The sequence below is a fragment of the Hemicordylus capensis genome, chromosome 1 (assembly GCF_027244095.1).
Source record: "Hemicordylus capensis ecotype Gifberg chromosome 1, rHemCap1.1.pri, whole genome shotgun sequence".
NCBI classification, from domain to species: domain Eukaryota; kingdom Metazoa; phylum Chordata; class Lepidosauria; order Squamata; family Cordylidae; genus Hemicordylus; species Hemicordylus capensis.
This window is the reverse complement of record NC_069657.1, coordinates 294,598,561-294,835,766: the sequence shown is the minus strand read 5'-3', so window position 1 is coordinate 294,835,766 and position 237,206 is coordinate 294,598,561. Positions and strand designations below refer to the sequence as shown.

Genomic DNA, 237,206 nt, shown 5'->3' with positions numbered 1-237,206 from the left:
CCTCATGATAATGACAGATGTACTTGACAATTGTCTAAGGTTGTGGTAAAGTCATATGCTGTGGAAATGGAGGTTAAATTGAGAGAGGAACTGAACACATTTCTCAGCATCTGGTCAGATGGACACTGAACACATTTCTAAAAATAATACAGTAATCCTCCAAGAAAATGAAGAGGTCTACATGATACAAACTTAGAGGACAACTCTCTGCCTTGATTCTGTCTTTTGAATCTGAAACTACAACAGAGGACAACAGAGTCAAGCCAGAGAGTTGTCCTCTAAGTTTGTATCATGTAGACCTCTTCATTTTCTTGGAGGATTACTGTATTATTTTTAGAAATGTGTTCAGTTCCTCTCTCAGTTTAACCTCCATTTCCACAGCATATGACTTTACCACACTCTTAGACAATGGGGCCTTCTCACGATCAGCAAAAATCGGGCTAGCAGAGGCTAGCCCGATTTTTGGTGACCGTAAGAACCACCGGGCTCACAGCCGAGCCCGGTGGTTCTTGAGCAGCAAACCCGCTCGAGAACCCCTGGTAAAAAGCAGGTTTGCAGAGCGAGCGCTCCAGCAAACCTACTTTTTACCATCGTGAGTAGCCCCCCGGCCAGGAGGCGAAAAGCTGCCTCCTGGCTCGGGAATCTTCCCAGTATGTCCTGTGTGCTTGTGCAGGGCATACTGGGGCTTGTGGGGGCTGCGCGGCCCCTGCTCCCCCCACCCCCCACCAGCTCCATCTCGGAGCCGGCCATCATATGGATGGCCGATCTGGCCGCCCAGGGCTCCCTGCCTGCTCGTGAGTGGGGAGAGCGGGCTTAGCCCACTCTTCCCGCTCACAGGTTAAAACCAGGTTTCACTGATCGTGAGACCCGGTCCAGCGAGGCTATGACTGGCACAGACCCCCTGCGTCCCAGCCCGACCCCCCCGCATCCCCCCCCGCCCCCCGCTGTGCCCCTGCCCCACCCACCACGCCCCCGCCCCACCCCTGCCGCACCCACCCCACCACGCTCCCAAACCCCCTCCGCGCCCTGCCTGTCCCCCGCCGCACCCCTGCCCACCCCCCACCACGCCCCCGCCCGCCCCCCTGCGCCCCCACCCGCCCCTTCTTCAGTTGTATTTATCCTCCGAAACTGATGTGAGTGTTAAGACCTGGAAATACCAGAACAGCATGTCTTATAAAATCATGTCTCTGGGCCCACTACAACCTTGTTATGCCCCTGAGGGGCAGTCCAGGTGCCCAATTTGCCTGGGTGTGACACTGCACCCACCTGGAAATACCAGAACAGCATGTCTTTCTCTAGTACCATTAAATGACTTGCATCGTCCACAGTTTACAAAACCTTTTAAAAAAGTATTTAGGATGATAGTCTATGAACTTAGCTTCAGTGGAGGGGGGGCATTTTTAAATCATGTCTCTGGGCCCACTACAACCTTGCTATGCCCCTGAGGGGCAGTCCAGGTGCCCAATTTGCCTGGGTGTGACACTGCACCCACCTGCCCATCCTCTGTACCATCATCAAGAGGCAGAGGGTAGCAGTGCCAATGAGGGTGGGCAGGTGTGGGTGACACTTTGCCACTCACTCTCCCACCATGCTGGCACTGCAAGAGTGGCAAGTGGCAGCATCAGGGCAGGTGAGTGATGGAGACACTCTCCCCCACATGCCCACCCTCGTACACCCAGAGAGGCTAGCAAGGGGTGGCAGTGGCGGATTGATGGGGAGGCAGGGTCACCACTTGGCTACAGCGGCAGTGGGGGGTTCTCCCTTTTACCTTCTACACACACTATACAGTGGGGGGTGCCACAGAGGCCACAGCCACAGCTGCGGGGAGGGTGAGCGGGCAAGGGGAAGGTTCCCCCTTCTGCCTTCCCAAACCATGCTGCTATATGGTGTACGGAGTGTGTCTTGTGCCTGGGCTACTTATGGGGGCATCTGGCAATTGCTCTCATCGGCATCTGGTAATTGCTCCAGGGGGCATCTGCTGTGTTCCTCCTGGATCTGGGGAGTGCATGGGGGGGGGGGGATGAGACTTCCTTTGGGGCTGGTTGGCAGCTGCAGCTGCTCTCTTTTCTCTCTTTTTGGGCATCAGGATGGAGTTCAGTTCCTTTGACAGTGCTGCAATTGCCAGGAAAGGGTTAACTGAGGCTACCAATCAGAGAGCTACAAAACAGGACTGCAGCTTGGAGCCCTCTGAGTGGTCTCCTTGGGTCATGTGATCCCCTTAGCCACTCAGGGGGCTGGAGGACCAACATTGCAAGCTGTGGCTGACTGCATGAAGATAACCCTGTGAAAGTTGATCGTCAGTATCTCATATTCACTGCCGAGGCTTCACCAAATGCACATGTGTTTGCTGTGAGGCTTGAAATAGGGTTAAGGTTGTATGCATGGGGTCACCCTGTTTTCTGCTCGTGTGAATAGCTTCTATCTGAAACTCTTGGGCCTAACTGGAGGGATGCACAAGGCCCTTAGATACACACGTGGACAAATGTGTTGGTACTCCTGCACGAAAAAAGAAGAACCCACAATTGTCTCTGAAATTATTATTATTAAGCATATTTTTATACCACCCAAAACACAACTTGAAACTGACTAAAGTAACTGGCATCCCTCATTGTTTATTCCGCATTTAACAAAAATCAGACTTTGCTTTAGTGTTTTGATGCAACATAATATTTCAAATAATAATACAAATGAAAATGGCATGGACAAAAATGATGGGACCCTTAACCTAATATTTTGTTGCACAACCTTTAGATGCAATCACTGCAAACATGCAATTCCTGTAGCTCTCAATGAGACTTCTGCACCTGTCAACAGGTAGTTTGGCCCACTCTCCCTGAGCAAACTGCTCCAGCTGTGTCAGATTTGAAGGGTGCCTTCTCCAAACTGAATGTTTCAGTTCCATAGATGTTCAATAGGATTCAAATCAGGGCTCATAGAAGTCCACTTGAGAATAGTGCAATGTTTTGTTCTTAGCCATTCTTGGGTGTTTTTAGCTGTGTGTTTTAGGTCATTATCCTGTTGGAAGATCCATGACCTGTGACTGAGACAGAGCTTTCTGACACTGGGCAGTACATTTCGCTCCAGAATGTCTTGATAGTCTTGAGATTTCATTGTTCCCTGCACAGACTCAAGGCACCCTGTGCAAACCAGCCCCAAAACATAACTGAGCCTCCTCCATGTTTCACAGTAGGTATGATGTTCTTTTCTTTGAGAGCTTCATTTTTTCATCTGTGGACATAGCTGATATGACTTGCCAAAAAGCTCTAGTTTTGTCTCATCTGTCCAAAGGACGTTCTCAAAGCATTGTGGCTTGTCAATATGCATTTTAGCAAATTCCAGTCTGGCATTTTTATGTTTTTCTTTCAACAGTGGAGTCCTCCTGGGTCTTCTTCCATTGAGCCCACTGTCACTCAAAAAGCGACGGATGGTGCGATCAAACACTGATGGACCTTGACCTTGGAGTTCAGCTTCTATCTCTTTGGAAGTTGTCCTTGGCTTTTTGTCTACCATTCTCACTATCCTTCTGGGATCCCATTCTGGGGTCAATTTTCCTCTTGCGGCTGCGTCCAGGGAAGTTGGCTACAGTCCCATGGACCTTGAACTTAATATTTGCAACTGTTGTCACAGGAACATTAAACTGTTTGAAGATGGTCTTATAGCCTTTGCAGTTAACATGCTTGTCTATACTTTTCTTTCTGATCTCTTCAGACAACTCTCTCCTTTGCTTTCTCTAGTCCATGTTCATTGTGGGACATACAATGATACCAAACAGCAGAGTGACTATTTTTCTCCATTTCAATAGGCTGAATGACTGATTGCAGGATTGGAGACATGTGTGATACTCATTAAAGAAAAGAGCTAATTTGAAAAATCACTCTAATCTAATTATTTATGATCTTTTCTAGGGGTACCAACAAATGTGTCCAGGCCACTTTAGAATATCTCTGTAGAATAAGCAATACTTTATCTCTTTTCACACTTGCTTTGCTTTACTCGATGACATATCAAAGGCATGCAGGTATACATGGGACAATTGCTTTTCATTTAATCGCTTTTCAGGAGGCATAAAACACTTTTTCAATGATCTGTAAGGGTACCAAGAAATTTGTCCATGTATATATAAGGATAATGTTCCTGCGTTTACTATAAACATAATTATGTAATGTATAGTATGTTGAAGTTGCTACAAGAATTTCCCTTTGACATTATTGCGTTCAGAACCTATGGAAAAGTACTGCAATACTACTTTATTACTGGAAGATGCTCTTTGCCACAGCCTAAGGGGAAAAAACTAAAAATAGTGTATAGGATAATAGAGGTGAAGTTAGTTGCAATTACGCAAGGTTTGAAGAAAGAAAAGAGTGAGTAATGGGGGGGGGGAGAGTGTGCCATTCTGTTCTGCCCCCTGAATAAAGTCAATCTGAGGAATTTATTTGATCCCTGAGACATTTACAATGAGCTGGAATTCCTAAGGCATATGGGCACTGTGCATTCCATAACTGCATCCCACAAGTGTAAAAGCTGGCATTGAGTGTTAAATTCAACAGATTAAGAATTTAAGTTTCTAGCCCTTAAGGCTACAAAAGATCACTTGGAAATGTATGTGTAATATCTGATGAAATCACCCTGAGTGGGAGCCAACCAAGACTGGGTGATGCATTGCTGCCCTGCGGAATTTTCCTCATCTTAAACCTAGCACTACTCAATAAATTTATTTTAGGCACAATGAAGGGCTAGTGTATTTGGCTTTTAACAAAAGGCACTATGTCCCATTACAAATTGCTGTCTGACAGGATGTGCAAGCTGGCTCAGTCTGAATCATTGTTCAAATTGAGCCGGCCTGGTTCAGCCAGTCTGAGTTCAAACCAAACCAGACCCAGTTCAGGGGATGGCAGTGGAGACTCCTCTAAGCCCCTGCTGGTCTCCTGAAAGACAGCCCAGGCTAGCTGTGGCCTGGCTGGAGACTCCACACATGCTCAGAAGCCCAATTTCATGACCTCTGCACATGTGCAGAGGCCATTTGCATCACCATGCAAATCATGTGGTGACACAAATGAAAATGGCTGCTGTGCGTGTGCGCAGGCCCAAACTGGGCCACAGCTGGCCTGGGCTGTCATTCAGGAGGCCAGAGTGGGGCTTGGAGGAGCCCCCGTCCCACCCATCCCTGCTAATGTCTCCTCCACCTCTGCTGCCAGCCCTGGCCTCCACTGAGATATGGAGGAGACCCTTCTCTCACCTCACCAACATTTAGGCTAGGGAATGCCCCTCACTGGATTTCCCTTTACAAGTATGCTCCCGAACCAGCCCGTGAACCAGTTCAGCCCAGTTCGATGGCCAAACCAGTCTGGACCCAGTTCGACCAAACCCGGAGGTAGACTGGGCCTGGTTGGTTCAGTTCGAATCCAATCTGGATTTGAACCAAACCAGCCAAACCAGAGACTTACACGTGACTACTGTATGAACATATGAAACTCCCTTATATTGTCTCAGACTATTGGCCTAGCTAGCTCAGTCTACACTGTCTACACTGATTGGCAAAACTGCTCTAGGGTTTCTGAAAGGAATCTCTTACCTGGAGATGCCAGGGATTGAACCTGGGAATTTCAAACTCTCCTGTTTCAAAAGCAGTTTGTCATGTGACATGGAGTAATCAAAGTCTTGGTTAGTAACAAAGTCCTAGTTACTCTGTTGTTTGGATCCTGGCCATAGATTTGTTCAGTTTTGCATGGTTTATCCAGGTTACAGTGTTCAGGTTCCCTTGGAGCTTTTCTTTTGTTTTCCTTTGTAGAGTTTAATCAGTAAAAAAGCATTATGAAATTGAAATTATCAAACGACACCAACGTCATTTGGGCAGTCCTTGGAGTTCTCCATGCAAGGCAAATACACAGATGTGTGGAGAAAGGAATCTAGTTTGGAACCCTCCCCCCCCCCCCAAATGGAATGTCACTGGTGGAAGCAAGATTTAAAGCCCCTTTAAATGCCACAGTTTAATCTGGATTGGGCCTCCCCACAGCTGCTATTTAGCAAGCAAGCAAATAAATAAATAAATCCAAAGCCCCAAGCATGTAATAGCTGATTGCATGCTTAAAGTAACATCTAAATCCTGTTCAGGCACCAGGGGATGCTATATCCATGGGGGCAAACTCCACCCCCTTGTACCACATTCCTCTCTGCATACATACAGCACTTGGTTAGCTGTACTCCTCCCTGTGATTAAGAGTGCTGGGCACTCAGCCATTCTAAGTGGTCTTAAAGAAACCTGTTTGGCCCGAAAAGACTCCAAAAGGTTGGTGAGGCAGGGCTTGTCTTTTCAGAAGCCAAGCTGATTCTTCTTCCGTTGTATTTGATGTTTAGCTTTAATAATGCTTTCCACCAATTTACAGGGAACACACCTGCAATTTCCTGGGTCTCCACCTCCTGCCTTTAGCTATTTCCAAATCCTCTAGTAAAAGGACACATTTTAGTACTAAACTGGCATTGTTGTTAGATTGGCCATCTTGAAGTTCTTGAGGAATTCTTGCTTGAGGAGGAGAGCTGGTTTTACAGCAGCAAGCATGAATTGTCCACTTTTGCTACACAGGGTCCACCCTGGTTTGCACTTTGCATGGGAGTACTCTCTGCTGTAAGATGTGCCCCTTCAGCAGTGGAGCCAGAGCTCAGTGGTAGGGCATCTGCTTTGCATGCAGGAAGTCCCCAGGTCACTTCCTGACATCTCCAGGTAGAGCTGGGAGAGACCCAGGGGCGTAGCTAGGAGAGAGGGGGCCCGTGTTCATCCCTCTCTGTGGCAGCTCCCCAGAGTGAGGGAGATAATGAAAAAAATAGGGAGGGGTAGAGCTGGAGGGCCCTCAGGAGCTGGGGGCCCGTGTTCTTTGAACCCTTTCGCTCAATTATAGCTACGCCCCTGGAGAGACCCCTGCCTGAAACCTTGGCTGCTGCCAGTTAGTGGAGACAATACTGAGCTAGAGGGACAATGGTCGGACTTGGCGTAAGGCAGCCTCCTATGTTCCTATGGACCAATCATTTGTTAATTTTTAATTTATCACTTAGTCCTGTAATGTCAGCCCTTTTGATGTGTAGTGGCAGCCCAGTTCTATGCATGTTTTCTTGGAAGCTAATTCCATTGTATTTAGTGGACTTTAACCAAGTAAGTACACAACCTTAGTTCTTCAGGTACCATCTCCAATTGGGGGTAGGGTGGGTGGGGTTCAGGCATACTTTTCCAACATTGTCCATAATGAAGACCAATGTAAAGGCTGTATCTATTTTTTCTGCACTCTCTGTATCCTCTTTCAGCAATTCTTTCACCCCTTTATCATCTAACAGTTTTATCACCACCCTGACTGGTTTCCTGCTTCTCGTTCGTTTAAGAAATCTTTATTCTTTGAAGCGTTTCACAATATGATCAGTTTCTGGGTTGTGGTTTTTCAAAAGAAGTATTGCCCTTTTCTTTTGCAAGAGTTTATGCTTCTTTTAGTTATTTGGGCACAACTTAAATGTTTTAAGTGAAACTTTTTAATTTTTATTTTTTGCATTTTATAGCTTCCTTAAATCTGCGCTGTAGGCTCCCAGTAAATTCCTATGCTGCATGTTAAAGGTAAAGTGTGCTGTCGAGTCGGTGTCGACTCCTGGTGCCCACAGAGCCCTGTGGTTGTCTTTGGCAGAATACAGGAGGGGTTTACCATTGCCTCCTCCTGTGCAGTATGAGATGATGCCTTTCAACATCTTTCTATATCACTGCTGCCTGGTATAGAGGTGTTTCCCATAGTATGGGAAACATACCAGTGGGGATTTGAACTAGCAACCTCTGGCTTGCTATTCAACTCATTTCTCCACTGCAGTTGCAATCCACATGTGTAAAGGGCAGTACAGCACTTTCTTGTGAATAATAGTCACTTCCACCTGTCACATTTGGTAACTTCTTGACATGGCAGGCTGGGACACTTACAGATGAGTAGATTTGCTCACAAGTATGCTCCCCAGACTGCCACTTGGAATAGCAAGCAGGCCCTGCCCATTAGTGGATTCACTCTCAAGTGGACCTGCCAGTTGGTCAAAAACCTTTCAGCAGACAGTGTCTCTCTCCAGAGACCATGGAAAATATTAAAGATCCTAACTCCCTTTCAGTGCTGTCTTCAGAGTTACTACTGATAATTAGGGAGTGCAGAGTTGTTCCTCGGGCATGTCTGTGAAAAAGCAACAGATGCAGTTTCTTGTACAGTTTTTTTTCCTTGGGCTTTTTGCTCACTCTGACTGGGTTTCCCCCTCCTCCTTGAAACTGAGAGTATTAGGGGCCACCCAGGAGCTCTGCACAGAGGCGATAACATAGCTGTGCCTGTTACCTTTGCCCTTGGCACTGATGCAATCAAGGGAATCTGGGCTGCTGAAGGGCATAGTGTTATTCCTTCCAGCGTTCTGTGGAGCAGAGTCTGTCCAGCCTGATGATTTTTTCCTGCTTTTACTCTACCAGAATGGCCAAGATGGAAAGAAGCAAGGAAGGATAGCCATGCATGGGTGGAGGCCCCTATGGTGCTTCAGTAGCACTCCGCAGGAATGCATGAAGTCACTTGCTTCAGGTTTCATAGTGCCTACGGTGGAAGCTTTGATTGCATAACCCTAGAGCCTCTTTGAAGTCCCTGTGGCTGTTGTACATAATTGCGTATTACAGCATCATCAGACATTCTAGGTTCCAAAAATCTAGGATGACTTTTAAATGGCCCAGCCATGTGAGCATGGGTTGATCATACGGGTCCTCCTGACCATGTTTTGGCACTCCACCAGGTGGGTAGCATTTAAAGGGTTATCTTTGCATGATGTGCAGTGAAGTCCTAACCATGTTTACTCAAAAGTAAGACCCACTGGATACAAAGGTGTGTGTGTGTGTGTGTGTGTGTGTGTGTGTGTGTGTGTGTAAAGAATTTGAGGGATTTGGGAGTGGAATGCTAATGGCCTTGCCTTCAGTGAAACGGGATAACACTGAAGAGAAGCCCTTTTGTTTTCACACATGCAGTGGCATCTTAATGTCTCAGAGTGAATAAATTCCTCTTAAAATGTCAGCTTTCCTAGGTAAAAAATGGCCAACTCAAACCAAGAAATGATTGCAGCCAGGTGTGGACCCACCATGCATGGGTTCCGCCCCCCCCCGCCAAGAACCTGGGCCACTGTGCTCAGGGGCCACACTTGACATCCCAGCCACATGCCCTGTGTCAGAGCACCTCTCCCTACTTGCAAAAAGGAACAGCATGGCTCTGTTTTTGAAAGGCTTCAGCCCGTGCTCCTGGCTGCATTGCAAATGTGGCACTGGCTGAAATTTTCTTGCAACCTTGCATCTGACTTCAGACACAGGGGGTGTGACTAAGGTGGAAGGGGCAGCCACCTGCGAGCTGGACAGAGACCACTGGCATCCTTGCTTTGCTGTGATTGCAGCTGCTTATCTTTCTACAGCACCACCACACTTGCTGCATGTGGTATGGACACCTAATAATGGAGGTGCTGGGGGTGGTGTTAAGAGGTCTGCATGGATGTGTGTCAGCTACCACACTCTGCACCTATGCTTTGTTCAAAATGGGGGAAAATTAGCATCAAATGGGTACAGACCAATCAACATCAATAAAATAACTAAAGTCCTGTGGGAAAGTGGGTGTGGCATGGACGCCCTGGAGGGAATGAAGGAGAGTAGACACGTGTTCCTGAAAACAAAGAGTTGCTTTATTGAGGGGTAATGGGGTACAGAAAGTGAAAAAAGAGTGATGCAGGAAAAGTGGTTATGAGAGGTTTTTTTATACAACAAAATGCATACCTTAAAAAACAAAGGGGACTGAAAAAAGAGGGATTATTGATGGAGATTTCTAAAAAAGAAAGAGAACTTCTATGGGCTAAGGACAAGAAGAAGACTATTCAAGTCATTAAAGTGCTTCAGCAGCAGCTCTCTATGTTATTATTAAATGAAGTTGAACGGAACCTAAAATATGCGAAGCAAAAGTCATTTGAATTTGCAAACAAACCAGGCAAGTTGTTGGCTTGGAAAATTAGAAGTGAGAAAAAGAATAAGTATATATCCAAGATATTAACAAAAAATGGGCTTTCCTATGACGAAAAGGAAATAAATAGGGAATTTTTTAGATACTATTCTGAATTATATAAAGGAAACAAAGCAGAAGATATAAAAATCAACAAATTTCTCAAGACACAAAATATTCCAAAACTTTCTAAGGATCATATAGAAATTATGAATGCACCTATATCAATAATGGAAATAACAGAAGTAATAAATCAAAACAAAGCTAATAAGGCGCCAGGTAGGGATGGGCCCGGACTGGTCCGGAGGCCATTGTAAAGGCCTCCGGATCATCCAGACCGGTCCGGACCTGGGCGGTTCGGTTCGGGTGGAGGGGGTAGCTTTAAGAGCGGCAGGAGGGTTTACTTGCCCCTCCTGCCGCTTTCCCGCTCTGTGGCCGTAATCTTCAGTGTAATTGGGGCAGCAGGATACCTCCCTGCCACCCCTTCCCTGCTGTTACTGTAAAAAAACTCCCAGTAGTCCTTTGCGCACGCGCACATCACAGAGACATGAAGTGCGCGCAAAGGACTACTGGGAGTTTTTTACAGTAACAGCGGGAAAGGGGCGGCAGGGAGGCATCCTGCCGCCCCAATTACTCTTGCAATTACAGCACCAGAGTGAGAAAGCGGCGGGAGGGGTAAGTAAACCCTCCCGCCACTATTAAAGCTAACCCCCACCCCAGTGCCGGACCGCAGTTGGCGGTTCCGTGCACACCCCTAGCGCCAGGGCCCGATGGGTTACCAGCTTCGTACTACAAATCTTTTAAAGATCAAATATTACAGCCTTTACAATGGACGATGAATGATATTTTGCAAAGAGGAATTATGCCGGAGTCTTGGAAGTATGCCAATATTGCAGTAATTCCAAAACCGGATCAAGATTTAACACAAGTCAAGAACTACAGGCCAATCTTACTCTTAAATAATGATTATAAACTTTTTGCTGCCATTTTGGCAAGGAGAATGAAGGTTGTATTAAGACTTTTTATTCATGAAGATCAAGCAGGCTTTTTGCCAAAACAGCAATTAAGAGATAATGTGAGAACAGTCTTGAATGTATTGGAGTATTACGAAAAACATAATGATAAACAGATAGCTATGATCTTTCTGGATGCAGAGAAAGCATTTGATAATGTCTCCTGGCAGTTTATGTCGAGGCTACTGGATGTAATGGGAGTTGGAAATAATTTTATTAGGGCTATTAAGACAATATATCGGAGCAATATGCTAAAATTATTATAAATGGGGAACTATTAGATAATTGTAAAATACAAAAAGGAACTAGACAAGGCTGTCCACTTTCCCCATTACTTTTTATATTAGTACTGGAAGTGCTTTGTAGAAATATTAGAGAAGATGGTCAAATACAAGGCCCGAAAGTTGGGAAACAGGAGTATAAACTTAGAGCCTTTGCGGATGATGTAGTGTTCTTTCTAGAAAATCCATTAGAGAAGATCGGAAGACTCTTGGAAAAAATACAACAATTTGGCCAACTGGCCGGGTTTTATATAAATAATATCAAAATGAAGGTGTTGACAAAAAGTATGGACCAGAAATCTAATGATAGATTTTTTGAAATAAGTGAACTGAAAGTGGAGAAGAAAATTAAATACTTGGGCGTCTGGTTGACAAACAAAAACTCTTTGTTGTTTTCAAATAATTATATCAAAATATGGAATACAGTAAAAACTGACTTGCAAAGATGAACTAGAATGAACTTATCTTTAATGGGAAAAATTTCACTTGTGAAGATGAATGATTTACCTAAAATGCTCTTTCTTTTTCAGACTGTTCCTATAATTAACACCTTAACTTGTTTCAAGCAATGGCAAAAGGACATAACCAAATTTGTTTGGCAAGGGGAAAGACCAAGAATTAAATTTAAGAATTTAACAGATGCTAAAGAAAGAGGTGGTCTTACCCCACCAGATTTAAGGTTGTATTTTGATGCTGTTTGTTTGATGTGGTTAAAAGAATGGATAACATTAAGAAATCCCAGAATACTTGATCTGGAAGGATTTGATAGAAGGTTTGGATGGCATTCATATCTGTGGTATGATAAAAGTAAAGTGCATAAAGATTTTCTTAATCACTATGTAAGAAGGAGTCTAATGAGAGTGTGGGTAAAATATAAAAAATGGATGGAATTTAAAACTCCATTATGGCTATCCCCGATTGAAGCTTTAGCACGTAAAGAGATAAATATGCAACCTGAATGGGGTACCTATAGGGGTTTGTTATGTTCCCAAGAAAAGGGCTGTAAGTTAAAAAACCTAATTGAAGTACAAAATTTGGTTAGTAATTGGTTTCAGTACCATCAGTTAAATGAAATCTATAAGAAGGATCTTAAAGTTGGATTTGAGGATCAAATGTTGAAATTTGAGAAGGAGCTGTGTGAAAATGATGAGAAATTAGTTTCTAAGATGTATAAGCTGCTGCTTCTGGAGGAGACAAGAGATGAAGTGGTTAAAACAACTATGATAAAATGGGCTCAATATGTGGGTCATAATATAGATATCGCAGCTTGGGAAAAATTATGGAAAATGGATTTAAAGTTTACTGCATGTTATACTTTAAAAGAAAATTATTATAAGATGATGTACAGGTGGTATTTGACACCCAAAAAATTAGCATTAATGTATAAAAATGTTCCAAACAAATGTTGGAAATGTGGACACTGTGAAGGAACTTTTTTTCATATGTGGTGGTCTTGTGGGAAGGCAAAGGCCTTTTGGGATATGATATATACCCAGAATATATAGTACCCAGAATATATAGTAGAATATATAGATATGATATATACCCAGAATATAGTACCAAGAATGTTGGGGGCAATATGCTAAATCATTGTAAACCGCTTAGAGAGCTCCGGCTATAGAGCGGTATATAAATGTAAGTGCTATTGCTAAGTGTAAGTGCTACTATAATGAGTTGAAGAACATTTTTTAAATGACATTTCCTAAGAAACCAGAATCCTTCCTGCTGGGAATAACGCAAGGAGAGTTTTCCAGAAGAAATTTAACATTTTTTATGTATGCAACCACAACGGCCAGAATAGTATATGCGCAGAAATGGAAGGACAATGAAATGCCCTCAAAACAAGATTGGCTGATAAAAATTTTGGAATGTGCTGAGATGGCAAAACTTACAGTACTGATAAGGGATGAAAACTTGGAATGTTTTAAAGAAGATTGGAAACCATTCTTACTATACTTAAAGAACTACTTTTCTAATATCGATTTTTCAGCAGGTTTTGAAATTTAGTAATAATAGCAGGTCGGGTAGAGTAAAATCAAGTTTGTAATGTGTAGGATATATGCTTTGAATTATTATAGCAATGGTTGATTTGTATAGTTAATGAATCGCACAGACTGGTGAGCGGGAAGTCAATATTTACTTAATTAGATGTAATCGGATTGTTAAGATATTGTAAAAACCAATAAAATTTTAAAAAGCAAAGAAAGTGAAAAAAGAGTTGTTAATCTTGAAGCACATTTCCAGGTTAGAGTACTGGGAAGAGGGATAGGGGCTTGAGGGTGAAAGAAAGAGAAAGAGGAAAGCTGTTTGTCATATCTACCTGCTTCTAGCTAGGGATCCATCTCTCCAGTGGCTCAAGCATGAGGCGAACAATAAAGTTGGCCACAACATCTGGTGGCAAAAGGGAGCACGATGCCATTTTCAAGGGAGTTCTTATAAACAAAAACATACCCTGAGGCATGACTGAAGAATTTCAATGGAGGAGACTGATAAAGGGCCTCCATTAGGAATTTCTAGTGACTTTAGATTCTTTGCTCCCCAATAAGGCTTGAATATTGGGTATTGATTAGGTTATGTCTGGGGTAGCTCCCCTGTATGTTCCTTAAACAAACAGAGTTTCATGAAAGAGATCACTGAGCAATCACTTGAGTAGAGAGGAGAGGGGGCACAATTGTGCATTCTGGCATGCTGATAACTGCTGGGAGGAAACAAGGTGAGAAGTTTTGTTTAGCTTTGAAACTTCTTGTCATCTTACATGGAAAAGAAAGCTTGCATTCATTTCCCCTTTGTTTCTTTTTACTTTAATTTGGGCCTGCCCTGCATCTCTCTCTCTCTCTCTCTCTCTCTCTGGTCAGATGGATTCAGAGAGGGGTATTTTCTTTAGTCTACTCCAGTTGTTTGCAAATGACCTGAAAGGCACCTCAGGGAAATGCCATGTCAGAATGACCTCTTGCCTGGAATGCAGCCAGCATTTCTCTTCCAACCAAGCTAAAGAAAGAGAATGACTAAATGACTGATTTTGAGAGGTACACTAAAGCACCCCAGAATGGCATAGCAAGCATGGATAATAATGGGGAGGAGCAGTCACAGAATGTGACTAGATCCTGAACTGGAGTAGGTCATGGTTTTAATCATCTGTAATAAATATGGGGATAATAATCCTTATATACTTTAAAGAACTGTCTTAAAAATTACTGACACTGTCCGTGAAACATAGTGGCCACCTTCAGACATAATGTGGAACCACAGTTCCAGCGGACCCATGGTTCCTCCCTCTGCTTTCCTATTCACATTAGTGTGTTCAGGAGAGGTGCCTCTCTGCAGTCAGCAAGACTGTAGAGAGGTGGGGGAGCTGGCCGTGTGAGCTTCCTTCTTGACAGCCAGTTGGGTCAGAGTGAGGGAGGAGGTTCCTTCCTCAACTCCAGTTCCATGGGGCTGAAACCTCGGTGCCAGCATTCAGATGCAATGCTGATGCCACAGAACTGGAGTTAAGGGCGGAGTAACTCCATCCTGACTGAAGGTTCAGAGTGGAGTTTGGCAGGGAAATTATGGGTCCCTTTCCCCCCTCCATTCCTGTTTCCTCAATTTGGCCATGCAGCTTGGGAAACCTCCAGTTTCGTTTTACATGCAAATTCAGCCACTGAACACTTGTAATAGGTATTAAATGCTATGTGGTCTTATTAGTTGTGATCTTAGTCACCACATTTTCCCTTTGATTCAGATAGTGGCTGAGCAGTGACTTACCATTGGCATTCTGACTTGAAAGTAAGACAATACACACAGTGGAATGTGTTGTTGAATAGTGAGAAGGATGTGCATGCGCTTATGTTTGAATATAATTCAACTGAAACCTGCTCCAGTCACAGAACACATTCTGAATATTTGCTTCTGTAGAAAGTTCCTATGCCACCTAGTGATGACAAAGTAAGTTAGCAGAACCTTTGAAGAAAAAGGATGCCTTTGATGCCATCTACTGTGCCATAAATGTATTTCACACAAAGCACAGTTGAAACCATCGAAAGTATATTTCCACATATCATGGCTGTATTGGTATAACTTACTGCCATGGGAAGTTGGATCTGTGCAATTTACTGCTGTGAAATGGCTAATAGCATAATAGAGAACTGAATTATATATACATAGGTTAATTTTTTTAAAAAAAATCTGGATCATGTAGAAAGTTGAAGTGAAGAATAATCAAGGCAGACATGCTTACAGGAAAGGCACTGGAATTAAAGCTGTTGTGTTCCAGGTAATACTGCAGTAGGATTGAAAAATGAGGCAGAGTGCTTGATTTGGCTATAGAGGAAACAGATTAAATTCTGCCCCACCCCAAACTTTACAGTGAAGCTCACTTGTGCAAATTACTGAGCAATCTCACATTTGGGTTGTGAGAAGCCTTATCATGGATTTTGTATGCTGAAAAAAATTGAAAGAGAGATTATTGATAATGAAACGTCAGATTCTGGGCTAATTAACTGTGTGACTGAAGCATCATAGGGACCACAATAGTAGAATGTGGGAACATATAAATATGACCAATTTGTACAACAAACACACATGGTTTTGGGTTGGTTTTTTTAAGCTGCTTCCGAACTGCTTGTGTTTGGGGGGCAGGGAGGAAATGTAAGCCTCAAGCACAAACTCTTTTGTGCACCAAAGGAAACTACTGGAATTGCCGTAGCTAATTGCAAGTAAAATATAGTCACTTTATCTTTCCTGTTCATATTGCTAAAAATGCTACCCACTCTTGACTGATACATCTTCAGATGAACTGAAATTTGCTGTCAGAAGATGGACTGGAATGACACCTTCTGAGCTAGTCCTAAGTGTGCTAGAAGATCTGCATCCGTTTCTCTCAACCAACTTGTTCAGTGAGACTTTCCTTACCTGTTTCTGACAGTGCATTGCTGGTTTGTTATTGGGTGGCAGGCTGAGCTTATTAGCAAAAGGAATCTTGCTGTAGCATAGAGTATCACTGTGACAATGGAAAATTGAGGAAGTCTGAACTCAACCGAGTTCTCATTTCAGATATACCTACTTCATTTGCACCAACCCAAGATATCACAGAGCATCACAAATACAAAATATGTCATACTGTATTGAACTTCCAGTAACGGACAACACAATGTAAATAAGTAATGCTTAACATCTTTCAGAAAGGTTAGAACGAATGCCACCAATAATTATGCACTGTGACTCTCTCCTGCGTGTTGTGTTATCCAGTCCTCCTTACTTAATTGCAGGAGTATGCTTTTCTCTCTGGAATACCTGGGACCCAGAGCAATAATCTGTTCTAAATTAAGAGCAAGGCCCTGCCATGAAGCAGAGTGAAGTGGGCTGCCTGAGGCAGCAGATGTGGAGACATTACTGGGACCTGTTTCCTTACTCACTTGTAAGTGAACGGTGTGTGTGTGTGTGTGTGTGTGTGTGTGTGTGTGTGTGTGTGTGAGAGAGAGAGAGAGAGAGAGAAAGAGAGAGAGAGAGAGAGAATGGAAATTCTTAATTTAATATTTGCTCACTATAACATACATGTCAGCTTAAATGGTACAGCGGGGAAATGCTTGACTAACAAGCAGGAGGAGGACTAATAGAAAAGGAAGGAAAGAGAAGAGATTTGAAAGTGGCAGGGGTGTGTGTGATGGAAAGAAATCCTGTCAAGATAGGAGAAGGAAGGAAGGAGGTTCTATTTGGTGCTTGTACCAGGCAGCAAAATATCTTGACTAGCACTGGTGGGAGTGGGGGGTGGGGAGAGTTTTAATGCAAGAGAAAAATTAAGAATCAATTGTAAAATCGTATAATTACAGAAATAAATTTTAAAGCCAACAGAGTTATATATCCCTGTATATATAACACACCATCAAATATTCCAGGACAGTATTTATTTTATTTTTATGTTAACACCTCCCCAAACTTTCATCTCCGAGCAGTTTACAGTCTGCATTTTCACATAGTTTGAGGCAGCATCCAGACTAGCTAGCACTACTGAAAGAAATGAGACAAGTTATTAATGCATAACTGAATTTTAATGAGAGCTAGTCATGATCAGCTTAGTGCAGATGCTGCCCCATGTAACTATTGCTCCTAAAAGTGAAAGGATACTTATTCACGGTATAAGACCCCAACTCGGACCTTAAGATCTTCTTTGGAGGCCCTGCTCCAAGTGCCCCGCCAAATGAGGTGAGGTGCGTGGCTACTAAGGAAAGGGCCTTTTCAGTGGTTGCACCCCACTGTCCTGGAGAAAACAGCCTCTCCACTGAGGTTCACCTGGCATCATTACTTTGTTCTTTTAGATACCAGGTAAAAATCTTTCTGTTCACTCAGGCCTTTTAAATTTTATTTTATTTTAAAAACTGCTGTTATGTTTTTTGTATTTTGTATATTTGGGGGGGAGATAGTGCATGCCTGCTCAACTTAGGCCTCCCAGCTGTTTTTGGACTACAACTCCCATAATTCCCAGCCACAGTGGCCAATAGCCAGGGACTATGGGAGTTGTAGGCTAACATCTGCAGGAGGGCGGAAGTTTAGCAGGCCTGATGTAGTGATTTCATGGTTTATATGTTTTTACTTAATTTTTTAATCCTGTGTTGTGAGCTGCCCAGAGAATAATTTATGGGGCAGCTAACAAATAAAATATTTATTTATTTCATCAACAACAACAACAACAACAACAATTATTATTATTATTATTATTATTATTATTATTATTATTATTATTATTATTATTTCTTGTTTACACAGTCAGACAGGTGTTATTGGGACTGGTTTGTTTTATCCAGACATCCAGGACTGGTTTGTTTTATCCAGACATCGAGTCCTTCCCAAGGACCTGGGATGCCAGAATTTTATTGTCAATGGTTATAGATATTGTTACAGAATATAGGCTGTTCCCAGTAAAGCAGCTTTTTGTAATTGGCTTATGGTGATTTCTGTGGCCCCTATGGTGTTGAGGTGCTCTTCAAGGTCTTTTGGAACTGCACCCAGGGCGCCAATTACCACTGGGATTATTTGGGTCTTCTTCTGCCACAGCCTTTCAATTTCAATTTGTGGATCTTTGTATTTGGTGATTTTTTCTATTTCTTTTTCTTCTATTCTGCTATCCCCTGGTATTGCTATGTCGATTATTTTCACTTGTTTTTCTTTCTTCTCGACTACAGTTATATCTGGTGTATTGTGTGGCAGATGTTTGTCTGTTTGTAGTCGGAAGTCCCATAATATTTTTACATCTTCATTTTCTACCACTTTTTCAATTTGATGGTCCCACCAATTTTTGGCTACAGGTAGCTTGTATTTTTTGCAGATGTTCCAGTGTATCATCCCTGCTACCTTGTCATGCCTTTGTTTGTAGTCAGTCTGTGCGATCTTTTTACAACAGCTGATTAGGTGGTCCACAGTTTCATCTGCTTCTTTACAAAGGCGGCACTTGCTGTTTGTTGTTGACTTTTCTACTTTTGCTCTTATTGCATTTGTTCTTAGTGCCTGTTCTTGCGCAGCCAGTATTGAACCCTCTGTTTCTTTCTTCAAGTTGCCATTCTTAAGCCATTGCCAGGTCTTGGTGATGTCTGATTTTCCACATATTGTGCAAATATTGACCATGCAGTGGCTTCTTTTTCCATTTTTCTTCTCGGTTCTTGACTTGTTCTTTCTTGTAGGCCTGCTTTGTTTCATTGGTGTTGAATAGTTTCGCGTTCTTGACCATTTGAAGTGCATCTTCTTCACTGTCCCTTATATATTATTCAAGGCCTCTTTTCTCCTCCTCTAGTGCTTGATGGACTTGCAGCATTCCTCTTCCACCTGAGCTGCGAGGGAGGTAGAGCCTATCTACATCACTGCGGGGGTGCAGAACATGATTGATGGTCATTATTTTCCTGGTCTTACGATCCAGTGTCTCTAGCTCAGCCTGGGTCCAGTCTATTATTCCTGCAGTGTATCTGATAAGAGGTATAGCCCAGGTGTTTATGGCTTGTATGCTGTTCCCGCCATTGAGTTTGGACTTGAGGATTTTTTGAACTCTCCTGATGTATTCACTTCCAATTTTTCTTTTAACTTCAGTGTGTGCGATGTTATCAGCCTGGAGAATGCCCAAGTATTTGTAAGGTTCTTTCTCTTCCAGGTTCTTGATCTTGCTTCCATTGGGCAGTTCTATTCCTTCTGTTTTTCTTATTTTCCCTCTGTTCATTATTAATACAGCACACTTGTCTAGTCCAAACTCCATTGCTATATCGCTACTGAATATATGGACAGTGCTTAGCAGTGATTCGATTTCCGACTGGGACTTTCCATACAACTTCAGATCGTCCATGTACAGCAGATGGTTGATTTGACTTGGTGTTTTAGATGTTTGGTATCCAAGGCTTGTTTTGTTTAGTATTTGTGAAAGTGGGGTCATGGCGATTACGAACAACAGAGGCGATAGTGAGTCCCCGTGGAAAATGCCTCTTCTAATGCTAACCTGTCCAAGTGTCTCGCCATTGATTGTTAACTGTGTACTACACATGCTCATTGCTTTTTTAAATAAATATCTGAATGTTTTTGCTGACACCAGTTGTTTCTAAACATTTTAGTATCATCATCATCATGATGTTTATTTACGGTCATAGACCAAAATTTACATACATAATAATACACATAATATAGTAGTAATATATACATAATATAATCAGGAACATGGACTCATCCTAATCAGCAGTTTCCGGTTTGGATAATCTGGTTTACCATCTGTTGTCTAGCCTTCTTAGACATTTTAGTATCCATGTGTGAGGCAATGAATTGAAGGCTTTCTTGTAGTCAATCCATGCAACACTTAGATTGGTTTTTCTTCTCTTTCAATTTTCTAAAATCATTTTGTCAATCAGCAACTGGTCTTTTGTGCCTCTGGTGTTCGGGCAATTTCCTTTCTGTTCAACTGGAAGCTGTTTGTTAGTTAATAAGTGTTGCATCACTTCTTCTGCTATTATTCCAGTTAATAATTTGAACATGGTTGGCAGGCAGGTGATCGGTCTATAATTACTTGGAACTGCACCTTTTGCTGGGTCTTTCATGATGAGATGAGATGAGTTTTCCCAGTTGTTAGCCATTGTTCAATATCAGCTCCTTGCAAAATGTGATTGAACTGTTTTGATAGTTGTTTATGAAGGCTTGTTAGGTGTTTAAGCCAAAAGCCATGCAGTTCATCGTCGCCTGGTGCAGTCCAATTTTTAATTTTTTTTGAGTCCTTTTTAGGGTGAGTCCTTTTTAGCTTACATGCATTTTATCTATTCTGTTTGTGTTTTATATCGTGTTTTAAAATTTTGTATTTTTAGATTCCCTCCCCCTCAGTCTTAATGCTACATCAATTTTAATCTCCGTAATACTGCAACACTTTCTTTATATTGCATTTACTGTATAATATTACTGTTTTACAACTTGTGCTGGTCAACGACCGTAATAAAGATTATTATTATTAATTTTCTTTGCTCTTTCACTTATTAATTCTGGTGTTATTATTAGATCTTGCATTTGTTGGTTACATTTTTGACCTCTTTCATCCAGCCTGCTTTTTTATTATAATCTATTGGATTGTCCCATAATTTCCGCCAGAATTGCACTGTTTCTTCTTTATTTGGTGTTCTACGTTTCTCCTTCTATGCTTTGGTAGAAACATCTCTGATTCGACTGGAATTGGAGATTCTGCCTGTGTTGTGTAATTCTGGCTTCATACCTGCTAATCTTCTTTGACACTGCTGTTATTTGCTGCTTTATTATTTCCAGGACTTCTCTAATTTTCCTTGAATCTAGGTGGTATTTTTGGATCAGATACAGTTTGGTGTTTTCATTCTTCAGCTTCTTGTCTTTCATATCTTTCAATTTACTAGCATCTGATCTAAGCCTGGAGATTTTATTTTCTAATCTAATCTACCATTTAGGTGATGTACTGCTTTCTTTTTTTTACAGGTCCACTGATCTTATATCCGAGCTCTTGTGTTGTTATTGTTGCTGCACTGTACATTAGTTGGTTTGTTTCTTGCAAATTCTTGGTTGTTATTTCTGCAAGTGCAGCATTGACATCTTTTAATGCCTGAGCAAGTTGTTTTTTGGCAACTGTTTTTAGAGCTGGAAGTCGAACCCTGGTGGTTGTTTGGTTCATGTACTCAGTTATTTTTTGCTTTAGTTCTTGTTGCTTTTCTTTTAAACGGCATTCGGGTTTTTGAGGTGAAGGCAAAGGGGAGGTTGCCTGGTTTTGATTTTGAAACAGTTCAGCAACAGTGGCTGAATTATTTCCTTGTTGGCATTTTTTGTATATTTTTTTCGGTTAAGCGATGTTTCTTCCAGTAACTTTGCTGTCTCCAGCCCTGGTTGCTCAACTGAAGATCCTGAGTCCTGTTGCCCACTTGCCACCAGATGACCAGGGACTATAGCATCTGGCGTGGTCCTTGTTGACCCTGGTGACGACCGATCCGGTATAGATTTATTAAAGTAACGTCTCACCATATTGTTGATGGGAGAGGCACTCTTTGTCTGGCTCCTCTGGTGAGACCTGTCCAGTATGGTTGGACCTCTGGCATAGCTCTCACCTTCATCAGAGCACACAAGCCCCACAACCACGCCAAGGTAGTGCCTCACTGGGGGTATTATTATTATTATTATTATTATTATTATTATTATTCAGGCTCTGTACAATACAGGCCATGTGCAGAGGACATATCTGTTTGTTTTTGTCAAACAGGCAATTCATTTTGCCTTAAAGCAGGCATGTTACCATCAGAGCGGGTAAGGTGCCGTCTCGTCCATCCACCCTAACCCATTTTTAGAGAGTCAAAATCCTTACTGGATTCCCCTTAACAAGCAGGGCAATCGAGCCGGTCAAACCAGGATGAACTGGTCCGATCCAAACCAGGCCTGGTTCAGTTCTAAGTCAGACAAGCCCCCTCCTTTTTAGGGGCCGGTCCAGTTTGAGCTTGAACTGGTCAAACTAGGTTGCTATGAATTGAACCAAGTTTGTTTTGAACCAGTTCTGCACACCCCTACTTTAGCTCACTACTGAAATGAGAGTCAGGGTCAGCCATGAGGATGCACTTTCACTGGGGACATTAAGCAAAGATGTCTGTTAGCACCTTTTTATTCAACTTCTATATAAATAATATTGTTACCGAACTAACCGGCCCAAAGTTTTTTCCACCAACAGTGGGCAGTCAAAAGCTGGTTTTGCTGGTGTATACTGATGACATTGTCTTGTTATTCCTAGCCAAGATTGGCTTGAAGATAATGGCTGCATGCATACGTAATGGGAAACTGATGGTGAAGGAGCCTGAGGTTGAGTTTCTTGTACATCCGAATTCACGAATCCCCGGGCCCATCAGAAAAGTAGCCTGAGGTTTCCCTTCCCAAATTCCAATTTGAATCCTCGGTTTGTATTGATTTTCACTGCTTGTACCCGAGGCTTGCAGTTGCCAGTGTTTCATGTGAATGTTAAACTGCAGATTGTGTTTGCTGTAACCGGAGTTGAGGGAGGAAGCTCCTCCCTCTCTCCAGCTGTGTTTGGCTATTGGGGCTGTCCTTCCTGCCAGTTCGCCCTCCTCTCTGCAGTCTCCCTGACTGCAGTTTGGTTCCTGGCTGTTTCATCTGAACGCGGACAGGTAAGCATGTTGGGAGTGGGGGTAAAATTGTGGGTCCATTGGACGCTTGGTTCTGCGTTACATGCAAATGGACCCATTATTAAATAGGCTTGATGGACTGTGTCAAAAGAAACTTAAGTCAATTAATCCAAAATTAAGGTAATGGTATTCAGTAAACATCCAGTCAGGTGCAACTGGAATTTGGGAAGCCACAAGATAGCTCAAGTTCACTCTTTTAAATATCTGTGGATATAGTAAATAAGATGGGCATATATAAATTACAGCTGCAGAATATTAAATTAACAGTATTAAAGACCACAAGAGCCACCACCCTGACGTTTTATTACTCAAAAGGAGGCAGTTTAGTGATTCCAGCTTCAAAAGTATTCATTAGGAAAACCATCACTCAAATCCAATACGGCATAGAAATCTGGGGGCAAAGGCAAAGTGTTCTGCAAGAGCTGGAGGTTTGCCATAATAAATTCTTGTGGAGCATTTGGTCTGTACCTCTGGGACCCTGGCTCCCACCCTCAGACTAGACTGGTCCCAAAAGTCAACTCTTATTTATGACAAAAGATGTATGGACATGTCAGAGCTATGCCTCCTTAAGCTTTGTCTCTGTGAGCAAAGGAAATACAATGGTCATGGAAAATCATTGCTTGACTTTGCTACATTCCAAAGGATTGCTATTTGACTTCTTTAACATATCTTGATATAAAAGGAAGCTAAGGAACTGGTTTAATAATTGGACAGCAGTCATGATTTGGAAAGTATTAAGCACACAAAAATTTTCCACTGGTACAGTTTGTTTCATGCTAATATCTGTTTCAGGCTAATATCTGTTTAGGTATAGTTTGTTTAAACTCAGTATCTCCAAGGACCCACTTTTGTCCTATTATAAATTGCTTTAACTGAACTTTTATTCCAAATTATACCTACTGACTTCTTAGATGAAAAATTAAGGTAGATATTTATAAAAATTATAATCGTATCTCTGGTACCTGGGAAGTTGAAGATGTTGAATATTACCTGTTGTTTTGCCCTCTTTACCAAAATCAAATGAAATATTTTTAGGCCAAATTTTACTATCAGTTCAGGACAAAAATGCTAAGGAAAAATCTGGTTAGTTGTTTGGTTGGTTGATGGTTCACTGTGACCCTTATATTACGTATCAGATTGCTTTGTTTGCAAAGGCTGTAAAATCTATCCATGCTATTATTTTGGAGAATAATGCTATAAACTGTAAGAGAGACTTGTTAGACTTAAATCCCCACCACCTTTGTATAAGTATTTCGTAAAGGCTTTTAGTCCTACACAATAACACTTTGATTGATTATAGTCCGGTTAGAGTGGGAAAACTCAGAGATAAAAGGTTAAGCCTTCTCCCTCTCAGCATCACTGCCCTGATTCAATTCAGTAGCACCCCCACCCTCAACAGACACACACCCCTCTCCATGGCTGCTTTTAACTAAAAACATAAATATCGGGAGATCCATCATGGAACTCTTATACAGTTTGTGTTGTCTTTTTTTAGCCTTAAGATAGACATAGCTAGCTTGTATGAACTGAACGCAGTCACGATTATCTTTTTAGCTGCATTGGGGCCAATATAAAACATTCCATGTGAAGGCACCCCAAAACAGGGACTAAATATCACTTATCTCGGTTGTTTTTAACTCTTACAGCACATTTCTAACAGAACTCTATTAATATTAATTTGCTCTTTATTACAATGTTGGTGCTGAACTAGTATAAAACAGGATGTGCATTGGTTACTTAAATGCCAGACTAAGGAAAATAACTTTATATTCAGAACCTTGAGTTTTGAGAAGGCAACACTTGTCTCGAAGCTATGCTTTCCATTACCTTGGCTGCTTGCAAAACTTTTAATGGAACGGGTTTTTCTAGCAAAAGAACACTGATTTTTATCTTTAATGAGCAGCTCATCATTTAGCTTCAGGAAACAGCTTCCTGGTTGCAAACGGCTTGTGAGCACTGGCTAAGAGACAACTTTGAAAGCTGGCCATAGAGACTGTTCTTGCTAAGTCCAGGTAAAGGATTCTGAAATAATGTTAAGAGTTGCAGAGGATGCTAGAATGGAACAGGAAGACTTGGTTTCTCCAAATGGAGAAATGACCAGTTGGGATATTAATGACATCAAGCTGCCCAAGGTATGTATATTGATTCCAAATATTATTTAGAAATTGCATCTATTATTTAGAAATTGCATCTATCTTTTAAAAGCATCCTTATTTTGTCCTTTCCCTCTCCATTTATTTATTGGTTTGTTTATAGAACACCATCAGTGTATATAGTACTTTATAGAGTCATGTAAGCCAAAGTAGACAAACTTCATAGGAACTATCACATTCTCACCATCTTTACTTAGAACATCAACATAATATCAAATGCAAACTTGCCATTGAAAACTGTTGAATTCTAGTAGAAGCTTTGCTGGGGTGTGAACTGTTTTTGTAGAGTGTTCATACCACAGAATCATTTTACAGAATGAGGTTCAAAAACTAGATAAGATGCTACCCTAATATGATTTCATTTGGTCCGAATGGCCTTGGTAGCTGATACACTCATTCAAGCAAAGGCTGGTCTATAAATTCATGTCATCTTATCCTCTTTGAGGTTCCACAAAGAATTTCTCCTGTGTGAGCTCCATTGAAATGAACAGGAGTTGTGTAAGACCATGCTATTGTCCTGTTTTTTTTTATAATGTTAATAACTATTCCATTAGGTCTTTGAGCACTAATTTAAAAATGTGATAACTGCTATTATGTTGCTAAATGGAAGCTAGGAAACTAAACATTAGGACCACTTACAATGAAGTTGGAACAAGTATTCTGAAGATAGAAAAGATTACAGTGCAAAGATGCCATGAGGGCCTGTGCACTTGGCTCTTGGGACGTGCACTTTGCAGAAGTTTGGATATGATCTAGCCCAAGTTAAGTGCTTTTAAATAATCTCTTTGCAGTGACTTAAGAGAATATAACTTAGGCTCAATCATGCCTTCTGTTTCTATTTCTGTGCTGATTCTATCTCTACAGCTAGATTTTGTTTATATTACCTTTGGAGCGGAAGTAATTATTATTTTCTCTAAAGACATCTTGTGATTTCTGTAAATATATATATATATATATATATATATATATATATATATATATATACACACACACACACACACACACACACACACACACACACTTAGGGTAGATCATGATTTGATGAACAATGTATATCTTTGATGTATATAAAATGACATACAGTCACTCTCCTTGGATTGTGGTCAATGTAAAAAAAAAAAAGTCCTTATTTGAGCTAAAGTATCAATTTGTCCTTGGGAGACATTTCTGATTATGTAGACTTGCACAAATCCTCTAGCCAGTGGCTCACCAGAAGTGCAAAAATGCACAACCAAGTAACACGTGCTGTTGTGATATTGGTATCTGTCTGGGTCATCTTATGCCACAGTCTTCTGACAGAAGGGATACAACTTGTACTGCAACCCTTGCTTTTGTTAGATAGCTTCAGTGACAAGACTGCAGAGTAATAAAATCACATAAAACACAATAAAATCATAAATCAAGAAAGCAAACATGAAAGTCAAAAACACTGAAACAGCAAATATGTAATGGTGTGCATGTAACAACATTTGTATTGTATTTTCTTTCTTCTTTTTACCTTTTTTGTCTGTTATGATTTATTAATGTGTTATGATTGTATGTTTTAATCCTCTGTTGTGAGCCACTCAGAGAACAATTTGTTCTGAGGTGGCCAACAAATAAAGTTTATTCTTATTATTAATAAAGCATGCTGGAATGCTTAAGCAACTTTAAAAAAAAGTCTTCACCTGTTCACTGAAAAAACATCAATGTTGGCACCAGGTGAGCTTTTTGGCATTCCATAACTGTGGTGTCATGATGGAAAAGTCACCACCCACCTAACTTTAGATGGGGACCTAGAGGCAGGCCTCAGATGAAGAACAAAGAGTTGAAGCAGCCTTTTATTATCTGTCCCATACTTTCTGAAGGTATATACTGTGCATGATTTTAGGAAATTTACCATGAAATATACAAGAAATCAGCTGGTTTAATATTTGTTAGGGATGAGGACAAAAGGTAAAGGGTTCATGCAATAATTTTTAAAAACAATAATACCAAAGAGAAACAAAATAGGAGGTGGCTTACCCACTTTTGTTCCATGCCTGTACAGGCATATTTTGTTATTCATGGGGGTGTCATTCCTTGTCTACAACCGCAAATAATAAAACTGCAAATAATAAGTCATTGTGCCTTTGGGAATTGTGGGTTAGGTTGCTGGAGGGTCTAAAATCGAGGATAAAATGGCCCCAAAACATTGAAAAGGGTGGAATAAAGTGCCCTAGCATGCTCTGCAGGCCTTCAGCTATCCAGCAATGCCCCTCCCCCATTTTTCCCAGAAAGAAAAATTCTTCCATTTTTCCCATGATTTTTGTGTAAGGGGGAGGCTTTTAAAAACCTGTTCCTGATGGTTGGAAGACAAACTAATTCCATGAATGGAAGAAGTTTCTAGAATTCAGTCCTGTATGTTTCTGAATGGCAGTGGGGTATAGTTGATTACAAGTTGCTTACTAAAGGAATTCCAGCTCAAATCCTTTTTTCCTGCACACATGCACACGCACACCCACAAAGTACTAGCTGTGTATTGTTCTCTTCACATAGTGCAAGATATCCACTCTGCACTGGCAGACTTGATCTATTGTCTTTGAAATTTAGGAGAGAGGTGTTTTCTTGGTTTAAACTATAAAATTCTTTGAGTTCCTAACAGGACGTGAAACAAACAGATTGGTTTCAGGAATGGCCAGATTCCTACGTAAAATACATCTATAGTGCTGATGATAAAAATGCTCAGAGGCACCTGAGTAGCTGGGCAATGAGGAATACCAACAATCACAACTCGCGCATCTTGAAGAAGTCCTGCCTTGGAGTGGTGGTCTGCAGCAATGATTGTTCATCCCTTGATGGGAGGAAGATGTATCTGAGACCAGCCATATGCGATAAAGCCAGGCAAAAACAGCAAAGTAAGTATGGCTCTATGAAAGCAGCCACATTGCTTACCTTGGGCCTCTTGCAAATAACTGTGGCCTTACCTTTGATATTGGGCTTCCATAGAAATTAGGCCTGGAAAGTATTTACAAGGTATTTATTTATTTAGTTATTTATTTATTAAATTTGTATACTGCCCTTCATTAAAACAATCCCAAGGCAGTTCACACAAATATTAAAACAAGACTATAAAAATTACACAATTAAAATATTAAGCTAAAATATATAATCTAATCCTTCCTATGGCCACTATGAGGAAGGTGCGCGGAACCACGGTGGGGTGCTTCAAAGGTGGCGGGTGTCTCCCTTTAAGAGCAGGTAAGGGTGTACTTACCCCGCCCACCACTTTCCCCCCACCGGTGTCAGGTTTTTTTTAGCAGCCCATCGGGGTGGCAGCGTACCTCCCTGCCGCCCCATTGCCCTCCTCTTCCAGATATGACTGGAAGTTGCTGACGCGCCTGCACATGCGACATACGCACACCCGTGCCAGTACACACAGGTGCGTCAGCAACTTCCGGTCATATCCAGAAGAGGAGGGCAACGGGGCAGCAGGGAGGTACGCTGCTGCCCTGATGGGCTGTTAAAAAACCCGATGCCGGGGAGGGAAAAGCAGCAGGAGGGGTAAGTGCACCCTCCCCCTGCTCTTAAAGGGAGACCCCCACCGCCTTCGAACCAGCAGAACTGCCGGTTCTTCGAACTGGTTCGGAGGCGCATAAAGGAAGCCCATAAAGGGCTTCTGAACTGGTTCCATGCACATCCCTAGCCACTATATATTTGTTCCTTATTCCTTTCCCGCTCAGTTAGTCTGAGGCTAGAGCCACAAACCTCTCATTGATCATGCAGTTTGGGTCTGTGCATGCTTACTCAGAAGTAAGGCTCATTGAGTTCAGTGGAGTTCATGCCAAAGCAAGTGAGCATAACCTTACAACCTAATTTTAGGCATCCTTATCTAGAAATAAACTCCACCTAATTCAGTGAAACCACCTTAAGTGGCACAGCAGGGAAAACTTGACTGACAAGCAGAAGGTTGCCAGTTCGAATCCCTACTGATTTGTTTCCCAGACTAAGGAAAACACCTATATGGGGCAGCAGTGATATAGGAAGATGCTGAAAGGCATCATCTCATACTGCGTGGGAGGAGGCAATGGTAAACCCCTCCTGTATTCTACCCAAAGAAAACCACAGGGCTTTGTGGGCACCAGGAATCGATATCGACTTGATGGCACACTTTACCTTTACCTAATTCTATGAAATATACTTTCAGCTACAGTAAGTGGACATATAATATAGCCTTCCAATCCAGTCCTAAGTATCCTAACTTGGAAATAAATTCCACCAAAATCAATAGGATTTATTCCCAATTAAGCATACCAGTACCAGCCCTAACAGATAATCCTCAACTTATTTACGGAAGCGGCACCTTTTAAAGTAGTGACTTTCTTATGTTTAGCAGGACAAGAGCAACTGTCTCTATCCAGTCCCAGTATAGATCAAATCAAATCACTTTATTGCAGTCAGTGACCAGCTTGATACAGAATATTTAAAACAAGAGTATGTTACATGAGCTAATACACAGAAGATAAAGCTACTAAAATTATTGAAATCTTGCCCATTGTAATTATTTATCAGGAGTGTCTATAACTAATCACTTTCATGACTTATATGCAGCACCACAGAACTAAGGGATTTTATAAATGACTCCTGTATATTAATGACAGTAACCAAGAAACATAGAATTCACCTGAGTGCTCTGGAAATTTGTGTAATAACGGGAGTAGCAATTCACTTCATAAGTCATGGTAAAAGGAGCAATATAATAATACCTGGTTTCAGCAACTCCTGCATTGCAAGGACACTTGCGATCACTACAGGGGATTTTACCCAACCTGCCTTCCAGAACTACTGACGGCAAAGCATCAGATCTCTCCAATGAAAAGGCTTTTCTGTGAGCCAGGGTTGAAAGAGATGAGAGGTACTCTGCTGGCCTGGCTCTTCCTCCAGTTGATGAAACGATTGGACACTACAACTAAATCATTTTGGAAGTCCATAGCAACCAGACACTGTTTCATTATTGCCTTTGCTTGCTCAAATTCATTGTTGATCAAAAGGGCTGGTGCAAGACCATGAGTGAGTCTTTGTGTGAATTTGTGTAAACTGCCTAGAGCTTTTGGAGTCAGGCAGGATATATAAAATGAATGAATGAGAGCTAAGTTGCTTGGGTAATGCTTGCTTCCAGCCAGAGCTTAACTCAGCATTCAGTGTTAAAGCTGCTAATCCTAAAGGGAGGGATTTTTCGTTTAAGCCAGTAATTACAGATGGAAATCCACATCCTAGTTTCAGTTTTGCACAACCCCACCTCCAGTTGGAGTACATGTCATTTGAACGACTTCCAAGGAGCTGAAATAGCATATGGTCCGAGTTGTGCACCATATAGTAATTGTGACACTATCTTGCACTTGAAAAGTTTCAAGGCTGCTGGAATATACTGCCCTCAATTGGATCTAGTTTTAGGGGCCATTGTCACAATTGTCCTGGGCAGGCAGGGAGGATGCAAAGGAAAGGCTGCTTTCCACTTACCTTCCCCCACAGATGACCAGGCAGGTCAGTTTGGGCTTGCCTCCTGTGCACCCACATGGATAGCCCTGTTCCATACAGCTCCATGAAGCATGGAGCAAGGCAGAGGGATCAGGGGCTGGAACTTCTTGTTCCAACCTCAAGACATCCTTCAATAAAACATGCAGCACATGCGTTGCATTGCAGATTCCCCCCTCAGATGGGTGATCTACATGCCCATCTCTGTGATTCCTTGGGCTGCACGCTCAAGGGATTCACATGATTCCCGATAGCTGGGTTAAGGGTGCAAGAGCACCTTAACCTTGGCTAAAAGCTGGGTTTATTAACGGGGTTAGGCAGGAGGGGAGTAGAGGGATCTGTAAGGTTCTTGCCACTTTTCATGACCAGCCTAAGCCTGCCTGAGCTGCCCCAAGCAGGGTTAGGCTGGTTGTGAGAAAAGCCTCTCTGATTAGTTTTTATTTGGTTTAAATGCTTTTTAAAATGTTGTTGTTGTTGTTAATGTAAACTGCCCTGAGCCACTTTAGGAAGAGTGATATATAAATTAATTAATTAAATCTAAAAAACTTCAGGATAGCTGCCATGCTCCTTTGGGCAGTTTGATCAGATGTTCCTTTTGATCCCTCCTTTTGCCAAAAGCATGAAGCACCACACCTAGATACTTAAAACTGTTAACTTGCTCAATCTCATGTCCATTTATACACCAGTTATAAATCTTGGGTTTTGTTTTTGAGGTTTTGTTTTGCAAATACTAACTCTTTAGTTTTATGATAATTAATCTGCAAACTTTCCTCACTTCAGTAACCAACAAGCATCTGTAAAGGTCTTCTAAGACCTATTGGATTCTGAGCCATATTGGCTGCATCATCCACAAGTGACACATGTTTATGAGATAACAAAGTTGTGCCATCAAGTCGGTGTCGACTCCTGGCAACCACAGAGTCACGTGGTTTTCTTTGGTAGAATACAGGAGGAATGAGATGATGCCTTTCAGCATCTTCCTGTATTGCTGCTGCCTGATATAGGTATTTCCCATAGTCTGGGAAACATCCCAGTGGGGATTTGAACCAGCAACCTCTTGCTCCCTAGGCAAGTTACTTCCCTGCTGCGCCATTAGGTGGCTATGAGATAACTTAGATGGATGTAAATCTAAATTATCCAGCCAATTCACTAGTGAGTTAATATTAAAGTTAAATAAGAGTGGAGCCAAAATGCATCTCTGCTTAATGCCTCTTTCTGTTGGCTGTCTCTCAAGCCTGAAATATGTCCTTGGGGTTACATCTAACCTGTAGTCATGTACCCTCGAAAAACCTATGTATAAGGCATAGCAAGCATCTGTCAATCGAGGATGCAATTAGTTTCTTCCATAGCCTACTGGTGGCGGCGGCGGTGATATTATTATTATTCATTTTTTGTTAGCCACCCCATAACAAATTTTTCTCTGGGTGACTCACAACAGAGGATTAAAACATACGATAAAAACACATAAAGTATTAAATCATAATAGACAAAAAAGGTAAAAAGAAAATACAAAATACAATACAAAGCAGCTTAAAAACTCATTTTAAAAACAGTTAAAAATCAGAACAAATCTGAAAAACTGAATATAAAAGGCCTGCGTGAACAAAAAGGGCTTTACCTGGCATCTAAAAGAACAAAATGATGAAGCCTGGAGAACCTCACTGGGGAGGCTATTCCATAAACTGGGTGCAACCACCGAAAAGGCCCTCTCCCTGGTAGTCACCCGCCTCAACTCATTTGGCAGGGGTACTCCGAGGAGGGCCTCTGAAGAAGATCTTAAAGTACGGGTAGGGACATATGAAGCAAGGCACTCTCTCAGGTAATCCGGTCCCAAGTCATTTAGGACTTTAAAGGTTAAAAGTAGCACTTTGAATTGGGCCCGGAAACGGACTGGAAGCCAGTGCAGCTGATGAAGCACTGGCATAATATGATCAAAATGTCCAGTCCCAGTTAATAATCTTGCAGCCCTATTTTGTACCAACTACAGTTTCCGGACCATTTTCAAAAGCAGCCCCACGTACAACGCATTGCAGTAATCTAAGCGAGAAGTTACCAGAGCATGAGTAACTGTGGCCAAGCTATCTCTGTCCAGGTAAGATCACTGTTGGAGTATCAGCTGAAGCTGATAAAAGGTGCTCTGAGCCTCAGAGGCCCCTTGAGCCTCTAGTGACAGTGCTGGATCAATGAGCATCCCCAGTCGGTGAACCTGGGTCTACTCTATCTAGAACAGGCTGAAAATAATTCACCCAGGCAGAGTAACCACCAACCAACAGTACTTCAGTCTTGTCTGCACTGAGTCTACACTTATTCACCCTCATCCAGTCCATTACTGCATCCAACCACCGATTCAGGACAGTTGCTGCTTCACCTGTGTCTAATGAAAAAGAGAGATACAACTGAGTGTCATCTGCATATTGATGACACCTCAAGCCAAATCTCCTAATGACCTCTCCCAGCGGCTTCATGTAGATGTTAAAACAGCATAGGTGAAAGAATGGAAACTTGAGGAACCCCATAGCATAACTACCAAGGGGTTGAGCAGTAGTCTCCCAGCACCAGCTTTTGGGAATGGGCCTCAAGGTAGGAGTGGAACAACCTCCAAGCATGCGTCCCACACCCAACTCAGCCAACTTATCCAAAAGGATACCATGGTCAATGGTATTGAAAGCTGCAGAGAGATCCAAGAGAATTAACAGGGTTGCACTCCCCCTGTCTCTCTCTCTATATAGGTCATCCCTCAGGACAACCAAAGCAGTTTCTCTTCCAAAGCTGGGCATGAAGCCTGTTTGAAATGGATCTAGATAGTCTCTTCAGTTATAATTCAAAATATTCTCTTCAGTTATAATTAATGCATTGGTGAATATTCTTTTCCAAGTCCAGTTGAAGCAGCCCTGCAAAAGCAGCCCTACTTTTCTCTGTTTTTGTATATTTAATGCACTTAAATATTTTTTTAAAAACTGCGGTATTTAATGCACTTAAAATTGACCTCAGCCCCTACACACCAAGTCATAGTTGGTTCCGGCCCACCAGGGCATTTGAGTTGTGCACCCCTGTTCTAGCCAATCTAGTAGTTTTCCATAAAGCTGCCTGGCATACAGTTTGCTTATCACACTTAGTAAGCTGATTGGTTGATAATGAATGGGATCAACCTATTTTCCTTTTTTGAGTATAGGTATTATTATGACGAGGCCCCAATCTTTTGGGATACACGCCATATTATCAATGTATGTGAAGAGTGAGGCTAGAATTGGGATCCACCAATCTCAGTTCATGTTAATCATTTCTAGAAGAATAAAATCACAACCTGGGGCCTGGCCCGCTTTGAGCTGATCTATTAAACTGATTATGGTGTAGTGGTTAGAGTGCTGGACTAGGACCGGGGAGACTCGAGTTCCAATCCCCATTCAGCCATGAGACTTGCTGGGTGACTCTGGGCCAGTCATTTCTCTCTCAGCCTAACCTACTTCACAGGGTTGTTGTGAGGAGAAACTTAAGTATGTAGTACACCGCTCTGGGCTCCTTGGAAGAAGAGCGGGATATAAAATGTGTATGTGTATATATGTATATATATGTGTGTGTATATATATGTGTGTGTGTGTATGTATGTGTGTGTGTGTATATATATATATATATATATATATATATATCAGTGTCTGATGCCGCTGGCCATTTTGGCAAATGCTCAGGCATTACTTCAAAATAGGTTGAAGGCGTAAAGACGTTCTTGTGAGGCGTAAAGACGCTGAAAGTGGGCCTCCCTCTTTTCAAACGGTATATGGCATTCAGGTCTAGATATAGTAGGGTCTATGTATGTCTCCTGCTATCATGTGCCAGAAGAACATTGGGTTTTTGGACTTGGTAGATAGAATCAATGAGTGCCATTTCTCTTTTAACATTTCCCTCTTTTTGGACTTGAGTAGAGACTTATATTGTTTTTTCTTAGTCACTAAATAACTCAAGGTGACAAGTATGGGATCCAATTTATACACCTTATAATGATTAGTGAGATCTTTCTTGGCTTCAATACAGTCACTGAAACATAATTTCAGTTTCAGTAAGTCTGCATATAATATAGCCTTCCAATCGAATCCTAAGCATCCTAGCTTGGAAGTAAGTCCCACCAAAATCAATAGGATTTATTCCGAATTAAGGATACCAGTACCAACCCTGCCAACTAATCTTCAACGTATTTACCAAGGGGGCACCTTTTTAAGTAGTGACTCTCTTACATTTAGCAGGACAAGAGCAACTGTCTCTATCCAGTCCCAGCACAGAGGATTGTTGCTGGAGTTTACCTTGTGTTTCTTTTTAGAATGTGAACTCTTTTGGGAAGGGAAACGATTTGTTTTTCTATACAAATTGCTTTGTCTATTTTTGTTGTTGTTGAGAAGCAGTATATAAATATTATTATTAATAATAGTAATTATTATTAAAGTCCTTTGGAATTGAATGGGACATGCTTCCAAATAAAGATCTAAGTATCTTTATTTGGAAGCATGTCTGCCTTAAACCCATTCAGGTTGCATTTGGGTCTGTGCATCAACTTGCAGGAAACTTCTGTTGAAATCAATGAAACCTCAATACTTAACCTTAGTCACAATTAAGTCTTGTTCTGTTGCTCCAATGGGCACAACTCAAATTACAAGGGACACTCAGTACTATATAATTTTTCCTACATATAGTTTCTTTTCAACTATGTACAGCCATAGAGTGAAAAAACAATGAAAACTTTTTTGTCTCCAGGAGTTTTTCGGCGAAGAATTCCCCTCAGGAGAAAATATATGAGTGCTCTGTTCTGCTGGATTGTGCCCTCTGGGTGCAGTATTGGTGTGTCGGTCCCACTGAAGTCTGCTTAAATCCGTATATTTCTGTTTAAAATGAGTTACACACTGGGCTCTTGGAAATTGGCAAATACTGTGTATCTTGCTTAAGATGTTCATTTTTGTGAAAAACTGATAGCTTTATTAAGTGCTTTAAAACAGAGGCCAAGACTCAAGTAATAGCACAAGACAACAAAAGGAAATGGAGGGATTGGCACACCATCTGCTTCTTGCTAACAGCTGTGCTGTGTGTATGTTGTGGGGGGCAGAGTTGGGAGCATCACGTGGAGCATAGACACTTTCTGAGGAGGCTACTTTACAGGCAGGACCCATTCAGTGTGTATACACCAATGATCACGACAACCATCAAGTATTGTAGTAGTAATACCACCCACAGAAAAGTGAGGCAAAACTCGGAGTCTTGAACTTATACCTTAATTAAAATAAGCTATCAAACAAAAATACTCAAAGAAAGCGCCTATAAAAAGAGATTATATTAGCCTTTAGGAACTGAGGCCTGATTGTTAGGAGGATTTAAAAGTTAAATATATTAAAAATTTGGGATTGCTATTTGCCTCGTGATATTCAAATGCTCAGAAAATTAACCTTTCATGGCAACATGAACAATATTTTGTTTCTCTTGTTTAGCAAGGGTGGGGAATAACTACCAAACAGAATGTTGCACCAGTTTCTAAACTTGCATTGGAATTGCAGCAAACACACACCCCAGGTTATAATTTGAACTCTGGCTTCCTCGTAAATTCTGCCAGGTTCTAAAACTCTAATGAACAGCTTACATCATTAGAACCAATAAAACAGAATTTAAGCCGGGGCTCACAATACCCCCGTGGGCCCAAACCAGCCATGACTTGCTGTGCAAAGTCCAAGGTCATTTGTCAATGCATTCATTATTACATTAAAATTAATTATTTAAAATATTAATGAAAGTGAGGTGACAGAGCATTGGAGTTGTGGGGGAAAGGCCAGAGGAAAGACAGATGGTGTCAGTAGGGTCAGCCCCAGGGTTTGGGGACATTTGGTCCTAAGTGGTCAACTGCACTGAGCCACTGTTGCTTGTCAGCAGGACAATCCCAAGAGCTTTTCATGACTCCTGAGGTTACTGCAGGGCTCCTGGGGGCCAGAAAAAATGTTGTTGTGGGCCTTATTTTATTTTATTTTATTTATGCATCATATTTATATACACCTGAAATATGTATCTATAAGCAGTGTACACAGGGGCGTATCTAGGGTGGGTCAGGCAGGGCACGTGCCCTGGGCACCACTTGAAGGGGGGCGCCATTCTTAAAAATAAAAATTAAAATTAAAAATGGCTACTGAAAAGAAAATGGCCACCATGCATGCTCAAATGGCCTCTGTGAGGCCCTAGGCCAGGCCAGGCCTTGCAGAGGCCATTTGAGCATGCATGGTGGCCATTTTGTTTTCAGTGGCCATTTTAAAAAAAGTTATTTTGAAAAACGGCCACCGCACATACTCAAATGGTCCCTGAGAGGCCCTAGAGGCCAGCAAGGGGAGGGGGAACAGTTGCAGACCCCCTACACATGGCCTTTAGGAAGCCCCCCTGAAGGGGCTGCAGGTAATTTTTTTAAAATATAATATGTCCAAGTACACCTCCACATAGTATTGGGGTATTTCATGAGCCCTAGCACACTGAAGTTTGTAGTTTTCCAGCATTTTTTTGGTCTGGCTATATCCACTGCTAAATAGTTTTTGAAGTATTAAAAGATAAATGAGCTTGGCTTGTATTTTTCAGCTGATATTATGGTAAAGCTGTCTGAAAGATGGGAGTCAGATGTTTAGTCAGGGGGCACAATTTCAGTGCTTGCCCTAGGTGCTATTTTCTCTAGATACGCCTCTGGGTGTACATAATACAAAATAGTATATAAAAACAAAATAAAAAAAACAATTGAAACACTTGCACAGAAGAGTGTATTTCCACAGCCCTGCAGCAGCCACAGAGAAGGCTCAGTCTGGAGTTGCCACCACATGAGCCGGTGGCAACCCTAACCGGATCTGGCCTCCCCAGATGATCATAAAAGGCAGCAGGGTTCATGATAAAAAAGGCACTCTCTTAAGTACCCTGGACCCAAGCCGTTGAGGGTCTTATAGGTAATAACCAGCACTTTGTATTTCGCTCAGAAACATATTGGCAGGTAGTGCAGTTCTTTCAAAACCAGTGTTATGTGGTCGCTTCATGTTGTCCCAGAGACCAACCTTGCTGCCACATTCTGTACCAGTTGTAGTTTCTGGACTATGTACAAAGGCAGCCCACGTGGAGTGTATTACAGTAGTCAAACTTTGAGGTTTATGTTGTGCAGGCCTGGTTTAAGATTTACATCAACAGAGATGTACCGTGTGTGTGTGTGGGGGGGGTGTCCTTAAGTAAAAGGATTAATTAAAAGTAAATTAATTTCCAAAATGTAGATTTATTTCATGAAACTGCAGGGGCAGGGGGAGAAATGTGTGAAACAGCACTGCAGCTTTCTAAATGGAAGCTTTTCCAAAGATATTTCATTTACTTGAAAAAATGCTAAAGTCAATTGTACCCACAGGTTGCTGGGATTATGCACTTGGTCATCTTAAGACTACAGAACCAAGTGACTGTACATGCGTGTATATTTTACCTCTGGATAGATATAAATATCAGCGCACGTAAGCTATTATTGTAAGCACATTTAGCAGAGCCGGCCCTTTCATGAGCCAGTCACTTCAGGCTGCAGATTACTGGGTTGCCATCAGGGCAGCAATGTGCCCTCCCCCATCACCATGTCTTTGGGGTATTTAAGAGAACGCTTTCTTCATTATGAACCCTGTTGCCTGTTAAGAACTTCAGGGGCGGGTGCCACTGGCTCATCTGGTGACGCCTCAAAGGCGAGCTTTTGCTGTAGTTGCCCAGAGTTGTGGAACACACTTCCTGATGAGATTAGAGCTGCTCCATCCCTGTTGGCTTTTAGGAAACAACTAAAGATTCATCTCTTCAGCCAAGCGTTTTAGCTATCTGTTAGTGCATGGGAGATGGCAATGGGAAACCCCTCCTGTATTCTACCAAAGACAACCACAGGGCTCTGTGGTCGCCAGGAGTCAACACCGACTCGACGGCACACTTTTTACCTTTACTTTTTATGGTCAGCTATTTTAATTTGAACTTTTTATATATTTAAATTGTTAAAATTCTTTGTTTTTATTGCTTGAAACTGCCTAGAGCATTTTCTGGTTTCCTAGAGCACTGTCAGGCAGTGGGCGATATACAACATGAAAATACATAAATCACACTCTTGCAAACTTTGCAAGGAGCACTTCTCCTCACACTCTTTGCAAAGCTTTCAAGAAGCACAAGGAGAGAAGAGGAAAGCAGCCTTCCCTCTTCCCTGCCCTCCATGCACAGTCCAAGCTTGCAAGGGCTGGTTTTTGTACCAGGGCCAGCATTTTGCACCTCACCTCAGGCACCACTATTTCTTGGGCCAACCCTGGCAAAGTAGAGAGTAAACGGCTGTGCAATTAAATTTCAAGTAAAAGTGTTTAAGATTCAGATTTTTTGTATCAATATATCTCCACCACAAACAGAAACTGGTACTCCTAGCCAAGCTTGAGGGATGGGGTTGTGTGTTCTTTACATTCTGCCTGTAGTGCATTCTACTTCCTATGGACAGTTATTTACCTTGGTCTAATACCTGGTCCTGAGCACAGTACTTGAAAGCAAGTCCCACTGATTTCCATAGTATTTATGTCCTTGCATTGACGGATCTAAAGACCATCCATACCTCTTGGAACATGTCTCTAGTCCCTCTTGCACAACTGCATTCCTGCAAAGCTGTCCCTGAAGGTTGGCTGTCGATGGCATCCCACAAGTATGAGGGGCTGCAGGCAGACATGAAAATCTGGAAAACCCTGTGCATCCTTAGAAACGATCTAGGGGCACAAATAAGGCTCTCAGGATCCAAATGATGCTTTTAGGATCTTTGTGCCAGTGTTTCATTGAAATCAGTGGGACTTACTTCCAGGTAAATGTAGTTAGGGACAGGATGGGGAAATGATGACCATTTGCCATGGATATCAAAGTCACATTCTTCTTATATATCTACACTTTATGCCTGCCAAAATGAGTTTGCACTAAATCAGCTCTGATATAAAAAGTTTTACTGTATCCTATGCAATTACATCTAGCAAGATATGAAGACCATGAGGATTAATCTTAAAATGGTATTCTCTTGAGAGGAAACATTTAACGGTACACTTATTATAGGGAAATCCTGTCCTAACTGCAATGGGTCTTTGAAGCTTATTCCCTGTCGAGGCCATGGCGGATACCCTGTAACCAACTTCTGGAGACATGAAGGGCCATTCATATTTTTTCAGGTTAGTAAAAACAAAAAAACCTATTTGAACTATTCAAGGCAAGTCTGTTGTCATAGTTCTGGTGACGGCACAGAATGTCAGCTACATTTAAAATACTTGCTTTAATATTTTGTAAACTGTGTTTGTAATTTATAATCAAAGCGGAATAGAAATATATCACCTATTCTGAGTGCATCCCTTCCAGTGACTGCTGCAGGTTTCTTCCTTATGGGTATTTTGGGGGGGCCGGCGGGGAAGTCTTCCTTTTGTTTTTCTTTTTAGATTGTGAGTCCCTTTGGACCAGGTATCCTTCTATTTATTTATTTTGCTATATAAACTGCCTTCACAATTTCTTTTTGTTGGAAAACAGTATATAAATATTTCTATCCATTATTTTGGATTGTACATCCTGTTAGGATTGTATAATGAGTATTAATTGTTTTATGTTTCTTTTTCTTGATTATTTGTTTTCAAAGTCAAAGGGGGCTCATGATCACCCAAGGCCAGAAACAAAATCAGAAGCGGAAGCAAGAAGATCGATACAAAAAGCACATACAGCTGTTCCACCCACTTCTCCGAGACTTAAACGGAGCAGAGAAACTGAGGTAACATTCATGTTATTAACTAGCAAAATACCCGTTTTGCGGGTGGAGCATGTGTGAAGGGAGAGTAGGTAAATTGCAAAAGCCCGTGGAGAGCACAACGTGTCCAAAATATCATCTCCATCAGTGGGAACAAGGCAGGTTTTGTTCTTCCTGTGGTTCCTCCCAATTGCCCCAAAGCATGAATAGCAGCCATTCATTTATACAAAAGAAAGTAACTCAAAAATATTATTGGGTGGGGCACAGTGGTCCCTCTACTTTTTTTCATCTCTGTGCGGAATGAGTTTCGTTCTGGGCGGTAGTATCAAAGCAGTGTGTGTGAACATGCATTCAGAATGGGGTCTCGGTGGGATCTAAAATGAACTGAGCAGACATACAAAAGCTTGTGAGCGCGCACACACCTTAGAGCTAACACTGGGGCTAAACTTGCTCCCTGCCTCTGGTGTCCCAGGGGCATGATGTTGGATGCTGGCTGTGGTGTTTTTGGTTAATCCATTCCTTGATCTAGGCTAGCTTTTGAATGGGGCTTCAGTTACTTGTATTCCTGCCCTGGAGTAGAGGCAGGGCTAACAAACAGCCAGCAGCAAGAGCACGGAAAAGCAGTTTGCCCTTACCTCTCTGTACATGATATCTGTTTCATGAAACTACTAATATCCCTGATTCCACTCAACTGCCTAGTCCTTGCATATCACAACTCTTTCCCTTGGATTCTACACTGGCTTTTATATATCCAGAATTTACTGGCTTATGTGATTTCATGGTAATTTCACTTCTTTTTCCCCCTTAAACAAAGGCACGTAGTGTAAGAACTGTGGGCCATATCTAGCTCACCAAGGGCTTCCCCCTAGCCTAAGCAGTCCCATGCTGCCCCTGTGTTGCAACTGGGCTGGTCCACCTGGAGGAAAAGGAAGGAAAAGCTTTTGTATGGCAAACAACCTTGCATTGAAAGCAGTATACAGCCTGCAGGTATCACATTGCCTATCTCTGCTTGAGTGGATTTACCCAAAGTCCAGGATCAGCCTTAAGGGTGGGTGAGGCAGGATGCTTACCAGGGCACTTTCCAGATTAGACCCTGCAACGGGGTCACGTCGTATCGCGGACGTGTTCTCCCACACTTCCTGTGTTGTGACACCGCAGTCCCTACGCAGACGGAAAGGTGCCATTCACATTTCCAATGCCTTGTTTCAAATTTAATCGCTGTGATATAGAGCTAGGATGTCGTATATCCGGCGTAAAGAAGTTGCTATTTTGGGGGGTTGTTAGTTGCTGCAAGACTGCTCCCCCTGCTGTTTACGTTTCGAATGTGACTTGCCTGAATTGAGGCATTCTGCTGCTGTTGAGCAGCTAGCCTGGAAAGCGCCCTGAAGGGGGTGTCAAGCTTAGCTTGCACAAGCGACATGGCACAGAAAGCACTGTCCTTGCTCTGTTGATCCTAGGATCAGCCCTGCTTGGTTTCCATGGGACATAAGTGCAATCAAGATTCTCTAGTCAGAGACCAAGAATCATTCTAACTGATCTCAGATGAGAAGTAACCTCTCAAAAAGAAGAAAACACCCCAACATTGGGAAAGGGACTCCTTGAATATAGTTTGACCTAAAAATAGAACCAGCTATAATTAGATGGTTTTTCAACATTGCCCTTGGGCACTTTACTCTTGCACTGAGAAAGGGATGGGCTCTGCAGAATGTGCCACAAGCAGAACGTCTTCACAAGGAAAGTCCCCAAGTATGAGAAGGGCATTTTCTTGCGAAGTGCACAAAGGAAAATGGGCAGAGAGAAAAAGATAATTAGCAATACTTAGAAGTCTCTTAACACTAACATTATGAAGTGTTTTGTGGGGGATTAGCCCTCATACAATTACAATCCAGTAACTGTAGTAATTCAAAGCAAATGGATTGCAGCATGTTCAAGAACAATGTTTAGCAAATAATTTGTGTGATGTTGTTTCATTACATGTAGTGCTGGCCAAGGAACAGGCAGACCTGGGTTCAAATCCCTACTCAGCCATGAAACTCACTGGATGATCCTGTCCTCTCTCAAATTAATATTATTTATAGTTTTTATCCCACCTTTTCTCCAAGGAGCTGAGGGTGGCAACAATGTTGTGAGGTAAAATGGGCATATAGATAATGACCAACCCAAGGTCGCCCCAAAACGTCATGGCTGAGGGGATCTGAACCTGGGTCTCCTTAGTCCTAGCCAGACACTTGCCACTATGCTACACTGGCTCTTATCTAGCCTAACCTACCTCACACTTGTTGTGGGGGGAGCTATGCCCTGAGCTCATTGGAGGAAGGGCAGAATTTTAAAAAGTGGTGGTGGTAAATGTAGCCATGTCAAAAGAGCCAGTGGATGTAGTAGATAGGGCAACTTGAACTGGGTTCCTTTGAAAGCCTTGAACTGGGTTTAAATTCTGACCCGGTCGTTAAGCTCGCCCGTTGATCTTGGGCCAGTCACAACTACTCTGTCTTCAAAGGCGTGTAAAAAGGAGGAGTGATTCCATATGTACCTGTTAGGGACCTGATTAATCTCCTCATGTGGCACCCCAGTTGCACAACCTTCTAACAGACCAAAGAACACCGAAAAGGGGTATGTAGTGGGTAGGGTTATTCCATAATAAAGCTGGCAACAGCCTCTACTGCCACCATCCCAAATGAGGTAATGGCTCCTAATATTGCCCTCAGCTGCTTAAGGAAGTCTGTGATAATTCTGTCATAGATGGGTAAAATTAGGGATGACCAAGGACTGGGAAGATGTTTCGGGAATCAGGGAAGCTCATGAACAAAGAATCTACAAAGGAGGCTGAAGAAAAGGTGCAGAGCAGCCAAGGAACTAAGGAAGAAGAATTTGAGGAAGAAGTTGATGTAACGTGAGCGTGAAGAAAAGCAGTAGAAGAGACAGGGAACTGAGGCAAGGAGGGTCTAATTGTCGATCAGATAGGGTGCTCTGAAGAAATGTGACCATGCCCAGCAGGGAAATGACTTGACTACAAGCCAGAGGTTGCCGGTTCAAATCCCCATTGGTATATTTCCCAGACTATGGGAAACACCTATATCAGGCAGCAGCGATATAGGAAGATGCTGAAAGGCATCATCTCATACTGCATGGGAAGAGGCAATGGTAAACCCCTCCTGTGCTCTGCCGAAGACAACCACAGGGCTCTGTGCTTGCCAGGAGTTGACACTGACTCAACAGCACACTTTACCTTTACTCAGGGCCAGACTGGGGGCACTGAGAGGGTGGTGGAATGTATGTGGGGAGGGCACTGGGTTTTGAGCAGAATGAGTACTTAAGGGTGGAAGTATTCACTGCTGCCAAGTGTGGTGGGTCACAGGGGCGCCCCGTGGATGGGGTGCACTGGGAATATGCCCTGTTGCCTGTGGGCCAGTCTGAGCCTGCCTTTACTTTAAAATGAGGAGGAGCTGCATACTTTGGGGAAAGAAAATGAGAATACTGCAGAATATGGTAAAGAGTCAGGGGTAGTTAAAAGAAGTCCTGAAGGTTCCTGAAAAGCAGAAACCTGAGGAAAAACTGAGGTGGTGGAATCAAAGCAAAGATAGGACTGGAGCAAAACTACACATAGGTCCCAGAGACAGGAGGAGCTGTGCATTATTAGCAGGAAAAGAGATCCTCAAGGGGACAAGGTTGCTAAGTCTACAACCAATTGGGACTTTACTATTTCTTCAGTTCTGTGACCCGACAATCTTAAGGGGACAGAAAGAGCCAAGAAGCAAGGGAAGAGGCAGGATAAATTTCACATACAATATTGATTTGGACTAAATAGCCTAACTATCTCTAGGCCTCTAGTTCAATAGTATCATTCTAGAAAGTAAGAGGGTGGAGTTTAGCTGTATAATATAATAATTCATGCTTCTTTTTTAAGTCCCTAACAGCTGAGATGCAAAGCCAGGACACATTACCATTAATTGTTTCCAAACAGGAAGACTTCATGTCACACAACAGCTTCAGTGGACCATTCAGAGACAAAATCCCGCAAGAGCTGGTGCTAAGTAATTGTATGTCACTTGCCAAAGGCTACAGTTTTGGGAAATCATCTTATCTAATACAGCAGACTCAGGACATGGATGGCAACAGATACATGGGCAAGTACAAACAGATTGGAAGCAGGGGGGACTCTGACAGCAGAGACCCAGTGGAAGCGCTGTCCCTTGCATATTCCGAATACCAAGAGCAGCAAACCTGGAATAAGAGCATGGACCTAGGAAGAAATCCACTGGTCGACAAATATTGCAATGACTCTGCTACGTTCCTTGCAGGTCTGCACTGCGAAACACTTGCTTCCATACATGCTGCTGTTGACGTCGACATCCAACATGCTCCTCATCATATTCCACCTACAGTAAAGGTTGGCTACCCCTCCTTAAAGTCTAATGTAGGCATGCTAGGAGAAGAGCTGTGTGAAGGAAAAGCTCTCCTGAGTTATAACAGCCATGTTCCTTCCTCCTTTCGTCAGCTCCCTCCTGAAGATCCCTCCCTCATGGCAGACTCTGCTCATCACTATTACCAGAATTCCTTGCCTATGAAAGGCAATGAATGGCACACTGAAGATGAAAGGAAATACCTGAACTTGGATCACTGCAACAATGAGATGTTTTTTAACCCTTTACGATGACACCCTTTTGATTATCCCCCGCTCTGTACTTCCCAGCAGCAGCAAGGCAGATTCTCTGTTGTTTTGCACTTTGCATATTTGGCATTCAGTGGCAGGTGTCAATCGTGTTGCTGATGTTATCCTACTATATGCCCACTTTGCACTCAAGTTACACAACAATACTCAGGTACATTCATGTTCATATACTCACGGTGCAGGACAGGGCCTTGCAGTTGCCGATGATCCCATCCATCAGCCCTATCCACTGCACAGTTGAAAATGAGAGTGTGCACATCCCACTTACCCACCCCAATGCACCATTCTTCTGTGCATACTTACACATGGGGTGGAATGTCCAAATTACTCCACAGATGCTAGCTGGTCTAGCTAGAGAGTATGACATTCCTATTTTATGTATTCCAACCTCAGAGGCATTACTAGAGAAAATAGCGCCTAGGGCAAGCACTGAAATTGTGCCCCTGTCCAGACAGGAATGATGGGACTTGTAGTCAACAATATCTGGAAATCCTTGTTAAAAGGAAAACTGTACCATCTAGACATGGTTGTTGATCAAAACCTGAAAACATGAGCCATCTCTGTAAAAGACTTAGAACAACAGTCAGGAGTTATGCGAGGATTCCAAGTGTCATTTTCTCTGTCTCATCTCATTCTTTTTTTAAAAAAAACATGACTTTGTCCTAGAGGATCACCTGCCCAAATAGCCACTAGCAAAATAGGGGAAGAAGAAGGTGGTGGTGGTGGTGGGGTCTATAAACCAGTGAATGATTCCTGCCACCCTTTGTCTTATGATGACTGTTGGCTCATGACGGGGTATATGTGCATTCACCACACCAGTGCTTACTTTGACACAAAGAGGGAAGAGGATACATTAGTTTCCCACACTAGACAGAGGCATTTGCAACAGGAGCAGACAGCCAAGTTCTGCCAGGGCCAAAACCAGCCCCTGCCAGACTAAGAAATCATTGTAATTTGCCCCTTCCTGTCACAAGCAGTGTGCTGTTCTTTTATTATTGACTCTAACTCTCAAATATCCCAGTCATGGATGGAAAATTCAGGGTCAATTTACAAGAGACGCATTTTCTACATGGAAGTTTCTTCTGTGCAGGTGTTGTGCAGAAACCCATGTGTAGTGACCGCCAGGGGCATAGCAAGGTTGGAATGGGCCAAGATGAGATTTTAAAATGGGCCCTCAGCCCCTCAAAGTCCAGTGCCTCCACACATCCCAGGCCCCCAAGGATTTAAGTCTGATATCTCAAAATAAGTATGCTGCCTGGAAATACATTTCACTGAATACACACACATGCACACTTCACCGTATATAGTGATATACATTGAGTACTATATTTTTGTGCTACTTTTAATGCCTAGAACAGTGTTTCTCAACCGCCGGTCCGCGGACCGCTGCCGGTCCGCGGAGGGTTGAGTGCCGGTCCGCGACCCAGCTGCTAGGAAGGCAGGGCTCTGAAGAGTAGGCGGCGGCAGCAATTGGAGCCGAACCGTTTCCATTTGTTTTTCTCTCCCCGGTATAAGCTTGGCCAATAGGGGTGGAGCAGGGGCGGGGCTTGTGCCGAGGCGGGAAGATGGCCTGTGAGTGCAGGAATCGGGGCAGGCTTGTGCCGAGGCTGAAACCCACCCTTCCTGCCTGCTGGCGTCTCCCGCGGCAGACTTCAGCTTGGAAGCACCTCGGGCACTAGGAGCTCCAGCAGCAGCAAGGAAGCCCGCAGGAGGCGGCGGTGGCGGCGAGCAAGAGGCGGCTGCTGCTGCTGCCGCCTCAAAGCCCAGCCAGCCCGAGAGCAGGACGCTGCGCCTCCCGCGCAAGACGCCGCAAACCGCAAGCTCTGGCCCCACAGCGAGCGAGAGCCAGCGCCCACAAGAGGAGCGGCAGGACGCGGCGGCGGCAGTAGCTCCAGGGTCGGAGAGCCGCTTTGGGTAAGTAGCACAGCAGAAGCAGCAGCTCGGGGGTGACGGAATTTGTATCGGGGGCGGGGGGCATCATTATCGGGCTGCAGGCGCCCCCCTCCCTCCCTCCCTCCCTCCCTCCCACGCGCCTCCCTCGCAAGTGTGGTTTGCCCAAGAATCTAAAATTTTCCAAGTTTGCCCAAGAATCTAAAGATTCTAAATGGCAGTTTGATTCAGCTCCAGTATTGATTTCTACAGAGGATGTTGCTCCGCAAATATGACACGTGTTCCTGCGGCAGTAAAATTATTTCTGGCAAAACCCCGCTCTCGACTCCTCTACAGAGCACAACTTTGTTTGTATAGCAACTCCCTGCACTAGAGGCATGGTGCAAACATTTATGAGAAACATTTTTCAAGTTCCTCAATGCATATCCAATGTAGTTCCCCATGTAGAAGCAGCCAACCCTGAGGTTGAATCCAGGATATGGTTGAATGTCTTTGATTAAGCCTAAAGTTTAGGCCCTAAAAAACTATCATCCTACTGGTCTGGCTCCCCTGATATTGGCAGACAATACTCTCTTCTGAAAAGAGCAGTTCACCAGAAATTAAATTTATATGGCTTCAGCCCGGAACCTTTATTAAGAATGGGATATGCTCGAGCTAAAGCAGCTCTTAAACAGCACATTTTTTATATGGACACACAAATAAAAAAATCTTTGATCCCCAAGAGTGTTTTCCTTGGAATCCAATAATTTAATCTTAATCCTGCTAGATACTACTATCTCAAATCACAATTTTCAAATATCGCAGGATGTTTAACATTTATTGTTTAACAAATTTTATTTTATGATATTATTTTAATTACAATGTTAGATGTTATATCTGTTAGATATTTAAAATAAAATTAAACTTGAAACCCCTTTACTAACTGCTGGTCCGGGAAACTGCACACAAAGAATGTAGCGGTCCTTGACACTCTGCACAAATGATTTAGCGGTCCTTGAGTCCAAAAAGGTTGAGAAACACTGGCCTAGAACACACTAGCAACGCTAATTATTAAAATGGCCCCCTCGCTGCAGATTAGCAAAGGAGACTTTCAACCATGCAGGTGAACCTATGTTTGTTTTCTCAGAATTCTGAACAAATTCAGTCAAGTTTGATTCCAGGAGGTTTTTCACACGAGGCTTTTAAAGCCCTTTAAGACACATCTCCTCTGGAATGGAGGTGCTGCATTCACATGTTGGCCAGATTTACCCTGAAGTCCCTGCAAGTTATTGGAAAGCAGTTCACATACAAGAAAAATAAAATAAAATAAAAGCACAAGACATGCTTCACAGTTCTCACTCAGACCTTCTGGGTTGCAAAACAACTTGAACATAAGCGCATTTATAAATGAACTAGTATTTTTAAGCCCGTTTCAATAACGGGCTCTAGTGGGGGGGGGTGCTGCTCTCAGCCTCACCTTGGGCTGCCAGCGGGCCCAGTCCCCCGGACTTGGGGTGGTTTTGTTTCGGCATGGGGGTGGTGGGTTCTATTTAGGGCGGGGGGGCTTTACCTACCCCTCCCGCGCTTAAAGCCCCCTGCAGCTGCCGCCCCCTTAAGTCTCGGGCCGGACTGACCGGGCGCTCTACAAACAGGTGGGCAGCGCGGCAGCAGGATGTACTGCCACCCGCCCCCTTCCCTGCCGTGTCTCTGCTCTGCAAAAGTGTTTTGGAAGGAAGCCTTCTGCGCGCGCACGCGCAGAAGGCTTCCTTCCAAAACGCTTTTGCAGAGCAGAGACATGGCAGGGAAGGGGGCGGGCGTACATCCCGCTGCTGTGCCGCCCGCCCGTTTGTAGAGCGCCCGGTCGGTCCGGGGCGCTGGATCAGGCCCCCCCTTCTTCCTCCTCTCGGCCGCCAGCCAGGGGCCATTTTTCTCGGCGGCCACCGCCAGCAGGGCCATTTTTCTCGGCGGCCACCACCACCGCCAGTGGGGCCAGTTTTCTCGGCGGCCGCCACCACCGCCAGCAAGGCCAGTCTTCTCGGCGGCCGCCACTGCCGTGAGCGGGACCAGGCTTCTCCGGCAGCAGGGCCAGTCCTTCCTGCCACCGCCGCCTTTCCCTGCTTAGAGCCAACATGGCCGCCCGTCTCTGGGCGGCCATATCTTTTTGGCCCGATCTGGGCATGCGCTCCGCTCCGCGCATGCCCAGAATGGGCCAAAAAGACACGGGCAGCACGGCCGCACGCCGAAGACTTTTATGGTATAGGATGTTTATAAATGAATGGATGGATGGATAAATAAATAAATATTTGTTCCAGAAGTTTTTGTAATTTTCTGACATGAAACAAGCCACTTATAGGCCTTAGATAGTTTTTGTTTTTAAAGCCAGCACATTTTTCAGTCTGTTCTAAATTAAATATTCAGAGACTTCTCAGTCTCACCCCACCACCCATATCAAAGCCCTATGGCAAGCAGATCCCTATATACGGGGGTAACCACAAAAAGGAATTCACAGCCTACCTGCAAAAGCTGTGCTGGATGGTCTGGTCTGCTGCAGGGAGCTCTGCCAGCCTCCTCCTTCCTGCCTTGCTTGGGGCCTACTTGAGTTCAGGCTTCAGGGAGGCCTACTCAGAGGAGGCCTCTCTGGAAGCCCCGCCCACCTGCCGATCAGCTGAGAGGCGGGGAGAGAAGAGCTCTGCAGTTTGCAGGCTGCTCCAATCCTAGGCCTCTTTGCCGATCCTAGGCCGGAGCTGGAGGCAAGTGGCTGAGGGGCCCTGGGGCTGGGCAGGTGGGCAGTGGGGTGGGGGTGGCAGCAACTGGCGTGGTGCCCCCACCTCAGTGGCACCTAGGGCACGTGCCTGCCCGCCTGCCCCCCGTTCCGCCTATGCCCAACCCCACTCCGAGTCTTATGGTTTGCTCCCCTTCAATGTATGGGATGAGCTACTGAAAATCACAGACTGTAATTAATAAGCAGAAGTTTTAAAAGTAATATAGTTATACTGTCTTGGGTGGTGATCTTAAGAATGCATACATCACAATGCATTTTGTTGAGACTGGTGGTCTTGCTTTCCAAGAATTTTCCAAGAATGTACTTGGAAATGACAAGACAACCCATATCACTATATTAGCCTATAAATACACTTTTTAAGGAGGTAATATAACTTTTTGAAATAGAAATCTATTTTTATCAGCAGCAATGTTTCCTTCTCTCATCAGGAGCTGTTTTTCCTTTTATGCAAGCTGAACAATTCCTTCACCCACTGCATGACTGTAATCCACATTCCATTTAAACTGACTTATTTGTAGTTCAGTTGGAATCTTCAAATTTTCTTCAAGGATACAGTATCTGCAGATAGTGCACTTGAGATACGTCTCATAGAATTTAACAGAATACAGTGGCAGTGGCTTCAGACAATTCTCCCACAGTGAGAATGGGGCCCCGTTATCAACCCCAGAGTACAATAATTCTTGCATGATGAAAAAAATTATGTCCTGTTCTGATCCTGAATCAAATAAGAGCTTTGGACCCAGACACTGCTGAGATTTTGGCAATGTTGTTTCCAACTCACATACATGGAATCTGAAGTTATCCAGGCCGCCCACATTTCCTAACCAAATTATCTCCAAATAAACTGAGGTGTGTGAGTGCTGTAAAATTAAATTTTATTTATGAGTCTGGGATGAGAGTGTGTCAAGCTGAGTAGTAGTAAAATACTTTATAGCACCTCACAGTGTGCTATTATTTAGCTTCTGTCAATTGGGCTCAGTCAAATATAAATTGTGTTTTGTTTGCTTGTCTTCACTTAAGAACCCCTTTGCCTCTCCTTTAAAGTACTTTGCTAGTGTGAAAACAGTGCTGTCAGCAAGAAGAGTGGCACTTAGTGACACTGACAGGAACCAAATAGTCAGATTTATGAGATGTTTCAAAATGTATATTGCAATTTGAGAAATGTATGAGTTTTTATAACTATACAGGCGTTCCTTGGTGTGATAGTTGTCTCTCTAGCTGCAGGCTAAATGAGAAAGATGTGGTTCGTATACAAATCAGATAACTTCACATGTTGCAAATTGTATGTTTTGTGAAACTCATAACTATGATTCCTCAATACACAGATACAGAGCTGTGTAAGGCTGGATTTTTTTTTTAAAGCAATAAAGGGCAATGAAGTCCTCTGCTCCCTGTAATAAACAAACTCCTCAAGATGGAATATTTCAAGGATATTTGTCTTATAATCTAGTTTGTCCATTTTGCATTTCTTAACTTGACCTTTTTACCCAAGACGACTGTTGGAGATGGAATATTGAGCAACAAGGAGCACCAGTCTTATCAAATACTTGCAAATCCTGCTGGCATTGTGGAAGCATCGATACATTACACCTGTTAGTGAAAGTCCCTGCTCCACAAGCCCAGCAATTGTTTAACTATGAAGGGGAACTCCATCCCATTTCTACTGCATATGGCTTCACACATACAGTATTCAGGCCTGCTTACGCTCTTGGCTGCCACTACAAATCCCATCTTTTCCCCATTCCAAGATAATTCAAATCTGTGGAGAAATGGAATTCCCACACCCACTCAACCTTCAATTCCATGTGTTCAGAATAGAGCAAGCCAAGCCACACCTTCAATTCCATGTGTGGCTTGGCTTGCTCTATTCTAAGTGCCAGTTTCTCTTTTGAGATAAATACCATGACCAGTGCTTTCATCAAATCTGTGCCACAATTAAGCATTACAGTTTGTGTAAAATATCTTGACCAGTTAGTGGCCCATATTTCAACTGACATGTTATGCACACAAATGTTGAGTGCAGGTCATCCACTACAGCAGGCCTGTTCAACTTAGCTCCCCCAGCTGTTTTTGAACTACAGCTCCCATAATCCCCAGGCAGAGTATCAAATAGCCAGGGATTTGTAAGTGGGATGTGCACACTCTCATTTGCAGGAGGGCCGAAGTTGAGCCCCGCTGCACTACAGCAACCTAGGCTGTTTCAGTACTGAAACCAGATTGAAAAGGATCCAAATAAATAACCAGTCTCCTCCAGGAATCCCTGGATTTGGTTTGCCACCACAAGCTTGACCACCTTGTTCAAAAAAAGAGTGATTGGAGACTGGCTGGTAATTATCCTATACAGTGGTATTTAGGGAGGGCTTCCTTAACAGGGTTGGACAGCTGCCAGTTTAAGGCAGGATGGCACCACACCCTTTGCCAGTGAGGTGCTAACTTCTCTCTCCATTCACTTGGCCAGTCCTCCCCTGGCAGCTTTTATTAGCCAAGAAGGGCAAGGGTCAAGTATGCAGGTAGACAAATTTAACAATCCAAGGATCCTGTCCATGTCCTCAGATTGAATAGGTGAAAAGAATCCATAAGGCTAGGAGAAGCGGATGCCAATGGCACTTCATTCCTTACTGCTAAAGTAGAATCCAAGTCATGCTGAATACAAATGATTTTATCTGAGAAATGCTTAGCAAACTGGTCACAGCAAGTTACAGATGGATCTTCCACTTGATTTTATGGTCCAAGATGTAATAGACCATGAACTACTTGAAATAATTCCACTGGATGGTTTTCTGCAGACAAACAACAGTTTTCTTCACTGCTATCATTGCCACAGAGTAGGCCCGATGCTGGGCTTTCATCTGCATTTAGTCAGATTCAGTCCGAGTTTTTCTCCAACATTGCTCCAGTTATCTCACCTGCCATTTCATTGCCTGTAGCTTCAAGGTAAAGCAGGGAGCCAATAGCTCTGCAGCAGGGGAGAGAATGCTCAGGAGCTATTGCATCAATAACCCATTGTATATTTCCCCATTCCAGAAGTCAACCAGGGCCTCAGTAGACCCACCAACCATACTGGTAGGAAAAATCTCCCAGAGGTGTCAGGAATCCATCAGGATCCATCAGCCTTTTAGGGCAGACCTTCCTAATAGGTCCCTCACCTTTGCAGAGGTCAGGAGCCCTGGTGAGTCTAAATCCTACTAGATACTGATCTGTCCATGACAATAAAGTAATACCAATCCCCTCCACAACCAGATCACCATCCCAACACCCAACAGTGAAGACCAGGTGCAGAGCATGTCCCCCCCACATAAATGGGTGCTGATATCACCTGAGACAGACCCATAGTTGTCATGATGGCCATGAATTCCTGGGCCAATCCAGAGGCAGGTGCTATTGCCAGGTTTGCTCGGAAGTGTGGTAGTAACCACCCTTCATGGCTATACTTTGCTCCAAGTGGGGAAAATTGGCTCTAATTGGCACAAACTGGCATACAGCTATGTTGTAACTTACCAGGTACCAGGAAAGTTGATCACAGTATGAATACACTGGAACTTTGATTGATTGATTGATTGATTGATTAAGTGCCATCAAGTTGGTGTCAATTCTTAGCGACCACATAGATAGATTCCCTCCAGGATGATCTGTCTTCAACTTGGCCTTTAAGGTCTCGCAGTGGTACATTCATTGCTGTTGGATATCCTCTTCTTCTCCACCTTGCTGCTGGTCATCCTCTTCTTCTCTTTCCTTCAACTTTCCCCAGCACTATGGACTTCTCAAGGGAGCTGGGTCTTCGCATAATGTGTCCGAAGTATGATAGTTGGAGCCTGGTCATTTGTGCCTCGAGGGAACATTCTGGATTGATTTGTTCTACGATTCACTGGAACTTAGAATAGGCCAAAGCAAACAAACACAGTCACATGGCGTGGAAACAAAGAGCTGCTTTATTGAGGGCTATAAAGGGGTACAGAATCAGAAAAAGGATGATGAAGTAACGATTAGTGCCAGCGGGTAGCTGACTATGGTCTTCCTATAAGAGGGTTTGCAGACTCTCTGGAAATGGCTTAGCTTGCCCCAATACACATTTACCATGTCATAGCACTAAAGGTGAGGGGATAGAGATTTGGGTAAGAGTTCAAGGAAAGAAATAGAGCAAGGATGTGTGCATAGCTACCTGTCTTCTGGTCTGATCCTTCTCTCTGTTTGTGTGGGCGTGCATTAGCAAGGTAAATCAAGAGTGCAAGAGAGCAAGACCTTCATGAGTAAGGATCTTATAGTACAAAACATAGCCTGAAGGCATGATTTGATAGACTTGACTGTTGTAATTCTGGATCAGTCATACATCCTGTGAGCTATGGCTCAGATGTCCTTCAACAAAGGAGTTTCTCAACAGGTGTTTTAGTACAAGTAGTAGGCTGAAAGAAAGGTGGGAGGAAGGGGCACATCTATCTCCAGCATGACTCACTAAAAACTACTGACAAGGGATGAGAACATTGTCTTGTCAGCAGAGGTTGTAAAGGGGGAAGGAAGCTTGCATTCCAACATCCTTTGTCTCATTTTGTGCACTTTTAGACTGGTCTGCTCAGACCTTCTGCATGTGCCTAGATGCAATCAAAGTGGCATCCCCCAGTCCCACTACAACCTCACTAATGATCTGAGGGCACCTGGAAATGCCTAATCACAACAACTTGTAATCTCAGGAATGCAGCAAGCTAAGACTTCACTTCCATGTGGGCTAAAATGACCCTGCTTCTAGGGTGGCAGTGCAGTGAGATGCACAAACATGGTAGGAGAAGAGACTTACAACAGATTATTGCAACTACACAAACACACCATCCTTGCACCTAGGGCTTCTGGAGAATCCCAAAACCTACTACTATGAATATTTGTATACCAAAGCTGGGAGACTACAGTGCCACTTTGCTTCACCCAGCCAGGTCTCAGTAATACATGCTAGATTGGCCTGCGCTTCAGAATAGTTGGATATTTGTTGTTAACCAATCCAGCATCCAACAGCAGCACCTTCAAGCTACTGGGACTACCAGTATGGTATCCAAGGCCCATACAGAGGGATCACCTTAAGGTGGAGAACCTTCTGTCCTCTGTAATGTCTTGCCCAGGTTCCACCGCCATATCTCCTGCTGCCCGTGACCATAACAATTGTGGTCCCAGCAACATACCCATCCCCTCTCCCAAGGCACACAACAGCTCACCTCCCTCCTGCCCTCCCCCAAAACTAACAGTCAACAAGCAGCAATAGTTAATAAGACTGCAATTTATAAGAGCAAAAAGTGTACCACAGAACATTCAAGGAGTAAAACCACAAAACATCCTAATTAAAGACTCCCAGGGCTTACGACAACAGACAGTGACTTCTGGGCTCAACCGTCAATACTCTGTTATTGCAGCTGAGCTGAGGCAGTCCCAAGTATACCAAACCCTTACACCCATACACACCCTCAGACTATCCACTGACCTCTCACAGACATTTGCCAGACCAAGAAAGAAGGGGCACCCTTGCCAGTTGCCACCAGGACCGGTCAATGTGAATAACCCCAACCTGGGGAAATGGCCTCTACAAGGCCAGAGGAGATAATTTTCACAGGTGGGGCTTCTCCTAGGGAATGCTATGGCTCCTGCTGCTGCTGCTGCTGTTCAGCTTCTTAAATTATCCTCCAACTTTTCTTGTAATCGCCAGTGTATTCACACAGCTTCATCCCTCTTAGGAAAGCAAGCTTCATATCCTGCTGCTGTTACTCTACTGGAGATATAACTCTGATAGAGATGTGTCAAGATGATATGGCTTTTCTTTAATCTCTCAGGAAAATCTCTCAACATCCCGTGAATTGATGTCAAAACCTTCTTGAGCCCTCACCTGCAAGCCTCAAGCTAAGAGTCAAAGGCCAAGAGCCCTTCGGCTCAACGTTTTCAGGTGAGCCTCCAGCTAACTATACCTAGAAGAGTGGGGCAAGAATAAGCACCATTAATCACAGCAACTTGTCCCAGGTACTGCTTCTCTCTCCTCCCTCCCTCCCTCCCCACTAGTTCCTCCTTCCTTCCCTCCCTTCCAGCACCTTCAGGAGAGCCCCCAGCTAAATATAACTGGAAGAACAGGGCAAGAGCAAGTTATGATACCCCCACTGAGCCCATCATTCCCAAGCATGTTGATAGACATAATTTCAGTCTCTGCCATGACTCAGAACAGCTTGTGAGCATAGAAGCCCTGGTATCCACATAGAGCTTCCCTACCCACAAGGGATTCTCTGTCAAAGACCATAACAAAGGTAGCAAGTTGTCACAATGGGACAGATGAATCTTTAAACAATTAGACAAATTAACCTATTTTATAGCAAAAGGACCACCCTCCTATCAAAAATGGAATCCCTAACTTAATTCACTTAGCAAGAAGTAATACATTGAAATTAGCTGCCCTACAATGAGGTGAACATAAATTTTAAAAAGATTTATTTTTATAGACAACAATTGTGGGTGAGTCACCTTAGGAAATACGAACACAATGAATATTTATATTTGCTTTTCAACCAAAGTTACCAAATCAGTTTATATAGATATGAATGAATAAATAAATAAATAAAATGGCTTCCTGTCCCCGAAGGGCTCACAATATAAAAAGAAATTCAACATTGGAATGGAGAGCCAGCATGGTGCAGTGGTTAGAGTGCCGGACTAGGACCAGGGAGACCCGAGTTCAAATCTCCATTCAGCCATAAAACTAGCTGGGTGATTCTGGGCCAGTCACTTCTCTCTCAGCCTAACCTACTTCACAGGGTTGTTGTGAAAGAGAAACTCAAGAAACTCAAGGAGCTCTGGGCTCCTTGGAGGAAGAGCGGGATATAAATGTAATAATAATAATAATAATCCCCCAGTGAGGCACTACCTTGACGTGGTTGTGGGGCTTGTGTGCTCTGAGGAAGGTGAGAGCTATGCCAGAGGTCCAACCATACTGGACAGGTCTCACCAGAGGAGCCAGACAAAGAGTGCCTCTCCCATCAACAATATGGTGAGACGTTACTTTAATAAATCTATACCGGATTGGTCGTCACCCGGGTCAACAAGGACCGCGCCAGGTGCTATAGTCCCTGGACATCTGGTGGCAAGTGGGCTACAGGATTCAGGATCTTCAGCTGAGCAACCAGGGCTGGAGATAGCAAAGCTACTGGAAGAAACGTCGCTTAACCGGAAAAAAAATACAAAGAATGCCAACAAGGAAATAATGATCTGCTATTACAAGTCTAGTCCAACTAGAAGAGGTTATTTAAAAAGAATGTACCAAATTTGGAAAGAGAAGCATCCAGACACAGAAATAACAGAACAAAGGCTAGCAGACCAGAGAAGATTCATAATAAGAAATAAAGTATTCACAGGAGTTGAGCTGGAAGAACTGCAAAGAGCAACACAGGCTCAAGATATGGAAGAAGAATTACCACGAACTGAAGCAGTTGCTCAGGCGCAGATGGAGGAGGTGTTGGAAATCGAGGATGCCACTGTTGCTGAACTGTTTCAAAATCAAAACCAGGCAACCTCCCCTTTGCCTTCACCTCAAAAACCCAAATGCCGTTTAACAGAAAAGCAACAAGAACTAAAGCAAAAAATAACTGAGCACATGAACCAAACAACCACCAGGGTTCGGCTTCCCGCTCTAAAAACAGTTGCCAAAAAACAACTTGCTCAGGCATTAAAAGATGTCAATGCTGCACTTGCAGAAATAACAACCAAGAATTTGCAAGAAACAAACCAACTAATGTACAGTGCAGCAACAATAACAACACAAGAGCTCGGATATAAGATCAGTGGACCTGTAAAAAAAGAAAGCAGTACATCACCTAAATGGTAGATTAGATTAGAAAATAAAATCTCCAGGCTTAGATCAGATGCTAGTAAATTGAAAGATATGAAAGACAAGAATCTGAAGAATGAAAACACCAAACTGTATCTGATCCAAAAATACCACCTAGATTCAAGGAAAATTAGAGAAGTCCTGGAAATAATAAAGCAGCAAATAACAGCAGTGTCAAAGAAGATTAGCAGATAGGAAGCCAGAATTACACAACACAGGCAGAATCTCCAATTCCAGTCGAATCAGAGATGTTTCTACCAAAGCATAGAAGTTGAAACTGCAAGAAACGTAGAAACACCAAATAAAGAAGAAACAGTGCAATTCTGGCGGAAATTATGGGACAATCCAATAGATTATAATAAAAAAGCAGGCTGGATGAAGGAGGTCAAAAAATGTAACCAACAAATGCAAGATCTAATAATAACACCAGAATTAATAAGTGAAAGAGCAAAGAAAATTAAAAATTGGACTGCGCCAGGCGACGATGAACTGCATGGCTTCTGGCTTAAACACCTAACAAGCCTTCATAAACAACTATCAAAACAGTTCAATCACATTATGAAAGGCGGTGATATTGAACAATGGCTAACAACTGGGAAAACTCATCTCATTATGAAAGACCCAGCAAAAGGTGCAGTTCCAAGTAATTATAGACCGATAACCTGCCTGCCAACCATGTTCAAATTATTAACTGGAATAATAGCAGATGAAGTGATGCAACACTTATTAACTAACAAACAGCTTCCAGTTGAACAGAAAGGAAATTGCCCGAACACCAGAGGCACAAAAGACCAGCTGCTGATTGACAAAATGATTTTAGAAAACTGCAAGAGAAGAAAAACAAATCTAAGTGTTGCATGGATTGACTACAAGAAAGCCTTCGTTTCATTGCCTCACACATGGATACTAAAATGTTTAGAAACAACTGGTGTCAGCAAAAACATTCAGATATTTATTAAAAAAAGCAATGAGCATGTGGAGTACACAGTTAACAATCAGTGACGAGGCACTTGTACAGGTTAGCATTAGAAGAGGCATTTTCCAAGGGGACTCACTATCCCCTCTATTGTTTGTAATTGCCATGACCCCACTTTCACAAATACTAAACAAAACAAGCCTCGGATACCAAACATCTAAAACATCAAGTCAAATCAACCATCTGCTGTACATGTATGATCTGAAGTTGTATGGAAAGTCCCAGTCAGAAATCGAATCACTGCTAAGCACTGTCCATATATTCAGTAGCGATATAGCAATGAAGTTTGGACTAGACAAGTGTGCTGCATTAATAATGAACAGAGGGAAAATAAGAAAAACAGAAGGAATAGAACTGCCCAATGGAAGCAAGATCAAGAACCTGGAAGAGAAAGAACCTTACAAATACTTGGGCATTCTCCAGGCTGATAACATTGCACACACTGAAGTGAAAAGAAAAATTGGAAGTGAATACATCAGGAGAGTCAGAAAAATCCTCAAGTCCAAACTCAATGGCGGGAACAGCATACAAGCCATAAACACCTGGGCTATACCTGTTATTAGATACACTGCAGGAATAATAGACTGGACCCAGGCAGAGCTAGAGATGCTAGATTGTAAGACCAGGAAAATCATGACCATCAATCATGCTCTGCACCCCCACAGTGATATAGATAGGCTATACCTCCCTCGCAGCTCAGGTGGAAGAGGAATGCTGCAAGTCCATCAAACAGTAGAGGAGGAGGAAAGAGGCCTTGAAGAATATATAAGGGACAGTGAAGAAGATGCACTTCAAATGGTCAAGAACGCGAAACTATTCAACACCAACGAAACAAAACAGGCCTACAAGAAAGAACAAGTCAAGAACCGAGCAGAAAAATTGAGAAATAAGCCCCTGCATGGTCAATATTTACACAATATAAGTGGAAAATCAGACATCACCAAGACCTGGCAATGGCTTAAGAATGGCAACTTGAAGAAAGAAACAGAGGGTTTAATACTGGCTGCACAAGAACAGGCACTAAGAACAAATGCAATAAGAGCAAAAGTAGAAAAATCCACAACAAACAGCAAGAGCCACCTTTGTAAAGAAGCAGATGAAACAGTGGACCACCTGATCAGCTGTTGTAAGAAGATCGCACAGACTGACTACAAACAAAGGCAGTGCAAGGTAGCAGGGATGATACACTAGAACATCTGCAAAAAATACAAGCTACCTATAGCCAAAAATTGGTTGGACCATCAAATTGAAAAAGTTGAAGAAAATGAAGATGTAAAAATATTATGGGACTTCCGACTACAAACAGACAAACATCTGCCACACAATACACCAGATATCACTGTAGTTGAGAAGAAAGAAAAACAAGTCAAAATAATCGACATAGCAATACCAGGGGATAGCAGAATAGAAGAAAAAGAAATAGAAAAAATCACAAAATACAAAGATCTACAAATTGAAATTGAAAAGCTGTGGCAGAAGAAGACCAAAATAATCCCAGTGGTAATTGGCTCCCTGGGTGCAGTTCCAAAAGACCTTGAAGAGCACCTCAACACCATAGGGGCCACAGAAATCACCATCAGCCAATTACAAAAAGCAGCTTTACTGGGAACAGCCTATATTCTGCGACGATATCTATAACCATTGACAATAAAATTCTGGCATCCCAGGTCCTTGGGAAGGACTCGATGTCTGGATAAAACAAACCAGTCAATAACACCTGTCTGAGTGTGTAAACAAGAAATAATAATAATAATAATAATAATAATAATAATAATAATAATAATAATAATAATAATGGTGATGATGCTGTGCTGGGGATGGATAGGGCCAGTTGCTCTCCCCCTGCTAAATAAAGAGAATCAACACTTTTAAAAGGTGCCTCTTTGCTCTGTTAGGATGGGACAGAGAAAGGAGAAGGGAGGAGGTTCCCCTTACCAGTCATGTGGCTGGGATCAAATTAGTAAAATATAGGCATTTCAACAAATATTGACTAAGCTGGCCAGGGTGTACTGTATTTTTCTGAGAATGTCCAACTGCTGAAAGTTGGAAAATACTGACAGGAAACTGAGCGAAAGAGATAAGCATTAAGTTAATGAATAATACAACAAAGTAGGTCAAACAAGGTTATTTCCCTGCCAATTTCCCAGGTTCATCATACAAGCTACCCCAGAGAGTAGAGACCAGAGTGATCAGATGTAATAGAAGCAGGGTCCCTCCCTGTTAAAAAATAAAAAAAGACAGGTACAGATTGTCAGGTGATAAGTGCTACAGGGACAAGAAAAGTTACACCTGTTTACATTTGTGCGCTCCTACAGACCTATGAGGTCACAGGAGCCTTGCCCTATATTGTGTCAGGTCATCTTCAAGGAGAGCAAAGGGAGGAATCGGCAGGCTAGCTTCACCATGAAGCAGGGTGAAGTGGGCCACTTCAAGCACTCACCCTGGGGCAGTTCCCAGGTCATCAGGGCAGGCACCAGCACCCCATGGATGGTACATAAGAACAAAAGGAGAACCTTGCTGGACCAGGCCCAAGATGTATCTAGTCTAGCATCATGTTTCTCACAGTGTCCCATCGGATGCTGCTGGGATTGGGAGGCCCAAAACCTGAAGGCATGCCCCTTCTCCTGCTACTGCTCCTCTGCAACTGGTATTTAGAGGCATCCTGCCTCTAAACATGGAGGTAGCCTATAGCCATCAAGGCTAGTAGCCATTAATAGACTTGCCCTAAGCCCCACTTCTTATTATTATTTATTATTTTACACAGTCAGACAGGTGTTATTGACTGGTTTGTTTTATCCAGACATAGAGTCCTTCCCAAGGATCTGGGATGCCAGAATTTTAGTGTCAATGTTGTTGCTGTTGTTATAGATATCATCGCAGAATATAGGCTGTTCCCAGTAAAGCCACAGCCTTTTTCTGCCACAGCCTTTCAATTTCAATTTGTAGATCTTTGTATTTGGTGATTTTCTCTATTTCTTTTTCTTCTATTCTGCTATCCCCTGGTATTGCTATGTCGATTATTTTGACTTGTTTTTCTTTCTTCTCGACCATAGTTATATCGGGTGTATTGTGTGGCAGATGTTTGTCTGTTTGTAGTCGGAAGTCCCATAATATTTTTACATCTTCATTTTCTGCCACTTTTTCAATTTTATGGTCCCACCAATTTTTGGCTACAGGTAGCTTGTATTTTTTGCAGATTTTCCAGTGTATCATCCCTGCTACTTTGTCATGCCTTTGTTTGTAGTCAGTCTGTGTGATCTTTTTACAACAGCTGATTAGGTGGTCCACGGTTTCATCTGCTTCTTTACAAAGGCGGCACTTGCTGTTTGTGGTTGATTTTTCAGCTTTTGCTCTTATTGCATTTGTTGTTGTTGTTGTTGTTGTTAATTCAATTTCTATACCACCCTTCCGAAAATGGCTCAGGGCGGTTTACACAGAGAAATAATATATAAATAAGATGGATCCCTGTCTCCAAAGGGCTCACAATCTACAAAGAAACATAAGATAGACACCAGCAACAGTCACTGGAGGTACTGTGCTGGGGTGGATAGGGCCAGTTACTCTACCCCTGCTAAATAAAGAGAATCACCACTTTTAAAAAAGGTGCCTCTTTGCCAAGTTAGCTGATGGCCATCACCATATCTTGTGGCAGATAATTCCATAGATTAATTATGTGCTGTATGAAAGAGGACTTCCTTTTGTCGGTTGTAAATTTCCTAGCAGTTTCATGGGATGACCTCTGGTTCTGGTGCTGTGAGAGAGGGAGAAATTTTTTTCTCTTTCCTCTCTTTCCATACCATGCATGATTTTATAAACCTCTATTGTATCTCTCCTTGGATGCCTTTATTCTAAATTAAAAATCCTCAAATGTTTAATTTTCTAAATTAAAAGCTTTATCTTATAAAAAAGGTGCACTAGTCCCCCCTGATCCCCAAAGCGCTCTGTAGAAGCACAAACATGTCCCTGCCTTAAGGAACATGCTTGCGTTTCTACAGTGCACTTAGGGAGCGTGGAAGAGCACCCTGCGATATCAATGTTCTAGCGCACTGGCACAATTGTGCTCATAATTCAAAATGCAACAGAGCATGTGCAGGCTCTCACTGTGCCCCTGCAGCTCTTGAAGCATGGACACTTCAATAGTCAAGATGTCAGCCGATATTGCCAAATATTAACAAAATTCTTATACACAGGTAGAAAATTTCACACACGCAAATAATAAATTTGGCCAAATATCACCATGACATGTTGTGTTCTAATGATCCATAAACAAAATCCATTTTCTAACAAATTGGTATCCTCATTCTCTTTTGCATGACTATCATGGCAATTCAATTCATAACACCACATCCCTATATCAGCCAAATAACAGGGGTATACAAGAAGACTTCCAGGCACAGACAATACAAAACCTAACCACAGTTAATGAACAATATATCAATTGTGGATAATCAGTCATAACTGCTGCCAGTGGCCAGTTTATCTGCTACGGACAAGTAGTAGAATACCTGGCACCCAATTTACTCTTCTCAATGTGGCTGACATACTTTAAGCTCCCCTTTATGAGTTAATCTCACACTTCAGGATGATGGGAAAACATTAAAGACTTTTAAACACAAGACTTTCCCCAACTCCTTCGTAAAAGTACGTTTTCCAGATACTTAGTGGCTCACATGACGCACAGTGTTATGGCTCCATAAAGCAGCACCCTGGGTAGCTGAAGACGTGGGACAAGGGCGTAGCAAGACCCCTGGCGGCCAGGGGACAAATTTCGGGCAGGGGGTCCTCATTGCGCACACAAAGCGTTTGCGTGCTCCAGCACCCTAAGCCATGCCTTCTGCATCTGATGTCAGACACAAGGGGGTGGGGCAACCAACATCTCCCCGCCACTGCTCTTACCTCCTTAGATGCCGCTGCTGCCACACTGCCACTGCCCCTGCCCCATCGCCGCTTCTCATCTTGGCCTCCGGCATGTGACATCATGGGTATGCGACGTCCATAGTCAAACTGCGCAGGTGCGCAGGCTGGCTGGAAGAGGCCCGCCAGCCACAGCACCCGCAGCCACAGGGGGTGGCCTGCCCTGCTCAGTTCACTCCCCACCTCCTGGAGACCAACCAAGATAAGATATAGTGGCAGTGGGCCTGTGATGGGGGGGCACAGGCAGCCTGCTTGGGGGCCCCTTGGGGTTAGGAACCCTAACCCTTTGGGCCAAGGGACATTTCCCCCCCTCCCCACGTCCATGACTTGGGATGCAGCCCTGATGCTGCTAAGACTGGGTGGTTGTGCAAGCAGCACTTCCACAGCTCTCCCCATTCATGAAAATGGGGGGAACTGTGGAAGCACACATTATTTAATAATAATAATAATAATAATAATAATAATAATAATAATAATAAATTAATAATTCAATTTCTATACCGCCCTTCCAAAAATGGCTCAGGGCGGTTTACAAAGAGAAATAACAAACAAATAAAATGGAAAGGGATCTCCATGACCTGATAGTCACTTTGCGGATAAAGTCGTTCGCATCCGTGCTGACTTGGACTCCAGAGTTTTGGCAGTTCCGGCAGACGTGCCTCTGGTACCGTCTGGTCCTATTGTATTGGATTCTTTTCAGTTGGTACAGCCTGAGGATGTGGACAAGATCCTGGGCAGTATGTGGGCGACATTGTGTGCTCTTGACCCTTGTCCTTCATGGCTAATAAAAGCTGCCAGGGAGGGGGCAGGTAGATGGTTGGAGATGATTATCAATGCCTCATTAAGGGAGGGCAAGATGCCATCGTGCCTCAAGGAGGTGATGGTGAGACCATTATTTAAAAAGCCCTCCCTTGATTCCTCCAACCTGAACAACTATAGACCGGTCTCTAACCTGCCCTTTTGGGGCAAGGTGATAGAGCATGTGGTGGCGTCCCAGCTACAGAGGGTCTTGGATGATACGGATTATCTGGACCCTTTTCAATCTGGCTTCGGCCCCGGATATGGGTCTGAGACTGCCTTGGTCGCTCTAGTGGATGACCTATGCCGGGAACTGGACAGGGAGATGTCAGTATCTGGCAGGGAAGTTCACAGTATCAAACGGAGGTGCAGAAACAGGATACGGCTCGGACACAGTTCTTCGTTATCGGGCTTGGCTGCAAGCTGTCGACACGAAAGTTGACAAACGTTGCTTTCCAGCAGTGAATAGAAAGCTGGTGACGTAATTTATAGTACAAGCTGAGAGCTCCCAGCTGGCAGGAATTCAAGGCTTATCAGCCCTCTGCAAGAGGCGTTTACTCCTCCTGATAGTTTCAAGCTAAGTTCTGTGCCTTGTAATCCGCCTCTGTTGTGGAGTCAGTGGAGGTTGCTTGCATAGCTCCTCTTCTGATTGTTCCGTCACAGTTTCTGCTGTCTCAGGTTGTTGTGCCTGCTCTAAATCATCTGCCTCAGCCATTTCTTGGAAACTGACAGCTGGGCTCTGCCCCTCAGACACCCTGGCATCATCCCGGGCTCTGCCCCTCAGACACCCCGGCTGGAAAGTTGACAGCTTCCCCTTCCTCCTCGCTGTCTGAGATCTAGGGCATGACAGGGGAGTGTGTCCCTGTTGGTTCTGCTGGACCTCTCGGCGGCATTCGATACCATTAACCATGGTATCCTTCTGGGCCACCTCTCGAGTATGGGAATCGGAGGTACTGCGTTGCAGTGGTTCCGGTCCTTTCTTGGAAGGAGGGTCCAGAAGGTCGTGCTGGGGGACTACTGCTCGGCTCCGTTGCCATAAGCCTGTGGGGTTCCGCAGGGTTCGGTCTTGTCCCCCATGCTGTTTAACATCTACATGAGAGGTCATCCGAGGACTTGGACTGAGTTGTCAGCAATATGCGGATGACACTCAGCTCTATCTCTCCTTGTCACCTGATCCTAGGGAGGTGATGGATGTCCTGAATCGGGGGCTGGAGGCCGTGATGGTTTGGATGTGGGCTAATAAACTGAAATTAAATCCAGACAAGACGGAGGTAAAGTTGGTCAGTAGAAGAGCCAATCGGGATGAGGAGATTTTACTGGTTCTGGATGGGGTTGCAGTCCCCTTGAAGGAGCAAGTAAGCAGCTTGGGGGTATTACTGGACCCAGCTCTGCTTTTGGAAGCTCAGGTGGAGGCGGTGGCCAGGGGTACCTTTGCACGGCTTCAGCTAGTGCGCCAGCTGCGTCCCTTTCTCGAGAAGGCAGATCTGGCCACAGTTACCTATGCCTTAGTCACATCAAGGCTGGATTACTGTAACACTCTCTACATGGGGCTGCCCTTGAAGAACATCCGGAAACTGCAGCTAGTGCAAAATGCGGCAGCTAGGGTTTTATCCGGAGCTGCCCGCTGGGAGCACATCACACCCATTTTGAAAGAGCTGTACTGGCTACCAGTTTGTTTCCGGGTCCAATTCAAGGTGCTGGTTTTGACCTTTAAAGCCCTTAACGGTTTGGGCCCGGGATACCTGAGGGACCGCCTGCTTCCAAGGGTTGCTGCCCGCTTGACAAGGTCATCTGAGGGGGCTCTGCTCCGGGTGCCAACAATGAATGAGGCTTGGTTGTCATGCATGTGGGACAGGGCCTTCTCTGTTGCTGCCACCAGACTCTGGAATGCTCTCCCAGTGGCTATTCGCTCCCTGGTCTCCATCACAGCTTTTAGAAAAAGTGTAAAATCTTGGCTTTTCCCAGGCATTTATTTGAGTCTCTGCTGCTGCTCTTTATAGTTTTTATTGCTTTTATTTTAAATTTTTTAATCAGATTTGTTTAATATTTTTCCCCACTTAATATTTTAATTGTGTCTTTTTTTACCATCTTGTGTTAAAAATTTTTGCTGTAAACCGCCTTGGGATTGCTTTAATGAAAGGTGATATATAAAGTTAACAATAAATATAAATTTAAAAAATAAATAAAATAAATAGTGAAGATAGGAGGAAGGAAGCATTGGCCATGAGGCAGCCAAATGTAAATATTTTAAGTCAAATTTATTTCACAGGGGAGCTAAGCACATGCTCAACACTCTCCTGTATAAATCACTGGAACCTAAACGTGCATCACTTGGGTTTGATAATGCCATTTCTTAATGTGAAATAAGTTTAAAAGCTAGTTTCTCAAAATTTAGAGATCCTATCTGATTACTATAAGCAATCTGCCCTCAGGAAGTAATCTTACACTCCAAAAACATGGTAATGATATACATTTACATTTACTATCCAGGATATAATCTTACACTCATAAAAGGCCTTTTAATTAGAGCCCCTTCAAAACAAACAAGAAAGAGCCAGAATGAGGTCATCCCTGTTTTGTCACATACCCAGACAAACATTCAGCTCTTGTCTTCATATTTTCTTTGGTTTTTCAGGTTCGACTAGATTATTTCAAAAAATTTTAGGCAGCCAGCCTAGGTGGAAGTGGAAAGTAGTTTAAGTTAATGTAATGCAAAAAAGAAAGAAAGAAAAAATGCCTAACCAACTCTTTGTGGTAGCTTCCATTCAAACTAGCTAACTATTTATTCAGTCGAAATAAATAAACAAACAAACTTGACAAATATAAAATAACAATAAGCACCTAATTTTCATTACCACTATTGGCCAGTTTTGGTAATGCTACACTGGATAGAGTTAACTTAACTTCCACCTTTCACATTCTCCAAACCTCTGCCTGCTTAGGGCCAAAGCGGACATTACACAGGAGACCCATGAACAATCTCCTGATTTTCATGAAAGGAAAAGCAGCCTTAGGGGCTGCAATCAGAAATGGAGTAACAGCAGAGGCAGGAAAGGCTGTTATAACACTATTCCAGCCATTTTGCTCAAAATTCTCCCAGTTGCTTTTCCACTTACAGGAAAAACATGGACAAGTTCTCCAGGAAAAAAGGGACAAGTATTTTCCCTAAGGGGAAAATAGCTGCCTAGGGAGAGTCCAGTAGCATCCAGTGATGCAACAGCAGAGCGAGGGTGTTGTGGGGGCATCTGACTGAAGGCCCCCATGAAACTGGTGCTGGAGCAGATCCCACCAATTAATTCAAGTTTGGATGTAATTGCAAATTATGGTTTGTCTGACCCAATAAGTACTTAATAAACTTTGAACACAGGAGGAGAGGCAACCACAAGTCTTGTTCCCAAATCTCCAAACAATAGTATGGAGAATAGGAAATGTCATACACAAATCTACCTATTGTTTGGAATGTTCTTCATCTGTTTCATTGTTCCTAAAAGAGATGGAGGGATCTGGGATAAATAGTAGTTTTGGGGAAGCAGATTCAAATTTGGGAGATGATGCAAAGGTCCCCCCCCCGCCCCGCTTTCCTTCTGTATCAAGACACTGATCCGGCTTGTCCTCTCAAGCTGCTTTTACTGTTTGAGAGGGGGCGGGGGAATGTTAGATTAAATTAGGGAGCCCTGAACATTATGTCTAGTTTGCTCCTGGGATCTTCAGCAGCTCTCAAAAAATGCAACGGCATATTGCATGCAAGTGGTTCCATAAGTAAGACGAATGCTGAGTTGTGGAGGAATTTCTTCTCCAGTAAAAGTCCAGATCGCTAACCTTAGATCGCTAAGTCCAGATCGCTAACCCCTTAATATCTTAATTCCAGTTCCATAATTTGAATTGTTAGGCTGGTTGTTAGGCTGGTGGTCTAGCCACCCCTTCATAGGAGACAGAGATTTTGTTCTTTATCTACCTGCCAATCTCCATTCTCTTTGGATAGAATGCCACCACCATCACCCTCATTTACTGAGTCTACGGATCACAGGGCAGGCTATTTAATATTTTCTTAGCTGACAGATGAGTGCTTGGAGGGCTGCCTTCTTAGAACTTCTCAGATTTCCCCATTCCTACATCCAGAAAAGCATTTCTGTACTAACAGTTCTCTAACTTGTTGGATGTTTTGAGAGGACGTGGGGTTTTTTCCTCCTCAGGAAAATATTTGCACATATTGGCCTTGTTAGGAAGCCCTTCCTCTGGATAGAAGTGATCAACATGCATCCTACATTCTGCCATCTCTGAGGGAGTGATTTCCTAAACGTTCAGGCTGTCATCTTGTTCCTCAAGAAAAATGGAAATTTGTAGGTAAGTAAAGAGAAAAATATCTGTATTTCATTCATTTGTTTAAAGATGATTTTAATAATCTTGTGGATGTTCAAAATCCACAGCAGAATGTCATAGAGAAATGAACAGAAAAAGTGAAATGGATGGAAAACTTTCAGCCAGGTAGAAAACAGGCTTGCCTACTATATAATCATATTTTGTGCCAGAAATTGACAAAAAGTGACTGAAGGAAATGGCTAATCAGTGAGGACAAGCACAGACCCCTTCATCTCGCAAAAAGTATTTGTGCACAAAGTATAGAGTTTATTTTGATATCCATCCACTAAAAAGCTTATACTGTGCAATATTATACTAGAAATATCTGCCCTTGTTGAATGCAGTGCAATATGAGCCATATACAGAGGCGTAACTATAGGGGGGCAGGGGGGGCACGTGCCCCGGGCGCCATCTTTTCTGGTCACGTGGGGGGCGCCGCCATGACAATTTTTTTTTAATTTTTTGTTAATACAAATGTTTCCTGCTCAGTGCAGCAGCGCTGCAGCAGTCAAGGGAGCGCGTCGGCACCCCCTCCCCCACGAGCGGTCCCTTCCGCGCCGCCCACGCCCCCCCCATTGCTTTGCTGGGGCCTGGCGGCCAGTCAGTGGCCTGGCTTTGTGGCAGCGGCAGCAGGCGTTTGTGAGGAAAAACCAAAGTATAATGTAGTATGTTGGGGGGGCGCAGGGGGCGCCATTTCAGTGCTTGCCCCGGGCGCCGTTTTCCCTAGTTACGCCTCTGGCCATATAAACACGTTTTGCTGTGTAACTTATATCATTCAGTGTTCCATTACTTCCTATTGTACTTACACCATTTCAGACAGCTGCTGATTACATCAAGTTCACTGCAACAAACTCATCATATCGCAGAAAACCGTACCACACCGTGGCAAATGCCACTCTGATTGCTGAAACATTAACCCCCATTATATAAGTTTGTCAGCTCTCCAATCATATTAAAAACAAATTGCATCTTGTGGATTCTGAGCTTTTTAAGGCCAGCAGTTCTTATATTTTTAATTCATGAAAGCAATTCATCAGCACAATTTCCATTTGCGAACATCTGCACTACTTCATTATGTCATAGATCATTAAAAAAAGTTGAAGTGTCTGGAAAGTTTAATCCGCAGCATGTGGTGTAACTCTGCTATACCATACTGTTAAATATTCTGAATATTGTATAAGCTCACCAAAAAAAAAAAAAAACCCAGAAAATTGCTTTGCTTGGTGCAAAGTATGGCTGCTTTAAGGTGTGTGTACATACCATTCATTGGTAATATGTACTGCACCACATCCTGTGTGTCCTGTTGGGGGTGGGGCTGCAGCTCAGAGTTGAGCTTCGAAATGCTTTGCATGCAGAATATCACTGGTTCAGTTCCTCCTGCTGTCTCCACATAGGGCCTGGTAAATACCTCTGTCCAAAAACCTGGAGAACTGCTGCCGTCAGTGTAGACAATACTGAACTGATGGACCTTGGCAGAAAGCAGCTTCCTATCTTGTTCTGGTTTGGGCTTTATTTTCACATTTTGTTTCCATGAAAAGCATAATACTTGTTCTGTGATGTGCCTTAACTGTGTCTTCCTCTTGTGATGCAACTTGTATTCTGGTATACATGGTATAGCCTCTAGTTTTCTTTTCTTTTCTTTGACAGGCAAGACTTAGGTGTTACAATGCTTCCAGCTGGTCCCACCTGTCTTACTTCATCTTTGTCTTTCTATTTCCTCCTTCACCTTAATACAATCAATCAATCAATCAATCAATCTTTATTATGGTCACAGACCAGCATAAAGTTTAAGGGTGATTACAAGTTAAGAGTGAGAGCAGATAAAAGTGATTACATATGAAATGGTACATATTAATACTAAAAGGGCTAAAAATACTAAAAATAGTAAAACAGAATCACACCTGAGAAATAGTAAAAGTCATAAAAAGGCATAAAAGGCATAGGGGGGGCATACAGTTGTAATAAGGTTAAAAGGCATAAGAAAACAGAAATATATAAAATAATAAAACTAGAAAACAGCCAGATTAAGAGTTATGAGGCACAGTAAAAAGGAAGGCACGTGAGCAATTGCAGGGCCTGCCCAGCGTTGCCGGGAGTCAAATTAAGGTTGATAGGACTCACTGCTCGTCATCCACTGATGAATGCTGATCGCAGCAACACAGTACCTGTCGATGCTATATGGGATGGCAGGCTTAGAGTCAGAGAGTAGCAAGAAGCTGTAGAATTGGCTCGGACGACCTGGATACTTGCTTAGCAGTGGAAGGATGAGAGAGGAATGTACGTCTCTACAGAATGAGCAGTATAGGAGAACATGCGCAGTAGTTTCAATCTGCTGTAAGCCACAGGGGCATAGTTGCTCTGCAAATGGGGTCCTTCTATAACAGCCTTCTAGCACTGCTGAAGGGAAGCCATGACAGTGAGCCAAAGTGAATGCCCTTCTGTGCTTTGGAACCTCCAGTTGGGTGAGGTATGCTGCTGGAGAAGCAAAATATCTACGTCCATCACTTATATGAAATTTTGGAACTCTGCTGGGATCAGTTTGGCACTCGATGTCTATAATGCACTGCTTAATGGTTGGTTTTGCCTGATCGTAGCCCATGTTGAGCAAGGTCGAGGGGGAAAGGCCCAGAGTAGCTATTTTTTTCTCAATTGTCTGAATCCAACTAGATTGGTTAGAGGGGCAAGATCAATTGGACAAAAGGATAGTCTGAGTCAATATCAGAGAATGGCCACCCACACCCTAGCCTCCAACTCCAAGCCTGTCTCCAGGTGCAGAGTGGCATTGGAGACACATCTCAGTACTTGGAGCGCTGCCCTCAGGAATTTAGATTAACAAGTTCGAGAGTCACAATGTTGGGGAAAGGGCCCAACTGAGCACGATAGAGGAGCTGATTGCCTTGGCTGTGAACAGTTCAAGAGCCGCAGGTACGTAATGGCCTCCTCTTGTCAGGAGGAATTTGAGAATGGCAGAGGAACTTCTCTGGGCATTTAGAGCCATGTGTTCTCCATGAGCTTTCCTAGAGCCACCAAAATGAAAAACTACTTGCAAGTATTTAAAGTCTTCAACTTGCTCAATCTTATGTCCCTCAATCCACCAAGAGTGGGTCTTTGGCCTCCTGGCAAAGGCCATAATTTTAGTTTTGTGAAAGTTGATTTCCAGGCAGTCCTTTCTGCAGTGCAATGTCAGGGCCCTCGGTGCACTTCTAAGGCCAATGGGAGTCCTTGAGAGGATGGCTGCATCATCCGCATATGATGGCAATGTGTCTCCCCACAGAGGGTGGGTCGCTGAGCTGACCCACCATAGAGTTGATGTAGAAGTTGAAGAGGACTGGGGCCCAAATGCATCCTTGTTTGATGCCCTTCTGAGTTGGAACAGCTCTTGTGAGGTAGCCTTGGGGGCTACATCTCACCTTGAGTGATGTGTCTACATGCAGGGTGCGAAGAAGGTATAACAGGCTCCGGTCAATGGAGGAGGTTTCCAACTTCTCCCATAATTTGACATGTGAGATGGAGTCGATGCTACCTTGAGATCGATAAAGGCGGCATAAAGAGAGGTCACCCTGCAGGAAGAGTATTTCCCAATAAGATGCTGTAGAACCAGGCACTGATTGATAGTGGAGCGCCCTTCCCTGAAACCCGCTTGGTCCTCAGCAAGAAGATTTTCCTGTTCCATCCAATCCCTAAGTTTCTCATATAGGTGTCTCACATAAAGTTTGCTGGTGGTATTGAGCAAACGGGTGGGTCTGTAATTGGCAGGGTCATCCTTCTTGCCCTTTTTAAATATAGGGACAATGATTGCTGCCCCCCCAGTCCATGGGAATTTGGTCATTCGCGTTGTCTCTAGTGGCTTTTAAAAAGTGTCTGAAGACTCATCTTTTTACCCAGGCTTTTTAAGTAACTTTTAAAATTTTAGATTGTCTATTGATTTGTTTTAAACTGCATTTAGCATTTAATTGATTTTAATGTTTTGTTTAGGGTTTTTTTGTGAACCGCCCTGAGACCGTTTAGGTTCCTTGGAACCTAACAATATTTTATCGTATACAAATACGATAAAATAAAATAAAATAAATAAATAGAAACACAAATAGATAGATAGATAGATAGATAGATAGATAGATAGATAGATAAATGTGATGAGCGATGCCAGGATAGGGGCCCACCAGTTAACAGCCTCTGGTGGAATAAGGTCCTCACCTGGAGCCTTCCCCGGTCTTAATTGGGCGACTAGACTGTGGATCTCTGATGTTGACACTGGAGCCCATGTCACCTTAATACATTTCCCCCACTTTTTCACTGTGCTGAAACTTGTTTTGCCTTTAGATTCTCCACCTCCACTCCATAATCGAAGTAAATCTGTCACACAAATGTAAAAAAGAAAGAAGGAAAAGAATTCAACCTTTAGCTTCAATGCTCTATATTCCACCTTTGAAGTTTTCCCATTTGCTCTCTGTCCAGATGCGGAAATGAGTACACAGGATCACCCAGATATAATACAACTGTTGGATATGAGTAGGGGAGAGAGAGGAAATATCCAGCATTTCCTTCAGAGCATGCATATGAGGCACCTCTTTCCAAGGAACCTAGGAATTGTAGCTCTGGGGCGGACTGGGGATCTCGAATAAATTTTCAGCAAAAACTCCCAGAATTCATTGGGGAAGCCATGACAGAGAACTGGTATAAACCCAGTATATCTGTAATTTAGATAACCCAAAGAATCGATTTCAAAGAAAATGGTCATGATCAGACTGAAGAGTACTAATATAAAATCCAAGATTTTAAGAAGTAGGCACAATTCTTCAATGATGCATGCATCAAACCATTTGGTTTGTTGAGAAAGAGAGAAAGAGAAAGAGGCATAATTGTATCTATGAATGGATAGCATGTCCTTAATGGTTCACTGTAATTATACATGTTCCACTGCGATTTTTGTCCTGTAGTCCTTATTCACTTTTCTTGATGCAAATAAGGTTTGTGGTTTACTTGCTTCATGGTAATAATTTGTGTAGAAACACCAAAAGAATCAGATATGATCACTACATATCAATAGGATTATCCAGAGAAATTGTTGTAAAAATAAAATCAGGGCCAATGAGTATATTGCTAGCATCAACACAGTTGCACCCAGGACAACTTCTAAGGTTCCTGATACTGGATAATAGGATCAGGAACATTAGAAGGCAATTCTTTTGAAACATAAAACAATGTAGATTAAAAGCTGAAAAGAATAGGACTGTATATTTCTTTTCAGAATGAATGGAAAGGGACACAAATTGACTCCATTTGTATCCTTTTTCAGTCCTGAAACAAATGCCCCACAAAACAAATGGTACAAATGGCAACCAATGTGGGTTTGGGGTTTTTTTTACCATGTTTTTTACACATATTCCCTGATGCAGTGTTTTTCATGGCAGTGTGGGTTAAAACATTGCTGCGAGAAGGCAGCTAAACAATACTGCTGCTTCCCAGAGCAACTAGTTACAAGAAAGAATCACGCTTTATTGTTTAAAACAACTAAGAACAGAAATGGCAACAGAAACCCACAAAGAAATGGGAAAACATGAATGAATAAAAATGGAAACAAAGTAAAATGAAAACAAACATGAAAATAAAATGGAAACCATTTTAATTTTCACATCCCTGAAGTGAGGTAACTGGCAAACAAGGCATCAGGTTTAGCAATATTCAGACATTCTATTCAACAGACATGAAGTCTGTATACAGAATATGCTTATACAGATCTATATGTTCAGTCATTCACACATTACATTTAATACACATGCATAGAACACTTCCTATCTGTATCCTGCATTTGTGGTGGCCTGTTCCCAGGTTCACTTAAAATGAACATTTATGTAGTCATTCACACACAAACATGTACATGTGTACAGACATCTGTATACACGTACAGCATAATGTCTGAATAGGGCTTCTATATGATGCTCATTGTATGCTATCATCAATTGACCTTTTGCCCTTTGTGATTAGTTTGCACCCACACCTGTTGCACAGCTTGACATCTCACGCTCAAGGCCTTGGAACAATTAATTGGTGGGCCTGGGTTGGAAAGAGCTGTTGCACCATCTTTTTCTGGAAGGGTTTGCATCTTACCAGCAAAACTCAGGAGAATTTGCTAAATTTCTCTGCTGAGGAAAATAACACCTTCAACGCCTGCCTTATGAACCAGCTGTTAAAGAGAGCAGTTCCACCAGAAGAAAAAGGGGGCCACCCTAGGTTTATTGGCCTGGAAGGGGTTTTTTTAGGCTTTGCTTTTCACAACAGAGTGCTGGACATTGGCCTAAAAAACCTTGAGTCTGTTTTAGTTGGAAAAAGTAACCTGTTTCCTGATGAGTTTAAAGAAGCCAATACCACTATAGATTACTCAGAATCTGCCTAAGCAGGATCTTAGCAATAGCATGAAAGTTTTCTGCAGAAGGTGTAAGTGGACACTATCAAAGGAAGGGGCTCTGTATTTCTTTTCAAAACATTTCATGATTGTGTATACTTCTATAAGGCTGAGTGATTAAAGACTTTTTCATAGTGCTTGATATTCTAACGAAGACCAGGACAGTACCAGACTAAAGTCTTTAGACTAACTTCTAAAGTTAGTCTAACACACTGGTTCTACTGTGTGTGAAGAATTTCAACTACCTCCCCTTCCCCCAGAAACCCTCTGTGTCACTCAAAAATATGTCCCTGAAGGCTGCAGGATGACCTTTAGGGACTTATTTTTGAGTGGCACAAGGCACTTCCTGGGGAAGAGACAGTTGTTGGAACTTGCCCCCACAGGGAATTTAATAATGAATTAAATTTTCCAGAAGCACCAATGCTTCTTCGGTGGCACTGGTGCTTTGTTAGTCAGGTTGCCAGCCAGTGTCACCGGCAGCTATAGTATTCTGTTATGAACATTTCATTCAGTGTGGCCAGAGTATCAAAATGGAATGTAAAATTTCTCATCACCACAGGGATAGATTCTACAGCTCATCACTCCCCACATCTTTGTCCAAAGTACTAAGTAATAATTTGAAATAGGGATCTGTGTTTATTAATTATCATTATTATTATTATTACATTTATATCCCGCTCTTCCTCCAAAGAGCCCAGAGCGGTGTACTACATACTTGAGTTTCTCTTTCACAACAACCCTGTGAAGTAGGTTAGGCTGAGAGAGAAGTGACTGGCCCAGAGTCACCCAGCTAGTTTTATGGCTGAATAGGGATTTGAACTCGGGTCTCCCTGGTCCTAGTCCAGCACTCTAACCACTACACCACGCTGGCTCTATCCTGGTTTATCCATAGTTATCTACGCTGGTTTATCCATAGTATTCACACAGTACTCTTTTGTCAAGTGGTTCACTTACCCAACATCTTTCAGGTGTGTGTGTGTGTATAATTTTCTTTCATCATTGTTATGGAATTTTGCATGGAAGGAAATAGTCTTTCCATCCTGGGTTTTATCCTCCAGCCCTGGCTTTTCCTTCCACAAGGAAAGAATAAAGGTAGGCTTTGGTTTGTTTCTGTACCTAGGACAGAGGCCCACAACACACAATGCTCTTGTGTGGCAATTTAATTAATGTGTGGTAAATTAATTTAATTAATTTATTACCATAAATTAGTGGTAATTCCCAATATATGTATAGTTAATTGACTTTGAATTTGACCTGTTTAAAGATGTTATAAGATTAATATAATAAATCTTCATCCACTCAAGTAACTGAAAACCTCAAAAAACATAAAATATCCTGACAAAAGAGCAGAATCTAACAGATTATCCAAGAATAATTTCAGGACTCTATTGTGTCTCCATGTCCAAAAAGGTACCCCCATTGTGTTGTGTTGAGCCTCCAACCAAAGTAACAGGCCTGTCTTTAAAACATTTTTGCTCTAATGATTTACTCGCATTGCTCTCTTATTAACACTTTAAATTCAATAGTATCATTATTTAAAAAATGTAGACATAAGAATGCTTTTGCTGTTGATTATCTGTTGAACAAAATATCAAAAGTATAGAGTGCCCTCTATTGGCAAGTAACCAATATTTTAATTTGCATCTCACTGTAAAAATAGACTTTACCACTAGCATGGAAAGTGACTTCGGTGAAGTCTAGTTTAGAACTGTTGCAAAGTTCCCTCACATCCCTTTGTTCCTTAACTGCCCAGAAACCAGTTTGTTATGGGGCAGCCATATGTTTGTTGTAGTAGTAGTAAATTTATTATTATACCACCTAGAGAAGCACATATCAGTTGGTATAAAATATGATAAATATATAAATTTATTATTTTATTTAGTCAAACATTCATTCCTCAGTGTTTCTGTTGTATAAAGTACCAAAACTACATGCTAGTATTGCACACTACTATTATACTTTTAAATGTTTGAGACCTCTAATACATTAAGGTATGCCTGCTCCCAAGTGAGTCTACCCAGGAATAAAGATAATCAGGGCAGACTCTGCTCCATGTACTAATGCCAGCTGAGATTTGATTGTCCAGCATATGGGACAGGGCCTTCTCAATGGCTGCTCTCAGGCTTTAGAATTCTCTCACCCGGGAGGTCCATGCTGCCCCATCTCCCCTGACTTGCAAGCAGGTATTAACAATAGCCCGATCCAGACATTATGTTGTAGGAGTGTACAGACATCATACTCTCATACACTTTGTGTGGACAACTGTACCGAAGTTTGTTTTCAGGCCCTTAAAATGAATGGTATGGATAGGAAGTGGACTTTTGTACCTGCGTTCAGCATAACATGTGAATGACTGTACCTGTGTACACTGTACACTCATTGTACAAGTGTTCAACATAACGTGTGAATGGGCCTAAGGTTATATCCTGAGCAGATGTAACGCAAAACTCAAACAATTTCCCCCAATCCCTCCTCCTCCTTGCTTCTTCTCAAAGTCAGGTTGAAGGACCCTCAGTAATGGCATGGGATGCAATGTAGGTGGCTGCAGAGGGAGAGATGATTCCCTGGAAATCAGGTAGCAGCACCCCCTAGAGGCACAGGGAATTTCTATTGCTTATAATGTCTATCTTCACTGATTGTGTCTGAGGTCTCATATTAAGTCTAAACTTTTTCTAACTTTTAAGTATCTTATTTTATCTAACTTTTCATTCTTAGTATTTTTCTTATGATTCTCTCACTTTATTAATCAAGTGCTTCTTTCTAAATTTCTATTACTGGCTTCTTATTTGTGTATTTTCTTTCTTGTGGCTTCATATGTATAGAACTTCCTTTAGATCATCAAGCCTCTTCTTTAAGACATTTACTATTTTACTTCTCTTTTCTCAAGTATTTATTTTGATTTTCTTGATTATTTTCCTTATTATAAGATAATCTCTATAAGGCTGCTTCATTAGTCAGGATGCCAAACTATCTTTAAGTCTACCATTTTGAGGCAAAGTGTTGGAGTGTGTGATTGCAACTCAGCTCCAGGCAGTTCTCAATTAAACTGATTACTTGGATCCCTCCCAATCTACTTTGCATTCTGGTTTTGAAAGAGAAACCACTTTGGTCTTTCTAGTGGATGACCTTCTCCAGGAATCAGATGTGAGGGATAGGTGGGGAGTAGAACTCCCCAACAACTTTTGATACCATCGATGGTGTCCTTTTGGGAAGACTCTAGGGGGTTGGGACTGGGTAGGGGGCACCATTCTGTGATGGCTCTGGTTCTACCTGGAAAGCAAATCCAGATACTGCAAAGTTGCATACTGTCCCCCATACTATTCAACATCTACATGAAGCTACATAATCCAAGAATAGGGACTGCTGTGTCAACAATATGTAAGACACACATTGCTACCTGGCATTTAAAACATCTGATGATAGGGGGGTGGTTGATGTACTGAACTAGTGACTGAACAATGTGCCTGTCTGCAGAAGGGTGATATAGACTGCCAGGACTGTATTTTACCAACTTTTGCTGGTACACCAGTAGGGGAGTGTCTGGAGAAAATTGATCTGACCACGGTTACCCATGTATCGGATACATCCTGTTTGGAATACTGTAGTATACTTTAGGAATGCCTGTCTCTGAAGACGATGTGGATGCTTCCACAGTGCAGTGTGGATGCTTCTAGTGTGGATGCTTCCACTGGATTCCACTGGATGCTTCCAGTGTGGATGCTTCCAGTGCAGTGTGGATGCTTCCACAGTGCCGAAAGACACTACCAGAATCCTTGAGGGTGGCACAGTGATATACTCTACCAGCTGCATTAACTACTGCACTTCTCAAGTGCCATCAAGTCGGTGTCAACTCTTAGCAACTACATATTCTCTCCAGAATGATCTGTCTTCAACATGGCCTTCAAGGTTTTGCTGTGGTGCATTTGTTGCTGTTGTAATCAAGTCCATCCACCTTGCTGCTGGTCATCCTCTTCTTCTCTTTCCTTCAACTTTCCCCAGCATTATGGATTTCTCAAGAGAGATGGATTTTCGCATGTGTCCAAAATATAATGGTTTGAGCCTGGTCATTTGTGCCTCAAGTGAAAATTCTGGATTGATTTGTTCTATGATCCATTTGTTCTTTTTTGCACTTCTAAGCCCAGTTAACTTGGTTTTAACCTTTACAGCTTTCTACTGCCTGTGACAAGGATATCTTAAGAACCACTTGCAACATATGAACCTAGCCAGCCATCGAGATAAGCCTCACAGGCCCTTCTCTTTGCCCCAGGAAAGGGCCTGGTTTTCTTATTATGGTGCCACGCCCTCCTCAGAGGTCTGCAAGCAATCCTCCATGTTTTTAAATTTTTGCTAAGCCCTGTCTTGCTATTGATTGTGGGGAAGAAAACTATTTCTTCATATATTTTTAATTGTTTTTGTTGTTTAAAGGGATGATGTTTATTACTGCTCTTTGTTGGCTTTTGTTTGTCATTTGTATTTTAAATTGTAACTTCTTTTTTGTAAGCTGCTCTGAAAAGCTTGAAGGAGAGAGGGAGAGCCCCGCCTTGAACGATCTGTATTTGCTTAGTATATTTCACTAGCAAATGAGAGAGACAAAAGGCAGCAAAGCCATACCACTAGGTTCAGTGGTATGGGGATCCTGTATTTGAAGTATTAATCTGCAACATTTCTAGCCCTTGACTGCTTCCAGTGAAGATAAAGAGACAAGCTCCACAGAGTTTACAAGCCTGGCCATTGATGTCATGCTTTTCGAGGGCTCGGAAGGAGCACACACACCTCTCACTTCCATCAGTGGTTTCCCAAGCAGTACAGGAGCCACTGTTTTTTACTTCCCATTTGTGCTGGCTGCGTACAAGATTCAAACTAAATGATGCTGACATAAGACCACTGGTGTGGCAGGACCACAGGATACTGAACGCATGTGGAAAATGTATTTCATTTCCCTAAGTGTGAGGTTGCATTGACAAAACATCTGCATTCTGTAATGAACACTTGTGTACTTCACCATGGCATGGCATAAATTAAAGCAATGAAGCTTACAAAAAGCAACATCACAAGTATTGGAAACAAAGCTGCTGGCTGATAGTATACTACAGTATCTATATATTTAAATTATCCTGGGTGCACCCAGCTGATTGGCTGGGTGGCGGAGGCACCTTATAGGCTGAGGCACACCCAGGAGGATTGGTCGGCGGTGGGCCCAACCACAGAAGCGAGGCGGTGGCAGCACTCGGCCCAGCAGCCTGGGTCTGCCACAGGCTGGCCGGAGACGGGGGCAGAGGGGGGGGTGGGGGAGAGCTAACCGCCGGCCCCAAAGAGTGCACAGATGCTCTGTGCAGGGTCAGCTAGTACTATCAAATACACAAAGCTGCTGGCTGATAGTATGAGGGAATTACTCCCACTGAAATTAAGGAGAAATTAAGTAATGCCTAACATCCTTTTAATTTCAATAGGACTACTTTGAGTATGTTCATGTCAGCCACTGGTTTGTTTCCACATTGTCAAGACAAGAGCAAAACATGGAAGATATAGGTATTGCTTGTTGTGAAACAACAAATTGAAGACCTATGCGGACAATGGCAATTTTTCAATTTGAGCAAACATTTCTGTCTGCCTGGTTTGAATGTGGTGAATGAGTTATATGAGTTGGCCCCAAGAAGTCTTCCTTGAACAGAGAGATTACTGTTGCATCCACAGTATGAGCTGTGTGGAATTGCTCAGAGTTCATCACAGGTGTACCAGCCATCTATTTGCAGTCATATAATTAATTCTCACAACTCAATTGAGTTCAGAATAGTGCTAGAATTTGGGTACAGGCACCATCTGGTGTCATAAATACAAACATACACAAAAAGAGACCTGGGTTCAAATGTCCTCTGAACAATTAAGACACTGAATGGCACTGGACAAGACACTCTCTCAACTTGGCCTGCTTCCCACAGTGGGGTGACCACACGTGATAACACTGAGCTTTTTGGAAGAAGCATATGCAAATCAATAAATAATAAAATGCAGCATTTTTAAAGGTTGAACGCATTGTAAAGGAAGAAAAAACTATTACACAACTTGGCAGAAGAAAAACATTTATAAATTGTAGCTTTATGATAAGCATCATACAGCACTTGCATCCAACTCCCAAAGTACATACGCAGGAGAAGCAGCATACAGTACCTGAACATCTGTAGGAGTCCCAGAAAGCAAAAAAATAAAATAAAATTTAGTGTGACAAAACACTCAAAGGTTTGCAATATTTTGAACAGTTAGGTGAAGAGTTAATCAACAAAAGACTAACATACTTGATACAGCCCTATTCTTATTTGCATAACAGAATTCAAACAATGCACATTCAAGTTCAGCACTCTATAGTGTTGCAGCATGACATCTTCATTGTGACACTGTCCCAAGAGAGCAATGCTCCAGAAGTCCTTTCCTGAATCAAGAAAAGAGAAAGGCAACCACTTCCCCGATGTGGTTGGCCAGCTCTTGGTACTCTCATCTTCCATCTCTTGCAATATGAAAACCACTGGTTTGATAAGTGTGACTGTACAAAATAAGATAATTCCAAGACAGATGGTAGCATTTTCAGCTGAATGTCCAACTTTACTTGCCCTTGCTTAATTTGCATAAGGCTGCAGTTTACACTGAAGTCAACATTACTTCTTGAAAGGCAACCCAAAAACATGTATTTAAAAGTAAACATTTATTTTATGTTCCTGTAGGCCACGCACAGATGCAGGACAAATTCTTCACATTTTGAACCTTCCCCCAAAGCACGCACGCCATATTTTATGTACAGCAGTAGGTTTATAACGCTTCCTGAACTTAAGGTGCATAGGCAGATGAAGCTTTATGATGGAGAGAGAGAACAGCTTATAAATCTGCTCATAAAATGACATGGTAAAAATTGTTTTTATGTTATGCCATTTTATGTTATCAAAGTATTTTCACAACATAAACAAGTTTAATGTGTAAACTTGACTTCAGACCAATAAAATAACCCTGCCACCCTAAATCAAAAGTATTTCCAGTATATTTTCTTCCCTCAATTTTAAAATAAAATTCAAATATATACACATGTATAACTTAAGTGTTGTTTGCTGTAATTTCTTCATGCAGGAGTAAGAGAAGAGATACAAGCTTCTTAGAGAGGCCTTTCTGAAAATGCAGTAAAGCTCTTCACTCGTGCAAAGAACAAAGGGGTGTACATCTTGTCAATGTCAAAAGAAGAGACTGCTGTCTCACCAGTAGACCTACAAAAAAAATTACAGATGTGTTAGATTTGTCCAATATTTGCCTGAATGCAGAGGATTTAACTAAATGGTGTTTAGATATCTTCTCTTCATAATATATGGGCTTATGATCTAAGAATAACTATGTCTTATAGACAGGAATTTGTGTATGCTGCAATTCTGCAGGAAAAGTGTAAAAATATGGTTTTGACTATAGAATTCAGCCTCCTGAAAAATCTCAGATGTTTTGAAAAACAAGTATCAATATAAATGAGAAAATATTCTAGGGAAAGTGTGGATCAATACCTGGTGAACACGTTCTATGCTCTGCCCTCCCTATGATATTAAAAAGCAGAATTGTGCAAGATACAAAACACTGCAGAACTATGCACTGTAAGATAAATCATGCTAATCTGCTTAACTAGCACAATATAAAAGTTCAGATTTTAGTTTTTGTTGTCACAGGATTTGGAATAGCTGACCCAGAATTTTCTTTCTTTTTCTTTAAGTGTAGTTTTAAGGTAAAGGTCTGTGCCATCGAGTGGGTGTTGACTCCTGGTGACCACAGAGCCCTGTGGTTGTCTTTGGTAGAATACAGATGGGGTTTACCATTGCCATCTCCCACGCAGTATGAGATGATGCCTTTCAGCATCATCTTCCTTTATCGCTGCTGCCCGATATAGGTGTTTCCCATAGTCTGAGAGTAGTTTTACAGGGCCCTAAAAAGCACAAACATTTGCAACTCAATTTATCTATGGCATCCAGTTTTTGTTTGTCCCTGCCAGGAGGGGGTGGAGTCAGCTAGGGATGTGAGAGGCCCCACATTCCTTTGAGCCACACACATCCTGTGTCTCAGTTTGAAGCCTACTCTGGGAAGAGCAGAAGCAGCTTCAGGAGGTGAGCAAGCTTTTCTAAACAGAACAACATCTAGCCTTTCCCCCCTTCAAACTAACTAACAGGAGGAGGGGAGATTTTGAGGAGCTGGTTTCTCTTTAATAGATAAGTCCTAGTCTCTGTGGGTATTATTTGCCAGGGCTAGCAAACTCCTGTGGCATCCAGTTTTTGTTTGTCCCTGCCTGGAGGGGGTGGAGTCAGCTAGGGCTGTGGGAGGCCCCACATTCCTTTGACCCACATCCTTTGTCTCAGTTTGAAGCCTAATCTCTACATAACAGGTGAAGGCCCAAGAGCATAGCCAACAGAGCACAGACAACAGGGATAGCAAACAGGGCATTGGAGTTTTGCGCGAGAGCCTGGAACAAGTCCCTGTGATCACAAGCAGCCCAGTGGAGAAGATAAGGTAAGTACAAATCCCTTCCTCATATAAGTACTGATCCCTCCCTCATATTCCTGAGAAAGGCTGTTTGGACAGTTAAACAGCTGACCAATACAGCTGAGATCTATCCTTCTAATAAACTATCTCTAAATACTCTAAACAGTCAACAAAACCAGTTCTGAAGATAGAAAGTCAGCAGAGGAGGGGGCACTTCCCAGTGAATTTGCACAGAGTGTCACATGTATGACTATTTGCTCCATGGGCAGAAGTCAAGGGTATGTGCTTGGTGCAAGGAACTCCTGGCTCTCAGGGAACAAGTTCATTCCCTCGAGATCAAGGTGGTGGATCTGGAGAAGCTCAGAGAGACAGAGAGGCATGCGGATGAGACCTTCAGGGATGTGGAAGAGGCATCCCACTCCAGGACTGATAGCTCCTCAGCTGTCAAGAATGACGGTCTTGGGAAAGGAGGACATGGGTCTGAGGGAAATGCTTCTTTGGAAGTGACACCTTCCTTGGAAGATCAGCCCATATCCTCTCATACAGGGGATACTCCTCCAGGGGGTGGGGGCCTCCTGTAATGGGCAATTCAATCATTAGATGTATGGAGAGATGGGTTTGTGACCCGCGTGTTGACCGCACGGTGACTTGCCTGCCTGGTGCAAAGGTTGCAGACATCATGCAGTATCTAGATAGACTGTTAGGCAGCGCTGGGGAAGAGACAGCTGTTGTGTTGCACGTCAGCACCAACAATGTGGGGAAATGTAGTCCGGAGGTTCTGAAAGCCAAATTTAGGCTGATAGGTAGCTTATTGGTCCAGAAATGCTACCTATTCCACGTGCGGGTACAGTGAGACAGGCAGAGCTAAGGGGTTTCAATGCATGGATGAGGTGTTGGTGCCAGAAGGAGGGGTTTAGATTGGTTAGGTATTGGGATACATTTTGGGGCAAGCAAAGCCTGTACAAAAAGGATGGGCTGCACTTGAACCAAGATGGAACCAGACTGCTGGCGCTTAAAATCAAAAAGGTTGCAGAGAAGCTTTTAAAATTACGCCTGGGGAATAGCCGACAGGAGCCGGGCAGTATCCAGTTCAGCAAATGCCATCCTGTAAGGTGTGAGGGTGTAAAAGATTCAGATAAAACAGAAGGGGACAGAGCAGAACCTCATAAAGAGCAGGCAGAAGGCTGTGCCAGCTGGTCAAAGAGTCAAAAGAAAGATAACATACACCAGGTAAGAGATTCAGCATATAGGTGCTTATATGCCAATTCCAGAAGCCTCCAAGCCAAGATGGGTGAGCAGGAATGCTTGGTTGCTAACACAAAAATAGATATAGTGGGCATAACAGAAACATGGTGGAACAGTGAGAACCAGTGGGACACTGTTATCCCTGGATATAAACTCTATAAAAAGAACGAGAGGCTCCTTAGAGGTGGAGTAGCACCGTATGTTAAAGAAGGGATAGAAGTTATCCCTTCTATCCCCAGGTATAACCAAATAAGTTATCCCTGGATATAAACTCTTTAGAAAGGACAGGGAGGGGCGCCTTGGAGGTGGAGTAGCACTGTATGTTAAAGAAGGGATAGAATCTAACAAGCTAGAAAACCTAGGAGGACCAGAGTCCTCCACAGAAACCCTGAGGGTGACAATACAAGGCCTGAAAGGAAATGTGCTACTGGGGAAGTGCTATCACCCTCCAGATGAAAATGCTGACAATGACTGGGAGTTGCAGGAGCAAATCAGGGAGGCATCAAGGAGAGGCAAGGCTGTAATAATGGGTGACTTCAATTACCCACACAGACTGTGTAAATTCAGTCAGGTAATGACAAAGGGGTCAAATTTCTAGATACACTGAATGACTGTGCCCTAGAACAGTTGGTCTTGGAACCAACCAGAGAGTAGGCAATGTTGGACTTAATCCTGAGTGGCACCCAGGACCTGGTGCATGATGTCAGTGTCATCGACCCTTTAGGGAACAGTGGCCATAGTGCAATCAAATTCACCATACATGTGGGGAGAGAATCACCAAGGAAGTCTAACACAGACACTCTGAATTTCAGAAGAGGAAACTTCTCTAAAATGAGGAGTATGGTGAAAGGAAAGCTGAAAGGGAAAATCAGGAGAGTCACTTTGCTCCAGAGTGCATGGAATTTACTCAAAACCACAATCCTAAAAGCCCAGTTAGATTGTATACCCAAAAGGAGGAAAGGTACCACTAAGTCCAGGAGGATGCCAGCATGGCTAACAGGTAACGTCAAGGAAGCCATAAAAGGGAGGAAGAATTCCTTCCGAAATTGGAAGACCTGTACAAATGAAGAGAACAGAAAGGAACACAAACTCTGGCAAAAGGAATGCAAGATGACAATAAGGGAGGCAAAAAGAGAGTTTGAGGAACATTTAGCTAAAAGCATCAAAGGGAATAACAAAAATTTCTTGAAATACATCAGATGCAGGAAACCTGCGAGGGAGGCGGTTGGACCGTTAGACAATGTGGGAGTGAAAAGGATTTTAAGGAGGATATGGAGGTTGCAGAGAAGCTAAATGAGTTCTTTGCATCCGTCTTTATGGCAGAGGATACCGAGCATATACCTGTTCCTGAACGAGGCTTTTCGGGGATGGAAGCTAAAGAACTGAGTGAGATAGAAGTAACAAGAGATGATGTTCTAAACTGTCTGAGAAAACTGAAAACTAGCAAATCGCCACGGCCGGATGGCATCCATCCAAGAATCCTCAAAGAACTCAAATGTGAAATTGCCGACCTCCTTGCTAAAATCTATAACTTATCCCTGCAATCAGGCTCTGTACCAGAGGATTAAAAAGTAGCCGAAGTAATAGGGATGTGCACGAACTGGTTCGGAGGCCATGTTGGAGGCCTCTGAACTGGTTTGGAAACAGACCGGTCCGGCGGTCCAGCACTGAGGAGGGATCTACCTTTAAGGGCGGGCGGGGTAGAACTTCCCCCTCCCGCCGCCTTCACCCTCCGGCGATGTGTCTTAAATTGAAGTTTTCGGGGTGGCAGGGTTCCTCCCGGCCCCCCCTGTCCCCATCATTGCCCGGAAGAAGGAGTAAGACGATCACGCATGCTTGTGGCGCGCCGCGAGCATGCGTGATAGTCTTACTCCTTCTTCCGGGCAACGATGGGGGCAGGGAGGAACCCTGCCACCCCGAAAACTTCAATTTAAGACACAGCGCCGGAGGGGGAAGAGCGGCAGGAGGGGTAAGTTCTACCCCCCCCGCCCTTAAATGTAGACCCCCCCTCAGTGCCGGACCGCGCCGCATGGTTCCGTGCACATCTCTACGAAGTAACACCGATTTTCTAAAAGGGATCCAGGGGCAATCCGGGAAATTACAGGCTGGTTAGCTTAACGTCTGTTCCAGGCAAATTGATGGAAAGCATTCTCAAGGATACAATTATAAAGCACACAGAACAGGCCCTGCTGGGAGAGAACCAGTATGACTCCTGCAAAGGTAAATCTTGCCTCACAAACCATTTGGAGTTCTTTGAGAGTGTCAACAAGTGTGTGGATCAAGGCAACCCAGTTGACATAATATACCTGGACTTCCAAAAAGCTTTAAACAAAGTTCCTCATCAAAGGCTTCTGAGGAAACTTAGCAATCATGGGATAAGGGGACAAGTACATGTGTGGATTGCTAACTGGTTGAAAGACAGGAAATAGAGGGTAGGTATAAATGGAGAGTTTTCACAATGGAGGGAAGTAAGAAGTGGCGTCCCCCAGGGATCTGTTCTGGGACCAGTGCTTTTAAATTTATTCATAAATGATCTAGAAGTAGGGGTAAGCAGCGAGGTGGCCCAATTTGCAGATGATACCAAACTCTTTCAGGTAGTGAGCTCCAAAATGGATTGTGAGAAGCTCCAAAAGGATCTCTCCATATTGGGCAAGTGGGCGACAAAGTGGCAAATGCGCTTCAATGTTGGCAAATGTAAAATGATGCACAATGGGATGAAAAATCCCAACTTCAAGTATACACTGATGGGATCTGAGTTGTCGGTGACTGACCAAGAGAGAGATCTTGGGGTCATGATGCACAGTTCATTGAAAGTGTTGACTCAGTGCGCGGCAGCAGTGAAAAGGCCAATTCCATGCTAGGGATCATTAGGAAGGGGATTGAAAATAAAACGGTTAATATTATAATGCCCTTATACAAAACTATGGTGCAGCCACACCTGGAGTACTGCGTACAATTCTGGTCACATCTAAAAAAGGACAGTGTAGAACTGGAAAAGGTGCAGAAGAGGGCAATGAAGATGATCAGGGGCCTAGAGCACCTTTCTTATGAAGCAAGGCTACAACACCTGGGGCTATTTAGCTTAGAAAAAAAGATGACTGCAGGGAGACATGATAGAGATCTATAAAATCATGCATGGTGTGGAGAATGTAAATAGAGAGAAATTCTTCTCCCCTTCACATAACACTATAACCAGGGATCATCCCATGAAACTGATTGCCAGGAAATTTAGGACCATCGAACGGAGGTACTTTTTCACACAATGCATCATCAACTTGTGGAATTCTCTGCCACAAGATGTGGTGACAGCCAACAACCTGGATGGTTTTAAGAGGGGTTTGGATAACTTCATGGAGGAGAGGTCTATCAATGGCTACTAGTCAGAGGGCTATAGGCCACCTCTAGCCTCAAAGGCAGGATGCCTCTGAGTACCAGTTGCAGGGGAGTAACAGCAGGAGAGAGGGCATGCCCTCAACTCCTGCCTGTAGGCTTCCAGTGGCATCTGGTGGGCCACTGTGTGAAACAGGATGCTGGACTAGATAGGCCTTGGGCCTAATCCAGCAGGGCTGTTCTTATGAGGCGGCAAAGGTTGCTAGCAAGTCCAGAATCTAAAGTTGGCACTCTCAACTCCAATCTTAGCATATTTTAACTCTAACTCTAACATATTCCAATTCTAGCCGTATCACAATTCATCAGTTCTATAGATGCGTCTATTTGGTCCTTTAGTATTGTAATAGCATCTTATACTTTTGTTATCTTCAAGGTACAGTCTAGAATTCAGAGTTAAAATAAAATCATTTCCTAGCTGGCAGGGACTGTGCAAGTATCTATATGCTTTCACATACTTTATTTTGTTTTTCTTTGGGGGGGGGGCAAAGTTGTTGCTCCAAATTTTAAGGAAGAAATTTGTGGAGAGTATGAGTCAGCAAATAATGTAGACAAGGAGAACTACAGTGATTATGTGACAGCAGATCCCTTACCCCTTGAATACACATCTCAAAAAAAGCATGTCACAGAAGTACAAAATATTCAGAAAAGTTCAAATGAAATTGCTCCTATCACTCAAACCAGCCTCTCCCCTACTATGGTTCACTTCCAATTCTAAGGGTAGTTCAGAGTGACAAGCATGTTGGGTCACCTAAAGCAGTTCGTGGGCTCTGAAGTACCACTGAGGTCAATAATCACATTTTCAAAACAGGTCTGGGCTTCCTATTTATCCCAACTGAATACTAGATCCAAACCGCCCAGAGATTTTTATATGGATTGGTATAAAAATGCACTAAATTAAATAAAACAAACAAATAAACTTACTTGTAAGTAATGTGACAAGAGTGATGAATCCAAACAAGTTTGTTGAACCTCTGACGGCCACTGGAACACAACTGTAGCCCTACATGAAAGCTGTGATCAGTTTCTTGTACAGGGACACGACAGAAATATCTGTACTTGTGGTAGTCAATTGGTTTCTACATAACAAACAGAAACAGGATAGAGCTGTCAAGAAGCAGCAGTAGCAAAAATTGGCAAGTCTGTAAACCAGGATTAGCATGAAAAATGAAGAATACTGCCTGTATATTTGTGTGTGTGTCAAATTCTATAGGTTTTAAACCAGCCACAATACGAGGGTCAAATCTGAGACACTGTAAAAAATTTAAAGCTTTTACCCCATGCAACAGTCCTGACAAAAAATGCTGATCCCCACAAGTTGCTATTTGCCATTGGCAGATTGTTTTGGGGGGACAATTTTCACTGTGATCACAGAGCAGAGGGAAAGGGTGAAAACCTTCCACTCCCACCACCACCACACACAAATATTTATACAAAGAGTGTATAAATATTTATACAAAAGAGTATTTATATTTATACAAATATTTATACATAGAGTGAAGTACAAATTACACCTTTAATGTAACATGTAGTCACATTAAGAAATTATGTTAAAGAAAGAGCCACACAAAACATTCATAGTTTTCTTGCTGTATTAATCAGTGATTCGAGAGTTTCCTTTCATATGTACCTCTTCCTTCTTCTTTGTCATTACAGCAAATACTTTGGTTTGATTGTCCATATCCTGGGAAAGGCGATAATGGCCAAGCAGGATTGCATCAGTTCTAAATTTTAGAAGGAAGAGACTGAGTTAAAATATACTTCTCCAGAGCTGAGAGAGTATGAAATACAATATATTGTTTTCCTTTCATTAACATCTTATGGCTGCAACTTTCAGTCACATTGAGTAATTTGTATTTTAGTTTATCCCTGGACACTGTGAATACTGATTGTACAATATTTCTCAGTTAATACCATGTAATTCAAAAACTTGACCACCTTTTAATTAGGACTGTTTGGTACCAATCTCTTCAGGACATGAAGAATGACATCACAAAAATGTATATATTTCACATACCTTGTATTTTTAGTTCGTAAACGAGGAACTATTGTTTGAGGTTCTTCCGGAGTTGTTAGCATCATCACTTGGCCATCTGGGAAGAATCTCAGATACCTTTACAATTTAAAAAATGCTAACTTAAGAAGAGGAAAAAAAATTTTTTTTATGGAATTGCTCACAGAACGATGCAAAAACCCTCAACTAACAAAAACAATGCTGGTGTTGTTGCGCAAGAGCAATTATGCTAATATGCAATTATACTTGCACAGCATTACAGCCATTATTTGCAATGGCCATCGCATCATACCAGCACATCATACAAGGCACCTTTTAAAAGTGGTACTTCTCCTTACTTAGCAGGGGGAAAACAACTGGCACTATCCATCCCCAGCACAGCTAGGGATGTACATGAACCTGTTTGGCGTTCTATTCCTAGAACATATGTGAGTAGGCCACTTCTGGTATTACTCTGACTGGGGCGGCAAGAGCCACCCAGTGCCAGCAACGCCGGAGGGGAAGCGTGGCTGGGGAGGTAAGAACCCCCCCTACCCCCCCGGGTGTGCACACCCAGTTCCATGCACACCTCCACTAGCTGTTGCTGGTGTAAATCTTATGCTTATGTTTAAAATTGTGAGTCCTTTGTTGTCAGGGATCCATTTTATTTATTTATTTTTCTGTAAATTTCTTTGGGACTTTTATTGAAAAGCAGTATATAAATATTGATCAGCACCATCACAATTTTGTGCATTAGTGCAAGAGAGCTCTTGTGCAACAGCACCAGTGTTGTTTTAGATGCCTCCAGAAGTATGGGTGGTGCAAAACTGCCTGCAGTATACTGAGTGGCATGTTGGTTATCAAACATAATTGTTACAGCTTTCAAGTTGTAATTGTTACAGCTTTCAAGTTGTAACAATTTGAAAACATAAGCATGTGTCTCTCTGTCTATCAGTCCTGCAAGTATTCCAGTAATGCAAGTGGAATGCAAGTAATGCAAGCAGTAATATATGAGCATGAAGAACTGGAGAGTCGGTCTGTGATCCAAAAGGGAGTTTACCTCAAACTTCAAATTACATATTCTGAAGCTCTGTATGTCTGTAGTTTGAGAATCACGGAGGCTTTTTTATTCACAGTGTAAGATATCAAGTCCAAATTATTTCTAGCAAGTCTCTAATCCTGAAGCAATTACATATATGCAGATAATGTATACTTAGTCATGCTGTTTGCCACACTTGAGATCATATGGGAACTGCACTTGGAAAGCAGGGAGGCATAATTAATTTACTTATTTTGCAATGGTTGTACCTGTAATATTCCACTTGGTGCCATGCCCTATAGAAGCCATCAAGAGACTGTTCCCCTTGACGTATGTATGTTGTCTTACTGATATACACACCTATAAAGTATGAAATGAAAAAGTATATGTAAACATCCATAAATGTATGAACTATGAACCTTTGAATTCTCAGAATATCTTGTGAGGATTTTTTTTAAAAGTTCAGTTATATAAATTCATCTAAAAAAATAATCTAATACAGAGATCATACAACTCTTCCCTATACAATTAATTCATCTGTTACAGTCTTATCCATTTTACAGGAAGTCAACTGACTGGTGAGGCCACCTAATTAACATTTTTTTGCAAACGAGGCAATAGTAATTAATTCTTAATTGATTTTTTGACTATTTTAAAAATAATTGACTATTTTCACACATAGTCCTCACCCATGGCAGGAGCCCGCATCTGCCTAGAGCCCACAGGTCCATGACTTCCCTGTTATCAGTCAATGAGCCCACACCCAGTTGCTCCCTCTCACATTCCTCTGCTAATAGTGATTGTGAACTGCTAGTGATTCCTCTGCTAGTGGTTGTGAACACTTGCTGCTTGCTGAGAAGAAAACTGGTTAGAGGGCTGCTTCTTCCTTTGGAGGGAAGAAGGGCAAAAGAGCATTTCAGCTGCCTCCTCACGGCTGTTTGCTGTCCTCCTGGCTGTGTGATCCACGGATCCTCTAAAAATTCTTGAGTTTTCTCCCAGAGAAAGGTGCTTGACAGTCAGAACCAGTCTCTGTGAATGTTTTGCTAGAAAGCCCACACCTCTTTAAGTTCATGCACCCCACTCTTCCATTTGTTAAAAAGTGCATAACCCTCAGGTTCTTCATGAGAAATTACAGTATATTCTAAAATGACTTATTTCTAATCAAGATGGGTAGTATTTTCTTATTAGAAGTGACCTATCACAGCTAAAGTAACCCAAAACCATCCCCTTGGGAGGCTATGACCTTCATCTGAGACAAGGGACTATAAACATTTAGGCCATGGGTTTGGTTTTTGGAATGTTTCCCTCTTTGGCTATAGTGCCCCCCACCACGCCTTCTTTTTTTCATTGGGTCCCCTGTTTTGGGTTCTACTGTTTATTGCTGAGACTGATTTGCAGATTGCCTGGAGTGATAAGGTATCTACTGAAGTCTTTTAATATGTTTAGATTTGTTTAAAGGCTCAGTTCCTCTAATCTATTTCTAATATAGCTCAAATAAAATGTTAACTTGATTTCTGGCGTGTGCCCTTCATTTTCTGGGCAGTGGGCAAGCAGCTGGTCAGAACCCAGTAACTGCATACTGGGCTATTGGGAAATATTAGTAATCAATAATTCTAACAGAAAAGTTTGTTTGTAAGTCAGCTGTTTATAACTTGGAACGCATACGGTTTCCTAGAGTGAAGACTTGTCTGTATGTGTGCGTTGGTGTTTATAAGTTTGGGACTCCCTTAATATAATATGTTATGGGGCTCTGTAAGTACAGGTATTTGTAACTCGGGGAGTGCCTGTAATGAAGCTGTAGTTATTCAATGGTAGTAGAGAAAAATGTCAGAGACAATCTCAAGAACAAAAACATTTCAGTGTCTGAGTTTCACTGTTGTCATTGAGCACTCTAGGCATATTAATGATCAAAACACTCCTCATATATTGCTACGTTCCTGATACATTGGGATCAATTATCATAGTACAGAGACATTTAAAATTGGATGGGGGGGGGGAAGTATTGTGAATATCTCTTTAGCAAAGTCCTGCTTTTTCCTTTTTTTTGGATAACTAAAACATTTTTGTTTTAACATCCCTTATTCTTACCATCAAATCGAACTCTGGGCCTTTCCAAAAACATTTCCCTCCATGAGGTATAAGGAACCACTTTGTTGCAGGTCCTGCCCCAAACCTTCAAGCAGGCCTGACGCCAGATTTCAGGATCCCTGGTAAAAGAATAGTGCAGACCTCAACTTGAGAATCAAGATACTCAGGAGTACTGAGAGAATTATGAAGATCATACTGGAGTGTGGACAGAAGATATTCATGATTGGCATATTTATGTTGTACTTTGAATTCATTAAAAAGTTGTATTTTCTCCCCTGTAACAAAACTGTCGTTGCAGTCTATGCTTCACTGGATATGACACAGGCACAAATTTTGCAACTACCCTTCCAAACGCTGAAAACAGCACCTGTGTCACACTTACAAGTTTTATTATTAGTGTCGGTCAGAATAAAGTCTGATAAAATGGTATTCAGAAAATAATACTTTCCCTCTCTCAGTCTTTGAGACTCAGTCAAGTCTACCAAATTAGGTGTCAGAGAGGACTATGCAGGTAGGAGTGCTATCCTCATGTAAAGAAAATATCTGCAAGTGAAACAACAAACAAAAATACTACACCAGGGAGAAAGGTCCTAGTCCAGATGATTCCCTCATGTCCTAGTTTTCAAAGTGTGTCTGTTGGTTTTACCTAGCAGAGCATTAAAAAACATGAACTACATCTGCAGCCTAAATGGGAACAGTCCATTCTATCATTTCAGGATTCTAGCACTCATTCACACCTAATTCTGCTGTACACGCTTACTCAGAAGGAAATCCTTCTGTGTTTGATAAGGCTTACTCCTGGGGAAGTATGCATAAGATTTAAGCCTTAGAATCGCAGATCACCCAGCCCTATCCAGTGTGACAAGGCCAGGCCATGTATGGAAAGATAACTTCCATAGGCCCTGTACTTTTAAAGCTATTTAATAAGACCACCATATACATAACAACAGGCTACATTCTGCGCAGTCTTTTGTAGTGGCAAGGGACATGCCGAGAGCTGCACAACTTCAAAGGCAGTCCTGACAGTGTAGTGATGAACCTTGTCACTACACTGTCTGGGCTTCCTTTGAAGTTGTGCAGCAGCCTACAAAAAACTGCACAGAATATAGCCCAACAGTTCTTGCATGATAGAGTTTCATTTGTACCTGGCGCAAATGTAAAAACCTCTGCAGACCAAGGATAACTGTTCTAACGACCGCAGGTCTAAATCACTGGAAACCACCCATCGAAAAATATACATCAACAGCTCCATAGGCAACACTATGGGGGGAAAAAGTAGTAGATTTTAATTAGCTCTCCTATCAGCCTATTTTATAAGGCTGTTTCCAAAATAAATTTGTTGACATTTGCCTAAAAATCATTCAACCTATTGATTCAGAGATGTACTTTATTTTAATAAACAAACTTTATTATACTTTAGCTCTTGAATTTTAACTCTTGTAAGTCTTCTTTAGATATGCTAAGCACTGTGTGTGGGTTCCAAACAGCTATTCCTTCATAGACCGTTGTATCTCTTGTACACCAAAAACATAATTATAGTTCTGCACATAAACAGAATGTTTACATGCGGCATACAGCTCTGATCTACCTACTGCAACAATGGATGTCAGCATCCAGATAGTTAACTATCTTCCACAGATTATTATTGCTACACATGCTACCACCAGCATGGAAGGGAAAAGAACGAGTAATTATCAAGAATGAAATTAAGCAACAGCCACTCTTTTAAAAAGTCTATATTCTAAGACCAGAGAAAGAAGTAGATGGCAGTATAAGTTCTTACAGCCCCTACAGATAATCAGCAGATCATGGCCCTTACAAACACCTTACAAACATTTGTTAAGCTCAAGAACCCTATTAAATTAAATTAAAACCATTTAAAAGTGGATTAAAAAACAACAATTAATTCCCTATGCACCCTTATATAGAGAGCTGCCTTGACCACTTCTATTTTGGAGGTGCCATACAAGTTCTTTAATAAATAAATATTTGCTGCATTGTCTATGCTAATTTATGTATCACCTGGAAATTATTATGTAAAGCTTGCAGCATATTCAAATGACAAAGGAACTGTAATTTTTACAGCCATGATTCAAAGAGCTCTTTCAAGCATGCTCAAGGATATGCAAATGCCCAGTAAGAATTGTATATTATTCTTATCTGAACAGCATACTTTCATGCCATGTCACAAACTGCTTTGAAATGCTGAATTTCAAAATGGCAGTCATGCAGTTTGATACTGTTCAGGAAAAAAAAAAATCATCAAAAGCCAAGGAGGGCGGGAGTGGGACACAGCTGTCTAGAAATTCTTCAAAATGGTTAACTCTTCCTTTTATTTAATAAAGAACACTTTCTGTTTTGCATTCTCACCTGTCTCATCATTCAGCCCCATGAACCTTGATCTAGAATATTAGCATTCTTATCTCACCTAGAAAGCCCTATTAAGGAACCTCCCCTGCCTTTTGTTTTGACCTCTGAGACTGCCCTCAGAACCCTGAGTTCTATGGCCTCAGTTCTGCTGAAAGCAGGCTGCTGGCACACATGTTGCCTCAGTTCTCTCAGAGCTCTCTCTGGATAAGTGTCCTGTCACTGCATGCCAACTCACCTTGAAGAGGGTTTGGCGGCACAAACATATGCCCCGCAAAAATCATGGAATTCGCTGTGTTCCAGATCCTTTTGGAACCCCTTGAACTAAATGCTAGCTAGGCATCTAAGAACACATCTCCAGCTAGATTACCATGGTTTATAACCAATCCACTTTTCCTCCAAGGTTTTCATCCCACTCCAGTGGAATAGGGAAAGCATAAACAACTCTTCCTGCCAGCCCCCAACTTGTCTCCCTCTTCTCTTTCAGTTTGCAACTAATAGAGTTTAGCTTTCTCCCCCCTTCTCTCCTCATCTCCTCCTAAATAACCTTCACTCATACTCTCTTTACCTGCTCTTTTAAGTTGTTCTGACAGCCAATATTCACAGCCTAATTATGGTGTTGCTTTTTCTTCTAATAAAACCCTCTTTCTTTGGAAAGCAGCTTCTGACCCGATTTACCTTTCAATGTACTTCATCGTGTCTCTTCATTATCTAGTACCCTATTTGAATTTGCATATGTTTGTTGACTTCCGCTACATACATGTTTAAAAAATAGTTTGTCAAGAGGTATATTGAGAAATGGTGATTAATTTCCTTAAAAATCAGGTTTCAAGATAAAAGGGCTTTTAGTCCAAATGGCGGAGGCCATTTGTGTGCAGGTGCTGCACAGGGGCAGCTGGGGGAGAGCATCGCCAGCACGTGCTGATAGCTGGGGGGAGCGCCACGAATACAGCAATGGCAGTGAGCAGAAGAGGAGCAGGGATGGACCTGCTCTCCAATGTGTCAAAGGAGCTGTGGAAACTCTCAGTTTTAATGATTTGGATGCTAAATTGCATTTCAAGCACATCCCTAGTCCAAAAAACTGTGATCATCTCAAAGGGCCCAGTAAGATTCTTAAGCTACAAGCCTCAGCGTCTGAATGGCAAACTTTCGGAAACTGCTTATTAACATGTAAAAAGCAAATTGTTATGGAATGGAAGGGTGAAATGTCTGTTTAAAGAAAAAAGCCAGAAACATGCAAACCCTTGAGCATTCTCTAAAAGAGTTCCCTAGACCATAGTCGAGTTCTTACTAAACTGGTAAGCTTGTGACTGGGCTGAACCATCTTAATTGTAGGTGGAGGTAAACATAACTGGATACTCCTCCATTAAAACAAAAAAACTCCACATAACAGCCAAGCATGTCAGAAGGAAGGATTCTAGTATAGCCCTCTCCTTAACAGTCAATTTTCTATGTGTAGGGACTTTGTTTTGTAGAGAAGAGGAATCCATCCCATGAACCCTCATCTGTAGTATAAAGAGGTACAGTCCTAACAGAGTCTTAACACTTAAATGAGAAGTCACAGTCTCAAAGTGTGTTATATACCACACAATATTTTAATATGAGAAATTCCTTCACCTGAGATATGAGTCTGGTTCATGTCAAGCTCAGGCTGACACAGTTTGACAGATGATTCCTGAAGAGTAAATTGCTGCTGAAAGTAGGACAGAAGGTCAGCCATCTTGCTATCATCCTCATTATCTTCAATGCTAGAGAGAGAAAATATAGTTTGAGATTGAAACAGCACAAAACAATAGATAATAAACTTGTATTAAGAAGATGGGAAAAGGTCCTTAAGTAAAGTCAGCAATCTGTCTATATAATTCTCTAAGGCATATTCATGGCTAATCCCGTGCGTGGCAGTTCTCGTGAGAGTTCGCGAGCAGAAGCACTGTGGTGACTGGGCAGAGGAGATTCCAAATGCAGATAGGGGGGAGGAGCCTGTGAGAGCAAAAGCACCATGGTGATTGGGCAGTGGGGATTCCATATGCAGATAGGGAGGAGGAGCCTGTGGCACCATGGTGATTGGGCAGTGGGGATTCCAAATGCAAATAGGGAGGAGGAGCCTGTGATGGTTAAAGTCAGTTGGAATGCAACTGTTACTGGTCAGAAGATGTTCTTGATTGCAGAGAAATTCAGACACACACACACACAAAGGATAGTCAGCAGGGGTCTGCAAAGAGAGTGGTTGTAAGGGACGAAAGAGCCCCTTCAGGAGAAGGCCATTGTGTGAATTAGATGAGGAAACAAGATGAACAAGATCTGTTAACTCAGGAAGAGAGAGAGAAAGAAAGAAGAAGGGAGGAGGAAGAAAGAGTGGGTGGGGGAAGAGTGGGCGGGGGAAGAGTGGGCGGGGGAAGAGTGGGCGGGGGAAGAGTGGGCAGGGAGAAGGGAGCAGAAGAGAGAAAGAAGGACAGGCATACCTTTGATGTGTTCATAACATGAGATAACCGAGAGGAGAAGAGTCCAACAAAAAACACCAAAACAGCTCTGATGATGATACCCTATATGCACGCCATTATTGTTGCTCACCTAACCTGAAAGTAGATGTACAACCTCTCACATGCCACTCAAAGGACAAGAAGCCAAACTATGCAGGAATCTGCTTGGCCCAAATGGCTAACAGACTTAACCTCTACAGCCTAAATGGCTCCCTTGAAAATGACTATTCTGCCAAATTTACCTTCTGGGCAAGGGCCAAAATGAGTGCCATCAGTTATGTAATTGTCTCTGGAAACCTGCTCCAATTTGCAGACCGCTTTGAGCTCATCCCCCCATTTGACAATGACCACCTCCCAGTCTCCCTATGCCTACAACCTTGTTCAGCAGCCTCACACTGAGGCTTTATACCAACCACAAATTCTACCAGCAGGAAGAGCCTGTCACATAAAATGGTGCCCCCATTTATGGACAAAGCTATAACAGAACAACTCACTTCTGAACACTTCCAATGCATCCGCAGCTCCCTGCTCTCAGCAGAAACCTCCAACTCAATCCTAGAAAGCTACAACAACCTAGTGCAGGTATTACAAAAGAACCTAACCCGTGAAAACACTCCTTGCTAGAGTTGTAAAAGAATGTTCTCCTGCATTATTTTGTATAGGAGAGAATATTTCAGAGAATTATTCTACCTATTCAATTAAATATATCAGAGAATACTCTTCTACAAGTCTGTTCCTCACCTCAAACAGTACCTGCACCCACTCCAAATCATGGTTTGATTCTGAATCTGTTGAAGCAAAAAGAAAGAAAGAAAGAAAGAAAGAAAGAAAGAAAGAAAGAAAGAAAGAAAGAAAGAAAGAAAGAAAGAAAGAAAGAAAGAAAGCTCATTGCCAACTACGACGCTAACAAAGCGCAGGACCAATGTCTGAGCAGGACCTCCTTAAGCACAAGAGGCAATATAAACAACTTCTTAAACATAAGAAATGAGACACCATGAAAAACACCTGGTCATGGTTTGTCCAGGTCAGAACCAATGACTCAGCTCTATTCTCAACCCTAACTGAGCAGTACCCCTGCTAACTAAGCAGACACACTTTGAAATGGTGATTCTCTTATATTTAGCAATAGGAGAGTAACTGGTCCTATCCAACACCAGCACAGTATCCCTCCAGTGGCTGTTGCTGGTATCTACTTTATGTTTCTTTTTAGATTGTGAGCCCTTTGGAGACAAGGGACCATCTTATTTATGTATTATTTATTTTTCTATGTAAACCGCTTTGAGAACTTTGGTTGAAGAATGGTATATAAATATTTGTTGTTGTCGTATTCTGGCGCATCACCGCTGATCATCTTAGCAACGGCCTGACACATCTGGACAGCTGCATCCCACCAGAGGTCAGGGAAAGACACTTTAGCAAACTAAACAGATGAAATAGGAGACCATGGATGCCCTTGGCTCATTTATTTATTTTATTTATTTGTTTATCACATTATTATACCGCCCAAACTTTAGTCTCTGGGTGGTTAAATAATACTATGACATAGAGGACCTGCATTCCTGGCCACCAATGACACCTGCCAAGGTCAAGGATATGATCTCTCAACTATGACCTGGGAAGGCTCCTAGTGATGTTCTAATCTTCTCCAATAAAAAATAACTCAGCATGGTAGGCTCTTATTCTGGCCTTGCCGTTTACATTTATTTATAAGTATGGTCACATCCCTAGGGACTGGGGGCTAGCAATTATTGTTCCCATTTTCAAAAAAGGTAGGAAGGATGACCCAGCAAAGTATAGACCCAGCAGCCTGCTCAGCACAATCAGCAAGCTCTAAGCCAGATATCTGTATTGTAAACTAGGAGACTGGCTGGAACAAGGAAACCTTCTAGAGAGACGCAGGCGGGATTCAGGGATGGACAATCCACCCAATACACTAGCATCTAACTGGGAAATACTCCACCCACAATACTCCACCTAGTCTCTCTGTATGCTGCCTTCATAGACCTCAAGTCTGCATTTGATTCCGTCTCACAAGCCAAATTGTGGGGAAAACTGGCCATAGTCAATTTCTGGCTAAGACTATCCTTCTTCCCAATGGATCTAGCCCCCTTAATGATGGGAGGATAGACACCGAATCACCCAAAAGTGAACCCTATTGGCAAAACTAACATCACTGGGCTCTTCACCCCGCTTTCATAACCCACTTTTCTTGGGTTATGAGCAGGCCAGGACACTTCTTAAACAGCACATAATGGAAGCAGAGTGCCAAACTGACCTAGGTAATGCTCCAAACCTCCCTATCAGTGAAAGTCTAAGGCAGCGTGCAAAATTCACTGGGATCCAACCACCAGCAAAAATTAATTAGGCCCAACTTAGTTCATACCTGCACTGCCACCTCTCCTACCCAGTTATACAATCTTCATTTTCTTATATTTTAATCAAATGTTAATTCTAATCTTAACTTTTTAATAGCTTCTCATAGATTCTAGTTTTATGTTCATCTTTCTTAACTACTTAGCCTTTGTGCATTTATATATTTCATATTACTCCATAGATCTTAGTTTAACAATAAAATTTTAGCTTTAACTTTACAGTTACTGTCTCCACAGCATAGACTGTTTTTAATGCTACTGTTACGTTTTCTCTTATGCTGGTCAAAGAACGAAATAAATATACTGATTGACCTTTGTTTGTTTACAAGCGGTTATTTTGACAAAGCAGAATATAGAGGGTATGAGTAGGCTCACAGAGAGAGCTGGTTAGTGATTGAGATAGCTGGAAAAAGTGCTGAAGAAATAAGTTGTAGAAGATAGATAGCCCAGAGAGGAGAGCAGAAAGCTGATCAGTAGGAAGGTTGGCTCTGTTCCAAATACCTTCAAAAGAGCTGAACATCTGACCAGAGTACCTTGCTTAAAGAGCTCTGTCCTGTACTTTCAAGAAGCCTAGTAGCTGGCTAACAATAATCCTTGTCTCCATGAAGCTCAGTAGTTAACTGGCCAGCTGTGGAGTGCTGGACCAAACTGATGTATTCAAGCTTGAGGTGGAGTAAAGACTCAGGACATTTGGGCAGCTGCAGTAGAACTCTTGTGGTCTGACATTCTGAAGCTGCCTGTTTCAACTACCATCAGAGGCCAGTGAAAGAAAACAAGTCCCTCTTATTTTAAAGCTTGTGTCACCGAAGTACCTCAGTGAGTGTTATGGGGAATCTGGACCAGGGTTTGGGTAAGGATTAGGACTAAACCAGTCTAATTAGATAAATTCTTCAGTTCCTTAAGCCTACTTATCTATTTACCTATTCATTTTAAACAAAATCTTGAGTCACCCAGCTTGACTACATTGGCTTAACTACATTTTTAATTATTCCATTAACAAAGTATCAAATTCTGAATAGCACTATGCCTATTGCAAATGACCACCTATTACAAGGGAGGAGGAAACTCTTCAAAATGACTAGTTATCTGAGGGATACTCAGAGACTGTAGGGTGTCCCACTAGGTATTGGTAGGATGAGCCTTCATAGAGCAAAATGAGACATTTCCTAGAAGGTAATTCTTAGGATTAGTCACTTAGGCTGAAATCCTGTACACATCTAGGAATAAGCCTCATAAAGCTTAGGGTTCTTTTTTCTGAGTAGACAAGCATAGGATTAGACTATATAAAATGGTGTTACTTGCATGTGAGACTATGAAGCTAAGAACAAAATCTGTACTCGTACACAATATGACTGACCAATATTTTACTGATAAAATATTTTTAAATGTGTAGAATCAAGATTAAGGATGACATTACATGCAAATATATATAATGCTGCAACAGCCCTTTGTAAACAGGAAAAAAAAAACTGACAGAAAGGCAAACTAGATGAGAAAACCAGCAGAGTAAGGGAAGATTTAATTTTGTTAGCAGCCATACAATGGAACTCACCCCCTTACTCACTCAAGCTGCTAACATGACCTGGCACAATTTGCTTAACTTCTGGCCAAGGTTTACACTGCAGCAGTTTCTACGGGTGGGGTGGGGTGGGATGACTCCCTATGTACATAGAAGTATATACACTTGTGACTTAGAAGAATTTTAAAAACAAACATCAAAATGGTTCTGTGAGCCCTGGAACCCATAGAACATTGCTCTTGAACTAGTGTGCTAATTGCTTTGTGTTTTTTAAAAGGCAAGTTGTCTGCTAAAACCCCTAACATTATAATAAGCAGTCAAGTGGGTAGAGAGGTTAAACAATTTCTGCCCTTGTGCTATACCTCAATGTTTAAAATGGAAGGAAAGAAAAAAGGACACGTTCCCACCCTTCCTCTCCATAAACCTATACGGTAATACAACACTCAGGTTCAGGATAGTAGCTTGACCTCTTAGTGCTATGCAGCATAATAGGCGAGGGTTGAACAGAAAAGAAATCATGGTTCATTTATTATTATTTATTAAATCTATATACCACCTGATTCCAAGGCTCTAGGCAGTTCACAACAATAAATACATTAAAAACAAAACAAACTGTTAAAACAACAATGATTTAAAACAATTTAAAACATTCAAAGATTACTAAAAGCCAGGCTCTAAAACAATGCATCTTAAGGGTTCTTTTAAAGGCTGATAAAGATGTTAAACTACAAATGTTTATAGGGAGTAGGGATGTGCATGAACTGGTTAGGAGCCCCTTTTATGGGCCTCCAAACCAGTTCGAACCCTTGTCGGCTCAAAGGAGGGGGGGTGGCTTTAAGGGTGGGGTGCATGCACCGCCCCACACATTTCCCCCGCTTGCACGCAAGTCCTTAAGAGCCCATTGGGACAGGAGCGTACCTCCCTGCTACCCCATGCCACCGTTTACCGACTGTAGCTGGTGCATGCGAGCTACGCACACAGTCACACTTCCTACTTCTGGCTACATCCGGTAAACAGTGGCACGGAGCGGCAGGGAGGTACACTGCCACCCCGATGGGTTCTTAAGGACTCACGCACCAGCTGAAGAAATGTGGCGTGGGGGTAAAGCCACCTCCCACCAGTTCCATGCACATCCCTAATAGGGAACGCATTCCACAACCCAGGAGCAACTTCAGAGAAGTCGCCGCTAGGGGTGTGCACAGAACCCACTGGCCATGTTCAGTCTGGCAACCCCTTGAACCCCCCACCACCCATTCGGGCAAGGGTCCCCCCCCCAAATTTTGTTTCCCAACAACAAAAAATAATCACTATTTGCACACCCACTAGTCGCCACCAGATGAACTGGCAGCATCCAGGGATGTACCTCTCTTGATGACCTTAGTGTGTAGTGTAGATCATGCAGAAGGTGGTGCTCTCCCAAGTAACCCAGTCCTAAGCCATTTAGGGCTTTAAAGATAATTACCAGCACTTTTGCCCAGAAACCTATTGGCAATCAATGCAATTGTTTCAAGACAGGCATAATATGGTCTCTCCAAGAAATCCCGGAGACCAGTCTAGCTGCCGCATTTTGGACCAACTGAAGTTTCTGAACTACATACAAAGGCAGCCTCACATAGAACGCATTGCAATAGTCAAGCACAGAGGTTGACCCCTTTCCCCTCTCCTGCAAGGTCTGAACAAGACTCATGTTCTAGGTTGGCTGGAATACTAAACCGGGACACTCCTCTTAAGGCCTGGCACACACTGCAACATTTTGTTACAGATCTCTCTTGCAGTAATTATTTGAACTTGTGGACACTGTATATCATGTGGCTTTTAACCCCATTTAGAACAGTACCTATACTCATTTTATTAGTTATTTTTATTTCTATACCTACTCACAAACTGTGATACAAAGAAAGCTAATAATCTACAACTTCTTTACAAAACTGGGCTCTGATCGTGAGGCTTGCACCAATTTAATTTACTGAAGACTGGAAAAACTAAATGAAAGAAGATAGTCTTTAATTAATTAATTAGAATTTATATACCACCTGACTCCAAAAGTTCTAGGTGGTTCACAAGAAAAACAAAATAAAACAAACTGTTAAAAACAGCAATTTAAAAACCATAAAACATTTAAACTTTGAAATCCGGAATCTTAAATAATGACAATCTAAAAGAAAAAAATTGAGAGTGACTATGACTGCTGCACATGTTTAGAAAACACATGTTTGGGAGGTTAACAGCAAGACTGCGTAAAAGTTTACTCAGAAGTCAGAGTTCAATGGTGCTTGGAGATTGGGATTCTCAAGGAATCCCAATCCTATGCATGTTTACTTATAAATCCCACTTTGTTCAATCAAGCTTGCTCCCAAGTAAATGTGAGTAAGATTTTAGGACTTCTGGGTAACAATGCATATGATATTTATTTCAGTACATGATCTATACTATAGCACTCATTTGCACTCAGCTTGAGTTTAATTAGTGTCACCTTTGGATTTGAATAACTGTTGATAACCCTTTCTGTTAGTTTAAAGGTATACAAAAAGCATGGCAAGGTGAAGGGTCAAAGTGACACATGGCTTTGTCCAAAACCATACAGTAGTAGAAGTTAGCTTTGCTGAAATAAACAGTACCTACTTGCAGTATCTGGGCACAGGCTTCCCAGCCATGCAGGATGATTTTATGTTTGCTCAGAAATAAATCCTACTGAGTTCAATGAGACTTACTCACTAGTAACAAACTGGTTTTATGTAGTTAGGTAAACTTCAGTATATTGAGTTCACTGGACTTAGGAATGTATAATTATATAGGAGTGTGTTTTAAGTATGGTAGGATTGCAGCCATTTCCACTTCAGCATCTTAGATCTCAAAATAACAAACATACTATACTTACTAGCTCTTTCCAATAGTGTCGTTATCTGGAGATCGGGTGTAGGTGATCTTAAACTCAATATCTGGGACCAGTTGCATGGCCAGACGGTAGAACTTAATAGCTAAAAACAAAGGTAATGTCTACTTAAATTGGGAATATTAAAATTACTGAAAGCTATCAAAACTGATTTTACAATTAACATATTTTCAAAGATCTTAAAACAATTCTGATTATCTTATGCAGTTGTGGCACTATGCCAAAAAGCAACTCATTCAAAACATGTACTTCAAAGAAGTGGGAAAGTATATCACCTTTACTAAAATTTAACCATACTAAAGGTCAGTTTTAATCATAAAGATTTAATTATTTCTATAGTTTTTATTGGCAAAAATAAAAACCTTGGGGAGTTGATTAGTGCATTGTTCATTTCCATAAAATAAATGCACTAATTCAAGTTAATGATTTCAAACGATCATAGAGGAAGCAGTTAAGGATGTGCACAAATCAAGGTGTGACACCTAACTGGTGGGTTAGGCACCAAACCAGTATGGACAAAGTCTGAACCAGTTTGGTGCTGTGGGGAGGGAAATGGCGAGTGGGAGCTTTAAGAAAGGAGAGCAGGTCCTTACCTCCTCTCTGTCACCGGGATATGTGCCACCCCAGCAGGAAGCTGCATGGAACAGGAGAGCTCAGGTAAGGATCTGCTCTTTTCTTTCTCAAATTTCCTGCTCACCTCCCTCCCTGCAGCACTGAACCAGTTTGGACCTCTGTTCAAAGGTCCAGTTTGGAGGTCCAGTTTGGACCTCGGTTCCTTAGAAGCAGTTGTGGTATGTGTGTGTTTGAAAACATCTAATGAACAGTCTATTTGCTTCAACAGCAGTTACACTTCCTAAAGGAAGTCAAAGGTTTTCAGACTTTATGACAGGGACCCCTTAAGTCAATAAATACTGTCCAAGCACCCACAAAAGCAGTTATGATGAACCAAAGATTACCCTTGCTTCCTATTCTTATTCTCAGATGGAGAAGGGGAAATATTATGGACTGTAAATCACTCAACAGCATTGTAAGGTCACTTTGAAGACAAGAAAAGGACCCCATCATTAATTAAAAAGGAAAAGACATAGCCCATTGCCTTCCACTGGTTATTAATAGGTAGGCTGATCTCTCTTTTCTGGTCCAGTGAAGATATGGAAACCCTGCACCTTCTCAGGGAAGCGCAGCTCACATTTCATTAGTGCATCACTGTTTATTCAGCTATCAGCTTCATCGGTAATCAATGGAAGGGATTCAAGAATGATGCAACTAGTCCTTCAGGTCCAATAGGTGTTTGGGCTTGTATGTCTTGAACACTGCACCAGAAAGGCAAATACTGTAGCTTTTGAAAGTAAACAGGAGCTCAAAAGCAGTGAGATGTGGAATAGTCTACAGTTTATAGTGAAAACTTTGTTTAAAAAATGTCATTGGTAAAACTTAGGCAAATTAGTGAAATGTGTAATGATGTGGGCAAAAAAGTTGGCCTTTCCATTTTACACACTACTGGTGTGTAACACAGCTGTTAAAACAACTTCATAAAAGCATGAGTACCATATGAGAATGGTGTAAAAATGCAATTCTCTTAACATTCTGCAGATGTTCACTGATAAAAAAGACTGAATACCATCAAGAGAACTAAATACATTCTTTTTGTAGAAAGTTCTTTGTGTTAATAACCTTCCATTCTTGAGAAGTTGATTCTCTTGCAGTTCAACCCTAAAAGTTTATTCAGAGATACTACTGCATTCAGTGGGGTAGCAAATATAATTATTTTCTGACAACCATGACATGTTTAACACCGCCCCCTCCCCGCCCAGAACTGTCAGGAAACTGAACCAATCAAGGTACCTAGCAAGCTGAAATAAAGTCAAAATAAAAGTGACCGTGATAACTGGATTCATTTGACTTCTTAACTCAGTGGGAGCCCTGACAAAAGTAAGGACTAGAATTTTTCACTCAATCCTGGAACAGTAGAAATGTGTGTAGGAAAAAAAAACGATTGTCTAAATATTTTGTGAAGATTAGGTAATTTGGTATCAGAACGATGTGATGAAGTAATCTCCCAAGAGAGGAAATGATTTATTAGTCACTTAAATTATTGTCTTTCATGATGAGGCTTATTTTTCCCTTTATTAAAGTATGAAACTTCCCTTGTAACCTGTTGAAATCCCGAAAGCCCTGGATACAAGCTGGCAACTAATATTTCTACTATTCTCAAAGCAGCAACTGCAACCTGCCGACTGGATTTCAGCTATTCACACTGTGAGACTAACAGGAAGGTATACTAAATGTTCAGTGACACTTAAGGAAGACCCAGAGCACAAGTACTCTTGTTCTCACATATTAGCTTGCTATGTTAAAATACATCGCTTTTAAAAAGGCACATGCAGCGAATTACTTAATTATTCTATTATTTCACCAGAACTTGTTTACTGCACCACTGTGGCATGGTGATGGACTATGACCAGGATGGACTTAGTTCAATTCTCACTCAGCCATGAAGCTTTTTGGGTGACCTGGGCCAGACACCAGCTCCCAGCCTAACCTACCTCCAAAATTGTTATGAGGATTAAAGGGAGAAAGAGACATATGAGTACCCTAAGCTCCTTTGAGGACTGGCAGAGTACAAATGTAGGGTGGCATCCAGACTTTCAGTACCGCAGTGAACCCCTGAGAATTCCTTCTGTGAGCAGGAGGGATGCACTTAGACAAGGGCTCTTACATGACTCCTTTCCACAAGTGGAAGGAGTTTCTATCAATGGCATGCCAATTGCTGAAGGTCTGGATAATAAATAAAAAAAGAACTTGGTAAGTATGGTTAAGATTGCAGTCTTAGAAGTTCTTCTCATGATCAGTGAGAAGAGCTTTGGGGCGAACTGCGGGGAAGGAGGGTTAACTTTCCCTTCCCCACAGACGATCCTCCATTGGTCTCTGGGCAGGCGGATCACACACCCAGACGAGCAGCGGCTTCCCTGCAGAGCTCCCATGCCTTGCTCGGGAGCTCTGGGGGTCAGACGCAGGGAAGTGCTGCCATGTGGTGCCCCACCCCTGGAGCCCCAATAATGCATTGCACAAATGTGCGGTGCATTACTAGGAGCCCCTCCCCACCACAAGTGTGCCAGTCTTGACTGCAAGCAGCCGCAGCAGACACATGATCACAGCCAAAAACCCAGGTTAAGCAGTGGGCTACTTAAGATGGCTTGCTGCTGCGGCTCCTGGTAGTTCGCATGCACAGCGAAAACCAGGCTGAGATTCTCTAGCCCAGTTTTTGCTGCTTGTGAGAATAACTTCTTAGAATGGTGGTTCCACTGACTTCTTTCCATGTTGTTCTTATTGAATTATTTAATGTCTTAAGATCTCTCTCTGCTAATCAAATAGCATTTATAGGATGCCATTTTTAAAATCTAGTTGCTCAAGTAAATACCATAAAATTATTAAATTTTATGTCTTTATTAGAGGATGGTGGTGGCAGTGAATTTGAACTCTCCCAAATCAACTACCTTAAATCCCTTCCAAATCTGGTCTTTATCATTCCCTAGAAACCTAGAGAGCCCTAAAAACTTACTTGTTTGGCCTGACTTTCCAAGTTTTTAAATTGTTTTTAAGTATTTTGAGTTTAAATGGTTCTGAATTGTTTTAAAATTGTTCTTATATTGTTTTAAGCAGTGTGTTTTAAATGGTGTTATTTGTTATGCACCACCCAGAGCTTTTGGATGGGGCGGTCTACAAATGTAATAAATAAATAATTGTCTGGTCAATGACCAAAATAAAGATTCCATTCCAATCAATCAATAAATAAATAATTTCCACAGCTCAGGCCCAATTCAGAAGGAGCTTGATGTCATTACTACTTTTGCTCACTTTCCAAAACTTACAGGGGGGAAGAAGGAGAAAGGGAGATCTAGCAGGTTTTAAGGGTGGATGTTCCTCCAGTGCCACAGGAATGCATAAATGCAGTTCACAGTACTGCCTGCTAGATCTCTGGAAATTTAATTTTCCATACTTCCAGATAATGGAGAACTGTTCAAGCCTCTGCCAGAGCAGGCGTCCCTGCTCCAGGTTCCTAGACAGAGAAGGTTTAGAGGAAGGATGGACTTAGACATCCATCATTCCCACTGACATCATTAGGAACATGATGGAGCCAACTTTAAAACAAGTCAGTTTGTACTCAGTTTAGATGAAGCTCAAATTAGCCTGTTTATAATGAACTAACCTTGTCCACTTATCACTTCTAAAGCCAACTGGCATGCTATAGCCCTCACATGGAAACTTTTAAAGATGGTAGCACTCTATATAGAGGCTATAAATATACAAGAGACCCTCCTCATATAATCCTGTCTGCACAAAATGGCTCATAATAAGGAACGTGGAGGCCTTAATGCAAAGATTGGTACTCTGCAATATATACAGTCTACTAGTACACCTTGGTAGTACACTACTAGTGTACTAGTACACCTTGTCCACTAGTACACCTTGGTACACTCTGTTGGTAATCACCAACAGAGGCTCCATTATTCCAGGAAATAAGAAAATAGGAAAATGCACTTTTCTATTCTATTGCAGATTGCTGCAATACCAAGTTATTAACACACAAGAATTTTGGGAAGTTTTTTTTTTATTTACAGAAAAGTAGTACTACAGAACTAACAAGCTTTAAGTGGACTAACCCACCAGCCAGGAATACAGAAATGAAAGCAGATGAGGTTCCAAGATCTTTTGAGGCAAGCATAGAATAGTCATCCTCATATTGATCTGGCATATTAAATTGCACTAAATACAATTTTAGTATTTAGGTTCAAATTGTTAGATTCCCTTTTAAAGATGTTGAATGCAGCTACAATTTTGTTGGGCTAGAAAAATGACATATCAGTACAGCAATTTGAATGTAACTTTATGTCTCAAAGCAAGACAAAACATCATCATGGGACACTGATAAAGAGTAATATTTAGTAAATAAATGTTAGCAGCATTATAATTCACTTAAGTATTAAACTGGATACTCAAGTGTGATGTTTACTGAAGCAGTTCACTTCAACCTCTGCTAACTTGGCAAGGAGGCACCTTTTAACGTGGTGATTCTCTTTATTTAGCAGGGGGAGAGTAACTGGCCCTATCCACACCCAGCACAGTACCTCCAGTGACTGTTGCTGGTGTCTATCTTTTATTTCTTTTTAGATTGTGAGCCCTTTGGGGACAGGGAACTATCTTATTTATTTATTATTTCTCTGTGTAAACAGCCCTGAGCCAATTTTGGAAGGGTGGCATAGGAATGAATGAATGAATGAATCAATCAATCAATCAATCAATCAAATAAATAGCACATGCTAAAGAAGCAAAAGTAGAATTTCAACGTTTATTTTATTTTAAATGGATTGAGTTTCTTGATTACCACTAAGTCTGGAATAGGTGCAAGCCTTGCTGATTGGCAAAATGTTTGTTTCATACAGAAGGCTCAGGAAAAGATAGGCACAAAGGCCTAACAACAAATTTCAAAAGGACAGGTAGCCCACCATCCTATTCTAGATGAAAAATTAGAAAATCTTATCAGATTTCTCACAATAACCTACTGCACAACATTGAGATTGGTCCTTGAATTATAAGGCTCGTACACATCTACTGGATGCTATACTACAGAAGTGAAGAGGAGGAACGTTTGGAGAAGTCATATTAAAACCAAGTTAGACTTCTCTCTGAGTCTTTCCTTAGGTACATAACAAATATCTGAAGCATAGCATTCACCTTTCATAAATAGCACCTCACCTTTCATAAATATCCCACTTGTACAACTTTAAGTTCATTATTTTCAGCTTGTATGAATACCACTGGACAGCTGTTTTAAGGCATAATCAGCAAGTGCTAATTTTCTTCCTGAAATTGTAGGATTTTCTTGCTGGGTATATCTTGATATAGTGTTACCAAAATATCTTCCTAAAAGCACTCAGAAATAGACAAAAGTTGTGCATAGAACATGTATTTAAATTGACAACTGCCTAGTCATACTTTCTGAACTGTGAAACCATTTTTTAAAGGACAGTCTATAGGGACAGTCTATAGTGCTGATAACTCTCAAGTCAGAAGGGTTTTCAGCTTAGTTAGTGGCTCTTCCAATATGATGTAGTCTGTTGAGAATAAGCTCCAGAGCAGTAATATTAAGTTGTGCCAACTAGATATCAAATAAGACATAAAAGGGTACGTTTGCATGGGAGAGAGACTGCTTAATTATGACAGCAAACAACTTTACCAGTGGCAACAAAACTTATCTGACACTGACAGATGCTGACTTTCTAAATATAATCAAAGGCTTCCGTACTTCATGTTGCCACATAATGCATGTCAGCCCTCCATAACTAAGTATTTCTTTAGTTTGGAATCTTTTCCAGGTAAAGCAACTCCTCTTTACTCTTTGTCAGGAGCTTCTCACCGCTGCACACTGATGTAGTCCAAGTACATGGTGGTAATCAATCATCTGAAGTTCCATATACCAAAACTTTGAAGGTGGCAATGTGTTTCATCATTCCTTCTTACAGTACTTTCATATGCAAAATGTGTTATAATGAGTTTATTAATCCTCACAACAACCCTGTGAGGTAGGTTAATCTAAGAGAACTATGTTCCCAAAACCACCTAATTAGATTCATGGCTGAGCACAACTATGAACATGGTTTGCCCACTCAAAACCAATACTCTAGCTAGGAATGTGCATGGTCCGGAGCAGTCCGGACCGGCACCGAAGCGGGGTCTTCCTTTAAGGGCAGGGAGGGCTTACTTACCCTTCCTGCCGCTTTGCCCCCTCCAGCGCCCGTATTTTACTGAGTAATTGGGGCGCTTGAAACCAGCCACCCCGCCGCGAGTGGATTAGGGGCCAAAACTACTGCCGCTGCCGCCCGCCCGAGTCCTCACCAGATGTTGTTCAAAAAGAGAGAGGAGCTCGCAAACAGAGCTCCTCTCTCTGCAAAGTCTCGGCCCCAAATGGGGCCTTGGGCGCGCCGCAAAGGACGCCTGGGAGTTCCGCCGGAGGACTGGTCTACCCGCTGGCAGGGGACAAGGCCGGGTAGACCGGGCCTCCGGCGATCGGAGGCCCGGTCTACCCGGCCTCATCCTGGCGGGTAGACCGGGCCTCCGGCGGAACTCCCAGGGGTCCTTTGCGGCGCGCCCAAGGCCCCAGTTGGGGCCGAGACTTTGCAGAGAGAGGAGCTCTGTTCGCGAGCTCCTCTCTTTTTTTGAACAACATCTGGTGAGGACTTGGGAGGGTGGCTGGGAGGGAGGGCGGGCAGCGGCGGCAGTAGTTTTGGCCCCTAATCCGCTTGCGGGGGGGGGGCTGGTTTCCAGCACCCCAATTACTCAGTAAAATACGGGCACTGGAGGGGGCAAAGCGGCGGGAGGGGTAAGTAAGCCCTCCCCGCCCTTAACGGAAGACCCTCACCCGGACCCAGACCGGCCAGGTCCGAACCGGTCTGGACAGTTCGGAGGCCTTTACAATGGCCTCCGGACCGGTTCGGACACACCCCTAACTCTAGCCATGACACCACAGAGGCCATTAGTCACCTGAATCATAACTAATGGTCTTCGACTCTTTGCAACAGGGTTACTCACAGCTGGGGAGAACAAGGTTACCTACCTCTCAACCATGTTCACAGTTTTCTTATTATTAGCATTTACCATTTAGTTTTAGTTTCACCAAAGCAACCAATGACTTCAGTTCATAAGCAATAGCTACAGTCTGAAAACTTACTGTATAGAATTAAAATGCAAATGCTAGATTACCTTCATAAAGAGCCCCATTTTGTTCTTGTTCCACTGCCTTCAGGAACAGTTCTCTTGCCTGCACAAAAATTAGTCAACTGTTTAAGAGTCCCCTCACAAACAAGTAAAATAAGTTAAATTATGAAGTATAGCAAAACTGTAAGTATTATTGGCATAAAAGTACAGATTTAATTCCTGCCATTCCCCATTTCCTCAAATGCAAGTTCTTCATTTGCCTTAACAGCAAACTGACTGAAGAGAATCATTCTTAAGTATTTTTATTTTATTTATTTATTTATTTGATACTTTCTATACCGCCCAAAACGCAAGTTCTCTGGGCAGTTTAGTATTAAACTTACTAGTTATTTCCTTCTACTGTACTAAGAATTCTACCCTTCTGTTCAAGTTAGCTATACGACTAGGACTCTTGTCATTTTTAGTTTAGAATAGTAAGATCAGATACCAATACTTCTTTCCCAAACATGTCTGTCCCCTTTACTTCAGTGAACTTAGATCCAAACAAGTGTTTTAATTCAGTCTAACATTTTCCAAATATCCGAACATTAAGAGATAGCTCGAATATATTTTGTTAATTCAAGAGACAAAAATGGAGTGAAGAGGTAATAGAAGCTGGCACAGGGATAAGGATAGAAGCAGAACAAACAGCCCGTGCCTTTTTGCATGCTTAGCCTACGAAGACAGCATTCCATTTAGATCACTGAAGAGCAATGTTACAGTTTAAGAAGATCAAGTTCTTTACCTTTTCCTCTTTTGCTAGTTCCAGCTTTCCTTTGGTATCTACAGCCTTTACTGAAGGCCCTCTTGCCGACGCTCTGTAGGATCGAGTTTCCAAACCAGAAGAGCTCACCCCTGGGGTAAGTTCAAACATCCACTGTGCTCTGAACATCTGGAGTTCTGCCTAGAAATCCAGAACCTAAGTCCAATATTTGAGCAGACATGTCTACACACAAGAGATTGAAGTGATGTGCACGTCACAAGAGACAAGTATGTAAAAATTCCTTCTGGGTTACATGAAGCAAATGGTTCCAGAAATATTATTCTTGAGTTACTTATCCCAGGATTTAATTATCCCAACAGCAGTTGACATGTAACTGCTGAATTTTTGTGCGTTCTTAACTATTATTTTTTGTGCGTTCTTACAAGCATGTGGGAAATTACCATGTTAACAATAACACGGACCTTCCAAGGCCAAACTTGCAAGTTTGGAAACAAATAAGATCTTGCACTTCTTGGCAATCCCAATGCAACTGAAACAGCACAAGAATTAACTTGACATATTAATAAGTTAGTTCCAACAATGTATTATCTTCCATATGAAAGAGTCAATGTAGTCAAGCCATTGTAAGATGCTGAATGTAATTTCAAGGCAAAACTATAAAGTCAGACACCTAGGGACTTCAACTATTTCTCAAGCACTTCTTCTAGAAAAATACTGGTGTTTTTGTTTTGTTTTTTTTAAAATCTATTAGGGGAATTGGGCTAGCTGGCACTTTGCAAATAGTACTTTAACCTAGTGAATGTAGTTTTGTAGGGACATCTGGCATTTCTTAAGTAATTGCTGCCTTGCTAAATTGCATGAAATCCATTGCAAGAAAACTGGACTTGTTAGAACAGGCTTCAAATCTCACATTTGTGACAGATGCCACATTAAGATGCTAAGATGGCTCAGTTCATTCAAAGGGTTAATACTCTAAAGAAATAGGAAATATCGACCTAAAAGATTGCTATAGCCCATTCTTTAAAGAATGATGAATGTAAACAATATAGGGCAATATTTTAAAGATCTAAATTAGAAAGAAACAAAGGAGTTATTTTAATGAATTAAAAATGGTAGTCTCCTTCAATCAGCCTTAACAGTGACAGATACCAAGTCAACTAAGAAAGCTCCTAAAGCTCTTACACTGCAAAGTAAAAAATGCCATTAATGAAAGCTTTGTTTAGGCTAATCTGGAAGATAAAGACTGCATTTTCAAGCACAAGAATGTGTTCTCTTTACAACTGGAAGAATGTGATCTCACATTCATTTTGCAGGAATGAAATGTGCTCTCTTAGATTCAGTGAAATACTTTCTTCCTCCTGATAAAAGTATCTACTCTACTGCTCCATTAAATCTGCAAAAATCCCTATGAACAGCTATGTTTATGAAAAAATATTTCAACAAAAATCCCCAACTAAGTTCCAAGAGGGAAGTGAGACATGTTATCAAACAGTTTAACTATTCAAAGCCCTACATTGGCTTCAAAGTTTTAATTGGGATAGGTGTACTGACACTAGAAGGAAGCGATAGCCCAAATAGCAAAAACTGCACTGGTGACTTCATGTCCCCAAATAGAAGAACAGACATACCTGAAGATTTGCTTCACCAGGCCTTTCATTGTCATCTGGTCTTACCATTTCAGAACGACAATCTTCTTCACCTTCTGCCTGATAGGGAATAAGTCATTTAAATTAATAGATATACAGATGCATAACTATCCGAAAATCATACAGAAAATCTAGCAAACAATCTTAGTCTTAGTGCACAGCAATCAATACTGGAAGTTTGAGGGCTTTTTCATACATTGTTTTTTCTGCATTACCTCAGTTCAAGAAAATGTACACATACCAACATTTATAGTAGTAGTATGTCTATACTCCCTGCTGAAAACACACCACTCAGGCAACCTATGTCAGTGTGAAGAAAATGTGATAGATTAAGCACCCTTTATTTGATCATACTTGCTGGCTGACTACTGAAAGATAACTAGATTTATCATCACTGTCTCATTTTTTAAAGCGACAGCTGTTCACATATTTCAGTGAGAAATGTTTAACACTTTAAAAAGTGTTAAACAGCAAAGAAGAGAAACTTGTTATTCTAATATGAAAATGCGTTTGCAGATTGCCATACACCCAAAGATGTGTAAAAAAATTATTCGATAAGCTAAGCTCTCTTTTGGAAGCAATACCTTGCTATCATCTACCATCTGAATACATAGGTGCATGTATTCATAGATGCATGTATTCTATACAAGATCTTTTTCTGGGTACATTTTCTGGGTACTTTTCTGGGTGCAGCTATGCCTACCTGCCCACTAAGATATTTTCTGGGTACACCCACCTTTACAGCTAAGTGGGCCTTTTGAGCTGTGGCACCCCACATGCACAATACCCTCCCCAAACAGGTTTGCCTGGCAATTTAGCAAATATCTTTTTATTTTCCCAAGCCTTTTAGATCCTTCTTGAGATGGACAATAATCAGATATTCAAACTGCTGGATGTACACATAAAAATAAACTGTGTTATAGATTTTAATTTCTGCGAATATCTAAGACGTGGTATAAAATTTAATTTGGGACCAGAGCACCAGCCCAGAGGTGCATGTCAGATGACATTTTATCCTGCATAGGTAGTGGGGTTACGTGAGAACCTAATACAACCTTTTCTTGGTGACAGATGTATGAAAACTTTGATACCAACTCAGTTTACTAGCTAAATCCAAATTCAAGCATATGGTATGAAACAGTAAGCAAAACACATGGGATTGTATCCCAAATTGATTTTCGAAGAATAAAAGGCATTTCCATTTGTGCAAAAGGGAAGGGGCAGTTTTCAACCCCCATGCCCGCTGCATATCCCCCAATCCTCAAGAACAGATTTTCAAGGCACTGCAAGGACCAGCAAACTCTACCCCCACACTCCACATGAAAAGAAATGCCTTCCATATAACTTAGGATACAACCTGTGTTATATATTTGTAACAGTATGTAAATTATACAGAACAGAAATCTAGACCAAAGAAAATTTGTCAGGGAGGGGGCAGGGGAAGGGTCAAACATACATGTCTTCTGTGAAGAACCTTATAACCCCAAATCCAGTGAAAGTGGCTGACTCTTTTATGGAGAGATAAGATACAACTATCTTCATTTAACTCCCCACCTTCATCCTGTTTTATTGTCATACTCTGGCCCATCCCATGACTTAATTCCATAGCAAAATCCATAAGGAAAATAAAAACAAACTCGCCAGATACTTGCCACAGACTAAGAATTGCCTCCAGGTGACCAGGCAGGAAACTTTTATAAATGGCAAATTGAGCTTCCTCCCACTCTTTTCTTCATCTTTTTAAAAGTCAGCTATTTTGTCACAAATGACTAACAAGTTGTGTGCAGAGAGGGGGACCAATAATTTATGTTGGCTAGTAAACCACCATTGACTTAATCTGCAAGATGCACTGTTGCACCAGAGTCCTCAGAGTCCCCACAAGGTGGAATAGGGAAGGAGAAAATGAATTTACATTGTAATTTTCTATAAACATTAATCTGCTAAATCTGTCATATTTTTGAAACCAGGTAAAAAGCTTGTTGTATTATCCCAGGCCTTTCAATGAAATAGTGTTATTTGTTGCCTTAATTCTTAAATTTTTCATCTAATACTAATTGCTTTAAGCTAAATTCTACTTTCAGGTTATTGGGCATTAACTGAGATAACTAAGTTGTTTAGGAAGTTCTTATGAAGGCAGACTATCTAAACACACAGTACTGAGCAGTAGGAAAGGTGATAAAATAAGGGGAAGTGCTCAGAAGGATCTGTTTTTACGGATTTGTTTTCTTATGATTTAGTTCCTTTTATTTGGAAAGTATTCCAAAAACTTTTTTTTTTTAAGAAGGAGCGCCACTCGAGTCTCCAACCCCAGGTGTGCTTCGTTTTAAGAGATGAAGAGTGTACCCATTTCTACTGCGATACCCCATGCCCTCCTCAGACACTCACCTAGTAAAATGTACCACGCGTAAACGGTCTGAAAACTGTTTTAAGTTACTAAAGAACTTCGCAGGTTTCTTTTGTGGGAGATTATTATTTTTTACAATCTGTTTACTTCTGCTGGTTCTTCCCCACAACCCCACCTCGTGCGTGCGCTGTATTGTAATTTGGTTTCCTTCTCTATTTCGTGTATTTTTGCAACCGTGACCTTCAGTTCGATGCACGGGGGTGGGGCTGGGTGCGAGGGAGGAAATTTTCGAGTCGCGCACGGTTCTGCCGCCCGCCCCTTTGTGGATGCCCCGCCCCCCGCCCCGCCGGGGGTGGGGGAGCAGCCTTTCACCGCGACGCGCGGACAACATTCGCGCGCGAGTGAAACCCCACCCCCAGTCACGCGATAACCCTCCCCCGCCCCTCACCATGCTGAGGCCAAGGCTGTTGCCAGCCAGGCCGTTGGTCCAACTGTCGTTTTCGTCAAGCGGTGGCGCTGTTGCTGTTTCGGGCGAGGGCGGGCCTCCTCTGCTGGTTCACGCCTTCCACTCCCTGCTGGCGAACGACGACCGTGGGTCGTCTGTATTTCTTATTTCCCTCCCCCTCTCGAGTGGTAGCAAGCAGGAAGCGAATTTAGCAGAGTTCTCGGTCAGAGAAGCGAACCACGCAGCGGGAGTCACTGCGAGCGCGGCGTACGGCAGCCATCTTCTCCAACAGCGAAAGGGAGAGCACCAGCGCGCGAGCGACTGCAACCAGCTGAACTGGGGAGCGGAGCAGACGAGCCACGGTGCTAGACGGGCCTCTGCGCACGCGCGAAAAATCAAACCGGAAGGAAGCGCGCCTTGCCTCCTCGTTCCAACTACTTAGGACGAAAAACCAAGAGACAGAAATAACCTGAGTGACCGATCTCATCGTTTCGAGAGGGAAATTGCGGGTGTACAGCTATTTATTTTGACCGCCTCTGACTCGCGTTTCATCTTTTGGTTAATCTGCATGGAACATACACATTACTGACACCATTAATATGTAGTACTGTATAAACAAACACATTTCTTCAGTGCCTAATTTCTACAGTGAGTGGTATCATGGCTCATGCATGCCTGAAACCTGGCAGCTTTCTTCTCGAATCCCAATATGCTGGCTACAGTTCTTCAGTGGGAAGGGAAAGACACTTGACGTTTAGTCTGAATCGCTTTTCCGTTGTTATTACCTTCATATATGTTTTAAATTAAGCCCTGTCATTGAAAACAAGCTCAGAGGCTGAGCCCCAGTAAAACTTAGCTCAGATTAAGGCTGCTTGTGTCGAATTCTCCAGAGAAGACAAAAATGATATTTGTCTGTATTTCAGGCCTTCCATCCTAAGCAAACACCAGATGGGGGAGCTGATGAGATGCTTTCACCAGGGAAAGCTCCTGGTTGTCCCTGCTAAGTGGCTGTATATTCCTTTTGTGTGTGTGCGTGTTTTTCTCTTGTGCGGGGAAAGTTGCTTCCTGACCATCTGAGAATGAGGATTCTGTCACAGCTCTGGCTTTCTTCTGATGGAAGAATCTACAGCGTCTAGTAGGAGGGTTTGTAGAAACTACACTGCAATTAGTTTCTGGTGCAATCTCCCCCCGCCCCCCACCCCTTTTACAGGAACCTTCGTTTCCTCAGTTGCAGGACTTGCATTATTATTATTGTTATTAAGAATATTTATATATAATTTATATATACCACTTCAGCAAAAAAAAAAGAGAGGAGTAATCAACATGATGTACATAACAAAAGGAACATTTCCCATCCTAAAGGAGCTCACAGTCTAAAAAATATCTTGAAAGGCTGCATGTAAAACTAACAGCCTTGGGAGCACAGCCGTAAGCATTGTGTGTGTCACCCAACAAACATGTCAGATTTATGGTCTTCAGAGAATCAAACTAATCCTCGGTTTTGTTTTCTTTCCAAAATCCTCTGGATTTTAATCATGCCTCACTGGCTGTATGTAAACGGAGAATGGGAATTCCATTTGTTTAAATTTTTAATCTTTAAAAGTTGGTTGTGCTGCTAAATTTTAGAGGTTGTTGCCACAAGAAGAGACCTAAACTTCACTGCATGTGACAAATTTTTTAGGCTTGTTAGGTCTAATGTGAAAAGCCACCGATTTATTATATAGCTGCAGTTTTTAAATGTGATTTACCTGTGAAAGAATGCCTATTTTGTGAACATTTTCTGCTGAAAAGTGCTGTGTATGTTTCCATTGTGTAGTATGTGAATCAAATTGCCTGAAAACATTAGGTCTGAAGATCTGCAGAAGAAAATCAATGATTTCCCCTGAATTTCAGAATTCAGTGTGTTGCCAACTGTTACTCATACTATACCTATGGGGGTGGGGGGTGGGATTCAGTAATGTAACTGTTATAGTTCTCCTAAAATGTTACTTTAAAGATAGCTGAAGACCACGCACCCCCCATTGGCTGATGTGATTATGACATCACTGTCCACAGCTTCTCTGGGGCAGATGTACTGCAACTTATTCTACTGGTTTTATGCCTTATTCTTCCAACTTTGCTGCCAACTAACAGGCCCCAAAATTATTAAAACGAGCAAACTGTTAAAAGTGAGAATTCTAAAGCATTGCTCTTAGCCTCTTCTGGCCACTAGAGGCATAAGGAGTTGTGTTAATAGGTCTGTCTTGGTCAGTTAGAATCAGGACTGTTCAGTTGTTGTTGAAGGCTAGTGCCTGTTTGGGTATGTTGTTCAGTGTGTCTCTCGGTATGTGATGTTTAGTTCCTTAATAAGTTGTCTTCTTTCTTTTTTTAATTCAACCTACTGCTTCCAGATAATCTTTTGGGCTAAACTTCTTTACCAACTACATAGCGGGGGGAAGGTGGGGATTCTTCTAAGTTGCTGCCAAATAATGAGGGGGTTGCAGCTCGCATCTGGGGGGATACCAGGGCAGAGGGAACAGAGGAACTCTTTCTCTACCACTATAGTGATCCTGGGGGTGGGTGGGATTGGTGTGCTGGGAAGCAGAAGGCAAGCAGCAGCATCTGTGCGAGGGGGTGTTTACTAAGTTACACTGAAAGACCATGGAAGATGTGTTTCCTGAATCTCTCCCATGTTCCTAAAAGGAAAATACTCTGAGCTGGGAGGCCCTAGAAGATAGGAGCAGAGCAGGAGGGGCTGATTAACAAGTGTGGGGAGAATAAAGTGCCTTTTACTTGCTTGGGTGGGGAACCCTGATCTTATGGTATTTCAGCTGGGGCTCAAAAGATTTCAGGCAGACCTGCAGCCCCACTTAAATTGAGGTAAGGATATCACCCCCCGCCCCACCCTGCCAAGAAAGATACCATCTTCCTTGGAACCCCTGCTTTTATTATCCTGTGTGTATGGGGGAAGGGCATTCTGCAGGTAATGTTGGAAGAAAGAAAAGGGCACTCTGCGCATTTGTTGGCACCATTGTTAGTTATACTTGGGCTTGGCTTGCCAGCAGATTCTGGGGCAGATATGTGCCTGTTGTGTGGGAGGAGGCAACTCTCACCTTTTGGCACTTCACTTAGGGCTCAAAGAGATGTCAGACAGAACTTAGTAAGATATTACTGTAAACTTAATGTTTGTGTGTTTTTAGCTTACTTTTCTTAAGAAAAGTAAGCTTATGAGATCATCCAGCATTCTGTGTGTGTGTGTGTCCCCTGCCCATCAACTTTGCAATGCCTGGACAATGAACCAAACTGGGTAAGGTTGTAAGGAAATATTGGGACACCTCAACAGCGTAGTTTGTGATTATGTCATCCACCCCGATTCAAGATGGTGGACACATGACTATTTGAGGCTCAAGTGGGCTAACTTGTGAACTGCCTAACCTGATTTGAACCAAATTTGCTACAGCTATAGGGACACATAGGAACGTCGCAATGGCGTAGTTTGTAATGATGTTATCCACCTTGATTCAAGATGGCAGATGCCTGAATGTTTGAGGCACAAATGAGTTAACTTGTGGACCACCTAACCGATTTGAACCACATTTGGTACATTTGGAGTGAGTGCCTCATAGGGACACCTCAGCAGCGTAGTTTGTGATGATGAACGTTTGAGGCTCAAGTGGGCTAACTTAAACCACCTGATTTGAACCAAATTTGGTAGAGACAGATAGGGACACCTCAACGGCGTAATTTGTGATGATGTCACCCTAATTCAAGATGGTGGACACATGAACATTTGAGGCATAACTGGGCTAACTTATGAACTGCCCAACTGATTTGAACCAAATTTGGTACAGGTGTAGGGACACATAGGGACAGCTCAATGGTGTAGTTTGTAATTATGTCATCCACCTTGATTCGAAATAGTGTACATGTGAATGTTTGATGCGCAAGTGGACTAACTTGTGGACTGCCTAACCAATTTGAACCAAATTTGGTACAGTTTTAGTGAGTGACACGTAGGGACATCTCAGTGGTGCAGTTTGTAATTATGTCATTCACCTCAGTTCAAGATGGTGGATGCGTGAACATTTGAGGTTCGTGGGCTAACTTGTGAACCGCCTAATCAGTTTGAAGCGCAAGTGGGCTAACTTGTGAACCGCCTAGTCAATTTGAACCAGCTTTGGTACACTTGTAGTGAGTGACACTTGTAGTAAGGGACACCTCAACGGCGTTGATGGTGGACGCATGAACATTTGAGACATAACTGAGCTAACTTGTGAACCACCTAACCAATTTGAACCAAATTTGCTACCGGTGTAGGGACACATAGGGCCTGCTCAAGCACATAATTTCATTTGTAATGATGCCATCCACCCTGATTCAAGACATGTGAACAGTTGTGGCACAAGTGGGCTCAACGGCTATACCTCAGTGGCATAGCTTATGATTATGTCATCCTCCCCAATCCAAGATTGTGGATGTGTGAACATTTAAGGATGAAGTGAGCTAACTCGTGAAGATGGTAATTATCAATTAAGATTATAGTGCAAGGAAAGTAGGCAGATTATTTCTTACCAGAACAACTTGTTAGTGTCATCCAGCCTTCTTTAGCAACTATGTTGTTTGGCATTTCTTCTACACATTGGATAACAGAGAAGATTCTGATTCTAAGTCTGCTGCTATAAAACAATGGAAAACAAATTATAAGTGGTGTAGAGTTCCACTATGCAGAAACACACCACATAGTGCTCCTGGAAGGGTATTCATACATGTCCTAAAGGACAGAAAGCAGAGGACCGTATATCAACCAAATATATAAGCGAAGGGCCAAATATAAACCATTTCAAATAAACAGAAGCAAAAGAAAAGTCATTACAAAATAAAACTAATGCAGTGTGTCTGCATCAGCAAGTGCAGATGTGTTTTGGTCACTTCTTGAGATTCAATTACTAGTACTGCTTAACAGTACTCATTTTCATGTTTTTCAGATTGCTGGAGTTAACATTTCAATAATTATTTATCCAAATAAATAAAGCTTAATATTAAATGTATAGTTGATAATGACTTCACCAGCTGCTTCTGCACAGTCTTGGCAATTTGTACTCATTATGGTCTCTTCTTCCTCGTTAGTCACTGTAATTAGAGCCTTTGGAGTCAGACAGTATATACATTAAATAAATAAATAAATTATAGTGTGACTTTTACTTCAGACTTTGTGTGCTGGTGTTACATGCACCTTCACAGTGCAAACACCTTTGTGTCTCGAAAGCTGTATGTAACCTACAGCAGAATCATCATAAGATTTTCTACTGGATCTATTGCTTTACAAACCTTTAGAAAATATTACCCTTGTTTTTCTGACATTTAAACTGCTTACTGTTGAAATTGGTTTACACGTTTCCATCAAAATGTTCAGTCTGTTTACAAACATTGTATCAATTAGCACTTAAAATCTTGGAAGGTAGGCTACTACTCCCACTCCCATATTCCTTTTTGCAGATATGAAGAGTGTCCCTGATAAATATTGGCTTAATATTGGCTTAATTATTTATTAATTATAGACTGAAGACAAAGCAAAGTCCAAATGGTAACTTTGCATGCAGTTTATTATTTATTATTTATTTATTTATTGCATTTATATCCCACCCCATCCAAACGGTTGCCCCTTCACATTTTGAGGGAATGTGTTTTTATTGCAATGACAAATAGCACTTCATCTTCAGGAAATGATTTCTATAAGTGACAATGCAGAATATGGGTAGGGTTGTTGCATAAAAGGAGACTTATGGCACAAAGAAGACTTCCTTGTTGAACTGTATTTTACACATATTTGCTGGATAAACCAACTTTTCGAATACTGTATAATTACTGCTAGTGCTGATCTCACACTGCCTGTCACCCTGACTCAGGTGTGTAGAAACTATTGAGCAAGGGGAACAATTGTCCCCAGGCCCAGGGGTTCTGGGAGCCCCCAAGACTCCACCTCACCCAGGGTGACTCCTTGCCCCTTCCCGCACCCAGCCAGGGAGCAAAACACTTGCTGACTGGGAGTGTGAAGCATACCCCTCTCTCCTCTAGCCAGCTGGAAGAGAGATGGACCCTCTGCTAGGCATTGGCACCGCCCCTGCATCTGATGTCATTTGAAAGGGGTGAGGCCAATGCCAAAAACCCGGCAGCATTTCATTTCAGAGGTGGGCTGGCCTGGGCTAGTGGCAGTTCTTCCTGCCTGCCTTGGCAACCATGCAGCCTGCTCTTTGTGGGCTGGTGCAGAGATGCTGCAGCAGGTGGGCACTGGGTGGGCTGCTGCAGCATGGTGCTGGAGCAGACTGGGCCTCTTGCCATGGGTGAGCGGTGCCTGAGGAGTCAGCTGTTTATGATGGTGGTGGTGGGGAGGTGGTGGCAATTAAGAGCACCAAGTCCCCCCAATGTAAGTAGGTGACCCAGGCCTGGGAGGGGCATTGGCCTAGCCCCCTTGCATCTGACGCCAAACTCAGACGTGGTTTGGGGCACTCATGCTTTGTGTGCGCAATGGGAAGGTGGAGAAGGGCCCCCAGCTGCATTTCGTCCCCCGGCCACCTCAGAGCTCGCTGACTGCATGGCATAGGCAAATAAGTCTGAAAAGAGTTTAAGCGTATGCAGTCCACTACCAGTAGATGTATCTGTAAATGCTCCTGGAGACAAGCAGCACAGAACTCTCAAGGCTATCCTGTGGCTATCTTCCACAGCTTCTCAGCTGTTTACTGTTTGCACTGACAGTAATTGCACTGCAATGGGTTTCATGGGACATTCTTTGAAGAAGAAGTTATCTCCAGCACGTCACAGAAAGAATGCCACTGTGAGGGAATTGAAAAATTGTGCACTATATTACCTTAGGATTTTCACACCCTTCACCTCAGCTGTAATGAAATCTTTATTGCCAGCAGAGGAGGCAACCAGGAATCCATCCACACATGGAAGATTTCTTGAATGAGTCTTTATAAATCCTTTCTCTGACACTATGGGTTTGCAACCACCTGAAATACACTTTTTGAACTAGGTGCCAATAACTATTTTAAAATAAGTGCACAACATGCAGCAGTGCTCATGGTTCCCACAGATATTGATGAAATGAGTAGCACAACTCTTAAAATACAGCAATATTTTGAAAGGCAAAAAGAAGACTTTTCGATATACCTCTCTATCCTTTCCCTGGGAAAGGATAGTCTGGTGTGAGCAGAGTTGTGCTTGAAGAGTAGACTTTCATTTGTGGAAGAGATCTTCCCCAGAATTTGCTGTCAGGCCAAGCCCATGAATAACTAACAATGATGCCAACACATGTGCAAAGTGCCTTTTTGTTTCTTCCACCATTAACTGCAGAATGCATTGCACAATTGCAACTGCAGAGTGTCCTCTCTCCATACACTCAAGATTAAAGAGCAAGGAAATCCAATGTAGGCGGAATCTTTCTTGGCAGGGCTCAGGGGTGGTGGTATCCCTATCTTAATTTTAGTGGTGCCACAGGTCTGCCTGATATCTCTTGAACCCCAGCCACAGTACCATAATATAAGTTTGGCCTATCTAAAGCTCTGGATAGTGATGTCATAACTGGATCAGTCAATGAGGTGCATTTTAAGTCTCTGCTGTTGCTATATTAATTTTAATTCTTGAAAACTGTAAAACTTCGAATAATGATTCTTGTTCCTTTGCCTACTGATTAGGAGATGGGATGCAGTTGTAGGACTGGTACTGAGAGTTAGAGGAAATCCCCATTCTACCACAGACCTGAAAACTGAGTCCAGTTCTTTCTTTCTTTCTTTCTTTTATTTTTAAAGCAGCACAATTCTGACTGTATTTTGCCAGCTTGGATTCTTCAAAAGTAAGCATGCTTTAAATTCCATAATAATATGACTTGAACTAACATAAACAACCTGTAGCTATTCTCTAGATATGCTTATATGTCTGGACAGGTGGTGATGGATTAAAGCAGGCCAGCACAATTAAAGCAGGCCTTCTCCTAGCTGTGGTGGGAGAGATGGCCAGGGACTCAATAAACTTTATATTTTTGCTGCCTACCCAATTACAAACACAAACAGATTATCAGACCAACTGGCTGATTCATATTTGCAAAAATCCAGCTGGGTTAATATCTTCCAGTTATGTCATGAAGTCCTTCTTCTTCCTCTCCCCACCACTCTTTCTTTTTAAACTTACTTGCAAACCTGTTTGGAGTTGCATACTTGAGCCCATACATTGTCAGGATGGGAATATTCAGAAGTGTGGCTGTAGCAGCCTTTGAGTCGCTCCTATGAAAGCTTCATTGTTCTCATTAAGATAAACCTATTGTCAGTAACCTCAAAGAATTTCCTTCTCCTTTAGGAAAAAAAATCTGGAATCTATCTTCATCTAAAACATGGTTTGTTGTATAATTATGATCACTGTGTTTTATGCTGTGGTAACTCAGATCTCATTCATTTGGTTTAGAAACAAAAGATGCTGTTCTGTTTCTGTTTTTCTTGTCGAATTTACCACAATGCAAATTGACCATCTTGTCTGCTATGGGCTTGCATGCTTCCCGCCTTCTTCTTATTTGCATATCTCTCAGCCTTGAAGGTGCCATTGTGAAGAAATGCATACATCAATGAAGTCTATCTTAACAGAAGATACTTAATACTCAGTACAGGAGAACTTTGTTATTTGCGGAACTGGTATTTGTGGTTCCGCATATCCACAGGGTGTTTCATTAACACACATTTTCAGTATCCGTGGATACGAAGGGGTTAAAACCCACTGATCCATGGTTCTAAAGGGCCGGAAGTGACCACAGAGGTCACTTCTGCCCACCATTTTGTCTCCAGGGAGCCATTTTGTGGATCCTTTCCTTACAAAAATTGACTTTTTTGACTTTTTTCTGCGATTTTTCACAGCTGGGGGGGGCATTTCAGGGCATGCGTACCCAGAATGTTGGGGGGCAATATGCTAAATCATTGTAAACCGCTTAGAGAGCTTCCAGCTATAGAGCGGTATATAAATGTTAGTGCTATTGCTATTGCTGGCCACAAGGGAGGGATTCCTGGCCACATACAAACCCTGTGGAGCATGCCACAGTAAGTTTTTGTTGAGTTATTTTGCCTTTTGGGGGAATTCCCCCCTGTTTTCCTTCCACTTCGGAACCTAACCCCCCTTTCCTCATAGCAACAATGACTAAGTACTCGTAGTTCCATTACTCGTGGCAGTTGGCAAGGAATGGTATCCCCACGAGCAATGAGGTTCTCCTGTATGTACAGTACTCAGTACATCACCCATTTCACTTTTTGCCTCTTGTGATTCACAAACCGGTTACTCCTGAATAATTTGGCTGAAATGACACTTAATGATTAAAGCATTATTAACCCTGATACAGTGAAGGAAATAAGTATTTGATCCCCTGCTGATTTTGTCCGTTTGCCCTCTGACAAAGAAATGACCAGGCTATAATTGGATTGGTAGGTTTATTGTAGCTGTGAGAGACAGAATAACAACAAACAAACCCTCAAAAGCCCAGTGCCCAAAAGTCAGCGATGGATTTGCATTGTAGTGAGGGAAATAAGTATTCAATCCCTTCACAAAAGATGTCTTAGTACTTGGTGGCAAAACCCTTGTTGGCAATCACAGAGGTCAGACGTTTCTTGTAGTTGGCCACCAGGTTTGCACACAACCCAGGAGGGATGTTGTCCCACTCCTCTTTGCAGATCCTCTCCAAGTCAGAAAGGTTTCGAGGCTGATGTTTGGCAACCCGAACCTTCAGCTCCCTCCACAGATTTTCTATGGGATTAAGGTCTGGAGACTGGCTGGGCCACTCCAGGACCTTCGTGTGCTTCTTCTTGAGCCACTCCTTTGTTGCCTTGGCTGTGTGTTTTGGGTCATTGTCATGCTGGAATACCCATCCACGACCCATTCTCAATGCCCTGGCTGAGGGAAGGAGGTGCTCACCCAAGATCTGACGGTACATGGTCCCGTCCATCGTCCCTTCGATGCGGTGAAGGTGTCCTGTCCCCTTAGCAGAAAAACACCCCCAAAGCATAATGTGTCCACCTCCATGTTTGACAGTGGGGATGGTGTTCTTGGGCTCATAGGCAGCATTCCTCCTCCTCCACACACGGCGAGTTGAGTTGATGCCAAAGAGCTCGATTTTGGTCTCATCTGACCACAACACTTTCGCCCAGTTCTCCTCTGGATCATTCAGATGTGCATTGGCAAACTGCAGACGGGCCTGTACATGTGCTGCCTTGAGCAGGGGGACCTTGCGGGCACTGCAAGATTTCAGTCCTTCACGGCATAGTGTGTTACCAATTGTTTTCTTGGTGACTATGGTTCCAGCTACCCTGAGATCATTGACAAGTTCCCCCTGTGTAGTTCTGGGCTGCTTTGTCACCATTCTCATGATCATTGCAACTCTACGAGGTGAGATTTTGCATGGAGCCCCAGACCGAGGGAGATTGACAGTTATTTTGTGTTTCTTCCATTTGCGAGTTATCGTGCCAACTGTAGTCACCTTCTCACCAAGCTGCTTGGCGATAGTCTTGTAGCCCAGTCCAGCCTTGTGCAGGTCTACAACCTTGTCCCTGACATCCTTTGACAGCTCTTTGGTCTTGGGCATGGTGGTGAGTTTGGAAGCTGAGTGATTGCTTGCTTCTATGGACAGGTGTCTTTTATACAGGTACTGTAACAAGCTGGGATTAGGAGCACTCCCTTACAGAGGGTGTTCCTCATCTCGGCTCGTTACCTGCATATAGTGAAAAGACACCTGGGAGCCTGAAATCTTGCTGGTTGATAGGGGATCGAATACTTATTTCCCTCACTACAAGGCAAATCCATCGCTGACTTTTGGGCACTGGGCTTTTGAGGGTTTGTTTGTTGTTATTCTGTCTCTCACAGCTACAATAAACCTACCATTCCAATTATAGCCTGGTCATTTCTGTGTCAGAGGGCAAATGGACAAAATCAGCAGGGGATCAAATACTTATTTCCCTCACTGTAGGTTTTGTTTTCCTTAAGAATAGCAAACACCAGATTGTGTGGTGGGAGAGACAGATAAGCACCATGACAGGGAATAAGGTTAAAGCTCCATACTCTCCCTCTGTAATCCTTATTTGTGCTCTCAGTGATGCACCTAGCTCATAACAAATTGCTAGATCAAAACACTTCAATTATCTGAGGATCACCACCTTAAATGGCAAGGGGGACATTTGAAAGAAATTACTTTTGATAGCTGTAGGTGAATAAATCAGATTATCATTTAGCATATAATTGCCACTTTCTTTCTCTTTCACTCACACAATCACTCATGTTCATGTGTTTGTGGCTTTAACCATGTGAAGAATTAGTCCATAGACTCTGGCTATAAACACACACATACACAAAGAGTGAACAAATCTCAGAAGAGAATAAGCACAACCACAAATGGTGCAACCAGCACCAGATTTCACTAGCTGCATTAAAATTAAAAAGTGGTGTACTGTATTGTACTTCCATTGAGAATCATCTTACATACCATACACATTTATGCAACATAAGCATCCTTCCAAAGGAATATGGCAATTACTGTAGGGGAAGAATGGCAGTTCAGTCCCCAAATAGTGCAGCAAAACCAGTTTGGTGAGAAAGCAGGAAAGCAAGAGATCTTGAGACAGTTCTTTAGAATTGAAGAACTACAAGGATTTATTTAAAGAAAAGGTTACAAACAAATGTGAAAAAGCCTACATCTTAATTTCAGCTGTAGCTCATGGCTGAAGAGAGAGACCAAAACAAACAGCAGCCATCCCTGGAGAGACAAAATGGAGACTAACACTGGAAGAACAAAGAGGGGAGGAGTCCAGCACTTTTTCATAACCCTAAACCACTACCCCCAGTGGTCACCATGAGACATTGCAGCTGAGAGCTGATGCTGCCAGAGTCCTAGCTCCAACCATTACAAATACTTATTTTGAAGGTGAAGGGTTGAGAGCAAGACACTAGTTTTGAAAAATTATATAGCAGACTTATTTGTTACTTTTTGCCCCCTTTCAGTATGCTATTTACTGATATGCTTTCAGTAAATGGAATTCATTGTGACAATTGACTAAAATATGTGAAAAATTTATTAACAGCTTATGCAGCATTTGAGAAGCAAATCCACTGTGCTCTGGGTCAGGAACCAACTGCTTATCTCTTAATAATGGAGGATGTAATGGAGTTCCTGGTGGCAACAGGAAAATGCCTGTGAAGACAATACTGAGCTAGATAGACCAATGGCCTGACTCAGTATATGGCAGCTTCCTATGTTCCTATGAATTTTGCAGGTGCTTTGTTTTACTCCACTACCTTGTTTAGCTCCCCACAGGTTTGTGTAATCTGAATACAATAAGATCATATTCAATCTTCCTGTAAGTGAGCTGACCTAATCATAGAGAATATAATTGACAGATGGTAGATGAGGGAGGAAGTAACAAGTCTCTCTTTCATCTCTGTTCTGTAACTGAGAGGGGGCAGCTGGTCTTGTTGATAATCCTGGTATATTAAGTCTCCTAGAATCGGATTAATCATAGCTCTATGCTACATTGGGATAACTTTGTCCCTGTATGTCTAGACTCTTTCTGGTCTGTCCTTCAAGAAATGCTTTTGACTTATTCTAATGTAGAAGAAATTGGCATTGCGGTTAGCTAAACTAAGTGTTTCCATCAGGGCTCTGAACTCAGTCTTGACATTAACCAACGTTCTCCTTAAATCATCCCTTCAGCGCCTATGCTTTTTGTGCCTAGTATCCTTATTTTATCAGTATCTGGTACTAATAAAAATTGCAAGTAAGTAGTTCATGCGGGTAATCTACCCGCATCTGCATGTGCACATGCAGCCTAGTTCAGGGGTCAGCTATAATTCTATCCTCTATCTGCAGGGAAATGAAGAGTCTTCAGCAAGTCAGGCTCGGAAAGTGGTTAGCATTTTTCTGTACTCTGTATTTTTACAGATGAACAATCAGTCCTTGAAAATATGAGCCGTGACAACATTCACATGGTCCTGGATACTTTATGTTTGTGCTGCCACCGAAAAAACTGGCTTCACTCTGAGGGGAAATGCTTCAGCTGCAGCAAAGTGCACACTAAGGACTGAAATCTGTTTGCATGCCAAAGGACCCCATCATGAATAGGTATACAACTATCAAACAGCTGGGAGATGGGACGTACGGTTCTGTCCTCCTAGGAAGGAGTATTGAATCAGGGGAACTGATTGCCATTAAGAGGTAAGTGGTGTGTTTATTAGGAAATTGCACATGCTTGGGGCATTTTTTTTTAATATTGTGGGTTCAAACTTTGTTTACTCTGACCACTAGGTAATTGTTTCTGGCCACCCAGCTGTTAGTGGAATCTGTTGTTCTGAGAAGTTAAAAGCAGTTTGATCTAGTACAAATATTTGTCATTTGATAGGCCACAACCAAGGCCCTTGGTATGCTGCAATTCTGCAAAAGCCTTGAACATGATAGTGGGTACAGAACTGACCTTCTTAAGGACTGCCAGTTTTCTTTCATTCTTTTACAAAAACAGATTTCTAACCCTTACACTTGAAAGGTATGCTTCAAAGTCAGTGGGAAATGCCTGCTGAAATCTCAGAAGTCAGTGAAATGTTGGGGTGGAGCTATAACACTGTGTATAATTTCTTGTCTCTCCTAATGGCTGGCAAAACTAGAATAAATGTATGCAATCATTTTTAAAAATCTGAATAAGTTATGCAAGATATAACAAACATAAATATTTATATGCCGCTTTTCAACAAAAGTTTCCAAAGCGATTTACCTAGACAAATAATAAATAAATAAGATAAGATGGCTCCCTGTCCCCCAAGAGCTCACTGTCTAAAAAGAAACATAAGACAGACACCACCAGCAGTCACTGGAAGTACTGTGCTGGGGGTGGATAGGGCCAGTTACTCTCCCCCTGCTAAATAAAGAGAATCACCACGTTAAAAAGGTGCCTCTTTGTCCAGTTAGCTGGGGAGATATAATAAATGCAAATATAAATATATTTGCATATTTATATAGCTGCAGAACCTAGCTTATTTGGACACATAATTTGGACTATTTGTGCGCTAATTTTATTTTCCCCTCAGCATAGTTCACAAGAGTTTTAGCCACAAACAATCAGTATATTTGAATCATATCTTCCCAATTGACCAGATGGCTTCTGATAGGATTCTGACTTATATCAACATGGATGTACTGTTTGTGCATGTGTGCTTGTCTGTGTGTACAGTGTGTGATGTTTCACTGTGTACTTCAGATACAGACATGGAAGAAAAGTCTGATAAAGCCTACAGCAACATATTTGTATCAAAGGGAAAGAGGGCGTCAAATTAATGCATGCCACATTTATCTTCACACTTAGCAAGCCCCAGTGTGTTGCTATGTACTTTTTGCTCAATTTCTTTCCTGTCTTTATCCTTAGTTTCTCATGCTTCACAATTAAGTTTTTAAATGACCTGGCTTTCTGCATGTTTTGATGTGATGAGAACTGTAGGCACATTCCTAATATAGTAGTTAAGCCACATTGAAGTACTGTATTGTGTTTTGCTGAATCTACTTGAGAGAGAAGATCGTCAACAACTTTATGTTGGGGGAAGGCATCACATATTTAGAAGATGCTTAGTAACTGGGGCTGAGATGTTTCTAAAAGGAAGATTCACTGTTCTTTAGGTTTGTTCTAAAATCTTTTAAAAACTGGTGATTTTGAAAGGGCTGAACCCAGATCCAGAATGTTTTTCTCAGCTGGCCAACATGTATCCCAGTCTGAGAGAGCGAAATATCCCAGTAACACTTCTTGGCTTAAGAATATGTTCTTAGGGTGGAGAGTGCAAGGTCTAGTTTACATGTGGGAAATGGTTCTTATTACCTAATAGTTACAACTATGATGTAGGGATTACTTGGCCATAATTTCACAGGACTGTTAGAATAAGGTGCTGTTCTTTCCAGGTTCAATTTTTGTACAAGGTCTTTGACTTAATTTCCAACTGGAAGTTGGGAATTCCCAGTTGAAAGCTTGCTGCCATCATTGCCTCAGAGTAGGCTGTAGCAGCCTGAGGCTATATTCCATCACATTCACTTCCGATATTGCCACCTGTACTTAGGCTATCAGCCACCTAACGGCACAGCAGGGAAGTAACTTGCCTAGGAAGCAAGAGGTTGCTGGTTCGAATCCCTGCTGGTATGTTTCCCAGACTATGGGAAAACACCTATCTCAGGCAGCGGCAATATAGGAATATGCTGAAAGGCATCATCTCATACTTCACGGGAGATGGCAATGGTAAACTCCTCCTATATTTTTCTAAAGAAAACCACATGGCTCTGTGGTCACCAGGAATTGACACCGACTTGAAGGCACAACTTAGGCTATCACCCCAACCATTTCATTGCCCTCAGGTTCTCTGTATACCAGGAAAGATTAATAGCCTCTTCAGTCTGGCAATGATGTCTGAGTCTGAGAGCAATTGTATTGAGAGCTCATCTCCCCATTCCAGAATGAGATTGGAACGCCAGCAAGACCACCAATAATATCAGCAGGAAAATACCCCAGAGACATCAGGAATTAAGATCTGTAAGCTCCAAGAGTGGACTATCTTAAAGTGCCCCCTACCTGCAGTGGTCAGATGCAGGTTCAAATGGTCACCAGACAGTGACCTGTCTGTCCATGAAAAACAGATCCTTGGAGGCTCCTCCACCTACAGGATCACCATCTTCTTGCCTACATCAAAATGTATGTCTTGCATGATGTCTAGGTCCAGATATTATTGGGGACTGGCCTTTGTCATGGTGGCTATGAAAACCTGAGCCACACCATCAAGCTAGCCTCATCATGGAATTGAAGTTCCACAAGACTGTAAGCCTTGGGATCCTCAATACCATCTCCAAGACCACATGAGCCCAGGTAATGAGACTGTTAGGCAGCAGGGTGAGCAGTATGCCAACAGAATCCCTATACTGCCTTGTGACCCCAACACCAGGTACAAACACTTGAAACTGGTGGACAGGGTGTGATCGATGGACCATCTATGGTTATAAGTTATATTAAGTCCCTTGTTCTGTGCTTCACAGGATGAAGAGGAAATTTTATTCCTGGGAAGAATGCATGAATCTTCGAGAAGTTAAGGTATTGGTCAGTTTTCTGTATGGGGTTGCAGATATATGGAACTGGCATTTTAAACCAGGACATCCATTCTAAATTTACTGTGCAATGTTAAGACTAGTCTAATATTTTAACTAACATGCTTTTAACTGGGTGTCATATAGTGAGCTCTGTGCTGTGTAGGCTTTCAAGCATTACCTGAAACTTGTCAAGGATTACTTTGAAATACTTGAAAAATGTAACCTTAGTGCTGCATTTGGAGCTGTTGGTTGATGGACAAAGGGCAGTCAGTTGATTTTAAGTTAATTGTTGTAATTTTCAGCCACCAACTAACCTGAACACTTGAACAGTAGATTGAAAAGTCAAGTGGAAAGTAGGAAAAATACATGCCCCTGTGTTATGAGGTAGCCACATAATCTTTTCCTTTGTGGCTGGGAATCTGGACAAGAGTTCCAATGATCACATGGATGTCTAGTTCCAGTGTAACTTCTCTCACTCATTTGTGTAAGTCAATCACATGGATGCAAAATGTTACAGTAGTCCCTCACCAATCATGGTTTTCCTAATCACAGTTTTGAGTATCCGCAACTGGGAAATTGTGACCGGTCTCGCCAACCGTGACCCGAATACCCATAGTTGGTGAGACTGGGGAGGGGTTTTGCAATTGGGGGAGGGGGGTTCAGAGGTTCAGTCCATTGATTCTTCTTGGTGACCCTGCCAGCTTAAAGTGCCTTTGAGCAATTTGAGGGGAGGGGGGGTATCAAATTTATACTCCTCTTGCTGACTCTTGGCCATTTTAGGTATTTTTTTCTTTATTTTTAGGTATTTTAGCTATTGCAATTCCCTTGCCCCCTGTTTCCCAATGGTTTTAATGCCTTACCAACACCAAATTTGCCAATCTCGGGTTTTCTAGGAACTGAGCCCTTGTGGTTGGCAAGGGATGACTGTATTATGAAATTGTTTCTGGGCTTCAGCTTCAGCACTCAGGTGATTCATAAGTTTACTGGAGCAGTGAAGCTATTATTTATTTCTCTATTACATTTTTCTCCTGTCCTTCTTCCCTTCCCTTTATCCTGTCCTTCTTCCCAAGAAGTTCAGGAGAGCATACATGTGTGCCCCCTCTCCATTTTATCCTCACAAAAACTCTAATATTATTTATTAATTATTTAAAGTATTTCTATACTGTCCAAAACTTGCGTCTCTGGGTGGTTTGCAATGTAAATAATTTAAAACATAAAATCAACTAACAATTAAAATCATTTAAAACATTAAAACACATTTAAAACCCAGTATTAAAAATTTTAAAACCATAAATCTAATCAAAAGCCTGGGTGAATAAATATGTCTTCAGTGCCTTTTTAAAAGTTGCCAGAGATGGGGAAACTCTTCTTTCAATAGCGCATTTCAAAGTCCAGGGGCAGCAACGGAGAAGGCCCATTCCCGAGTAGCCGCCAGATGGGTTAGCAGCACCCACAGACGAACCTCTCCAGATGATCTTAAAAGGCGGTGGGGCCCATGGCAAAGAAGACGTTCTCTTAAATACCCAGGGCCTAAGCTGTTTAAGGCTTTATAGGTAATAACCAGCACCTTGTATTTTGCCCAGAAATGTATCGGCAGCCAGTGTAGTTCCTTCAACACAGGAGTAATATGGTCTCTCCTAGATGACCCAGAGACCAATCTGGCTGCCACATTCTGGACCAACTGCAGTTTCTGGACTACATACAAAGGCAGCCCCATGTAGAGCACATTGCAGTAATCCAGCCTAGAGGCTATCAGCATATGTACTACCATTTTGAGGTCATTCAGCTCAAGAAACGGACGCAGCTGGCGTATCAGCCAAAGCCGATAAAAAGCACCTTTGGCCACCACCTTGGGACACCAGGGAGAGGTTCAGATCCAGAAGCACCCCCAGACTGCATACCTGTTCCTTCCAGGGGAGAGTGAACCCATCCAGATCTGGCAGATCAAAATAGTCTCCTGAGTTCTGACCCCACACAATAAGTACCTCTGTCTTATCTGGATTCAGCCTCAGTTTGTTATCCTTCATCCAGCTCATTACTGCCTCCAGGCAGGCATTTAGGGAGGTTATGCCTTCTCCCAAAGATGTTGACATGGAGAAATAGATTTAGGTATCATCAGCATATTGATAACACCCTGCACCAAATCTCCTGATGATCTCTCCCGGCGGCTTCATGTAGATGTTCAACAACATCAGAGACAATACGGAGACCTGAAGGACACCATAGGAAAGTTCAGATTTTGAAGAACAACAGTCTCCAAGAGACACCATCTGGAATCTGCCCATGAGGTAGGAGCGGAAGCACTACAAAGCAGTGCTTCCTATCCCCAGTCCCCTCAGATGTTACAGAAGGATACTATGGTCAATAGTATCAAAAGCCACCAAGAGATCCAAAAGGACCAACAGAGTCACACTCCCTCTGTCAATTCCCAATTGAAGATCATCCATCAGGCCAACCAAGGCAGTCTCCACCCCATAGCCCACCTGAGAGCCAGTTTGAAATGGGTCTAGATGATCAGTTTCCTCCAAGACCTCCTGGAGCTGGGAGGCCACCACCTTCTCCATCACTTTGCTCAGCCATGGAAGATTGCAGACAGACCTGTAATTGTTTAACTCTGAAGGATCCAAGGCGGGCTTTTTCAGAAGCAGTCTAATGATTGCCTCCTTAAGACAAGGAGGCATCCTGCCCTCCCTCAGAGAAGCATTTATGATATCTACCAGCCCCTCTACAACAGCTTCCCTGCTAGATATTATAAGCCATGTCAGCCAGGGATCAAGAGGGCAGGTGGTAGGCCACACCATTCCAAGCAACTTGTCCATATCCTCAGGGGTCACAAACTGAAACTGATCCAGGGTCACCACATAAGAGCAGCTGCTGGACACCTCAGCATCAGAATCTGTAACAATGGTGGGGTTAGAATCTGTCAGCCCGAATATGAGAGAAGGTGAAAGAACTCATCAAAAAGGTCACAAAACTCATTTAAAAGGTCACAGTGAGTAATGGTTGGTTCCAAATACTGATTCAAGGGGGAAGAGGCGCACATTAACCCCTTCACGACCCTGAACAACTCTGCCGGACGTGAAGTCGCAGATGCAATATGGAAGGAAAAGAATTGCTTCTTTGCTGCATGTATCACCTGAGCATAGATCTTCAAATGCTCTCTATGTAATAATATGTCAGACTTGAGTCGAGTCTTCCTCCAGTTGCGCTCTAGTGGTCTACCTCGCTGCTTCAGCCCCCGTAGTTCTTCCATATACGAAGGGGACAGTTTCTAAGCAGCTTGGAGAGGACACTTAGGAGCGATCATGTCCACTGCCCTGGTGAGTGAATTCCAATTCTCCACCAGAGTGTTGACAGGGTCACCAGCAGAGGCAACACTAAATCCCTCCAAGTCTTCCTGGAATCTAGTAACTTTCTTGTGCAGACCATCCTAATGGGTCCTCCGTCCCTGCGGAGGTGGAAAGTGGTCGCGAGTCCAACCTTAACCAGATAGTGGTCTGTCCATGACAATGGGGAAATCACCAGAGTACCCACCTATGGAACACCATCCTGTTCAGAGTGAAAGACCAGATCAAGCAAGTTACCAGCAATATGCATCGGTCCTGAGACCACCTGGGATAGGCCCATAGTTGTCATGGCTGCTATGAAATCCCAAGCAGACCCGGACAAATTGGTCCCAAAGTGGACATTGAAGTCCCCGAGCACCACAAGCCTGGGAGACTCCAACGCTAAGCCTGAGACCAAGTCTATCAGCTCACTTAAGGATTCCGTTGGGCAGTGGGACGATCAGTACACCAACAGAAGTCCCAGTCTATCCCTGGTCCCCAAACTTAGGTACACACATTCAGTATGTTCAGACAGTTTGACAGGGATCCTGGGAAGGGAGATATTGTTCTTATAGACCACAGCCACTCCACCTCCCTGCCCATGTCTCCTCCCCTGCTCCTCAACAGAGTACCCTGGAGGGAGAAGCTGTGACCAGACCGGGCCACCAGCCTCCCGCAACCAAGTATCTGTAATACATACCAGGTCGGCACCTTCATCCAGAATCAGATCATGGATGTTCTCGGTCTTATTCTGGGCTGACCTGGCATTACAAAGGAGAAAGACAAGGCTCTGTGGGTGGTTGGCATTGCTTTCCAAGGTCAAAGAGCTGGCATGACAGGCAGAAGGGGAAACAGCAATTAAGTTTATGATCTCCCTTTCCCTACAATGGCCTGCTGACCTGTCCAGATTACAACTTCTGTTGCCCACCACCACTGGAATAGTTGCCCCATAATCGGTGGATACACCCCTTGTCTCCCCATCTCCAGATCCAGACACATTAAGACTCAAATCACCCAGGATTTTAGACAGAAGCCGAATTAAAATACCCACCCACCTTCACACACCACGAGGGCTCCTGAGCCAAAGTGCCTGGCCCGTGCCCTTGTTATCCCCCAAAGGAGGCTCCCTCAGAGGGGCAGCCCCCTTTGGTGTTACCCCTTCAGTGGTGGGCTCACCACCATAGGAAGCATTCCTATACAAGCCCAGAGCTGGGCAGCTGACTCCAGGAACTGCTGAGTCACCCACCCCTGGCCCCAGTCCTGCACGCACTCCCCAGATGTTACCCAGAGGCAGCAGGCTGCAGCCTCACGGGGGAAGCAGATGCAGGCAGGTAGTAGCAGAAGGAGCCCACAGCATACACTCGGTCTCCCACCCAGAGCAGCACTGAAAGGGAAGCAGATGGGCTCCTCCTCTCTCCTTTTCTGGGCTTCTAGGGGACTGAGGCATAAGCAGTGTTCCTATAAAAGCTAACTGTATGAGTTAGATTAAGCTGAGAGAGAGTAATTGGACAAAGACACCCAGTAAGCTTCACATCTGAGAGAGGATTTAACCTGGTCTTCCTGACCCTGATCTTGTACTCAAGTCTAACCAATGCACCACCCTGGTTCTCTGTCCTTTATCTGCAAAAGAGAGTGCTACTGGTCTGCCTCCTGGGGCTGATGTGAAGATGAATAAGATAAGCATTATACAGCAGCTGGCATATTAGCAACATCATGTAAATGACAGAACAGTTGTGAAGCCACAGTCACTTTTTATCCAATAGAGCTGGCTTACCAGTAGCAGCTGAGAAAGCTGTCACAAAAATAAGAACCTGAAAGTGTGCATCCAATCCAAAGTTATATACTGCAGAGCTGTGTATGCAAGGCCATCTCTGTATTGGACTTCCCTGACAAAAATTCTGTCAGGGAATTGGAATGTCTCAATGCTGAAAAAATAATTTATGCAAGCATGTCCATTATCAGCATGCATCTTTCAAGGCCAGAGGAACATAGTACATGTCTAATTCTAGGGGTCTGAGTGCTTTTAACAGTGTTGTACTTAAATTTAGTTGTATTTCATGTTTAGCAGTATCCCATAGTTCAGGGACAAAGATTCATTGTTACTTATCTTGAAGCCTTCATTGCAACACTAGCTTAATTGTCTTATCTTGTGCCTTCAGTCCTTGAAGAAACTCAACCATGCCAATGTGGTGAAACTGAAAGAAGTTATCAGAGAAAATGATAATCTGTACTTTGTATTTGAATACATGAAGGAGAACCTTTATCAGTTAATGAAAGAAAGGTATGGTTTTCTAACAAACACATTCCGGTACAGATGTCTTAAAATGAAAGTATAATTAATCAATACTTTGAAACACAATCCACCAAGTACTCTTGCTGTTCTACATTCATTCATTTCAGCAAATCACAAAAAGCACATGACAAGGACAATATTTTTGAAGTTAAGTATTGTAGCAAGGGATATTTTCTAGAACCCGTGGAGATAGTGTAACCTAATTTTAATTGAATAAGAGAACAAAAAAAGTTAAACAAAGATGTATCAAACATAGTTATCATCATTATTTGCATGGCTGTCCCATTCATATTAGCATTCCAATATTCCTGCTACAGATACATGAGTGCATATAAGAAAACCACGGATGTTTCTTTTACAAACTTCTCTCTCCACTTCTATTTTCCAGGAATAAATTGTTTCCAGAATCTACCATCAGAAATATTATGTATCAGATTCTTCAAGGGCTTGCATTTATTCATAAACATGGTGAGATATATTCCACAGCCAAATTATGTTTTAATCTAGATAATGGCTCATGTCACCATTGTTTGAGCATCAGGACTGTGCCTGTGTTCATGTAGTTTCCCTCTGCCCCCTTATATGCTCCTATTCCCACCCCTACCCACTGATAATTATTGTGCCAGCTTTTTAATGGGCTCTTGCTTCTGTGCCATAAGCATCAGCTTAATCTGCAGTCACTAACAGGTGTTACTATTTACCTCCATGCCATAAAAAGTTTCATCTTCTGATCTCTGGAGATCAGGCTATTATTAAAGGCTCAGTAGTCGGTTGGCAGATCTGCTGATGACTGGCATAAAAAGTGGGAGAAAAGACTGACCAGTGATTTCTTTTCATTACAGGGTTCTTTCATAGAGACTTGAAACCTGAAAACCTCCTTTGCATGGGACCAGAACTTGTGAAAATAGCAGATTTTGGACTTGCACGGGAAATTAGGTCCAGGCCTCCCTACACAGACTATGTATCCACCAGATGGTAAAGTCTCAAGTTTTGATTGCTCTGTATGGAGCTATAACTATCTTTATTCTCAGCATGCTTGTAACTTGGAATGAGTGACTAAATAGCTACCTCAGTTCCCTTTTGTTGAACCTTCCTGTCGGGCCTTCCCTCTTGCTGCGGCGGGGGAGGCTACTCACCCGGTCGGAGGACCAAGAAGATGGAGGCAATACAGCTCTTGGGTACAGGCAAAGCCAGCTGGGACCTTACATGGTTGCCAGGGAGAGCCAGGATACCCAGGAACCTACAGACCATGGATGGGCCAGCATGGCCTAACAGGTTGTCTCCTGATGGCAAAGAGGAGAAGGTAGGGCCTCAACAGCTGAAGGAGGGAAGATGCAGGCAACTGCATTGGAAAGGGTGGAGTCAGGAGAGGGTGGTTGAGATTGCCCTGATTACAGGGCTTTATTTAAGGCTTGGATGGCCATGGAGAGATGGGAGTGATTTGGGCCTAGAGACTCCCGGTGAGGATCAGTCTTATTCCTCTCCTTGACAGCTGGTGGAGGAATAGTGTGACAATTAACCCCGTCACCAGCACTTCTGATGCCACTTCCACAGCCTATGAACAGGATCAGAGGAAGGGAGGCAGTTGAAGACTGTGATCCCAAGCCAGTGCATGACACTTTCTTCCTTGGTCCTTATGATTGGTTTATGTTTATGAGTCCTATGGATTCAATTGGTCAGCCAGCAATGACCAAAGAAGAGAACCATACAAGAGTGACTGATCTCTCTGCCCATCCCCCAAGTAAGTTAAAGCTGGATGGGTTGTTACTCAAGAAGGCATGTGCCCTGAGTGCTTTAAGAAAGCACTTTGAATCTACATTATTTTCATGCCATGCCTGGCAAAGTTATCTATTATGGATTTTGGCAATGCACCTTGGCTTCTTCTAGATGAAGGGTTCTTAGTGCTACCCAGTGTTCAGTAATAACTGGAACTGCAACTGCTTTTCCACTCTTCTTCAGAAATACCACTTTTCCTTTGTGTACATCCCACTATGCTCCATTCACACTAGAGTGGGATTGCTACCTTCTCTTTTCCCCACCACACTAATGGTTTCCAGGCATGCACAGAAAATGTTCTTAGAACTAAAATGAGGCCTGCCCTTTGTCTCAAGTGACTCTGGCTTATCTTGACATTGAAACAATTGTTGAAATAATTATTAACTAGCTGGGCCGGGCGCAGAGCATCTGTGCCTCTAGCCGCCTCCCCACGCCACCGCCTCCCCACGCCACCGTTATTTTCTCTCCCACCTCCCCCCTGCCTGACTTCTTCCTTCTCCTGTCTGCTAGCCAGCTGGCCACCATCGCCACCGTCTTCCCTGGCCACTGCTGTTTTGCCCGTCCTCTCATCCTCGTGCCCTGCTGCCCACTATCGTTTTGTCTTCTTGCTCATCCTGCTGCTGGCCGGCCGGCCGGCCACCGCCCGCAGTTTTCTTCGGCCACTGCTGCGACTTTTCCTTCTCCCACCCGTCCCATGGCTAGCCTACCCGGCAGCTCTCCAAACTTTCACGAGAGCTGCCACACATAGGATTAGCCACTGGTATGCCTTAGAGATTTAAATATATAGATATATAGATAATTTCCTGAAATAGTTTCCTCCCACTCTATCCACCCTTTACCTGCTCATGTCCCTACCCCACCATTTTCTTGTTCTTTTCCTGTCCATTGATGTATTTATTTTTATACATATATTATATTCTATACATCTTTAAATTTTTTGAAAAATATATCAGTGGGGAAGTATTACAGCACTAATAAGAAATTAATTATAAGTCATTGTTATCCGTAATTCGACTCATTCTCAATACTTACCTGTTATTGTGTTTTGATGAAAATATCTAAAAAAGCACTTAAAATTTAAAACAACAACTATGATATCTGATGGTAACTGGAAGTGTGATGGTAAAGATGCACAGAAGTTTGGAAGTGAAAAAGTGTGTGGAGAGTGTTTAAAAAAGACAGAACAGTAGCACCCAGGCATTTACATCTGAGAAGATTATGACATTGTTTCATGGCAGCACCAGAAAAAAGACAGAGGCGGGGCATAGAAGAGGCAAAGTGTATTTATGGGTGAGCAAGCTGTGTCCCCCATATTAGATTTCTGAAACAGAAAGGAGTGGACAGTTTAGGGGAGGAGATTGCTTGTTTGAGGGGGTGCTTCCCCCCCCGCCCCCCATCTCCTAGAGCCACCCTTGTGTTTCATCCTTCCCAGAAGACAGGATTTCCTGAAATGGAAATTCCATTTCCTTCCATGGAAATGGAAATGGAAGGAGCGCAGGGAAAGTGTAGGGTAATGATAGCGTGATGATCATAAAAAGCGAATGAACAGAGAGTGCCAGTTGCAGAGTGAAGCCTTGTCTGGCAGCAACCCACTGGAATGAAAGAAGACCAAACAGAAAGTCCTAGAGTAGATGATAGATGACTCCACTCTTAAACATTAGTGGAAGTGGTTTACCTGTTTGGCCAGAGTCCCGGTAATGTTGTATTGGTTCTCCTAGACCGAGAACCTGGCTACACACTACATTCACCATATGGGAGCAGGCCTACCATTTCAGAACTCTGCTTTTTGAGATCCCCATTTATTGCTCTTGTGGGCAGAGAGGTTGAGTCCTCCTGCAGTTGCTATCCAATACAAACACAATAAGCCTTTAGTTGGTGCATCTTATAAATGAACACTGCTGCTATTTGTTGTTTCCTTGTTCTTTGCTTACAGGTACAGGGCTCCTGAAGTGCTCTTGAGATCCACCAACTATAGTTCTCCCATTGATATTTGGGCTATTGGTTGCATAATGGCAGAAGTTTACATGCTCAGGCCACTCTTTCCAGGTGCCAGTGAAATTGATACTATTTTCAAGATTTGCCAAGTACTGGGGACGCCAAAAAAGGTAGCTATGAGAACTGGGTCTTTGATGTACAGGAAAAGGAGTACAACTGTGAATATGTTCTGTTCTTTCTCCCCCCGCCACCCTTTTCATTTTAATCGTGCTGGTGTTTTATTAATATAAGAGAGCCAATTTTTAGATGTCTTCAGTGTGATACTGTCAAGACAAAAGGAAACCTCAGGGTGTGCTAAAAGGAAGACATTGTATGGAAAAGCAAAATGAAAGTGTACAGTAATTACTTGGAATTAAGTCCTACTGAGTTATTGTAGATTACTCCCAAGTAAGTTTTCATAAGATTACAGCTTTAAAATGCCCCCCCTCTTTCTCTCCCTGGTTTCTGTGCTTTGCCAGCAAATCCTATGAAATGGTTTCAGTAGCATTTTCTTTTATATTCTTTACCTACTCTGTTCCTCCAAGCAGTAGTTTAACCTTTCCAGCATCTGAAACCCACTGTATACTGCAATTTAAGATCCTGTTTGTACAGGAACCTTGGTTAGGGTTAACCACAGTGCAAGTTAACAATGTGAGAAGAGGGAGCATATGTTCCCAGAATGGTTTGTTCTGCCCACTCATGTGATACTGCTGTTGTTGATGTGATCACTTATCATGGGATTAAAAAGAACTGAGTTGAGTATTATTGACTCTTGGGTGACTTCAGCCCCTGGCTTGCTCCTTGAAATGTGGAAACTAATTGTGTCAACTGACTTGCTTGCTTTCATCATCACACTAGGTTATTTTGTTATCTAACAAGGCCTTGATACACTTTTGGAAATTTTGCATATTATAGTACCAGATAACATCTCGTAGAGGGCTTGAGTAGCTGTAGAGGCATTCTTTTAATGATGAGCATATTTGCATCCCTTTCAGAATGACTGGCCTGAAGGTTACCAACTTGCAGGTGCCATGAACTTCCGGTGGCCTCAGTATGTACCAAATAACTTGAAGACTCTCATCCCTAATGCAAGCAGTGAGGCAATACAGCTCATGAGAGACATGCTGCAGTGGGACCCCAAAAAGCGGCCAACAGCAAGCCAGGTTTGCTCTTAATTCATAGACGTAACTCTACAACTCACTCCTTTGCTAGGTAGTGTACTGTCTTGCCCAGAACTAGAAGTAGCCTCCAAGCATAAAGGAAGTTTCAAAATGTCTTTTGTAGGCTTCTGATCCTGATCGTTGCTTGATCACCCTTGGATCAAGCATATCTTTGCAGCCACAGGGGCTAGAAATTTGCCTTTTCAAAACAATGTAGAGATTCTCAGGTGACTGGAATGTGCATACAACACATTTTTTTTTAATTCTGCAAAGCTTCTCTGAATATTGGGACTGACTACACTCCTAATTTGGTTTGGTTTCCGTTTGGTTTTTCCTGGTTTAAATATCAATCTCTCCATTTATTGTAGGCACTTCGATATCCTTACTTCCAGGTTGGCCATGCACTGGGCACCTCTCGCTGCGTTCAGGAGCTGGGAAAGCAACAGAGAGACCTTCCCGATAAAGCACAAGTTCACATGAAACCCATCCCGCCTACACAGCCTCCACCTAAACCACAAGTTCTCCTTTCATCCAGACCGTTCCAACCAAACCAGCCTTCCCACCCCTTGATATATCCATACAAAGCAGACTCCTCCACGAGTGACCATATAAGAGAGGACAAGCCTAGTCAGATGGTTTTGCCCAATATTCACAGCAAAATGTCTCAGCAGGTAAAAAATACTGTAATCATTGGCGAAACCTATGCCATTTAAAAAATATTCATGTCTCTTGTTCTCTTGCATTAGGCCTGGTTCACATATCCAACCAACTATAGCTTCAGTGGGGGAATGTGTCTGCTCATTCTTTGGTGTGCCTATCATGTTGCCAAAGACACTGGGTGCCCACACATGGGTATAACATTTTGGAAAGGGGATTGATGCTTAAAATCCAATGAATGTAGGCCTAGATTCTGCAGTCAATTCTCACATTTTCAGGGATATTAATTGCATTTGCCAGGCTTGTATGTGTTAGATTATATATACCTGTGTCCTGTTAAAATATTATTATACACTGATGTCTAATAGGACAAGCACTGCTTGTGCCTGGAGTCGGGAAGCAGTGGTGTCACTTTATGATATCACCATGGAGGAGAGCATCAGTTCATCTGGGCCATTAATGTAATAAAACTTCACCTCTTTGGGCCCAACATAAACTGCTCTTGGCCTCCACCCACCTTTGTCTTTTCTAGTCCTCTGTCTTTTTCTACTGCTTCACAAGCCTTTCCCATTTCCCTCTCCAAATCTGCCATCCTTTCCCTAATAATGATTGTAGTTTAGCCTTTCCCCCTGCTTTTTCTGCAGGGGGGAATGCTAAAGGTTATGAGCTTTAAACAACAACAACAAGTTCTGTATGAAAAAATAACACTCTCAGGTTGAAATTTATTATAAAATAACTATGTGGTGTTAAGGATGTAAAGAGCGTTGGCCAGGTTCTTTTATACTGTAATTTATACAGAGGTTTGCGGGCCTTCCTAATCTTCCCTTTAATAAAGGACTTACCGAGTAGAGGTGATGAAGCATATATTGTATTTCTGTTGTCAGACTACCAATTCAACACTACATACAATGTAGCCAAGTTTTGTTCAGCTGCTATCCATACTCAGTAATAAGTGTGGACTAATGCTTCTGAGTAATTTTGAGAACACGATTACAGTTAAAACAGTAATGTTTTTGCTATCTACTACTGCTTTGAAATGTATATAACCATTGCTTTTGTATATATGTACTAGTCAATGACTATAATAAAGTCTGCCTCTCCTATAAAATACACATATATTTGATTTAATCTACTTCAAATTAGTTTTCACCACAGTTGCTTTTGTGTCCAGAACTATTAATGCAACTATTTTGATCCCCTTCATAAATTTGGCTTTTGTACTATTAAATTTTTAGTAGTAATAAACATATTTTCATTTTGAATTGTAACATTAACAAAACCAGACCATAGATAGCATTCAGGGTTGCCTTCCTGAATTCTGAATTCTATACCAAAGGAAAAAAGTATGTACATTTAGTTCATGTGCATAATTTATTCATTCAACCACCAAGATTTTAATTTAATTGGAATATATTTTTGGCAAAAACTGTGATAGAAGAGAGAAAATATATGGCAAAAGGAACTAGATATCAGTCATTAGACAGTAATAGATTGATAAACCAAATATTGAAGATCCTGTCCATTTTATGCTCTTTTGACCTTTTATTCCTTCATGAAGCTTTTGGAAACCCCCCTTGTTGTCAGACTTTCTCCTGATATGCCATTGTGTTTACCCAGCAATTTGGCAGCTCTGAGCTTGACACACTCTTGTTCTGTGTTTTTTTGTTGTTTTTTTTGCAATGACAGAAAGCAGCTGTTGTAACAGAGAAAACAAACGACGAACTCAAACCAAAGAACAGACGTAGATGGGGACATATTACTGGAATGCAAAAAGGTTCTGAGGAGTGGGAGGACTTGGAAGATGGTGATGCTAACTCTTCCCTTGCCAGAACTGATTTTAAAAACAAAGGACAGAGTGACGAAGTTCTTTCTAGGCAAGTTACGCTGTGTGTGTGTGTACATACGTACACATTTAATTATGGTTTTACCATCACCTTAATTTGTGCACTTACACCCCTATCTGTTTGGGAGTAAGACTGCAGAGTTATGCACACTTATTAGGGAACAGGTCTCATTTAACTCAGTGAGACTCGCTTTGGATCACACTGCAGATCTCATAGATTTTAATAGAACTTTCTTCCAAATAAGCATGCATCAGATTTTGAGTCTGTGTTTTCACACATGAGACATATCATTTTGTACTTAAACCAGTCTGTGAGCCCTGTCTCATGACCAGTGAGAAAGGGCAAGAGGGTTAGTGGGGAGGAAGCCTCAAAAAGCTTACCTCCCCACCCCGATAATTACCAGCTCTGTACCACAGGCCCGATCCCAGCGATGAACACACACACACACACATGCAAAACCTGGCTGGGCTTCCTTAGCCCGGTTTTGCACACCCATGTAAATAGCTTCTATGAATGTAAAGCTTTCATTGCCTACAACGTACAGTGTTTAAAACTGGATCTTTCCCCACATGTTCACAGATGTGGCATGACTGGAACAAGACACCCACAAAAGTGCCTTATTAATATCTTAGATAAAAATGCTCTAACTGAGCAATTCTATCCATGTTTACTCCAAAGCCCCACTTTGTTCAATGAGGCTTACTCCTATGTTAGTGTGCTTAGGATTGCAGCCTTAGTGTCTTGGACTCCAATCCTGCATAGTTAGATTACACAAATCCCATTAAAGTAAATGGGATTAAAGCTGCCTAACAGTGCAGGATTGCAACCATGTAGTCCAATACTATATATGTTTGTTTGGAAATAAGTCCTGCTAAGCTCAGTGGTGCATACACCCAGGTAAGAGCACATAGGACTGTCTAATACTATACAGTACATGTTTACTCAGATATAAGTGCTCCCGCCCCCACTTCTTTTTAAAGGGCCTCCTTCCAAGTAAGTATGCATCAGATTGTAGCCTTGGCAATTAATTATGTCTCCCCTCTGTTTGTATTGGCTCTGTGCTCCTCGCATGGCATGGAAGAAGCCCTCTGTACATTATGAGTCTTTTTTCCATCCGATCTTGGTTGACTAATAACTTTTTTGGGTAAGGCTTTCTGTGTTTGAGCACTGGAGCATATTATGCATGTTTGAATTTGCATTGGGTCTGCCTGAATTTGACTTCAGCTTCCTTGAAAAAGACATGGGGCATCTTTTTTCCTTTGCCTGAAGCAAGCAAGCAAGCACGCCAGTGTTCATGGCAATCAGTACGAAGGAAGGGTGTGTCATGAAGTATAAATATGGCTGTTTTGTTTTTTGTTAACAGATTTGAAAGTATTTTGGATCTGAAGACTTCTGCCTGCATAGGGACTGGCAACAGTGCACCTTCCTACCTTCGACAGGACACGCCAACATTACAAGTTTCTGCAGCCAAACAGCATTACTTGAAACATTCTAGGTATTTACCTGGTTAGTAAAAAGAAAACATTATTTACTAAGACATTCCATCAAATATGGCAATTGGATTTTGACTATTAGGATCCTAGGCCTCCTACTGTGTTTCATACGAAGGCTGTTCTTCTTTTCTCTTTCTTTCTGACATTGTTTGCCCCCCTTGAACTTTAATTTGAATCAAATTGGGTATTGATCAAACTCAGTTGGATGGATTGCTCCTAATATACTGAGAATCTGTAGCTGTTTGTTACATTTTGTCTATACTTTTTGCAAGGAGCTCAGAGAAACATTTTAGGCTTGCAACTATTCTGTGATATTGCTTAAGGTGGTTTATAGTAGTGTGTCCGAACCGGTCCGGCGGCCATTCCAAAGAATGGCCGAACTGCCGGACCGGTCTGGCCCTGCCTGGTTCGGGTCCGGGTGGGGGGTATGCCTTTAAGGGCGGGGAGGGCTTGCTTAGCCCTCCCGCCTCCTTGCCCCCGCCAGCGCCCGTATTTTCCAGTATAGGGGCGCTGGAAACCAGCCGCCCCCCTGCTGCCGCCGCGGCAGCGAAAGAACTCCCAATTGTACTGCCAGCCCTCCCGCCCTCCCTCCCAGCTAGCTGCCCGCCCGCCCGCTCACCGCTCACCCGATAGGAAACGAGAGGAGCTCCGGCACAGAGCTCCTCTCGTTTGGAAGGCCTCCGGCATAATGGTGATCGGAGGCCCGGTCTACCCGGCCCTTTCCCGGCGGGTAGACCAGGCCTCCGGTGAGCGGCGTGCTTTGTGGTGCGCGCATGCGCGCGCGCACAAAACACCATTATGCCGGAGGCCTTCCAAACGAGAGGAGCTCTGTGCCGGAGCTCCTCTCATTTCCTATCGGGTGAGCAGTGAGCGGGTGAGCGGGCGGGCGGGCAGCTAGTTGGGAGGGAGGGCAGGAGGGTTGGCAGTACAATTGGGAGTTCTTTCGCCGCTGCCGCAGCGGCGGCGGGGGGGCAGCTGGTTTCCAGCACCTATACTGGAAAATACGGGCGCTGGCGGGGGCAAGGAGGCGGGAGGGCTAAGCAAGCCCTCCCCGCCCTAAAAACAAGGCCCCCCTTCGGTGCTGGTCCGGACTTCTCCGGACCGTGCACATCACTAGTGGTTTACTGGCTTGGTGCAGATGATCCAAGAAACCAAGGCTGTTTCTTCCTCACCTAGAGGCACACAGTATTCCTAGATTGTTAAATCACAGCTCTACTGTAGTTTAGCAAACCAGGATTCCTCCATCTGAGCACTGCACCTGAACTGATGACGAACGGGGGAAGAAGTGCTCAGCATGTACTCCACACTTGTTTGGTTTGCATTCATGGTCATGCATCGCATTCATTCAACAGACCATAGTTTGCTGGATCTTCTGAAGCAGGCCAGTGATTCTCATTAGTTCAACAAGAATTTGGCCCTCGGCCTCCCATATCTAAACTCATCAAGCTAACCAGGGCATCACAACTGGCTCTTCTCTTTATAGTCTCTTAATAGAGACTTTGTTCCATTTGACAGTATGTCCAACACCCATGGTCTGGTGTCCTTCACACTAATGTAAGTTTATCCTAGTTATGTGGGATGTGTCCCAATTAAAATACAAAAATTGGCACAAGAGCATACAACCCTGTGTTGTTGCATGTATTTGCCAAGAGGAGTGGGACACTGCCAGACCCATGTCATCTGTTGTGGGGCCCTGAATGCAGTGTCCACAACATCTAGGACAGCTTGATATTTGTGACCTCCAGCTGACTAAAAGTGGCAAGGCATGGTAGTTTAGGTGATCATTTCACCTTGTCATTGCAGCAGTATTCTGCTGCCCCTGATGCTTTGCAGTGCTATATTTTTCTTTCCTTTGCACTTAGACTTATCTTGGTAACTTTCCTAAGCATCCTGAAGCCCCCAAGGGGGAATTATCCTGTGCTCCTCTTGCCCAATCAGACAGTGATATTTTGCAAACAATTATGTGAATAGACGGGAACTACCAGAGCAGGGAATGGGGAGCTACGCAAGCTATTACTATACTTAGGTCATTTTAAAAATCACTTATATAACAAGTATATATAACAAGGAGTATAACATACTCCTATACATCCAGATCCCAAAGAGTCCCTGAAAAACACATGCTCACCTGTCTCCAAAGCATATTCCCCATATCCCCTCCCAGGAGTCCACCACAGTGAAATCCAATTCCACCAGTATATTGTACAAATCTTATATGCGTTTATGAAATGGACAGCAGTTTCGTTAAATGGTTATATATTCAGGCGTTATCTAGGAGGTTTACACATGAAATTATTATTTTTAGCCTACATTCCAAAGGGGAAAGGCTTATGAGATCACAGTACCTGTGTATATCCATGTACTCCCCTCCAATAACTTTTGCATTCACAGCATGTGGGAGATGGTCCTAGGAGACCTCAGTGGAAGTATTTTTTTGCTGATTCACCATCTTGGTTCAAGATGGTAGCTACTCAAAGTAGAGGCCATATATACCTCTTTGTAACTCTTGTGTTGACAGTCAGATACAAACCAATTTCACAGTACAGAGGAGGGGAACTAGGTAAGGGACACCATGTTATAAGAAGCTGAGGTAGGCTCCATTAGTTCTATTTAGAACAACTTCTTGTACTTATAATTTGGGATTTAATTTCCCCTGTTTTCCTCATTTTTAAGGTTGATTGTTTTCCTCCAAGTATATTTATACAATATAATAAATATTATTAATATTTCTAGTTTCTGGTGCAAAACCCAAGATGTGTGGAAAGTATGGATTTTGACAAGTAAGGTGCATATTTTAATTCCCTGTTCAAATTCAAAAGTGAAGGATGCAGACAAGCTTTCCAAAAAGGAAGACTCCTGTGGCACTTTAAAGACTAGCAATGTCTTTGGCATGGCTTCTCATAGGCTAGAATTTGTTTTTCACAAACAGTTTTTCAAAAGCTAGAAAATTTCTGCCTACAAGGGTTGGAAAGGCTATACTCTGGGTTTTATTTTTTTATTCAAGATTCATGCTTAAATCAGACCTTTGGCATGTCAGATATTCTCAGAATGGCCCAAAACATTATATTGCAATTTCATGTTTTAAAATTTAAAAGGGAGGAGAAATATTTTTTGAGCTCCTAAGCTGCAATCTGTGCACACTGATCCAGGAATAAGTTGCATTCAAATCAGTGGGACTTACTTCTGAGTAAGCATGCTTAGGCTCAGACTATGAAACATTGCCATTTACTTTGCAATGGTGTCTTCTGCCAGCTATAATGTAGCCTTTGCATTTCTAACAAGCTAAATGATTGTGCAAATAACTGTTACCGTATTTTATGGACTATAAGACTCACTTTTTTCCTCAAAAAATATCCGCCAAAATTCAGGAGCGTCTTATATGTTTTAACAGTTTAATATGTTAAAACTCTGAAAAACTGGATTAAAATTAAGGTGCGTCTTATAGTCCGTAGCGTCTTATAGTCCGTAAAATACGGTACCACTTTTAAATGCTTGCACTCACCAGAAACTGTCAGAGAAACTGAGCAAACTATCCAGCCCTGCCCTGCATTATTCTTTCTGTCATTCTCTCCATTTTTCCCTCTGACCTGCAAGCTTTACAACCCCCCAAGCTGCTTCAGAGTGGCTGGCCCAGTATTTGTGCTAAAGGCACAAGCAAATAGTGAAATAACGATTGCCTATTGACCCTCGCCATTATCAGCTCATTGCACCAGGATAAGCATAGGGACTGGTTTTGTGGAATCCTGACCTATACCATAAAAATATGTCCATGTAGCGTTTTAACTGCAACAACTTTATTTTATTTTAGTATTTTAACCCTATTATTTATTTTATTTTCACCCTAGGAATAAGTACAAGGAATAATTTAGTCTCCAATTCAAGCAAAGATTCCACCCCACCTAATCCGTGGCCCAATTCTAATTTGACTGGAAAGGCATTGGCAGTAGCAGAAAGCATCACAAGGCTGAACTCCAGTAAGAAGCAATATTGAAATATTCTGAAAGGCTTCTTCCACTCACTACGTTCAAAGGGGGCAGTGAGAAGCATCTTTGTACTAGATGTTCAGTTACAGTGGCACACTGAGTACAATTTGGACCTCCCAAAATGTGATTCAGTTACCCAGAAATTGAAATAACAAAGATTTCTTTATTTAAAGCACTTTTAAACTCCAGTCTTCACACAGCAAGGTTCTCTGGGTGGCTTTCATAAAATAAATATAAATAATAAATCACTAAAATGGTAAAGCATGCATTTGATCCCTTGGTTCTAGTGTTCTGAGAGAGGGAGAAAAATTTATCTCTCTCCACACCATCTATAAAATTATGTATGTTGTGGAAAGAATGGATAGAGAGAATTTTCTCCTTCTCTCAGAACACTAGAACAATGGGTCATCCCATGAAATTGATTGCCAGGAAATCTAGGACCACCAAACGGAAGTACTTTTTCACACAGTGCATAATCCACTTGTGGAATTCTCTGCCACAAGATGTGGTGACAGCCAACAGCCTGGTTGACTTTAAGAGGGGTTTAGATAAATTCATGGAGGATGGGTCTATCAATGGCTACTAGTCAGAGGGCTATAGGCCACCTCCAGCCTCCAAGGCAAGATGCCTCTGAATACCAGTTGCAGGGGAGTAACAGCAGGAGGGAGAGCATGCCCTCAGCTCTTGTTTTTGGGCTTCCCAGAGGCATCTGGTAGGCCACTGTGTGAAATAGGATGCTGGACTAGAGAGGCCTTGGGCCTGATCGAGATGGGCTGTTATTATGGCCTATTTAAAGACTTAGGAAGGATAGCAGTTTGGCTTACTGGCTTCTGCTTCTCCTCCTGTTCACAATACAGTTGGTTATTCAGGGCATGTGGCACCTCTGGCCTTTGTGGGAAGAGCATGGGCCTAGTTTACCCAGATGGTAAAGCAACAGCTGGTGGAAATATGACAAACAAAGCTTTTCTAAAGATATTAATATGCTATTCAGCAGTGTTCCCTGGAACAGGGATTCCCAGATGTTGTGGACTATAGCTCCCATAAGGAGCCAAAGGCAGTTGCATCTGGGGATGATGGAAGTTGCTGTCGTCAACATCTGGGGAAACACCTTGTTCATCGCAAAGAGTTATAGCACTGATTCAAGTTCATGATACACTGGCCATCGGTTGTAAGTCCTACCCACTTTCAGCAGCATGCTGAATATACATTACGGTTGTTCACACAGAAGAAGTAAAGGTTACCGATCATGCACAGTGTGTGGCCCCGAGGAACAAACTGCACTCTGGGACCTCTACGTACCCAGAGTGCAGCGCCCATGCAGCAGAGCAAATGCTTTTGGTATAGCAGTCACTCTGCTCTGCGTGGCCACTCATTCCCTCTGGCTTGCTACCAGAAATGGTGGCGGGACAAGGGGAAGCCCAGTTACCTGATCGCCTACCAAGGTAAAGTGAACCGCAGGCAAAACCCTGGGTACAACAGTCAGGCTGCCCTCCACTGGTGCAGCTGGGAACTCTCTAGTCCTAGCGCTCCAGATGCCATGAGCTGCCTGGGTAATCCACGCAGCTTGCGTTGTGAAAACAGCCCTTCTGTGTTGAAGGGCATTGACATATTTGGCTGCAGGGGAGGTATTGCATAAGACAGTCACAATGGATACAGTTATGAGCCAGTGTCTATTCAAGAAGAAAAAAAAAAAGGTGACCTGCTGATAAGCTATGTGTTTATCACACCATGTACTGACCCACATTCCGTGCAGCAGATCACCAGGGTTTGGGACCCACCGCGGAGGCTGTTGCTCAAGAGGTCAGTTGTGCAGTGACTTAAAGCGGCGTCCACACAGTTGTGCAGTGCTCCTTCCATTGTTTCCACTGTTTGCCCAATGACTGTTCTACGTTGTTGCGCAACTGCTCTCTTGCACAACACTGTGGGGCTGCCTTCCCTTTGCACAGCAGCCCTGCTGGGTCCCAAACACCAGCATTCTGCTGCAGGAGCCATGCATGCTTACTCAGGCTGTGCCACTGAATCACGCAAGTTGGTAGTTTTGCATAGCATTACAGCCTCAGATGGTAATAGGTTTTGTTGATTGTGCTTTTAAGATCGTGATTTTTAAAAAACCCAGATTTTTTCAAAGACAGAAGGTTGACATGCTGTGCAGAGTAATGTAGGTGACTGAGAGAGATGCTGTATTAAGACAGCAACTCAGTTTGAATAGCCACTTAAAGATTTAAGCTGACATGCTGCTCAGGGGAATGCAGACAGTTGTGAACCGCCTGTGCTGCTGGGGGTTTGTAAAACAGCCCCTTTGGTGTTACAATACAGGGCTAGTCTGCGACTACTTAGAATTGCACAGTCACATTTGCGCGGTGCTACGTACATTGGAAATAATGTACGTAGCGCCATGGATATGTGATTGCAACATTTTAAGCAGTAGTGAAGGAGTCAGGTTCCCCAGCACTGCGAACATTGCTTTAGATGCCCACAGTAGCATGGGTAGTTGGCAACCGCATGCATTTGGAACATAGGGAGTGACTTATATCAAGTCAAACCATTGATCCTTCGAACTCAGTATTGTCTGCACTGACCAGCAATGGCTTCTTCCAGGTGTCAGGCAAGAGTCTTGTCTGGAGATGCCAAGGATGAATCCTGGCACATGCTGCATGCAAAGCAGATGCTCTGCCCCTGAGCTATGGTCCCTGCGTTACCCTGTGCAGCACGTCTGCTGACTGCAGCTAAGTGTCATTTCAAACAGTTGTGGAGAGAATGCAGTCATTTCACATCATTGTACTACTCAAATCTTGCATGGCTGGTTCTCTTCTCCAGTTGAGGAGATGATCTGATATGGGGAGCACCTTCAAATAAGCAACTCCCTTTGTCAAATCTGATGTGACGAGAGAGTACAGTATAGCACTGGAAACTGATCTTTGAATTAACCTTGTTAGAACCTCAGTACTGTGGTGAAATCAAATCTTTTCTTCTTTCATAGTCAATATAATGAGAATATATGCTTGGTTATAAGCAAAAAAGTATAGGATGTATAAGGTTGGGGAGTTGGTTTATTTGGATGTCTGGTAGCTTTATTATGCTGGTGGAAGGAAATACTGACTTTGAAGCTATGCTAAATTAGAGAGATTCTGACATCATAACTGGATTAAGAATGAATAGATGCTCCCTTTATAAGCAAGCAACTGGAGAGGGTGCCTAGAGTGTCTTTTGAGTGTTTGGGTTGATCCATGACATTAATTACAATTGTGTCTGTGTTTTGGCATTTTCTTTCAGACCACACAGGATCAAGTGGGATGACAGGTGCTTGCATCCCTTCCTTTCCGAACAAAGAAATAGGCTCTGCGGGCCAGAGAGTTCAATTAGCTCCAATTCTTGATCCATCTCCTCGTAAGCTCCGTTTGTGGTATTGCAGAATGCATTGCTAGTGTGCCACCGCACTGGACTCTAAGGGCACTTCTATGAATGTGGTGCTTTGGGATTCCTCACAGTGCACAGATGTCAGGGTTTAAGCCTGTGCTTGTCCCCTTCCTGTCTATATGACTGAGAGGACAATTGGCTTCCCACTGTTAATGAAGGGCTGGCCCAGGACAAGGTATCTGCCTTTTCTGGGGACTCTGACTATGGTTCTGTTTTACAGTACCTACTTAAATCACATGCAAATAGCCTGATTTGCTTTCAGTGACTGAAAAATAGCTGGTTAAAAAACAAACAAACTTGAGCCAATATGTTCATCAGAACACCACAAAGTAGTGTTTTTCCTGTAGGACTGGGTTCTGTGCTTTAATTGCATGCACACTATTCAGGTACAGAATTCAATATCCCGAGTATCACTGCTTCATTTCAAAAAAGATACACACCATATTTCTAGTACTTAATACTACAAAGATAGCCTTCAAATGTGTGGGAAGTGCCAGGCAAAGCCAGCAGAGGGAGGTCTTTGAAGCCCTCTTTTCTTAATTTGCCTAGAGTGAGAAAGCTTTGCACTTAATACCTCAATTCAGTGACAGATTGAGAACATATCTTTTATTCCTCCTCTAAGTCCTCAGAGTATTAAACTCCAGATAGTGCTGCAGCTGTCCTTCATGTATGCTCATGTTATCTTCTAAAACAGTGCTTCCCAACCATTTTCATCCCAAATAAGTGTACTTATTTAAAGACATACACATACCTACTTCCTTCCTTCCTTCCTTTCTTATGTGGTGGCACAGCTGCCACCCTTTTCCTATCTATTTGTTTGTTTTTCCTTCCTTCCTCCTCCAGCCCAGCAGCATGAATCAGCAGTTCTAAAAAGTAGTAAATTGCATCTACTTGCTAATCCACTAGTTAGAATAAAAAAAAATTCCTTGAAAGTTGAGTTTAAAGGAATTCTTCTAAGATTTAGTGTGTATGAAGATGTGTTCCTTCAGAGGTGGGATTGGCAACTTTAATTCTAAACCCTTTTAGAATCCTTTAGTCGAAGTTGCCAATAAAACATCTCAATTTAACCCCTGCCTTATTCTCTGTTTTGACCCTTTTTCTCTTATTCATTTGCAGAGTACGTTTCTCTAAAGGCTGTCAGACCTCATATGTGGAGGCCATCATTTAATATACCTATGAAAAGCACACCAGGGTTCCTGCCACGCCCACCTCCAATTCAGCCAGTCCATGGACGAATTGACTGGTCTTCAAAATACAGTTTTCATCGGTGAATGATGCATTTTGTGAAACCATGGCCAGTGATAGAACAGTGTCCAACAACATTTTATAAGCTGGCAGTTCTGCTGCTCCTTGTCTTCTTAAGACCAAGACATTTCAAGACTCTTTTAAGGGGTTTTATTTTTAGCTGTATGTATTTGGATGCAATTTTGTACCTTTTGGGTATTATTTTTATTATGTGATTGGGGCCAATTATTTTCATAGGACCAATACAACATTTGTATATCAGGCTTAGAATGGTTTTTTTAATGACACTTTTATACTATGAACGTTGAAATTAACTTTTATAAAGAAAACTGTTTTCCCTTTTGGCATCACTTTTTATATAAGTGAATAAATGTAGCAAATTAAAGCAGTATTTAATGTAGTTAAGGTGCAGTTAGAAGAAAGAAAAGGGCATTTACCAAATACTTTTTTGATGTTAAGTTCTGAACATGGCATGTTAGGCAAGTCACTACTTAAACTTTACATACAGAGCTGCCCTTTTAACTCCAAAATGTAATAGCCACATAAGTCCTATTCAGACATTTGTGAGCAGAGCAGCACATGGTTACAACGGGAAAAGCAGGTAGGAAGTTCTGTCCCAGCGCTGTCACTTGCCTTCTCCTGTGAGGTGCTGATGGTTATGGTGCCGTTTGAAGAGGGAAGCACTGTAACCATGGTGGCCAGGTTACGGAGTGATCAGGGTTGCTGCTTATGGAAACTTTGGCCATCACAGAGGGGTGTAACTTTAATTGAGCAGATGGGTTCAAAGAACCTGGGGCACCCAGCTCCACTCCTCCCTGTTTTCTTCATTATCTCCCTCACTCTAGGGACAGCCGGGGAGAGGGGCAAACACGGGCCCCCTCTCCCCTAGCTATGCCCCTGCCATCACAGTTACAGTGGTTCCCCCTTCATACAAACTGCTCTGTAACTGTGAGCACCCAGCAGGAGGGGATGAGTGACAGCTCCTCTCCATTTTTGCAGCCACTCTTGGAAGAGCAGAAGGTTTCAAGTTCCCTCCCTGGCTTCTTTTATTGTTTACACTGATATTCCACTCTTCCTGCAAGGAGCTCAGAGTGGTGTACATAGTTAAGTTTCTCCTCACAACAACCCTGTGAAGTAGGTTAGGCTGAGAGAGAAGTGACTGGCCCAGAGTCATCCAGCAAAGTATCATGGCTGAATGGGGATTTGAATGCAGGTCTCCCCAGTCCTAGCCCAGCACCTTCTCCAAGATAGGGCTGAGAGAGATTCCTGCCTGCAACCTTGGAGAAGACGCTGCCAGTCTGTTAAGACAATACTGAGCTAGATGGACCTATGGTCTGACTCAGTATATGGCAGCTTCCCATGTACATCACAAACACCTGAATAGGGCTATATTATTACTGGATTCTTTTTTGGTGTACAAAACATAAACATGAGTTTGGCATAAAATTAATGTCTTTCACATGATTGAGATTTATTAGAGCTGTTTGTATGATCTGAACAGGGTCAGGCGGGAACGCTTTTCCTGGATTGCAGTAGTTTAGACTGCAGGTATGTTGCAGTATGTTTGGGCACTTGCCTGTGGCGTGCACACACACAAAAGCATTTTTCATCCTACTTGCATTAGAAAATTGATTTTGTGAGGAAAAGGGATTCAGCTGAGCCTCTTCACTCTATGCTGTGGACAGGCCGTTTCCCCCCCAAAGAAAAAAGTTATAATCTACAACTCTCCATCGCCTGAACTGATACTCCTCAGGATAAGCTTCACCACTTGACTCTGCAGATTCTATAAACTGCTAAAAGGGAAGATGTTTGGCAGCCCTAATTCCTAAGCAGGCCCTTATCCTGACCACATGCCACTTCAGACTTAGCTCTAGCCTCTTTTCACAGGGAAAATGAACTAGCTGTAGATGGAGGCATTTTGAGTTGAGTTGTGAAGAATATGTTTTATAGAATCATAAAGCCCTTGTGGGATATTTAAAGCAATATTAAGTATGACAAAGCTGGTTCCTAGAGTAATATAAACCAAGTATTAAAGATTAACACCAGCAGCAAAGTTAAAGATTTTTTATACATTCTGCTGACTAGATACTTTTCCATGGCTTGACTTTTTCCTTCCCAAATGCAGTGCAGCAGCTTCTGTATAGGGTTGATATATAACTATGTCCTTCACATAATTAGAGGTTTATCTTAAAGAATGAGTTAACATGGAAATATTTTTATAGTACAATCTTAGATCCGAGTTCCTTCCCTTCTAAAGGTCAAGGCCAAACTTCAGTAGATGACAGACAAAAATCTAAAAGTTGAAGTTATAAAATGGTCAATTACATTCTATTCTATGCCTTGTTTTTAAAGGAAAACAGCCAGCTTTTGAAGCTGTGGTTTTAGCTTTGTTTAGCTGATGCCATACTATTCCTTTCATCAGAAAAAAAAAGTCAGGTAATTCATGTCTATGCATTTCACCTCACAGAGAATGCTGAAGATGGTCTTTTCTCAGGAAGAAATGGTGACCCCCAAGTAGGTGGGGTTTTTTAGTTTTAGTCCATAAAGCTCTATAAACAGGACTTCTTCAGGGTAGAATTTTGTTTTTTCACATACTTGTTCTAGTTTTTAGTAGGGATAATAATTAACCGTGTTTCCATTGCAGCTTCTTTCTCCTCCAAAAGGCAAACACTGTAAATAAGAAAGCTAAAATCATAAGTTAATTTCTTCCTATTAGGAGAGATTCAAATGAACAACTAATAAGCTTACCACCTCTTCTCTAGGAGGTTGCCCTTTAAATCTCCAGGGCACGTTCCAGACTAGACCCTGCAACGGGGTCAGGATGCATCTCGGAAGTATACTTCCACACTTCTTGCGTCCTGACACCTCAGTCCCTACACAGACAGCAGGGGGCTGTCCACATTTCCAATGCCTTGTTTCGAGTTTAACTGCTGCAAAATGGAGCTATGACGTTGTACATCTGGCATGGAAAAGTTGCTGTTTTGTCGGGTTGTTTGTTTCTGTGAGACTGCTCCCCCTTCTGTTTCTGTTCTGAATGCGACTTGCCCAAATGGAGGCATTTTGCTGCTAATGAGCAGGTAGTCTGGAAAGTAGTGGGGAAGGCAGGCAATCCTACCTAGCCTTGTTATCCATACCTTCCCTCAATGGCTGCTGCACGGAACTTCTGGAAGCTTCTTGCCACAGCTGATAGGAATATGAACAACAGGACCACAGGGAATGGGCTGGCAGAACTTAGTTGCTTTCCAGGATAAGAAATGGGAACCAAAACAGCAGAGATGGCAATCAGTGGTTAAGCATGGCAGCCATGCTTTTGAATGGTCTCCCTTGTCATGAGAAAGATCATAGCTCACCATCTTTCTAGTAATATTTAGGAAACCAAAATTCTTTCAGAAGTTGATGAACCATGGTCAGATGTCTTCAAGGTGTTACATCATTATGTTTGTTAAACGAACAATAACAAACTTCCCCCTCCCAAAAGAACATCACTTAGGATATCCCCACGCATCCTGTATGACTGCACCAATTTATGTATGACTGCAACAGATTATCATGGGAAGCATGTGGCCTAACAAAATTTCTCCAGTAGTATAAACACAGCCAACAACATCTGTTTCACCAGCCTACATACATTTAGCTATATTTGGCCGAGAAGCTTATAATATGAAGTGACGACAATCTCTAATGGAGTATACACAAAGCATTATTCTCTTTTCCACTGCAGTCCTTTGGAGCAACTATTTCTGGATCTCTCACTATATAACTATGAAGTTGATGAATTAGTAAGGAAGTAAATTTGAGCCATTTTAAATTCTGAAATGACATCATTTTCAGAAAGTTTTCCTTATTGACAAAATAATGTTGAAGTGTGTGTGTTAAATCTGTTTAAATACGCTTACTTTGGGGTTGCCATTTTTAGATTCTTTGTGTAAGCTGATTAATAAACTTTTCAGGAACTACTGCAGTAAACAAGAAAGTAAATTAGTTTTTATGCTATATGGGGAAGTGAGTTGATGGGTTGTTTCCTTTGCTGACTCATGGAAGATTTGTTTTTTTTTTTAAATTTAATATTTTTTAAAAAAACAAATATTTAATGATTTAACTGATCCTCAGTTGGGGCAATAGTTTTGCTTGATTTAAAGCTGCAATCCTATGCACAATTATATAGGAGTGAACCGCACTGAACACAGTAGGGTTTCCCTCTGAGCAAACGTGCATTGGAATAGACTACATTTTTAAGTTACTAAGGACTAAGCCCCTTTTGAATTAAGTGGAACTTACTTCTGATTACATATGCTTAGGATTATAATGGATGTATCACAGAAGTGTTATGTTATTCGGAAAATTAACTTAGCTCCTTGCCTAAGTTTGAGAGGTGCCATATTAGATTACAGTAACACAAGTGTCAGTGAGTGAGTGCTCCTTCATATGGATCACTTCCGATTGAATTCTATTGGCCCTAATGCTTTTAGTTATAATTTTTTTCTTGTCCATTTGTAATTTAAAGAGAAATTTTTCTGAATTCCTCAAATGGCATACAAGCACAAAATGATCTTTACTTCCAATGGCTAACTCTTGATAAAATAAATGACAGTGCTGCTTAAATTTGAGAATCATTCTTGATTTATAAAAATCGCATATTAATACTGATTCAAATTTCTGTAAAGCACAATACAAGCTAAATATTCCCCTTTGTAATATCTGGGATGACTTTTTTGTGTTTTTATAATCTATTATTTGCTTTGCTTGCTGCAGAGTAGCTTGCTTGAATCTGAAAACTATAAAAGATACCTCTATTATGAAGTGAGGTACACTCACTCCTGTTATATGAAAAAGAACAAGTTTGTTTTTAAATAATGTGCATCAAAATGGACACAATCTCCCTCATTCCACCTGTCAATTTGATTTTTTTACATTTGCAAACCACCTACCATAAGCTGCAGTTCTAAACAAATTTACCAAGGAATAAGCCCCACTGAACTCAGTGGGACATCCTCTGAGTGAACAGCGTGACATTCTTCTGAGTGAACAGAATAATTTTTTGTTTGTTTTACTCAGTTTCCTTCATTCAACAGGAGTATGCTAGTATACACAGTTCTTGAGCTGTTGTGGGGTTTTTTTTTTAGTTGCTATCTGTTTATTGCTTTATCATTACAGTTATAACAAGTGTCATGTTTTTCTGGCAGTGCTGAATAACTCCATTATACTAGCACTACAAATCTAACACTGTGGATTATTGCAGCCAAGGAATGCTTAACAAATAAAATAAAATAAAATAAAATGTTGGGTCCAACTGAGAAATGTATTGAAAATTTATACACTGTTAAACGTGAGTCAACTGGTATGATTGGTAAACTAAAACCCAGCATGTTTTCTACTTTGGGTTTTTTGCACGTTTTAAAATGTTTGTGTTGTTAACCATCCCAAAATAAAGTGGTTTTTAAAATACTGAGTAGTGTTTAATTATGTTTGTCTTCGCTTATATTTGATTATGCCCCACAGTACTCGAAGTGTTAAATTCATGGCCATGTGACCAAGCTTCCACTAAATTCGCTTCCGATAACATGCACCGGAGAAGATCCTACTCACCATATAAACAATAATAGTTGACATATTATTAATCAAATCATACTTTTAAGAAGAGCATATCTAAACACCGAAACCAGGGGGAAATAAATACTTTTCTTGGGCAAGAGAAAGGCTACTTCTTTAACCCATTGGTTTTTTGCTACCTTTTCCTGGTCTGGAGATATTGGGCATGCATCTTAAAATGGCAAGAGCCTAAAGCCAAGGCTGAGAAGGCAACAAAAATACCAGCATGAAGATGGGAAGGGGGAAGATACACCCCTAAGTTCAGAGTATGAACAATGTTGGAACAGACAAATAGACACAGACTGGCTGAAGACTTACTGAGCTAGAAGCAAATAAATGCTGCTGGTAAGATGTATATGTGAAAAAAGAGGGAGGCTTGAAAACAAATGATTTGTTTTTGTTTCGTTTCCTTTTTACAGCAGTGCAATGAAAAGACCTATGCAGAGGTTTGTGCATAGGAAAAGACCTATGCATAGTTACTAGGGAGTAAATCTCAGTGGGAACTAACAAACCTAGAATTGTTAGTATTCTGCTCCCCCCCTTCTCTTTTCTTACACCTAGTATGCTAGAAGCCACCCAATTTTGAAAAACTTCCTCCTAAAAGTGTATAATAAAACACAAAAGTATAGAATAAGTTAAAAAAATTAACTGCTTTTTCTCACTAAATAAATATCCCCCCCCCCCCAATTAACAGGCTTCCTTAACTTCAAGCTCTTTGTTCCTGTAATGATGTGGTAGCACTTACAGTTCTTTTGTAACAATGCCGGCCAGTATTTTTGCTTGGCTATCCTTAGGGTTGTTATATATTTATGCTTGACATGTGAGTATGCATTGCATTTGCAATCATTTGTTTAGTATTTGCAAAGGCAAAAACAAAAAACCCCACTGTTGCAAATATAGTTCATTTGTAAGATATACTCATATGTTAAAGTTGTTAAAGATCCAGCCAATGTGCTTTGCACTGCATTTGCTGAAAAGAATGGCAGACTGCCACATGCAGCGCCTCACTTGGATGTGTCTGGAGTCTTGGAAGCTTGACTACCCTACGTTCTCCTACAAATGGACCTTGTGAGCTTGTTTGGAGGTTCTAGCAGGGGAGCGCAGCTATCGTATACCCTTGACCGAAGAACGGTACACTCCTTCTATCTGGGATGGTCGTCCTCTTCCACCGAGCGCGCAGCTTCGGGAGGGACGCACATGGAGCGGTGAGGGAGGAAGGGGACACCCGCCTAGCCAGCCAGATCAGCCGAATCAACCCTGGCGATCAATGGGGTGACAGATGTCGCAGCCAGATCGCCCTCACATCCTCTACTATATTGAACCAGATCGCTATTTAAAGGCTTTAGAAGTCTAATATGACAGGTTATGGTGACCCAATTGAATCTCGCTAAAGTTATGATTCCTGAATTGATACTGGAAATAACACACCTTCGCAATGGATAATGTGAAACAAAAAACTATTTCTTCGCCCCCATCCCAATCCTTGTTCGCGAAATGCTTTGATCCTTCTTCCCGAAAGGCTCTGGGCGAATGCAAATTAGTATCTTATTACTGGTTGGTTCCCTCAGCTTCTCCACGCCCTTTTCTCGCTGCTCAAAATAGGAGAAGAGTTGGAGCCCCTTGTGGGTTCTTAGGCTGTGGAGTGTTCGACCCGGGAGGTGCTTGAGGTGGGTTATTCGTGTGTTGTGATTTGTGGCAGGGCTGTGTGCACATGCAAGGTAAGAAAGGTCTGACGGGTTGTGCAGTACTTCTCTGCTTGCAAACTTCTGGCAGCAGCAGCAGGGAAAGTATTGGGACAGGGAGGGATGGTAGCGCCCCCACGTAAGGATAACGGGGTCAGTCCGTGGTCGGTCCATAACGGGGTTGAAAAAGTGGGGCTTGCTTTCTTGAACACAGTCTTAGCATGAGGGTTCTCAGAATTCTGGGCGAAGGGAGTAGTTTGCAAAGAACACAAAATTGTGTCTTTGTGGCGTTACAAGGTTCCGTTCTCACTCCTATCCGTGGTGACCATGGGGCTAGAGACCTACCACACACACACAGCGGTCTCTTAAGGTGGGTTTGGTGGCGATTTTTGCTGCCCTTAAGTGGTTACGCTCAACGTGTAGTGCAGACCCTGTAGGTGGGTGTGTTGCCCTCTCAAAGGGTGTGGGTGTGGTGCTCTCTCAAACCTCTACTTTCAGCTCTAAATAATCTTTCCTGGAATTAGAGATGGTGTTGCCAGATTTTCAATTCTGCAGCTGTCTTGCATGGTAGTTCCCGTAAATCTTGCTTAAATAGCCTTGTGCCTTATATAGATTATCATCCACCATGCAACACTGTTAAGTTTCTTGTGCCACATATGCAATCACAGACCCACATGCTCTGAAAGCATGAGAAAAGCCACTGGTATATTTTGTTCCTATGGTAGTGTATGCCAAGTCTGTGTTGTGTGGACTTGGCATACCAAGTTAATAGCCTTGTTAATACGCCATGCCAAGTTAATAGCCTTGTGGGTCCAAATAGGATTGGGAGGGACCATTGCACACAGGGAGAAGACTGTAAACCTTTCCCCTCATGTTGCAGTCCTGACTAAAAATCATGCTCCCAAAGCTACTCTTAGCACCAGGCCTGAAGCTTTAGGATGCAATTTAGTTGGGACTGCAGAGCAAGGGGGAAAGGTTCTGTATCCTGTCTCTAGGTGCCAATCCTCATTAGGCATTTACAACTGCTTTTATCGTTGCACACACTCTCACCCGCTAAAGCAGGGATTCTCCATGTGTGAGTCCCCAGATGTAATTGGACTTCAACTCCCATAATTCCCAACCAAAGGTCACTGGGGCTGGGGATTATGGGAGCTAGTCCAATAACATCTGGGGGACCCACACATTGAGAATCCCTGCTCTAAAGTATACCAGTGGCTTTCTCATGCTTTCAGTGCACATATCTCTGAATGTGTATCTAAATTAGTGGAACATGAAATTTTGTGTGGGGGTGTGTGTTCTGTTCAGTACATGCAACAAGCACACTGGAGCAAAAGAATAGAGGAACAAGGTTAATGAGAGCATAGAAAAGTAGTTTTTCTTGGAGGGAGCCACTTAATCTTCTGCTTAATCACACACACCTCTGAACAATCCTTTAAGCTTTTCATTTTGTTTTCATTTTTTCATAAATTCCCTGCTTCTCACATGTCACCATGTATTTTATTTTGTCCCTGTTCTTACCAGACTCTGGAATGCTCTTCCAGTGGCCATCCACTATTCCTCCTCCATCACAGTTTTTAGAAAGCACATTAAATCTCGACTCTTTAACCAGGCTTTTATATGATTGTTTCTGTTACTGTTGCTTTGTATCTTGTATGGTTATATCATGCTTTAAAAAAAATCTTTTAATTAGATCTTTATTTTTATATTTTAGCTAGTATTTTAATTGTGTAATATTTGTAGACTTGTATTGAGTTTTGTGTGAATTGCCTTGAGATTGTTTTAATGAAAGGCAGTATAGAAATTTAACAGTAAACAAGAGTATTCAAGCTCTTCTGTTGTGTTACACAAAACTCTCCAACAGAATGAAAAAGTAGCTTATACTCCACTATAATAAAGAACATTTTAGTTCAACGTACAATTTCTTCTACTAGCTTCACAAAAATGGCTGCATAATATAAACCTTCAAATGCTAGCAAAGGTTACTGTTGTGGAGAGACATCTACTTCAGTTCTGCTTTAGAATCCTAGAATGCTTGAGTTTGAAGGGACCTTGGAGGTCTACTAGGCCACCCCCATCCAGTGTGGCAAACTTCTACAGCATCTCTGACACATGGCTGTCAAGCCATTTAACTCCTCTTACTAATTTTGGACAAGCATCTATGATACATAAACTAGTGCTCTTAAGCGAAAATCAAATATTGCCAGCTTGTGTGGCCTTCAAATCCTTTGCTTATATCTACAACTGGATTTCGAAACCTGGCTGCTGACTTTTGTCTTTGATTAAACACCCACCAGATCTGAACATTTGAAGGGCACTCTTCCAGAATGCTCTTCTGTAGCTGAAACTGACCTTCTTTAAATTAAAAAAAGCACAAATTGTAGCCGATAATTGTAAGAGCATAACATTAATGACTTGCCCTGCTGGTTGGCTCGAAGGCTGTGCTATCTAGGGAAAGATAAATGCATCAATGCAAAATCTTGTACCCCTGACTGATTTAACTGCTTTCCTTTTTCAAAGATTTCTCTTTATCTCTTCCCCCAGCCCCACCAGTGACCCCTCAAACAGGGATTCCCAGATGTTGTTGACTACAACTCCCAGAATAGCCAAGCAAAAAGCCATTGCAGCTGGGGATTCTGGGAGTTGTAGTCAACATCTAGGAATCCCTGTTAGAGGGAACACTGCCCCCCACCACTTCAGCTACTACTATATTGCTGAAAATGTGTTCCTAAATCACAACCAGTGCTGTATTGATCTGGAAACCACATAAAAGAACTCCTGCTTGATAAGACCATTACCCTGGCTAAACCTACCTCACAGGGTTGTTGTGAGAACAAACATGACCATGTACCTCACTCTGGGCTCCTTGGAGGAAGAGTGGGATGATGATGATGATGATGATGATGATGATGATTAATTAATTAACTACTCATGAGAACATAAGAATGGCCCTGCTGGATCAGGCCCAAGGTCCATCTAGTCCAACATCCTGTTTCATACAATGGCCCACCAGATGCCTACAGACAGGAGTTGAGGGCATTTTAAGCTTAGAAGTCACCAAGAACAAAGTACAAAGAAGTTACTCATGAGTAGTTCAGTTGAAATTAGTGGGACAAGGTGGAACCTGTTCCATTAACTTCAGTGGGACTACTCACTAGTAGTCTGACTGTCCACTCTTTCTGACAGTGGCCAACTAAATGCCTCTAGGAAGCTCATTAGAAGGACATAAAGGCAATCACTATGCAGTGGTTTACTTCCCCTGAATGTGGAAGTTCTGCTTAGCTATCACTGACAAAATTCAAGGAAGATGAATCCAGTTCGCCTCTAAAGCTATCTAAACCATTAACCATCACTCCTGGTTTAATGACAATGATAAACTAAATATGCATTTTAAGAAATGTTTTTGATCTTCTGTCCTAATTCTACTGCCATTGGGTGACCCCAAGCTCATATTATGGGGGAGGGGAGATAGTTATTTATCTAATTCCATGCACAATTTTATAACCCTATTTAGCCAGCCTACCATAGAGTATACCACACAAGCCCTGGTACTGAACTAGACTATAGAACTTGTATCTTAAGCAGCCACCTCCTGTATGTGAGAGCATCACATACAGATCATGCTTCTCTTGTCTGGTACAAAGTGTGCTTTGTGCCAAGAACAGGGAGCTAAGATAAGGGTTGGTCAGTGCCGCCTACCTAGAACATTCCAAGAGTGGTGAAACCGCCTCTCCTTTCTACCCCCTTATACCTTGGGAGCTTTTGCTGGGGAGGATTGAAAACATTTCCTCTTAATCATTTTATATAGTCACAGGCTATAAAGTCTTGGAGGAATCAAGTTAGATCTCTGTATTTGTCATTGCAACTATAAGAATACTATGTAGATGGGTCCCCACACTTGGCCTCTGAGATACTGGCTGACATCCTGAGTTAAGTGCTCCTACTAGGGAGAAAGCACTGATGTTACTGATGACTTTCTCATGGAAGGGGGAGTAGATTTTTAGATATTAACTCTGTTCGTATTACTGAATTTCTCAGTTTACCATCTTCATGGAGTGGAGGTCTTAACTAGTGGCTTTTTTGTTTCAGTAGCTTTCTCCTTACACCCTCCCCACATGAGCCTGCAGAATAGGATAATTGAGCATGTGGTTGGCTAACCTTCATCTACATTCCAGGCTTATCAATGAACAGTTGAAATTTGATGTCTGGGTTTTTTGGGGGGGCGTCTTTTTCTTTCCTTCACTCTTGCCCATTAACTAATACAGTAAGTAGTTCTCTTCAGTAGTTCAGCTGTCTTCCGAGGTTTTTCAGAGGCTGCTTTCCCCCTGCTAATTAAAGGACACTGTGGCCTATTGTTTATGTGCCAACACAACTTTCCCAGGATTATTTCAGCTGAAGACTAGACAGACTAACTGGATGCTTTATTTCTCTACTCACAAGAATATAACTCATTGATCTTGAACAAATTGCTAACGATGCTCAAATTCTATTTGTCCTGGGCTTCTAGAATGAAATCATTTTCTATTTGAGATTTTCCAGTAGCCCATTAAGGAGGGAGGGAAATGACATTTATTTTCAATGCCCAGAATATAGCAGAGGTCTAAAAAGAAAAGTTAAGATCTTATAGCAGTAGCAGTGATTGTGCCTTTGGGACCATGTGTTCAAAGAGATTAGGTGCTTCTCCAGCTGTGCTAGGCCCCTTTGAATGCTTTGGAGAGACGCCACAGCTGAGTGGAAAGCATGTACTTGTCATGCAAAAGGAACTAGGTCCAATCCCTTTTTTCTTCTGTTGAAAATGAGATTGGGAAAGATCTCTGCCACAATCCTTGGAGAGGTACTGAGGTCATTCACACAATCAAAAATGGTGTTCTACCCAGGTTTGGGAGCTGTGTACACTCCCAGATTTCAGTTGTGTGGAAGCAAGATAGGAGAAAAACCTGGATAGAAGTTGGTTGTGTGGAAGCAAGGTAGGAGGAAAAGCTATCCAGGTTTTCCTCCTACCTTGCTTCCACACAACCAAAATTTGGAAGTGCATACAGCTCCCAAACCTGGGTAGAACACTGTTTTTTGAATGTGTGAATGATCTCACTGCCTGTCAAAGTAGGCAAAACTGGGGTAGATGGATTGATAATCTGACTCGGTACAATGCTGTTGCATTGGTTTATACCAGGGTTCCCAACCTGTGGTACCCCAGATGTTTCTGAACCATCACTCTCTTCATCCCCTGCCACAATTTATAAATCCCTGGTTTACAAGATCTACAGAGTGAGATTACTCTTTCAGTTTGCATTCTGTACATTTCAAGATAAATAGTAATACATTCCTGAATCCTGTCCTGTGCCCTAACAAAAAAAAAAAGCATGGCTAAGGTGGCAGGTGTGGGCAGAAGGTCCATCAGGGCATACTAGCATTAATTGTCTCTGCATTGGTAGATCTCTTTGATTTACAGTAGATCAGTAAGGGATTTTAGCTCTCAGTTGTTTAGCAACCAAAAGGCTTCTGTGTTCTGCTTCCTTCCAGTTCAGCTACTGAAGTTAAGATCGCTGAAGTGAGGACCAGGAGTGTGGACTTGTGTGACAGGACTGTGACCTCTGTTGTGGGTCTGAAACAAAATTCCCAGGCTGAGCACATGCTCAGTATACTCCTGTTCCTTATGTCTACCTCCTTAAATAGCTTTTCGTGCCTGACTGCAGACAGTAGACTGGGTTTCTAGTTAATGTCTGCTCACTTGGAAGCTTATTCTGGTAAATCTTTTTGTGCTTTTTCTTTCAGCTTGCCAGTATAGTTTTCTGCAACTTTGTGGTAAAATTGCTTCACACTCCAATCCCAAACATTGGTCCTGCAGCAATGCTCACACACACACACACACACACACTCACTCACTGCAAACTTTCCATTCACTTCTGTTTGCAACGTACTTTGCAACATATTCACACAACCTACGGGCAGAAAGGCAGAGTTTCACCTACCTCCTGCCTTGAGGTGATAAAACAAATGTTGCTTGGAGCATGGACCACACTCCTAGATCTGCACTGTGCCAATTAGTGTGGATCTCCAAAGACCAGGATGACGCATCCCAATCTCCGGATACCCCACAATGCACCATGTGATGTGTGTGGTGCATTGGGGAATCCCCCAGGAGAGGGGTGCTTTAGGCACCGTCTCTGCACTCGGGCTTCAAATAGCACACAATTCCAGCAGCCAGGATAAGGGCACACTCATGCCCTTCATCTCTGCTAAAGGCCGGACTACAAAGTGGGGTTAGGCTGAGCGGGAGCACTGGTATCGGGAGCAATCCCAGCACTGCGCACGTGCAGCTTAACCCAGGCTGGGCTGCCCTGGGTTAGGTTGCTTGTGAGAACAGCCTTGCTATTTGTACGTCTTGGGGTCAGGGCTAATGCTCTTATCCAGGGGGAGCCCAACCCTCCCAGTGTTTAGAGGGCAGCTGCACTTTGTTTTGTACAGTGCTTTTATTTCTCTTGCACTATATCCCATTGTTATGTGATAACAAAAGTTATCTATGTAAACTGAGGCAAGCAAGGAACTTATTATTCTAAATGCATCTTGTTAGCTTCCCTCCATTTAATGTTAAATGCCAATGAGATGTGTTTGCTGTTGGCTCCCATTCTCTGTTCTTCGAACCTTCTACAAACCAACAGGGGGAAGGGGACTGGGAAGTTAGGGTAAAGGAAGTATTTTCTTAGCTTTCCAGTCCTCCTCATCAGAAATGAAAAGTAGCCTTTCCCACAGTACTATCATTTCTTTTCCTAGAATAGATTTCCCCCCCCTTATAAAGTGGCTTTGTGGAGGAGGAGCATTGTGTGCTTGGTTCTTCCTCTGAACATTCTTTCTAAGCATGTCCTGGGACTGGGAGGCAACCTGCTAGGGCTCTGCCGCCATGGCAGTCTGACTGTGCTGTTGGATCCGACATTGGCCGTGTTGGATGAAGTCTAACGCAACTTGGGAATGTTGGGACTGGAAATCTCTATTGGGTTGTATTTCTGTTGGATCTGTCATAATTAAGAACACTTTGTTGCAAACAACTAGCAACATAGTTCGCTAGAGGCCAAGCAAACAGTGTTGCCATAGAACGAACCTTCCTGACTCGGAACTGGCTGAAGGAGAGAGCTGCTTTGTAGTAACAAATCAGTCTGGCCATTTGCAATGCATTTTATCGAATGGCCTGAGTCTTGCCTTCCAATCGTAGTGCTTCTGGAAAGGGACAGAGATCCCAATATTATCCTTCCTCAACTGCCAGTCTTGCCCTTTTGCTAGCAATCTCTTTGGAAAGCTACCTTGCCTTATCTTAACATTTTGGAGTACCAGTTTTATAGACCAATACTTTTAAAAAAGAATTCATTAAAGATCAATCGGTGGGCCATTATGCTTCAAACTGCACATACTGAATACTATGGCCATGTACTATAACCATGAGAGATTTGACAACTTTCTGCCCATATATAGAGTTATACATGGCGTGCCAAAAAGAGGGGCAATACTTTCATATGAAGTGTTCCTTTCCTTCTAAGGACGCAGTTGCCAAGTGATAAGGGAAACATGACTGATATGCTCAGTCATTCTTACTACTTGATTCTTGCTTCTGGTTAGGAATATTCTTCTAACTTTTTCTATGTAAGTCACTTTGAGAACCTTTTTGCTGAAAAGTGATATATACTATAAATCCAAGCTAATGATGTCTGCACTAAAGAACATTTTTTGCTTGCTGTGTGGAGGGTCATTTTTTCTCCCTTCCTTCTGTGTATGCCTTCTGAAAATTGTCCCTGAGGGTTGTGAGACCCTCAAGGACACATTCCTAGGAGGTATGCATGGCTGCAGTGGGAGGCAAAATCACCCCCACACAGACCATAAATGATCTAGAAGTTGGGGTAACGAGTGAAGTGGCCAGATTTGCAGATGACATTAAACTATTTAGGGTAGTGAAATCCAGAACCAATTGGGAGGATCTCCAAAAGGATCTCTCCAAACTGGGTGAGTGGGCAACAACATGGCAAATGCAGTTCAATGTAAGCAGTGATGCATATTGGGGCAAAAAAACCCCCACCCGATTTCACATATACAGTGATGGGGTCTGAGCTGTCAGTGATTGACCTGTAGAACAATCTTGGGGTTGTAGTAGACAGCTCATTGAAAGCATAGACTCAATGCCTGGCAGCTTGAAAAAGCAAATTTGATCATAAGGAAGGGAGTTGAAAATTTTAAAAAATGCTAATGTTATAATGCCCTTATACAAATCTATGGTGCAGCCATGTTTGGATTACTGTGAACAGTTCTGGTTGCCATATCTAAAGAAGGACATTGTAGAACTGGAAAAGGTGCAGAAGAGGGAACTAAGATGATCAGGGGCCCAGACCACCTTCCTTATGAGGCAAGGCTGCTGTATCTGGGGCTTTTTAGTTTAGAAGTGGCGACTACGGAGAGACATGATTGAGGTGTATAAAACTGCATGGAGTAGAGAGAGTGGAGAGAAAAATTTGTCTCCCTCTCACAACACTAGAACTAGGAGTCATCCCATGAAACTAAAGGTTGAGAAATCTAGGACTAACAAAAGGAAGTACTTTTTCACACAGCACATAATTAATATGTGGAATTTTCTGCCATGGAATGTGGTGAAGGCCACTAGCTTGGATGACTATAAAAGGGGCTTAGACAAATTCACAGACAGGTCTATCAATGGTTATTAGTATGGTGGCGATAAGCCACCTCCAGCCTCGGAGGCAAAATACCTCTAAATACCAATTTCAGGGGAGCAATAGCAAGAGAGGGCCTGCCCTCAGCTCTTGCCTGTGGGCTTCTCAGAGGCATCTGGTGGACTACTGTGTGAAATGGGATGCTAGACTGCATAGGCCATGGGCCTGATCCAGCAGGGCTGTTCTTAAGTTCATCCCATTGCTCATGCTTTCTGCCATACACATTACTGGTCTGGATGTCTGCCACTATGCCAGGGATAGTCATTTATTACCTCTGTGTTCTTCAGCTGCAAAATGGGACCGGTGTGCTTACTGTAATGGTATCAATGCAATAATTTATACATAGTGCATAAACACACTATGTGGCTTGGCATGTAGTGTCAGCTTGCCTTAATGCTGCTAGTGTACTCTTCAAGGACCTTATTCATTTAGGAAGCAATAAAAGATACATGCTGAAAGAAATGATGGCTATTGAATACCTTTCTAAGAGAGGACTTTGTTCACACTGCAGCTCTGCTAGGTAGCCTTTGTAAATTACTGTCTATTTTCTTAATGGTAAAAAAAATGGTGCTCTATTACTCCCATTTTGGTGACCTTTTTAATGGAGATGATAGGGTAAATATTATGAAATATTTATGCTAGCAGTGGCTGACATGAGGGGAAACTACAAAAAAGAGTCCCATTGAAACTAAAAGGACAAGTTATCTTAATTTCAATGAGGCTATTCTGAGTAGTTTTCATGGCAGCCATACTATATTTAAATTTCAAGAAAACACATGCTCTTGCATTCTTTCGGAATGCTTTCTAACTATATGTTTTGGTGGTTCGGTGGTGTTTTTTAAATCAGGGTGGATAGTGGGGAATAATACCAGAAGAACCTTAAGGGATCCATCTGCACATCTTAATTATCTTAAATTTGGGATTACAACCACTTTCGACCTCCGCAGGGGCGAGGGGCCTATTAGAATGGTCCGCCCAAAGAGGTTATTGGATCCAGCAGGATTCCAAGAAGCCTTGGAAGGATTCATTGTTGGTTTTGCCGGTGATCCTGTTGATGACCTGGTTGAGAATTGGAACAACTTGCTCACCAGGGCAGTAGACACGATTGCTCCTAAGTGTGCCCTCCAACCCGCTTCAGAATTGGCCTCTTGGTATACGGAAGATCTACGGGGGCTGAAGCAGCAAGGTAGGTGACTGGAGCACAAGTGGAGAAAGACTTGACTCAAATCTGACAGATTGCGACATAGAGCACACTTAAAGATCTGTGCTCAGGCAATACGTGCGGCAAAGAAGCAGTTCTTTTCTGTCCGTATTGCTTCTGCAAGTTCATGTCCAGCAGAGTTGTTCAGAGTTGTGAGGGAGCTAGTATCTGCCCCCCCTCCCTTGAACCAGAATTTAGAAGCCTCAGTCACCCGCTGTGATGTGTTTAATGAATTTTTCACAGACAAAATCTCTTGGATTCGGGCCGACTTAGATGGAGACTCCACAATTAATTTGATATCTGAATTGGAGGTGTCCCAACAATTCCTCTTATACGATTCGACTAGATCAATTTCAGTTTGTGACTCCTGAGGATGTGGACAAGCTGCTTGGAGCGGTGAGGCCTACCACTTGTTCTCTTGACCCTTGTCCAACATGGTTTATTCTATCTAGCAGGGAGGCTGTTGTAGGTGGCCTGGTAGGAATCATAAATGCTTCTCTGAGGGAGGGCAGGATGCCTTATTGTCTTAAGGAGGCAATCATTAGACCTCCTCTAAAGAAGCCTGCATTAGATCCCTCAGAGTTGAGCAATTATAGGCCTGTCTCCAATCTCCCGTGGCTGGACAAGGTAATTGAGAGGGTGGTGGCCTCTCAGCTCCAGATGGCCTTGGAGGAAACTGATTATCTAGACCCATTTCAAACTGGCTTTCGGGCGGGCTATGGGGTGGAGACTGCCTTGGTCGGCCCGATGGATGATCTCCAATTGGGAATTGACAGAGGGAGTTTGACTCTGTTGGTCCTCTTGGACCTCTCAGCGGCTTTCGATACTATCAACCATAGTATCCTTCTGGAGCATCTGAGGGGGTTGGGGGTGGGAGGCACTGTTTTACAGTGGTTCCGCTCCTACCTCTCAGACAGGTTCCAGATGGTGTAGATTGGAGACTGTTGCTCTTCAAAATCTGAGCTTAAGTATGGTGTCCCTCAAGGCTCCATACTCTCTCCAATGTTTTTTAACATCTACATGAAACCGCTGGGAGAGATCATCAAGGGATTTGGAGCTGGGTGTTACCAGTACGCTGATGACACCCAGATCTACTTCTCCATGTCAGCTTCTTCAGGTGATGGCATATCCTCCCTAAATGCCTGCCTGGAAGCAGTAATGGGCTGGATGAGGGAGAATAAACTGAAGCTGAATCCAGAGAAGACGAAGGTACATATTGTGCGGGGTCAGAACTCCAGAGATGATTTTGATCTACCTGTTCTAGATGGGGTCACACTTCCCCAAAAGGAACAGATCTGCAGTCTGGGAGTACTCCTGGATCCACACTTCTCCTTGGTTTCTCAGGTTGAGGCAGTGGCCAGGGGTGCTTTCTATCCGGCTCTGGCTGATACACCAGCTGTGTCCATTTCTCGAGATCAATGACCTCAAAACAGTGGTACATTTGTTGGTAACCTCCAAACTTGACTTCTGTAATGTGCTCTACGTGGGGCTGCCTTTGTACGTAGTCCGGAAACTTCAGTTGGTTCAGAATGCAGCAGCCAGGTTGGTCTCTGGGTCATCTCGGAGAGACCACATTACTCCTTTGCTGATGGAGTTACACTGCCGATAGGTTTCAGGGCAAAATACAAAGTGCTAGTTATAACTTATAAAGCCCTAAACAGCTTAGATCCTGGGTATTTAAGAGAGCATCTTCTTCGCTACAAACCCCACTGTCCATTGAGGTCATCTGAGGAGGTCATAACTTCATATGTGTTATATGTTTAACTGTTTTAACTTTTATATGTGTTTTAATTGTTGGTAGCTGCCCAGAGACATAAGTTTGGGTGGGGCATTAAATAAATAAATAAATAAATAAATAATCAAAGCTGTTTTTTGACACAATACCTGTACTTGGTGAAACATTTCCCTAAATCATGTTCATTTTATTCTGCTGTGTCTGTCAGGACTCTATGCTAACTCTTGCACAGAGAAGAGTGTTATGTCTGTGTGCTGTTTGTGTTTCAGGAGACCAAAAATCTGAAATCATGTCTGAAAAGCCCAAGCTGTACTACTTTGATGGAAGAGGCAAAATGGAGCCAATAAGATGGCTGTTGGCAGCAGCTGGTGTGGAGGTGTGTTCATTCTTGTCTTCTAGCACAGAAAATTTTGTGGTGGGGTGGGTGACTACTTGGCAAATGAGATAAAACTACATATTGTATGGCTTTATCATTGGGAAGGACACCTTTGTATTGGTTCAGTGCTGTGGCTTGTGGCAAAAATGTCTCAAAAGGAAATGCTTCATAAATTCTGAAATCTATACAACTGAATGTTGTCCTGCCCCAGATTTCTTGGGGCTGTTTCATAAAGGGGTTTTCCTCCCCCTACAGGGGTACACTAGTGGCATGGGTGTACAGGCACCTATTTTGCCACATGTACAATGTTGGAAACTTTCTGCCAGTCAGTCGACACTCCATTTTAGCGTATGATTTGGAACAGTGTTTTCTCCTATACCTGTGTACAGGCTTGGACTGGCCCACAGGGCAACAGGGCATATTCCTGGTGCGACCCACCTGTGGGGCACCCCACCCCACTTGGCAGCAATGAATACTCCCACCCTTAAGTACCCATTCTGCTCAAAACCCGGCACCCTCCCCAGAAACATTACATAGCCCTCCCAATTCCCCCATTCCGGCCCTGCCTCTATATGCCCACACAGGAAATAAACCACATTCCTGATGGCTCCCTCTGTTCTTTCTAAATCCTATACAAACTCTTTCTGAAGAGAAACAAACAGGCTTATATCTCTTGTACGTTTTTTGAGGTTTTTGTAAGATGGAGAACACTGAGGCTGTTCTCACAAGCAAGCAAGGCCTGCGATTGGCTGCCCTTGAGAACCGCTGGGATCCATGTCGATCCCGGCAGCACAGCAGCAAACCCACCTATTAAGGCTCAGGTTAAGGGTGTGAGTGTGCCCTTAACTTGGGCTAACTGCTTGTGTGCAAGTGTTAGCTGCTCCCAGCCATCACCAGCTGGATCTCCACAATATACCACACACTTGTGTGGTACATTGTGGGATTTCCAGGGGCTTGGATGTGGAATCCTGGCCCCAGGAGCTCAGTGCTGCAGGAGCACAGCTCGTGCTTGTTTGGGAGCGTGGCTTGTACTTGTCTGGGGTGGGGGGAGAAGGTGGGTTAAAAGCAGCTCCTCCCCACCCACTCTCGACGATAGTCAGAATCACTCCACTGTCTTTTTTGTTTGCCCCTCTTTATGATTTCGTATGAATATAAAATCCCAGTGTTCAGTGATCCTTCCTCAATTGGCAATGGCGCACATCTGGGCCTTGTGTGGAAGATACAGAAGTCTATCTTGCTATTCAAACCTATTCCTTTATGGGGAACTAGGCTCCCATAATAATGATGGGATCATCTAGCAATAAGGGGCACAAAATGCAAAAGATTTCAATGGTCAGGAACATTCTTTGCATGCAAAAGTGCCCAGACTGGTAAATTACAGTTTTTAATCACTGTAAACTACTTGGGCCAGACTGGTAAATTTAAACTGAGTATCCTTTTAAAAAGAAAGTACTTCTTTTTAACCTTCTTCTTTTTTTTTTACCATCAGATTTTACAGTTTACAGAGCTAGCATAGATTAAATCATATCAACATTCTTAGTTGGCGAAAAAATTGGATTTCAGGACATTTGGGTAACCAAGTGGGACAGATGGCTATTTTTCTAACCTTGTAAAATTGTTACATAAAAGTCAGCTAAAAACTCCTTAAAACTGAGGAAAGGAACATCTCATTGGAAGTGGCCAGGCTTTCTTTGTATTTCACCAGCTGTGAAAATCTGCCTCAGTACTGAAATGCACAAACCTTGATAGGAAATGGTTTAGTTACATTTTGAAATACTTACAGCTTAGATTTGCCTGTCTTTATGCAATAAAGCTCAAGGCTGCTTGCCCTTGAATCACATTCAGTTACGATTTGGGTTCTAGAACTCTGAAGCAATTCCTTGTATACCTTTCTGTCTCGTAGTTTGAAGAGGAATTTTTGGAGACAAGAGAGCAATATGAGAAGCTTCTTCAAGGTATGTCGATTTTGAAACTGCAAATATTTGGCCAGACTTAAGCCAAACAGCTTGGCAAGGAAGGACTATTGAGCTACAAAGAAAGTCTTGTGTAGTCATGTGTAAATAACCAATTGTTGAGTACCTCTGGTGCATCCCCACAAACATGAAATTGTGATAAACATTAGGTATCCAGCACTGCAGAATCAGGAGTGTTGAACTGGGTATCAGAGCCTCATTTGCAAAAGGTGCCTCCACCCACTTTCAGGGTTCACCCTGCAGCCACCCATACCACAGTCTAAGCTCTCTTGCTGAGGGTCCCTCTGGGATGGCTTTTAGGGGGGTCAAGAGGCTGTTTCCTTGTGAGTTCAGCTCTAGATGCCACCCACAGTTGGCTTGTCTGGATGTAATAACAAATCCGGGTTTGTACTAAATGAGAAGCAACTGATTGATTCCAAGTGCATGAGGAGAGGTGGAGTACCTGAACCCTTGAGTTTCCATGGCTTTGAAGATTGTGAATGCTGCCTCTGAGCTAACACGCATCCTATTTGAATGTTACAGAAAAGACATGGTTGACACACTAGCAATGCAGGGATACATTTTCTGTAACTTATGAATTGGCCCTGTATTTGGAGAGAAGATAATTCTTCTCTTTAAGTACTACTTAAAATCTCTGTGGATGGCTGAAAGAGACCACTGTTTGTCACCTGAAAATCATGTAGCCATGTGATAGTAATCCTGGGGAAAATAGCTTCACATTTGCCTAAGCTCAGGGCGTAGTATATTTTTTGTGGGTATCTGTGGAATCTGGCTCTGTGCTGTAGTGAACCACTTCCTTATATTGGGGCCCCATCCATTCCCCTGAGCACAACTCAAATAACTTCAGATTGTACTGTCTTTCATTTCCAGGGTAGTAATTTTGTTTTTGGGGTGTCTTTCTCTCCTCCAAAAGATGGGTCCCTCCTCTTCCAGCAAGTGCCCATGGTGGAAATTGATGGGATGAAGATGGTGCAGACACGAGCCATCCTCCACTATATTGCAGCAAAATACAACCTCTGTGGGAAGGACCTGAAGGAGAGAGCACTGTATTGTACCTAATACACTTAACTAACCTAAAGCTAGAGACCAGTTTTCTGTGACTCTTGTGCCTTTAATATAATGTACTTGGTAATGGGATGCCAATAGTGGAATCCCTTGATCCAAACAAAATGGGAAAGACTGTGTGTGTGTGTGTGTGTGTGTGTGTGTGTGTGTGTGTGTGTGTGTGTCTTCAAGAGTAAAGTTGCCAGTGCTGGTCCATCTGGCATGGAGTAGTTTAGTAGGTGTGGCTTCTCCCATGTACATGGCTATTAAACCCACAGAACCTTCTTTGAGTTTGGAATTAGCAATCACTTTCCAAAGGGGATGGAAGGTTTCTGAAAGCAGCCAAGTGAGCTAAACTGGTATGGAATTGCAGCCTGTTGCCTTACGTCTACACTATATTGTCTCTCACTGAAGGCATGGTGACATGCAGCATTTACCTTCCAAAGAGATATTAGTGACTGAAATACCTTGCTTACCCTAGGCTGCAAATGCTTCCCTTCAGAGCAGGTGAATGTGCATGCCAGAGCAAAGCCTGTTTATCCAAGTAAAGCTTACTTTTCTTTGAAATAACTCTTGAAATAGTCAGCATGGAGAACAAGAGTTGAAGGTGAAATTCTGATCTATCTGTGGTGATTAGGACTGGAGAAATTCCTTTTCCCACTCTGTAGACCTTAGTGACTCAAAGAGAGACCACTTATAATGGCATAGGGAAGAAAGTGTGTTTCTACCTAGATAACTTTTTAAACGGACAACTTTGTAAACAATTCTAGTGACCACTGTATTATGTCGCCTTAGGATTGACACGTATGTGGAAGGAATAGCTGATCTAATGCAGTTTATTCTGATGTTCCCTTTCTTATCGCCTGAGGATAAGGAGAAGCAGCTTGCCACCATCACTGAGAAAGCAACAAAGAGATACTTCCCCGTCTATGAGAAGGTAATACTAGACAGTGATGACAATTATGACATGGGCTGCTTCACAAGTTAAGTTTTTAACTCGTAACATGAGGAGGTCAAATGCTGCACATATTTCTTAAAGTGCATGTGAAAGATGCATACATCTGCCTGGGTAAGTTGACTGGTCAGGGTTTCCTGCTGTGTATATGGACTGGGGTGTCGTCTAAGGATGTGTGATGCAGCCATCTTACTGAAGTGAAGCAGTTCTACGTCTGGCTGGTGCCTCTTCCAATAATGGAAGAAAGATAGACGACGAATGTAACTGATCAAGTGCTGTCAAGTCAGGGTCAACTCTTAGCAACAATGCAGATTCTCTCCAGAATGATCTGTCTCCAACTTGGCCTTTTAGGTCTCTCATAGGGATGTGCATGAACCAGTTCGGAGGCCCTTTTATGGACCTCCGAACTGGTACGAAGGTCTGGTGGTTCGGCCAGCTCAGCAGCAGGAGGATGGGGTTACCTTTAAGGAGAAAGGAGGGTGCTCTCCCCACCGCCACGCGACACGTTTCCCCTACCAGCTCTGTGATTAAAAACTGTCTCACAGGGTGGCAGAGTATCTCCTTGCTGCCTGTTGCGCACATGTACACACCTCATGTGTACCAGATACTTCTGGTCCGACACGCACTGGGGCGGCAAGAGGTACACTGCCACTCTGTGGGACCATTTTTAATCACAGTGTGGGGGTGGGTGGGTAAGAGCACCCTCCTTTCTCAAAGGTAACACCCCACCCGCTGTTGAACCAGCCATCGCCAGTTAGGAACATAGGGAGCTGCCATATACTGAGTCAGACCATTGGTCTAACTAGCTCAGTATTGTCTTCACAGATTGGCAGCGGCTTCTCCAAGGTTGCAGGCAGGAATCTCTCTCAGCCCTATCTTGGAGAAGCCAGGAAGGGAACTTGAAACCTTCTGCTCTTCCCAGAGTGGCTTCATCTCCTGAGGGAAATATCTTGCAGTGCTCACACATCAAGTCTCCCATTCAGATGCAACCAGGGCAGACCCTGCTTAGCTATGGGGACAAGTCATGCTTGCTACCACAAGACCAGCTCTCCTGCATGTTCCATGCACATGTTCCATGTTCCATGCACTTCCTTAGTTTTTCAGTGGTGCATTAATTGCTGTTCCAATTGAGTCCATCCACCTTGCTTCTGGTCATCCTCTTCTTTTTCCTTCAGCTTTCCCCAGCATTATGGACTTTTCAAAGGAATGCTGGGTCTTTGCATAATGAGTCCCAAGTATGATAGTTTGAGCCTAGTCATTTGTGCCTCGAGTAAAAATTCTGGATTGATTTGTTCTATGATCCACTTGTGTGTGTGCCCCCCCCGCTCTTCATGGTATCCTCAAAAGTCTTCTCCAGCACTAAAGTTCTGAGCATCAATACTGTTTCTGTCTTGCTTCTTCAAAGTCCAGTTTTCGCATCCATAGCATGTCATGAGAAAAGACATGGTCCGAGCGATTCTAATCTTTGTAGGTATAGACACGTCATGGCATTTAATATCCTTCCAAGACCTTCTTTGCAGCCCTACCACTAGTCTGTGGCCTATTTCTTGACTGCTGAATCCTTTACTGTTGACAGTTGATCCTAAAAGGCAGAATCTATCCACCACTTCAATGTCTTCATTGTCAATTCTGGTTGCTATACCTGTTGTCATTAGTTTAGTCTTCTTTACATTTAGTCATAGTCCTGTTTTTTTCACTGTGCTCCTTGACTTTCACTACTAGAGCTTGCAGATCACCCACATTCTCAGCTATCAGAGTGGTGTCATCATCAGCGCAGGTTATTGATGTTTCTTCCTCCAACTTGAAAACCATGCTCGTCTTCCAGTCCAGCTTCCCTCATATATGTTCAGCATATAAGTTGAATAAATAAGGAGAAAGTATACAGCCTTGTCTTACTACTTTGCTGATCTGGAACCAGTCTGTTTCACCATGTTCCTTCTGGACTGTGGCTTCCTGTCCTGTGTATAGGTACCTCATGAGAACAATGAGATGCTCTGGGACGCCCGTTTTCCTAAGGATATTCCACAACTTGACATGACCAACACAATCAAAGGCTTTTCTGTAGTCAATAAAGCACAGATTGACTGCTTTTTAGTATTCTTTGGCTTTTAACAAATTAACACATAATAATCTTGAAAGCCTAATCAAGTGGTCCTGTAAAGGCTTCCACAGACTACAAGGCAAGAGAATTTCTAGCTGAAGCAGAAGAGCTACTGACTAGAACTGTGCTAAGATGAAAAAAACTGAGCTAATGATGTGCCTGACAGCCAGTTTCAATTCAAGATTTTATTGACCTGCTGAGCCAGCTATTTTTTGAACCTTGGCATACATGCCTGTTGTGAGAAGAGTTGCAACATCCTTTCATTTTAAACAGAGTTCTAACTTGAATGGCATGCAGGAACATTACTGTGTTGTGAGAAGTGGCCTTTAGTATCTTCCCAGCAGACCTTGCTCCTCTGAAGTTTTCATCTAAGTTATGCCTAGAACAATTTTGCCCAGTGCATAACCTAAAGCTTGTAAGGAGGGTGTATGTGAGTGAGGTTACCGTGTGGGGTAGAGAATTGGACTAGGACTAGGGGAGAGCTGTGTTCAAATTCCCCTTGAGCCATGAAGCTCAATGGATGACCTTGGGCCAGTTGTGCTCTCTTAGCCTAACCTTCACAACAACCATAGGGCTGTTGTGAAGATAAAAGGGAGTAATCGGTGTATGCTGTAAATCAGTGATTAGTGTATGCCTTCAGATCTTTGATGAAAGGTTAAGATGTAAATGTGTGCGCAGCTCTTTCTACCCATTGTGGCATTCCAGCCTTGTGGTTAACGATCTTATGAACTGTAGCCATATTCAGAGGGGTTTACAACCTGGTTAGTGTAGGCTGACTACCATTATGTCACACAGGACAGTTTATATTGCCTATCATGATAGGATTGCAATAACTAATAAAGTGTATTCATACAAGTCTGTATTTACAGAACCTCCTGTCACACTTTATAGAATGCAGCGAAATTAACTACACATTCAGCAGAATTAGATGAAAGTGAGATGGCAGACTAGACTGCACCACACTTTCCAGTGTTCCCCACATGAAAAACACCCTGCAAGTATAAAACTAACACAGCAGGAAGTGTGGGGGACAAAACCTTTCTCCCTAATGCACTAGTTTGCTTAGTTATTGGGACCAATTTTACATTCAAAAACATGAGCATCTGAAGCAATACAGTCTATCTGCCACTTCAGAACTCTGCACCTCCTTCTGCTTGATACGTAAGCCAGGCCTAATACAAATGGAGACATTTTGTGTTTCTCTGCTTTGCTGATTTATCATTCAGTGTTCAGAGAAGACTAGTGGAATACTTCTACTGTCTCAGAATAATCATTGATAAGTTGCTTGCTTCTACATATACTGAACAAGTGGTTTGTTCTCCTTCAGCAGAATTGCAAGGGGGTTGTAAGAATTGTGATACTAATATCTTTAGTAATACTGGGCATAGATGTTGGACAACATGCCCCCAGAGTGGCTTTCAATGAATCCTAAGAAATCAGAGGCTTAGAGTTGGACTAACATTGTGTGTTGCAGGTACTGAAAGATCATGGACAAGATTTTCTTGTTGGCAACCAATTCAGCTGGGCAGACATACAACTGATTGAAGCTATTTTAGCAGTAGAAGAAAAATCCTCCAGTATTCTGGCAGAGTTCCCACAGCTGCAGGTATGAGAAAACCAAATGCAATATTAGTTACATTACTGTTTTCCTAAAGTCCTTTGCCCCTCTTTCCAGAGTTGCAAACAAATGGGCTTCTATGGAAACTTATTCTAGAAAATTGTGCATGATAGATAAGCATCTAATAGTGGAGTTCTTATCCACAGGTGGTGTTTGTACTGTTTCTTTAACTATACAATAAAAGTGAGATGGGGGGGTTAAGATGTTTGTTTGTTATAGTTTCATACCACCTGATATGCACATCTCTAGGCTATGTACAAAGTTTAATTTTAAAAATCTCAAGTTACATATTTATGTAATTCAAATAAAGAGAACTCACAATGGTCACAACAGATGTTCTGAAGATATAAGCAGGAGTTCTGTTTAGACGGAAGGGGGCATTTGGGGGGTGTGTGAGAGAGAGGGAGAGAGTGCGTGCATCACATGCACAGTTTCAAGCCAAGGGTCTGTAGCTTAACTTGTATAGATGCATGTTCTCCACCCTTGAACACCTAAGGGTGTTCAAAAACACAGAAAAACCCTCCTGAGGGTCAGGGACCCTTGAGAATGGAGGGAGGAAGCATATGCAGTGGGGCAAGGAAATTGCCCAGAGTTGGGTGGAAGCACCTCAGCAAGCAGAAGAGCTGGCTGTGCATGCTGCTTTTCACTTGCACTAGTTAGGATACAGTCCTAGATGTAACTGGGTTTCAGGAGTTCCTGCGCATGCTAGTTTTGTGTACAGAGTGGCTCAGTGTTCCTCCCCTTACTGAATTCTGAAATGGCATAGATGTCTCATTCACAACAGCAGACACCCTTTGGTCTCTGCTGTATTGGCAGAGACCCTTTTGACACCTCTGCTGCCTGAGGTCATTTCATTATTCATAACTGAGTAAATATATGATGTATGTGTATCTTATAAACCTATTCTCTTGAATGACTGTTGACAGGACATGGCTATATAAGCAGGCATTCTAGAGCAGGGATCCTCAACGTTGGGCCCCCAGATGTTCTTGGACTTCAACTCCCATAATCCCCAGCCAAAGGCCACTGGGCCTGGGGATTATGGGAGTTGACGTCCAATAACATCTGGGGGCCCAACGTTGAGGATCCCTGTTTCTAGAGGGCAGATTCTTGTGTACTATAAACCTTTGTAAGCAAGCACCTACTTCCACAAATGGACTCCACAAAATATACTGGTTTGGTGGTGCTCATATCTGTATTTTATTTCTCTCATTCTACCCCACTCCCACTGCCCCTTTTAGGCTTTTAAAGCAAGGATCAGCAACATTCCCACAATTAAGAAGTTTCTGGAACCAGGAAGCCAGAGGAAACCTGTACCAGGTGATAAATATGTGGAAACTGTGAGAAGAGTACTCCAGATGTATCATGAAGTGAAACCAAATTAGGGGGGCTAAGTGAAGTCGTCCATCCGAGCCACAAGTATTGGTGCCTAATCATGAATGCTGTGAGAGGCTTTTGTGCCATAAAACATGTGCTGTTACATTAATTACTGGTGAAAGCAGGTAGATGTGAATAGTAATCCCTAGCAAAATAACACTATACAAGAACTTGATTATGAGCAGCTGTTTTGACTTTTCTTCCTACACTTATTTTAAAAGTCATATTTACTCTGTGTATTCTGTTTTGGTAAAGTTTTTTTCCAGCTAGGTAGATGAAACAAACTTTAAAGAGGAGATCAGATAACTGTTCTGTCAACAGAAGCAGTTTACTGGAAAAAATGTCTGGAATTGAAAAGTTCTGTGTTTCAGACAAGCTTTACTTACTGGTAGTTGTAAGCTCAGACAGAAATCTTACATTTTTGGGGAAGAAGATATTAGAAGTGACAATTATTTGCAAGCAAATCCCTATCTGAAATTGGAATATGCTTATGAGTAAACTTAAACTGCCAGGCATCTGATATCTATCAGCAAAACTTTTGTTTATATCCTATTATCATACACAAGTTAATATCTATTTGTAATATCAGTTGTGCAGAATTGTTTTCCTGTACTGACTACTGCTATCACAACGTAGAAGACTTTATTTCTGCTCCTAATAAACTATTTTTACTCTGGCACAGTATAAACACTTGACTCTTATGTTTTCCTATTATTGTCATTAGTGTATGAGAACGCTTTTTGGAAAATACAGGTGCGAGTATAATGGAGTTAATGCTGAATTTCAGAGTTTATCCCACGCTATTGTGTGAACCTCCTTACAATTTGAGAGGGAGCTAACTTTTTTACAGGCTGAGAACTTCTCCACTCAAGTCATATTTACTCTGGGCAAAGGTCTCCAAGGCTATCTGTTAACTCTCCCATTTTGCTGTATAATTGTCTCTTAGGCAGATTAGCAGCACATGGACCTCGCCAGGAAAACAAAAAGCACTCCCAGCTATTTTCCCCGCACTCCTACATTAAATAGAAGACAGGAAATCACTGATGCAGAGTCTTATTTCAGTGCAGTAGGATAAATAATTTCTTTGTTTATAATTGAGCTTTGAGTTTAATAAAGGTCTGGATGGAAGCAAGCAACCTTCCAGTTACAGGGCAGTCACTCAAACTGCAGCTGACTCCTGCCATCTGGTGGCATTTCCCATAAGAAGCTTCAAAAACTACAAAACTATGGGAAGAAACTTTCAGCAGGAATTCTGAAGAGAAGAACTTGACTTTGAAATTTTACTTTCCCAAGATATTTTCATGGCTAGACTTTAAGAGCTTATTCTTAATTAATTTCACCACCACATTAGAAATGAGAAAATATCCACAGAATAAGTATGTGCAACCTCTTCATTCCACTCTGCTTTCAAAGAGCCAAGGGTGACATACAAGGTTACCCTTCCCATTTTTATATTCACAACAACCTTGCGAGGTTAGCCTAGATTGAGAGAGAGTGACTGGTCCAAGGTCACACAATAAGTGTCATGGTTGAGTTGGGATGAACCCAGACCTCACTTGTCTGAGTTTGCTCTAACCACTACACATAGTGGCTCTTGAATTTATACACTGCCATTTACATGCTGTACAAAATGGCGCAGCAGGGAAATGACTTGACTAGCAAGCCAGAGGTTGCCGGTTCGAATCACTGCTGGTATATTTCCTAGACTAAGGGAAACACCTATATTGGGCAGCAACAATATAGAAAGATGCTGAAAGGCATCATCTCATACTGCACGGGGATTGCAATGGTAAACACTTCCTGTATTCTACCAAGGACAATCACAGGGCTCTGTAGCCAACAGGTGTCGACACCGACTTGACAGCAAACTTTACAAAAGAAATCTATATAATTAATTGTTTTAGCCGGCATGCGTGTCCTGAATTTGGCGGTGGAACTCTCGCAACAGATTGTGAGAGTTCTGGTCTTGGGCGAGAGTTGAGGGGAAAGAAAAAATGGTGGCGGCGGGCCACAAAACGGCCAGAGGTGGCAGCTTCGGCTGGCTGCTGGGAGGCGGAGGTGGCAGAATGGCCTGGAGAGAGGGAAGGGTAAGAGAGAGTGGGGCAGGAGAGGGGAACAGCAGGCCTCAAAGAGCGCGCAGATGCTCTGTGCAGGTCGGCTAGTATAGAGGATATATTTCACAATGTAGAGCTAAGAAAAGGAATCAGTAGTTTTAAGCAGAACTGAACAGATTTGACAGAATTTGCTTCCTTATATTTAATACAGTTTTGAAGGGATGCTTATAAAATACATGGTGGTCATCTGTTTTCAATATATAACAAAAATACACAGGAGCCTGTCCTATGTGCTGTGAATTTGGTTTGTACTGCAGTACTAACACATGAGTTTTAAAGAGTAGTGCTTATACTTCAAGTGGCGGGGAGAGGCAGGGAGCATCACGCTCCCTAGGGCCCCCTCCCACGTGACAATGAACACAACATTAGGAACACACATGCACATCGCGATCTCACAAGCCCTGACTGGGGTTGATGTCTTGTACTGAAAATACCGAGTCTGGGATGGGACAGTAGACAAAGCCAATATGGGGTTTTCACCATTCAATGACTTGGGCCTTGTGAGTGTTTAGTTTTTCATGTACATTATAAAAAATGTTCCGTGTAGGAGTCATGCAATTTGTATTCAGCTAGCCAAATGCCATGACTGCACATTCTTGTAAACTTGCTGCATTCATATCCATGTTGCACACAGTGAAGCTCTTCTCATGATCAGTGAGAAGAGCTTCTTCCAGGTCTGCGGAAGAAGCTTAGCCCGCTCTCCCCACAGATGATCAGAAGGCAGCCCTGGGCAGCCGAATTGGCTGTCCACATGACTGCCGGCTCTGTGGATCGGGGGCCGCGCAGCCCCCAGAAATTCCAGGATGCCCCATATGAGTTCGCTGCTTGCAGCCTCCCTGATGGGGGTCTACTCATGTGTTGCCATGCGCCACAGCAACACGCGAACAAAAAGATGAAGTTAACACAGCGCTTGCTCCATTAACTTCGTCTAAGGGGAGGGGTACTTAGCAAAGTTTGCTGCCGGGAGCCATGTGGCTCCCGTTGCAGCACACGATTGCCCCAAAGCAGGCTAGGCTCCCTTAGCCCAATTTTGGGCAATCGTGAGAATAGCCTCAGTGAGAATGTGGCTGAGTTCCACAATATGTACATGCAACAAAATATGTGATCATGCAGTTGTCATGTGGTGATCTGCATGTGGCTTTACGCTTGTGTGTGTGTGTGTGTGTGTGTGTGTGTGTGGTTGCAAAACTGCCTCAGCCACCACTCCCCTGCAATGACCACTATAACAGTAGTATTCTGTAAAACTTATTATCACACACTGAAGAAGTCACTGTACAATAGCCAATTCTAAAAGCAGTTATCGCACTACTGATTTAATTGCAATTGCAGAGGGGGTGAGTCAGCAGTTCCTGAGGGTCAGCTGCTTAGATTAACCATCCTTCTGGGCTTATAAAAGGACTGCAGCCCTGTGGTGGCGGACTCTCCACCGAAGGGGTTACACCAAAGGGGGTTGCCTCTTTGAGGGAGCCACTTCGGGGGGCAACAAGGGTGAGGGCCTGGTGATATTTTTTGGCTTCTGTTATTGAATCCTTGGTTTTTCCAGATGTGTCTTGGTTTTTCTGGGGATGGGGAGACAGGTGGTGTGTCCACTGACTGTGGGGTGGCTATTCCGGTGGTGGTGGGGAATAGAGGAAATAAAGTTGGCAGGTCAGTGCATCGTTACAGGGGAAGGAAAGTCAAGTCAGATATAAACTGTTATCCCTTCCAGCTGCCCTGCCAGCTCTTTGACCTTGGGGAGCAGTGCCAACCTCCCACAGACTCTCACCTTGCTCCTCTGTAATGCCAGGTCTGTCCAGAATAAGTCGGAAACCGCTGGGAGAGATCATCAGGAGATTTGGTGCAGGGTGTTATCAGTATGCTGATGACACCCAAATCTTTTTTTCCATGTTAACATCATCAGGAGAAGGCATAACCTCCTTAAATGCCTGCCTGGAGGCAGTGATGAGCTGGATGAGAGGTAACAGGCAGATGCTGAATCCAGATAGGATGGAGGTACTTATTGTGCGGAGTCGGAACTCGGGAGATGATTTTGATCTGCCAGTTCTGAATGGGGGTCACACTTCCCCAGAAGGAATATGTATGCAGTCTGGGGCTGTTTCTGGACCTAAAACTCTCCCTGGTGTCACAGGTTGAGGCAGTGGCCAGAGGTGCCTTTTATCTGCTTCGGCTGATACGCCAGCTGTGTCCATTTCTTGAGTTAAATGACCTCAGAACAGTAGTACATCTGCTGGTCACCTCCAGATTTGACTATTGCAATGTACTCTATTTAGGGCTGCCTTTGTATGTATTCTGGAAACTGCAGTTAGTCCAGAATGTGGCAGCCAGGATGGTCTCTGGGTCATCTCGGAGAGACCCCTACGGGCCGCGCGTTTTCTAGGGCCCCCCACAGCTTGTTATCTTATCTCAGTTATCTGGCTTTGCAAGAGCTAATAGACTGAGCTAATCATTAGCGGAGGGGGCGGGGATGCCGGGCTTCCTGAGCAGGCATTGAAAAAATGCTACAGTTGCAGAAGCTGAAAATCAGTGAGTTTATCCAGGAGGCTCCCTTCCCTTTCAGGTTTCCTCCCTTCTCCCTGCTCTCTGTCTGCTGTGGACGCTGCTGCTCTGCTCAGTCTGCTGAGCAAACAGTCTCATTTCAAAGAGAACTAAGCATCATTTTCCAATCATTCATTCATATTTCAAAAAGTAAGCAAAAATGGAGGGGGATGCATATGGGGGATATTTTGTGAAATGGGGAGATATCTGGCATAAAATCACTCTGTGTCTGTGATTCTGCTGGTGGCTGTGACTGATGGTTGCTTTGTTTATATTATTAAATCCTAGTAAGAAGTTGGGATGACTCCATATATACCATCCTGTTGTCTAGTTTGAAATGGCATTAGTGGCTGCATATATATTGGCTAAGGCTAGTAGGCAACTTCTCTTTCTGTTTGGCATAAATGACATTGAATGGGATGCATTTATTAGAAACCTGTGGCTAAATTGTCAGCATAAATATTAATATGTTGTATGCACATCATGCATATATGTGTTTTGTCATGACACTTGCATCCTGCCCTTCCTTTAAGAGGCTCGGTGTGCATGATTCTTTTTTCCTACTTTTATTCTTACTATGTGTCAATTGTTTGTGATGGTGGCAGGGATATGCAGAGGCGTATCTAGGGAAAATATCGCCTAGGGCAAGCAGTGAAATTGCGCCCCTGTCCAAACAGGAATGATGGGACTTGTAGTAAACAATATCTGGAAATCCCTGTTAAAAGGAACACTGTACCATCTAGACATGGTGGTTGATCAAAACCTGAAAACATGAGCCATCTCTGTAAAAGACTTAGAACAACAGTCAGCAGTTATGCAAGTATTCCAAGTGTTATTTTCTCTGTCTCATCTCATTCTTTTTAAAAAACATGACATTGTCCTAGAGGATCACCTGCCCAAATAGCCACTAGAAAAATAGGGGAAGAAGAAGGTGTGTGTGTGTGTGTGTGGGTGTCTATAAACCAGTGAATGATTCCTGCCAGCCTTTGTCTTGTGATGACTGTTGGCTCATGATGGGGTATATGTGCATTCACCACACTAGTGCTTACTTTGACACCAGGAGGGAGGAGGATACATTTGTTTGCCACACTAGACAGAGGCATTTGCAACAGGAGCAGACAGCCAAGTTCTGCAAGGGCCAAAACCAGCCCCTGCCAGACTAAGAAATCATTGTAATTTGCCCCTTCCTGTCACAAGCAGTGTGCTGTTCTTTTATTATTGACTCTAACTCTCAGATATCCCAGTCATGGATGGAAAATTCAGGGTCAATTTACAAGAGACACATTTTCTACATGGGAGTTTCTTCTGTGCAGGTGTTGTGCAGAAACCCATGTGTAGTGATCAATACATATGTATATATTCCGCCAGGGGCATAGCAAGGTTGGAATAGGCCCAGAGATGAGATTTTAAAATGGGCCCCCAGCCCCTCAAAGTCCAGGGCCTCCACACACCCCAGGCCCCCAAGAATTTAAGTCTGATATTTCAAAATAAGTATGCTGCCTGGAAATACATTTCACTGAATACACACTTGCACGCTTCACAATATATAGTGATATACATTGAGTACTATATATTTGTGCTACTTTTAATGCCTAGAACACACTAGAAACACTAATTATTAAAATGTCCCCCTTGCTGCAGATTAGCAAAGGAGACTTTCAACCATGCAGGGTGAGCCTATGTTTGTTTTCTCAGAATTCTGAACAAATTCAGTAAAGTTTGATTCCAGGAGGTTTTTCACATGGGGCTTTTAAAGCCCTATAACACACATCTCCTCTGGAAAGGAGGTGCTGCATTCACATGTTGGCCAGATTTACCCCAAAGTCCCTGCGAGTTATTGGGGAGCAGTTCACACATAAGAAAAATAAAATAAAATAAAATAAAACAAAAGCACACACATGCTTCACAGTTCTCACTCAGACTTTCTGGGTTGCAAAACAACTTGAACATAAGTGCATGTATGAATGAATGAATATAATATTGTTCTAGAAGTTTTTGTAATTTTCTTCCATGAAACAAGCCACTTATAGGACTTTTTAGATAGTTTTTGTTTTTAAAGCCAGCAAAGTTTCCATTCTGTTTTAAATTAAATATTCAGACTTCTCAGTCTCCCCCCTCCCCATATCAAAGCCTTATGGCAAGCAGATCCCTAAATATGGTGGGTGTGTGTGTGGAAACCACAAAAAGGAATTCACAGTCTACCTGGCAAAAGCTGTGCTGGATGGTCTGGGCAAAGGGTCTGCTGCTGCAGAGAACTCTGCCTGCCTTCTTCTTCCTGGCTTCCTTTGGGCCTGCCGAGTTCAGGCTTCAGGGAGACCTACACAGAGGCCTCTCTGTAAGCCCCGCCCACCCGCCAATCAGCTGAGAGGTGGGGAGAGAAGAGCTGCTCTGCAGTTAGTAGGCCCTGCCGCCCGATCCTAGGCCTCGCAGAAGGCAAGCAGGATTGCAAGTGGCTGAGGGGCCCTGGGGCTGGGCAGGTGGGCAATGGGGTGGCAGGAACTGGCATGGCGCCCTCCCCTCAGTGGCACCTAGGGCATGTGCCCTGGCTGCCCCACCCCAGTTCCGCCCATGGGGATATGGCTGGTACAAGACAGAACAGTTGGGACTCCTGCTGTCTTCATGGATATGGTGGCAAAGGATAGAGCACTGAAGAACATGCACTAGGAATGAAATCCAGATGAACTTGAAGTTTTAGGATAATTAGACACCAGTTGGCACTACACCAGCATTAACATCCTTTCCTTCCACAGTACATCATTTTTGTTTTTCCCCTAACCAAAAAGAATAATTTGAGCCTTGAGTTAAGAACAATGGCTAACAGTCAAACTAACAAAGTAGCAAGTGTTTCATGAGACTAACTGAGCAAAAGAGGCACCTTGTAAAGTAGTGATTCTCTTTATTGAGTGGGCGGGTGGCAGGGGGGAAAGCAACTGGCCCTATCCAGCCCTAGCACAGCATTCCTCCAGTGGCTGTTGCTGATGTCTATCTTACATATCTTTTTAGACTGCGAGCCCTTTGGGGACAATGATGCATCTTTATTATTTTTATTTCTTTATGTAAACTGCTTTGGGAATTTTTGTTGAAAAGTAGTATATAAATATTCTTTGCCGCTGAGACATGTTGGTGCTGCATGAATGCTGCTGCCACATTCCAGATTAACACAGCATACACACTGCGGGGAGCAATTTTCCTTGATCTCCCTGAGAAGTAGGTTGCTGAGGGTCATGTAGCCACAGGTACTGACTTCTTGGTTGCAGAGAGTGTTTCTGGGACAGGAAAGATTGGTGAAAATTACCCCACCACCACCACCACCACCACCACCACACATACACCAGAGATGTGCTGCTCTACAATGCAGCAACACCAGTGCTTCTCACAGAATGCTGATGCTTCATTAGTCAGGATGTCAGTTGAGGTGTATAGGTGACTGATCTACTGCTCATTATAATTTGGAGAGAAAAAGTTTTGTACTACTTTCTAATATTTGCAATCAAGGAACTGTTTCTTTTAAATGTATAGAAGTGAGGATATATATTGTTCACTAAGAAAGTTAGAAATACATTAATGAATGGTATTTCTCAAACTGGGTTGTAAAAATGAGCAAGAGTTTCAGCTTTACAACCTATTGCATTGCAGTTAGGACATTAAATGGGACATGGATGTTAACAGGAGCAGTAAGTAAGTATAGCAAACTACTTGAACAATTAAAAAAACTTGTTATATATTAGAACAGAATAAAGAATGATGAAAGAATCAGACAAATATTTAGAAACAGTATAACCTTTCTCTAGTCTAATGAGAGTAGTGTTTTCTGTTTTCCAACCCCCACCCCACGCCTATTTTAATTCTGTAAATTTTGAGTTGAATCTAAGTTTACTTTTCACTGCAGGAAGGGAACCTGTTCTAATCCTGTTTTGTTTTGGCTGATGCATGGATATGACTCTTAATTTTTAAAAAGACATTGTCCAACCAGCTAAAAATAAAAGAACAAAGTTCTGCCCACATGTCTACAACCTAATCAACAAAATATATTGGGGCATAAACTTTCAAAGGCCAGAGTCATGTTGTCAAACAAAATGACCCATAGCAGCTTATACCGCAATATTAACAAGACTTTTAATCTTTAAAGTGTCACAGGACTGTTGCTGTATTTGATAAACTAGATTAACATAGCTTTGTCTCTAGAATTTACTGCACATCAATTCCTCTACAAATTAACTCAGCAATCTGACTATAAGGCTGGAGTTTTAAGACATTTTCACACGTGGCATTTCATGTCCTCTTTGATCCCTTTTCTTGCTCTTTATGAATATCATTCATCCAGAATAGAAAGTGGAAAAGGACCACACTAAAACTGATGTGCATTCTAGTCAATAGATGTTTTAGATACATATTACGATGCAAGACTGCAAATCCCAATTTAATAGTTGCTTCGGAGAAGTTTTAGGTTCATTAAAGCAGTAACAGAAATTTATAGATGTCACATGACTAGAAAGCCACTTCTGTGGGAGGAGCTTCAAGACTTGTTTCAGGTGAAGCTTCTTGTGCAAGGAACTGCTTGTGCAAGCAACTCTTCCTCAGGAAAGGTGAGTACCTACAGCTTATGTACATAATTTAACTGGCTGAAAGCTGCATAAGTGAGGCATGGGAAGAAATAATAAATATATTGGTGTTAGCAAACTGGGTTGTGCTTTAATGCTGTGAAGAGCTCTTTATCTTGTAAACATGTCTCCGTATATGTTTGTACATGGGAGACGGATGTAAAGAGAGAGCTGTGGCTGCCGCCTTAAACAAAAGAAAAGAAAAGAAAAAAGCCTTTACAGTAGAAATTAAGCATGTCTGGAGAAACTTTGCCTTTTACCTGCTGAGTGTTGGTGTGCACCAAAGCTCTGATAGAAAAAACAGTGGCAACCTAAGACAGACATGTACGTGTAAGAGCTATGTTGGCTGATTACCAGCTAACTCCTATTTTGAGTGGGCTTAAGCCATATAAGGCACCCAATTTACATTTGTAATGCAATATTTGAAGTAGATTTTAAAAAATGTATTTGTAGGATTCCAGTTTCCATTGGCCATAGTCTTGATCTTTAGAAGAATATATAAAACCAACTTGTCTAATGTCGGGGCATTAGAGGCATGCCAGTCTAGCACTGGTGGCTTAATTTGCACTGTTGGGACTAGAGAACTAACAGCCAAGAAGATGCCGAGACCTGAGATGCTGAGCTTTGTATTTTTAAAAGTGCTGGTCAGTTTTTCAAATTATGTTACTTTTTAAGATTAGATTGTTGGTTTGGTGATTTTTAGATTTATTGTAAGCCGTCTTAAGTGCACTAGGAGTGAGATGTAAATGTTTTTAAATAAATGCATAAAAATAAGTAGAACATATGAAAGGTCCACTCTTCTCAGGTTTGAAATACATATTGTATTTAAAAAATACACCCTGTAGAATATATTTTTACATTGCTTTCTACCTCATACAGTTTCTGGTTCATTTTTCAGAATACCCAACAGTTGAACTCCATGGCTGAGAAACCTAAACTTTATTATTTCAATGGAAGAGGGAGAATGGAATCTATTCGCTGGCTGTTAGCAGCAGCAGGGGTTGAGGTCTGTGTTCATTTTTATAAGGAAATCAAGTGACTTCAAATGGATTGCTTGTTTAAATGTATGAATAGGTTATCAGAGGAAAACAAGTCCTACTGCTACAATAGTACAACTGCTATAGGAAGAAAAACACTTTGTCTCATTGGTTTTTATGTCATTCCCATACAAGTGGGACCTCTAGATTCTTCTAGCCAAGATCATATACACTTTTCCTTTCAATGTAATCTTCTTTTAAAACCAAGGCAAAGATACAAATGCAATAACAAGGTTCCCCTATTGCAGATAATGACACACCTCACAAGCCTTTAATATTTAACTTGTAAAGAAAGGTAACACACTTTAGGCCAAAATGGAAATTGTTGATTTCCTTTATATTTGGTGGATAAGAACTTTGTCCCAGTGGGAATCCTGTAGAGAATGGTGTGGTGTGGTGTGGGGGTCAGAAAGTAAAGGGAGGGAAGGGAGAAAATTGAGTTGTTCCTGGAATAGTCTTAGATAAACAAACATAGGATTACTTTGTATTTGTGAGGGAAGCAGCTATAAAACAGCAATGTCCCAGATATGTGGTGGTGTGCTTATACTTATTCCGTGTCTAGGGAAAAACATTCAACATCCTTTTCATCTTTGCTACCTGTGGCAATAAGGCTATGTAAATGTTCTTTAGTGAATGCTCTTTCTTTATGTACCACCCTCATTAAATGGATTACTAGAGCTATCGCTAGATGGCGACGACACCTTCCTGTGCAAGATGACTCCACTCTAGAGTAACAAACTGTTCTCAAAGAAACTGCATGTAATGCACGTTTTCAGCATTTCCCCCTCCTCCAAGATCTGAAGGCATTTCTCTTTTCAAGAAATATGTACACACAGTCTTGCTAATGTCTCCTGTTCCTCTCTCATGGATGTGCACTTACACATTCACATGCACACGGCAGATGCCTGGGATTTTCACCACCACAGAGAAGTGGCTTTCACATGATTCAATGTGTAATTGAACAGGCCTAAAATATGAGCCTCAGGCTGGAACTATTCAAACTACTTATATTAGCATGGGAAATGTGTATCAAAGTTATCCTCAGTCTGTGGAAGCACCACAGATAGATTGAACCTCACTGATAAATGCATTTTCTTCATACTAAAAATCAGGCTGTAATCCTATGGATAATTAATTAGATGCAGGCACTGTTGAGGTCAGCGCAACTTACTTCTGAATTAGTGTTGGATTGGGGTACAAGTGAATTTCCCACACAAGGGTAGGAATAAAGTGGGGGGAGGAGCGAGAGGAGTTCTCAACCTTGGGTCCCCAAATGATGTTGGACTAAAATTCCCATCATCTCCAGTCACAATGGCCTTGATGATGAGAGTACTAGTCCAACAACATCTGAGGACCCAAGTTTGAGAACTCATGAAGTCGAGACTATGATTTGTTTATAATTTGGGGGGTATCTTATTTTATATTTCATTTAAGTAATACAACAAAAAAGCTTGATCCAAACAGACATTCACATGACTAAGGCCTGGTATGTAGTTCTGTATTTCCAGCAATAGGCATATTTACTGCTCACAGTGTTAGGGCACTGCATGATGTACCATGTTTGTTGATCATATGCACACACATACATGTGCTTGGACAAGCATTGTCTGCAAGATATGCAATCATGTGCAACTCAATACAGCATCTATTTATTTTTAATAATTTATCTTTAATAAAAGTGCTTTTATTCCACCCTTCCACTCCAACATGGGGCATAAATGAGGTCATAAATTTAAGGCAATGCTGATGTTTAGACTTTCAGTGCTTAACAGGTAAATGTGTTTTCTTATTTTAAAATAGCCCTTAACCTAATCGCTCTTGGTCTTCCAGAGTTTAACCCAATTCACCATTTACATGAATTAAAAGCCACATATCAATAAAATGTATATACCTAGTCAACATTACTAATATATAACAACCCATTGATGTGCTTTGTAGTAGTATGACACACTTATGGTTAGCTTTTTAATTGGTTGACATTTTGGCCTCACCTTGTAAAATAAACTCTCTACATGCATGGTATATAAAGCTACCCACTTAGGTGACTGCTGACCAAGTGGGCTCTGGCCCACAAAAGCATATGCCACAATATATTTGTTAGTTTTTAAGATACTGCAGGATGCTCTGCTACTGTTTTTATAGAAACCTGTGACATTCCTCTCCTTTTTCAGTTTGAAGAAGAATTTTTGGAAACAAGGGAACAATATGAAAACTTATTAAAAGGTAAGACGATAGAGAGACCTTCACCTAGACTTAGAGCCCTATGTTTTGACCAATGGAGCTGAAACGTCACTTCTTCCAGTGGAGACTTTATGCACTCATTGCCTTAGAGACAGGAAATTATTCTTTTATGTGCTTGTGCAAAGAGCTGCTGCCTCAGCTGAAACGAACGAGGGAAACCCTTGACAGAGGCCAAGGGAGGTTTGCATGCATAATAAAGTTTGCTTTCTGAGTCATACGGAAGAGATCTGAATGCTGGACTGTACATAGCTCATTATTGATCTAATATTGATCCCCCCCGCCAGTGTTCATGTGGTTTGCTTACTCATTTATTCCTGAGAATCCAGAAGACATCTATCCCAGACTGTTATACTCACATGTTCCTTTTGTTGTCGTCCTGTTATATCAAGTTCTGATTTATCAGAGTGTATTTAAGCACAAATACAGTGCAAACATCTACTATAGCTCTATAATCTAATTTGGGGTGGAAGAGCAATCATATTGGTGTCTGTGTGCACTGTTAATGAAACTGCTCTTGGGGTGTTGGCAAACTACCCTTGACTAACTTTTGGGCTTGTATGGGGAATCAAGAACTCTAGAGTGAGCTGTTCATTAAATAATAAATGTGTACAAAGCTTCGGTTTTGGAAATGACTGACAGAGAGCTGGAGTCAAATGCAATCAGGTTTATTTCGGGTTTTAGGGGTACAGAAATAAAATCTTGATTAACAAGCAACACAATAATAATAATACTGGACTGAAGCTCATGAAGAGGCATTTTAGCATGAGATCTGAATTAAATCTACTCAAGGCTGACCAGAGAAATGGTTTTAAAGAATAGCTTCAGACTTTAAAGAGAATATTAAGAAAGGGGAGCAAGAGATTTCAGAGCAGAAATTAGTATACCTAATTCCTTCTGGGCTGATTTGGAGGCAAAAGCAGGAAGGGCACAAGAGCCAAAGCACAGCAGGATGGTATAGCAGGTGCCCAGACTACATGAAGTGGGTGAATCCAGAGAAGAGACACACTGCTTGGTGGTCTCAAGAACAGAAAGAGGCAACATCTTGCCTGGGGTCTGAATGTTGACAACAACTTTCTGCTGAAAATGGTGATGTCCATGGAACATCAGAAGAATACATGATGTCCTGTTCAGACTTCTGTAGATGTGCCCTTAACAGTGCAATGAGATGAATAGGTTTGAGAAACCTGTGCAGGATGGAGTGAATGGGCACATTACAGTTTATCTTGTGGACAGGAAGGACCTTGATGGTTACTTGGAATGTGTTAACAAGTGCACCTTCCCAAAGTTTGAACCATCCATTAACGCCTCTTGTCTGTTCTTCCTGAGATAAACTAGGAGGCCACTCCCATGTGTCAACAGAGGGGGTACTTGGCTATTCCTGCTTAAGGAATAACTCAATTAATTTATGTCTGCTTTAGCACCCTCATCTGATCTTAAACAGGAAATTTGTGCAGGATGGAGTGAGTGGGTGCATTAGGGTTTATCTCGTGGACAGGAAGGACCTTGATGGGTACTTGGAATGTGTTAACAAGTGCACTTTCCCAAAGCTCGAACCATCCATTAACACCTCTTGTCTGTTCTTCCTGAGATAAACTAGGAGGCCACTCCCATGTGTCAATAGAGGCTATTCCTGCTTGAGGAATTACTCTTAATTAATTTATGTCTGCTTTAGCATCCTCACCTGATCTTAAACAGAGAGGAGAGCATAGGGGCTAGCCCACCATTTCAGTAGAGTGTTAGGCTTGACCTGGGGTTACCTTCCCCTTGCTATCTGCTAAGCGACTTACCTTTGGGAGTCAGCCCAGGTAATCAAATGGTGTGCCCACGATCAGAGAATAAAAAATGGAAACAAACCTGTAGCTCCAAATCAGGTGTAGGGGTGCTTCAGGGAGCCCCCAAACAGTCTATCATCATAATAGCACTCTCACTATCTCATTTCTCCAACCCAGTGGTATCGAGAGAGAGCAAAAAGCAGAAGTAAAACTCCTCTATTCCACACAATCAATCCAACCTCTCTTTTGGAAGGGAGTGGGTTATGGGATATCCACACACATGATCCAGGTCCCATTCCACACAAAGGATCATAAATGAGTTGAAGATTATTTCCCACACCCTTCTACATGTTGAACCTGCATAAAAGGGTGGGGGAGACTTGAATACACAGGTGTGTTTCTGATATTGGAGGCAGTGCTACAAACTGGAGAGAAAGCTGATCTTGTGGTAGCAAGCATGACTTGTCCCCATAGCTAAGCAGGGTCCATCCTGGTTGCATATGAATGGGAGACTAGAAGTGTGAGCACTGTAAGATATTCCCCTCAGGGGATGGAGCTGCTCTGAGAAGAGCAGAAGGTTCCAAGTTCCCTCCCTGGCTCCTCCAAGAAAGGACTGAGAGAGATTCCTGCCTGCAACCTTGGAGAAGCCGCTGCCAGTCTGTGAAGACAATACTGAGCTAGATAGACCAATAGTCTGACTCGGTATATGGCAGCTTCCTATGTTCTATGTTCAAACATCATTACTTTGTGCGGGGTGGGGGGAAAGAGACCAGAGCTGTTAAAGCACTTGGGAAATGCTTGAAATATGTTTCTTTCCCCCAGTGTAAAGAGATCACCAGGGGAAATGGTGCAAGAACCTAAGGGACTTGACAGGATTTCTCTTTCAACAGATGGATTCCTGCTCTTTCAACAAGTCCCTATGGTTGAAATTGATGGAATGAGACTGGTACAAACCCGAGCCATCCTCAGCTACATTGCTGCAAAGCACAACCTCTACGGGAAAAACCTGAAGGAGAGAGCACTGTATTGTATTCATTACTAATTTGATTCAGAAGATGAATGTCCAATACTGTTTTTATGGCCCCAAACCAATGTCCTAGACTAGGGGCACTTGAGGCACTACAGCTGTTGTGGCACTACAGCTCCTATCATCCCCAACTGCAGTAGATTGGGGTTGGGGGTGATGGGAGTTATAGTGCAATCACAGCTAGAGAGCCTCAGGTTAGCCATCCTTTGTCTAGGGTGTGGAGCTGTCTGCGACAACTCTAGATTCCCTCACATGGAAGAGCAAATACATACAGACTGAGACCAGTAATGGTTCCAAAGCAGGGTCATAGCAAGGCTGGGGTGGAGCCTGGGACTACAATTGAAAATGGCACCCACCCCAGTTATCCTTCTGATACGTCCATGTATAGCTGGCATTGTGGCTGACACTGGGCCTCTCCCAGCCAACTATTGCTTCTTTTGCTAGCTAGGTGCTTCCTTTATCTCCCTTGCCTGAGGGAGAGAAAGGGAACAGCCAGCCATGGAGTACCTAGAACACCGCCTGTTAATCTATTCCAACCAGCAAGCACTTTGTTTGCCAGCTGGGTGCTTCCTTTCCCTCACTCAGAGGGAGATAAAGGTGCTGGTGTCCGCATGCTTTCAGTGTTCACTCAGAGTCTAAAAAGCATGGACATAGCAACTTAGCCTGCCCTTAAATTGCAACTTCTGTGACATATAAGCTGCAAAGACTTTGCACAGTTCCGTTTAGGCAGACTAAGGCAAACCACTGTTTCTCAGCATCAGCATTCCCCTGACCAGCCTCATCTGCAATAGGGAGATAATGAACCTGGCTTGCCCTACAAGATTGTAATAATAAGGCAGTCTACCTGAGGCACTTTGAATACTCTAAAGCACATTACAAATACATCACATTTATTTATTTATAATATCCTGGCCAACTGATACCTTTTATTGAATCACTGAAAAATGGAATTAGGTTACAACCTGCCAAAGAATTCTAAATGGACAGTTTAAAAGAGGCATTTTCCTCATGTGCCCAAGGCTACATGAAAACTGTGCCAAAGCCAGATACTGACTCTCAGTAGGGGAAAGGGTGACATTCAGAGTTACTGAGTTAAGAGTTCTGTATCACTAGGGTGATTATAGAAAGGCAAAAGCAAGTGTTGCTTTTAACACTTAGATTTTATTTAATAAAAGAAATGCTAAACCGTGTGGATAAATACTTATCCAAAAGCTAATTATATTGTTTGGACTGACTCTCTCCCCCGCCCAGAATTGATATGTATGTGGAAGGAACAACAGAGCTGATGGGAATAATCAGGGTTCACTACAGATTGCCTCCTGAAGAAAAGGAGAAGAATCTTACTTTAACAATTGAGCGAGCCACAAAGAGATACTTCCCTGTGTATGAAAAGGTACGTAACAAGTGGGCACAATGTCCAGTTATAAGACAGTAGGGATGTGCACAAAACCAGTTCGCCTGGTTCGGTTCAGCTTTGAACCGGGTCCGAACCAGGAGGGGGTTGTTCGGTTTTGGTTTTTTCGAACCACCCCCTGGTTCAGTTCGGATCCGAACCGGTTCGGGCCGGTTCGGACACCCAAAAATTAAAAATATTTCAAATATTCATAAAAAATAATAGGGGTGTCTGATTGCTTCAGGGTTTGCATGGTTGTTGGCACCCATGGGTGCTCCACAATAAGGAATAATGGCCTGGTTCGGGTCCCATTATATCCTATGAGAAAAAAATAAAAATAATTTTCAAAAATTCATTAAAAATCGTACGAGTGTCCGATTGCTTTGGGGATTGGGTGACAGGTACCCCTGGGTGCCAGCTACCATCCTACCAATTTTTGGGTGTCCAAACAGATCCAAACCAGTCCGAACCGGTCTGAATCGAACCACCCCCAGTTCGGTTCGAATTCGAACCTGCAGCCCGAACCTGATGACTGGTTCAGTTTGGATCCAAACCGCTGAACTGCCCCAGTTCAGATCCGAATGGTTCACACATCCCTATCAGACAGTATATTGGAAAGAAAATGGTATACACAGTGGCACTTCTCGTGTCAGAAACTAGCATTTTCATTTGCCATTGTCATAAGCATGTTGTGTACTTAGGGTTGCCAACTGTCTCTCATTACGCAAGATGTCCCTCATTCAGGGATGAAATGTTGGTCCCTATAGGGACAGCATTTGTCCCTCATTTATTCAATAACATATAATTCATTTACTGTACATATATGTCAGTGATACTCAGGCTCTTGATTCCCACTGCATACTCCTCCCAGCCGCCCCCCCCCCCACTCCCAGCCAGTCCCCACAAACTTGTATCCCTCATTCTGGCAATGAAATGTTGGCAACCCTATGTGTACTGCTTCTTTAAGAGGCAAGCTTAGAAATCCTCAGGATGAGAAGGCCATGAAAGGATTCAGGGAACAGTTTCAGTTTTGCAGCAAAAACAAACAAACCCTGAACTAAATGGTTGTATCTATATGATCACTTCAGGGGCCTGAACAATGATAGCTCCAGATACACTAGAAACCAGAAACTGTCCATAGATAAACTGTCCTTGTTTTTACCCCACCAATCTAACTTTTATGCTTTCCCCAGTAAATAGGAATAAATAGTTGAAACTTCAGAAGTTGTTGACTGTGTGCTGCTGTTCTCACATGTTCAGTAAAACAAACAATCTGATTGATAAGTAATTAGGGCCAAAATAGTTTTTCCTGTAGGGAAGCAGGATCAATTAATTTTGAAGTTTGGGAGGCTGAGACTTTATTTTGATTGGATGCATGTCAGTTTTAGCACATGACTATGATAATCCTTTAGAGAGATACTTAGAGGCATATGTGAACAATTTGTACGTGATAAGCCTTTTATTGTAGGTTTTGAAAGACAATGGGCAACATTTCCTTCTTGGCAACCAGCTAACCTGGGCTGATATCCAGTTGATTGAGGCCATATTGATGGTAGAAGAGAAGGATCCCACAATTCTCTCACTGTTTCCTTTTTTGCAGGTACAATAATTAGTTAACAATGTATGTGATATGTACATAGACCTCAGTTAGAGATGAGTAAAAGGTTGCCTGGCACTGACTCCAGAATTTCCAAAGTGCAGGTGCTGTAACTAGAAGCTGAAATCTGAGAACAAGGAAATACATTTTTAAAAAACAATGCTTTATAGGGCCGATTCGAAAAATATGTCTGACTGATCCTGGTGACTGTGCAAATAGGAGCATGGGTGTGTGCATCCTGCTCTCCTTTCGTCTGTGGTGCTCCACTTTTCGTACTTCTAATATGGGGCTCCCCTCCACTATGGAAAGTGGAACAACACTGGCATAGGGAGTAGGACATGCTTAATAGACCCCTAATTGCATGGTAGCTGGTCAAACATAATGACTGACATTTTGTGCAGGGTAACGCAGGCACCACTGTGGGCATCTAAAACAACACCTTCAGGGTTGTGGAACAGGGTTGGGTGCTACTACTTAAAATTGTGCAATTGCACTTCTCTGGCGGTACGTACGTACAATATTTCCAAGCGTTCTGCACAATTTTAAGTAGTAACATGCCAGCCCTGTTCCACAGCAGCATGGCAGTTGTTTTAAATGCCTGCAGTGCTGCGGGAACTTCAGAACTGCTTGCATTGCCTTGAGCAGCATGTCAGTCATCTTCTGAACCAGCCATACCTAAAGTCAGTGTATCTGGCTTAAATTACACTGGAAATCAGACATTGTCAGCACAGTACTCTAAATCCTTAGGTCTGTCCATTAAGAGAATTTCCATGTGGACTGGGAGAGAAGGAGGTCCAGCCTATATATTGCAGATGTGTGTAGTAGTCTTCTGAAGCGGCAGTTAAAAAATAAAATGAGGAGTCTACCATGTGACATCTGGTTTGGCTCTCAGAGAGATGTGATCCACATTTAATGCCTCCCTCTCCACACACACACACTCCTATAACCAGAAGAGGAGTAAGACTACTTGGGGAAGGAGTTGATTTGCAATGGCCTAGGATCTTTTCCTTATGCTTCCAGTAAGTATTATTTTTTGTATTAGTGTAGAAAAAGAAGAAAAATGAATTTGGAAGGGAATCCACATACTTCAGTTAGAATAAACTATGATTCAACAAGAATCAACTATGAGTTGGAGATGTGAGTTAGTTTGTTAAGCCATGTCAACAGTGTTTTAACTATTATGACTTCTCCCAAGAAATGCTAGGAATTGACATTTTGTACTTGGGATTTCAATGAGCAAATCTCAGCACTCATTCAAAAACTACTTTCACCAAAATTCAGTTGTGACACCAACACTTGTTTAAAATCAGGGGAGTTTTATAACTTTTAACTCTATTTTTGGAATGTAGACTTAACTTTTTCTTTCTTTCTTTTTGCTTCTGTGAATGCTTTGTACTGCTCCCCGCTTTAGGCTTTTAAAGCAAGAGTTGGTGCAGTACCTACAATTAAGAAGTTCCTGGAGCCTGGCAGCCAGCGGAAGCCTCCACATGATGAAACACTCTTAGAAACGACGAAAAGAGTTTTCAACAGGAAATAAAATCTTGGAGCCCATTATGGGGTGATCTGATTCCTTCATCTGTTAAATCCTGTCTGGAGAATGCTGTCTTTATTTGTATTTGTGTAAATACTCTAGATTGTATAAATCAAGTTCAGGCTAACTAATAGAACATTAAGATTAATGCTTCTGTAAACATTATGTATCTTGTCTTGTTTTCATTCTGTCTTTGGGTAGTTCTTGGAAAGTTCAGATCCATGGTGAAGGACTGTGCTGTTTGCATAGCTTGCAAGCTATTAATAAAGGCTGCTACTCTGAGCAAGTGTTAAAATTTAGAAACATGCCATAATGCTATGTCTGGCTATAAATACAAAGCAGAGAGACAGAAACGTAAAGAATTTAAAGGAAACAAAAAGTACATCAATCAATTTTCAGAATAGATTTGGTCTCTTTTGTTAGTTGCAAAACCAAGCAAGAGAAGTGGGAAACAGGGTATGTTTATACTGGGCCCATAGAAATGATGTTTGACATCATTTGTTGACTGAGGACTGATTCGTGAAACCACTTTTAACCAAGATCACCGCTTGCTTGTGGGGAAGAAAGGGTTCCCTCATGGGTCCAAGTTAGGGTTGTCCATGCAATCACAAACCTTCCAGAAGTGTTGACATATGCTGTAGTGAAGAGCCGATTTAAGCCCAGGCTTTGTCTCAAGGCAAGCCCACATGGGGGAAAGAGTAATGCTGATTCATTCCCTCCATGTTTGCTCAACAAAGGCTACCTTTAAAAAAACCATTTCTTGGTAATCCTGCCACCACACCCACTTTTAACAGAGTTTAATCCCCCTGGTGTGGGCAAAATTCCAGGGAAATTATCCCTTGTTTACCAATGGAAACATACAGAAAACCTTCCATGTGCAGTCTACACATGAAGAGCAAACTTGATAGGTTGCTGAACAATTAATATTGAGGCATGTTTGCACCAGAGTAAAACCCCTTTTTCCTGAATTAAAATTCCACTCAGAGGCAGGTGAAATATAAAGAACAAAAAGAGAAAAACTTTATTCAAAATACTACAGACTGCTTCAGTCTGAGGCTCTCTCAGCTTTGAGTTACTGGTAAAAAGAAATACTCAGTACTTTACAAGATTACTTCCAAAGAATACCCCAGGTCGTATTTGGAATGGCATGCTTTAAAAATTCTGGTTACCCAGCTGCAAAGATATTTCAAAAACCAGCCCCGGTTGCAAGGAACCTTTACAGCGTACAGAGACTTCTACAGTCTCCTAGTTGGATAGAAAGGGCTCAGGCTAGAGTTTCTTGGAAGATCACATTACAAAATAAAACACAATAGACCAGGTGTAAGGATTTACACAGAACCAATATAAAGTAATCTAACGCAAGCTAACACACAGTTCCCTGGCTAAGCCTTTCCAAAGCCAAAAAGCCCTGGCTTCCTTCCCCTTTGAACTCACCCCCAAACTCCAGAAGATAATTCAAGTTTCCTGCAACCCTGTCTCCCAAGGATCTGCAGGTGTCCTTCCATGAGAGGATTCTTCAGGCTAGTTTTTGACCATGAGGCAGCAAACTCCATTGCTCCTCATTAAGCCTTCCGCCCATCTTCTCTTTCCCCCCTCCTAGCTCCTTCTGAAAACAAAGACCCCCTTCACTTTCTGCTGCCAGACCCTCTAGGTCCCGGGCACCATGTGCTCAGTGGCTGATCCCTAGAGCTCACTGCCTGACAGACAAGACAGGGTTCACTCCCAGTTCACTCTTAAGGGTAGGGGTGGGTTGATCACCACATATGCACGTTAAACCAATTTAGACACACTGGAAATCATGGACCTTGCTGAAATTTCTTATTCCACATGACGTTTAAATGCACTGGAGCTCTGTCCTCAGAACAAGTGACACAGAAGTGTCCTACTGTGTCTTCTGTTGCTATGTGAATTGAAACAGGACTACCTGCCACATTATCAGGCAGCACATTCGCTTTTGGAAGTGGGGAGTTGCAATCAAATCCTGGTACCCTGATGTGTGTTCAGCAGTTGTGGTAGGGGGTTACAGCCAAGCCCAGCTCCCTTGCATATACAATACACATTATTTGCTGCATGCATGCATACATGCTTCTAGATACTTCATATTTTTCTCATTCTCTGTCTATTTCTCTTTACGTTTCTCTGTTTCACAAGGGACTCCTGTGTTCTAATTAATGCCGAAGACATACCTGAGTAATTGCAAGACTGGATACATTAAAAATAACAGGGTACCATCCAGATTTAATCATGATCAAGCATCACTGAATTCAGCGAGACAAATTAGTCATGACTAATTTAAGTCCCATTAATTTCAGTGAGACTTGGTCTGAATGCTGCCCATAATTCTGCGAACCCTATAGATGCATCTTGAAACTTGGCTCAGATGACCCACTTGTTGGAAGTTAAAGGACTTTGCGCTGTCTCTTGTCTCAGACAGTGGAGGACAAACTAGTAAGTCAGAGGGCTAGAGGGTCAAGACATTGGTCATCACTTCTCCACTGCTCTGATGCTATCCCTCTGATGCTATCCCTTAATAATGTAGATTGCTAATCTCAGGGACTAACTTCCTTTTCTCTCTCTCTTCCCTACCTGCCCTTCCAGTTTGCAACATGGCAAGCCTCTCTCCCTGCACCATATGTGCAGAGAAGATGCAGGATCCATCTGCATCCAGCTAGATAGATAGATTAGAGATCCTAACTCCTCACTTTCCTATCTAGAATGGAGTTCCTTAATAAATGCCTTATATATTGATTTGAAACGATGAATTGGCTCCAAGTTACTTTACTCTCAGCATACACGCATGCCTAACTAAATCCTCTGTGTTGTGCCTCTGTGCACTCTGCTATAATGAGAAAGGGATTCTCTCACCACAGAGAATTTCCAACAGTGCATCTGCACAACCCTGCAAAGTTTATTATAAACAAAAGTCTTTGAGGCTTTTTGTCATGTTTAGCTTTCTCCCCACCCTGCCCCACCCCACCTCCTCATCCTGCTTTGCTTTAAATTTCTGATATTCTGGTCAGAGGTGCTCTTACCCCTAGACTTTGGAGCCGATGTCCAGGGCCTCCACACCATCTGTCCCTACCCCCCAAATCCTCTTTATTCTGTCCTGGGTGGTATGGTTTGTGCCCTCAAGAACCAACGTGTTAAAAAATGATACTTAACTTGCAGCCGGCAAGTCGGGGGGGGGGGGGGCTCCAAAATTTCCTAGGTGCACCTCTGATTCTGGATGATCCTAAAAAAGGTATTACCAGACAGTGTAATAAAGAAACAATAATTATGTGTGAGACAGTTCTGATTATCACAATTTCACACATTCAGACAATCGTGACAGGAAGCAACTCTCATGTAAAACTTGTGAAAAATGCATAATACCAAAACAACGAACCTATCAAATGCAAAGCATCGTGGATGTTCTTTTCTGTCCTGTTTGAGTGTATGCTCTGGTGACAATGTGAGATATCATAAAACAATGTTTTTAATGCACAGATGGACAGTTTCAGATGAAACAGCAATAGTTGCTTTAGTGGTGAAGCAGCAATATTTTTCTTGCTGAGAGAGAGAGAGACACACACACTGACTTTGGGGAGGAGACTTCCCCAAAGGAGGTGGAGGATCCTAATCCTACTTCACAAAACTTTGAAGGCACAAGTTCTCCTCTGCGGAGATATCCTCTGCGGAGATATCAAGGAAATATCAGCTCTCTGACTTTGAGGAAGGTTAGTACACGGGTTTGGTTATGAAGCAAGCCTGAGTTGCTATGGGGCTGGGTTAAACTGAGCTGTTGCTAACAGGGTAACAAGCTTGCCTTTCACCTGCAAGTGTAGTCTTTGCAGTTTGTTTGCAGACTTTTGATATGAATGAACAGGCTGGGGAAGGTGGAGAGAAATAATCACATTTTGATAGATTCAAGGAGGTCATAAGGCATTCTGTCGAAGTGCAAAGTATAAAGGGTAATTTTTTTAAAAAAAGGAAAGGAGGCTGAAGTTCAGTTACATGAAGGAAGCCTAGTGGCAAGTGATTTGTTATGGGCTGGAACATGAAGACGAGTTCAGCATTGCTATGAACTGCCGCACCAGATCAAAGACAATTCTCTCCGACTGTGAGAGAAAGCGTGGGCATGGGATTTCATGTGGTTTTCTTGTGCATGATATGGGTTGGGGTAAGAGGAAAAGCCTGTTGGTCTTCCTGTTTTAATTAAAGAAAGTGATTGCTGGGGGAAGTCAACAGGAATACATTATAATCGTTTTAAGAAGAGAAAGAAAGTGTAAAAGTCAAAATAACTTGGATTTATCTTCTCTCCCCTGCTCCATACATTTCAAGCTGTTTTAATATTGTAAGCTGCCTTGAGTTGTATGAGAATGGTGGAGAAGATTTTTCTTTAAAAATATACAAATATTACTGTGCACTGGTTGCGTATTGTTTAATGTATTACATATTACAAGACCTTGGTCTGTTCATGCATGCAACACTTCCTTTTGACTGAGAGGACTGGACTCCACTTTTCAGTATTTTTGTTTTAAAATACTTGGACTATTTGGTGCAATTGAAAGAAGAAATGGGTTTCCCACCTACTTTGAGCAGTGCAATGTGCACTGAAATGATACCAGAGTGGAGCAAGTGTTATTCAGGTGATATCATATCAGAGAGTAAAGTTGATTGATGCAAGGTAGCACTCTCTAAATTGTGCCTCTTGAGCAGTCTTATCTTATGGAAATAGTGAATATTTGTAAGAGCTGGGCTACTGCCGTGTGCCTTAAGTTTGCATAGCACATGTGCTCCAGCAGCACCAATTAGTGAAGACAGGGGAAAATATGTCCCTTCCTCTGTATTTCAGACCCCATGTGATTATAACTTGGGAGCAAGTATACATCTGGCTGGTTCTCTGGCTCTACACACTGAGTGACTATTCTTGTAAATGATGAAATGGAACTAAATACTACTGTATCCAGGTCAAAGACTCAACTTGCTTGCTTTTTTTTTTTTTAAGGATGGCTGTGTGGCCTCTGCTGATAGTGCTGCTATGGTTATTATGAGCTATTAAAAAGTAATGGGAACTAAAGGTCTAAGTACTTGATTCATTTGCAATTTAATATTGACAATACCTAATAACAAACCTTGCTAAGAATCTCACCCTGGCTTGCCTGCTGAAATACAAAGTGGTGACCCTGCAGAGCTCTGGCGACCCTACGCAGCAAGATTCAAAGTATTTCTGCATTCGTTTAAATGGTTTTGAATCTGAATTGTTTTATGTTCAGGTATGTCACCTAAGGCGCAGCGGGGAAATGACTTGACTAGCAAGCCAGAGGTTGGCAGTTCGAATCCCTGCTGGTGTGTTTCCCACCTATATCGGGCAGCAGCAATATAGGAAGATGCTGAAAGGCATCATCTCATACTGCATGGGAGATGGCGATGTAAACCCCTCCCTACCAAGAATACCACATGGTCCTGTGGTCGCCAGGAGTCGACACCGACTCGATGGCACACTTTACCTTTATGATGACTGCACCATAACTTACTCAGGCTACTGGTATATGTAGGTCAGTATTGTCTATGCCAATGGTACTGCTTCTCCAAGGATTTCAGATGGGGTCTTTCCCAGCTCTACTACTACCTGGAGATGCTCTGGGTTCAGCCTGAGACCCTCTGCAATATTTGTGGGAAAGTGTCAAGCTCACTTGACTATCACAAGGGCTGATCACCCCCAAGGATTGACTTGGAGCTTCAGGGATCAATCTCAATCTCCAGGTGACTTATTAAAAGCAGTCCTGAAGATTTTAATGGCTTGATATTGTGAAAAATATTGGGGGAAATCATTGGAAGTAAAAATAAATAAATCCAGAAATAGTTTCATCAAAAATTAGAAAATGTATCTGTTACGCAAATGTTTCCCCATGTGTTTCCCAGATACTCACAGCTAAGAGCCTAAGAATTCTGATTCGGTTTAGGAGATGCAGAGGATCGAGCTGCACAGTGCATTAAAACGTAATGTGGAATAAGGAATTTCAGCAAGGGCAGCACAGCCCTTTCACAGCCCGATATGGCAAACTGTCATGTTGAAATTCCCTTTTCCACACAGCTATTAAAGGTACAAGGGTACTGTTCTCCTGTGTGAAAGATCAAATCCCAATAGGAGTTAATAATGGGATTAAAGCTGGTGGAGAAGTGCTATGCAGATAAAACCTAATAGACAGGCGTGGAGCCAGCTGAGCGGCGGTCTGGGTCTGGCCCCGCCTGGCAGCCCCTCTAGCAACATCCTGTGCACATGACGTAACATACACGGGGGGCATGGCTCGAGCTCCGGAAGAACCCCGAGCGAACTCCCCCCTCTCATGCCTGGGCTCCAGAGAGCCCCAAGCAAGCTCTCCTCCTGTACTTTTCAGGCAGTGTTTGCTGCCTGACAGCCTTTATTTCCCTATTTCTTCCTCCAGCGAGGGAGAGAAAGGGAAATACATGCTGTCAGGCAGGGAAGAGTTCACTCAGGGCTCTCTAGAGCCGAAGCCCCCTTACGGGCTTCAGCAGCCCTTTCCATTGGCCACCCTGGTTCTTTGAACCCATACACACAATGATGGCTCAGCCCTTGCTAATAGAACAACAAGCTGTGGGTGTAATCCAAAATATTACAACTGATGGGCGTTTTCAGGGGAATGGAGCTTGTGCAAGGTATGTTTGTGGTCTCAGTCCTAGTATCTCTCACACCAGAAATTAAGCACTGGTTGCATCAGTTCCCTGTTCACAGGACCTCAGCACTGTTTGCAAAACTGGCACAAGGTCAGAGGTAAAGTCCACAATTAAACTAATTGTAAACAATTACTTGATTATTTGTTGGACTGCTATGTTCACTCTTAAAATAATTTGAAGAAGCAATTCATGTACATGGTAGTAGCTGAAACTTGAGATGCTGCCCAAGATATCTTTGGAAACTTTAAGGTAGAAAATCTTTATTGAATAGTTAACAGAAATGCAAGATGTGAATTTAAATACACAAATTCTGCTGCCACCATAGTGAATTTGAACTCTTAACCCATTCTAAACTGCAGTACATCTCTCTTTTTCTTCTTTTGTATCTTACAATTCACTCTATTTTGTCTACTTTGTGGTGGATTTCATTCCAGCCTCACAATAAGCATTGGACAGACATGTAGAACTGGAAATGTTCTTTTTAACTATGCTATGTTTACAGAACGATGAACTCATAGAATGTCTAATCCATCCATTTTTGAAGACAATAAGAAACTTGGCATGATCTCAAGCACAGTTTAGATCAAGGTTTCACTCAACCTTTGAACACTAATATGTGACTCAGCAAAGTGTTTTCACTTACTCCATTGTAACTTCTAAGCTGCTGCTCTTTTTCTCAGGGGTATCTCAGGTGTCAGGTATTGCCATTAAAAGCATGTGAATGTGGAAGTTCCACATAGCTGACTTATCCATTAAGGCTCAAAAGGCTGTTTCCCAACTTTTTTTTCTTTTGCCTGAGACACATTTTTTAAAAGGAAAACACAAATTGAGGCACACTACCTCCCCAGAACAGAGAGACAGAGAGTTGGCACTGCCAACACACACATACTTTTGTTTGGTAGTGGCCAATATTTTATTATTGTTGTTGTTTCTTATGCCCTCTCAGTGCATTACTTATCTGCAAGGATGGGAAATGTACATTTGTTTCCCTTGCTACCAAGAGAGATTGACCCCTTCCAGTACATTACAGGGTGAGTCACCTGCAAAGGCATCACACTTATGGTGCCGCCCCATTCAGACAAGCAGGGTTGTAAGCAGTGTTCTCTCTAATTTTTTCTCATCTGTGTGCAGAATGAGTTTTGTTCTGGGCAGCAATATCAAGGCAGTGTGCGCGCACATGCATTCATAGTGGGGCCTTCTGATTCAACTTGAGCGGGATCTAAAATTAACTGAGTGGACATCACATGTGAGCATATGCACAGGTGCATGCCTTAGAGGGAACAGTGGTTGTAAGTGTGGTTTTCAGGCAAAGGCATGAGTAACAGTGGGAGGGACAACTTCCTCCCTAGGGGCAGAGTGGGCCACACCCTCCCAAAATATCAGGGCCACTGCCATTTTTAGTCACTCATTACATCCCATCATTACTTCCTTGCCTAAAGTTTGCCTACCTAGCTGCAATGTTGACACAGAGTGGGCACTGGTAGCAGGCTCCTACTGAAAATGCTGAACAATATTTCACCCTTCATTTAAATATGAATGAGGCAGTAGCCAATTGAGAGGCTTGGTTTTATTTTCAAAAGGTGGGCGGAGCATGGAACACCCTGCGAATTCATCATTTGATTGACAGCTCTGTCAGTCATCCAGAGTGGCCAGAAGGGGAGGATCTTCTATCTTGAGAGAGGCGAGACAAACATGGAATTGCCATTTTGGTTAGCGCTGTAGTGCTTGTAGCAACAGCTCCTACACTAACTGTGTGAAAACTTAAAAATAATTGTACTGTTAGTTATTAAGATCTTCAGTAAAGAGAAACAAACTCCATTATAGGACAACATTTGACCAGTGGTGGTGGTGAGTTACTTTCCAAATGCTTCTCTTGTGCCTTTGCCCCTCCCTAATTCTTTCAGATACTTTAAAAGACTTTTCTGTCTTTCATCGCAGAATGGCCGGTTGTTGCTTCTAGTCTGCTGTGTCTGTGCTTGTTCCATTGTATTCTGTAGCTGCTTTTAAATTGTTTGCATGCTCAAGTTTTTTGTTGAGATTTTATTGAACACATTAAAAAAACACTATGAGGCTCTTCTCACGATTGGTGAGAAGAGCTTCTAGGGGGTTTGCGAGGAGAGCAGGCTAAGCCCGCTCTCCTCGCAGACAGTCTGCTCTGGGCGGCTGCAGCGGCCACCCACACGACTGCCGGCTCCATGACGGAGCTGGTGGGGGCTGGGAGGATCGAGGGCCATGCGGCCCCTGGAAGCTCCAGTATGCCCTGCGCGAGTGCGCAGGGCATACTGGAGAGACCCCTGAGCCAGGAGGCTGCTTTTAAGCCTCCCAGCTGGGGGTCTACTCGTGAGTATCTGCGGTGCAGAGCCACAGTGCAGCTACTCATGATTTTAAAAACCGGGTTTGCAGAGCACTCGCTCCACAAACCCGGTTTAAGGGGAGGGGTAGTTAGGTGGGTTAACCGCCTGGAAGCCACCGGGCTCACATGGTCAGGCAAAATCGGGCTAGGCTCTCCTAGCCCAATTTCACCTGATCGTCATAATAGCCTCAAATAGTTAAGAATAAATGGCTTTTAGTAACCCTAGGTTGACACTTGGCAACTTAAATACGTTCTTTAAACAGAATATATGTAATTGCAAGTGACAACGTACAATGGTCAGAAAGGAAAGAGACCGAAAGTTAGTTACTTCCATGTATTTGGAACAGATTTGATTCTTTGCACAAATACCATGCACTTTACTAGCACCCCAGGGCATTTTTCACGCAGGGATTTTAGTTTGCATATCTTCCAGAATGGAAGCTGTGCGTTCACATATCAGCCATATTTACCCCAAAGACTGAGAGCTATTGGGGAGCACTTCACACATGATTCGGTTTTGTCATTGCATGTTAGAGTGTAGCTTGATTTATATCCAGGATACAAAAAATCCACTTTTTGCATAAGTTTTTTGGGGCAAATTCAAACTTGCAGTAAAGCCTCACAGTAAACCTGCAGTAAAGCCTGCTGTCTGAAAATGCTCCTGGTGCCTATCTCTGTTTTTTCTGCTTGATGTTGAATTATCTATCATTTTTTTTCTAAATTACCTTCTGTCTTTTTTCTGTCTACAAACTTGCCAAGATTTTAAGGTCTGGACAAAGCAGGGACTTGACAATTTTAAGACATTTTAAGGTCTGGACATTTTAAGGTCTGGACAAAGCAGGGACTTGACAATTGCTATTTAAAATTGTTTAATTTTGTTTAAACCAGCTTTTGCATTTGCTCAGGACTCCCACAAAGACATGGAATGCCTACAGCTGTAGCTGGTGCATCTATAAATCAATGCATAACATTATGTAATATGTAATAAATTAGTGATAAATACCCTCCTAAATCTTATAAGGCCTATGGCTTGTGTAAGAAATGAGGATGGCTAGCTTCCCACAATGTTTATAAAACATATAAACAAAAACTGTACTGTAAGATATTTGGGGAACCATTTTTCAACTGACACAGGATCTTGTTGCACTGCCCTTTTCTCTAGTTTTATTGGCTTTTAGCAAGCTGTCCAAATCAATTAAGCAATGCTTGTTCTCACAAGGTCACAGCAACTAATTTAATGATTCCTTATTTATCTTGGATTTGCCATAAAAGTTCCTTCTTACATAACTGCTGATCTCCTCAAACTGATTATTAGATAGAAGGGATGGAAACTTATACTCTTTTATAAAGAATGCTACAGATCTTTATAATTATTTCTCTTAGCCAGCCAGCGCAGAGATGTGGCAAGGCAATGCTTGCGGCGAGGGAGGCACCTGATTGGCTGAGCTCTGTATGGCTGGCAGAGGCGTCTGATTGGCTGAGCGCTGTTTGGCCTGCGGAGGCCTGGGCTGGGAGGCGGGACTTGGGACGCAGTGGGAAGGACTGGCCCTGGCCTGGTGCCAGAGGGTGTGAGTGGGACATGCATGCCCAGGAGTTCCAAAAGTGAGGACTGAGGAGGAGAGGGGGAAGAAAGTGTCAGCAGTGGCTGCCAGGCAACGGGTGGGTGGAGGAGGGGAGGCAGCAGGCGAGGGGAGAGAGAGGCAGCAGCGGGCAGCGGGCGAGGGGAGAGAGGCGGCGGGCAGCAGGCGAGGGGAGAGAGAGGCAGTGGTGGGCAGTGGGTGAGGGGAGAGAGAGGCGGCAACGGGCAGTGGGGAGAGAGGCGGCGGGGGGCAGAGGCGGCGGCGGGCAGCGGGCGGGGGAGAGAGGCGGCAGCGGGCAGCAGGTGGGGTGAGAGAGGCGGCAGGGTTGGGGGGAGAGAGGCGGCGGGGGCAGCGGTGGGGGAGAGAGAGGCAGCAGCGGGCGGCGGGAGAGAGAGGTGGCAGCAGGCAGGAGGGAGTAAAAATGGCGGCGGTGGTGCCCTTCTTGGCTGCCTGCTGCGGCTCTGTGTGGGGGGAGGAATGGGAGGGGAGGAGGGCTGGAGAGTGAGGGCCAGAGGAAAGGGGAAGAGAGGAGAGACCGGGGCAGGAAGAAGAGGGAGGGGGAAACAGCCAGCCCCAAAGCGCCGCACAGATGCTCTGTGCGGGTTTGGCTAGTAATACCATAATTCACAATCTCAGCCAGTTAAGTGCAGGTTTTGGCACTGGCCATGCCGCCTGTTGCGAAGTAGTGGTAATCACTGCCCCAACGAGCGAGAGAAGGCAGCAGAGGTGTGCATGTGCTATTTCTGGTGTCACCACTTGAAAAAAGGGAGCAGGGGGTAGCCTATGGTGCCCTATCCTGCCCCAGATGCAAGGTGGCCTTGGACTGTCACTCATGCATCCAGTAGCTGCATCCACCAGTAGCAGATGGTGCAGGTGCCGCCAGGGTTAGGGGCATGAGGAGAGGCACTGTTAAGTGTCAATTAATAGGTGCTTACCTCCACTACCACCAAACCTGAATGCTGCTCTGAGCTGCAGCGCTCCGCCCAGCATCCCCTGTGGTGGGAGATCGTCTCCACCACTCACCTGGCCTCTGCAGAGCCAGTCCCCTGCCAGTGGCCAGGTGAGTGCCAGAGGTGATCCCCTTTCTCAGGGGTGCAGGGTGGCGTGCTGCAGCTTGGAGCAGTGTTCAGGTGCAACGGTAGCAGAGGTAATTAATTGACACTTAAAGGTGCCTCTCACCGCCCGCTGGAAGCACCCACACCAGCCGCTACTGAGTGCATCTCTTACTACATGTTTGTTTATTGCAATGTGTTCTAGGTTCCATACATTGCCCTTATTTATCACTATTTCATCATAATTTTTGGAAGAAAATGTGAATATTTAGTTATTGTCCTGACAAGCTGTATTTATGAAATCAGTATTTCAGTAACAATCAATTGATAATTTGGTAATCATAAAATGTGATTCCTTCTTATTCCTCTTATGGCTCAGTAACTTGTGATACAGTCTCTGAACTATGAATACTCTTTGTATTATAGAGCGGGCATGCTGACCACACAAATGGTGCCTGTGCAGGCACTTACCCCCTGTGTGTGCTGGTGCTGCGCAGGGCTACTTGGGCCAAGCGCTGTCCCAGCAGTAAGCTGCATGGGGCGGAGGAGGGCAGGTAAGGACCTGCTCTCCTCTTTCTTAAAGCTCCCACTCCCTTCTCCCAACTGGGGCTCGAACTGGTGCTCTTTGTCACTGGTGTGACAAATGTGTTGATACAATGGTGGTGGGGTATTATGGGATTCATGATGTTCTGAGCTTTGGTTGATTTTGACAGCAATTAAATTATGATTCAGTAGATGCACTTATGAGCTGCCTATGAAAGGCTCCTTCTCTTTAAGGAGTGCCTTAGGACATATCTGCTTTCTCAAGCCTTCTCTCATCTTTTAACACAGTCTCTCCCTCCTTCGCTCTCCTCTTTCTTCTATTGATTTGCCCCACCCACCTTATGTTGCTGATTGTAAACTTGCAAGCAGGGTCTTATAATTGCTTATGTTTTATGTTTGCACAGCATTTTTTTGTTTAGGTACTTCAGAAATAAACTCTTAAATAAACAGATATTTAATGCTGCTTTTTTTTTTTAAGTGAAGAATGGTGGGGAATGCATCCTCATCAGTCAGCACAATACACATAGGTGATCATTTTCTCCTATCTTATGCCTAATAATATTGATGTGCACAAATTGGATGTTGTGATTCAATGGAAGCTCGAATTGAATAGCAAAATCCTGAAATTAGTTTGTTGAAACAGCGGCCATTGCCAGCTGTTTCAATGAATCAAGTTGAATCTATTCTATTGATTCGGCCATAGGGAACAATGGGGAACTCGAATCACCCCATTGTTCCCCATGGTTAGATCCTAGGGACACCAAAGTGGGTTGGATAGTACGGCGTGATGGCTGCTACCTACCACCCAACCCACAAAAGAAATTGGCAAGCAGGCAATTTTTTTTTAAAGTTAACCTTTCCCCAAAACACCATGGGATAGATTCTATGGGGGGTTTTTTGGGGGGGGGAGGGTTAATTTTTTTAAAAAAAAATTCCCGCTGGCCCATTTCTTGTGTGGGTTGGGTGGTAGGTAGTACCCATCATGCTGTACCACCCAACCCACTTTGGTGTCCCTAGTGTTGTGAACTATACCTGGTTTTGCACTCTGTACATGCTCAGAGGGAAAGAGGCAAAGTCACATCATACACAAACTGAGTTGGTTCTTGGAGATGGTGACCATGTAGGATCTGGGTGCGCAAACAGAGATAGAGAGAGAGACACTCAGAAAGTTCAATGGGCTTTATTATAAAAAGTTGCTCATCAGGACAAAATAATCCACATTAAGAACATGTTTCCGATTCAAGGTGTAGTGTAATGTGCCTAACTAACATATGTGTGTGCATTAAATCTTCCTAAAGCCTAATACAATTCAGATACAGGCAGAAAAGAGGGGGGGGTAGACTGAGGGCTGGCATGGTTTGGGGGAGATCAGGAATTAGTAGGGGGATGAGGGGAAGGGAGCAGGAGAAGGGGGGGATGAAGGGATTCCAGGCTTGTAGGAGCAGCATATTAACCAGGATCAGAGGCTTGAGAGCTGTGGATCTCTTCAGCTGAGACAAGAGACTCTTGGCTGGAGACAGGAGCGTTTTGCAGCTGCTCAGATCACGGCTGAGAGCACCATGGCTGGGGAGTCTTGGCTTCTCACTGCGCAGTAGAAGTCACAGACATGTAGCATGTCTTCCTGTAGGCACAAGACTGCTCACTCTCTGTCTAGTCGCCTCATTCTTATAGTGTATTTTCCTTTGATCTGTTCAGAGATCTATTCAAATCTCATCTTTTCCTGGGTTCCCCAGAAGGGGTGACAAAGCTGTTACTTTCTGGACAATATCTTTTAATTATTCAGGATATTGGCCAGTTCAGAGAAATCTGAATCTCATCTTCTGCAAACTGTGCACTTGGAAGGGAGTGGGAGGGGGAGCAAGTGTTAGTAGAAAGACTAAATCTACAGGTGTTCTCCTAGGGTGGAATTTCTATAGACAGCAACTGAGTAATCCCTCTTGGGCATAGGAGAGCCAATCACTGACAACGATTAACATAGACTTCTTGCAACAGAAAAGAGGAGTTCAGCCCCTGGCCTTTTCCACAGATATTATCTGGTGGTCAGTTGCATTTTAGCATATTGATATAGCTCGGGCCCAGCCCTTTGTGTTTTCTTAAGTATCCAGTTCACAATGCAATGCTGGAATGCCTCTCCCTTCGCAGAGCAGGCAGTTCACCCAGAGGCAGAGCAGGCAGTTCACCCAAAGTTCAGGTGTGATTTCATTTCTTAATATAAAATGAAATCAGACACAGGCCTATATTCCAGGCCTATATTCCACAAACTTCTGAGTGGTACATTACACACTAGGATATACCCATGGGGGAACAATGGGGTGTTTTGAGCCCCCATTGTTCTCTATGGCTCAAACAAACTGCACTCATAGAGTGCACAGGACAAGTTCCTCCCTCTTCCCAGCCAGTGGGAGCACAGTTGCCCATGACATCACTTGATTTGTATGATAACAAGCCAAACAAGAAGCAAGGGAATCTCAAGCCACTAGGAAGCCAGTGCCATAATACCAATCAGCAAGTGGGTGGGGGGTGGGGGGGAGAGGATGCTTGAATCACTTGAATCAATTCAAACTTGAATTGGAATCATTTTGATTCAAACTCAAATCAGGCCCTTTATTTTAAGAGTGTTTTGTTCTGAATTTAAATCACCCAAAATGGCCCAACTCAAGCTCAAATCAGTTCAAACTTGAATTAATTTGCACATCTCTGCCTAGTAACTACCGGGAAATTGGCTTGGAATTTGTACTCTAATTATAAATACTTAGCACTTAGCAATAGCACTTACATTTATATACCGCTTTATAGCCAGAGCTCTCTAAGCGGTTTACAATGATTTAGCATATTGCCCCCAACATTCTGGGTACTCATTTTACCGACCTCGGAAGGATGGAAGGCTGAGTCAAACTTAGGCTTTTGCCTACCAATTAAAAACATGGACATTTACTTTCTATTTGATGGAGAAAATGAACTGCCCAGTAACTGTTACCAGCCCTTGATTCTGCTTGATCACTTACTTTTTGTGCCATTGAGTTAAGGCAGGTCATTTATAGGACAAACTTATAGCAAACCCTCTGAGGTTAGCCCAGGGCAGACATAATGCTAAATTGCGGTTTAGCATTAGATAAATGAATCCAAGTAACCACAAGCTTTCATATTCCCCTCTCCTCCTGTCACTTGTGAGAAAAAGAGAGTGAGAGCTTCCCTTTAAGAGCAACCTGCTGGTCCTGGTTACATACAAATGGAGACATGCAGTTTGTTAAATGTGGTTAGTCATGCTTTAAATTGCCTTGATTTAAATCAGGCTACCCTGATTGTAGAACTGGAAAAAGTGAAGAAAAGGGCAGCCAAAGTTAACTTGCAATGGAGCATCTTCTCAACAAGGAAAAGCTAAAACATGTTTTAGTGTAGAGGAAGATGACTGGGGTAATATATGTGCATGCTGTGTAGAAAATGGGTAGGGATTCTTTTTTATTCCTCTTATATATTGCAATAACTCAGAGTCATCCATGAGTTAGAAATCAAATGACATTAGATTCAACATAGAAACCCATAATTAACTTATGGAATTCACTATCTCAAGATGTAGCGATGGTTGCTAGTGTGATGTCTGGAGACTAGACAAGTTCATAAAGTATAGGCCTAATAGTTAACAATAGCTATCAGTCATGATGTCTAAATGACACCTCCATCTTCAGAGGCAACAAACTTCACTGAGTACCATTTGATGAGCAGCGGGGAAGTCCCCTGCCTAGAGAGCAGGAGGCTGTTGGCAGGAATCCCTGCAGGTGTTTCCCAGAATATGAGAAACTCCTATATCGGGCAGCAGGAATATAGGATGGTACTGAAAGGCATCATCTCATACTGTGCGGGAAATGGCAATGGGAAACCCCTCCTGCATTCTATCATGTTGATGAAACTGCCTTGAGGGTGTTCGGTCAGCACCCCCAGTTAGGGCAAATGTGGGGAATTTAGCTCAGAAGGGGAGACAGTTCCAATCAGCCTTAATTTATGCAAACGTATGAACTCAAGAAAATTGGCTTGAGAGGGAGGTTTTAATTAAATCAAGAAGGAGTATATTAAAAATAAAATCAGACTAAATTACTGTGTGGCCTTAGTTTAAAGGCACTACAAATATGCTAAGAAATTGACTATTGTAAGGCATATTTAGCTTAAAGTTCCAAATTATGTATACATTCCCGGTGGGCTAGAGGGGTACTTTAAGATAGAGGGGCAAGATTTCAGAAATAAAAGAAAGAGATACGTTCAGCCCTGAAGAAGCAGGGCAAGAGGCTATATCACCTGTCCTGGAGAAGAACACCAAGATGGTCTGCTGGAGTCTCTTGTTGTTGTTATTATTATTATTATTATTTATTTACACAGTCAGACAGGTGTTATTGACTGGTTTGTTTTATCCAGACGTTGTTGTTGTTGTTGTTGTTTCTTGTTTACACAGTCAGACAGGTATTATCATCATCATCATCATCATCATCATTATTACATTTATATCCCACTCTTCCTCCAAGGAGCCCAGAGCGGTTGCAGTCTGCTGGAGTCCAGAGTGAGAGGCACTGTTTTGCAGTGGGAGTCCCAGGTGTAATATAAATGTTAAAAAATGTAAAAAATATACACGAGGAAGCACACTGGGTCATGGAGTTAGGGATGCTTATATCCCAAAACATGCCTTGAGGGCATATTTCTTTTGTTCTGCTCTGCTGAATAGGGAAGCCTAGACAACCTTTTTGTTTTGTTTTGTTTTGTTGAATGCATTGTGTCTTAGTCCTTCCTGGGTATGAATGTGAATCGCCTATGGTATCCAAGGCTGATTGAATGAAAATCAGAGTCTGCAGATATTAAAAGAATATCCTGTGCTGGGAAAGGCTTCCCAATAATCCTAACTAAAGTTCCGATGGGCACCTTTTCAAAGTTACATCACTAATTCATCCCTATTGTAACGGAGTCTGCTGTCTTATCTCCCTTCGCTTCCTGGCTTGAGTGCTTCATTAACAACAGGTATTACCTCTCTTGTGAGAGGAAGAGGGGAGTTTAGATTTCATTCCAAGTCCAAAATGACTTGGAATGAAATCCAAGTCCAGACACTTGCAGTAGTTAATTCTGGAGTCTGTTTAGTCAGGGGCCCCTCACAGAACGCGGGAGTATGGATCTAATCTCCTTTTCAGTTTGTGGGGCCAGTAGCCAAATCTAGGGGAAACCAGTCCACTGCCAACTAAGCAACTTGTCCCCATGTATAACATAAACTGGTAGCTCCCACTGTTGTGCAGCTCCTGAGCATAACAAAAGTGCAGTCTCCAAGCCTGAAGATGCCGTTGCAACCAGGGAGGCTTCTGGGAGTGGGCAGAATAAGCTCAGCTAGTAACAACCAAAAAAACCGCATGGCTCTGTGGTCGCCAGGAGTCGGCACCGACTCACCAGCACAACTGTCCAATTAGCAGAGGAAGACTTTTGCCTTTGTGCCTTAATTGTAGGCTTACCAGAAGGATCCAATTGGTCACTGTAGGAAAGAGGATGCAGGACTAGATGGATCTTTGTCTTAAAATTTCTCTGCATTTCATTAAACTCTTCAGCAAAAGCCATCCAAATCTCTATGGTTATATGCATTCATTTTTAAAAGTGTGTTTTATATTAATTCTCTGCATTTTCCCCATTGTATTATATCTGTAAGGAAGCCATCAACTTGGAAGCATGTCTGGGAAACCAAAACTTACCTACTTTAATGGCAGAGGACGAATGGAACCGATCCGGTGGTTGTTAGCAGCAGCTGGAGTCGAGGTTTGTTGCTTACTTTTTGCAACCTCAGATTATAACTGAGACTGCTTATGAAATAAGCGGTCTTGGTGGTTCTGAAATTTGAGGTTTCCCAACTCAGCACTCTCACTCTTCATTTACCATGGAACTCTGCCAGCTCCATGTAATGCCCTTATGCAATAAAACAAAGCTGCACGAAGTATAGGAATAAGTGTAACCCTTCTTGTCTGTCTTTTTCCAGTTTGAAGAAACATTTTTGGAAGAAAAAGAACAGTATTTGAAATTAATCAAAGGTAAATTTGGAGACCAGTCTTTTATTAACGTTATTTGTACAGCTAAAATCAGTTTTTACATTTATGTAATTAAACTCCTGTGAGAATGAACATACATTCAGTTTTTAGGCAGCTTTTTAATGTGTTCTTGTTCACTCATATTTACCTTGATTTGTGGGATTATCTGGGATCAGATTATTAGTGTGTGAGTGTCTTTCCAGATGACAAAAAGTCATGCTTTCTTTTGATGCTCTATTTGGGTGGCTCTGATCCAGAGCACTAAGTGCTCTGTCCTAGTGTAATGGGAGGGGAACAGTGAGTAACCTTTTCAGTGTTTTGCCACCGTGAAATGCTGGAAACGCCTACTCAGTTCAGATCATGAACATGGCCCTCTACATGGGATAATGTTGATGCCACAGTGAGAACACACCTGTCCCAACATCATTAAAGGACGTGCTGACAAAATCTCAGTGCATCCTTTAATTGTGTCTGAGGGGTGTTCATCAGATTCGCCAATCGACATGTGCTTTTAAACCCTGTTGATCTCTCCGAGACGACAAGGCAGGTGGTTTGTTTGCCAGTTGGGTGCTCTTTTCTCTCCCTTGCTCCAAACGGAGGAGAGAAAAGAGCACCTAATTGACAGGCAAAGTGCTTGTCTTTCTGGCTAGGAGAGACCAACCTGCAGCACTTCTGGGCCCAATGCAAGCCAGGGGTTGTGGGTTGACGCACTTCTGGGTGCAATGTTGATGCAGGGGGTATGGCCAGTGTATGGGCTGCAGTGAGGGCAGGTGATGGGAGTGGCTGCTGCAAGCCTTCTACACTTCTGGGTCATGGGGTGGCAGGGGCCTGTAGCATTGATCCTTCGTATGTGAAGAAGGAGTGTAAAAAGTGTCACTGACAGCACTCAGTCAATCAATCAATCATGTGAGAGGTCAAATCTTGAGATCTAACATTCCTAGTCTTCCCCCCACTGAAATTGGGAGGGAACATCTGAAGTTCTTTTTGTTTCCTTTTGGTTTTCTTTCCACCTTAATGTTAAAAACAAAACAAAAAAGATAATTTTATGTTTTAACTCGTTTAAAACTTAATTTGGTTAATTTTATTAGTCTGATTTTATATTGTAACTATTTTATAAATGTTGTGAGCCACTCTGAGCAGTAGTGTACTGGAAGGACGGGGTATAAATATTTTAAATAAACAGAATACCTCGGGAAGCAAGCTGGAGGACTGCAACAAACACAACTAGGCCTGCAAGTTGTGTGGCAATATGTACAGCCATGGATCAACACTTGGGCTGCTTGTTGAAGCATGAGTAGAGGGGTGATTCAGATGAGCATCCCTCTCACACGATTGAAGGATGTGCCAAGAGCACATCAGCACATCCACCAGTGACATAATGGCAAGTATATTCTTGCCATAGACCTGGTGTTCTTTTGTGTGCAGGGTAATGTTAATCTGAACCTGATCTCAGAGAATTGTGGTGAGGGATAACGTTTCCTCCAGTGTATAGCTGGAGGAGGCTTTCCTGAGCAAGAGGTTGATGAGACACAAGAAGCCAGACATAGCCCCAGAGATGCAAACACATTCACAAAGGAAAGCCTTTGGCTTCCATCTGCGTTTGGCTTGGATGGACAAAAGATTGTGTGTACCCAGGAAGTCTGTGCCCAGGACAGCTGACAAGAAATCATGCAAAAATATGATTGTAGGTTACTGGCCTGTACAATGCACTTGACCAGCTCCCAGATTGCCTTTAGGTCAGTCACAGAGTATCCTTTTAGTGGAAATGCTGAGAACAGAGATGTTGAAGTATGGATCCTAATTAGTGTGGGGTTTGAAATATTCATTTTTCTTTGCTAGTAACAGCTCACATTGTCAATTAATTGTGCAGTCAGTCACACAGGGTGCCACCATTGGGATGTAGGGGTCAGTGCTGCACTCCCCTGGAGGTTTTATGCACAGCAGTTTTACCGCAAGGTTTTTGCTTTTAGCTCATATCTTCTCTGGAATGGAGGGTGCAAGTACACATATCGGCCAGATTTCCCCCTAAGTCCCTGCGAGTTATCAGGGAGCAGTCCACACATGCAATTTGGGTTTTCCACTGCGCCCAAGTCTCTGAATGAGGGTTAAGAAAGTCGTAGCTTTCTATAATGTATAAACACATTTCTTTTGTCCCGCTGTCGCCTCAAGTTAAACAAGTTTTCAGATTTTTGAAAGAATACTAAAACCTGCCAGATCTGTTTAGGGATGTGAAAATGGGATGATTCCATAATCATCCAGAAAATGAACTAGAAAAGAAGCCTCTTTCAAATCATCTTCAATTTTCGGGGGGGGGGGGAATTCTGTCAACTGTTTCCAGCCTTTCAGTACCCAGAATGTTGGGGGCAATATGCTAAATCATTGTAAACCGCTTAGAGAGCTTCGGCTATAGAGCGGTATATAAATGTAAGTGCTATTGCTATTGCTATTGCTATTGCTATTTTTGAGATTAGAACTGCTCCATCCCTGTTGGCTTTTAGGGAACAACAAAATACACATCTCTTCAGCCAAGCTTTTTAGTTGGTGTGTTTTTATGGGTGTTTTAATTTGATTTTTTATGTTTTAACTGTTAAATTCTTGGTTTGTTTTATGCTGTAATATGCCTAAAGACTTTGGTAGTGGGTGCTATACAAATTTGCTAAATAAATAAATGTGAATAAAGTGTTACATGTGGGAAATGCTTCTGTACATGCAAGGAGGGTAGAGGTGATTTGACAGTTTCTCCCCTCGTCCCTTTGCAGCTGCCTGTGCCTTCTGTAAGTATGTCTTTGGAAGGTTGTTGGGTCTGTCAGGGACATATATTCAGGAGGCAGCAGGTGGAAGGGAGAATCACTGAAAATTGCTTCTCCCCTTCCATGTACTTGTGGAAGCATTCCCCACTTGCAACTCTTAGTTTGGATATAGGCCAGTGTGAGCAGCAGTGTTTTCTGAACTCCTTTCTGTGCTGCTTCTTGCTTGAGACCAGAAGCTATTATGCTAGGTGCAGAAGCAAAGAAAGTGTGCTAAGCAGTAGAAATGGTGGATGCTCCCATTCTGCTGCCTTCACTTTCATGAAAATATATAGCTGCCTGTTTTTGAACTAAACCTTGGTTCATCTAGTTCAGTATTGTTGATGCTGATGACAGAGATTCCCCAGAAATTCAGACTCAGACTTATTTGGCTTAAGGGAAATAATTGTTTTGTAATCATGAGATGAAATCTCTTTGGGAAAGGAGACACATTTATGAAAGGCATTCAATGAGTCATTGGTTGGACTTGGTTCTGCTGGCACATCCTACAAACCTATTGAGGGGCCTGGAGCAAGTTACTATCTGTTTCAGCATTGATTTTCTACCTTCCCAACAGGAATGAGAATTAATCAAGTATATACTGTAAAACACTGTGGATACTGAAAGTGCTGCAGTAACTATTAAGAAGAAGAAGAAACCATTCAGCTCCTATTCTCTGATAGTGGAAGAATCTCCAGCCTATTTGTAAAGTGTACAATCTGTGCATGAGATGTAGAGCTTAACATGCATGTTGATGGCAATATTGGCAGGATATAATGATATCAAATTTAGCCTACTTACTTACTTTCTGGGAGACGCTAAGCATACACTAGCTTAAAAGTGTTTAGCTATGGCTGGGTGTTATCATGTTTTTTTTAATCATTATGTTTTGCTTTGCCTTTTTCTGAAGATGGACACTTGCTGTTTGATCAAGTCCCATTAGTGGAGATTGATGGCCTGAAGCTGGTCCAGACCAAAGCCATTCTGCACTACATAGCAGAGAAGTACAACCTTCATGGGAAGGACCTGAGAGAAAGGGCACAGTACTGTATCATAATTACTCTTACTCTACTTAATGGCTGTATTTTTAAAGAACTGGTGAATGTTACAGCATTCACATTATACTTAAATATGCAAAGGAAAAACTATTCTGAATAATTTAGACTTAAAATCATCCTAATGGGATCTTTTCCTCTAGTTTTTGTATGTAAACTATATTTTTCATCTGGTATTAACATCTTAAATATTGCAACGCTCTCCCCATAGCTGAGCAGGAGAGCAGTTCTAGAGATGAGACTACAAGAATTATCTTCCTGGACACTAAATGATGTCTCTGTAATACTTGCAAATGTCCAAGTCAATTGAAGCAAAAAGACAGTCTGTCATCAGGCAACAGATCCCTAAAGAACAACTTGGGCAGTGCTTCCCTTCCAAGACCACGCTGGCACTTCTGGTTTCAGCTAATTCTAGCTAGGAGCTCTCAGCTGTGTCTCTCTGCCCATTTGAACTACAAAGTAGAAACTGCTTTTTCTGCCTCACATCTAGAGAACCCTCTGTGCTCTAAAGCAGGGATTCTCAACGTTGGGTCCCCAGATGTTTTTGAACTTCAACTCCCATAATCCCCAGCTCCAGTGGCCTTTGGTTGGGAATTATGGGAGTTGAAGTCCAATAACATCTGGGGACCCAACGTTGAGAATCCCTGCTCTAAAGGGTATCTTATTCAAAACACTTGAGAGAGGTCTTGGAGATCGCATTAGCTCCCACTGATGAAACATCAACCAGCCATCCTTGACTATCAGCTAGCAATCCAGCTAATAACTGTAGCAGCATTATTCTAGGAATAAAGCATTTTAAGGATATGCATTCTCAATTTTCTGTATAGTGTACACATTCTTCACATTATTTGTTAAAAGCATTCATTCATAAATTAATCCTTGAAAACGTGCCCGTGGGGATGCGTCCCAGCACCCAGCAGTTTGGCTGGGTGGTGGAGGTGCCGGATTGGCTGGGCGGCGGGAGCTCACACGCGGCAGGAGACCGTTGAGCTGCTGCTGGGGGAAATGGCAGCGGCCACTAGGGATGAGCCCGGACTGGTCCGGAGGCCATTCTAAAGGCCTCCGAACCGGTCTGGACACATGAGGGTGGTCCGGCGGTCCAGCACTGGTGTGGGGGGCTCTTTAAGGGTGGGGGAGGGTGTACTTACCCCCCCCGCCACGTTTCCCCCGCCGGCGCGCTCATTTAGTAAAGCTTTTGGGGCGGCAGGATATCTCCCTGCCACCTCTTCCCCCAGTCGTCGGCAAAAGGCTTCACAAAGCCTTTTGCACATGCGCACGTCGCACGCGCAAGTCACATCTCCGTGTCATGTGCACGCACGCATCGCAGAGACGTGATGTACGTGTGCGACGTGCGCATGCGCAAAAGGCTTTATGAAGTCTTTTGCTGACGACTGGGGGAAGGAGTGGCAGGGAGGTATCCTGCCGCCCCAAAAGCTTTACTAAATGAATGCGCCGGCAGGGGAAATGCGGTGGGGGGGGTAAGTACACTCTCCCCTACCCTTAAAGAGCCCCCCACACCAGTGCCGGACCGCCGGACCGCGGTTCCGTGCACATCCCTAGTGGCCCCAGTGAGGAGGAGCAAGCAGCAGCTTACACACCCGCCGGGGTCAGGAGGCGGCTGGGCCACCAGGAAGAGGAGGCGGTGGATGGAGAAACCAGCAGGAGGCAGGAGAAACCGTGAGTGGGGGGGAGGAGCAGGCCGGGTGGATCTCAGAGATGCCTGCCAGAAAACAGAGTCAGGGAGAAGGGGCTGAAGCCGGGGGAGGGGGGAGAGTCAAACTAGGGGCGCAGATGCTATGTGCCTGGTCAGCCAGTTTATTCATAATTCCAAAATCACATTCATAACTTGCCCCTTGGCAAAACAACAACATGATGGTTCTCCATGCTGTCGGCAATATTTAGATTCTAGTTCCCGCTTCATCCTAGTATACTAGTGACTATGACTCAGGCATTTCATGCAGGAGTTTTACAATGGTAGAATGATACTGCTTGATATTCTCCAGAATCTCCTTCACCACTTAAGGGGCTAAATTATAGCAAAACTGGAGCAATTCTGTTTGGCTGCATTTTCATTAACAAAGTCTGATGTTTTGGAACGTCAGCAGATAGTAGATTTGCCCAGGATAGTGCAAAGATCAAAGTGTGACAGACCAAAGGTCAGTGGTTTTTGTTTTAAATCACAGTTGTAGCGGGAGCAACTTATTCAAAAGCCAAGAGATTGGAAGGAAGGAATTGGGCAGTTTCATTGTGTAATATTATCCTTATATCCTTCCTCTTTTTGTTTTGGACTAACTGCATCGAACTAATGAATGTTAAAATGTGTATTTTCCCATTAAGTATAAAGCTCGAAATCAGTTGTCTCCAAAAGGTGACATTTCCCTTCCCACCCCTTGTCTGCACAGAATTGACATGTATGTGGAAGGAACAATGGATCTGATGGGAATGCTTCTGGTGTATTATTTCTCTCCACCTGAGGAAAAGGAGAAGCAGCTTGCTTCCATCATTGAGAAGGCGACAACCAGGTACTTCCCAGTCTATGAGAAGGTATGTCACCAATGATTTCTACTAGCAGTTAGCCAGTTACCTTGGACAAAAGCCGTTAGGATAGCTGTGTAAACAGGAAGCATGTTTTTATCAGCTTTTTATCAGTATTAAAAACATCAGATAGGGTTTAGCATGCCAGCCTTAGGTCTCAGTGAAATGCAGAGCTAGATATCATCATGAGGCTATTAAGAAACTTTCACCATTAAGAAACTTTTCACCAAAGAAAACTCCCTGTGGTGGCTTCTTCAGTCATGTTACCAAATCAACAGTTTAACAGAATCTATCCCCAAGACTGCAATTGTTTAATATTTTTGTTTTGTTTTTAAACTAAATATTAGACATAGGTTTGAAGTGGCAGGGAATGAAGGCTATAGATCAAAGGGAAGATAAATCTACGATTTCTGGAATTTCAAATGTTAGCAGGGATGCAGCATTTTAGGACTTCTGAACCATGATCATGGATCTGTGATCATTCTACTGGGTACTACATCCCAGTTCTTATGGCTTGTCCTAACGAGCCGGGAGTGGGGCACCAAAGGGCACAGCTGCCTCTTTTCTGGAAGCTTCAGTTGCTCCTCTCTCTACCATATTGCCCCATCCATGAAACGTAAGCTGCGCTGAAGCAGTGGGAAAAATTTCCCCCACTGCTGTCTTCTCCAGTAGTCAGCAATGTGCCCATGGATTGTTTTATGTAGAGCAGAGACTGCATCTCTTTGCCCATGAAAACCACATTACTATCATGTGATGGCATGCATGATGTTTGAATAGAAGAACACTGCTGTCCTAGAGTTTGTTTGTTTTTTGACATTATTTAATAAACATTTTACCTAAACTAATGCTTTTCTTCTCATTTTCTAGGCTCTGAAACAGCATGGACAAAAGTTTCTTGTTGGCAATTGCTTCAGCTGGGCAGATGTACAGCTGCTTGAAGCAATTTTAACGATGGAGGAGCAAAAACCTGATATTCTAGCCCAGTTCCCTCAACTACAGGTAAACCATTAGTGGATTGTTCATGCTTTCTTCCTCCCATTCATTAGATATCAGAATGTGCTCATTCTGACATATGGATTCATCCATTCAGGTCTGTAGAGTTCAACTACTGTGAACTAGACATGAGAATACACACTTTGCACACAACAGTACACTGGCAATGGAAGAAAAGGGAGTCTTGGTCATAGCTTGGTATTGCTGGATTGTGCCCAACTATGGGCTGATTCAGATGCACATGACAAAAACTATGAATATTTATATATCACATTTCAAAAAAAGTTCTCAAAACAGTTTACATAGAAAAATTGAAATGAAAATAAATAAAACGGTTTCCTGACCTGCCCCCCTCAAGGACTCACAATCTAAAACATACATAAGATAACCACTGGGCCAGTTGCTCTTCCCCTGTTAAGCAGAAGACAATCACCACTGTAAAAGGCACCTCTTTGGTAGACACACAGTCCTGCACACACAATAACTTTGGGATCATGCAGAGAATGCCACTGCCCTGACATCACTGGTGGACCTGCAGATGTGCTCCAAGCACATCCTTTAATCCAGAGTGTTTATCTGAATTGCCCTTCTACATGTGGTCCAAAACCATCAACATGACCTCAACATTATTGTGCTTGCAGGACTGTATTCATCTGAACTGGCCCACAGTCAAAGTACATTCAGTTATGCTTGTTAGGGAGATTCCTATGTGTTCTGTCCATCCCACCTGATTACCAGATCTATATGTATGTTCAACAAAGTGGGATACAGGCATGAGGAAGTAATAGCCATACCATACAGGGAACAGTGTGTACTTTTTTTCAGTGTGACAAATAGTGTCTCTTAGTGATGGCTACTTTATACAGTTAGTGAGAAAAATGATTTGAAAAATCCTTAACAGAATATGTTAGTCTAGATATTGTTTCTCCTTATTAATTTGTGTTAACGTTTTCTTTTGGCACTAGGCTTTCAAAGCAAGAACAAGCAATATTCCCACCATTAAGAAATTCTTGCAGCCTGGGAGCCAAAGGAAGCCACCACCTGATGATGCATATCTGGCCACTGTGCTGAAGATTTTAACAGATGCCTAAGAATTGAAACATACATCCTGACTGCTTTTCCAGATCCATGCAAATACTGATTATCAGAGGGCAATGCCATGAAATGATCTGCTTCATAATTAAAAAGCAATGAATGAATGTTAAGTAATCATTGCTTTGAGTGTAACTTGTTTTAAGGTGTGTTAAGTTCTTACCATTAAAACCTTCGATGTTAAATTTTTTTTAAAAAGTGTTCCTTTCTGCTTCTGCTGTTCCTAAGAGGTGGTGGGGATAATTTCTCATCCTAAGAACTGCACAAACAGTTCTACATGTTTAGCAGGGATGTTAGGGGTGGAATCTGGGCCTGCCTGCTTGCAGGGCACATGATCCTGTTATTGTGACTGTGAATGCATGTAGAATAAATGTTTTAAAAGTTAGATCTTGTTCTACCAGCACTGCAACTACCACTTTCCATGAGGATAAAAATGCCTGCAATCACACTATTATTGGCTCCCAGTGTATGGACCCAACAGCCTAGGCTGCACCTCAAAAGCAGAGTCACCCCAAATGATGCAACTCCAGAGGAAACATGAGCCCTTTTCATACATATTCGGAATGAGAGGGAGTATCTGGAAGGAGGGAGAACAGAACAATGGCCTATACAACAACTATACATGTGGAGGACTTTCTCCATGTGGTTGGGACCCCTGCTTTTTTCAGGGTTCTTGGTGGCATAGAAAAAGCCATCCAAGTAGTGTGTGTGTGTGTGTGTGTGTATAATATATAAAACACACATTTTAATACTGCCCAAAACACAAGTTTTCTGGGTGGTTTACAACAAAACAATAAAAAAACCAATAAAAAGATTTAAACATTTCAACGATTAATATTTAAAACTATTAAAACACAATTAAAACAATATCTAATTAAAAGCAGGGGTGAACAAATGCACCTTGACCGCCTTTTTATGAGTTGTAAGAAATAGAGAGGCTCTTATTTCAGCAGGAAGCATGTTCCAAATGGAGAAGGCCCATCCCTGAGTAGCCACCAGACGAGCCAGTGGCAACTACAGACGAACATCTCCAGATTATCTCAATGGGCAGTGTGGTTCATAGCAAAGAAGATATTCTCTTATATATCCAGGGCCCAAGCTGTTTAGGACTTTATAAGTTATACTGTAACCAAAACCTTGTACTTTGCCCAGCTTTTTATTGGCAGTGTAGATCTTTTAAGATAGGAGTGATATGGTCTCTCCGAGATTACCCAGAGCCCAACCTGGCTGCCGCATTCTGGACTAACTGCAGTTTCCAGATTACATACAAAGGCAGCCCCACATAGAGTGCATTGCAGTAGTCAAGTCTGGAGGTGATCAGCAGATGTACTACTGTTCTGAGGTCATTTGGTGAAGGCTGCCTGGGAGGGGTTGCAGACCTCCCTTGGGAATATTATCAGTCTTTCCCTGGAGATGGGAATTTTCCCAGGAGAGCTGAAGGAGGCATTGGTTAGGCCACTTTTGAAGAAGCCGTCGTTGGATGCCACAGAGCCAGCTAACTACCGCCCGGTATCGAAGTTGCCTTTTTTAGGTAAAGTGATAGAGCGAGTTGTAGCAGTACAGCTTCAGATTTTTCTGGAGGATGCAGCGGTTCTTGATCCCTTCCAGTCTGGGTTTCGGCCTGGGCGTGGGGTCGAAAAGGTCCTTGTCGCCATGGCTGATGATCTCCGTTGCCAGCTTGATAAGGGAGGTTCGGCGCTGCTGTTGTTGTTAGATCTCACAGCAGCCTTCGACACTGTGGACCATAGTATTCTGATCCACCGCGTAGCTGATGCTGGGATTCAAGGCGTGGCCTTGTTGTGGCTGCGTTCTTTCCTACAAGGCCGGGATTATAGAGTGGCTATAGGCTATGAGAGGTCTTCACATCATGTATTAACGTGTGGTGTCCCTCAGGCGTCTCTCGCCCTTGCTGTTCAATATTTATATGTGGCCTTTAGCAAAGCTGGTGAGGAGTTTGGGGCTAGGGTGCCATAAATATGCGGATGACACCCATCTTTTTCTGGGTGGCAGGGCCGAGGACACCATAGCTCAGTTGACCAGGTGCTTGGAGGCGGTTGTAGACTGGCTGAAGCAAAGTGGTCTACAGCTTAATCCAGATAAGACTGTGGCTGGGCCCGAAGAGGTCGGGGGGAGTTTCCAATTACCGACCCTTGATAGTGCTTGTTTGATACCTCAGCCTACAGTGAAGAGTCTGGGTGTGATTCTTGATGCCTCTTTGAATATGGAGGCTCAAATCTTGGAGATCGCTCATAAGGCCTTTTTTCAGTTATGCCAAATACGTCTGACCTTTATCTGTTCCCTCCGGATTTGGCCACTGTGATCCATGCGACGGTCACTTCTAGGTTAGATTATTGCAACTCACTTTATGTGGGGTTGCCATTGTGCCTAACTCGGAGATTGCAACTGGTGCAGAATGCAGCGGCCAAGGTCCTTACTAAGTTGCCTTGGCAAGCACATGTGACACCTTTGCTCGTTCAACTGCACTGGTTGCCAGTTGAGTCCTGGGTTAGGTTTAAGATATTAATGTTGACATTTAAAGTCCTGTACGATATGGGCCCTCCATACCTCCAGGACTGCCTTGTTCGATATGTCCCTCGCTGGGTCCTGAGATCAGCCACAAGTAATACCTTGGTGATCCCGGGCCCTAGGGATGTTAAACTGCAATCAACGAGAGCCAGGGCCTTCTCAGTGGTGGCCCCGGCTCTATGGAACGGTCTCCCGGATAATATCAGAGCACTCCATGATTTGTAGCTGATCGTAGAGTGATCTGGTAATCCATGTCATGTAATGAGTATTGTATGGGGTTGTGGTTATGATGTATTTTATAGAACAGTGTTGCTTTGTATGTTATTGCTTGTAAGCCTCCCTGAGTCCTATGGGAGTAGGGCAACATATAAATCTAACTAACTAAATAAATAAAATAAATTTATCTCAAGTTGGTGTATCAGCCAAAGCAGATAAAAGGCACTTCTGGCCACTGCCTCAACCAATGACAGCAGGGAGAGTTTTGTGTCCAGAAACACCCCCAGACTGCGTACATGTTCCTTCTGGAGAAGTGTGACCCCATTCAGAACTGGCAGATCAAAATCATCTCCCGAGTTCCGACTCCGCACAATAAGTACCTCCATCCTATCTGGATTCAGTCTCTGCCTGTTACCTCTCATCCAGCCCATCACTGCCTCCAGACAGGCATTTAAGGAGGTTATGCCTTCTCCTGATGATGTCGACATGAAGAAAAAGATTTGGGTGTCATCAGCATACTGATAACACCCTGCACCAAATCTCCTGATGATCTCTCCCAGCAGTTTCATAACAACATCAGAGACTATATGGAGCCCTGAGGGAAACCATACTGAAGTTTAGTTTTTGAAGAACAACCATCTGCAAGCGACACCATCTGGAATCTGTCCGAGAGGTGAGAGTGGAACCACTGCAAAGCAGTGCCTCACACCCCCCAACCCCCTCAGATACTCCAGGAGGATACTATGGTCGATAGTATCGAAAGCCACCAAGAGGTCCAAAAGGAACAACAGAGTCACACTTCCTCTGTCAATTCCCAATTTGAAATCATCCATCAGGCCAACCAAGGCAGTCTCCACCCCATAGCCCACCGAAAGCCAGTCTGAAACGGGTCTAGATAATCAGTTTCATCCAAGACTGCTTGGAGTTGGGAGGCCGCCACCCACTCAACTAACTTGCCCAGCCACGTAAGGCTAGAGACAGGCCTATAGTTGCTCAACTCTGAGGAATCCAGGGCAGGCTTCTTCAGAAGTAGTCTAACAATTGCCTCCTTAAGGCAAGGAGGCATCCTGTCCTCCCTCAGGGAAGCATTTATGAGCTCTGCTAGGCCTACAACAATCTCCCTGCCAAATAGTATTAGCCATGTCGGGCGAGGGTCAAGAGTTCAGGTGGTAGGCCACATCACTCCAAGCAGCTTGTCCACATCCTCACGAATCACAAACTGAAACTGATTCAGCCTAACCAGATAAGAGGAGTTGCTGGATACCTCCAATTCAGCCACTGCAGTAATTGTGGGGTCTAAATCAAAGTCGGCAGGAATACGAGAGATTTTATCCACAAAGAAATCATTAAACACATCACAATGAGTAATAGATGGTTCCAAATTCTGATTCAAAGGAGGAGGGGCACTCACTAGCTCTTTCACAAACCTGGACAACTCCGCTGGACGTGAACTTGCAGATGCAATACGGGCCAAAAAGAACCGCTGTATAAAGAATTAGTGTCTTTCCATTTTTGCGCATATAATATCCTGGCCGCCGTGGTTGCATACATAAAAAATGTTGAACTTCTTCTGGAGAACTCTCTTTCAGCTGGGAATAATTGTAAGAGAGTTCTCCAGAAGAAATTCAACATTTTTTATGTATGCAACCACGGCGGCCAGGACAGTATATGAGCAAAAATGGAAAGACACTAAAATGCCCTCAAAAGAAGACTGGTTGATAAAAATTTTGGAATATGCTGAGATGGCAAAGCTTACAGCACTTATAAGAGACAAGAATTTGGAATGTTTTAAAGAAGATTGGGAACCATGTTTGCTTTACTTAAAGAAATATTTTTCTAATATGGACTTTTCAGTAGGGTTTTAAATATAGTAATAACAGCAGGTTGCGTTGGGTAAAATCGAGTAGTATTGTGGAGTATGTATGTTTTGAATTATAGCAATGGTTTATATGTATAGTTATTGTGAACCGCACCGATAGGCATGCAGGAAGTCAATATTTACTTATGTGTAGATTTAGATGAATGTAATTTGAAGGTAAAAGCTAGTGTAAAATTCAATAAAAAAATTTTTTAAAAAACAAACAACCCAAAGAAATCATTAAACACATCACAGTGGGTAATAGATGGTTCCAAATTCTGATTCAAGGGAGGAGGGGCACTCACTAGCCCTCTCACAACCCTGAACAACTCTGCTGGATGTGAACTTGCGGATGCAATACGCACCAAAAGGAATCGCTTCTTTGCTGCCGGTATTGCCAGAGCATACAGTAGATCTTCAAATGTGCTCTATGTTGTAATCTGTCGGATTTGAGTCGAGTCTTCCTCCACTTGTGCTCCAGTTGTCTACCTTGCCACTTCAGCCCCCGTAGTTCTTCCATATACCAAGAGGCCAATTTTGAAGCAGGTCGGAGAGGATGCTTAGGTGCGATCATGTCTACTGCCCTGGTGAGCTTGCAGTTCCAGTTCTCCACGAGGGCATCAACAGGATCACCAGCAGAGCCAACACTAAATCCCTCCAAGGCTTTTTGGA

At 42.6% G+C, this 237,206-nt stretch overlaps 6 protein-coding genes and 1 long non-coding RNA gene across 32 annotated transcripts; 5 read left to right on the top strand and 2 right to left on the bottom strand.

Annotated features, from left to right (window-relative positions):
• The first annotated feature begins 24,973 nt into the window (after positions 1-24,973).
• GCM1 (glial cells missing transcription factor 1) lies at positions 24,974-44,997 on the top strand. The gene is made up of 5 exons (XM_053278809.1): positions 24,974-25,075; positions 27,720-27,972; positions 39,671-39,783; positions 40,239-40,367; positions 44,248-44,997. Exons 1-5 carry the CDS (start codon positions 24,974-24,976, stop codon positions 44,995-44,997), a joined length of 1,347 nt encoding a protein of 448 aa, XP_053134784.1.
• Positions 44,998-70,296: 25,299 nt separating this feature from the next.
• On the bottom strand, positions 70,297-73,840 carry LOC128340760 (uncharacterized). The gene is made up of 2 exons (XR_008313935.1): positions 72,748-73,840; positions 70,297-72,113 (listed from the first exon to the last, which is right to left on the bottom strand). It is a non-coding gene; the product is annotated as an uncharacterized LOC128340760 (long non-coding RNA).
• A 7,179-nt stretch (positions 73,841-81,019) lies between these two features.
• On the bottom strand, positions 81,020-117,891 carry FBXO9 (F-box protein 9). 8 transcript variants are annotated; one of them, XM_053286360.1, is made up of 13 exons: positions 117,753-117,891; positions 114,943-115,020; positions 113,336-113,494; positions 112,597-112,654; positions 104,821-104,920; positions 97,189-97,319; positions 94,350-94,464; positions 93,205-93,323; positions 91,386-91,476; positions 90,102-90,197; positions 89,715-89,808; positions 89,009-89,163; positions 81,020-82,203 (listed from the first exon to the last, which is right to left on the bottom strand). In XM_053286360.1, the coding sequence occupies exons 1-13, from the start codon at positions 117,753-117,755 to the stop codon at positions 82,095-82,097; spliced, it is 1,308 nt and encodes a 435-aa protein (XP_053142335.1). In that variant the 5' UTR covers positions 117,756-117,891; the 3' UTR covers positions 81,020-82,094. The 8 variants fall into 8 exon arrangements, with proteins under 8 accessions (XP_053142335.1, XP_053142336.1, XP_053142341.1 ...); XM_053286361.1 differs by lacking the exon at positions 117,753-117,891 and adding an exon at positions 117,346-117,651; XM_053286362.1 differs by lacking the exon at positions 81,020-82,203 and adding an exon at positions 85,657-85,752.
• A 224-nt stretch (positions 117,892-118,115) lies between these two features.
• Positions 118,116-162,468, top strand: CILK1 (ciliogenesis associated kinase 1). Of its 12 annotated transcripts, XM_053286351.1 has the most exons (16): positions 118,116-118,892; positions 125,423-125,580; positions 129,830-130,021; positions 130,687-130,959; positions 133,801-133,855; positions 139,337-139,458; positions 139,859-139,938; positions 140,313-140,445; positions 143,180-143,351; positions 144,216-144,383; positions 144,749-145,051; positions 146,724-146,911; positions 148,245-148,387; positions 152,220-152,348; positions 155,631-155,744; positions 156,891-162,468. In XM_053286351.1, the coding sequence occupies exons 4-16, from the start codon at positions 130,841-130,843 to the stop codon at positions 157,043-157,045; spliced, it is 1,881 nt and encodes a 626-aa protein (XP_053142326.1). In that variant the 5' UTR covers positions 118,116-118,892; positions 125,423-125,580; positions 129,830-130,021; positions 130,687-130,840; the 3' UTR covers positions 157,046-162,468. The 12 variants fall into 12 exon arrangements, 11 of the variants coding, with proteins under 11 accessions (XP_053142326.1, XP_053142329.1, XP_053142328.1 ...); XM_053286354.1 differs by lacking the exon at positions 129,830-130,021 and having other exon boundaries at positions 125,540-125,580; XM_053286353.1 differs by lacking the exon at positions 129,830-130,021 and having other exon boundaries at positions 125,537-125,580.
• A 1,693-nt stretch (positions 162,469-164,161) lies between these two features.
• LOC128340755 (glutathione S-transferase 3-like) lies at positions 164,162-186,051 on the top strand. Of its 2 annotated transcripts, none has more exons than XM_053286348.1 (7): positions 164,162-164,275; positions 176,201-176,307; positions 178,211-178,262; positions 179,194-179,326; positions 180,120-180,261; positions 183,855-183,986; positions 185,240-186,051. In XM_053286348.1, the coding sequence occupies exons 2-7, from the start codon at positions 176,221-176,223 to the stop codon at positions 185,381-185,383; spliced, it is 690 nt and encodes a 229-aa protein (XP_053142323.1). In that variant the 5' UTR covers positions 164,162-164,275; positions 176,201-176,220; the 3' UTR covers positions 185,384-186,051. The 2 variants fall into 2 exon arrangements, with proteins under 2 accessions (XP_053142323.1, XP_053142322.1); XM_053286347.1 differs by having other exon boundaries at positions 164,178-164,326.
• A 4,017-nt stretch (positions 186,052-190,068) lies between these two features.
• LOC128338599 (glutathione S-transferase A4-like) lies at positions 190,069-205,526 on the top strand. 2 transcript variants are annotated; one of them, XM_053281316.1, is made up of 7 exons: positions 190,069-190,174; positions 195,524-195,631; positions 197,834-197,885; positions 200,566-200,698; positions 201,954-202,095; positions 203,564-203,695; positions 205,104-205,526. In XM_053281316.1, the coding sequence occupies exons 2-7, from the start codon at positions 195,545-195,547 to the stop codon at positions 205,227-205,229; spliced, it is 672 nt and encodes a 223-aa protein (XP_053137291.1). In that variant the 5' UTR covers positions 190,069-190,174; positions 195,524-195,544; the 3' UTR covers positions 205,230-205,526. The 2 variants fall into 2 exon arrangements, with proteins under 2 accessions (XP_053137291.1, XP_053137281.1); XM_053281306.1 differs by lacking the exon at positions 190,069-190,174 and adding an exon at positions 194,535-194,610.
• A 3,288-nt stretch (positions 205,527-208,814) lies between these two features.
• LOC128339224 (glutathione S-transferase A4-like) lies at positions 208,815-232,123 on the top strand. Of its 6 annotated transcripts, none has more exons than XM_053282766.1 (7): positions 208,815-208,939; positions 223,101-223,207; positions 223,425-223,476; positions 227,170-227,302; positions 229,717-229,858; positions 230,717-230,848; positions 231,808-232,123. In XM_053282766.1, exons 2-7 carry the CDS (start codon positions 223,121-223,123, stop codon positions 231,931-231,933), a joined length of 672 nt encoding a protein of 223 aa, XP_053138741.1. In that variant the 5' UTR covers positions 208,815-208,939; positions 223,101-223,120; the 3' UTR covers positions 231,934-232,123. The 6 variants fall into 6 exon arrangements, with proteins under 6 accessions (XP_053138741.1, XP_053138743.1, XP_053138745.1 ...); XM_053282768.1 differs by having other exon boundaries at positions 208,909-208,939; positions 223,105-223,207; XM_053282770.1 differs by lacking the exon at positions 208,815-208,939 and adding an exon at positions 211,980-211,998 and having other exon boundaries at positions 223,105-223,207.
• Positions 232,124-237,206: the final 5,083 nt, after the last annotated feature.

Bases quoted from the DNA above. Each gene is read 5' to 3' on its own strand.
- GCM1 (XM_053278809.1), top strand. From the start codon at position 24,974: ATGTTAAGAGTTGCAGAGGATGCTAGAATGGAACAGGAAGACTTGGTT. The intron at 25,076-27,719 runs GTATGTATATTG...AGTTCCTAACAG, and splicing joins ATGACATCAAGCTGCCCAAG to GACGTGAAACAAACAGATTG. The intron at 40,368-44,247 runs GTAACATTCATG...TTCTTTTTTAAG, and splicing joins AACGGAGCAGAGAAACTGAG to TCCCTAACAGCTGAGATGCA.
- FBXO9 (XM_053286360.1), bottom strand. The intron at 104,921-112,596 runs GTAATCTAGCAT...CTTTGTTTTTAG, and splicing joins AAATGGGGCTCTTTATGAAG to CTATTAAGTTCTACCGTCTG. The intron at 89,164-89,714 runs GTACATATGAAA...TTTGTTATGTAG, and splicing joins TGACAAAGAAGAAGGAAGAG to AAACCAATTGACTACCACAA.
- CILK1 (XM_053286355.1), top strand. From the start codon at position 130,841: ATGCCAAAGGACCCCATCATGAATAGGTATACAACTATCAAACAGCTG. The intron at 130,960-133,800 runs GTAAGTGGTGTG...TGTGCTTCACAG, and splicing joins GAACTGATTGCCATTAAGAG to GATGAAGAGGAAATTTTATT. The intron at 133,856-139,336 runs GTATTGGTCAGT...TTGTGCCTTCAG, and splicing joins TGAATCTTCGAGAAGTTAAG to TCCTTGAAGAAACTCAACCA.
- LOC128340755 (XM_053286347.1), top strand. The intron at 176,308-178,210 runs GTGTGTTCATTC...TCTGTCTCGTAG, and splicing joins TGGCAGCAGCTGGTGTGGAG to TTTGAAGAGGAATTTTTGGA. The intron at 183,987-185,239 runs GTATGAGAAAAC...TGCCCCTTTTAG, and splicing joins CAGAGTTCCCACAGCTGCAG to GCTTTTAAAGCAAGGATCAG.
- LOC128338599 (XM_053281316.1), top strand. From the start codon at position 195,545: ATGGCTGAGAAACCTAAACTTTATTATTTCAATGGAAGAGGGAGAATG. The intron at 195,632-197,833 runs GTCTGTGTTCAT...CTCCTTTTTCAG, and splicing joins TAGCAGCAGCAGGGGTTGAG to TTTGAAGAAGAATTTTTGGA. The intron at 203,696-205,103 runs GTACAATAATTA...TCCCCGCTTTAG, and splicing joins CACTGTTTCCTTTTTTGCAG to GCTTTTAAAGCAAGAGTTGG.
- LOC128339224 (XM_053282765.1), top strand. The intron at 223,477-227,169 runs GTAAATTTGGAG...CTTTTTCTGAAG, and splicing joins GTATTTGAAATTAATCAAAG to ATGGACACTTGCTGTTTGAT. The intron at 229,859-230,716 runs GTATGTCACCAA...CTCATTTTCTAG, and splicing joins ACTTCCCAGTCTATGAGAAG to GCTCTGAAACAGCATGGACA.